Consider the following 243,384-nt stretch of genomic DNA (forward strand, 5'->3'; position numbering starts at 1 on the left):
CTCCACTATGACCTGTCCATCTTGGGTGGCCCTGCATGGCATAGCTCATAGCTTCTCTGAGTTATTCAAGCCCCTTCGCCACGACAAGGCATTGATCGTTAAACTATGAAGATCAAACCTATCCATTCTTAAGGAAATCAGCCCTGAGTGCTCCCTGGAAGGACAGATCGTGAAGCTGAGGCTCCAATACTTTGGCCATCTCATGAGAAGAGAAGATTCCTTGGAAAAGACCCTGATGTTGGGAAAGATGGAGGGCACAAGGAGAAGGGGACGACAGAGGACGAGATGGTTGGACAGTGTTCTCGAAGCTACGAACATGAGTTTGACCAAACTGAGGGAGGCAGTGCAAGACAGGAGTGCCTGGCGTGCTCTGGTCCATGGGGTCACGAAGAGTCGGACACGACTAAACGACTAAACAACAACAAGGGAATGTCTACCCCAATTTTTGAAGAGCACTGGAAATGCACTGTTTTTGCTCATGCATTTATTCATTTCCAAATAAAATATGTATTTTGATGGTGTCCCATTTTTGCTTCTGGCTACTGAGGGATAGGGACCCAGGTGGCACTGTGGGTTAAACCACTGAGCCTAGGGCCTGCTGATTAGAAGGTCAACGTTTCGAATCCCTGCGACAGGGTGAGCTCCTGTTGTTCTGTACCAGCTCCTGCCCACCTAGCAGTTCGAAAGCACATCAAAGTGCAACTAGATAAATAGGGACCGCTCTGGCGGGAAAGTAAACGGTGTTTCCGTGCGCTGCTCTGGTTTGCCAGAAGCGGCTTTGTCATGCTGGCCACATGACCTGGAAGCTGTACGCTGGCTCCCTCGGCCTATAGAGCGAGATGAGCGCCGCAACCCCAGAGTCGGTCACGACTGGACCTAATGGTCAGGGGTCCCTTTACCCTTTACCTTTACTGAGGGATAGATAATTTTGTCGCAGAGCTGTTGGTTTGACCATACTCCTGTCTATAAGTTTCTCCAAAAATTAAACTGAAGATCAGGAATAAGGGACTTCTGACCTGCCAGATGTTGTTGGACTCCAGCTTTGTGGAAGAGACAGTTGTCAATGGTCACTAGCCGGGATGGACTCTGCCTCCACAGTCAGAGGCAGTGATCCACAGACACCACAACCCAGACAGTTTGCATAGACTTAAGAATAATAGATGCATAGAATCACAGAGTTGGAAGAGGCCACAAGGGTCTCTATCTCAGGGTTCCGTCCTCTCCCCCCATGCTTTTTAATATATATATATGAAGCTGCAGGGAGTGATCATCGGAGAGGGGTGGGCGAGCTGGGTGTTCATCAGTATGCAGATGACACCCAGCTCTACCTCTCTTTTAAATCAGAACCAGTGAAGGCAGTGAAGGTCCTGTGTGAGTGTCTGGAGGTGGTTGGAGGTTGAATGGCGGCAAACGGATTGAGGTTGAATCCTGACAAGACAGAAGTACTGTTTTTGGGGGGCAGGAGGCGGGCAGGAGTGGAGGACTCCCTGGTCCTGAATGGGGTAACTGTGCCCCTGAAGGACCAGGTGTGCAGCCTGGGAGTCATTTTGGACTCACAGCTGTTCATGGAGGCACAGGTCAATTCTGTGTCCAGGGCAGCTGTTTACCAGCTCCATCTGGTACACAGGCTGAGACCCTTCCTGCCCGCAGACTGTCTGGCCAGAGTGGTGCATGCTCTGGTTATCTCCTGCTTGGACTACTGCAATGTGCTCTGTGTGGGGCTACCTTTGAAGGTGACCCGGAAACTACAACTAATCCAGAATGCGGCAGCTAGACTGGTGACTGGGAGTGGTCGCCGAGACCATATAACACCAGTCCTGAAAGACCTACATTGGCTCCCAGTACGTTTCTTAGCACAAATCAAAGTGTTGGTGCTGACCTTTAAAGCCCTAAACAGCCTCGGCCCAGTATACCTGAAGGAGCATCTCCACCCCCATCGTTCTGCCCGGACACTGAGGTCCACCAGCTCTGAGGGCCTTCTGGTGGTTCCCTCACTGCGAGAAGCAAAGTTACAGGGAACCGGGCAGAGGGCCTTCTCGGTAGTGGCGCCCGCCCTGTGGAACGCCCTCCCATCAGAGGTCAGAGAGATAAACAACTACCTGACTTTTAGAAGATCTGAAGGCAGCCCTCTTTAGGGAAGTTTCTAATGTCTGATGTTTTAATGTATTTTTAATATTTTGTTGGAAACTGCCTAGAGTGGCTGGGGAAACCCAGGGAGATGGGTGGGAAATAAATAAATAAATAAATAAATAAATAAATAAATAAATAAATAAATAAATTAGTCCAACCTCCTGCAATGCAGGAATCTTTCACCCAACATGGGGCTCGAACCCACAACCCTGGGATTAAGAGTCTCATGCTGTACCGACTTTGCTACCCACCCATTGTACCCACATAAGAAGACCCCTGCAGGATCAGGACCGTGACCCATCTGGTCCAGCTTCCTGTTCTCACAATGCCCGTGCAGATGCCTCAAAGGGAAACCCGCAAGCAGGATCCGAGCACAAGAGCAACTCATCCCTCCTGTGTTTTCCAGCGAAGGGCATCGCAAAGCATTGCGACCTCCAGCTGTGGAGGCAGAGCGCGTCCACAATGGCCAGTAGCCACCTCCGTGAATTTGCCTAACCACCTTTAGGTAACTCTTCCAATAAATTGTTTAATTCGCTGATCCGAATACATTGCCAGAATCCTGCCAAGTGGTGTCAAATATATACTGTACATAAAAAATATGCTAAGGGTTGGTGAGTTACAAAATTTTGGCAGTTGGGTCCCTTGAGCTCTTCTGGAAGAGGTGCTGAAAGCTGAAGCTGGTGATGGAGGTAAGTCTGCCAACCACACCCAGGGAGTTGCCCTCCCAACATAGCCTTTCCTGGAGCATTGGCTACAAGAACATCACCCCCGGGGCATGATTGAATCCCTAAAGCTTTGCTGCATTTCCACCACTTACCCCTGTTTCTCAAGAGCATCCCTTGCTTCATGGAAGTGCTGGTTGGTTGGTTCCCAAGAAGTTCAGGCCGCCCGAGGAACTTATGAAGGAGCTTGGTGTGGGGTTTGGCTCTGGGACAAGAAAGTTCTGATGTACCTGTTCTTCCTCTCAGGGAAGCCAGCATGGGCAACGCTTGTGGGAGAAAGGAGTGCCAGCTTGGCAGGTTGGTCACGGAAGGGCAAAGCATGATGGGAAACGAAAGATGGTCCAACAGAAGATGTTGCCTGCTGATAAGGAGTAATCCTTCTGAATCAGATTAGCAGTCATTGGATAAGCCTTTGTTTAGTGGAGGGGAGGTTGTAGCCGCTGCCTGCCCCTCCTCAATAAGGGTATCCTGTTAAAGGGATCCAGGGGTGTGGATCCTATCCGAAGCCCGGACATGGGCTAGGGCCATGCCACAACCCAAAGGGGACCCTTCAGGGTGCCCCTATTTGATGTAAGTCATAGGGCTCCCCCTTTTGGTGGTTTCCCCCTTAGTTCGACTCCCTGCAGACAGACGGGAGTCAAGATATAGTCTGGCTTCACCCAATGCCATAGCTGCCAAGTTCTCCCTTTTTTAAAGGGAAATCCCCTTATGCTGAATAGGCTTCCTCGCGAGAAAAGGGAAAACTTGACAGCTATACCCAATGCCTAAGCCAAACTGCTCACATCTGTAACCAGTAAAGTTGTGGCCTGTGTTAGCCCATTAAGCTAAATACTTGTGCCTTTGTATTTATGGATTAATAGGGAACTGCAGGGCAAGGGACCTTGGCATGCTAGAGGAGAGGTCCTCTGGTAGATCAGGAACTGGCTAAGTTGTAGGAAGCAGAGTCGGAATAAATGGATTGTTCCTGGAACACCGATGAGAAACTGTAGCCCTGCTCAGTATTGGGACCTGTGCTTTTAAATTTGTGCATAAATGATCTAGAGTTAAGAAAAAGCAGTGAGGTGGTCAAGTTTACTGGTCATACTAAATCCTTCAGGGTCATCAAAGCAAAAATGGGATTGTGAAGAGCTCCAAAAGCATCTGAACCTGAATCTGAGTTTCCCAACCGTAAAACAGCAAAAGCAATTCAATGTAAACAAGTTGAAAGTGTTGCATTCCAGGGCAAAATAAAAATAATAAATAATAATTTCGCAAATGTGCTAATGGGGTCTGAACTGGCGGTGATTGCCCAGGAATGAGAGACTGGACTCGATGAGAACATTGGCCCATTGAGTGGCAGCTGTGAAAAAGGTGGATTTCGTGGTAGGGATCAGCAGGAAAGGAACTGAAAATAAAAGAACTGATATCATAATGCCATTATGCAAATCTATGGCGCAACTGAACTTGGAGTTTTGTGTGCAGTTCTGGTTGCCTCATTCCAAAAAGGATATTGCAGAGTTGGGAAAGATTCAGAAAAGGACAACTAAAATGAATCAGGTGGTGGAGCAACTCCTCTATGAGGAATGGTTACAACATTTGGGTTTTGTTTTGTTTTCAGTTTAGAGAAAAGCTCAGCAAGGGGAGACATGATAGCTAAAGTCATGCATTGAAGTCCACTTCAATGGATAGCGGACAAAGTTTTTCTTTCTATTTCATAACACTAGAATTTGGGGCTATCCATTGAAGCAGAATGTTGGGAGATCCAGGACAGTCAAGAGAAGGATCCTTCTGGCGGCACAGAGTTGAATTTGCTTCTGCAAGAGGCAGGGATGGTCACAAACATATTCAACTGGCAAGAGCGGTTCAACAAATGCATGGAGACGAAACACTACCTGTCACAATGGCTATACTCTGCCTTCGTACTTCTACCATCAGGAATATCAGCAGCTCTTCATCATATAGAATCCAAGTGGCCAAGAATTAAGGCAAGAGCAGACTGCATATCCGCCAACATTTCTCTAAAGAAAATAGGGACGTCCCATTCCATCATGATACTTTTACTATTTTCCTGGGTTGCCCCAGCCACTCTGGGCAGCTTCCAACATATATAAAACCTTAAACCTTAAAAAACAAACAAAAAACAAAAAACACTTCCCTATAAAGGATTGCCTTCAGATGGCTCGGGGGTTGGATAACTCCATACCCTCCAAAAATTTTCCCAATGAAAATAGGGACATCCTAAGGAAAAGTGGGACATTGCGGGATCAAATCAGAAACCAGGACGGCATCTCTAAAATCAGGGATGTCCCTGGAAAATGAGGACACTTGACGGGTTTGAGACCTTGCTCTGCTCAGGTAACATTAAAAGAATTGCTACTATGCCTATTGAGCATTTTCCTGCACTGTGCTATATGGAATTGGGTGATAACCAGCTCTGGAAAGCAGCTTGTCTTAGACTACGGTATTATCATTCTCCAGAATTGAGCTCTGCATTGACCTTGAATAAGTCTCAGCTAAAGGATTGGCTCTTCTGGTTAGAATCCATGTCCCTTCTGTATAGAACCCAGAAGGGACTTGAAACCCTTGGTATCTACTCTTGAGATCAGAGCATTCTAGAGCTAGTTATCTGGCCAAAATCTCACCAGTCTCCTTAAGAAATGCCTTTATTGAGCTGCATTTCCAAGTGATGTCCACCACAGTTTTGGATGGTCACTACAACAATGTTCCTGTATGCAGACAGACTTTGCATTTGTGGTCAACCTCAGGTGGAAGAAGAAGAAGAAGAAGAAGAAGAAGAAGAAGAAGAAGAAGAAGAAGAAGAAGAAGAAGAAGAAGAAGAAGAAGAAGAAGAGTTTGGATTTGATATCCCGCTTTATCACTACCCTAAGGAGTCTCAAAGCGCTCACAATCTCCTTTCCCTTCCTCCCCCACAACAAACACTCTGTGAGGTGAGTGAGGCTGAGAGACTTCAGAGAAATGTGACTAGCCCAAGGTCACCCAGCAGCTGCATGTGGAGGAGCGGAGACACAAACCCGGTTCACTAGATTACGAGTCTACCACTCTTAACCACTACACCATGATGGAAGACATCATTCATCTGTTAGCCTGCCCCTTATAGAGAGACCCAAGCGATCACTTTCTGAAACCATTGTTCACACAAGCAAGGAGGCACAATCTGGTAGAAATGGTTTGGGTTTTTGTTTTTCTGAATGACAATTATAGCTTTGTAGCCTGCAAAAGAAATCTGGAAAAAGGAGTTAGATATAATCACTATAAGTTGTCATGGTGATTCAGAGGTTTAATCTGAAATCAAGCAAGATTCAAGCTCGTTGGTGTCTCTGGTAACATCTCTCTCTCTCATGTCTTGGATCTTGACTTATATTATGGATGGATGTTCTGTATTATCTTATGAATATTACTGTTACAAGTTTGTCATGGCCTCTGGCTACAAGAAGAACCTTATGAATTGTGTGGGATGTAACATAAGCAGTCAAATACAACATTTCCTGTTTGCCTAAAGTGGACATGCAGGGGGATGTTGGTCCAGCCAGTTGAACTACCTGTTACACCTGGTCTGGAGCATCCTTCCTTTGCATGTGACCAGGTAGGTGGGCATGACCCTTCCAGACCCAACAAAAGGTGCAGTCACTTAGCCAATTTCCTCTCTTGATGCCTTTTCTTCTCTTGGACTGCACTGCTGGCTCTCTGCCAGCAGTACATGGGCCATCCTTACAAGGATGTAAGCCACACTGTATCTTTATCTGTAACTGCAAGCTAAAGCCTGCCTTCAGGGATCCAACTGTGAACTGAATGTGAGTAAGCTTCTTGTTAAACTTTTAAAAGAAGATCCAGGTAGGCATGTTGGTCTGACACAGTTGAAATAATAGTAGAACAAAATGTCCAGTAGCACCTTAGAGACCAACTATCCAGAACAAACATAGTTGGTCTCTAAGGTGTTACTGGACAATTTTTAAACTTCTTTTTAATAAGAAGCTTCTTAGGTCTTTATTCTTTTAGGAGGGAATCAAAGGGGTCTTACCAGGAATAATAGAATTTAAGAGATTCTAACAAATCTGCAACTAGTTTCCTGCTGTGTAAAAGGGGGAATGTACTCTGCTGTATGAATAAACTCACTAGTGTGAGTTAGGAAGGATAATATTATTTAATCAATATACCCTCTCCTGCTACCCACAACATTCCCACAAACTGAACTGTTCCCATAGTGTGGGCTGTCTCAGTAGGTCCCAGAGCATCCTTACTCCCGGATGCCAGTGCTTCCCATCCATTGGCAGAAAACAAGTGGCGGTGAAACTACGTTGCATGAAACCCTTGCACTATGTTCATGAGTTATGGATGTAGCTGGCATGGCAGCGTCTTTCGTCCAGGTGCCCTTCAAACTCTCACAGGGCTGTACTCCTGTGCACATAGAATAATAGAATCATAGAGTTGGAAGAGACCACAAGGGCCATCCAGTCCAACCCCCTGCCAAGCAGGAAACACCATCAAAGCATTCCTGACTGATGGCTGTCAAGCCTCTGCTTAAAGACCTCCAAAGAAGGAGACTCCACCACACTCCTTGGTAGCAAATTCCACTGCCGAACAGCTCTTACTGTCAGGAAGTTCTTCCTAATGTTTAGGTGGAATCCTCTTTCTTGTAGCTTGAATCCATTGCTCCGTGTCCGCTTCTCTGGAGCAGCAGAAAACAACCTTTCACCCTCTTCCATATGACATCTTTTATATATTTGAACATGGCTATCATATCACCCCTTAATCTTCTCTTCTCCAGGCTAAACATACCCAACTCCCTAAGCCATTCCTCATAAGGCATTGTTTCTAGGCCTTTGACCATTTTGGTTGCCCTCCTCTGGACACGTTCCAGCTTGTCAGTGTCACTCTTGAACTGTGGTGCCCAGAACTGGACACAGTATTCCAGGTGAGGTCTGACCAGAGCGGAATACAGTGGTACTATTACTTCCCTTGATCTAGATGTTATACTCCTATTGATGCAGCCAGAATTGCATTGGCTTTTTGAGCTGCTGAATCACACTGCTGACTCATGTCAAGTTTGTGGTCTACCAAGACTCCTAGATCCTTTTCACATGTACTGCTCTCAAGCCAGGTGTCTCCCATCCTGTATTTGTGCCTTTCATTTTTTTTGCCCAAGTGTAGTACTTTACATTTCTCCTTGTTCAAATTCATCTTATTTGCTTTGGCCCAGTTGTCTAATCTGTTTAGGTCATTTTGAAGTGGGGTATTAGCCACCCCTCCCAATTTGGTGTCATCTGCAAACTTGCTCAGGATGCCCTCAAGCCCATCATCCAAGTCATTGATGAAGATGTTGAATAAGACTGGGCCCAAGACAGAACCCTGTGGCATCCCACATATTGGTAAGCACCAAGTTCTGTGCTACCAACAGGACTCCCTCTGCTTCCCTCTCTCGGCATGTTCTTCATGATATCCACAAATCTGGCCTGCAGGACTGGGGAAATGTTTAGGGGTAGGGTGCGAGAGGAGGAGATGGGCAGCATGTTCCTCTTTGCAAGGAGAAATCATTGCACTGATGGGGCATTTGTCCTTACGATGCCTTGCAAATTCCCTGGTGGAAGTGCAAGAAGCCCCCCCCCCCGGAGTCCTTGGCCATGCAGAGGAGCTAGTCTGTTTTCTAGGGCATCCATGTCCTTCCTCTGAACTGACACGGCCAACGCACATGGCTTTGTTGTTGTGACCCACAATGAAAGACTCCTGCGGCCGCTTCAAATGCCAGAAACCGTCAACGTTGCTTTTGTAATCTGTTTTTATTTACAATGATATTGACAACAGAGTGCTTTTCATCCAATTAATACTTATTGCAAGTCACGGAGAACTCGTGGATGTGTGCCACTCAAATTGAGCAAAGGAACTTATTTTGAAATCTAGGACTCTTGAAGTCAACCCTTGGCATCTCCCCTTCCCACCGCCCCCCTCCCCCCGAGAGAGGGTTTTTTGCAATCACTTACCCCCCTCTCTCTGTAATCGTGTTTCATTAAGGTCAATATCACAAACACTTTGAAAGTCATTACACAGATATAAGCCTTTCCCATAAAATGGTGTGGTTTGTTTGTTTGTTTAAAAAATAAGAAGTAAAAAATGCAAACAAAATGTGGTTCTGAAAAGCCCCAAACCCCAAAGAGAAATACATTTTTTATATAAAAAAACCCACCCCTCAATAAATGATTGACCAAGTACATGACAAAATTATACATAAAACAAAACTGTACTTACAATGTTTACATGAAAAAAATGTTCTTTGACTGCATTCTAGGCGCGAGAGGAACATATCTGCAAGAAGTCAGAGCTTACTTGGCAGTGGTGGGGTTGGCAGTAGAAATTTGCAGAAGTAAACGAAAAGTTGCAAGAACTCGGGCCAGAAAGGATAATTTCAAAAAAAATTCACAAAGTTTTATTCAGGATAACTTCCAGTAAATATCAACATCAGGACAAGGCCTTGTTTCGATGATTCTTCATCAGCTGGAATGTAAAAGTTAACATAAATGTTTGTAATGAGAAATTATTCAACTCTTAAGATATAAAGTTTTAAAACTTTATATCTTAAGAGTTGAATAATTTCTCATTACAAACATTTATGTTAACATTTATGTTAACATTTATGTTAACTTTTACATTCCAGCTGATGAAGAATCATCGAAACAGGGCCTTGTCCTGATGTTGATATTTACTGGAAGTTATCCTGAATAAAACTTTGTGAATTTTTTTTGAAATTATCCTTTCTGGCCCGAGTTCTTGCAACTTCTCGTTTACTTCTGGACTTTACCAAGAACTCCAATTTCTACAGTAGAAATTTGCAGCCTGGGGATGTGTTGAGGAGAGGGAAAGTAGTTGAGGGAAAGACTCTTGCATGGTAGAATGAGATGACAGAATAGAAAACAGGCACGAAAACACCAGGAAGATCTGCCCCCTTGGGCATTCATGGTCTCTAGCATGCCTTGTCTAGTGCAGCCAGTTTACAGCAGATGTCTCAGGAACTAGTTTTCCTGAAAGGCAGGTGGGGGGAAAGGAAGGAAAGAGAGAAGGGAAAATGCAGATCTGCTTGAATCCAACCACAGAAGCCACCCTGAGTCCATTTATGTGGCTAGGCGATTCATGAAATCCAGGTCAGGAGTTAAGAAAAATCCAAGATCTTGCCCAAATAACCCACTCATTGAAATGGTAAGTGAAATCTGACGCAGAGGCAACTCTCCCCATATTTACATCATCATGCTTGCTTCAAGGGGAGATTTTGCAAGCCCAAATATAACGGGGGGCGGGCAGGTATATTTGGTGATCTCAAAGGGAACCTGGCGATAAGGGTTCCTGGTCAAGAGTTTCTTTGTATTTGCTGCTGAAGGAAGAATTGGCTGGGGTGAAGGAAGTGGGCTACCCCCACCAAAAAAAACCACCGCTAACCCCCAAAAGCAAAACTTAAAATGAAAGGTTGGCCAGCAGGAAACCCACTATGCAGAGCATGCGATGGCCAGATTGGCCGTGGGGTTCAATGCACATTGTCAGTGTTGTTAAGCCATCATAATTCAAACTTGGAAATCATCAAACTCCAACCACTAGGCAATGCTGTCGCAGATGAGAGGCCTCCCCACCCAAAGGCATTGGACCCTTAAAAACCTCAAAACAAGCACCCTGAAAGGCACCCGAGAAAGGGATCCCCACAGAAAGGGATCCATACAAAAGTTTGCACAGGATATTTGATCTGGTCACACACGGGGGCACACTGCAGCTGGTCCAGTTCGGCGGAAGTGGAAAGGGTCAAGTGCCACAATTGGGGGAATCCGCATTTCTCCAGACACCCGCCACTTCTTATAACATGCAGTCCTTGTCGAGCAGAAGCCGCAAAGGCCACCCCACCCCTCCCCAACAAATGAAAGCTATGGCTTGCGAGAAAATACAAAATAGCTGTGCTTCCAGCAAAGCGTGGAGGCTGCAAGCTCGGAAGGACAGGTGCAGCTAGTGCTGGAGAGCACTGGCCAACCCCCCTGTCCTCTCCAAGCCCCTCGCACCATCTGAGAGTAGCAGGGAGAGGCAGGAGCAGCCCAGAGGTCCATCAGTGTGGGGCGGGGGGCGGAGGGAGAACCACAGGCCGGTTCCTCACTCCCCTTCCTCCTTGATGCGCTGCTGCTTGTTGCGGCGGGCATCCAGGTCGAAGTTGAAGTCGCTCCACTCGTCGCGGGGAGGAAAGGAGATGGTCTGGCGGAGGGTGAAGCGCACGGCGTCGATGACACGCTCCCCGCGGGTCTCGCTGGGGCCCACGCTGACCGCCGAGGCGGCCCCGGGGGTACGCAGGAGGTGGGGGGCGGAGGAGAAGTCGTGGATCTGCCGGTGGTCCATGATGCCTTTCCAAATGGCATGGCGGAATTGCTCCGGGATTTTGAGGCTCACCAGATCCTGGAATTGGAATGCGAGGAGAGGAGAGAGAGGATGAGCAACGCCCGCCAAAAGAAGCTACACAGGTTTCTACAGTTTTTCAACGGGGGGGGGGGTGAGTGGGGATTTTGGTGACTATCTCAAGGGTTCTTCAGCTCTTGCTTGGCGGCGCTTAGCTTCAGAAGCAAAGATTCAGTAAGGAAATGGAGAGACCCTCAGCCCGATAGGACGGTGGCCAAGCCCCAAGCAAGCAACGCCAAAACCCCAGCAAAGCAAGAAGGCTTCAGGCGGAAGGGAGGAGGTGCAGAAGGAACCACAGAAGACTTCGGGGCAACCATGTCTGTTTCAGACCTGTGGCTTGCAAACAGTACAAGGCTCTTCCAGCTGGGCCCACCCACCTGCCCTTCATGCAAAACCCCCCCCTGCTTTTACTGCCACACCACTGTTTTGGACCCATTTATGTGGTCTGGAACAGCGAGAGGCCTAAAAGAAGATGGGGAGGGTGGTTGAAAGGGAGAAAGTTCAGCAGGAAAAGAGTCGGTAGGGGAAAGGGTGGGGCCCTCCATTCTCTGACGCCCCTTTGCCAACTGCAGCTTCCCTCTCTCCCGAGGGCACTATTGCAATGGCGAAGGGGCTGCCAAAGTCGGGTCGCAGGCCGGCGAGCTGCAGTGTAACATGTAGCTTGCCCCCTCAATGCAAAGAGTAGCTTTGTACTCTCCCGTCCAGCGCAGAGTGCAGAGTTCAAGGAGGAAGGCCCCTTTCCCCCACCATGCAGCGAAAGGGCGGGGCAGTTACTTACATCCATGGAGTAGTGTTCAATCTGATAGATGGTGGTCAGCCCTTGCGCCGTGAAATAATCCACGCAGGAGGAACAGCCCAGCCTTGCTAAGAAACTGCAGGAGGAGGAGGAGGAGGAGGAAAGAGGAAAGGAGGAAAGAGGAAGAGAGAGAAAGAGAGAGGTTGAGATCAGAAGGTCACCCACACCAGGCGCTCTGCTACGCAAAAGCCTTGATTTGTGGGAGCAGGAAGGAACCCCCGTCGCCACCCACCCCAAATTTGTCACCGGGAGGAAAAAGGTGATATCCCCTGAGTGGGACACAGAAGTCAGCTACCCCAAGCCTCACGGAAAGAAGAGGCAACAACAACTCCCTCTCCACGCAGCACATAGTTAAACTGTGGAACTTGTTAAAGCCTGGAGGGGTTTAAGAGATGATTGGACAAATTCGTAGAGAGGAGGAGAGGGCTATCGATGGCCATAGTCTCTCTCCACACTTGGAAGCAACCATGTGAGAAGAGAGGATTCTGGGCAAGATGGGAAATTGGCCTGATCCAGCAGACTCTTCCTATGTTATGCTTCTGATGCTGGAAACCACAGGAGCGGAGAGGGGTCCTGTGCTCAAATCCTGTGTGCTGGTTTCCCACAGCAACCGTGGCTGGCAACTGTGAGAACTGGGTGCTGAACGAGATGGGCCACTGGCCTGATCTTCTTATGTTCGTAGGCTATGCCACAAGGAGAGGGGCTGCACATACTATGGCATCAACTTTGGACCCCTCGGCCAAAAGGGCACCTTGGAAGGGACCTGGAAGCGAAGAGGCAGCTAGCGCAGGTGCTGCTTGAATGCTTAGTGTGGTTCTCCTGCTGTTCACCAGGAGCTAAGCAGCAACACCCTGCAGTAGATGCAGCTTCTGATCCATCTTCAAAGGCAGCCGTGCATTTAGAGAGTCACAGCAGCCAGCCCTGGAGATAAAAATAGCAGGGTTCAATGCTGCGATGTATCTTGGAAGGTGGTGGACCCTCCTTCGTAGGAAGTTGTAAAGCCAAGCTTGGGTGGCCATCTGCCAGGGATTCCTACGTTGCCCTTGGGGTCCCTTCCGACTCTACAATTCTATGATTCTATGACCTAGGAAGGTGATGGACTCCCCTTCCTTGGAAGTTTATAAGCAGAGGTAGGGCGGTTATCTGCCAGTAATTCTTTAGCTGTGATTCCTGAGTTGCAGGAAGGTGGAGGAGAAGCCCTTGGGCTCCCTTCTATAATTCTATGATCTCCCTTCATGGGAGGTTTTTAGGTAGTGATTGGTCTGTATTGGGATTCTGTATTGGGATTCTGTATTGACAGGGGTTGGACCAGATGACCTTTGGGATCCCCTCTAACTCTACAACTCTTAAAAAAATTCTCCTGAAACCAGGACAACAAATGCAGTTGGTGTGAGTTACCCTTGGCTACTATTCCAGGGTTCTCCAGGGGCATGCCAAAGCAGGCCAGATGCAGAGATCGCCACCCTATCCGATTCCATCACATGCAACGATGGGATTCTTCGCTGGAATCCCCTCTGCCTCCTTTCCTTCTCATGTGCGTGGTAGGAAAAGGTCCGGGGGCAACGGCAAAGGGAGGCAAAGGCAGCGCAGCAAGCCAGCTGAAGTAGCTCAGCAGGTCTAACATGACCTGCAAACTGCTTCTTGGACAGAGCAGCCCCAAACGAAGGACCCCGCAGGACAGAGTTGCATGCTGCTGTCACCCGTGATCTGAGGGATGGGGGGTGGAAAGCCTGCACAGCTACAGCTCACTCACCTGACAATGCTGCAGTCTGTTGGGTAAGGGGGTGGCGGGGTGCAGTGGGATGTCGACGGCATGGAGAGGGTAGGGGGCAACGTCTGGGTTGGGCTGAGCCCGTTCATGTCGCCGGCCATTGCCATGTGGGCCCCCATCATTGGAACTGGAACAAGGGAGGGGAAAGAGAGCCCAGAGTTACAAAAACGGAGGCACGAATAGCTGGAAACACCCCTGAGCTAGCCCATCTCCTTTCTTATACAGCCCGATCTCACTTTGCTCTCATTTAAATGACTAAGGTGGTTTCAACCATATGCGGTTGAGACCAGGCTGGTTGAAAGTGCGTAAGTTAAATCTGAGCAAGGCAGAGAACATAAAAGCTCCTGGTGTGAGGAATGGCATGGAAATAGTTTTTAAAGCTCTCCATCTTGCTTGGTGGGAGGGCAAGGCCTGTCTGGTGCGCCAGCTCTGGGATGCTCTCGTGAGATTTTGTGGGGCCATCTGAGACCCCACACGAGCCTCCAGACTTGCAGGCATCCCCAAGCTTCGGCCCTCCAGATGTTTTGGACTACAATTCCCATCATCCCTGACCACTGGTCCTCTTAGCTAGGGATCATGGGAGTTGTAGGCCAAAACATCTGGAGGGCCGCAGTTTGGGGATGGCTGCTCCAGAGCCTATGTGCTGGGTGGGCCTTGCCCCCAAGCAAGGCAGGGGGGTTAAAAGTTCTTTATGCGCCAGCTCCGCTTTCAGAGAATTGGATTGCAAAATCCAAGTAAGCACAGGTTTTGCAGGAGGGCTGTTTCGGTTTTTCTGCCATTTCGGATCGGAAGCCACAAATTAGGAAGGTTCGCCTTCAAATGAGAAGCGACTTGAACCCCCTCCCCCCTCCCCAGCTAGCCACTCCATCTCAGAATCTTCCAGGCACCCTGCATTTTGTGAAACAGCCCTTCCCAAATTTCAGGTGGGGAGGCCTGGTCTGTCAACTCACGAGCTCCTCTTCCAGTGGTTCCGAAACTGATTAATTAAATTAAATAGTTCTAACTGGGTTTTTGAAGATATTGCAGATAAGGGTTTCTGCAGGGTAGGGTAGCAGGCACTGGAAATGTGCTCCGTGAACCAAGGGGACAGTGGCTCAAAAGAGTTTGGGAGGTTCTGCTCTGGCCACTAGTCTGCCACCCCACTCTCCCTAAGCTCCAGATCCAGGAGGGTCACAGGGGGGGATAAGTCTCTTACTGTTGGCTCCCATGCTGTCGGGCATCGAGGTGGGGGTCAGGGCATTTCGCTGCTGTGGGTTGATGAGCTGGCTGACAGAGGGCAGCTTGTTCATGCTGTTCATCTTGCCGAGCGGAGGAGAGGTGGACACATAGGAAGACTGGGACTGGATGGAGTTCCTGAGAGAGGGTTGGGAAACAAGGGCGGAGAAGTCAGGCCCATGCGGAGAGGGAAAGGGCCAACCTTATATCCTTAGCGCTTTTAATTAAATTTACGTTGCCTTTTGTTGGCCGCAGTGACTCGAAGCGACAACGTTTCAAGCAGAAAGCAAGCATTTACATCCATTAAAACATAAGAAGAACATTGGAACGGAAGAAGAGGAGGAGCGCAGGATCAGACCAGTGGTTCTTCTAGTCCAGCCTCCTGTTCTTACAGTGGACAAACAGATTCCCGTCATTTGAAACCCACAAGCAGGACTGGAGCACAAGAGCCCTCCTCCCTCCTGGCATTCCCAGCGGCTGGGGTTCAGAAGCAATTCGCATTTTTCTTCGTGCAGAAAGCATTGATCTGATGCGTAGAGATCTTTCCTGTTCTAATTAATTCAAGAGGGTTCTGGAAGCTTCTCTGCATAAAAGAAACAAGCAGAAGGTTCATGATGTTTGGATTATTCCTTCAGAGAAGCTGAGTACAGCTGGCTTAACCTGGTCCTGTTATCCCTTCTGCCAAGGTCAGGCCAGAAGGAGTCTGGGTTTCTCTCTTTCTATCTATCTCCCTTCCTTCTGGTGTGGCGTTCTGTACATAGAGAGTGTTAAAGTTTTGTCTTCTTATAAGTTATTGTAAGTTTAAGTTAAGTTTGCTGCATCTGGATTTCTTATGGACAGTCCCAATCCTGAATGTTTCGGATTTGTGGCCATTATGCTCATTTGCCTTCAGTAGCAGCAAAGCTCTGCTGGGTGAAATACAAGGGCCTATTTTACTATTTTGGGGGGAATCCTGCAACGTGTTTTTTTTTACTCTGCTAACTATATGTTGGAATCTGCTCTGGATCAATATTGAGTAGAATTTCAATGAGATTTGCTGCCCCTGATTGTGGAGGCAGAGCATAGCCGTGGCGGCTAGAAGCCATTGATAGCCCTCTCCTCCTCCATGAATTTTACTGATCCTCTTTTATAGCCACCCAGGTTGGTGACCAGCACTGCCTCCTGCGGGTCCGAGTTCCCTAGTTTGACAATGTGCTGCTTGAAGAAGGACTTTGTTTTATCTGTCCAGACTCTTCCAACATCCAACTTCATCAGATGTCCAATGAATTGCACTTCAGAGGACAGGCCTGCCTGCTGCTCAGCCCATTTTCCTACTTGGTGGGAAGGCAACTATGTTCTCTCGCGACCCGTAGGCATTGTTGCTACAGCCTCAGAGAGTGAATCCAAGGTGATTTGCCTGCTTTGGGCTCAGAAGTGCATTGGCCCTTGTTGTGGGGATCCATTTTCCCCAATGCACCCTGCATTCTCCTGCCACCCATCCCCCATGTGTGTGTGTGTGTGTGCGCACACACACACACACACACACACACACACACACACAGACCAGCACCCACGCTGCACATCTGGCTGTAGATGCACAGAGACCCACAGAAAGGCTGAAGGCAAGACAGAGTCCTAGCAATGAAATGACCACAGAGGACTGTTCGAATGCACAAGAGCTCTGCTACCTGAGACCATTTAATTGGAGATGTCAAGAAGTGACTATGTTAACTTCTGTATTTGGAGAAGCACAGAGCCATGAATCCTTCTCAGTTGTTCCACGTGGCAACTGTGGTTCGGATCTGTAGGACAGATGAAAGAAAGGACTTCCTCGCACAGCGAAGAGTCAAACTGTGGAACTCCCTCCTGCAGGGCGCAGTGATGGCCACCAACCTAGATGACTTTGAAAGAGGATTGGGCCAATTTGTGGAGGCAATGGATTTCTACTAGCCAGCCTGGCTCTGCTCTGCTTCCCCAGTCAGAGGCAGCAATGCTTCTGAATCCCAGTTGCTGGAAACTGCAGGAGGGGAGAAGGTTCTTGTGCTTGGACCCTGCTTGTGGGTTTCCCTTTGGGGCATCTGCTTGGCCATGGTGAGAACATGATGCTGGACGAGATGGGCCACTGGCCTCATCCAGCAGGCTCTTCTCATGCTCTTGAATCTGCATTCACAGAGACGACGGAAGTGCTTTCCTCTGTGTTTTTGCCTAAGAAGAACAGTGGAATCTAACATTCCGGACTCAAAACATTCACAGTGGAGAGGAGCAGTCCGATTGCTCACCAAATTGCATTCCTTGCTCCATATCCACCCTGGAATCTACAGAAGGGCTTCCCAGAACCCTCTCCTCTAAGATCATTCAGAAGGCTGGACGGTAGAACAGTCATCTAACGTATTTTGCCCATTGCCCCTTTCTGCCATGGGAGTCCTCCACCTCCCCTAAGGGTGTGCGGAAGAAACTTGAAACCTGTGAGCTGACCCAACTTCCCCACCTTTCCCAAGGTCCCAGACGTTTGCCTCAGGGTATGGGAAGGAGGCAGAGACAGTAGGTACTCCCCAGCTCCCACCGGGGAGCATTTTCCCTAACAGGAACCGGGACTAGAGAAGGAACCCAGATTCATTACCGTAGTAGGAAACTGATGGTGGCTCTCTCCAAACCAATGGAGTGAGAGGGGCCTTTGAACCCTCCCTGGAAGACTCCTTGGAAATGACGGATGCAGTAACCATTTCCCACCAGAGATTGAGGGTTTGGCAGTCCCTTTCCAAGAGAAGTTCCACTGGGGTCTAGGGTGCAGCCATCACCGCCTCCCACTATTTGTCCAGGTAAGTTTCTGGGTCCTTAAGTCAAGGTGCACACTGAATGCATGCAAAAACCCTTGCTTGAGCCTGTTTGCAAAGGCTTGACCCCCTTCTGGGATGAGGAGCGAAGGGGTGTGTCTGTGTGTGTGTGTGTGTGTGACTAGTGAGCAGGGCTGGGCAGATCTGTCCATTCCTGATTTTCTCTCTCTTTTGCAATCTTAAATTCAGGTTCACATCACTTTGTGTATTATTGTTATTTTAAACGCCGTCATGAAAATTCGCCAGCCTTTTAATGCATTGCAAAATTCAGAGAAATGTACATTTTGAAGGGTAATGGTTCTTCGGTTTGCATATTGTTTCGGAAAATGCAAGCTAGGTAAGATCACCTGTAAAAGGAAATTGAATTGCACCTCCCCAATCCCTATTAGCATTTCCCCTTGACTAAGTCCTTCTCCATCTTCACACTACCCATAATGAGAGAGAAAGCAAATCGATATGGAATTAAAATAAAAATAAAAAATCCTTCCACTAGCAACCTTAGAGACCAACTAAGTTTGTCATAGGTATGAGCTTTCGTGTGCATGCACACTTCTTCAGATATGGAATTATTTGCACAAACCTGGTCTAAAACTTGGCAAGACACAAAAGGTGCTTTTGGGAGCTGGTAAAGTCAGATGAGGGCGTGTTTGGAGGAGAGGAGAGTGAGTGATGAGAGCAATAAGGACAGCACATTCATTTGTTGTGAGAGGAGAAGGAAAAGAAAAGGAGAGGGAGACAAAAGGACAGGAGGCCACTCCAGTTAAAATCAAGATGCAAAAGTTTATTGAAAACCAGCACCACAAATTAAGAAGAGTAAGATGATAAGAGTGAAAGGAATATTGCTCAGAGTGAAAACTTTTTCGTGGTTGACCAGAGGATGTGTGTGGATTCCCAGTAAATGGGGTTCATCTCATAAAACTGCAGTTGGGAGGGACCCCAAGGGTCATCCAGTCCAACCCCCCACAATGCAGGAATTGGACTGCCCAACCTCTGCTTTCGAACCTCCAAGGAAGGAGAGTCCGCCACCTCCCGAGGGAGCCTGTTCCATTGTCAAACAGCTCTTACCAAAAGAAAGTTCTTCCCAGAGTTCCCTTCCCAAAACAATCATTTGGAACGCAGAGCCTAACCACATCAAATGATGCTTAATGAATCCCAAGGAAGATTACGCCTCGGAATTGCTTTGAACCCCAAGCCAACTCATTGCACTTTCCATTCCTAGGGCCTAATGAGGTCAATTAACCAAGTGCACATGTCTTGCCTCTTGGAACTGCTGGCTGGGAGATGCAGGAGGGTCTCTTGTTTGGCCGGGAGGTGGCTCCAGGATGAGGCGGGCATGCCAGGGGCACGAGGAGAGGTGGGCAGGAAGAGCAAGTCTCCCACTCTGGGATATGCAGCACTCAGAAGGAGGCTCTCCTCATCTCCACAGGACAGGCCAACTTAGCACAGCACAGAGCCATTTCTTGTAAACAGGGGCAGAAGCCAAGTGACCTACTTCTACTTTCTGGGTTGTATGGCAGGCTGTGCCTGCATGGCATTTTCCCACACTCTGTTGTCACAAGATTTAGGTGCAAACCAGAAGTGCAGGAAGCACGAAGCAGAAAAAGGAGGAGGCACCAAGATCTTCTGCAGCTTGCTCACCCAACCCCACCCAACCCTTCACTCTGGGCCGTGTCACCTGGCCCCCTTCCGCTTCAGTTTTATGAGTGTTTCCTGCTCTTCCTCACAAAGCAGACATGGCACTCCTTGGGTTTGCTAGTCGGGTCCTTAGCTGCTTAGCTTCTGCTGTACTACCTGCCCACACTCCCAATACACCAGCAGGGTCAGTATGGGAACCACCACAATCCCTGCAAGGCTTGTGGAGGTGGACTGCATTGAATCAGAATACTGACACACACACACCTGGAAGAAACCACAACACACTGAGGTTCGAGTATAGTTTGGACTGATGGATTATGGAGAAAACATGAGATGTCGCTTGTGTTTCTGCAAAAATCTAATGTATGCATTAAACACATAGGCAATTGTGCCCATCAGCATGGCTCATGTACTTCACTGGCTATTTAAGCACATGGTCTAAATCGCAGGTGAACCTATAGCTGGCCTTTGCCAACCTGGTGCCCACCAGATATTTTGGACTATGCTGGCTGGGGCTGATGGAACATATGGAACTCAAGTTCATGTTATGTATTTGTGTGACTGTGCAAAACTCAGAAATGACTCCCTTGATGATGATGATTATTATTGATTGCAGGAAGCCAAAATCACAAGTCAACATCCAATTTGCACCAGGAGATATTCACGGGGTAAATGTTTGTTCTTTCCTCTGAGATCTAGTGTAGAAAATAACCACGGTTTCTATTATGGGTTTCTGGTCCCTGAAGAGAATGGTTAGTGTCTTAAGACTATTGGTTTCAACAGGTCTACTTTGCGAATTACGTAGTTGGATATCAACCAGTGAGTACTGATAGCCAATCTCAATACTCAGTAACGTTTCCATCTCTGCCTGGATGCTGACAAAATTCTCGCCGTCCAGATTTCGGGATCCTAAAATACCTGGACTCGTTTGTTTCATGAGGGGCACCAATCTGCTAAGGGTTCATGCCTCTGTTTTGCTTTGCTTTAACTCCAGGCAGTTCAAATGGGCATTGATTAAATCACAGAGCAAAAAAAGAAGAATCTCAAGGAGGCTGCATAGTCTTTTTTAAAAATATGGAACATCAGATCCCAAAGGGATGTCTCGGTACCCCAATGCACCTTCCCTCCACAAAAGGTTGACCAATGAAATGCATGCGCCCCTCCTGATTTCTGGGCTTGCCAACCCCCACCAGCATCCTAAGGCTGCTGAATTTTCTCGACTGTGAATAACTGCAGGTAAGGCTGTGTTCAATCATTTGCTACAAACTTGAGGCAATTCCTTGCAGTGAAGGCAAAATGGGAACACAACAGGAACTTTGGAGCTGAGCGCCTGATTTACAGCAGCAAAAGCCAAAGAATTTCCCCACTCACTTAAGAGGTTCCTGTGTGATCTCTTTTTGCAAACAAAGGTAGAAATGTTGTGAGTGGCAGCGTACAAGTGCAACACCAACTCTGTAGGAAATAAACAGTTTCATCTGATCCACATCGCGCTCATGTCGTCCGTCTGCCCAGCAGGGACAGGGCATCTCAAATCTATACACATTACTAGTCTCTGACCAGCATTAAAAGCACTTAACAGATTTACAATCGAAAGTAAGTTCTCGAGGCCATAAGTTGCACTTCTGTCTTAGCAAGTAAACACACATCTTTAAAATATGCTTGTAGACTGAGACCTGCTCAAAAGAAATCATTTGAAGGCTGAGGGGTGAAAATAGAAGCACCACATTTTACAATGCAGGAAGAAGACAAGGCGGTTCCAGGAAATGGCTAAGTCCACAGCTACGGTAGCTGCTGTTCCTGCAAAAGCTTGATCCCTTTGCAGCGGTTTGCTGTCTGCCCCGTTTCAATCAAGCCATTTTGCTCAGTTAAAGCCCCCTTTCCTCCCATCCCCCCTTGCAACAAGGGAGCTGGCCAAAACCTCTGCACACACACAAAAAGACCCTCCCCACTTTGGTCTATGAGTAGACGGAAGAAGGGTTTGTGGGGCTGGAATGCCTGAGAATGGCGTCGCTTCTTTTGGGGGGCTCCCTCCTCGCTTCCGAAAGCTCGCTCCTGAAGCACGCCGAGAGGAGGCTGCGGGGAAGGAACCAGAGAGAGGAGAGGAGATAAAGGACCCATCACCAAGTGTAAGCAGCCACAAAGAGAAATACCTTCATGATCAGAACCCAGAGGAACAGGAGGAGGGAAGAAAAGACTGTGGCAGAACATGGGGTCAGAGAGAAAGAGCAGAGCTTAAGAGCAGACCGTGGGAATCTGTCTTATTCCAAGTCAGATCGCTTGTACATCCAGGCCCGTATTGGTTACTCTGACCGGCGCCAGATTTACATATAGGCTAAACAAGCTCTAGCTTAGGGCCCCACGCTCTTGGGGGCCCCAATTTTTTTTAAAGAAAAAACAACACTGGATGTACATTTCTAAAATATAAGATAAAAAACAAATACAATGAAACCTACATCCAGCAACAGTGTTTTGTATTGTGTAATCTCCTCGGATGTAAGTCATGGGCCCCGTCTGCCAGCCTGCTCCCTCAAATATCCCTGGTTTGCTCCTTTCTATATATAGGGTGCCTCCATTCTGCAAGGACTGGTTGCATGGCCACATGTGCAAATGGCTTTAGGTACCTATGAGGTCCATAAATCACCATATAGCAGACATCCAACACAAAAAGCAGCGACAAAAGACAGCTGGACATAGAAAGGGCCCCATTACCTTCAGTAGCTTAGGGCCTCATCAAACCTAAATCCGGCCCTGACTCTGACTGGGAGCAGCTCTCTGAGATTTCAGATTTTTGGGGGGGGGGCAGAGACAATTCCCAGACCCACCTGAAGGGGCCATTAGAGATTGAACCTGGGACATTCTGCATGAAATACAGAAGCTCTATCGCTCCAGTCTGAAACTACAGGGAGGTGTTTCTGAAAGGATTCCTGCAGAGAAAAGGCCAGGATGCTGTGAGAGCCAGAAACCCCTTTTGTTTTGTGGGGGATATACAGGGCCGGCCCTAAGGCAAGGCTGGGTGGCGCAATGTGCCAGGGCGCCGGGGCGCCAGGGGGCGCCGCGCTGCTGCACCCACGGCAGCTGCGCTGCGCCCACCAGACAGCTGCACTGGGGAACCGGGGGGGGGGTGTCGCCGGCGGGATCTTCGTGCCACGGCGCCAGATATGCTTAAGATGGCCCTGGGGATATAGCTGATTAATTTATGCATACATTCCTGTCCACATGCAACCTGCATGTGAAGCATGGATCAAGTATCGGACAAATCAAAACAGAACATTCTGATACCTGGGGTGGCGAAATTCTAGAATAGAGGTGTTATCCCAGCTGTGGGAGATGCTGGCAGAAACCTGGTTTGTAAGCCCACCTCGATACACCAAATCTATTTGTTTCAATTATGTCCAAAGCTACTATCGAGCAGGTCTGGCACAGTTGGGAGTATTTATTTGGCGATGTCCCTCGTGCCCTGCCGTATTTAACAAGGGATGTACTGTTCCTTGTTGATGGTGTTATTTTCCAAGGGGTGGGGTGGTTTTAAGACTTAAAGACTCTTGTAAAGGCAGCGTCTACCAAGACACTAGCCCAGCCCAGTTTTGCTGCCTGCCCGGGACTTGCAAAATGGCGGGTGGGGTCATAGTGCGGTCAAAGCACATGGAAGGCTGCAATGCCAAACTAAACGGTTTGGGGTGGCCGGGGGCTCTGAATGGCGAAGGCCCAGTGGGGCATTCTGGCCTCTTCTGGCAGTTCAGAAGGCTTTGAAAGCAGCTCAGGGGCACAAGCAGAGTGCAGACCGGGGACTCTTGCAGACATCTGGGTTTGCAATGTAAGCCTGCAAGGTCTGCTTCAAGGCTCCTTTTTCTATTGCACCAGCTGAAACCATCCCTAATGGATTGAAAGTGAGCAAAGCGGGGAATTGGGGGGGGGGAGAATTGGCTGCATATTAAAGGAAGCCCAGTGTTGTTGGTGGGCTGTTTTAAAAGGAGGTATAAGTCTCCCCTCGGCAAGCACCTGCAGGCCAATGGCAGAATTCCAGAGAGAATCCTTTGCAACTTCGTTCAGCTGGCTTCAAACGGCAACGTCTGAAAAAGCTTTCAATGTTTGATGGGAAGCCACCAATCTTTAACTGAAGGCATCGGGATGGAAGTAGCACACGAGTCCGTCCTCCTTGCCCCCCCCCCCTGAGCATTTGTGTTGCAGGATCTGCAGTCTGGTGGATTCAGATGAGGAAAATAGTCCGGTTCAAAGAGTCACTGAGATCATGAAGGTATTTGACGCAAAGAGGAGTCAGAAAACCATGCACAGAAGGAAAAGCAGGCAAAAGGAAAAAGCAGGCAAAATCCACTCTCCCGGGCAAGACACAGGTGCAACACTCACAACCCAAAATTTTGAAACCTGTCAAGCAGTGTTCGAAACTCCCATTGTTCTAGGCGCATTTTGAGACAGGGAATTCAATTAGCGTGAGGAGTTTCTGAGCTTTGGGCGCAATATTGTGCCTAAGATTTCAGATTAAAACTGCAGAGTGGAAGGAAAGGAGGAGCTTTTTCTGCCTCCCCACTTCCAGCTACTCTCTGAAGACTGGAGAAGAGACCCTCTTAAGAATATTAGGGGGGTGGGCAGGCGAAGGACTCGGCCATGTGAAAAATGAACATAATATTTTAGTTGCAGTCTATTCCTTTTCAGCTTTGTATTCTTGTTATAAAAACAGTGTGCCTAGACATTCCAAGGCTCAAAGTGCCATTTGGCTCCTAGCTTTCCTATCTCAGTTTCTAACACTGCCGACAAGCAGTGGCATTTACACAGAGCAGGCAGCCACGCTGACCTCCTGAGGCAACGTCCCCTGGGCAGGACTAAGGGCTCGGCCACACTCCCATTTGTCCCATGCCTAGGAAGCAAGGGCTCAAGTGGTTTTTTTCTCTTTGCCCCAGAAAACCCACTCTTTAGTGCTAATTTGGAACAAACATCCACAGAAAACCCAATTGCTGTTTGTTCCGATTCAGCACTGGAGATTAGGCTTCCCTGGAGGAAAGCAGTGGGGCAGCTGGAAGTGTGGATAAGCCATAACATTTCCTGTGCAATGCGAGTTGCAAAAATGAACACATATAATTCGAGCTCCCTTAATGGGGATTGCAGGAAGGGAGAGCTGCTCTTGTGCTGATGTCCTGCTTGCAGGCTTCGCACAGGCAACAGGATGCTGGACTAGATGGGCCATTGGCCTGATCCAGCAGGCCATTCTTATGTTCTGATAAGAGACCTTGGAAGAACCCTGAAGGTTTTTGCATCCAGAAAACACTACTATTGGTGTGGTGTTTTTAAAAAAGGAAATTAGAGGAAGTACTTGGAAAGAAGGGACCCAGGTGGCGCTGTGGGTTAAACCACTGAGCCTAGGGCTTGCTGATCAGAAGGTCAGCGGTTCGAATCTCTGTGACGGGGTGAGCTCCCGTTGCTTGGTCCCAGCTCCTGCCAACCTAGCAGTTCGAAAGCACGTCAAAGTGCAAGTAGATAAATAGGTACCGCTACAGCGGGAAGGTAAACGGCGTTTCCATGTGCTGCTCTGGTTTGCCAGAAGTGGCTTTGTCATGCTGGCCACATGACCTGGAAGCTATACGCTGGCTCCCTCGGCCAATAATGCGAGATGAGCGCGCAACCTAATGGACCTAATGGTCAGGGGTCCCTTTACCTTTACCTTACTTGGAAAGAACTTCAAGAAAGTATAAATACTGAGTGCACAGATGTGTTTTTGGTTCACACACAGCTCTCCATTGCATTCATCCCAGCTTTCTACAAGAGTCTTGGTCTCTGTGTTAGAGTTTCAAAGAGAGAGGATTCACAGCTTCACTTTTCTGAAATCCCTGCAGAATCCTACCGGTGCCACCACAGAAGGAAAAGCAGGCAAAAGAGTCCAGAGCCTAGAATTACCTAACTGCACAACTAGTCTAGTTTTGCTGTGTGCCTACTGCAATTGGATGCCTGCAATGAGATTTTTTGGGGGAAGGGGGAAGGTTTGTTAACTAAGTGGATGGGTTGCTGGTGGTTTGTTTGTTTGCTTGCTTGCCTTTAAAGCAAACAGCCTTAAAAATGCTAGCTTTGCCTACCCGAAGAGCCAAAAACAGCAATTATCACAAAGCAATTTTGTCAGCAGCAGCAAGAGGAAAAGGTTCATTTATTTCAACGCAGCTCTGATTAGGAGAAGACTTCTCCTTCCCTTGTTGGGAAACCCCTGTGCTTCAAGGGGAGTCTTCCAAACCAGCCGAAAACAGACATACGGAGGCCCTGAACAAGCTTGCAGAACTCTTGCTCAAAAGGTACCAAGAGAGGGCTGGCTTCTGGAAAGTCTCTCCCCGGACTGAGAAAGATCAAACGCCCTGGGTGGTTCACAGTTTCCCAAATACAAGTATCCGCTTAACGAATTCCAGCAGAAAGAAGTGTGAGTGTCTGTAGGCGGTTGAAGGATGGATGGTGGCTAATAGATTAAGGTTGAATCCTGACAAGACAGAAGTACTGTTTTGGAGGGGCAGGAGGCGGGCAGGTGTGGAGGACTCCCTGGTCCTGAATGGGTTAACTGTGCCCCGGAAGGACCAGGTGCGCAGCCTGGGAGTCATTTTGGACTCACAGCTGTCCATGGAGGCACAGGTCAATTCTGTGTCCAGGGCAGCTGTCTACCAGCTCCATCTGGTACGCAGGATGAGACCCTACCTGCCTGCGAACTGTCTCACCAGAGTGGTGCATGCTCTGGTTATCTCCCGCTTGGACTACTGCAATGCTCTCTACGTATGGCTACCTTCTACTACCTCCTACTAATCCAGAATGCAGCAGCTAGACTGGTGATTGGGAGCGGCCGCCGAGACCACATAACACCGGTTCTGAAAGACCTACATTGGCTCCCAGTACATTTCAGAGCACAATTCAAAGTGTTGGTGCTCACCTATAAAGCCCTAAACGGCCTCAGCCCACTATACCTGAAGGAGCGTCTCCACTCCCATCGTCCAACCTGGATACTGAGGTCCAGCACAGAGGGCCTTCTGGCTGTTCCCTCCCTGTGAGAAGTGAGGTTACAGGGAACCAGGCAGAGGGCCTTCTCGGTAGTGGCACCCGCCCGGTGGAACGCCCTCCCATCAGATGTCAAGGAAATAAACAACTCTCTGACTTTTAGAAGACATCTGAAGGCAGCCCTGTTTAGGGAAGTTTTTAATGTCTGATGTTTTATCATTTATTGTTATTATTATTAATAATATTTGGTTGGGAGCCACCAGAGTGTCTGGGGAAACCAGTCAGGTGAGCAGGGTATAAATAAATTGTTGTTGTTGTTGTTGTTGTTGTTGTTGTTGTTGTTGTTGTTGTTGTTATTCCACCTATCTCTGCTAGCCACAGTCAGAGAGAGCAATGCTTCTGAATACCAGCTGCTGGGAAGCACAGAAAGAGAGAGGGCTCTTGCCCCCAGGCATCTGGTTGGCCCCAGAATCCCACCCACCCACCCAAAGCACACTTCTGCACAAAACAACAAGCAAATCCGAGCAGCCAGGCTCATTGACTGACTGTGTTAATAAAGCCAAAGAGATTCTGTCCTGGGTCAAGGATCTGCTAGCGGCAGGCAGCATAGCAAGAGCGATGCTCTCCATGCACATTGAGCGCACCCTGGCCACCCTCCCCCTCTCCGTTGCTCTCAAGCACCCCAGCCCAGGTGCTGTTGGGGCAGTCTGCAAGTTGGCTTCCGAATACTCACTGTTTCTGCAACAGGTGCTGGTGTTGTTGCTGCTGCTGCTGCTGCTGCCGGTACGTCTCAATTGTGTGTTGAGGGAGGTATTGCATCAGTTCCAGAGACTCCTTGATCTTCAGCAGCATCTCATACGTCTCCCGGCCTCGCACCTGAGCACAGACGAGAGGGAGGGAGAGACTTAACAGATGCTCAGGGCTGCTGGACCAGACCAGTCCCCCATCTCGTCCAGCATCCTGTTCTCACAAAAGCCAGCCAGGTGTGCCAAGAGGAAGCCCCCAGGCTTGTAGGCCTCCTTCGGGCATCCATTGGGCCACTATGAGAACAGGAGGGTGGTCTTGATCCAGCTCTTCTGATGTTCACATGGTCTTGTTATCAGTACTACTGAGGAATGGCTGTGCAGGGTCAGATTGTGGTCCCTCTGCACACAAAATTAAAAAAAGAAATAAATATCACATAAATGGGGAAATGAGAGTGAATAAACTTAAGCTTGGAAAGATGAGAAATTGAGAGGAAGCAATATTGGCAGATTCATCCACTCGTCTCTGTAGTTGCCACCAACTTATTTAGGGTTATTTATTGATTGCATTTCAATTCCCCCCCCTGGAGCTCAATTTCTCCCCCTGGTGTACATGATTCTCCCTCTCCTAAATCAATCCCCTCAACAACCCTGTGAGGTAGGTTCAGCTGACAGAAGGCAGTGACTGGGGCCCAAGGTCTTTCCAAGAGCTTCACAATTACTGAGTGGGGATTCAAACCCTTGTCTCCCAGGTCCTAGTCTAACACTCTAGCCATTGCACTGCCATTGGCTCAAGCACCCTGGGATGAGAAGAGAACTGCTCAGTGTTCTGGTGACAGATTCTGCCAAAGCTCAAAGAGTGAGAGAGATTTCTATTCCCTTTGGCCTTCCCAAGGCCTGGCACAAACCGAGTTGCCCTTGCTTCATGCCAATCATGGCAGAAGATGAGAAATCCACCCTGCTTCTGGCACAACGGATGGGAAGACATTAAAAAGGGTCAGGATCTTTCTCTCCCAAATCAGCATAAATGGAGAGAGAGTTAAGCCACGTCTCCATTTACCCCGCTGATTTCCCCTGGGAAAACCTGTAGTTTTGGCCCTGAATTGGAACAAAAGACAACTGGGTTTTCTACGGATTGCTGTTTGTTTTAATTCAGCACCAATAACGAGGTTGTTTTTTTTGGGGGGGGGAGCAGAAAACTGCCCAGACCCAGGAGCCTAGGAAGCAGGAGACAGGTGGAAAACTCCTTGCCGAACTATGTTTCCTAGGCACACGACAAGCAGAAATGTGAATTAACCCAAATTCCCCCCACCAGCAGCAGCGGAGCAAGACGATCGGGTGCCTGGGGCGGCGTGTGTGCCCTGCACCCAGGGGCGGGGCCAGCTGCTCATGGGGGTGGAGCCAGCCACGTGGGGGAGGCAGCCAAGTGGGGCCAGCTGGGGCAGGACGCTCTGTGGGGCCTCCAATCAGTCTGCCTGCCTCCTCCCACTCAGCTGCCCTACAGCTGAGGGGCGCACTGGAGGCCCCGCGGTGAGTGCCGCCCAGAATTTTGTCACCCCTCTCACGGGTGACAACCAGGGCGGACCACCCCACCGCACCCCCTTTCTCTGCCCCTGCCCACCAGGAAATGGTTCGGCACAAATGAGACAAAAGGTTTATGCAAGGACAGGGGGGCAGACATGCCAAACTTACAGGTAGGTATAGCAGCTCGTCATCGGGAGTGCGCCGTTTTTTGACCGAAGTCATCTGGATGCCGTGTGTACTCTGCCGGAAGGCTGCCAAGAGGGGGAGGGAATGGCAGTTGTCAAATTAAGTCCAAGATCCTATCAGGTGGCTCACAGCCACAAGGAACATGTTTCCTCTACGTTCTGTTCCACAGAGCACATGCTACGTGGTGAGCTGCCCCATGCTCTCTCTTTTTTGTAGGAAGGGTGGGGTGCGAAAACTCACATCACAAAATAAAATAAAAAATACTGCCTCAAACTGTCTCAAGGCCATTGGTCTATTTTGCCCAGTACAGTGGTACTTCGGAAGTCGAACGGAATCCATTCCGGAAGTCTGTTTGACTTCCAAAATGTCTGGAAACCAAGGCACGGCTTCTGATGGAAGCTGCAGGAAACTCCTGCAGCCCATCGGAAGCTGTGTCAGACGTTCGGGTTCCAAAGAACATTCGCAAACTGGAACAGTCACTTCCGGGTTTGTGGTATTCGGGAGCCAAAGTGTTTGACGTGCAAGGCGTTCAGGATCCAAGGTACGACTGTACTGGCTTCTCAAACTGGCTACTTAGGAGTTTCCCAGGCCACTGGTTCTCAAAGGGTGTGGCAGGAGAGGATGGCAAATGTGGCAGAAACACTCAAGAGCATTTAAACATTTCAGTGTAGTATAGTACAGTAGAGCATCAAAGTATTATTATTGTTGTTGTTGCAGAATATGGACAGATATATTTTTGAATATGGTCCAGTGAGAGCTGGACCATAAAGAAGGCTGCTCGCCGAAGAATGGATGCTTTTGAATTGTGGTGCTGGAGGAGACTCTTGAGAGTCCCATGGACTGCAAGAAGATCAAACCGATCCATTCTGAAGGAAATCAGCCCTGAGTGCTCCCTGGAAGGACAGATTGTGAAGCTGAGGCTCCAATACTTTGGCCACCTCATGAGAAGAGAAGACTCCCTGGAAAAGACCCTGATGTTGGGAAAGATGGAGGGCACAAGGAGAAGGGGACGACAGAGGACGAGATGGTTGGACAGTGTTCTCGAAGCTACGAACATGAGTTTGACCAAACTGCGGAAGGCAGTGCAAGACAGGAGTGCCTGGTGTGCTATGGTCCATGGGGTCACGAGGAGTCGGACACGACTAAACAACAACAACAACATATTTTTGAAATGAGATCAAGAGCACTGAGCCCCCCTAAGATCTTCTGATCAAGGAGGGGGGTATATAAATTTAATGAATGAATAAATAAATAAATAAATAAATAAATATTTTAAAAAAGAGCACTGAGTGATGCTGAAGACAATATTGTCGTGAACAAGGACTTTCAATTCTGAGGTTTCTTTGTGTTGTTGAGGAGAGGAGAGTTGGTTTGTCTCAAATGAGACCTTATCTAAATGAGATTACCCAACAAAAGCAAGCTCACGCCTCCCCTTGTCGTTGTATATGTAAGATACACATGTAAGAGTTTAGAATTTTAATTTGGGAATGATTCCTGCTCTTTTGTAGCTACATTGCTTTGCACTGTCTGGATGCCCCATGTGATCTATTGCAGTTGTGTTCTATGTTATGAATCAAGCGCCGCTGGGATTTGTTTCCTTTTGTTTCCCAATGTATTTCTTATCAATGGAAAACTTGGTGTGGCAGGAGCAAATTGTTATTCTGAAAATGGGGCCCAGAGAAAAAACTTTGAGAACCAATGGAGATTTCCCTGGAGATTAAACCTGGAGCCTTATGCTTGTGAGACACCTGTTCCACGGCCAAGCTAAGCATACACCCCGCTTTAAATCTGGGGTTCTGTGAACTGACAGAGCAGATGTCAGGCAAGACTCAGGGCTTCCTTTACTTTTACACAAACCAGAGGCATCTGGTTGGCCACTGAAAGAACAAGGTGATGGGCTGGATCAGGGGTTAGCAAAATTTTCCAGCTGGGGGCCGGTCCACTGTCCCTCAGACCTTGTGGGGGGCTGGACTATATTTTGAAAAAATAATAATAATGAACGAATTCCTATGCCCCACAAGTAACCCAGAGATGCCTTTTTAAATAAAAGGACACATTCTACTCATGTAAAAACACACTGATTCCCGGACCGTCTGCGGGCCGGATTTAGAAGGCGATTGGACTAGATCCGACTCCGGGGCCTTAGCTTGCCTACCCATGGGCTGGGTGGTCCACTGGCCTGGCCCAGCAGGCTCTTCCTGTGTTCAACCCATGCTGAAGGGTTCTGTGTGAACCGCAAAGCTTGCCCATTCCTAAAGCACTGCCTCCACAAAGCCCCCTCCCCTCTGCTGGTTCTCTGAGCCACGCAGCCGAGCCCCCACCAACCAGCCACAGCCTCGAGCGCCCCCTGCTGGCCTACTTACGCCTCTTCGTACCATCACCGTTCTTTGTGCTGTCGGAGACCTGCTGCTTCCGAATGCTGTCCTCGTCGGCTTTGCGGTCCCTGCCCGGGCAAGCGCAGATCCGAGCCTCGAAGCACCGCCGCCCCAGGACTTGCCCGCTGGAGGATGGAGAAAACGGGGGGTCTGTTAGCTCACAGCCACGGGGAGGGCTGGCACTAAAATAAACACAGCGGGCAAGCATTTTATGCACAGAAACGGCAACCTGCAATGAACCCACATATCTGGGAGCCAAGCTCCAGGTTCGTAAACCACTGGACCCAACCAATGCCCCCCGAGTGCCTTAACCCTTGCCTACAGCTGGAGTCTGCCCCATACACCAGCACATGAATGCATCGGTGTGCATGGCTCGTCTTTAAGATTCCAGCCTGTGTGCTTGGACTGATCCAAGGGCCTAGTCCACATCCTTGAGTCTTACTAACTGAAACTGATTTATACATATTATCATAGAACCATGGAGTTGTTGAGTTGGAAGGAATCACAAGGGCCACCCAGCCCAACCCCCCTGCAACGCAGTAATCTTTTGCCCAACACAGGACTCGAACCCACAACCCTAAGATTAAGAGTCTCATGCTCTACCAACAGAGCGATCCCAGCCTTGGACTCCCCCCATTAGTTAGTAGCTTTGTATTCTTGCAATATTTTTAATATGTAACTGTATTTTTTTTAATATCTAGTTTAATATCTTTTTTTGCATACCACTTAGTGAAATCGCTAATAATGTAAGAAATTAAATAATCAACTGTGCACTGGTGGAACCGGCAATATTTGGCTGCAGTTATGGGGCAGGACCTCCGGGCACGATTCTCTGCTGCCCTATGATTGTATGACTACACGCCCCTGTTTGTGAATTGGGAATTGCTGTGTTTGTGACAACAACAACGAAAGCAATGAAAGCAAAAGCCCCCCTCTGCTTCTGGATCAAGGTGGGTTTTCTTTCTTTCTTGGGACTCATTTTTTGATCTCCCATCAAGTTGCAGTGGCTTCCAAGCCAGAGTCATGCCACTGCTTGCCACTCTGAGCTCCTGCTATTGCTACTTACTCTCTGGTTTCAAGTGTCACGATGATAAGAATCGGACGCCTGTTCATGCCCCCGACGCAACTGCTGTTGCACATGAAATTGTACAAGACGGTGGTGAATTCTGTGCCGACCTGGACAGAAGAAAAAAGTCAACTCTGAGTCACGCAGGAAGTGATCAGTTTGCTGAAGGCTGCTCCAAGACACACACACACACACACACACACACACACACACACACACACCCTCCATAAAGGCTTCCTTCCCTTCCCCTCTCCCAAGTCTCCAAGAGAAACTTGTCTGCTTCACATGTAACGTTAATTCAGACATAGGAACCTGTTTTGTACCAAGTTGGGCTGTAGGTCTCCCTAAGCCCAGTCGTGTTTATTTTGACTGGCAGCAGATTTCCAGGTCTTCTAAGTATGGTAGCAGCTACACTTTGGAACTCCCTGCCTATTGAGATAAGGCAGGCTCCTTCACTTGTACCCTTTCAGCACTCAGATGCTTCAAAAGATGCCACAAGTTTTAATCTGTTTTTAGTTTATTGATCATAGAATTGTATAGGGAAGTTAAAAGGTAAAGGACCCCGGAACAGTTAAGTCCAGTCAAAGGTGACTCTGGGGTTGCGGTGCTCATTTCACTTTCAGGCCGAGGAGCTGGCGTTTGTCCACAGACAGTTTTCCAGGTCATGTGGCCAGCACAGGGCCGGTTCTAGGGGTAGGCTGAGTGGCGCGGGGCGCCGGGTCGGCAGGGGGGCGCTGCACGGCGAAGCCGCATGGAAACCACACTGCGTGCTGCGCCGGCCCACCAGCCATGGGAAGAAATGGGGCAGGGTGGGGGCGCCGGAGCGATCCGCGCACCACAGCGCCAGGGCGCCCGACCCGCTTAAGTCGGCCCTGGGCCAGCAGGACTAAACTGCTTCTGGTGCAATGGAACACCGTGATGGAAGACCGAGCTCATGGAAATACCGTTTACCTTCCTGCCAGCGCGGTACCTATTTATCTACCGGCACTGACATGCTTTCGAACTGCTAGGTTGGCAGGAGCTGGAACAGAGCAACGGGAGCTCGCCCTGTCGTGGGGATTCGAACTGCCGACCATCCGATCAGCAAGCCCAAGAGGCTCAGTGGTTTAGACCACAACGCCACCCGCGTCCCTAGAATTGTATAGGGACCCCCAAGGCTCATCAGTCCAGCCCCCTGCAATGCAGGAATCTCAACTAAAGCATTTTAACTTTCCAAGGGTCTTAGATTAGTATTTTTCTCATTGATTATTGCATTGTTTTCTCTGTAGACCGCTTTGAGGTTCGTTTACTTTGTTTCTTACAGGCAAGCAGTGAATAGATTTTATGAAACAGATAAATTCCATAGCACTTGCTAGCATGCACAGAAGTTGTTTGCTTCTGCTTGCTGAAAGGAAAGAGCAGGGGCAGCAGTGAAATATTAACAATGGTTTAGTGTGGTGTGTGAATGGGCTTATTCTGTTGCATCTGAAGGGACGAGGCAACAGTCCTGTTTAGAAGACCCCAGCCTCCCAACTTGTGGGATATGATACATAAGTAGCAGTCAAATACAGCATTCCTTGTTTTCCTAGAGTGGACATGCAGGTGGATGTTTGGACCAACCAGTTGAAACTTCCTGTTTCCTCCTGGACTGGGACATACTTCCTCTTGCATGTGACTAGAGGTGGGCGTGACCTTACCTGTGCAGGTAACAAAAGCACAAGGGATGCAGTCCTCCTCCCCTTCTTTCCCATCTTCCTTTTGTCATGTGAACTGCAGTGACTGTCAGTCTGCAGTCACTGGGATTAACCCCCCATATGGGGTAGATCCATATGTACATATTTGTAACTAAGTCTGCCTTCTGGGATCCAGCTGTGAACAGAATGTGACTAAACTACTTTTATATACTCTAAACAAGATTGTGGCGTGTTTATTCTTTTAAGGGGGAAATAAGGGAACTTACCAGGAATCTAGTATTTAGAGGCTTAAACAAGCCTGCAACCAACTACCTGCTGTGCATTTAAAAGGGGAATGTAAAACTCTGCTAAGTGAAGGAACTTGCTAGTGCAAGTTAGGAAGGATATCAATAAACAATATATCCTCTCCTGCCTCCCTGAACATTCCCACACAACTCACCTGCGGTGGCTCATAAGGGACCAGGACACTCTGCCTGCCAGTGATGGGGTCCTCAACATACTGAGCATGGCTGTTTCCTTCCACTCTGATCAGGTGGCTGGGAGGAGCTATTTGACCTGTGGGTGGGAAAGGAACAAGGTCAGCAAAAGAATCAGCGTTTCGGAGAGAGATAACCCGAGGAAAGCAAGCAAACTCCCACAGTCCAGGGCTCATTTCTTGCTGTAAAATCCCTGCACCTATTGGCATACCTCAACTCCACCTTGGAGAGCTTCCCTAGTGACAGTGGCTGAAATGGACCCGTTGTCAGGAGTATGGGCAGGAGTCAGGCTCTGGGGCCTGTAGTGCTTTGCAGGACTGGGGCCTGCCTCAGCTTGTGCTGGAGAAGCAAGGCATGGCCACACAGGTGGAGACCTCAGCTTGTGCTGGAGAGGCAAGGAGTAGTCTCTCAGGTGAGGCCACTTGTTATCTCACTGCACCTGGTGGCAGGAGCTGGGAGGGATAAAAGCTCAGCATTTCCCTTCAGCTCTTTGCCACAGCAACGCTATCCTTGCCTGGTTGCATCTGGCCTCTTGCTCCTTGGACCCCTGCCTTGCTGCCGCCTTGATTCTTGTTCCTGGATCCTCCGCCTTGCTCCTTGCTCCTTGGACCCTCGCTTTGCCTTCGCCTTGCTCTTGCCCCGTGGACCTTCGCCTTGCTTCTTGTTCCTTGAGCCTTCACCTTGCTCCTTGCTCCTGGGACCCTTGCTTTGCCTTCGCCTTGCTCCTCGACCCTTGGACCTTCGCCTTGCTCCTCGACCCTTGGACCTTCGCCTTGCTCCTCGACCCTTGGACCTTCGCCTTGCTCCTCGACCCTTGGACCTTCGCCTTGCTCCTCGACCCTTGGACCTTCGCCTTGCTCCTCGACCCTTGGACCTTCGCCTTGCTCCTCGACCCTTGGACCTTCGCCTTGCTCCTCGACCCTTGGACCTTCGCCTTGCTCCTCGACCCTTGGACCTTCGCCTCGCTCCTCGACCCTTGGGCCTTCGCCTTGCTTCTTGTTCCTTGAGCCTTCGCCTTGCTCCTCGACCCTTGGACCTTCGCCTTGCCGACGCCTTGCTCCTTGACTCCCAGACCTTCGCCTCTGCCTTGCTCCTTGACCCTGCGACTGCCTGCTGCTGGACCCTCAACCCTGCACCTGCTCCTGCTTCTACACCACCATCTTGCCTCTGGTCCTGACGCCCGCTGACCGGACCGTGACACCCGTGTTGTGCTCGCTGCCGTCAACTGGCCACTCTATAGCTAGGCTTCATATTGTTACATAAGTGGGGTGCCTGCCCCTCTCTCTGCCAAGCGATGGCGAGAGTCCGCGGGGTTCCAGGCACTCACCCAGGGTCTGTGGTTCCTCTGGAAAAGGGAGACACAGTGGAGGCTTATTAGCCTATTTACACCTTCAGTCTTCATGGAGGGAGTCCAGGATGGCCATTTCAAGAGGGGCTTGTCCCCTACAGCAATGCAGTCAGGGAATCCAAATGCATCTCTCCTAGCCAGCCTTCAGCCAGCCTGCCCAATATGGATCCCAGTCTTTCTTCTCTCCCCTTCTTCTTCTTCTTCTTCCCAGAACACCCTGCTAAAAACCTCTCTTTTCTTGTCACTTCAAACCCACACCCCATCACCATGGCAACCTCTGTCTGGCCAGACTCTCAGATGGGCCGTCAATTCTTTTTGTCTTATTAAAGCCAGGTGAGGCCTTAATAAGGCCTTTTTGTCTTATTTGTCCCAGGTGAGGCCCTGGCTTGGAAAGGAATCTTAGCCTGTACTTTTCCACTGACCCCCAATCTTCTCTTCGATACTCCAAATAATCAAAATCCTACCATTTATTAATTTCTAGGGTTTGGGAGTGGGTCGCCCCCAAATCTATACAATATGATAAGAATATTGACAAGCCGGAAGGCGTGCAGAGGAGGGCGACCAAGACATGGAAACCAAGACTTATGAGGATCAGTGCATGGAATTTGGGGTGCTTAGCTTGGAGGAGAGGAGACAGAGGAGATACGAGAGCCGTCTTCAAAGCTCCGGAGGCGCCCAACTCACCTTCGTTGAATTCCCGGCTGAGCTCGTGGTTGGGGCAGCGCTTCACCACCTCGGTGACGTGCTCTGCTTTCTTGTACACGGGCATGGCACGGATGACGGCGCCCTGGGGAGGGGGCGTCATCACCTTGATCTGAATGGGACACGTCTTGGCGATCTGGCAGTACAACTTCTTCAGTTCGGTGGAGTACTGTCGGGAGGATAAAAAGGGAAGGGAGGCAAAGTCAGGAGAGCAGCCGAGGAAGACCCGTTTTGCATTGGTAAGAACTCAATCTCTTGGCAGCAACGAAACTCTGGAACTCCCTGCCTATTGGCAACAGGCAGGAGCCTTCTCTGCATTCTTCGGCAGCTGCTAAAAGTGTTGTGTAATGTGTGTATTCTGTAGTTGACTTCCTTTGTAATGTTTTATTTTTAAATCTTTAAGATAATATTTTAGATTCCTGTTAATTATGTCGCTTTGAATGTATGCTTTATATTTGACTTTCTTCAGCAATGTTTTATTTGATGTCTTAATGTGTTGTAAACCGCACTGAGAGTTTTTTCTTAAAAAAACATAGAGTGGTACAGAAATGAGAAACATAGACAAAACATAGACAGTCATGCCCAGATGCTTAGAAAGTTGACGTGAGTTTTAATCCAATTCTTATTGTTCTTTTAACTTTTCAAAAGTTTTAAATTATTGTGGTTATTTTCTCTTATTGATACTGGTATCTGAAGAAGTGTGCGTGCACATGAAAGCTATAAATAAAATAAAAAAAACTTAGTTGGTCTTTAAGGTGCTGCTGGAATGAACTTTTTAATCTTATTGATACTGTTATTTTTAAATCTTCTTTTGGCAAACCACTTTGAGGCTTGAGTTTGTTTGCTTCGTTGACAATCAAGAAGTGTATACATTTTATGAAATTCAATGAAAGCAAAGTCATGAACCACTGCTTCTTATCCTTCCCTCTAGGCTGCACCAATCCTGCTGAGGACTCTTTACAATACATGGGCCTGTGTGCATCCACTAAGAACACAAAGGCAGTCAACACACACTTCATATAAAATATGGAGAAGAAGAGGCAACGGAGAGCGGATGTGAGATCCATCTCCAGATATCTCAAGGGCTGTCACATGGAAGAAGGAGTTTGTGTTCTCCTGCTGTGGAGGGTCGGACCAGAACCGAGGGATTCAAGTTACAAGACAGGAGATTCCAACTAAACATCAGGAGGAACTTTCTGACAGTAAGAGCTGTTTGCGAGGAAGGGTCTCCCTTGGGAGGTTGTGGACTCTCCTTCTGTTTAAGCAGAGGTTGGTTGGCCATCTGTCATGGATGCTTCAGCTGAGATTCCTGCATTGCAGGGGGTTGGAGGACTAGATGGCCTTTGGGGTCCCTTCCAGCTCCACGATTCTGTGATTCCACCCCAGTGTGCAAAAAAAATGCCAAGTGCCTGGAAGGCTGCAGGAGCTTGGCTGTTGTTTCCCCATGGCATGGAAACCCCCTGGGCTGGGCCTGGGGCAGCCCCAGAAAACTGCTGGCATTCCCTCCCTCCTCAGCTATTCATGCCTTTCCACGGGGCTGGCGGGAAGAGTGTGCAGTGCAGCAAGCTGTCTGTTTGCTTTCCGAGCGGCCCGTGAAAGGATGCGTGCTCCCAGGCACGATCCCAACTGCGCAAACAAAAGGGCCGACAGGAACGCACACGTCAGACTGGAGCAAAACTCGCCCTTTGCATCCTGTCCGGATAATAGGCTCCTGGCAAGGGTGCTTGGTTAGGCAGGTGGGTGGCAGTGTGGCAATGGAGGGGATTAGCGGTGGATATTCAAGGAGGCGGGTGGGTGGGATTTTTATTCTGTTACAGGTTGCTCAGGTGAGAAAACATGAATCGGGGAAATTAGAAGAAGTGGCCAATTATTTCCAAGCATGAACGCCGGCTCTCCTCGCTGCTCCCCACCCCACCCCACCCCTTCTCACATCGCTGCCCAAAGGATTGAGGTCATCGCACCGAAAGGCACTACTGCAAATACCTCACGGTTTAAAGCCCTCTTTCGAACGCGACAAGGTCGGATTGTGCAATCCCTTCTCTTTCTCGTGCCCGTAGGCGAAGGATTACGCACACAAAGGATTTACACAGCCTGCGGAAACGGGAGCGTGCCAAGCGAGGCAATATATTGTTTGAAAAAGAAGAAGCAGAAGAAAAAGGAGAGGAAGGAAAACCAGATTATTGCAACACTCAAAGCAAGTTGCTGGAGGGCCGGGGGGGTTATTTAAAATAAAATAAAACGGATTCCCAGAAATCTCTCATTGGAAAGCTCTTAATTAACCTAGACTCAGATACAAGAGATTCAACATTAGGATCTTTGGCGAGTTTAAGAAAGGAGAAACTGAAAGGGGAGGGAAGGAACTGCATTGGGACCACAGTACAGTAATAGGCCATGGGGTTTTTAAAGCCTTTCCTCCTGGCCATTTTCAGAAATAGCCCCACTTTCAGGTGTCTGTGTGATCCCTTTCTGCTTCCCCCTATATGGACCTCAGAAGCTGGAGACTGAGGAATTTAACATCAAGAAAAAAGTGGTGTTGAGATACAGGGCTACCCCCCTTCCCCCCCCCACACTGCTCCCCTCGCAATCCTATCTGTTTCCCTATTGACTTTTTAAAAAACAAACCCATGGGAGATGGTAAGCACAGATTCCCCCACATCGCTGCTAGTTGTACCCATGAGAATGTAAAGGAAGCCAAATAGGATGAGATCAAGGGACTCCATCGCCCTGTCCATTGTTGTGGGTGCCGTGTTTTGGACTGGGCCAGAGTGCTTCTCCATTTATCCTTGTTCTGTCTACTCTGACTGGCAGTGGTTCCCCAGGGTCTGAGGTATCTCTCAGCCCCACCCAGCTATCGAGGTCCTTTTAAATGGAGATGTCCCAGGAGCACAGGAAGTCAACCAGAGACAGGCAAACTGATCAGGATAATGAAGAAGTTTATTCTTGTTCTGTGCAACAGGCCAAGATCTTATTTCTTTTGCAATTCATTCTCCCAAGCCACTGGGCTAGCTTGCAGAATCTTACCATGACCGGCAGGTGAAGACTTTCTTGTTCCAACAAGAATTGACCGCGTTTAGTTAAAGGGCTGGTGCGCTGCTATTTTTATTTTAATCATCGGTATGTTTTAAATGGATTTTGCATATGTATATAGTTTTAACTCTATCAAGGTTTAATTGTTTTTTTAATGGTTGATTTCTGTATGTTTTTAGCAACAGAGAGCAGGAAGGAGCTGTACTCCAAGACAGGGCAGCTAGTCCTCTTCCTGGAGATTGTTTCTCTCCCTTGAGATTACAGCTTGGCTTACTTACTTGAGCAGCCTGCCATTTTACTCCACAAGTGACATTTTACAGAGCTTCTGTCCACCATTTGTGGCCTCCCACGGGTGGTATGGATCGTCTTCAGGAAGGGCCAAAAAGAGGTTTGCATGCAAAGGCTCTGGGGTTTCTGGCAACTTCAGGCTTCGATGTCTTATGGGAATGAGGCTACACCAAAATGGGCAGGGACGAGGCTGCAAAGAGATGTTGCCACAAGGAACCAATGGCACCAAGAAGACCCAGCATGGGCTAGACATCCTTTGGGGAAGGAGAATGCTTCGAAATGAAATAGAAATCTATCTCAGCCCTTTTGCTGTCCCTCGTGCCCAAATGCGTTGCACGCAGGGGATTTCTGAGGATATCAGCACCCTGGCCCGTTTACCTAAGAATACGACTTGCAAGGAACACGGGGAGGGGAGCATTCCAATGCCTGCCTCCCTGCCCTTGCCACCTGCCCATGGAAGCAGTATGTGTTACATACTCCTGGCACCCAGGCGGGTAACCCAGCCTCTCTCTGCGCACGCCCCATGCCAGCCACCATCGGCCAACACCTGCCTGGTTTCTCAGCACGATGCCCCCTCCGTTCCTTCCACCTACCCTTCTCCTGAAGGAGTGTTGACAAAGGTTTTCAAAGTCCCACACGTACAGCCATTATTTGGGAGTGTCTATTTCACTTCAAACAAAGGAGAAGCCTGCCAGCGGAACACTTTCCAGCACTCAAAGCGCAGGGAGTGAAAAGGGGGCACCGGGAAGGAAAGGGGTCTTGGTTTTGCAATGGGAATCACCCGAGCTCACCTCACAGGGGGAGTTTTAGTTGGCTGTGCACAAATGTGGAGCATGGAAAAAACCACACACACACACACACACACACACACACACACACACTATCACCACCTCCTTGAATATTTCAGATTCCTGGGCCCATGAAGAAACTTAAGGACCATTTACTCTCCTTCCTTGGAGACGTTTAAGCAGAGCTTGGACAGCGCTCTGTCATGGGTGCATTAGTTGAGATTCCTGAATTGCAGGGGGTTGGACTAGATGACCCTTGGGGTCCCTTCCAACTCTAACATTCTAGGATTCATTTTGGATATTTCACAGCGGTGTCTTCAGATCTCATTGGCCAGAATCATGGACAGGTTTGTAGAGATTCTAGTCCGACCCCACTTTCCCACTGCACAATCCAGAGGTCTAGAGTGGAGGGTGGGGGCCTGGAATTCCCTAGGGGGGCACTAAGAGGCAAGAGGGGGCACAAGAGGTGCAAGTGACTATCAGACTCCGAAAGGTGGGACCCCTAGATCAAGTTCCTAAGTGGTGCGCACAAAAATAGAACCATACATAATAAAGCAGATGGAAGTCAGTCTTAACTTAGAATTGTTTAAACCAATAAAGAACTTATACATTGACCACTAATAATGAATCATATGTTGTGGATATCACTCCACATTTATTATGCTGTTTTTGTGATATACAAACAACATGAGAAAACTTGGTACACTTATTTGTATAACATTATTCTTGTTTATAAAGGTAAAGGGACCCCTGACAGTTAGGTCCAGTTGTGGACGACTCTGGGGTTGCGGCGCTCATCTCGCATTATTGGCCGAGGAGCCGGCATACAGCTTCCAGGTCATGTGGCCAGCATGACTAAGCCGCTTCTGGTGAACCAGAGCAGCGCACGGAAACACAGTTTACCTTCCTGCCAGAGTGGTACCTATTTATCTACTTGCACTTCGACGTGCTTTCGAACTGCTAGGTTGGCAGGAGCTGGGACAGAACAACAGGAGCTCACTCCGTTGCGGGGATTCGAACCGCTGACCTTCTGATTGGCAAGCCCAAGAGGCTCTGTGGTTTTGACCACAGCGCCACCCGCGTCCCCATTCTTGTTTATAAAACCCAATAAAAAGATATATATTTTTTTTTAAAAAAAAAGAATAATGGGAACATTGGTGAATGAGGTGAAAGGGCCCTTATTGCGGAAAGGGCCCCCCGGTCTGATGAACCCCAACTAACTGAGCTGCAGTTAAAAGCCCCCTTGCTGTGAAAAGGCCATGGTGGCACTGGGGTCAAAGACTCTTCCAGGCCAGACCAAACATGGAAGGTTTTCCATGCAAAGACACAACAGATGCTTTTGGATTATGGAAGTGTGCTTAGGAAGCCCTCCCACAGCATAATGTAAGATCAGGTATGGGGCCCATCTAGTCTAGCATCCTGTTCTCACAGGAGCCAACCAGGGGCCCAAAGGCAAGCCCACAAGCAGGATCCAAGCTTGAGAGCCCTCTCCCCTCCTGCAAGCTTCTAGCAACTGGGCTTCAGAAGCATCGCTCCAGAGGCAGAGCAATAGCCATTCTGTCAATGGAAAACGCTTAGAAGAATGTAGATACACGTTGATCTCTCTAAACTCAGACACGATACTCGAAAAACATGGAATTGTATTTCAAAAATCAACATGACTTCATAAATTAGCTGATGAAGGCGTCCACATCGAAACAGGGCCCTGTCCTGGATTCTTTTCCTGAATCGACTTGGCACTCCGGCTCTTTATAAAACGACCCTATAGAACACTTTTGAACTCGGTCTGATATTTACTGCTATTGTTAATTGATATCTTTTGTGTCTTTACATTGTAATGTATTATTATGTACACACATTACTGTGAATTCTAAGTTGTAATACTGTACAGTACTTATTTGAAGCTACATATGCTCCCGTGAGCTTGAAGCTATTTCCGTGTTCTGTTTAAATCTGCTGTTCTTACTAGAATACATACTTTTATTTGATTGCAACTCATGAGTAGGATTGATTCCTAGCATTGAAATTTCTGGCCAGAGTTCTTGGTATCTTTCCTTTTAGAACCCATCAATGGCCTGACCCTTTATCATCCTAATCCTCTTTTAAAGCCACTGCGGGAGGCAGTGGAAGACAGGAGTGCCTGGCATGCTCTAGTCCATGGGGTCACGAAGAGTCGGACACGACAAAGCGACTAAACAACAACAACGAGGATGCTGGCCATTGCTGCCTCCGCAGCACAACGCTCTGCGTAATCCACAGTCCGCTTCCTCTCGCCCCTTCTCCCCTTTCCTTCCAAGGAACCCTCGGAGATCACGAGCTCCGAGCACCCTTTCTTGCCGGCCGCGATGGAGCACCCCAGCCAAGGGCCGCCTGTTGCCACCTGTCAGTTGTGGGGATTAATTGCCGGAGCGAGAGCTGGGAGCGGCACATTCCTCCCCCTGCCGCGCCCACAGGAGATGTTGACACCAGGCATGTGTGCCCCCCCCCCCCGGTGTACCTGAGCCGGTGCAAACTGCAGAAAGGGGAGGCACAGCAGGGAGAGAAAGATCTCTGCGGTGGAAGTTTGGGAAGGGAGAGCGTTGACACTGCAAAAACCACAAGGGGCAGAGGCAAGGAATGTCACACTGGTCCCCTTTGTTCCCTCTGGGTAAAGGGGGGGGCTGCGCACAATGCCAAGCCGGACTCAGGAGGCAGCTGGCTATGCCCTTCCAGGAGGGGGGCACTCCCAGAACATGAAAAGCTGGGCTGCTTTGGTAAACAGGCCAGGGAGGGGTGGCGAGGGAGGCAGCCAGGCAGGATGAAGAAACGTAGCCTCCAGGCATGAATTCAGGAGAAGAGAGCAGGCCGGATCCTTCTGCAACACCCCCTCCAACTTCCACCCTCACCTGAGTATACTTTGCAGCACATTCATAGGTTCCTCTTCTTCTTCTTCTTCTTCTTCTTCTTCTTCTTCTTCTTCTTCTTCTTCTTCTTCTTCTTCTTCTTCTTCTTCTTCTTCTTCTTCTTCTTCTTCTTCTTCTTCTCTCTCCTCCTCCTCCTCCTCCTCCTCCTCCTCCTCCTCCTCCTCCTCCTCCTCCTCCTCCTCCTCCTCCTCTGGCGATCCCTTGTAACCGAGTAAGATTGTCTTCCATAAACATGGTTTTAAAATTGAGTCCATAAGTGACTGTGGAGGCCAGTTCTGGATCCACACGTCTTTCCACAGTGGGAACATTGGTTTCCGGGCAGGAGTTGATCACGCTGTGGATTTGCCAAGCGTGCCTTCCTCCTAGTACATTTCTCCCTTGCGTCCTGAGTTTGAGTGTCTTCAAAGCCCATGGCACCTTTGGTAAAGGCTGCTCTCCAACTGGAGCACTCGCAGGCCAGTGTTTCCCAGTTGTCAGTGTTTATGCTACATTTTTAAAGATTTGCCTTGAGATCTTTTGTTGACCACCAGCATTACACTTTCCATTTTAAAGTTCGGAATAGAGTAGTTGCTTGGAAGACAATAATCAACATGACCAGTCCAACGAAGTTGATGATGAAGAATCATTGCTTCGACACAGGTGATCTTTGCTTCTTCCATTCTTAGGTTACAGTGAAACATTTGGATGCAAAAGGTGTTGAGCTTTGGGGGGGGGGCAAAGTTGTTGAGCTTCCCAGATCCTGTCTGGAAAATTCTGGGTGTATATGGATTATACTAACTACCTATGATTGCAGCAGTCATCGCTTGGAAAAGCAAAGGGCTGGGGAGAGCAGGGTAGAAGCATAAGAACATAAGGAGAGCCTGCTGGATCAGGCCAATGGCCCATCTAGTCCAGTATCCTGTTCTCTCATTGGCCAACCAGATGCCCCAACGGGAAACCCGCAAGTTTCCAGCAACTGGAAACATAAATTGGTGAGAATCAGACTTGGAAAGAGGGGGCAAGAAGGGGAGGAATTTTATGTAAGCTTATCTCATTTGCACATCCCGGAAACAATATACGGTCTGAAGTGGAGCTATCCTTCGAATTCCACACCTCTCCAACTTCTGAGATGACCTTCCCCAATCAAATAACACGATCAAAAATGTGTATAATAGAGGAGGGTGTACATAAAAATGCATTTATTGGTGGCAGCATTCAAAAATGGATTGATAGTGAAAATCCCTCACAAACGTGTGGAAATCAGGAGGGGTGGGCACTCAAAGGCTGGCGAATTTTCGCAGGTTGGTGTGGAAATGTGGTGAACATCAAAATGTACCAGTGCTCAGTTTTTCCTGCTTCAGATTGCCGACTCTGTAGCTGCTTTGCGCAATAGGAAAAAAGAAAAACCCAACCCAACCCAACACACACACACACACACGGATGTATAAAAAATATGGGGTGGGAGAAGACACAAGGCAAGTTTTCTCTTGGGGTAGCCTCACAATTGTAAATACCATGGAAACCTGAACCCATTCTCCCCAGATTTTAAGCAAGCTCTGATAATAATAATAATAATAATAATAATAATAATAATAATAATAATAATTTCACAGGGCTTTTATGGATGATTTTTCTGTTTGTTTTTGTGTTTTTATGCTGGTGTGCTTTTAACCTGCAATCTTTTTTTTAAAATTGCCCTGGAAACAAAAACCAAAACTTTTTAAAACTAAGAACAAACAAGGTGCATCTCAGTGTATTTAAAACACCGTAGAACAATCAACCTCTTTAAGGAGAAAATTGACACACTATGGGCGGCATCTGTCTGCTGATGAATCTGGTGGTAGACTGGAGGAGGGGTGCAATATTTGGCAACAACAAACCAGACAACCCTGCAGGCCCCATCCAATCCAGCCCAGCTCTTTGAAGATTTCAGGGAGGCACAGAAGGCATTGGGGAAATAGACGAAAAATGCCCCCTCCACCATTTTCCTGGTAATCCAGAATGCGGCAGCCAGCCTGGTGATTGGGAGCAGCTTCCGAGACCACATAACACCGGTCCTGAAAGACCTACATTGGCTCCCAGTACGTTTCCGAACACAATTCAAAATGTTGGTGCTGACCTTTAAAGCCCTAAACGGCCTCGGTCCGGTATACCTGAAGGAGCGTCTCCACCCCCATCGTTCTGCCCGGATACCGGGGTCCATCTCCCAAAGGCCTTCCTGCGGTTCCCGCACTGCGAGAAGCCAAGTTACAGGGAACCAGGCAGAGGGCCTTCTCGGTAGTGGCACCTGCCCTGTGGAACACCCTCCCAACAGATGTCAAGGAAATAAACAGCTAAGTGACGTTTAGAAGATCTGAAGGCAGCCCTGTTTAGGGAAGCTTTTTAATGTCTGATGTTTTAATGTATTTTTAATATTTTGTTGGACGCCTTGAGTGGCCGGGGAAACCCAGCCAGATGGGCGGGGTATAAATGAACAACAACAACAATTATTCTTGTTGTTGTTGTTGTTGTTGTTGTTGTTGTTGTTGTTATTACGGGATCAGGCCACTGTTCAGTCTAGTCCAGCGTCCTGTTCTCACAGTGGCAGTGGGAAACCAGCAAGCAGGATTCGAACACAAGAGCAACTCTTGCTTCTTGTGGTTTCCAGCAACTGGGATTCAGAAGCATTGCTGCCTCTGACTGTGAAGGCAAAGCACACCCATCCTGGCTAGTAGCCATCAATGCCATCTCTTCCATGCATTTGTCTAATCCTCTTTTAAAGCCATCCATTGCCTCCCGTGCAGGGAGTTCCCTTGGTCTATGCATCAGCAGGGACTTCTCTGTCGTGGCTCCCTGTCTGTGGAGACCCTTCGCTGGTGAATTGCACCTAACCCATAACTTGTCATCATTACTTCATTCATTTGCTTCATGAAATCGATCTACTGCTTGATCGCAGAAGAAAACCTCAAAGTGGTTTGTAAGAAAGAGAAACCAATAAAATTATCACTGGATTTTTTATTTATTTTTTACAGCTGTGATTTTAAACATACGAAAATTCAGGCGCAATGTGAAGACATCTGTGTTCACTCAGGCCTTTAGCTCTCGAAACAGCAGCCCTGTATATACATTCTGAAAGGTGTCTTTATCTGTTTTGAGGTTTTTTAATTAAGATGTTTTATGGATGTTGATGACGTATGACTGCCCTGGGCTCCCGTGGGAGGAAGGGTGGGATAAAAACCTGGATGAATAATCTGCAGCAGCAGACAGATGCAAGCCACTGGACACACACACACACACACACACACACACACACACACACACACTTATACAAACCAAACCGCGATCATCAGAGCAAAAACTGCAGAGCAGGAATTGGTGAGTTTTGCCTTTCTGTACCAAGTGCAACAGAAATAACAAGGGAGATTCCTCCTTCATGTCGCAAAGGCTTCTTTAAGGCAGTGGAATGAAGTATTATGGTGTGTTTTTTTTCCAAATCCTCCTCCTTCCAAAATTAAATTAAAAATCTTTTTCACGTGTAATAAACTAGCACATCACATTTAAGTAGAGGTCGGGTGACCATCTGTCTGTGGGATTCTTTAGTTGTGTTCCCTGCACTGCAGGGGGTCCAGCTAGATGACCCTTTGGGGTCCTGTCCAACTCTACGATTCTATGATTCTATAAGGGACATGGTTTCATACAACCCTCTTTTATATCACATTTTCTAGCTACCAACCCAGTTGCAAAATGGTTGTTATTTGCAGGAAAACCACGAACTGCAGAGGCCCAGGAGACAGAAAGGACCATTCTTTCATAATGTGAAAGAATGTTTCCTGTTTCCTGCCCCCGGAGCAGCAGTGCACATTGCCAAGTGCCTAAAAACTCTTTGGGGCTCCGTTTTCACAAACAGCAGGTGAAGGGGTACACCTGTCTTCCCCACTGCACCACTTCAGACAAGTCTCAAACTCTCCTCCCCCAAAAAAGATTCCTGACTCAGGGGAAGGATTGAGTGCGAAGAACCTTCCTCCCTGACATGCTTGCTTTCCGAGTGCAGGGTTTTTATTTCATTTGGTATTGAGGAAACTTCAGTATTGAAAGCCTGAAACGCTCCAGGGCGGAGGAACTCGTAGACCACTTCTGTGCCTTGAGAACTAGGCCTTAAGGCAGCTTCCCCCCAAATCTGGTTCTCTCCAGATGTTTTGGAATACCAAGCTCTGAAGCGACTCTCCAAAGGTGATAGGATAACCGTTTTCAAAGGGCTGTCAATCGGAAGATAGAGCAAGCTCTCTTCCTGCTGCTCCAGAGGGCAAGACCCAAACCAATGGATCCAAATAACAAGAAAGGGGATTCTGAAGAACTTTAATAATGGTACTACTTCTACTGATACTGCTGCTACTAATTTTATTACTTATATCCCACCCATCTGACTGAGTTGCCCCAGCCACTCTCGGAAGCTCCCAACAAAATATTAAAAACACAATAAAACCTCCAACATTAAGAACTTTCCTGTACAGGGCTGCCTTCCAAAATAAAATAATAATAATAATAATAATAATAATAATAATAATAATAATAATACTTTCTGACAGTAAGAGCTGTTTGGCAGAGGAATGGTCTCCCTCAGAAGGTGGTGGACTCTCCTTCCTTGGAGGTTTTTAAGCAGAGGTTGGATGGCCACCTGTCATGGATGTCATTTTTGCATTGCAGGGGGTTGGACTAGAGGACCATTGGGGTTCCCTTCCAGCTCTACAATTCTGTGATGTTACTATTCTCCTCAGCCCTGGTGAGCAGGACAGTTTGGGCAAGGCTGCTTTGATGCACATCTTAAAGAAGTGCAATGCGCACAAAGGCCACCTGGAGCAATAAGGTAACTCCAAAAGGGACCGGAAAGGCTGATCTGTCCCGGAGTCCTTCAGCTCCTGACTGCAGACCCCTCGGCCTGGAATGGATGTCTGCAAATTGCACCACTCAGCCAGTAAATTTCCTATCCACTTCAAACACATTAACCCTTCCTTCCCCCTCTCCTTCTCTCTCACTCTCCCCCCCCTTTACATCTCCGCTTTCCACCCCCAACTAAGACGCAGGGCAGGTCCTGTCAGGTTTGGGTTTGGAGTGAGCAGCAGCAGCAAGCAGCTTCCCCCCCCCCCCATTTCCTCAGAAACCCTGCAGGCTACGATGGAGAGGCAAGTCCCAACCCAGCACACACCAGCTTTCAAGCACTCGGCGCCTCTGGTCTTGTCTCCGCGCATAGTTTGCAAGTAGCATCACGCCTCTCTTCCTCCGGCCCATTTCATGCACGCCAGGCACCTTGAAACTCTGCTTTGATTTCACAAAAATAAACCCAAGCTGGGGCGGAGGGGAAGGCAGAGACCTGGGAGGTGCAGAAGGAACAGGGCTGTTCCCCCCTTTGTTCTTGGTTCAGGGTTCGAAGCCTTCTTAATTCACATCAGCGATCGGGGACCATAGCCAGGGACCAGTGGCCAAGGGTCTTCCTTCTGCGGCTGGTTCTCGGCATGCTATAACCAGATCCAGAGACAGGCCGCAGCAAGCCACCTCCTCGATAAGGCAGGCACTCTCTAGTTGGGTCATGCCCTGTTTCCCGAATTTGCTCTAAAAAACCCACCCCTCCCTTCCCAGCTGTTCCAGATGTTCCTTTTCCACTTAGCCAGATGTTGGTAAAACAAGATCTCCGGTGGAAGGGACAGGCAAGGACAGATGCAAGGGGTCTGACTTCGGGGAAGCTGGTCCTTTGCCCTGATGGAAAGCATTTGCGCTTTGGGTCTACGAAGCAGCAGCATGCGGCGAGGTTTTTCATAGGGGAACAGTTAGGGCCAGAGGCGCATGCTTGCGAGGGCAGTGGGGATGTTGTGACGACTCGTGCATGAGAGTCATGCTTCCCTCCTAAGCCGGGCAGAAGCTTCCCAGGGTTTGTGAAGGAGGAACATTTAGGGGACAGAAGCTTCCCAGGGTTTGTGAAGGAGGAACATTTTAGGGGACCAGCCTAGTCTCCTTAGTCCATTGACCAAACGCCGCTGCCACGAACCCAACTGAGTTCACCACCGAGGCAGCTGGATCTAGGTTCAGATCCAAGCTTTGCAGTGGGCTCTGAGTGAATTCAGACAAAAAGCCGCCTAGTGGTAGGAACCCAATTCCACACCTCAGTTACCTCTGCCCTGTCCAGGCACAGTCCACACTTTAAAGCTCTGTGCCAGAGCGTTTGTTGTTACTGTTTGTCCTCGCACATTCCCCACAAAAATTCACTCTTTATTGCTGAATTGGAGCAAACAGCAATCCCTGGAAGACCCCAGTTGCCATTTGTTGCATTTCAGCTGTGAAGAGCAGGCTTTTCTCTCTTTTTTTGGGGGGGGGGGGAAGCTCCAGGGCAAATGAAAGGGTGCCCCGTATCTAGAAAAAGCAGTGTGGATAAATTCACTCAGGCACAGCTTCACAATGCGTGTAGCACAATAGATAGGAAGTCTTCAGACTTCTTAACTATTGTGCTATAAACTACAAGTCTGTGGATGAATTGTAGAATTACAGAGTTGGAAAGGACCCTGAGGTCATCTAGCCCAATACATAGCTGTCCCACATGGGGATCGAACGTGCAACCTTGGCATTATCTAACCAACTGAGCAAGCCAATTGAAGAAAAGTTCTCAGAGTGCATGGGAAAGTCTCCCACAGTTTGTGGGAAGCTCAGAAAAGAAAATTCTGAAGGTCAGATATTTGTTTCCTTGCTTTTTAATTCAACTTTCTTATGTTTCTATCCTGCCTTTCTTTCCTCGTGGAACCCAAAACGGGATGAGCGTGAGTCCCAGACAGCCACCTTTTGGGGCAGGTGCAGACCTGCTTAGATTCAGCCAGGTGATGGTCTTATGTGCCTTCAAACCATCTAAGAAATAAGAAGAGTATTCTGGATCAGACTAAAGGAAGCCCATCTAGTCCTCAGTCCTGGTGTCACAGGGGCCAACAAGATGCTCCCAAGGGAAACCCGCAAGCAGGATCCAAGCACAAGAGCCCTCTCCCCTCCTGTGGATTCCAGCAACTGCGTTTCAGAAGGCAGAGCAGAGCCATCCTCTTCTCCATGGATTTGCCTAATGCAGTTGTCTAGAGCTCAGCACCGCCCATCTACAGTGACTGGCAGTGGCTCTCCGTGGTTTCAGAAAGGACCTCTTTCCCCAACTCTACCTGGAGAGACCAGGGATTGGACTTGGATTGCATGGAAGCAGGTGCTCTACCAGGGAGCTGCAGCTCTTCCCAGAAGCCTACAGCTCCAAACTTGACTCACACATCCTCTGCAGCAACGCAGTCGCTGTTCCAACTCTGTTTTGCATGGTTGGGAGCTGGGACGTCACGTGGTCATGGGAACTTCTGAATCAGCTTCTCCATGAGGTTGGTCAGATCACTTCAAAGAGTAGCCTGACAGCTTCCAGGAGAACTGGCACTTGGCCTGAACCTTGCAATGCTTCTGAACCTTTAGGGAAGCGGATTCAGGATGTTCCCGCACGTTCCATGTTGAGAATTAAATTTCCCAGGGCAGGCAAAGAAGAAACCAATGTTAAGTCTGCTATGGGCATATCCCATCGCCTCAGAACAGCACCCATGCTTCAACATCTCAAGGATGCACAAGGCAATGTCTCCATGGAAAGAGTTGGGAAAGCCTTGGGTCTCCAGACTGTTTTTGCTCTACGATTTAGAATCATAGAATCATAGAGTTGGAAGTCCAGTCCAACCCCCTGCCAAGCAGGAAACACCATCAAAGCATTCCTGACATATGCCTGTCAAGCCTCTGCTTAAAGACCTCCAAAGAAGGAGACTCCACCACACTCCTTGGCAGCAAATTCCACTGCCGAACAGCTCTTACTGTCAGGAAGTTCTTCCTAATGTTTAGGTGGAATCTTCTTTCTTGAAGTTTGAATCCATTGCTCCGTGTCTGCTTCTCTGGAGCAGCAGAAAACAATCTTTCTCCCTCCTCCATATGACATCCTTTCATATATTTGAACATGGCTATCATATTTGCTGGTTCACACACCCATGGCTGTGAAATAATTAAGTTTTCAGATGAAGACAAAGACAAAGGCCTGTAAATCTTTATAAACAAACCAACATGGCCACACCTCTCTACGGGATTAGGAAACTAACCAAAACAGATCTCTCCCTCTCCCTCTCCCTCTAGTGAAGGAAAAAGAGCAGGCAAAACGAGCCCTTCTGCAGGCAGTCCCAATGCTAGCAGCACATCTGATGTAGAGGGCTTGGTAGATTGCTTACCCAATTTGCAACATCCTAAAGACTCTGGCTGTTGATGCGGAGGAGGAAGGGAAAAGTAGACTTTGGTGAATGGCTTGTTTTGCTATTGAGGCCACCCGTGTCAGCGCAGGTCAGCTGGGTGTAGAATCATAGAAGTGTAGAGTTGGGAAATAAGCCAAGGCTCATTTCGTCCACCCCCCCTCCCACCCTGCAATGCAGGAAAAGTTTTTCCAGGCGAGTAACTTTTCTGGGTGTGCAGCGGTGCCTTGGTTCTCAAATGCCTTGGTACTCAAACAACTTGGAACCCAAACACTGCAAACCCGGTTTGCAAACTTTTTTCAGAAGCCGAATGTGCTCCGTTTTGAGTGCTGCCACACTTCCGTTTTTTGTGTTACACTGAGGTCTGTCTGTTTTTGCTATTTATTTTGCATTTTTTTTTGTTTTTGTGGCTCTTTTTTGCGACTGTGTGGAACCCAGTTCAGCTACTGATGGATTGATTGTTTATTGCTTTCATTGATTGTTTATTGCTTTCACTTTATGGATCGGTGGTCTCGTTAGATAGTAAAATTCATGTTAAATTGCTGTTCTAGGGGTTGTTTTTAAAAGTCTGGAACGAATTGATCCATTTTGCATTACTTTCTATGGGAAAGCACGCCTTGGTTTTGGAACGCTTTGGTTTTGGGATGGACTTCCGGAATGGATTAAGTTTGAGAACCAAGGTTATCACTGTATTTGCGAGCCTGCTCTGACATCTAGCACATCATTAGAGGAATCCTGTGGATTCTACCCTGGATCCTGAGGTTCCACAGGACCAGGTCCAATTACTGAAGGGAGGCTCAAAAGGACCTGGTCACATGTCAAACCATACTTAAAGCTGCAGCTCTAAATTAGCACACTTATTTTACTTGCATTAGCAAAAGAAAAAAGAAAAAAAAAGAAAATTTGGAAACTACTGCACTTGCCCAATATTTATTTGTCGTTGACATCCATTTGTAGCTACTAATGAGCTCATGGAACCAAATTATCTGCAGAATAATCAAAGAACTATATTTGGTTTTTTTTAAATACAGACTAAGGGCTATCTTTTAAACGATAATCATAGTCATATGACTGATCCTTTTATCCATGTTGTTTTTAATTGTATATTGTGTGTATTCTGTTGCTATGGCTGTCAGCTATGCAAATAAAGCTTATTGATTGATTGATTGATTGAGAAATTTCTGTATTTGGAAATGTTTCTGTCCCACTTGCTTTACATGCAAACAATGTACCCCACCACTGAGCTGTTACGGCTCTCTCCCTATATATACTGGATATAACGGAAAGGGCGCCATACCTGAATTACACAGGTAGCATTTCTTAAGGTATTTCTGTTTCAAGGCATAGCTGCCAAGTTATCCCTTTTTTAAAGGGAAATTCCCTTATGCTGAATAGGCTTCCTCGTGAGAAAAGGGAAAACTTGGCAGCTGTGGTTTCAAGGTTTCGTGTGCAATCTTTGCAGGAGGCGCAAAACTCCTATGGGGCTGTAAGGTCTGCTTCAGAAGGTAAGCTGCTCCCGCCCTTAGCGTCCATGTTTCTTTGCATCCTTTAATAGACTTTCACTAACCAGCAATCGTCATTGATGCTTGCTCATCACCTAAGTAATCTCTGCTCTTCAGCCTCAGGCCTTGGATTCCCAAGTTTGCCTTCAGTACCTGATGCCCAGTGGTGGCTGTTACATTCCCAGTAAACCATGTGGAAGCCTATGGTTTACACATTTTACCATCTCCTCCTTGTTTAAAGAACGAAAAGGGGTAGCAAGTTGATCAGGGGAATGTTGTATGCAACCATCACAGCAACATCACATTAAGCAGCCAGTTGGGACAAAAAGTTCATTGCTTGTATGTATTCGCTCTGCCCTCCCCTCAAATGGGTTTGCTTCTCATTTCAAATACAGCGGTCCCTTTCCATGGTGTTTTTATTTCTCTCCCTCTGCCGCACGCTGTCGTCGATCTTTCATATCTAAACAACATTGCTATACTCTCTAATGTATTCTCTGGCTCATAGTTCAAATCCAGCTTGCGAGGTCATCATATTAGAACATTTAAGTAATCCAAAAAAGCCTTCCCTTCTTCCAATCTTATTTCGAAGCCATCCAAGTTGGTGCCATCTCTACCTCCCGTGGAGCCTGCTTTGCAGGTAGCCAGGCAAGTCGCAGACTACAGACCCCTGAAGGAACTTTTCATGGCAGTGGGTTGAACTCGAGGACCCTTTTGGGTCCCATCCGACTCTCCAGTTCCATGACTGACATCAGCTTTGCATCTTCTAACTGTTTGTCCTCCAGACTCTCTGCCACAATTCCCTGTGCAAACCAGAGAGGCCCTGTGAACCAGGGGCATTCTTCCAAGGCTTGGTGGTTAGGAATACAAGACACAATCTGAAAATCAATGATGTTCCAAGTCAGTCCCCCCACAAAAAAACCCCCAAACCCTTCCACTGAACAACAACTGTGAGGGCAGGCCAGCCACTCCCTCAGGAATACACAATCTGATCTGATCTTCCAATTAGGCACCTCCCAAATTATGTGCCATCATTAGGGATACTTATCATAGCCCTCTGGCTCTTCAATCTACAATGATGTTGCTTCTTCCTCTCTCTCCCTCTCCCAACCCACCGGATAGTTAACATCTTTTTGACTGCAAGGTACGTGGAATCTGACAATGCACACCTGCAGAAAGCAAGACACAAAAACGCTGCCATGTCGTAGGCGGCTCCTTCGCCCACATTGCCTTGCGCACAACACAGGGGACGTCTCGTGCCTGGGGCGCTTGTGGGAAGACTCAGCGCCAACACAAACACTCTTGCAGAGCTTGAACCCGAGATCCTAAAGCCACCTCGTACAGGGCCAGATTTAGGTCGGATGAGGCCCTAAGCTTCTGAAGGTAATGGGACCCTTTCTAGGTCCAGCTGTCCTTCGTCAACAACAAATTGTCACTGTTTTTTGTGTTGAATAGATGCCATATGGTCATGGGTGGATCCAATGGGTATCTAAAGCCTGTTGCACATCACAAACTATCTATTTTATCAAAGTAATAGTTGAACTGAAATACAATTAAGAAGTATATTAATAGTGAAATACAATTAAGAAGTACCCTGTTTCTCATATTTTAAGACATACCCATAAAATAAGCCATAGCAGGATTTTTAAGCATTCAAGGAATATAAGCCATACCCCGAAAATAAGACATAGTGATAGGTGCAGCAGCAATGCCGGCCGCAGCAGGAGAAGGAAGAAAAAAATAAGACATCCCTTAAAAATAAGCCATAGTGTGTTTTTTTGAGGAAAAAATAAATATAAGACATGTCTTATAATATGAGAAACACGGTATATTAATAATGATAGTGATGTTTGAGGGAGCAGGCTAGCAGACGGGGCCCATGACTTATATCCTAGGAGCCTACACAACACAAAACACTGTTGCGGTATGTAGGTTTTATTGTATTTGTTTTTTATCTCATATTTTGGAAATGTACATCCAGTGTGGGTTTTTTCCCTTCATTTTTTTTGCCCCACCCGCAAGAGAGTGGGGCCCTAAGCTAGAGCTTGTTTAGCTTATATGTAAATCTGGCACTGACCTCGTATAAATGGCAGAGAGTTGGGAAGGAGGAGAGCATGATGCTCAGGGAAGAAGAACTAGACATTCATTAGGGCTGTTATACGCAGTGGCGTAGGAATCCGCTCAGGCACCCGGAGTGGCAAACATGACGTGCACCCGGGGACGGGGCATCGCTACGTAGCACGCATGCGCAGCATTGCTATGTACGATGTATGTGTTGCTACGTGTGACACATGCATTGCTACGTATGACGCATGCGTCGCTACATAGCGACGCTGCGTATGCACGCTACGTATCAGGGTGCTGGTGGCGCGGCTCGCGCTGCCCCCCAAAAGATGGAGCTAGCAGCAAGCCGCCCCCTCCGCTCTCCCCTTGCTACACCCCTACCTATATGTCCAGATTTTCCCCCAGACATTACTGGGATTTCAAAGGCAGAACTGATCTTAGGCAAGTCAATCGAAAAACCTTTGGGGTTTTCTGAGAAAAGCTCAACAACTTTTTTGGGGTGTCCTTGTTTTATTATGGCAACCCTATATTCATGGCAGCCCTGTGGCTGCTGCTGAAAATGGGGCCCCAATTTCTAGTCCCCCCCCCCAAAAAAAAACTTCCCACAATGTTTGGCAAAGTTCAGCACTGTGCCAGTCTCTGCTCCACACTTATGTATTTGCTTATTGCATTTCTACACCACCATTTCCTCCCAGGACCCAATGTGGTGATGCGCAGGGTTCTCCTCTCCTCATTTTATCCTCCCAACAGCCCTGTGAGTTAGGTTCAGCTGGGAGAGGGTGGAAATGCAGAAAATGATTGAGAAAATGAGAACCGGAGAGAAGTGTTTTAAGTGTTGCAAGCTGGCCTGGAAACCACTGGTGAAGTGATAATAATAATAATAATAATAATAATAATAATAATAATAATAAAGGTGTCTCCCCTGCCAGGTAAGTATTTGATTTGAATAATAATAATAATAATAATAATAATAATGGTTATTTCACAAAATTTATATGCAATAGCATAACCTCCAAGCGGTTTAGAGGGGAATTAAAATTAAAAGAAAGAAAGAAAGAAAGAAAGAAAGAAAGAAAGAAAGAAAGAAAGAAAGAGAAAACAACACATCAACATCTACGTGTATGGATAGAGTTGACTAAACAAAAATGTTTTAAACAAGTGCCGAAAAGAGAATGCCAAATGCCGTTTGCCTGATTTCAATAAAATAGCCGATGAAACCCATGCTGCAAATGCCTGATCTCTGCACCTTGAGCTTCTTGGAGGGAGGGCGAAAAATGTAGAAAAAAACAAAGCCCAGAACAGTCCTAATTTCAGGTCATGTTCCTTGCCCAAGTTCACAAATCTGCAGAGAATAGAAGTGGGGTTGCTGGGAGGGGGGGGGTTAATTCTAAGGCTCTTGTGGTTTCTAAAATATTCTTCTTAACTTTATTTTTCGGTTTCCCAAAATACATGTAACAAGCAACCCCCATATACCTCCGCTCCCTGCAAGAAACATTCCATGCATATACAATGTAGATGACACAGTCAACATTAGGCTGCTCTCCAGCCTAACAAGCTATCCCAGAGTGAGCCCTGGGTAGCTGGGGGGTGGGGGTGGCAACATTGTCCTTCCCAGAGTAAGAATGATTCCTGCAGTTTCAAAATTGCCTTTGGTCATTTGGCATTGCAGGGGGTTGGACTAGATGACTCCTGGGGGTCCCTTCCAACTCTGCAGTTCTATGATTCTATTATTCCATTCCTGAGCATCCAAGATGTTTCATGAAGTTTCTCCACAAGGGCAATACTGTATTCCATTGTCTATCCCAACACGCCTTGAGTTAGCAGCTGTTTCCCAGCACTGTGCTATTATAGATTTGTAGTTGCAGACATGAAAAAGTCTAGTGGGTTCTTAGACAATCCATTCTTATGGTCATCTAAAAGCAGATTGAATAAAGCGAGGTTCTTTTCTAAGACTCTTGTCTGTAAGGGAAGCCGGATCTCTTATGGAACGGGGAGGTTTGGTGAGCAAATTCCAAGAGGGTGGAGACAACAGGGATGGGCACTTGGAGGAGGAGAAGAAGAAGAAGAAAAGCATGAAGGGGATTTTTATTTTAAGAGAGAAGAAATAAACCCTATAATTTTAGCAAACTCAGCAGAGGCTTTCTTGCTCAAGACATCCATCACCACTTAAAAATGAAAAAAAAAATAAAGAAAAAGGATTCTCCCAACAAGGAAGAGAAAGAAAACCCTGCAGATTTTTAGAACCCCAGCTGACGAAAGATTTCTTGTGAGATAGGAAGCGAGATTGCTCAAGGCAGCAGCATCAAAACACAGTCCTAGATGAGGTAGGGCCATATCTCCCACCCGCTTCCCCAAAAGAGGGGGTGGAGAAGAATTGTGTAACAAGTTATTTTCTTTCTTTTTTTTAAGGCAAAGAAAACTCCTCATAGTTTAAGTAGAAGCTTGTGAAGCAGCAACTTGCTTTGGGATGGCATTTCCCCCCTTGGCGCCCTTGAGATGTTTTGGACTACAATTCCCATCAGCTCCTTGTAGAGTAGATGAGAGTGGCTGCCCAAAATAACACTGAAGGTGCAAGGCTGGGGGAAACTGGTGCAGAAGCTGAGAATGTCAACCTGTCCTGCCGAGAGCGAGATTATTGTGGCTTTGCTAGGTAGGTGGTGCTGCTAAACTTGCCCCAAGGTCCCCTGGGCTTGACTTAATACTCCCATGTCAACAAGAGCAAAGTCTGCAGGTATTGTGGAGGCTGCCTGTGCAAATGTCTCTGTTCTCTGCAGTCCATACATAGCATCATAAGAACCTAAGAATGGGGAACTCGCAAGCAGGATTCGAACACAAGAGCAACACTCTCCCCTCCTGTGGTTTCCATGAACTGGTGTTCAGAAGCATTGCTGCCTCCCAGTTTTGGAGGCAGAGCTGAGCCATCCTGGCTAGTCACCATCCATATCAGTAAAATGGTCCTGAGTTCTGAAAGGCATTAAGAAGAAGAAGAAGAGGAAGAGTTTGGATTTGATATCCCACTTTATCACTACCCTAAGGAGTCTCAAAGCGGCTAACAATCTCCTTTCCCTTCCTCCCCCACAACAAACCCTCTGTGAGGTGAGTGGGGCTGAGAGACTTCAGAGAAGTGTGACTAGCCCAAGGTCACCCAGCAGCTGCATGTGGAGGCAGCGGCGTAGCTAGCCGCCTGGCTGCCCAGGGTGGCAAACCCGATGGCACCCCACTGGGGGGGGGCGGGGTGTCCGTCGCACACATACATTGTGCGTCACGGCGCATGCGTCATAACACACGACGCATGCACACACAGGAGACATGCGATGCGGCACCGCGGCAAACCTTGCAAGCAAGCCGCGGAGTAAGGCAGTCTCGCTTGCATTGGGGCTTCTCCTCGATGGCGGCGGCCGTCAGAGGTGGTCAGCTCCGTCCAGCCTGCTGCCCCCCGCCCAGCCTGCCCTCCGGGGTGGCGCCCCTTCACCCCCCCCCCATTACTACGCCACTGTGTGGAGGGGCAGAGACTCAAACCTGGTTCACCAGATTATGAGTCTACCGTTCTTAACCACTACACCACACTGGCTCTCAAGGACACAGGAGCAGCTCTGTAGGGTAAGATCCAAGTGAAGCCTGCTGCACAACAATGGGGCCAATCAAAAGTCTCTGGGAAGGACACTGCATCTGGTCTTCAGAGATAGACTGCCCCTGAACATGGAAGTTCTAAGGAGCCATCAACTCTTTTTACACCGGGATAACTTCTGACCACTCCGCAGCTACAGCGCCAACGGCTACCTTGGGCAGGACTGCTCCACATACAAGAGAACAGCGTGTGCCAAGCCTGAGCACAACAACAACCCTTGCCATAAAATGAAGACATTCTGGGTACCCAGGCTTTCAGTTTCTTACCATTGCTGAGAGAATATGGGTAGTGCTATGGGGCATCAAAGGGGGTCCCTTCCTCTTGCCCACTTCTCCGTTGACACAATCCTACTGTGCTCCCTTTTTATCTCTACTTATTTTTATGGCAAACACACCTGTGTGGGTCTGTGCGCGTACACAAAACAACCAGCCACACAAAACATTGGGGATCCTTTCGCTTCCGTGCCCCATATTCCAAGCTCTTTTGCAAAAGAAGTAAAAGATCCCTTCCCTGGAATTCTGGAAAGAAAAAAAGTCTCTGCTCTCCAGCCAACCCTCTTTCTCGTCTGTGCTTTTTTCTTTTTTCCTTCCACTGCTGCTGCCACACCGCACAACAAGTTTGAGCAAGCCGCAGGACACAAACACGTCCCATACAGAACGGATTGGTTGCAGATGTTCCCCGGCAAGCTCTGTCTTGTCTTCTGCAAGAACATTCATCTCCAAAACACACCGTTTCACCTACATCGCCCGCAGCCCAAACTCACAGGATTAGGAAAAAAATAAAAATAAATCACTGCTTCTTCTTCTTCTTCTTTAACTCTTGATGAACCCACAAAGTGCGTGAGCAAGAGGGGAAAGAAAATGCACCTGCTTGCTCAAGGTGCAGCGGCAAGAGCAATGCTAACTTGGGGGGGGGGCAGAGTGCAGAGAGTGTGCCAGGATGGGAGCTCAGTTCCTGGCCTTGGGCAAGCCACTCCCTCCTTCAGCCTAGCCTGCCTCACAGGGCTGTTGGGGAGAAGATGAATGGGCATGAGTTGGGTGGGGAGAAACTACATGCGCCAATCTGAACTTCTTGAAGGAAGGGAAGGACACAGATGGGGTAAGCTGTGCTTCTTATCATCACCAAATAAGAAGAGTCTGCTGGATCAGGCCAAAGGCCCATCTATCCCAGCATCCTGTTCTCGCAGTGGCCAACCAAATGCCCCAACGGGAAATCTGCAAGCAGGATCTGAGCACAAGAGCTCCCTCCCTTCCTGTGGTTTCCAGCAACTTGTACGCAGAAGCATTGCTTCTTCCAACCATGGAGGCAGAGCAGAGCCTTCATGACTAGTAGCCATCTCCTCCATGAATTTGTCTAATCCTCTTTTAAAATTGTCAGGAGTATGGGCAGGAGTCCGGCTCTGGGGCCTGTAGTGCTTTGCAGGACTGGGGCCTGCCTCAGCTTGTGCTGGAGAAGCAAGGAGTGGCCACTCAGGTGAAGACCTCAGCTTGTGCTGGAGAGGCAAGGAGTAGTCACTCAGGTGAGGCCTCTTGATACCTCACTGCACCTGGTGGCAGGAGCTGGGAGGGATAAAAGCTCAGCATTCCCCTTCAGCTCTTGGCCACAGCAACGCTATCCCTGCCTGGTTGCCTCTGGCCTGTCGCTCCTTGGACCCTTGCCTTGCCGACGCCTTGATCCTCGAGCCTTGGACCTTTGCCTTGCCGACGCCTTGCTCCTTGACTCCCAGACCTTCGCCTCTGCCTTGCTCCTTGACCCTGCGACTGCCTGCTGCTGGACCCTCAACCCTACACCTGTTCCTGCTTCTACATCACCATCTTGCCTCTGGTCCTGACGTCCTCAGCCAGGGCTTCTACTGCCCACCGACCGGACTGTGACAAAAATCACCTACACTGGATAAGAAGCAAGTGTTTGGGTTTGTTTTTCAAAGTGGTTCATCTCTTTTCCACTGGTGAATTAACAGAACACCCTCAATAAGCAAGCGTTACAACCCACTGCTAGATGGGAAAGCCATCTGTAATAGTTTTGCCTCTTCTTTCCCTATTATAAAAATGTGCTCTAAGTCTCATTAATGATCAAAGCCTACAGAAGCATTATGGCCATAAGAACGTAAAAACAACCAGCTGGATCAGGCCAGTTGCCCATCTCGTCCAACATCCTGTTCTTACAGGGGCCAACCAGATGCCCAGATGGGAAATTTGCAATCAGAATTTGAGCGCAAGAGCAACTTCCCCCTCCTGTGGTTTCCAGCAACTGGTAAAGACACACATGTCACAGAATCATAGAATTTTAGAGTTGGGAGGGACCCCAAGGGCCATCTAGTCCAACCACCTGCAATGCAGGAATCTCAGCTAAAGCATCCATGACAGATGACCACCCAACTTCTGCTTAAACAGAAGGAGAGTCCACAACCTCCCAAGACAGACAGTTCCACAGTCAAACAGCTCTTACTATCAGAAAGTTCTTCCTGGTGTTTAGCTAGAAGCTCCTTTCTTGCAATCTGAATCCATTGGTTCAGGTCCTAGCCTCCAGAGCAGGAGAAAACAAGTCTGCTCCATCTTCCAAATCCACAATTTCCAAACTGCTATCAGCTCAAACTGGCCCCACCAATTAATCAGCTGAAGTGCCTACAAATTTTCCTGCTCCCCTTCCCTTTAAACTTTGCTCCTAGAGATTTCTCTGGTGCTCCTAGTGGCTCCCACCCCACTCTCTGGTGGCTCCCACCCCACTCTCAAATTGTGACCATTTTCCATTGTAAGGAAATACAATCTGTGTCACGTCCCCAGCAACTGCCAGGTGGACCAGCTTCGCGAGTGGTGATGGCTTCAAGGGCCAGGGATGGAGAAGAAATTCTGCTTGGTCTCTCACTATAATGCAAACATACCTAATGATAATGATAATTTATCATTTATACCCCGCCCATCTGGCGGGGTTTCCCCAGGCACTCTGGGTGGCTTCCAACAGAAAAATAAAATACAGTACAGTCGTACCTCTACTTATGAATTTAATGCATTCCAAACGTACATTTGTAAGTAGAAAAAAATTGTAAGTCGAATCCCATAGGAATATGATTGGGAGAAAAAATTCTTAGGAAGAAAAAATCCTATCTAAACTGCATCCAAGATGGACGGACGGAGCTCCATTCGTAAGTAGAAACATTCGTAAGTAGAGTTATTCATAAGTAGAGGTACCACTGTAATCTATTAAACATTAAAAGCCTCCCTGAACAGGGCTGCCTTCAGATGTCTTCTAAAAGTCTGGTAGATGTTTTTCTCTTTGACATCTGATGGGAGGGCGTTCCACAGGGCGGGTGCCACCACCGAGAAGGCCCTCTGCCTGGTTCCCTGCAACTTGGCTTCTTGCAGCGAGGGAACCGCCAGAAGGCCCTCGGTGCTGGACCTCAGTGTCCGGGCAGAACAATGGGGGTGGAGACGCTCTTTCAGGTATACTGGACCGAGGCCATTTAGGGCTTTAAAGGTCACACTTCTCAAAACAACACACCAACCAAAGCACAGGTATTCCGTGAAATTTGCACTCCCCTGAATTTTGCGGTTGATTTTCTTCATTCCAAAAGATAAGTACTGCTAAGAATATGTTAGCAGAAGTGCCAACAGATAGCAGAAGTGTTGCGAACTGATGTGGGCAATCTTGAAAACTGAGCTCAAAACTGGAAGAAAAAAGAGAAAGGGAGAGAACCTGAAATTGACACATCAGAGAGTGGAAGATGACTGGAGCTGAGGAACATTTTGCATGGTTTAAGGGGAGAGCTTTCCCAATCACCTTTTTTTCCTTTTTTTACTCATTCAAGGTAGGACGCAGTAGACAGACATTAGCTCATAAAAGGGGCAGGTGAGTCAGTAGCCAGGTGGAAGAGAATCCTCTTTCACATCACTTCCAGGGAAAACAATACCAAGATATCATAGCCATGTTCCCAAGCCTACGAGAAATGACACTGCTATGCTGTTGTCACCCATCTGTGAAGATTACTTCAGCACTTTATGATGAACCATGGGGGGGGGGAAATCATCTCGGTTTTTTTTGTTTTGTTTTCCCCATGAAGGTTTTTTAAAAAGGCAAATGGAGGTGATAAACAGAACATAGATCCTATACCACACAACACTGAAATGTTTAAATGTTTATTTGATTGTCGTTGAATCTTCCCACAACACTTGCCTTCCTCTCCTGCCACACCAGTGTGGACGCACCACACCCTTTGAGAACCGCTGTGATAGAAGCTTATAAAATTTTGCATAGCGTGGAGAAAGTGGAATGGGAAAATATTTTTCTCCCTCCCTCCAAACACTAGAACTCAGTGAAGCTGAATGCTGGAAGGTTCAGGACAGAGAAAAGGAAGGACTTGTTCACGCGATGCAGAGTTGAACTATGGAACTCCCTGCCACAGGAGGCAGTGGTGAACAACCAACCTAGATGGCTTTAAAAGAGGACTGGACAATTTCAAGTAGGGGGATAGGGCGCCCTGCCAATCTTGGCACCTGAGAGTGTCAGTAGGGAAGGAAAAGGCCTTTCAGCTATTTGGGGCTTGAGCTGTTTAGGGCTTCAAACACCAATACCGTATTCGCCTGAATATAAGCTGCACTCCCCCCCCCCCCAAATTCTGATTGTGAAAAGTTAAAGTGCGGCTTATATTAACGAACGTATGCCGCCGGTCAAAGTGGCGCGGCTCTCCCCCCACAATGAAGCAGCCCGGGAGCGTGGGGCAACGGTGCCCAGCCCACCCGCCGGTCCCAAGCCTCCCCCAAGCCGCCAAATTTTTAAAGTGTGGCTTATTTTCAGGTGCAGCTTATATTCAGGCCAATATGGTATGCTGATGCCTTTTGGACCAGCTGAAGTTATCGAGTCCCCTGTGGAGTGTGTTGAAATAATCTTGAAGGTACCACAGCAAAGGCACAACTCTTTAAATACCCCTGAATTCCCCTGTTCCCATCCTCCCTCCTTCTCCTCTTAAGCGGAAACAAGATGCAAATCAGGTTGCTCCATCACTTTGCAACCAACTCTTTGCATCACCTCCGGAGGAAAGCTCCCACAGGATGGTCAACGGAGGAGAAGAGTCGCAGCGCAGGAGCCTAGGGCAAGAAACCTTCCGCCGCAGCAGGCAGCCTCAACAGAAGCACCAATGTTTCCCCTGGGTTGGTGACGGCAGACAAAGAGGCAATCATTGCCCCATCTCCCGGTCTTGTTTTGAGTACATCTCACCCTGCAATTAACAGCACCCAAACTGTGACTCACTGGAGAAGCAGCGTGTGAACATGGAACGGTTACAAAACGCCGCTACCGGACTCCTGAGGTCAGCCTCCTCCAACCTGGAGCCCTCAATATGTCCTGGACTGCAGCCTGCGCATGCACACACACACATACACACACCCAGCCCCAGGCACTGCAGCCTAACACAGCCATTTTATTGCACCGCAAGCCACCTCTGCTAGTTTAAGTTGTTGTTGTTGTTTAGTCGTTTAGTCGTGTCCAACTCTTCGTGACCCCCATGGACCAGAGCACGCCAGGCACTCCTGTCTTGCACTGCCTCCCGCAGTTTGGTCAAACTCATGTTGGTAGCTTCGAGAACACTGTCCAACCATCTCATCCTCTGTCACCCCCTTCTCCTTGTGCCCTCCATCTTTCCCAACATCAGGGTCTTTTCCAGGGAGTCTTCTCTTCTCATGAGGTGGCCAAAGTATTGGAGCCTCAGCTTCAGGATCTGTCCTTCCAGTGAGCACTCGGGGCTGTTTTCCTTCAGAATGGATAGGTTTGATCTTCTTGCAGTCCATGGGACTCTCATGAGTCTCCTCCAGCACCAGTCCTCAAACATGTGGTGAGATTTGGGCTGCAGCTAACCTCTGCTGCTCCAGAGAAGCGGACACGGAGCAATGGATTCAAACTTCAAGAAAGAAGAATCCACCTCAACATTAGGAAGAACTTCCTGACAGTAAGAGCTGTTTGGCAGTGGAATTTGCTACCAAGGAGTGTGGTGGAGTCTCCTTCTTTGGAGGTCTTTAAGCAGAGGCTTGACAGCCATATGTCAAGAATGCTTTGATGGTGTTCCTGCTTGGCAGGGGGTTGGACTGGATGGCCCTTGTGGTCTCTTCCAACTCTATGATTCTATGATTCATGACTGCTCCCCTGGAATATAGTCAGGGCCGTCTTACCCATAGGCGCTAGGTGTGTGGGGCACACGGGCGCCAGACTCTCAGGGGCGCCAGGCCGAGAGTCCAGGGCCCGAGAGTTGAGTCCAGGGAAGAACTCACCCGTCGGTTGGGGTGCCACAGCAGGCTCTTCTGCTGCGGGCGGCTCTGTGCCACAGGTTCCTGGGACTGGGCAACCGGGGGGGGGCAGCACCAGGTGGATCTTTGCACCCCAGCGCTGCATATCCTTAAGACAGCCCTGAATATAGATCAATGCATCATCTGTTCTGTTGGGTTCACTTGGGACTGCTGCTTTTGGGGTCACCCCGAGGAGTCAGGAAACTATTTCCGCAGGTTGGGACCAGCACTGAGAAGGCTGCTGCCGCCACAAGCCCACCTCCAGAAAGATCTCATCTAATCGGGTTTAACAACAACAACAACAACAACAACAACAACAACTGCTTTAATCACTATGCTTTTCAAATTGGCTTGTTTTATTGTATAAACCTGGCACAGTGAAATTCCCCCATGTTAAAAGTCTGCGCATTTATATCATTTATATACTGTTTACATTTCGAAATGGCTTCTAAGAGGTTTTCCAGGTATCAAGTGAATCACAAAGTCCATGCAGATCACTTTATTGATCTATTTCATGAAATTTATACACTGATTGTAGGAAGTACCTCCAAGTGGTCTTGCACAACAAAAACCGCCATAAAACAATCGATCCAAAGCAATAAAATACCCAGAATTAAAACAGCCATTAAAACAAACCACATTGATGCTTATTGCGAACATGGGATGGGGTGGGGTGGTTTTGTTTGTTTGTATTCCCTTTTCGTTTGTGCTCTTTTGCCTTTTTTCTCCCCTTTCTTTGATAAATTTGCAGGAAAGAATCAACTAAATATACCGTAGAAAATCAAAATGTGTGAGTGTTTGTGTGTGTAGATTGGGGGGGGGGCGGCATTGAACTGGACTCAGGTCACCCACAACCCAGTCATCAGTCCGGAGAAGGAAGAAACAGCTACGGAATTTGGGTGGAAGATTTGCAAACTTCCCAGGAACTGCTCTCCAAGGCAGCCCTGTTTAGGGAAGCTTTTAATGTTTGATGGATCTCTGTATTTTAATGTTTGATGGATTTCTGTATTTTAGAATTTCTGTTTTGTTGGAAGCCGCCCAGAGTGGCTGGGGGAACCCGGCCAGATGGGCGGGGTATAAATAATAAATTATTATTATTATTATTATTATTATTATTATTATTATTATTATTATTACACTCCTGGACACACTTAAAACCCTACTGAGGACCTTAGGGAATGCAGTTCCTTTACCCAGGCCACAAGCGGCCATCTGAACACAGCTGGAGAGCTCCGGGGCACCATCTTCAAGGAGCAAATGAGGGGTGGGGATGTCCAGAGTGATGGTTCTCCACCATCAGAGGAAGAAGCCGCAAAGCCAGCAGAATCTCCCTGCCTCTTGGGCAACTCATTACGCCATAAAGTTTATGGCTGATATATTTGGGTGGCCAGTTGCAGACACCTCAAGCTTGAAAGGAAGTCTTTCCTTCCTTCCTCAACAGGAGGACCCAGCTCTGAAACAGCACCCGCCATCTCAAAAACGGGAGGGAGAAGAGAACGCAGCTTAAGGGTGACTATCAGGCCGCCCGAAATGTTGCTAGGATTAGTTGACAAATGTTTGTACAGGACTTCACAAAGTACAAACACACACAGACACACACCCCTTTACTGCATCAGATCCTTTCTGTCAAGATAAGCCAAGCTTTAACTTAAGAGGAAATGGCAGGGGAGAAAGAGAAGGAGATGGAGCCAAACTTTGAAGTGTTTTCTTTTGCCTGTCTCAAATCTTCCAGCGTTCAACTTTATTGGATGCCCAAAAATTCCTGTGCCTGTTTGGAGGCAATCAGACAAGCTTGGGTTTTTTTTTTTGGCATTAACTCGTCACCCTGATTTGAAGTGTCAAGTACTCAGTTTATTGGGGGGAGCAGCGTGAAACGCGGGGTTTGCAGTGCAGAACTAGCACTAAACTTTGGCATTAGTTTTTTTTTGGGGGGGGATCCAGAATTTCTGGGTCACGCATTAATGTTGCGAGAGAGGGAGAAAAACATTTTTTCCCTGAATTGGAAAGGAAAATAAAGATCCATGCAATTTGGTGGGGCATCCTGTTTTCACAGGGAACAACTAACTGCCCCAAAGGGAAACCCAGTAGCAGGATTTGAACACAAGACAACTCTCCCCTCCTGTGGTTCCCAGCAGCTGGCATTCAGAAGCATTGCTGCCTCCGACTGTAGACTCAGAGGAGAGCCACCCTGGCTAGGAGCTATCAAAAACCTCCTCCTTCTCCATGAATTTGTCAAATCCTCTTTTAAAACCATCCAAGTTGGTGGAGTGAGTTCCATAGTTTAACTCTGCACTGCATGAAGAAAGACTTTATTTTATCTGTCCTAAACCTTCCATCATTCTGCTTCATTGGATGTCCACAAGTTGTCTTGTTAGGAGAGAGGGGGGATAACTTTTCCCTATCCACGTTGTCAATGCCGTGCCTAATTTTATAAACTTCTATCCTGTCACCTCTTCCTCTCCTTTCCTTTAAACTAAAAAGTCCCAAACTCTGCATTCTTTCTTTCCACCCCCTTGATAATTTTGGTGGCCCTTTGTGGAACCTTTTTCCAACTCCCTTTTGAGGTGAGGCGACCAGAACGACACACAGTATATTCCAAAGTTGGCCACACCACAGATTTCTACAATGGCAGTTGTACTTTCGATCCCTTTCCTAATGATCCCTAACAGGGAAATTCCCAAACTCCTGCTCCTCCGGTGCCTAGAAAACCCATGTCCAAGTGGTTTCCCACTTGTCTCTTGATTTCTAGGCACAGATCCAAGTGGTTTTGCCTATGCCTTGCCGCTTTCCTCCAGAAAATCCACTCTTTACTGCTAAATCAGAGCAAACGACAACCCACCGAAAGCTCAATTGTCGTTTGTTCCGATTCGGCACTAAAGATTGGGTTTCTCCAGGGAAAAGCGGCTGGGAAACAGAAGTGCGGATAAGCCCTACATCTGCTTTAATCGCACAACCTAAATTTGGCTAGTATATCATTGAATCATTCCTGCAAAATAGTGAGAATCTTGGAGCAGCCTAAGGAGAGGGGCAAACTGTCGGGGATAAGAAACCTTCCACGATGGGCTATGTACCACCTGCCGCACTTTTGATGGGTTATCAAGTACATGGTAATTTTGCATCTCGAAGGGGCAAGAGAGGTGCCTCTGACCCTAAATATGTCAGCCCACCAATAATAATAATAATAATAATAATAATAATAATAATAATAATAATAATAATAATAATAAATTATTTAGACCCTGCCATCTGGCTGGCCACCCCTGAGAACCAGAAAAGATGAGAAACAGCAACAATCCCAGGATGTCTTGCCAAAGGGTTTAGGTTGCCATAATTGCGATTGCGGGTTTTGTGTGTATGTGTGTGTTAAGGGATGAAAACATGAGAAAACATGAGTGACCTAATGCTTCGCGAACTGCCACCCATTCCGGAATTCGGATCCTTCCAGGAGGTTATGGTGCACTGAATGAGTCAGTTTTGACAGCCGGGTGCCAAGTTCTGCTCGATCTTCCCCTTTGACGAAGAGAGTCGCTTTGACCTTTTCCCATCAACGCCCCCTTCCATGCTCTTCCTTGTCAAAACTGGTTCATCCTACGGATCGGCAGCCCCGCCTGCCGCCTCTGCTTCCTGACTCTCTGGTTGGGTCTCCGCAGGCCGCCCTCCAACAGGTACAGACTCCGCCTCAAGCCCTGTGCAGGTGCCAGAGGAGGCCCACCCCACAGTCAGCAGGGCTGAGGAGGGTGCTCTTCGCTGTTCCTGTGGGGTTGTGGGCTGACTTCCACCCGGCAGGCACCTGTGACCTTGCAAACTCCACAACAAGGCAGTTAGGCAACAGGTGAAGGTCTTCCGAGCCATGAAGCTGGTACAGGAGCCCTGCTTGGGCAGCTGTCTTGGAGGCCCACAGATCTCCTCCTTCCCAGGCACTCTCCGGTGACGTCCCCAATATGTGTGGCTGAGGCTACAGAGCAGCAGGTGAAGATCGCTTTGTCCTAGGGACCAGCCAGCCTCAGGAAAGGGCAGCACCAGCTCCATCGCCTGCTCCCCCAGGTTCCCTGGGCTGTGAGGGTGAACACATCCCAGGGGCACAGGAGGGATGGGGGCTGCTCCTTAGAAATCCAGAACGTAAGGACTCAGGGAGGATGAAAGAAAGTCCTTCTCCAGGCAGTGCACAAACTGTGGAACTCCCTAGGGCAGGAGGCAGAGATGGCCACAAACTCTGATGGATTTAAAAGAGGACTGGATCCTGCTTGCGGGCTCCCCTTTGGGGCATCTGGTTTGTGCCTGTGAGAACAGGATGCTGGATTAGGTGGGCCATTGGCCTGATCCTGCAGGCGCTTCTTATGCTCTTAGGGGACCAAACATGCTGATTGGCTCAGATGTTCCTGATTTGCTCTCTTCCCCAGGGGCTCCCCCTGGATTCGAACCAGGGATTCCCTTGCCTGTAGAGCTTGGGATCTTCCACAGGACTTTGGGGATGTGGGTAGGGAAGACAAATTTGCGCGCGCTCTCTCTCTCTCTGTCTCTCTCTCTCTATATATATTCTTGCTCAGAAGTATGGCAACCCAATTTAACATAACCTAAAGAACCAAAACAAAATATAACTGGACCGCTCCTGAACTTGTTCCCACTGGATTAGCCTGGCCTAAATTTAATAGTTTCCTTGAAGAGGGAGAGAGAAAGAACTTCTTTTCATATGTTTTTTTAAAAAACCAACCAGACCACAAGTCAGATTTCTGGTCTTTCCAGGTAGTCATCATGTTTTAGAGTAGCAGGGGATAAATCTTGTAAGACCTCAATGCTACCTGCAAACCTCATGCATGTCTAAATTTAGCAAAAGTCTTGGGTGCAATTCTGGTGCAAGGAGGCTATGAGCAGGGCGGGGCATTTTTACTGCACTGAACCCCCAGTTCCCACAGCTTAGAAGGCCCTCGCCTGTTGCCCAGATCCACCTCCATGACCATGTCCCTCACCTACGTTGGTATACTTTTTGCATCCTCTTTAATCTACAATGTCAAAACTAGAACTCAGAGCCCTCTCCACTTTGCTGTGCCTTTGACTACCAGCTGACCACATCACTTTTGCTTCTTAACCAACAACATCCAAAAGCCAACAGTAACACACTTTGGGTGCGTGTGATACATTAAAAATGTCTTAGATTGGCTTCTCTAGATTGGCTTGATGGTGGTGCCCCTTGTCCTATAAAAAAGATTCTTCAGAATGGTGTTTTGCACAGCCCATCCAGGAAGACCATAACACAATAAAATTCCAAACAGTAACAACAAATAATACATTTACTGGTACTCAAAATCCAAATGATGGTTAGAGTGTCAAACTGTGACTTGGGAGAGCAGAGCTCAAATTCCCAAACAGCCATGAAGCTCAATAGGTGACCTTTGGGCCAGTCGCCATCTCTTAGCCTAGTCTACCTCACAGGGCTGTTGTGAGGATGAAATGGGGAGGAGGAGAACCATGTACATCACCTTAAGACCCTTGGATGGAAAGCTGCTGTATATATGTAATACACACACAAAAAAATAGTTCAATTAATCCAACAAAATTGATGAACTTGATCCAGGGATGTCTGCTCTTTGATAGTCATTTACACCTCTAACCCCCTTGTCTCTTAGTCCCCTCCCCCCATAGGTAAACCCCTACAGGGGATGGTATCGCCCACTTTGGACACAACTGGTCTACCTGGTCTAAAGACCCTTTGGAAGAGGCATAGGATGGAAGAACAGAAAAGCAGACCTTCTGGACCAGGTGAGGAGCCATCGGATTCTGGAGCTGGAAGAGGCTCCATTAGCTATTTAGTCCAACCACAACCCTCTCCCTGCTTGAGCCCCCCTCCCCAAAAATATATAGCTGACCTATAGCCCCTCTTTGAAGACACCCATCCTTTGACCGTTAGCAAATATGAGCCACTGTGTGTGCCCATAATGGTTAAGAGTGTTGGACTAGGGCCTGGGAGAACAGGGTTCGAATCCCCAGACAAGCCACAAAGCTCACTGGGTGACCTTGGGTTCTTCCACCTTGAGATCGTTGGAAGGTAAAGGTAGTCTATAAATGTGATAAATAAGAATAATAAAAAAATAGCAAAGTCACTTAAACAGTGGAAATCATTCCAACACCGCAAAAGAGGAGAGCCCACCAGTCCTCTGGGTTAATAAGTCCCGCTGCTCTTACCAGTAATCTCCTAATTTCCAAACAAAAATCTACCCCAGGCATCCCCAAACTTCGGCCCTCCAGATGTTTTGGACTACAATTCCCATCATCCCTGACCACTGGTCCTCTTAGCTAGGGATCATGGGAGTTGTAGGCCAAAACATCTGGAGGGCCGCAGTTTGGGGATGCCTGATCTACCTCTTGTAGTTTCATAGAATTGTAGAACAGCAGAGTCAGAAAGGACCCTGAGGGTCACCTTGTCCAAGCCCCTGCCATGCCCATTTGATCTAAGGCTGACTGCTGGGGCGGGAAGAGGGGTTGTCTTTGTCCTCTTCCATGCCCTTTAGGTATCCAAAGGGCACCTGAAAGCAACACAACCCACCTGGCATGCACAGGCAGGGTGGATAAAAATCAATATGTTTCCTTAAAAAAAAATTTTTTAAAAAAAATCGATAAGATTTTTAAAATAAAATGCTTTGGGAGGGAGAATCTTTCTAAAAATAGTTTTCTATTTAAGTTACATTATAATCCAAAGGCTATTCATCAGGAAATAAGAATTTGTTTTAAGTTTTTTCATGTGTGCTAAAACTCAGTCAAAGTTTTGTGTGTGTGTGGTGTGTGTGTGTGTGTGTGTGTGTGTATGTTTGTGTGTGTTTAACCACATCAGTTAACAAACATGGATACATATGCTATATTGCTATTGCTTTCATTAAATAAATTGTTTAAATTGCTATTAAGGAAACGATTGTTTTTCTCCTTCCAATAAGCAGAAAAGTTGTCCAAATTGATAACGTATTAAACCTCAGAATAATTTCATAATTATCCGTCTATGTATTTCTAATAATATAACCAAATCAGTAATTTTTGATATAACTGTAAAAACTACTCTGAAAGTTTATTATTCCAAAAATGAAAGCTTCACCTGGTTGTAAATATTAAGTAAATATACCAGCAAGAATGAGTCTTTCTGTAAAAAAAATAAAAAATGATTTAAATCAAGTCTTACTGACTAGTGGTTTAAATCATGATTTAAATTGATTTGATTTAAATCAAATCCACCGTGTGCACAGGTAGCCTCTGCTGTTTTTGTGAGCCTTGGTAGCGACTGATAAGAGTCCACCTTCTCCTTTCACCCACACCAATATTTAATCGAGTTTTGCCCAGCCTTCCCAGGCTGGATCCTCTCCTGCAAATAACATTCAAAGTGGCAGAAAAACCTTAATTCCTATTGTCTGACGTTTTAATCACAGGCTGTTGTTGTTTTTAAAAAGCAGCCCAACCAGATGCAAATACGCACCTCGCCTGGCAACGGGAACACAAAGCAAAACAGCAGCAGAGCGAAGAACATGGGTTTAGTCATCTTCAGATACACTTTTTATCAGTCTGCGGGAATCAAGCTCAGAATATCACATTTTCACATGCCTACGAATGCTCACTCCAAGGGCGGGTGGAGGAAATGGATAGGGCATCCCACGAAAGGGAAAAGGGAGAGGTGGGGTTAATCCCAAAGAATCACTTCCTGCCTCTGAGGAAGGAAATCTTTGGATCTAAGGGACCAATCCACCTGAATTCGAATCCTGCAATGGATTCTGCCAGCGAGAGGCAATTGCCCAACCTCAGTTGCTGCAACAACTTTCCCTGTTGGAATGGGTGGAGGTGGTGGGAGAAGGAAAAAGTCTCTCCTCTTGTGGGAAAAACAACAACAGCCACCATAAGCGCAGCGCTTTTGAAATGCCTTGTTTTCTTCCACATGGGGGAGAAAAAAAAGCACCAGGAAGAAGCCAAAAGGAGGAGGAGGAGGAGGGCACTCCTGTCCTGCCACCTCCTGATATATGGGAATCCAGCAAGTTCTCAGATCCCACAATAAAATGCCGACACACCACTTAAAGCTGATTACAGCTTTGCTCCCAATTGCAAGAGACCTCACGCAAAAGCATCGCAGGAAAAACACACCTTTATCTGCTCATGACTCAAAGAGCACAGCTGAATCTCTCTTTCTCTCTCTCACTCCTGGATTTTCAGACCATTTTCATCTCAAGTGAGAAGAGTGGTCTTCAACCGTCAGGTGCCCTCACCTCTGCCCTTTCCTGTTTTGCTGCAATTTTTCCAACATTTCTTTTCCCTTGCCGCTTTGATTCTCTGGCCAAACAAACCCTACTTGGGCATTTTACACGAATGAACCTCAGACTCTCACTCAAGCACATCCTCCTCCCCCCTCAAATGCCCCGTTTTGACCAGTTACATCCGCTCAGGAAGAAATTGCCCTTAGTTAATAAATGCTGAAGCCAAGAAAGCATATGAGGTTGAATGTATATATATACTAAAACTTTAAGGGAGAATTTTCTGAGGAAAGAAATTTAACGTTGTAGCTTAAGCCAAGACGAGATGTAACATATGAATTGGTATGTGTAAAAATGTATGAAAACCTTGGGAGAGAATTTACTGAAGAAGCCCGAAACTCTTCATGGGCGAAACAGGTGACAAACGCCGGCACCCTGTCTAACTCTTGTGCGCAATACCGTTGACACTTCGTTTGATCAACTTTACCTTCGTTGATATCTACAGGAGTCTGGCTTACGGAATTCTAAAGACTGAAATTTCCTTTTGGACAAAATTTGCATGCATTGCCTGTTTGTGGCTTCTGTAACAGTTTTTGTACATTTCTCTCTCTATTTTTGGATCATTAACATTAGATTTAGAACATGGAATAGTGTGGTAGCTTTTTGTGTGCCGTCTTTGTGCTGCTTATTTCATATCGGTCTATTACGAGAATTGGCAGCATAGGTTCATTTTTTTTCAGTTACATCTGAAACAGCAAATCACTTTCATGTGAGCTTGCGAAAAACTAGACAAGCCTAGAAAGCTGCCACTTTTAACCTGTTTTTAGTTTATTGCTATTTTAACTTTTTGAAAGTCTCAAATCGTTGTTCTTAATTCTTCTTAGTACTGATAATGTTATTGTTTTACCTATTTATTTATTTTTTGTAAACCACTTTGAGGATTATTATTTTTCAATTCAGAGGTGAATAAATGTTGTGAATTAAACAAATAATAAAGTCTTCCAGATCCAGAATACCAGCTTGGATCAGGACCTGGTTTGAAGGGATATTTTTTGCTGGTTCAAATGTAATGCCAAACTGTGCTTTCCAGGAAAGCAGATGTAACTGAGAGAAGGGGGGGAGGGGGGAGTGAAAGGGGGAGAACACAAGGTTTGTTCACACAAACACAACTTCTAAGTCATGTTGTGATGTCTATTCGGCCCCATTTCTCTCTCTCCTTCTCTCTCTCTCTCTCTCTCTCTCTCTCTGACGGTGAACCATAAATTGGTGAGAATCAGACTTGGAAAAAACTGGCTGTAACATGTCAGAAATCACACTCAATAGTAGAGACGTCAAGACCATTCTGACAACACTGAAACAGAAGCAAAAATTGCTGGTGTTCAGTGGAAATCAATCCAGTGGAATACAATCAGTATTTGCCATTGCTTTCAGCCTGCAAATTGTGCAGAACTTGTTACCTTTCCCTCCCCTTTGCATTGTGTTTCTTTTGCATTGTCATGAACGGGGTGGAATAACGTAACGGCAATGCAAATTACAAAATCAATGGTGTAAGTTATGTGATTTTATCATTTTGCCACAGCAAACAGGATGACGAATAGCACAGCTTTGGGTGGAAGCGAACTGCAGCAGAACGGAAAGAGCCCTGCAGGGGCCCAATGCAGGATGGAATGAAAAATGATGGCGACTTGAGTCACTATGATCTTCTGTGATCTTATAAGCTATTAGGGTGGTGTACAACTTAAGGTACACAATATCATAGAATCATAGAATTGCAGAGTTGGAAGGGACCCCCAAGAATCATCTAGACCAACCCCCTGCAGTGCAGGAATCACAACTAAAGCATCTCTAAGAGATGGCCATCCAACCTCTGCTTTAAAACCCCCAGGGAAGGAGATTCCACCACCTTCTGAGGGAATCTGTTCCAAGGTCAAATGGTTCTCACAGACAGAAAGTTTTTTTTTCTAATGGATGCATATTGCTGCTTAACGATGAAACTTAAAATAGTGGAATTGCTACTAGTATTGTTAGTATTGTTTAGTTCTGAGTACAGAATCTGCTTTGCATTTTTATATTGTTGTTTTATGTTGTATGCATTTATGTATTGCATTTTATATCATTGTTGTTGTAATATGTAAACTGCTGAGATATTTTGTTCAAACATGAAGCAGTATAAAAGTTAACTAAACAAAGTAACTTGGTAGTAAATCTGCAGCCACACCCTTTTAAGTTTTGGGACTCTGCACCAGAACAGTAAAATCCAATTTGCAGTTGACGTTTGCAACCTCTCTCAGTCTCTCTCTCTTGGAAAGAGCCAGCAGTTCTTGGCCCTCCCAAGGGAACTGAACACATCTTGGCTGAGTGGCTTCCTGAGATGGCTCTCCTATGGCTGTACAGTGCTTTCCGAGAACAAGATGATCTACCAGCCAAGGGCCTCTCCAGTTCTCAGCAAGGCCAAACAGTCCTCAAGGGAATAGTTACCAGGGGGTAAAAGGAGGAGATCCTGCAAGGTGAACGCCTTATTCCCCCTGCCAACGCCCTTTGGTAAGAGCCAGTGAAAGCTGAAAGAACACTTTCAAATTGTGTTACTCTTTGCAAGGGTGGGGCATCATGCAAATCACAATTTTAATAGGTCACTGTAACCGAAGAAATCCTTCCAGTTGGGTTGGTTCCTAAACTGTCATCAGGGAGACAGGAAGGTGACAGGCATTCATCAGAGAGCCCTGCAGTCACATCAAGAGGCGAAGGCAAAAGAAAGAGCAGTCTCCTGATGAGATCTTAATTCCTTCTGATTGGGGTGCTGGAGGAGACTCTTGAGAGTCTCATGGACTGCAAGAAGATCAACCCTATCCATTCTGAAGGAAATCACCCCTGAGTGCTCACTGGAAGGACAGATCGTGAAGTTGAGGCTCCAATACTTTGGCCACCTCATGAGAAGAGAAGAATCCTTGGAAAAGACCCTGATGTTGGGAAAGATTGAGGGCACAATGAGAAGGGGACGGCAGAGGACAAGATGGCTGGACAGTGTTCTCGAAGCTACGAACATGAGTTTGACCAAACTGTGGGAGGCAGTGGAAGACAGGAGTGCTTGGTGTGCTCTGGTCCATGGGGTCATGAAGAGTCGGACACGACTAAACGACTAAACAACAACAACAAGGCAACCTCAAGGAGAGCCGGGGGGGCTAAGATGGCCCCCAGCAACACAGGAGCCCCTGATAGAGTCGAATATACCTAGAGGAGGTAGATGTTCCATCTCTGGTTCTCAGCAGGTCAAAGGATGCAAACCCAATGAGAACATGGCCAGCTTTGGCTCAGACTCGGGAAGCATTTGTTTCATTTCTTTATTTCATTGAAATATTTTCATGAATAGCAAAGGTACATATAAACGCTTCTGTTTCCAGTTCATAGAGTCCTTTCGACACGTCAGCTACATTCTGTGTGAGACATTGTTGTCGTAGGCATTGTGAGGATGGGGAGGGGGGAGAGGAGAGGGGAGACAGAAGGGGGAGACAATGATCTTTCTTTCTTTTGCATAGTGTAGGTGCAGAGTTGGTACCCACAAGATACAAGAGAGTACTCCCAGACTCTACAAACCTCATCCCAATCAAAGACCAATGGGAGCATGACACAAGTTGCAAAACAAACCCTACCCAATGGTCTAAATTGTGTCTAAACCACCCTTGGTGACATGAATTGAGACTATGGCAAAGGCACAGGGGAGGGCAATAGAATCCTTGCCCTTCATCAGCTCACACAACCACATGAAATGTGTGCATTGTAACCCCCATTTTCCCGCTTGGATTTCACCACGGACTCAACAATTGGATGCATGGTCCACTCCATTCTAAACCAGACCAACTAGCAGCTGGCAGAATTGTAGTTTAGGCTCAACCAAATTGCACCATTCACAGATTGAATCCTGGAGAAGCTGGAAGCTGTCGCCCATGCAGAGAAAGAGCCTGCTGCTTTTGAACAGAGTCTTTGGCTGGTTTAGACTTTAGGAAAATATGAAGCTTTAACCCTTGAGCTGTGCCCAACGGAATTGCATTTTGCACGGGGTATTTAAATTAACTCCGGCTACCAATGGACTTTGGAAAACTACTATGCCTCTTGAGCAACTGTGAATTACGGCAATCTAGTGACTCACCACCCTTATTCTACTCTTCACATTCCCAACTTCCTCCAACCCAAAAGTTGTTCCATCCAGTCGATGGGAAAACATGACCAGGAATGACCCATGCCCTACCTTTGGAACTCAGTTCCTTCCTAACGGGGAGAACATTTGACTTTCCAACTTTCCAACTGCCGCCATATTTCACGCACCAGCTTTCCAGTGCCCCCCCCCAAGCCAGACCCAACCTGCCTGCCGGGAGTCTCTTACCGTCCATGTGGCCGATTTAGCGGTGCTGGATTGTTGAAATGAGACGTCAAAGCTGTGAGGCCCTGGGTAGTCTGTGTTGGAGGGGATGGCCGGCGAGGGCGAGAGGGCGTCAAAGGTTGAGCTGGGCTGGGCGTAAGGGGAGGGTGCAGTCACACTGTTCTGAGCGTGGTCCGTGTTGTACGGGCTTGTGGATGAGGAGCCATTTTGGATCTGCTGGTCCATGCTGTTGAGGAGCCCCAGGTTTGTATACTGTGGCTGAAGAGGAGAGAGAATACATAGATATGTTTCATTACGTGAAAGAACCCAGTCTCCATTCCTCTGGAAATAAATCCAGTTCAGCTATCAGTGTTTGGCTATCTATCTATCTATCTATCTATCTATCTATCTATCTATCTATCATCTATCTATCTTCTATCTATCTTCTATCTATCATCTCTCTCTCTCTCTCTCTCTCTCTCTCTCTCTCTCTCTCTCTCACACACACACACACACACACACACACACACACACACATTTAATATAATAATACCTTTATTGTCAATGTACAACCTGTGTACAATGAAATTAACCAAGCCCCCCACACACACTCAATCTCATTGCACTCTATGTGCTTGTCGCACAACACACCAACCCCGAAAGTCAGTTGCACTATATTATTTTCTGTTCAGCACTATATTATTTTCTGTTCAGCAGCCTAACAGCCCATGGATAGAAACTGTCTTTGGCCTGTTGGTACGGCTGATTATACTTCTATATCTCCTGCCCGAGGGTAGAAGATTAAAGAGGTGCTGCCCGGGGTGTGAATCGTCCCTGAGAATTTTTCTCGCTCTCCTAAGGCAACGATCCCTTGCGATGTCATCTAGCGGACTCAAGGGACAGCCCATGATATCACGTGCTGTGTTCACCACCCTCTGGAAAGACTTTCTGTCCATGGCTGTCAAGCCAACGTACCACACTGGGATACAATATGAGAGGACACTTTCTATTGTGGACCAGCAGAAGGAGGTCATCAATTGTTGTTTAACATTGTTCTTTCGCAAGACCCTGAGAAAATAGAGTCTCTGTTGGGCCTTTAGCATCTTTCAGCACCTTTACATTTGACACGATCTTGAGAATCACAGAATCATATAATTATAGAGTTGGAAGGTGTCCCCAAGGGTCATCTAGTAGGAATCACAGCTAAAGAATCCCTGGCCGGTGTCCATCCAACCTTTGATTAAAGACCTCCAAGGAAGGAGAGTCCATCACCTTCCAAGCTCATAGAATCACTGAATTGTAGAATTGGAAGGGACCCCAAGGCCCCTCTAGTCCAACCCTCTGTGATGCAGGAATCACAGCTAAAGGATTTCTAACAGATGTCCATCCAACCTTTGATTAAAGACCTCTGAGGAAGGAGAGATCGCCACCTTCTGAGGCTGTCTGTTCCAAGAAGGTTATTCCCTGGATTCTGATCCATGGAAATTTATGGTGCCACCTTCAGCCATACATTTCGTTCAAGCTCAAAGAACCTTCCAACTGCTCTTCTTCTCTTGCTCCCTCCTCGCCAGTGACATCTTAATCCTTCACCTCACACTATTTTACAACAGGGAGGGATAAGTAATATTTTTAATTGTCCTTGACTGAAATATTTAATTGTATTCCACTCATAAAGCACATCAGTCAGATTATATATCTTTGAAGACTATCAGAAGAATCTCAACACTGACCCCCTTTGGACAATCAGATCTTGGACTGATGAACCAAGAAACGTGAGTCTTTTGAACATGCCTACAAAACTTTCACAAACAAACCAGGAAGAGTGTAATTGACCACAGCTTCTCATTGCATCTGAACCGGAGAAACTCTGGTTAGCAGCATGAGAATGAAGCAAGATCCTAAGGCCACTTCAAACCACGGTTTAGGATCCTGGCTCATTCCAGTGCTAGGGACCAAGGTTTCCTGGTTTGGATGGAACAGAAAGCTATGAGACTTCAAGATCTGCTCGCCAAGTAACACAATGAAGATGAAAAGATCTCGGCCATAAGTGTCCATTTATTATTGTTTTTAAGCTGCTCTTTGTTGATTTCTGTAGCTGTTTTGATTATAGTTCATCCATCGCCCGGGGACATCTGTGAAAGGCGATTAAAAAATAGCAACAAGTGAGCAGAGCTTTAGTGGGTGAGCAGGTGCAAGGAGCTCGCTCACATTTTGGCTTATTAAGCTGAAATGCGATTGCCTGAACTTAGCCACTGAAACGTATTTACGTTGGTAAAGAGTAAGGACGCTAGAGGAACTAATTCACTCAGAGAAGAAACCAGCAAGTTTGGCAATGTCACTCAGCAAGCACACCTGGCACCAATGCCAAGAGAAGCGGCCAGCCCCTTTGCCTGCCAGCTAGTGGCACCTTAATCCCTAAACAAAGCCACCCCTGCCTTGAGGGGCACCCTTGCTCAAGCAACGCACTCCTTTCCCCAGCAGGCAGGCAGGCAGCTCAGCCCTGAGAAAAGCAGCCCATTCTCTTGGCCATCGAGATTTGCTCCATTGCCACAGCACCCTTACAAGCCTGTCTTGCTTGCTCCTTCCTGCAAGGGATGGGCCACCCAGTCAATTTCAGGTTCTCATTTTCCCAGCCTTGATTGAGCCACATTTCCACATCGGTTTGTGATTCATTTCTGTCTAAAAGTCCTCCTGAAAACTGGCTAGCGTCCTGGTGCTAATTTCTGCTAGTATTTGTGTTTTCGCAAGCCATTTTCCCATTTGCAATGCATTTTTGTCACTTGTTTAAACAAATATATGTATTCCAAATCCCCTTCAAGAACCCCGGATTTGTATTTTTTTTTAAAAAAAAATGGTGCCAAGTCCCACCAACATCCCACTTACTGCAAAATCCCAATGGAGTTCCTTCAGGCAAAACCATCTGAGGGAGCACCAAAATTTTCAAACCTGGCAAACTCTCTCAGGGGGGTCTGGCATGTCCTTGATTTGGTTGTCAGGAATGTGGCAGATGAGTCTGTTTTAGCCGCATTTATTTTTGTGAGTGTTTAATAGGTATCTTGCCTCTTAAAATGGCTGTTGCACAAGCATTCGCCCTTCCCGTTTCCAAGAGGCATCGGGCAGATCAGATTAGAAATCTTAATCGTAATAAAGAGGAAAGCAAATTGTAAATATGGCAGCCTTGTCATTCCAAGCAAGCCAGGAGCCATCTGTCTGAATGGCGAAGAGGGGAAGAGCCATTCCTCTGCATTGATCCAGCCACATTCCACAGCTCAACCCCCCCCCCCCAGCTTGCTATTTAAATAGTGATTAATCCTCGCCTTGACATGAGCAGCTGGGAGGCTGCTTGCCCCCCCCCTGTTCCTCCTGTGATCCTCTAACCCTTTGGCCCACTCCACCCCTACCCCAGACAGGTGCATCGAAATGTCCAGGTGAGAGGAGGAAAGTTAAGACACACAGGGGCAACGCTGGGCTTGGGCAGCCGAGCCCCAGGCCAGAGAGGCTCAGAGGAGCGGTTTGCACCCAGAGGTCAGCGTCTGAGTCGCTCGCGAGCCCTGGGGCAGCCATCAGATAACTCTCTTGGAGGCGTACGCCTCCTGACAAGGGAACAATTAGAAGGGGGCAGCCGAGCCAGGGGGACAAAGGCGCCACGGAATTTGACTCGGAATTTGGCTTCCGATGAAAACACCCCTTGCCCACGCGCTCTCTCTCCTTCCTTCCTTCCAAAGGCCGCGGCGTCACTTCTGAGAACAAAAAAAGCTCCAGGTTCTTGCTTGACTGGCCACACCATCAAAAGATTGGAAGGAGAAAACGGGGAAAGTTGTTTGCTTGTTTGCAAATTCAGGTGGTCTGTGTTGGTGATGCAAAAAGAGGCTTGCGATGCTCCCCGCCTCCCCCGAATCCTACCCTAGGCGCTCCACTGGGGCACCCAAGATAATGGGGGAAATTCACACGTGTGTGTGTGTGTGTGTGTGTGTGTGTGTGTGTGTGTGTGTGTGTGTGTAGAACTGGGACAAATGTCACCTGCTCAGTTCCCCCTCCGAATAAGGCCATCTGAACACAGTGCTCCACCATGTTTCAGCAAGACTTTTGCAAAACTCCATCTCTCTGCTTCTTCTGCTTCTGCACGAAACGAAGGGGGGACTTTCCCCCCTCTTTACACTTAATGAAAAGTACAGCTAAAAGAAAGGACTTCTTAACGCAGTATATAATTAAACTGTGGAAGTCGCTCTCCCAGGAGAAAGTGATGGCCACCAACGGACGCCTTTGAAAGAGGGTGAGGCAAGGTCATGCCACACGGGTGACATTCTGGATATCGCCAGCATACTATTCACGAACACAGACCACGTGTGCAGAAGACCTGTTAACAGGGAGTTGGGAGGAAGGCATTATGGGATGGTAGCAATCATGCCACCTAAGTCAAGATTAGCATCAGGAAAGGCCTGGGTAAAGAAGAAATGGTGCAAAAAGAGTGAACCAAGGCTTGTGAACCAAGAGCAGGTTTGGGAATCTAGTTTCTTGGCCGTTCCAAGACTGCCAACTGACTCTCCTCTCTGATTACAGTCAAATAGCACCAAATATTCCGTGAAACAAACATGTTCATTTGGGAGTACCAAGAATTCTAAGCAGATCTATGGCAGGGGTGTAGCATGGGATGATGGCCCCGTGGACATTTTTCTGGGGGCGCTATGCACGCCGTCCTGCCACCCCGTGCAAAGCAGCTCTGGGCTGGCATCAGCCTGGTGACGTCGACGGCACATGCCGGGCTGCCGTGGCAAGTTCCATTCAACCTCTGTGTCTTGCCACCCCAGCGCCCACCCGCCCGGGCACCAACAAACCACGCTATGCCACTGATCTACAGCCTCATTCAGGCTTCTGCTTGTCCTGCCACTTTCCCCTTCCGTTTGTCTTGTGCCTAGAGAGCACGGGTCGGAGTGGTTTTCTGCTTTCCCCTGGGAAAACTCGCTAAATCTTTACCACTGAATTGGGGCCATTGTCAATGGGGTTTTCTGTGGATTGAGGTTTGGTCTGATTCAGTGCTAAAGTGCTGCTTTTCCAGGGGAAAGCAGAAAACCACTCCGACCCGTGCTCTCTAGGCACAAGACAAACGGAAGTATGGACAAGCCCATAAATATGTGGGGGTTTTCTTCTTGGTTTTTATTGTGTATTTTGTGCTTTTAAATTGTATTTCGCATCGTGAACCACCCTGAGATCTACGGATAATGGGCAGCATACAAATTCAATAAATAAAAATAATGACAGTTGCTGATCCAGAGATTTAAAGTTTCCTTTAGCTACGTTTCATAAAGCTGCATCAACCTAGATTCCTTCACCCACCCCTGCCTGACTGCAGATATCTTCAGAACGGTACAGTGCCCATCGCAGAAGGGTTAAAGGCAAAAACGCACCGCAGGGGTGTTTGTGTGTGGTTTTAACATAGCTCTCTCCAGTCATCTGTTACCTGTAGATTTATCGCATGATGACAATTGCACACAGTTTGATAAATGAAGAGAGATATTTTTCGCTTGCACGCCAGAGCTAAGTACAGCAATATCCACCCTATTAGGAAGCAATCCGGTAACCTTAGAAGATTTCTCTCACTGAAGCAGCACCAAGAGATATCCATCTGTCTCTTGTACAAACACAGGCAGCGGCGGCAGAAGGAGTGAACTTTGCCTTTCCAAGCTATTCAGTAATATTGAGGGACTTGCGAGCTCCATTTGGCTAAAATGCTGGATGTAGCAGCAAAATGTCCAGGTAAGGGCCAATCAGAATAACCATGTGATACATACTTCTCTGGGACTGTTTCACTTCAGACTGGGGGTAGGGGTTACACGTCTGAATGTGTGCCTTCATTTTAAAAGCATGGCATCCACGCATGCAGAAAGCTAGCACTGCAGAGGGAGAAACGTTTTAGCTTAGCGCTTTCAACTAGTCTTCTACATTTAAAAAGTTGTGTGGGGTGGTGATGGGTGAACATTAGCAAAAATACAACCGCCTCCATCTGCAGGCTGGGATAGTAAAACCTCGACCAAGGTACTTCAGGTTGTATCAACAACTGAAGCTTTGTAACTGGCCCATCCAGGTCAGTACTGACTGCTCTGACTGGCAGCAGCTCTCTGGAGTTTCAGCCTCTGGGGTTTCTCCCAGCTGAACCTGGCACTGCCAGAGACTGAAACTGGGGCTTTCTTCTCCAGCACACACACCTCCAGAAACTGAAAGCTCAGCACAGCCCTTTGCCAAGTGAATCCTGGATTTGCACAGATACCTGTCTCAATACCATTGATGCACGGAGCTACAAAGAAAGGGGGTGTGTGTCAAGGATGAGCAGGTGATTTTCTGTTCCATTTTGCTCAATGGGTTGGCTGCTCTCCTCCACTTTCTGTCCCATCAGACTTTGAAGAATCTCTGAAATTTATTAAGAAATGGACACATCTGCAATTTGCCAGCTTCCAGGCCTTTTTTTGCCATACAGTTTGCGATGCACACAAGCAGGTGAGCACGCTGGATTGCAATACCAGACAGCAATAAATCCCTCGAAGCACCCTGGGGAATGTGTACACAGATTAAATCACAGATCAGAAATGTTCCAGTGTATTTGTATTGCTGCATCACGATTCCTCTGCTATAAGTAAGATTTCACCTCAGACAAAGGCTATATTGAATCCCAAATTTAACTGTTATATACAGTGTTTCTCTCTCTCTCTAAAAAAAAGCGGGGGTTACTCTCATTTTGGCTAAAGAAAATCCCTATTTTATAGTTCAAATCAGGAAAAACAAATACAGTAAATGGACAAAAGTACAAAGATTCACAAAATGTTTAGGGGTATGTGTCCCAGAAGAAAGCACTGGTTATATATCTCTCTTCCAACTAGAAATGCAAATGCAAAAGGCCACTCAGATTCCCTTCAATAGCCGTTAATTACTCCATACCTGTACACATGCAAAATTGTATCGCAGCTTTTACTATTCCGGATTAGTCCAATTTATTTCCTCGATACTTCATTTAATCCACTGTTGTTAAATTGCATCCCACATAGCTGTGGTGTTCAATAAAAAAATGGTGCTGCAATCAATGTGCATTGATAGCTTGGCAAAGGAGTGGAAGCATATCGGTCTGATAAATAAAAACAGCAGCAGACTGTACAGGTCCAACAGCCAAGCAGAAAAATGACGGCTTCGCAAAATTGCTGGCACAAGATTAGGTCCTTCGGAGTCCCCAAGATTGGGGGGGGGGAGAGAGAGAGAGAATGGGAGGCAAGACTGTCAGAGCACCACAGAAACTCGGGGTTTCAAACCTGCGTAATATGGACAAGGCATCTGGTGGCCCTCCAGATATTTTGAAACAGCCGCAGCCAGCGCTTGGCAGAGGATGGAACAAGCTGTCCAGCAGAATGGATACACATGTTTCAGTGGCTGAAAATCACTGGGTAAAGGTCTGGAAGACTTTACTACAGGTATCCCCAAACTGCGGCCCTCCAGATGTTTTGGCCTACAACTCCCATGATCCCTAGCTAAGAGGACCAGTGGTCAGGGATGATGGGAATTGTAGTCCAAAACATCTGGAGGGCCGAAGTTTGGGGGTGCCTGCTTTACTACTTTAGGGAAAGTGGCGTGGCAAAGAGCAGGGAGAGGGAAGGGGCACAGAGATCACACTGACAAGTGCATTTTTCAGATCCACCACAGCTGAGCACTAACAAATCCACACACTGCAATTTCCACAGTCGATTATTGCTTTTTCTATAAAACAACAACAACAACAACAACAACAACAACAACACTAGCGTATAAGTTTGTTATGGAAAGGCAGAATGTGTGCAGCGTGGCAAAGAGAAGTTTAACCAAGAAGCATGGGTAGGTAAATTTTCAAACATTTAAGAAGTGGAGCAGAGGAGAGAGAGAAAGAGGAACTCCTAATTGTAACTACGTAAGCCAGGATAAGTAGCTGCTATTTAAGACTGTGCACAATGTACATTATATGAGCTGCCTCCGCCTTCCTTGCCAGGATCAAGCTTAGGAGAACTAGTTCTGCCTGTATGCAGCAGAATCTGGCTGTGCACAGTGCTGATTGGCTGGCACCCGTGTCGTCACAAACTCCTTCCCAATTCTCCCTCCCTCTAGAGTGCTTTTGCAAGTTCCCTAAGTTGGCAATCAAGCAAAACACGGGGGATCTAAAGTGGTCATCCCACCTGAAATGTGGAAGGGAGAGCGAGGCTGATGGCTGAATTGCCCTTTGAATTGCTGAGAAGTCTGTCCAGTGCATGGGGGGGGGGGGAGAAAGATGCAGCAAGCAAACTTTCATGCACCAAATCAACGCCCAGCCTTGCCTGAACGAGAAGAAGGAAGTCAACTTGAGATGGCTCCCATCGCCCCAGACCAACAGAGTCCAACAGGATCCGAAGGGATCCTGCAGCCATGGCTTGGGGGGGGGGGATTTAAACAACCATCTGAATGCCTGGCTGCCATAGGGGGGATGCCAAGCTGATTTCCTCCTGGTTCAGCCAACCCTGAGTGGATTTGGTGTACGTAAAATGTCATTCCCTGGATGCTATCCGCTTGCCGCTTTGTCAAATGTCTGCTATCTAAAGCATGAAAACCATGCAGACAGTTAACAGTCATTTGCAAAAGGAAAACCCTATGTCACAAATGATCTCTCACACACATCCTTCTGACGCAACTAACACTTCTGATCTTTCAAACATGCAGTTGGTACTCAGGTACACCAATACACACCAGTGGTTGTTGTCCTAGGAGAAGGCGGCAGTCTTCAAGTTGAGGATTTGGGTATTTGGTCAAAAGAGTTTTGGTCCGTTGACCCATCAAATATTGGTCAATACTGGTCAATGCTGATGTGGAATTTTGAAATCACCCTTTTCATTAGAACAGTGTGTGTGAGGAGCTGAATCATCAACAGGTATGATTCTTTTGCTAATTACAAAAACAAATCAGTTAAGTCATATGGTGAAAGTTATTTTTTTTTAACAGTAAATAGCTCTCAAAATATGTAACTGATTATAACTTTAGGTTTGGTTTCTGTTGAATGGTTCACAGAAGAGTTCTCTCTGACTTCTACCCTGGAATAACAAGGCCAGTTTACCTTTCTGTCTCTCTCTGTGTGTTCTTTAAAAAAAAACAAATAAAAACCAAAACATGGCCACAACTATTAAAAAAACACAGAGGCAGTTTTTAAAAGATGGTTCGGCCAAGGAGGCAAAAGCAGGCCAATTCTCCAGATGTTCTGAAATACCTGGCTCAACTAAGCATTGTGCCAACTTCATCACATGCACGCTTACTTGCAAGTAAGCGCCCATTGAACTCTGTGGGATTGACTACGAAGTAAACCTGCCTAGGAATGTGTTGTTATTCCGATGCAAGGTTAAGACAAGAAGGTAGAGGCTCAGGCTGCATAATATGGAGACGGAATTTAGCTGCAATTTTCTGCAGCCCATTGAGCTCAATGCACCTTTCTTCTGGGCTGTTAAGACTTTGTAGACACCTTAAAACCTCAAGGCTATTTTAACAACCTCCTTCCCAATACCCCCCACAATATTCTGACATTCCAGTGCTGCATTACTTTCTGTTTTTAACGCTCGCTGCCCATTCCTGAAATTGGGGAGGGGGGAAGTTAGAAGTGCCAGACAATGCCAATCTCTCTGCTTTCCCCCTTTGGCAATATGGAATATTTCTGGTCAGTGTCCAATCTGAGTATGGGGGATAAGGTGAAGGATAAAATATGTATTTATTTATTTTTTTAAAAAAATCAGGCACAGAAGGCAACGACGGTGTTGCCGGCAGTCTTTAAAATTACGAAGGCTTCTCTGAAAAACTCCAGACAGGTTTTCCAAAATGATCTAAGCCTCTGCCCGACACTGTCTGAGACATGAATTACCTACTCTTAACTCAACCCGGGTTCTGCAACATAAGATCAATTGAACTCCCCCCCCCTTCCTTGCAGGAGACCCTGTCAGCAGCGGGAGGGAGAGTACCATCCAAATAAACAGCGCCCCGGGGCAAAATACTTGCCATTTTTTTGGTCTCCTACCACCTGCCTCTGGTTCGCAATAATAAAAAAGGTACAATTTGTTTCAAGCCAGGATGGTCAGAGAACAGAACACACACACACACACACACACACACACACACCAATCATCAAGAGCAGCCACAGGAGGACAAACAACTTTAGCTGAAAATCGGTGGGGTTTTCCCTCTCCCACTTTACTCCTTTTTTCAGTTGTAACAGGAAACAATGTTTTTTTTAAAAAAAAGCAAAACAGCCAGCCCATGACAGCAGGTCAGGGCAAAACAAGACGAGCTCTTGCCCCACACGGCAAAATGATATATATATATTTAATATGAAGACTCCGCATTGGTGTACGGCAAGGAAATATTTAGGGAAGGTGTCAAACTTTGCTTTTGAAACGCAGGAGCTCGAAGTTCCCTGAGTTTTTGGAAGTGCAGGCATTGTAGCATCACAGTGAAAGAGAATGGACTCCCCCATTGCCCTGCGATGAACCCACTCTTTTATGAAACCATTTAACACACTTATTTGGCTCACTTTGCGTGCAAATAAAGAGACACACACCAGTCCTGACTCATTTTCCCTGTTGCACAAGTGATTTTCACCCCAAAGTGCAATTCAGCTCTCCCTACTTAGCGGTGATCTCTGTGATCTTAAAAATAACTGTTTATAAAACTATTTCTAGGGTGCATCTATGTTATCCCTACTAAAGTTTGTTGCAAGCATTCATTCCCATTGCGGAAAGCACAGAACAGGACCCAAAACGCAAATAATTTCATTTCAGTGTGGACTCGGTCACAAGCAACTGATATGCCAGGGTTAGAAAATTCCAAGAAAGATCCCTTTATGTTTGGAGCTTACAAACCAACCCAACACACACAAAGACAAAAATTAGAAAATAAAGTACAGCCCTTTTTTAAAAAGTGGGACTATCATTTGCATATCGAGAAGTAAAAATAATCTGTCCCGTTTATCAATATGATTGTTTATCAACCGTAAGTATATATATATATTTACAGAGCCTCACTTCATTGTGAAGTAGGGCATGTTTATCCCTTTCCAGATCAGAAACCCTGTCCAAAACCCTACAAGGAATTCATGACAGGGATGTGCAGTCCTCGCTTCAGAAACACACAGTCCTCAAATTACCTGCCATTTCTACATTTCCAGGTATAAATAAACATTGGGGGTGGGGAGCAGGATCCTGTCTACAACATGTAGGCTCCATGGAGATTACACTAATGTCAACCGATGGGATTCTGCTTCCCCACCCTCCCATTTTATTTTATTTTTAATTTCTGCCCAGATGACCAACCGAGCAGAGTTTAAGAAATCATTGTTATCATCATCATCGGTTATCAGTGCAAAAGGATAAGGAGGTATAAATGATGGGAGGGCAGGAGAAGAGGCTTCTGAACCTAATGTGACACTTGGCACACAATTTTTTTTCCCTGGATGCAAAAAAGCAACTGTTTGCCTAAATCAGCCTTGGGAAAGATGTCACCAAAGCTTCGGCGCTGGGAAACAAACAACCTTGGGTGGCAATCTCCGAGACAAGAGCAAAATTGCCTTCAGATGACCGAAGGCAACTCTCTTTTTTTATAAAGAGAAGGGAGAGCTGTATCGGGAGATCAGAGCTGAAGGAAAGTTGGAAAGGGTTCGCGGAAAGGGCGAACAAGGAAAGCGTCGGTGCCAAGGGCTTATTCGCCGTTCTCCTTTCATTCCATCTTTTGTCAACTGTAACAATTATCAGCAGCCATCTCACATTTTATTGCAATGGGCAAAAGCACATCATCACTCAGGGCTGACAGGAGGCCGGCCTGCGTCACCCGCAGAGGAAAGGTGAGCAGATGTTGTGACCTAAGGTGAAGCGTGGCCGGAGGGCGACAGGATGGGAAGACTTGAGCCCAGGACAAACGTAGGGGCACACATCTCTCCAGATGTTTGTTGCTGCCAGGAGACAGTGTGTTTGTGCAGGTCATCTCACCAAGGCCAGAGGAATAGCACATGCAATAGCAGGCCTCAATTTCAGCCCTCACCACCTGCAACTAAAGGAACCCAGGAAGCTGCCCTATACTATCTCAGACCATTGGTGCATCTAGGTTCAGTATTGCCTACACTGGCTGGCAGCAACGGCTCACCAGGATTCCAGGCAGGAGCCTCTCCCAGTCCTACCCAGAGATTCCAGCGGGGATTGAGCCTGGGGACCTCAGATTCTCTGCCTGTGGCCAACGCCAAAGGAAACCCAAGATTTCTGCCAGAGTGCCCAGAAAGCAGGGTAGCAGTTGATGCTCAGAACCTCCACTGCCCTGGATCAAGTATTTAGGGCTACACCAACTCATTGCCATTATCTCCTTCAAAATGGCACAGAGTAAGTGCCCAAACGGGTCACTTCTTAGCTCAAGACATCTACCCCGCTAGCCCCAAATGCATTGTTAAACAATCCTGCATCATCGTGGCTGCTTGTTTTGTCTGCCCAGGTCCCTGAGATGGTTTCCTGGGTTCTGAAATTCTCTCGCCTCAATCGGCAGCTTTAGCATCATGTGTTGTCATTCAACTGCCAGGGAGCCCTCCAGAAGCAGCTAGAGTTTCATGCAGAGATGCTACAGATCTGCTGACAGGACGAGATGTCAACTCGCAAAAGACAGGCACACATTCCTCATGGTAAAGTCCATCTCTTTCAAAGAAGTTGCCAGGGGAGGCAAAACCTCCCTAATTCTCATCAACTCCTCTCGCGCATTCACACAACCATTTCAAAAACGCCTGGACCCTCTCGTCAGAATCCTCACCCTCTTGCCTTTTCCACCGCAAAGATTCACAGAATGTTTCCCATTCTTTTTTTAGGTACGCACGGAAACTTTGAAGGGTCTGTGACGCACCTGAACTTACAATACAGTTTAAACTGCTAGTATCTTGCATTTCCTAAATGCATAACACTGAAACATGAGTCTCTTTCATCATTGCTGGCCACAGTGGTGCAGACGGAATCATCTCCTGATCTTGTAAGCACTGCTACATTATTATTATTTATTAAATTTGTATACATCCCCGCCATCTGTAGTTCGCAACATAAAAATACAAATTGTGAACACAAAATAAATGATAAAACAAGAAGAAAAAATAAACCATCCACCCCAAACTCAGACTTTTTGGCTCCTGTGAAGGCTCTGGGAGCTACCTGTGGGTTTTTCATCCCAGCCACACACATGCGCCAATGCCCCACATCCTTCCCACACAAATTCCTCACTCCCATCTCTTTTCAACACCAACTATGCTGTGGCACTGCACATTGCCTGTTAGTGAATGAGTCTGAAACCAGGGTTCGAAGCTGCTTGGCAAGCCCTGGTTGAAAAGTAACCACATTTAGCATTATCCCGGTGGAGATTGTTATGTATTCAGTGGTCTGTGTTTGCCTGAGCTTGAGTCTGGACTAAGGATTCTGAGCTCCTGTGTTCTGATTCGATACATGATGTCCAATCGCAGAACATTTCAGAATTTGGGCCTCTGCCATTGGCCCTTAAACTCTGAGCCATGATTCGCAGCTTGGAAGTTTAGACAGCCAATCACGGTGGGAGTGGGAGTGGCCCAGGCTTTCAGAAATGTACATAAAGTTGTGTAGTTCAATAAAGGTTTTGCTGTTATCGCTGTGTCTTGCCTCATGGGAACCCACCTACACTTCACAGACACAACACTGTACTGTGGCTAAGTGGAGTAAGGGGAGGGAGGGAACCCCCACCAGATAGTTAAGGGATCAGGAAATGATAGGTGTGCACTAGACCTCTTGAGAACAGCTCCCTCCTGAATGCTTCACTTGAGATCCCTGCATTGCAGGCGGTTGGATTAGATGACCCCCAGAGTCCCTTCCAACTCTACAATTCTATGATCCTGTGACCCGAGAGCATTAAAGCAGATGGGGGAGAGAAGCATGAATGGAGGATATATCTTTAATGGAAGTCAGGGATGCAGCAGACAAAGCTAGGATGGCAAAGCACAACTCTGAGAGCTGAACCTCAATGACACTGCAAGGGAATTTGCTGCAAATCCTTGTGGATTGTCCGCTACTGGAGAACATTCTGGGGTCAGCCCTGAGAGACAGAGTAAAAAGGTATTCAGGGTGTGTGTGTGTCATAGCTGCCAAGTTTTCCCTTTTCTCGTGAGGAAGCCTATTCAGCATAAGGGAAAATCCCTTTAAAAAAGGGATAACTTGGCAGCTATGGTGTGTGTGTGTGTGTGTGTGTGTGTGTGTGTGTGTGAGAGAGAGAGAGAGAGAGAGAGAGAGAGAGAGAGAGAGAGAGAGAGAGAGAGAGAGAGAGAGAACAGTCCCCTGTTCCCACAGGGGCCAACCAGATGCCCCAATGGGAAACCCACAAGCAATATTGACGCTCTCTCCCTTTGTACGATTCAGAGGGCATTACTGCATCCAGTTGCAAAGGCAGAGCAAAGCCATCCCAGCCAGTAGACATCAACTGCCTTCTCTTCCTCCATGAATCCGTCCAATCCTCTTTTAAAGCCATCCAAGTTGGTGGCCATCACTGCTTCCTGTGGGAGGGAGTTCCACAGTTTAAGTAGGCGCTGCATAAAGAGATCTGTCCCGAATCCTCCAACATTCAAGCTTCATTGGATGCCCACGAGTCCTCATGTTTTGAGAGAGGGAGAAAAACTTTCCTATGCCTACTTCCTCCTTTATACGTAAGCTTCTATCTTTTCGCCTCTTACTCTCCTTTTCTCTGAATTAAAAAGTCCCAAACGCTGCGACCTTTCTTCCTAAGTTGCTCCATGCAAATGATCATTTTGGTGGTCCTTTTGTGAACCTTTTCCAACTCTGCAGTCTTCTTTCTGAAGTGAGGCAACCAGAACGGTACACCAAAGACTTGTAGAACGGGGTTCTGGTGTCTGCAGCAGCTTGATTCCTTTCCTAATGATCCCTAGCACAGAATTTGGCCTTTCCCACAGTGCCTCACCCTGCGTCTCTAAGGGCTTTAGGGGCCTCCCTGGAAGTTCTCCAACCTGGTTCTCTCCAGATGTTCTGCAGCTCAACACCCATCAACAGTGGCTGGTGAGAGTTAGCCTCCAAAACATCTAGAGGGGGGCAGGTTGGGGGAAACTGCTTTGATGATTCATCCCAAAAACTATTGCTACACCTTTGCCTTGCACCCTGCCATATACCTTGACCCCTGCTATCCTGATTTGCAGTTTGAACTGAGAGCCAAGGGGAACAGGCCAGCCGCACTGGCCTTGCCGAACCTGCATTCGTGACTCAGTATATAAAACAACCACCACCCTCCACCCGGAAGTGCCCCAAACCTATTGTTTTGTGAGGTTCCCATGAAGCGCTCGTCCCTTTTCTGAAGCCAGCCCCGTAATCCCTGCCGTCGATCACTTGCTTTGTGCTCAAAGGCACATTAATATCGATGTACACAAACCCAGGGCGTCACAACAAGGTGTGAACATTTCTCAGAAATCCCTTAGTGGCAAGGAAGACATAACTGGGGGGGGGGACAAAGCAACAGCAGGAAGGGGTTTTTTTGGTGGGGGTGGAAGTGTATAAAAAGAGGGAGAGGAACAGGTTTTTTTTTCACCAGTGAGACAAAACCCACCCATGTAACTAATTGAAGCAGAAGCTTTAGGTTAACTTCAAAAGAGGTGGGGTTGGAGATCCTTGGGTATATTGAAGACAGGTAATTTTAAAGACGCAGGATCAGGAGCCCATTTTCCGCATAAGTAGCAACAGTCTAGTTTGGGGAAGATTCCTCCAAAGTGATGTTTCAAAGGTGAATCTGGTGAGAGATTTGCTGAAGAAATTACATTTCGAGGGAAGCAGAAGGATAGCTTTGATGAGACAGAGAAATGTCGGCGTTGAGAGAGGTTTCCATATATCCCAAGGTTTTGAATTTAGATATGGGGATAAATTCAATTCCACTTGCACTTAAAGGCAACTCGACCTCATTTGCAGTTTCCAAAGCGACGAGTGAACCAAAATGCAATAATCCCTCGAAATTCACACTGATCCAAATTTTGCAATGCAATTCTTCGTTCAAGTAATTCGTGCCCAAGCACAAGAGGAAGAGGTTTATGTGTGTGAATGCATATATTTGTGGGACGAAAGCCTAGAACAATCCATCATATTAGGGGAAACAACTTTGGAAAAATGAGGCCATTAGGCAAAATTGCATGCGAACATCTGTAGATATTTGGGAGAAATTGGCACTAAAAGGCTGATCATCTTCTGAGAGGAATTTTTCTTTTTAAAAAGCAACGGATGTGGAACTGTGGAGAAGTGGACACGAAGTTTGGGGAAATGAGAAGCAAAGAGGGGCTGCAATTGTCAGATTCTCCCATCCCAACGCTTATTGTTGAGCTGCAGAGCCAGGCACGGATCCAGTTGAGCAACTGATGCCCATGTGCAGAACATGGTGCAGTTCTACCTTTGGCATATGATGGTGTGCAAAATGCAAAGTACAAAACGCAACGCCCAGATCCACAACAGGTCCTGGGGTATGCACTTGGTCAGTAAAGACTGCTTCCGCCAGATTTTGACTGCCTGGCGAGAATCAGCCTCCATCCTGTACAGCTTAATCAACATGGCAATCCTCTTTCAAAAGGAGCTGGGACTATTGCACATTTGACTAGGAAGGATTCTGAGCACAATGCTTCTCCGAAGGCAGCACTTGTCGAGAAAGGCGCAAAGTCCGGATGAGCCAAAGACAAGTGGAACAGAGTTCAAATTGTGCTTCAATGGCAACTGGCTTCCTTCCCCCCCCCCCCAAAAAAAAAATCAGCTAAGCAACTAAAAAATGCTATGGGATGGGTGAGAGATTTCAGAGCAAAAATTAAACAACAGGGCAATTAATGCAGCTCCAGATCATAAAAGGAAACGGTACACAATTTAAGGTCAGAGTGGGTCCTTCCCAGATTTTGAACAGTCAACTTCCTTTGTCCACTTCAAACAGCCGGGCGGAGGGGGGAGGGGAGGAGAGGAGAGAAAGAGGAGGAAAGTAGCATCACTCAGTGTTTGTATAGCCGCAATAATTTCCTTGTCAGCACCTTCGTGGTGGTGGTGGAACTCATTCCACTGAATGATTGGTTAAGTCTCTTCCTTTGAAGACAGAACTGCCTTCCCCCTTGGAAAGGGGCCAGAGAACATGGGCTGTGGGGGGTAGAGGGGGGAGAAGAGGAGGGGAGGGAGGGGTGGAGAGGGCTGTCTGCAACCTGGCTACAGGTAGAGTTCTTCGCCATACTTTTCTCTCGCTCCCAAATATAGCCATTTGAAAGCAGCCCTTGAGTTTAAAGCTAAAATACTTTTACGTATTGCAATTGCATTGTATTATTGCATTTTACCCCCTTTTCCCACCCAGGGAGCTCAACACATGGTCCCCGCCCCCCATTTCATAAACAAAACAACCCTGTGAGGTAGGTGCAGCTGAGAGGCAGTGACAGTGGTCAGGAATGATGGGAGTTGCAGTCCAACAACATCTAGGGACCTGAGTTTGAGAAAGGCCCTGTTTTAACCACTACACCACACTGCCTCTCAAGATGGTCGTCTGAGAACGAACACCATTAAGCCCAGAGCCGCAGGAAAGAGTCTGGCTAGGGGATGGATTTTTGCAGGGGAAGGTTAGCTGCACTGGAAAACAAGCGGCTTCCAGTTTACAGGTTAAGGCCAGGTTTGGCCCCTGCAGGAACATCGCCCGACACTCAGCCAAATGTCTCTCTGTGTGTTTTGTCTGTTGTGGAATGAGACCAAGAGGATCCATCTATAGCCTGGACATCGACTTCCCATGCTGGCCAACCAGATGCCCCCAATTAGTCAATTAGTAGGACCTGGAGGGAAAAGGCATTCCTCGCATTGTGTGTCCCCTGGCACTCAGAGGTTTTCACTGCCCCTGACCACGGAGGTTCTCCTTTAGCTCCTTGCGCCTGGATTTTTTTATTAATTAAATTAATATCTGGGTTTATGAGAGAGGATTCTGATAGGTGCCTTGCCTTTTGAGCCTAGCACAAGCAACTCTTTGGATATCACAATGCTGAGTGTTTATAATCTCTCTCTCTCTCTCTCTCTCTCTCTCTCTCTCTCTCTCTCTCTCTCTCTCTCTCTCTCTCTCTCTCTCTCTTCTTCTGCAGCTGCAAAAAAACAGTTCCTTGCCCTGTCCCCTGGCAGATGGGGATTTAAGGAGTAGCATTTGCAGGACTGCAATGGTGGGCTCTGTGTTGTGAGCTACCCAAGGCACCGGGGCGTACAAACGTTCTTGGAAACTGCTGTACGCAACAGCCCTGGGAAAATGGCGCTGCAGAGGATTGCGTGTCAGGTGTCCCGGGTTCAACAACCTCCTGAAGACACAGGCAGAGGAGGGCGGAGCCTTCCCTCCACACTGCGTGCAGCCTGCAGATCTCCTCCCTTGCTCTCCCCCTTTCCAGCATTAAAAAAAAAAAAAAAACCTAAGTGGCAGATGTCTTGCCTGTTGCCTAACCACCCCAAATGCTCGGCGGGGTTAGGGAGTTCAATGCCTCACACCCAGTAGCTTTCAAGCGCGTTCCCCGCTTTCCACTTGGCCAACGGCTGCAACAAGGTCGCCAGCACCCTGCTCTGGGTGAGTCAGGGCCAAGGAGGAGTCGGGTGTCTGTCTGGCACAGGCGAGACCCGCCTGCATCTTGCCTCACTTCTTCCTCTATGACATCAGCAGCCCCTGAGCTCTGGCACATGAATGGAGCCACACGCTTGAGCGTTGGACTCCATGAACCTGGCAGAAGAGCAGAAGAAGAGCCTGCTGTGTCAGGCCAAAGGCCCATCTAGCCCAGCATCCTGTTTTCATAGGGGCCAAATGCCCCGAGCAACATTGGAATCTTGATAGACTGCCTCTGGGGCTGGAGGTTCCACCTGAGCATCAGAATAGCCCTGACGCAGGCCAATGGCCCATCTGGTTCTCGCAGAGGCCAACCAGATGGGGAACTTGCAAGCAACGATTTCTTCAATGGGAAACCCTAAAGCAGGGTTTTCCCAACAACTGGTATTGAGAAGAGGCAGAGCACAGCCATCGTGGCTAGTGGCCATTTTTCATAGCTTTCTCCTCCACGAGGGGACTTTGTTGCTGTGATCTGAGCTCTTTGGGTGCAACACAGCAGGGGGGGGCATGTTCAATGGGCACCCCCAGCCCAGCTGATCGCTCAGGATTTGGACTTCACAGGCGAAGGGAGCGTGGCCAAGGAGCACAAAGAAGTGCAAAGGCCTCTCCTCTGCAGAGGTACCTGGGAGGGCTCTGTTCTCCGCAGGCCCTTCATTAGGACTTGCACAACAGTTCTGCCTCCCAGGCTCTCGGGTGGAACTCACTCACAGGAAACCCCTGGCCAGAGACGTCGTCTGGGGCAGAGAGGAATGAGTCACAAGGAAGAAGAGGCAGTGGGAGCCAGAAGGGTAGGAGTTGCAAAAACTGAATCATGGAATCAGAAAATTGCGGCGCTAGAAAAGGATCCCCTAAGGGTCATCTAGTCCAACCCCCAGCAATAACTAAGGAGCCAACGCCCATTCTCCCACCTTTCTGTAGGCTTTATGACTTGGAAAAGAGCCAGTCACTGGTCCTCACTAGGCCAGATGGCCAAGCTTTCCTTCAAACCTATTCCTTGACCTCTTATAGCCCCATAAGGGCATAAAAACAGAGTAAGAAGGGCTCCAGTCACAGTGGCTAACCATGTGCCCGCGGGAAGCCTGCAAGCAGGATCCGAGCCCCAGAGCCCTCTCCCCTCCTGTGGTCTCCAGCAACTGGGTTTCAGAAGCGTTGCTGCCTCCAGCTGTGCAGGCAGAGCTCAGCCATCCTAGCTAGTTGCCCCTGAGAGCTTTGTTCACCTGGGCAGAGCTTCTCTCCACTGTCTCCCACCTCCAAAAGTTCTCCAGTTCCCCTCACTCCAGCCCTTCCACTCCACCCTTCCTGACCCATCTCCTCTTCTTGCGCCTCCAAATCTAAACGATGGCAAAATCCCTCTCAGGCCAGGTTCTAGGTTGCTTCCGAAAGGTGGTCCAGCCATTGGTGACACTCAACACGCAGAAGTAGAAGACATCTTTGAAAGGAAGTCCTCAGGCCCAAAGAAGAGATGGGTTGTGCAACCCTCCTCGCCCCCCGAGTCTGGATATTTCCACACTCGGGCGGTGGTGGTAATGGGTGGTTGAGGCAGCATTCCTAAAACTTTGTTAAAAATCAGCATTTTCGCTTCGGTTTCTGTCACCCGCTTCAAGGACTCCGGAGCAATGTCAACCATTTGGAATTACACGATTTTCACGTCCCACCGGAATTGCAAAGAAAATGGTGCCGGAGCCAAACTGTTGCAAAAAATAGCGCAAAGCGCTGTGATTTCCCCCGCCGTGTAATTTTCTCAAACTGCAAAGCGGCTTCCCTCCCCCCTCTCCTCTTAATTATGGATATGGTGGTTCAGAAGCCCGAAATGAACACCGTTTGCTTCGACCCAGCCCCCTCCTCCCCACGCTCCTCTTCCCACACCAGAAGAGCAGCGTCAAAAGACGAAAAGCATTTCGTGAGGCCTGCACGGTATCAACGCTTGAAAGAAAGAAAGAAAGAAAGAAAGAAAGAAAGAAAGAAAGAAAGAAAGAAAGAAAGAAAGAAAGAAAGCAGGACTGTCCAATTTGAAACAGAGCCGAAGCTTCCCCCTTTCAACAAAGAGATGCCGCTAACTCTGCAATGCATGAAATGTTTGAACCTGGTGAATGAGGGGCCATTGGGAACCGTCAGGAGGATAAGGGGAAGTAAGCCTGGAAGAATCAGATGTGGTGGAGACCCCTCTCCTGCAAAGAGGTAATGGACGTGGATCAGACCTGGCCAGTGTGGGAGAGACACAAGAACAATGGGGAGCAAGAAACAGTGACAGATAGATTCACTCCACAAAGGCAGTGGAGATGCAGGAGAGAAGCAGAAATATTCCAAAAACACAACACAAGAGGCCATCAACATAGAGCGTCCATGCTGTGCTTGGTTCTTGGCAAAATTTTGCCAAGAGCAGTCCAGGATGGAGTTAGATATACCTCCAGCCCTAGCCCCAGAGAATCGTGGTCAGAAGACACATTCTCTTCTTGGCTACATTGGGCGATCTTTCCATTTTACAGATGGGCAACTGAGGCGTGGAGCAACGTAACCAGAAAAAAATCACAGCTGAACAGAGAGGCATCTCTGCCTGGCCACATCTGGAGAGAAAGCAAGGCACGAGCTGGATGGCGAAGGGGGTAAGCCAGCAGGGGCCCCCTTGTGATAGTCTTCCTACTTAAGCCTCTTCCAAGCTTCTCCAGTCCAGCCGTGCCCAGCGAATGCTCGCCTAACTGTTTGGAGCCGTTTGCACAAAAAGAAATTTGCTAAGACAGAACTGCTTTCTTGAACCATCGCTCCTTTCCATCGACACACTCTAGGACAACTGCAATCCCAGCTACAGGAAGGAAGGGCAGGATATAAATTTAAGAAATGATGATGATGATGATGATGATGATGATTTTAAACTATCTGGGCAAGCTGCAGGGAGATGGTCCTCCTCCGGGAGGCTTTCTCAAATCACAGGGTTCCGCTGCCTCCCCTTTTCGGGCGGCGTGTCAACACAGCTGCCTTCTCCTCTGGAATGTAAGCTAATATTGTTGTCAACCTGGAACATAAGGGCTAACTTCCTCTGTGTGTAGCTTCCCCCATAAACACACACACACACACACACACACACACACACACACACACACACACAAGCGTCCTGAGACTCAGATCAGTCCAACATTTCGAGTGCAGGCTCTGCGCTCACAGACTCCCTCTTGCACCCAGACAGAAATAATGGCTCTGCAAACAAGGAATCCAGGTGATGCTCGGCACACACATTACAGCCGCATTATATGCATGGCTTGTTGACAGAGACTCAAAAAGGGCTTTTCTCCGCCTGGACGGGATAATTAGCCACCTTAGAAAAACTAGCTCCATTAAATCGCTATCTGCAAGCAATCAGGTCTCCAAAGAACCTCTCTTTGCATTGCTTTTCAAACCCGAGTCAAGTCCTCCGCAATGTACTTCTTCACACCCAACCATCTATTGTGGCAATAGAAAGACAGTTACAATGGTTTACAGTCAACAACAGACAACAAAGCACCCAATTTCTACAAACTTATAGGGTTGGAGATTTATTTATTTTATTTCTGCAATTCTCAAAATGCTGCAGCACTGTCCCATACCCAAATATTAACCACCCCTGCCCCCAGTTAATAAAATGGGAGGTGGGGGGGGGAGGCAAAAGCGTTGCAGACTTTCTCCCTGGAAGGAATGGGAAGAGAGAGAAAAATGTTAGCCAAGACCTGCGACGTCTCCTTACCTCACTATACTGGGATTGGGCATTATTCTCAAGGTACAACATGTTAGCAGTGAGGTTAAGCAGCGCGGCTGTCCTCTCCTCGGGCTCCAGGGTGCTGTTCCTTTCCACCAGTTACCCCCCACCCCCAATAAGACCCTCTGGGGTAACGTGGGCGATCCCGCTTGCAAGCTGTCAAGACAAGAGTGTGTGCTCCTCTACGTAATTTAAGGTTGCCTTATATACCTCTGTGGGCAAGGAGGGGGGGTGTGGGTGTGGGGCGGGCCTGCTTGGCTGTACCTGTCAAAATGTTGCACACCTGGGCTGCTCCACGCCAATGGAGGGAGGCCTCTCCCAGCTCATTAAGTGGCGAAGGAATCCTTATCACCAATCTCTAAAAAGGAAAGGAGGAGAGGAAGAGGGGACAGAGGGAGAGGGAGGGGGAGAGGGAGGGGGGAGCACGCCAGACAGAGGGCTGAACATAAAAAGAGCTTGGAAGGGACGGAGAGGCTTATCCTGGTCACTTCTTGCAATATCTGGAGGACAAAAGCAGGCAGAGAAGCCAGAGCATCCTGGCAACTTTGTTAAACTTCACGCAAAGCAAAATGCACCTCATGGTCCTTATTTATTTTGCTCTAACCAAGCCACACAACTCATTTAAGGCAAGATTGGGTCGCAAATCTAGCATCTGCCGTTCCCATTTCCCGGGTAAGACCGTAAGAACATAAAAAGAGCCTGCAGGATCAGGCCAATGGCCCATCTTGTCCAGCATCCTGTTCCCACAGGGACCAACCGGGTGGCCATTATGGTAAACCAGCAAGCAGAATTCAAGCACAAGGGCAACGTTCTCCCCTCCTGGGGCCTCCAACAACGAAGACTTCTGCTTGCCCCATGCTTAGAAAAAGTGGGTTGCAGTGGTTTTGCCCTCCCCCTCCCCAGAAAACTGCTCTTTAGTGGCAAATCGGGACAAATGGCAACCCCCGATTGCTGCTTGCTCCGATTCAGCGCTTCCCCAGGGAAAATGGAGATGGGGATAAGAACCAAGAGTCAGAGAAAAAGCTTTGTTGAGAAGTTATTTACCAATAGTTATTTGTTGTGGCAGTTAAAAGAAACTCCAGTTCCAGGAGCAGTATACTTTTGGCACCAGTTCCTGGGAGGTGGGGTGTACAAGTACTGAGAGGCAGGTGTTGCTTTCTCTGTGGTCTCTGGCCGCTGTGACCTTCAGTTGGGTGTCCAGTCAAATCGAGCGTCCTGTTGGAAGCAGCGGGTGCCAAGCAAGGATCTCTCTGTGATGGCCGGCAGCAGAGGAGAGACTGACTTCAACCCTCATTTCTCCAAGTATAACTTATAATTGGTCCTCGGGGTTTGGAAAGTGGGAGACAAGGGAGGGAGGGTTTGTTTACTCCTGGGAAGGGGTACTGGGTGCCACACAACACAGTTCAGTTTGGAACAGAGAAATCCAAAGGTACTATGAAGAACTGAGATGGGCACCACATACACAAGCTTTCGGATGACACACGATTCTTCACCAAGCGAAACAGAAAAGCTGGCTCTTTGGGGCAGAGTTCTACAACCCTTACAGCTAATAAGAAGAAGAATAACGGCCATTTAAATATATATTGGAATTTCCCCACACTTCCTTTCCTCCCGGTGAAGAGATCTGTGTTAATACAAAACTGACTCCCATTATTGCAAGCCTGCAAGGAGACCAACGTCCTTGGCAAGAGACATCTCTTGTATCCCTAGATTATTACACTGACGCATCAGATGTAATAATACTATGTGCAGATATACTTTTCATTAAATGCATTTCATCAACTATGAGCATTAGTAAGAGTTGGTGCAGCCGACTCATTAAGACGATGAGCAACAGGCCAGGAATTCCCCCAGATCTCACCTCTGACGTGAACTCTGCACTTGGCCTGAGCAAAGTCACCTCTCAGCCTCAGCTGCAACATGGAGGAAAATACTGGCAGACTTTATCGGGCTCTTGTATAGATTACAGCAATATTATTATTTTTTACTGTGTGGAATATCACTTAGAGACTGCTGTAACAAACATGCTTTGAGAGCCAGTGTGGTGCATAGCTGCCAAGTTATCCCTTTTTTAAAGGGATTTTCCATTATGCTGAATAGGCTTCCTCGCGAGAAAAGGGAAAACTTGGCAGCTATGGTGTGGTGCAGTTGCTAGAGTGTTGGACTAGGGCCTGGGAGACTAGGGTTCAAATCCTTGTTCAGCCAAGAATCTCATTGGGTAACCCTGGGCCTGTCAGGTCCTCTCAGCCTAACCTACCTCACAGGGTTGTTGTGAGGGTTAAATGATGAGGGCATGGCCAGATTTAGGTTTGATGAGGCCCTAAGCTACTGAAGGTAATGGGGCCCTTTATATATCCAGCTGTCCTTTGTCAACAACAAATTGTCGCTGTTTTTTGTGTTGCATATATGCTATATGGTCATTGATGGACCTCATAGGTATCTCAAGCCATTTGCACATAACAAAATATGTATTTTTATCAAAGTAATTGTTGAACTGAAATACAATTAAGAAGAAGTATATTAATAGTGAAATACAATTAAGAAGTGTATTAATAGTGAAATACAATTAAGAAGTGTATTAATAGTGAGATAATTATTAAGCTTTAACTTAAAATTATTTTTATTCATAACAAACTTAATAATGCAAACACATTGACATTTGGCAATGACGAAAGTTCCTTTTATAAACACAATTTACAGAGACTCATAATTGGGGAGAGGAGGGCAAGAGAGAGGGGCCCTAAACTACAGCTTGTAAATCCGGCACTGGATGAGGGGCAGACTCAAGGACACCCGGCTGGGTCTGGATCCAGAATCTCCTTCATGCACAGAACAAAGAAATCTGCTATACATCTTCCACCTGGAGATTCCACTGGGAATCGAACCTGGCACCTTCCGCAGGCAAAGCAAACTCTCTGGCACTGAGCTTTGGCCCTTTTCTGCTATGGTGAAGCCATCTCCTCTCCCTGATTCTAAGCCAGAGATCTTGGATCTGCTCAGAGGCGGAGCTAGCTGCTCTGGCACCCGGAGCTGCGCACATGCTGTGCGCCCAGGGGTGGGGCTAGCCGGCTGCAGGGGCAGGGGCAGCGTTCCAGGGGGTGGGGTGGCGATGTCACCTCTCCCCTCAGGGATGATACCCAAGGCGGGCGGCACCCACCACACCCTCCCTTCCTCTGTCACCAGTGGATCTGCTTCTTCTTCGGGGCAGATCAATTTAAGGGGCCATTATGCGCACCTTCCTCACTGCAGGGAGCCCTTGGCAGGGTGCCCGGGCGGGGGTGGGGGGTGGGTTCGCAGTTGAATAGCCCCTCTTTCTCTCCTTCAAAAGTTGGGGAATCCAGAAACAGAGAGGAGGAGGGAGACACACTTGTCTACATAACCTTTAGATTTGCGAGTCATATACAGTATAGCCTTTCTTTTTAAGAAAGAAAAGACTTTTCTCTCTCACACAGCCCATGGCACACCAAATGTCTGAAAACCATCAAGGTATCTCTATTTAAGACAAGAAATTCCACCCATAATAACTCTCTGCACCCCTAACTTCAGGATCATAAGCAATGCTGAAATTCACCCCATGGCTGAAGCATACCCAGAGGGATACATTTCCAAGACAAAAAAGCAGCAGTAGACTCTCTCTCTCTCTCTCTCTCTCTCTCTCTCTCTCTCTCTCTCTCACACACACACATACACACACACACACACACACACACACACACACACACACACACACCTCAAATAGACGGGCAATGCTGGCTTTCCGGTGCAGGAAAGACACTTTGCACATGCTCTAAGACACACCCTCAGATCCCTGCCGCCCAGTCCAGCATCCTGCTCTCATGCTGGCCAGCCAGAGGCCTCTGTGGGAAGAATGCAAGCAAAAGATCAGCAGCTCCTGGCGGCCCTTGTCTGAGCAGCCAAAGGTTTAGCCCCAGATTCCAAAATGAGACAGATCAAATATTTAATAGAGAGTGGGACATTCACAGAGTATACCTAAAAGAACATTGTGAAAATCTAAATTCTTTGGCAGGCCTAGATTGACTTCTGTTTGAAATAAGAAAATTGTACAAAATTAATACAGTTGAAAATGTAATTTAGGAATCACAATGGGGCGATTAGAAGTCATATTTGAATTAGTTATGTTTAAATTTTTATTTTTATTTTGCAATATGTATCAATTTTGGACTATTTTGTTGACTGTTTTGTTTTGTTTTTTAAATCAATAAAACTTTTTTTTTAAAAAAAGCAAGCTTTGGCTGCAAGGTCTAATAACCCCCAGGGGCAAGAAGATCTGCCTCCTTTCATGTCTGCAGAGAAGTCACTCACCCTGAGCCCTTGGGGTAGGTCAGGATACCATAAAGACAAACCACACAGTGTTGGAAGGTTACAGGAAGGAGCTTCTGCTGGGTATTGGTTTTTCAAAACAACAAAGAAAAAAAAATTGTTTTCGTCAGGGAGACCAGCTGTGGGCCGTATCCATTCTCATTGTGACCACACAATTGGATAGCCCCCTTTCTCTCTTTCAGAAGATGGGGAAACCAGAAACAGTCCCGGGGAGGGTGACCCACTTGTCCACCTCAGCTGGAACATAAAGCGATGGGGGCTTTTTGTTTCCTTTTTTTTAATGCGGTGATTTCATGTTGTCCACGTCTGGGACTGCACGCTCCGAAATATAATTGCAGCATTAATAATTGCAGCATTAGCAATTTAGGGATCGTCGGGTTTTCTTGCCTCTCTGAGCGGCACCAGAGCACACGCTGAACCCAGGAGTCCAGATCAGGAACAGAAAGGTAACTCTAAAATCTGTGCCTTCCTCTAGCAGGAGACTGCAAAACGCTTACAAGAGAGAGGCAGGGAAAAATACTCCTTGGCGTGGCATACACCTGGAAATGATGCAATTCGTTCGTACAAGACGTGGCTCTGTCAGCTTTAAAGGAGGACTGGACAGGTGAGCTCCCATTGCTCGGTCCCTGAACCTGCCAACCTAGTAGTTTGAAAGCTCGTCAAAGTGCAAGTAGATAAATAGGTACCACTACAAGCGGGAAGGTAAATGGTGTTTCCGTGCGCTGCTCTGGTTTGCCAGAAGCGGCTTTGTCATGCTGGCCACATGACCCGGAAGCTGTACGCCGGCTCCCTCGGCCAATAATGCGAGATGAGTGCCGCAACCCCAGAGTCGTCCGTGACTGGATCTAATGGTCAGGGGTCCCTTTAGGTTTACCAGTGGCTATTTACGTGGACATGGGGACTCCATGTCCAGAAGCAGTCTACCTGTGAATACTGGAGAGTCACCACTGCCTTCACATTCTGCTTGAAGCTTCCCCAGGCATCTGCCTGACCACTCTCAGGGGGTGTGGTTAAAGGAATTAAATCTCTTTCTGATCCAGGATCCCAAGGAACCCACATCTGCCAGATGGCTTCCTCCATTTTAAACTGAAGGCGGTTTTGCAGAGCTTTCAACGCTGTCCTTTTTGCGCTGCAGTGTTTTCTTGTAATGTAATTGCTTTTATGCTCACTTCTAATTTTGCAAGCCACCTTCTGAGGGTTTGACCCTAAAAAGGGAGCTGTGAATAATAATAAAAAACTACGAGGACAGAAGTGGGGGTCAAGTGAGGGGGGGAGAGGAAGCTGGAAATGCCATCACCACCAGTACAGAGCCTGCCCCTCAACTAGACGATACCCAATCAAAAAAATACTGAATCATAGAATTGTAAAGTTGGAAGGGACCCTGGGGGTCATCTAGTCCAGCCCCCTGCAATGCAGGACTCACAGCTAAACATTCACTAGGAAGTTGGCCACCCAACCTCTGCTTAAACACCACCAAGGAAGGAGAGTCCACCACCTTTCAAGGAAGTCCCTTCCACTGCTGAACGGCTCTTAAACTCAGAAAGTTCTTCCTGATGTTTAGTTGGAATCTCATTTTCCTATCATTGAAATCCATCGCTTCAGGTCCTGCCCTTCGGAGCAGGAGAAAGCAAGCTTGCTCCATCCTCCCTGTGACAGGACTTCAGAGATGGCTGTCATATCTCCTGTCAGTCTCTTCTTGTCCAGGCTCAACACGCCCAACTCCATGGCCACCTGCCATGGGTGCTTTCGCTGAGATTCCTGCATTGCAAGGGGTTGAGCTAGATGACCTTTGGCTGTACCTTCCAACTCTAAGATTCTATGACTCTGTTCCTCACAAGGCTTGGTTCCCAACCCACCCACCCCCCTTTTTCATCTTCAAGAACAGAAGGAAAGCAACAGATGACAGTCCGAAATGGAACTTACATAACCAAGCAGAGGTCCCAAACCAAGCCTACTTTTTCTCTTGACAAATTACCCTTACCTTGCATGCATTACAGATTACAGACAGGAAGTGCACACTCCCTAAACTTAGACCTTGCTTCAGCCAAAAGGTCCATTAAACAAAGACTGGATGATGTTGACTTACAGTACAATCTTATGACGGGTGGAGGGGTCTGTTCACTGCTGAAAATTCGTATCACCCCAATTTATCAGGTTCCAGCATATCTTTCCTCTCTCTCTGTTGCATCGCATAGGTTTGCGTTCATCAAAGCAAGATTTAATGTTTTTCCCTCAAATGTTTTGAGTCACAGATTTTCCAAAGGTCATGTCTCTGCTTTATGTGGTTGCCACAATAGAACGATACAATCTCTCCAGCGTATAATGTTCAACTGCCGCTTATACAGTGCGGCCCGCACAAATATACTGAATTTAATAATTCAGGAAATTGCGGACAAACCTTTAGAGTCCCACCTTGCACTTGTTTTGCAAGACAATGACTCGAACAGAACTCTGCAGGTGGCAAGGTTTTTAACTTCAGTTCCCTCCCACAAGAGATGAACCAGAATGCTGTATGATTATTGAAACCTTTTAATATATTACTTTATTCTATTATTTTTCCGCAATTTTACACATATATAGATATTCGATTGCGTTCACCCCAAATGGTCGTCATGTAACTTTTATAGAGATGATGCCCCTGTTTGTCTTTGTTTTGTTTCTGAAATGCTGTTTTTGCTTTTTGTGTTTTATGTTTATTTGTGTTTGATGCATTTTGCTTGTGTGGGCTTTTAGCCGCAATAAAGAATCGTCATCATCATCAGGAAGTTCACAGCTGATAGATCAGAGAAGTTATTAGCAACTTTAGCTTTAACGTGGCCCGATATCCGCAGACAACGGCTACTGAAAGAAGCCACTGCACCTCTCCTCTCTCCCCAGCCAACTTCTTCTGCTCTCTAATTCCTTTTTTGCTTGTATCACATGTCTCATACTAAGAGCTGCAACGTTCATTTTGAAAAAGCAACAGCGTTTTGGCCAGGCTCCTAGGAGGGGCGTGGATTTGTGGGTGATACATCACGAGTGTCCCCAAAGTTTGCACTGCTTTCTAGAGGTAGAGGAGAACTTTAATCCACTTCCTATTTGAAGGCAAGCCTACCTAATTTTCACTTTCTGGAACAATAATACAAGGCAAAGCACAGCTACCCTTCGAAGTCTGCACTCCTCAGCATCTTGCAATGCAGTTCTCCAGTCAAGCAACATGTACAAAAATGTATATTAAAAGTATATATTCTGGAAAATAACACAAATAAAAGTATTAGGGAAACTGCTTTGCGGCATTGTGCATGTTAGGAAAGATTACATATGGAAATGTGCAAACAAGATGAATTTTAACAAGGAGAAATGTAAAGTACTACACTTGGGCAAAAAAATGAAAGGCACAAATACAGGATGGGAGACACCTGGCTTGAGAGCAGTACATGTGAAAAGGATCTAGGAGTCTTGGTAGACCACAAACTTGACATGAGTCAGCAGTGTGATGCAGCAGCTCAAAAAGCCAATGCAATTCTGGGCTGCATCAATAGGAGTATAGCATCTAGATCTAGGGAAGTAATAGTACCACTGTATTCTGCTCTGGTCAGACCTCACCTGGAGTACTGTGTCCAGTTCTGGGCACCACAGTTCAAGAAGGATACTGACAAGCTGGAACGTGTCCAGAAGAGGGCAACCAAAATGGTCAAAGGCCTGGAAACGATGCCTTATGAGGAACGGCTTAGGGAGCTGGGTATGTTTAGCCTGGAGAAGAGAAGGTTAAGGGGTGATATGATAGCCATGTTCAAATATATAAAAGGATGTCATATAGAGGAGGGAGAAAGGTTGTTTTCTGCTGCTCCAGAGAAGCGGACACGGAGCAACGGATTCAAACTACAAGAAAGAAAATTCCACCTAAACATTAGGAAGAACTTTCTGACAGTAAGAGCTGTTTGGCAGTGGAATTTGCTACCAAGGAGTGTGGTGGAGTCTCATTCTTTGGAGGCCTTTAAGCAGAGGCTTGACAGGCATAAGTCAAGAATGCTTTGATGGTGTTTTCTGCTTGGCAGGGGGTTGGACTGGATGGCCCTTGTGGTCTCTTCCAACTCTATGATTCTATGATATTAGGAGAAATTCGTCTTAAAAGGCTGAATTTTCACGAGGCCTTTAAAAACGAAAATATAAGCTTCGGGAATGGTGGGTAACTGAACTTAAGACTGGGAAAATGGGAAATGCAAAGAAACAGAAATGTTCAGGCCTGCCAGTTATTCTTTGAATGGAGTTCTAGGAGTAAAGAAAAAAGAAATGTGCATTTCTCCTCCTCCTGTCGCTGCTGTGGATATATGACCTGACTCTCTGTCCCCAGGCTCTCTGTCTGTCTGCAAGAGATTCCCACATGGCAGGGTTAATGCTGCCAGCTTTCACATCATGTTTTCAGACAACTTTGTAAGGCAGAGTTGGTCTGCCAATGGGCTTGGTCTCCATAGAGCACGTCCTTGGGGTTCCTGCCATCTTCCATGCTGCGGATGTGATCTGCCCCAGCTGCAACAAAACATGTCTCTCCCCTATCGGTCTCTACGGCCACAGCAGGCGCTGTAACTCTCCAATGGTTTGACTTCACCCACGAAGGCACACTCTTCCATTGCCTCCCAGGACAGATGGGTACCTACCAACCAACAAATGAAAACAAATGCACCCCTTGTCTCGCAGTGTTAACCCCAAGGAGAGCCACCTTGTGGCCTTCAGAGGTTGCTGGGCATCATCTTCCCTCATCCATGGGGCCTGAGGTTGGGGGGGGGATCTAGCACCATCTGAAGGTCCTCAGGCTTCCCATCCAGGCTTCCCATTTGCGGCGTTGGGAGTCATGACTGGATCACAGCTGGATCTTAACCGGGCCCCCAAAGCAACACCACAAATCATAAAAATGAGTGGTAAAATGTGACATTGTGGGCTCCCCAATTCATTTTTATTTTACTTAGATTAATGTTTTTCAAACATTAATCTTTTCGTCTTTTTCAAGCAAAAGAAGATAAAGTGGAACCTTGGTTCCCGAATTTAATCCGTTCCGGGAGTCTATTCGATTCCCAAAACAGTTTAGGAACCAAGGCGCGGCTTCTGATTGGCTGCAGCAGCTTCCTGTAGCCAACCAGAAACTGCGGAAGCTGTGCCAGGCGTTCAGCTTCCAAAGAAAGTTTGAAAACTGAAACAATTACTTCCAGGTTTTTGTTCATTCGGGCGCCAGAACGTTCGGCTCCCAAGGCATCCAGGAGCCGAGGTTCCACTGAATTTGATAATAATATTTGTATAAAATCTAATAAAATTTATGGAGGGGGGATAGAAAGGAGAGTCCATCACCTTTCAAAGGATTCCGTTCCACAGTTGAAGAGCTCTTATGGTCAGAAAGTTCTCCCCAGTGTTTAAATAAAGAGATTCAGTTTCTATATCCCGTCCCTCATTATCATCCTTCTTGGTCAGTATATAATGAGGAAAAGAGGAAGCTGCCTATTGGAAGTCAGACTATTGGCTCATCTAGCTCCATATTGCTTGCACTGACTGGCAGCAGCTCTCCAAGGTTTCAGGCAGGGAGTGATCGGCAGCCCTCCCTTGTGCTCTGCTGCTGAGCTAACGAAAAGCCAGCATGGGGCCAAGAGGAAGGCTTACTCTGGTGCAAATGGACAGAAAGGGTAGAGTTGGCCATGGGAGCAGGCATTGAGAGAGAGAGATCCAGCTAGCCTTTCACCCTTGGCAGCTGTGTGTTGCAGTGGTTAGAGTGCTGGACTAGGGCCTGGCCAGCCCAGGGTTCACAGCCCAGGGTTCACATCCACACTCGGCCAAGAAGTTCCCGGGGTGTGACCTTAGGGGCCAGTCATTACCTTCTCTCAGCCTTTACCTACCTTGCAGGGTTGTTGTAGTGGGGAATCATTGAGGAGGAGGACCACCTTGAGTTCAGAAACGCAACAAATAAATAAAAAAGTAAACACTTTTTGGCAGACAAATGACTTCCCTGTGGAGGGGGCGAGGCAATTGGTCCTTCCCATCCTCCCCCTCCCCCCCCAAATCCCCCAAGAAATCTGAAGTTACTACCGTAAGCAAACAGTTTTAATTAAGAGCTCATCTCGCCGATTTTCCCCTGCTTTTCTAAAAACAGAAAAAGTAAAGAAAGCTTCCCACCCCTAATTAGGTTAATTTAACAAATTCTGGTCCCCCACCCATGGCTGAGATACTTTAATCTCCTTCGGCTTGGGAGCTGAATTTTCTACCCACTTCAGCATCGCACACATCAAAGGTCTGGCTGCGGGATCCCCTGTCTCGCGCTCTCCCTGAACCCGGGGCTTTCACAGCGGGCGCAGATAGAGGCAAACCCAGTTAGCGGAAAAGGTGGTGAGCTCTAAGATGGAGCCTGGTGCTTCGTGTGCCAAGTCCGCTCATCTCCTTTGGTGCGGCGGCAATGCCGGATGGAAAAGACTTCACTGGGGCCCCGACAGTGGCACCTGTTCCCTACCACCTATTAGGAGCTGGATCTTAGCCTGCACCCTGCTTTGGCAAACGGGGGTGCAGGCTGGGACGTGGGCTGTGCCCATTTAAGCAGCCAGCACCTGGGGCACAGCCTGTTTGTTCCTGCGCCGGGTCCCCCCCCCCCAATTTCACCCACCCAACTAAGACCACTTAGTTGGTCTTTAAGGTGCTACTGAAGGAATTTTTTTATTTTACTTCGACCCAGACCAACACGGCTACCTACCTGTAACCACCCACCGTTTACGCTGATAGTCAATGACTTTGCTGTGGCTACGGTGGTCGCCGTCTTTTAAGGGGCCGGGTAGGAATTCGCCCACTGGGCTAATCGGCACCGACGCGGTGGTTTTGCCTACCTCATAGCAATTGTCACAACTGGTTGCGCATTGGGACAATCCCTTGTTTTGGACAGAGGGGGAGGTTGTAGCCGGGGGGGAGGGGGGCACAGGGCCGAAGGCACTCCCTCAGACGGCACTCCCTGCAGGGGTCACAACTGGTTGCGCATTGGGAAAATCCCTTGTTTTGGACAGAGGGGGAGGTTGTAGCCGGGGGGGAGGGGGGCACAGGGCCGAAGGCACTCCCTCAGACGGCACTCCCTGCAGGGGTCACCCTATTTGATGTAAGTCTGAGGAACCCCCTTCCTGGATGGACCACACGTCACTTCCGGTAGGTTTGCCCAAGCCAAACCTCTTTCATCTGTATTCAATAAAGTTGCGGCCTGTTTTTACCCCCAAACCCAGTCTTATTGGACTCTTATTTATACAGTGATACCTTGGTTCTCACGAACATGAGTTTGACCAAACTGCGGGAGGCAGTGGAAGACAGGAGTGCCTGGCGTGCTATGGTCCATGGGGTCACGAAGAGTCGGACACGACTAAACGACTAAACAACAACAACAACAACCTTGGTTCTCAAATGCCTTGGAACTCAAACAACTTGGAACCCAAACCCTGCAACCCTGGAAGTAAGTGTTCCAGTTTGCGAACTTTTTTTGGAAGTTGAACATGCTCCATTTTGAGTGTTACACTGAGGTCTGTCTGTTTTAGTTATTTATTTTGCATTTTTGTTTTTTCAGCTTTTTTGTGACTGTGTGGAACCCAGTTCAGCTATTGATTGATTGATTGTGTTACTGTAGTATATTGTTTATTGCTTTCATTTTATGGATCAATGGTCTCATTAGATAGTAAAATTCATGTTAAATTGCTGTTTTAGAGGTTGTTTTCAAAAGTCTGGAACGGATTAATCCATTTTGCGTTACTTTCTGTGGGAAAGCACGCCCTGGTTTTGGAACGCTTTGATTTTGGAATGGACTTCCGGAATGGATTAAGTTTGAGAACCAAGATGCCACTGTATGGGTTGGGGTATGGGAAGTCCGATGCCTTGTCCTGCAAGAGGTGGATTTCATCCCAGGCCACAGCTATGCTGGAATAAGTGTTGAGCAATGCTCTAAAGTGCAGTGAGACATCCCTGGGTGTCAATAGAAGGCAAATTTGTACCCTGGAGAAGCAATTAACAGGAGCTTCCTCGAGTCTATGGCCTTTCCCTGGCACCGTTAAGCATGGGGCACTCTTGCTAGCAGATTTTGTAGGTGCCAAAACGAAAACACAGCTTGATGCATCACTAAACCAGACCCTGGAAATAACAGGCCCCCAGTGCATGCCAACCGCAAACAAGACAGGCCAGGGGTAGGGCATCTGCTTGGCATGCAGAATGTCCCAAGAGACTGTGACTGGCCTAGGGTGACACCCAGTGAGCTTCATAGCTGAGTGGAGATTCAAACCCAGGTTTCCCAGGCCATAGTACAACACTGGAACCACTATGCCACACTGCCCATCAGTTCAGAGCACAGGCCAGGGGAGGATTTCCAGGCCAAATTGTTGGTGTGCGTTCCCAATAATTCCTTCGAAGTGATGCTTGCATTCAGGGCTGTTTCGATTTGGTGTTGAAAGCAAGCATCTCTGCTCGCTGTAATCAGGCTTGCTTTGGGCCCTGCATTTAAACAACACACTGTTCCTCTGCAGCCAGTCTGGGTGGAGCTGGTGGGTGTCTGTAGTGCCAAACATCTGGAGGGCACCAGGTTGGCAATGGATTGGACACCTGAGATCGTGGAGCTGCTGCAAAGTGACCCCTGAGGCAGCTCAGCATTCAAACACCTGCCCCTCAAATAATTTGGGGAGATATTAAATTTTGCCCTTCCTTTTCCCAACAGCTCTTGGTTGCTTGCTTTTTAGAAGTCTTGCTTTCCTGCAAATTGCCAGGCTGCTGATGGTGTTTATGTCAGCATTTTTTTTTCCATTTCTCAAAATCCCTCAGCACTTTCTTTTTTGCTCCCCCTGCTGCCAAACTCCCAAGACCACCCACGTCAAAAATTTCATTCACTTCCAGGAAATACTTGAATTCCACACCTGTATGGCATGCAAGAATCACCACATAATATCGCCGTGTTTGCTATGGAAGAGCCAACTGATGGAGATGTGAGCAATTTCTCATTCCTGCAAGACCTCGCGGGGCATTAATTAAACAAGGTTGAAACAGAGAAATTGCAAGAAAGGACTGCAACCTTCCACAGCAGAGAACTGCAACATAAATTAAGCAGAGATGGCAACTTGTTGGCTATACAGTAACACAGAGAGACATCAACACACTAGCAGCCTCAAACCTGATATCTTCCTTGAGAATCCTAACTCCATTTCCCCCATATCAATGTAGCATTGAAATTAGTGGGAAAATTAGCATAGTGTCCAAACAGAGACCAAAACAAAAACAACTTGCTGCTTGATCTCAAGAACCATTATACATGATTTTGTTATTTCTTTTTTCCTCCTCTTTTTTCTTTTTAGGTAAAGGTAAAGGGACCCCTGACCATTAGGTCCAGTCGTGTCCGACTCTGGGGTTGCAGCACTCATCTCGCTTTATTGGCCGAGGGAGCCGGCGTACAGCTTCCGGGTCATTTGGCCAGCATGACTAAGCTGCTTCTGGCGAACCAAAGCAGGGCAGAGAGCTGCGAGTGGGAGCGCGCCCACCCAGATGTTGCACCCGGGGCAGCGGCCCCCCCAGCCCCCCCACACTACGCCACTGAAAGCAGCGCACGGAAACACCATTTACCTTCCCGCCAGAGCAGTACCTATTTATCTACTTGCACTTTGACGTGCTTTCAAACTGCTAGGTTGGCAGGAGCTGGGACTGAGCAACGGGAGCTCGCCCCATTGCGGGGATTCGAACTGCCGACCTTCTGATTGGCACTAGGCTCTGTGGTTTAGACCACAGCGCCACCCGGTTTTTTCTTTACTAAAGCTTAAAAGAACAAAGACAAGGCAGTACGGTATACAGAAATATACATCAGATATCAAGCATGTTTTTAACAAAACAAATTAAAGAAGAGAATAAAAAAGAATAAAAACTTCCAATTCTCCATCTATCCACTTTAAAAAATTGTGTAAATTTCTTACTTCATAATAACATTCAACTCTTCTACTTTCTATAAACCAAACTTGTTTTCAGTCTTCAAAGCCTTATAACACAAGTTCACTTCCCCTATTGAGCAGAAATTCCAAAAGGGGTTTCCAATCATTAACAAATGCCAACAGTGATTTTTCTCTAATTTAGCACGTCAACTTTGCCGTCTCAGCCAAATTTCAATAGCCATTCTTCCATAGTAGGCAATAACACATTACAATTTGCTTATGATTTCTTAAGATGTGTCAAAATGCAATCAAACAAAACATCCTTCCAAATTGTACAGTAGATTCATGGCAGGTGACCAGCACTGCCCTAGAATTTTTAGAAACTAAAAAATACTGTCATTTTTAAAATGGATAAGAGTAATTTTTGAGTTTGGACTCAACACCCCAAAACTGACTGAAGCAATGCCAAAGTCACATTTTGGCTCCTGAACACTTTTGGATGAAATTATGGCACCTTCACCAAAAACGTTAGCTGCCACTGATCTCGCCCACTGGTTGCCAGCGGCTCCCCAAATATCTTTCCCACATGTGCAGCCTAAATCCTCTTTGCTGGATGTGCCAGGATTTGAACTTGGGACCTTCTGGATGCAAGCCAAGTGCACCAACAATAACCTGTGTGGCCTCAACCCACATGGGCTTTCCACTCCCATTGTATTTGTCTTCTTACATTTAAACACCACCATGGCTCAGTTGGTAGAGCATGAGACTCTTAATCTCAGGGTCCTGGATTCGAGTCCCATGTTGTGCGAAAGATTCCTCTCGTGGTCCCGTCCAACTCTGCTTGTTCTATGATTTCTTTCAACATAAAACCCAGGGCATAAAACCACAGACACGTATGTGGTTGCCAGACAGTGTCTCATCCAGATACTGACTCGAACCCACTTAGCTCCAGGAAGGTGGAGGTGCCATGCGCCTTACAGACCACACCCTGGAAACCTAGTTGTGGTCTTCTCTCACTTATATGGCAAATTGGACTGGCCATGCTGTGCGGATGCCTGATGATCGTCTTCCAAAGCAACTACTCTATTCCGAACTTAAAAATGGAAAGTGTAATGCTGGCGGTCAACAAAAGATGTTCAAAGACTCTCATTGCAAATCTTAAAAAATCTAGTATAAACACCGACAATGAAGAAACCCTGGCCTGCGAGAGCTCCAATTTGAAAACAGCCACTACCAAAGGTGTCATGGACTTTGAAGATGCTCAAACTCAGGACGCAAGGGAGAAACATGCTAAGAGGAAGGCATGCTTGGCAAACCCTCACCAGGATCAACTCCCACCCAGAAACCAATGTCCCCACTGTGGAAGGACGTGTGGGTCCAGAATTGGCCTCCACAGTCACTTACGGACTCACTTTTAAAACCGTGTTTATGGAAGACAATCTTACTCAGCTACGAGGGATCACCAAAGAAGAAGTTATGGCAAATTGCACTGAATGCAGCAGGATGTGATGGATCGGGCGTGCTGGCAGCTCTCACCATTGCATTGCATTGCAGGGGGTTGGACTAGATAGCCCTTGGGGGTCCCCATCCAATTCTACAATGCTACGGTTCCATGACTGCAGCATTGGAGAGGCAGCCTTTCCTTCTGGGATCCTACACCTAGGAGCTCTCCAGAACCATTGGGGCAGCCACACGGAGCTGGAGGTGTTTCCTCGCCAAGGCTCAGCCTCAGAGAGGTCTCAGAGGAAATTAAGCGGTGGAAGAGAAACTGTTTTGAGCACTCGGGACTCTGCGGGGGTGCAACAGAGGCTTCCCGCGCGGCCGTTGCACACCTCCGACTTTGCTCTCCTTCCAACCACCAGAGGCCAAAAGCGCCCGGAGCACGTTGCTTTAAGATCAAGATCATTTTTAATTAAATGTTTATGCAGCACTTTGAAGATGTGGAGCCAAGTGCTAAGTAGCATCGCGGGGAAGGTTGCTTCATATCCCAAGCCATGAGCTGTGGGATCGGACTGAGAAAGAGCGAGGAGAAGGCAGCTCTATTTACAGGCCCCTTTTCATTCTGCAAGGGGTGGGTTTCTGCGTTGTGGGAAAGCTGGTCAGAAAGAGACAAGGACTCAGTGGTAGAGTACTAGAGGAGGTCCCATGTTCGATCTCCAGGAAGGGCTGGGAGAGACTGCTTGCTCGAAACCCTGGAGAGCCTCTGTCAGTCAGTGTGGACAATATTGAGCTACACGGTCCAATTCTGCAAAAGGCAGCTCTCTTGCAAGAGTGACAACACAGGACTGATCACCGTTACAACTCAGAACCAGTTTGCTGGAGTGGTTATTGGCTTGGGAGGCCTTCTCATCAATAGGGAAAAACTTCTAACCTCTGAATATCAGAAGAACATCTGCTGGATCAGGCCAATGACCCATCTAGTCCTGCATCCTGTTCCCCACAGTGGCCAACCAGATGCCCCAATGGGAGACCCGCAAGCAGGATCCAAGCACAAGATCCCTCTCCCCTCCTGTGGTTTCAGGAGCAACTGGGATTCAGGAGCATGGCTGCCTTCAACTGTGGATGCAGAGTAGAGCCATTGTGGCTAAGAGCCGTCCCGTGCCCTCTCCTCCATTTAACCCCTGATGTTCTACGATGGTCGCAGTTCCTTTTCACAAAAGGCGCCAGAGGTGGAACTGCAATGCATAGGCTTGAAGATCAGAGCAAAGAGGCCAACTCTCCTCGACTGGAGGTCATTAAGCAGAGGTTGGGTGGCTATCTGTCAAGGTTGCCTTGCTGTGATTCCAGTACTGCAGGTGGTTGACCTAAATGGCCCTTGGCATCTCTTCCAGATCTACAATTCTATGATTTTATCTTGCAGACTGCCTTCTGATCTTCAGAAGAAGGGCAGTATAGAAATTAATTAATTAAGTAATTAACTAAAGATGAGATGGTTTTTATAGAATTAAAGATTATACTGTATTATATAAAAGTTACATCATATAGAATCATAGAACTGTAGAGTTGGAAGGGACAATCTAGTTGTCACCTTGCCTACAAAGGTCCGTATAGTTAAAGCTATGGTTTTCCCAGTAGTGATGTATGGAAGTGAGAGCTGGACCACAAAGAAGGCTGATCACCGAAGAATTGATGCTTTTGAATTATGGTGCTGGAGGAGACTCTTGAGAGTCCCATGGACTGCAAGAAGATCAAACCTATCCATTCTGAAGGAAATCAGCCCTGAGTGCTCACTGGAAGGACAGATCCTGAAGCTGAGGCTCCAAGACTTTGGCCACCTCATGAGAAGAGAAGACTCCCTGGAAAAGACCTGATGTTGGGAAAGATTGAGGGCACTAGGAGAAGGGGACGACAGAGGACGAGATGGTTGGACAGTGTTCTCGAAGCTACCAACATGAGTTTGACCAAACTGCGGGAGGCAGTGGAAGACAGGAGTGCCTGGCGTGCTCTGGTCCATGGGGTCCATGGTCCAAGAGTCGGACACGACTAAACGACTTAACAACAACAACAGAGTTGGAAGGGACAATCTAGTTCTAGTCCAACGACTTGCAATGCAGGAATCTCAACTGAAAGCATCCATGACAGATGGCCACCCGACCTCTGCCTGAAAACCTCCAAGGAAGGAGATTCCATAAAGCATCTTCTTAAAGGTGGTGGACTCTCTTCCTTGGAGGTTTTCAAGCAGAGGCTGGGGGAGGCATCTGCCAGGGATGCTTTAGGTGTGAATTGCAGGGGACTGGGCCAGATGTGACCCTCAAGGTCCCTTCCAACTCTATGGTTCTATGGTTCTATGACATCTGGGGACCCCAGGTTGAAGAACGCTCAGCTGGGTGGACCAAATTCCAGCCTTGCTGTAACCCCACCTTCTGTGTTTCTTGTTGAAGGCTGATCCACATATGTCATGGGAAAATGCCCACTGACTTGCAGCTTAATGGCTTGCACGTGTGAATGAGTCACTGCAGGTTAACTGCCAGGGAGGGTTGGGACTCTGTACTGCCTGGCATCAGAAAAAAAGAGTTTTTTTCTTTTTCTTTCTCTTTTACCGTGGGAATAGTAATCCAGCAGTGCGCATAAATCATTTCCCGGGTTTTTCTGTTTCGGAACCCAAGAGCCTGTCGTACCGGGCAACCCAGTCAGATGGGTGGGCTACGAATTCAAAAGATATTATTGATTATTGTTAATGGCCCATCTAGTCCAGCCTCCTGTAGATGTCCCAATGGGAAACCAGGAAGCAGGATCCAAGCCCAAGAGCAACCCTCTCCCCTCCAGATGGAGAGGGGTATAAGTAATTTATTATTATTATTATTATTATTATTATTATTATTATTATTATCAACTCCCTTTGGGAAGTTTCCAGCAACTTGGATTCAGAAGTATGGCTGCCTTCAGCTGCGGAGGCCCCCTGGAGAGTAGCTGTCAATGGCTCTCTCTCCTCCATGAATTAGTCCAATCCTCTTTAGAAGCCATCCAGGCAGGTGGCCATCAATGCTTCCTGCGTGAGGGAGTTCCAGAGTTTGCTGTTTGAAGAAGGACATCTTGCATACAAAATATGCAACTCAAACCTCATTTGAATCTGCCTTTCCTTTCCTTCGGACCTGTTTCACCCACCCAATCATACGTTTGTGCATAGATATGTATCTCCACGGAGGTTGTGCCATAGTTACAAGTCTTTCCCCCGCTAGAAGAAGAAGAAGAAGAAGAAGAAGAAGAAGAAGAAGAAGAAGAAGAAGAAGAAGAAGAAGGGCAGTATATTGTTGTTGTTGTTGTTGTTGTTGTTGTTGTTGTTGTTGTTGTTGTTATTTATACCCCGCCCACCTGGCTGGGTTTCCCCAGCCACTCTGGGCAACTTCCAGCAAAATATTAAAATACAATAATTCATCAAATATTAGAAGCTTCCCTAAACAGGGCTGCCTTCAGATGTCTTCTCAAAGCCAGGGTCTTCTCAAAGCCTTGACATCTGATGGGAGGGCATTCCACAGAGAGGGCGCCACCACTGAGAAGGCCCTCTGCCTGGTTCCCTGCAACCTCACTTCTCGCAGGGAGGGAACCGCCAGAAGGCCCTCGGAGGAGGACCTCAGTGTCTGGGCTGAATGATGCTCATTCAGGTTTACTGGACCAAGGCCATTTAGGGCTTTCAAGGTCAACACTTTGAATTGCGCCCAGAAATGTACTACCAAGCACCAGACTCCCAGATGTGGAAAACTGCATGAGGAATCCCAGTCCTCCAGAGGACTTCAGTACCAAAGATGAAACTATAGCAGCACCTCGGACTCGGATTCTGTTGTGAACATTGATGCTGAATCGTGGCATGCTCGACGTCCTTCGGACACTGCGCTGCATGCAATTGTGAGGCGAAGAAGCAACGGATGATGAGTAATCGCATTAGATGACAGTTGGGGTCCCTTCCAACTCTTCAATTCCATGACTCTCTCTGAAAATGAAGTTGTTTATCACAGACCCTGGAAACGAGCTTAATTTACTGAGTGCTTTTACACTATGTTTTGCTCAGGGTGGTGGACCCATTGAAGTGAACGGTGCCATATCCATTCACTTCAATGGATCGCTCCTCCACTTTCTCCTTATGAATTCCACCCTAGGAGTCTTTGCAAAGGAGTGAAGGTGTGGGGGGGGCGGGGGCGGGAATGGAGCTAAGCAAGAGTGAAAATGGCAGAAAGCCCCCCCCCCTTCGCTCAGTATCCATCCAGCCTTCCTCCCCATGACAGGACAAAGAGCCTTTAACAAATGATGGGAAAGAAACCCCCCCCCATCTCCTTTTAAGGAGAAAAGCTTTCAAAATGCATATACTTGATTATAACAGCAAAGCTACATCAGAAAGGATCTGGAAGAGGAGGAGGCAAGATTTTCTTTCTTTCTTTTTCCTCCACAAGAAGGCATTTTGTCAAACTGGTTCAACCAGGCTAGACCGCCCCAGGGCAGCAGGGAAGATGAGCAGGCAGGGAGAAGAAGGCCTTCCCCCACCCCCTACCCCCCAAAAAACCCCTAGTGAAAGGATGGCTGGGGGAGAAGAGACAGAATTGAGTTTCATTCCCTCTTGCTCCCAACTCAGAGACCTCACAATGAAGTGCTTGACTAACCGCTTCCAGGGAGCTCAGGGTTCAAGGGTAGCTTAGCAAGGGCTGCTCAAAGGCAGGCAGCCACGAACCCCTCAGTTTTGGGCACGGAGATGTTTTTTTTCTTCCTCACTCCTAATGCGAAAACTCCAGGGAATATGAATGTAGGAAGGTCCAGGGGGGGTGAAAGAAAGGGCTTTTTCATATGCTGCAGAGTTAAAGGGCAAAGCAGAGCTTCCATTCCCTAAAAAAGCAGAATCCTAGAATTTGGAGGGACCCCCAAGGATCATCCAGTCCAACCCCCTGCAATGCAGGAATCTCAGCAAAAGCATCCAGGACAGATGGCCATCCAACCTCTGTTTGGGAGCCTCTAAAGGAAGAGAGTCCACCATCTCCTGAGGGGATCCGTTCCACTATCAGAATAGAATAGAATAGAATAGAATAGAATAGAATAGAATAGAATAGAATAGAATAGAATAGAATTTTGCCAGACTTTGTAGCTGCAGTGCACATTTAAGCTTAGGGCGCAATTTGTCAAGTCAAAAGACACTTCCTCTGCTGCCACACACTGTTGTTGTTGTTTAGTCGTTTAGTCGTGTCCGACTCTTCGTGACCCCACGGACCATAGCACGCCAGGCACTCCTGTCTTCCACTGCCTCCTGCAGTTTGCTCAGACTCACGTTGGTGGCTTCGAGAACACTGTCCAACCATCTTGTCCTCTGTCGTCCCCTTCTCCTAGTGCCCTCAATCTTTCCCAACATCAGGGTCTTTTCCAAGGATTCTTCTCTTCTCATGAGGTGGCCAAAGTATTGGAGCCTCAGCTTCAAGATCTGTCCTTCCAGGGAGCACTCAGGGCTGATTTCCTTCAGAATGGATAGGTTTGATCTGCTTGCAGTCCATGGGACTCTCAAGTCACTAACTAAAGTGTTTATTTTTATTATTCTGGGTGTATTATCCATATTTGTTTAGGTCTCATAATATTTAAATACCGCTTGATTAAACAACAGCAACAAAAAAGCATTTTATCCTTGCCTTTCAGAGGGGAGGGAGGCTGGGTGTGCATGGCTCCCCTCAAGCCACTTTGTGGAGGAAGCGAGATTCGAATGCAGAACTCCCCAGTTTATAGCTGGAGGAGGGCAAGGGAAAAGCCACTAGCCAGTGGCAGCAGGGCATCTGCTTGGTATTCAGAAGGCTCAACTCCCTAGCACCTTCAAGCGGGGCTGGGAAGGACTCCTTGCCCGAAATACTGAGGAGGAGCTGCTGCCAGTCAGTGCAGACACCAATGGAGCGGATGTACCAACTGGTCTGACTTAGTATGAAGCATCTGGCAATGTTCCTTTTTTTACCTGGAAGGTAAAAAAAAAAACACTCTGCATATGCTCAGAGGTGCTCTGTTCAAAGCCACAACCCTGAGATTAGGAGTCATATGCTCTTAGCCCTTGTTGCAAAGTTGGCATTGGGCAGGGTGATGCGATGTAAATGATCTCAGGTCATAGGACTGGGAGAGGCTTCAGACACCCACTGCTACCTGGCAATAGCAGGGAAGACGGAAGCAAGGGGGAAGCACCTGCTTTGCATGCAGAGAGCTCCAGCTTCAATTCCTGGCACCTTCAGGTAGGGCTGGGAAGTTCTCCTACCAGGAACACCCTGGGCAGCAGTGCAGGCAAGACGGAACTGGGCAAACCAATGGTCTCAGCCAGTGGATGGCAGCTTCCGACGTCTCAGTCACCGCCAACAACATGGCGGGCTGCCCGGGACATCCAAGAACATCAGAAGAGCCAACTGGATCCGGCCAACGTCCAAGTTGCCCAACCAGATGCCCCAATGGGAAGCCTGCAAGCAACTGGCGATCAAAAGCATTGCTGCCTGGGTGCCTTAGAATCGTAGAGTTGGAAGAGACCACAAGGGCCATCCAGTCCAACCCCCTGCCAAGCAGGAAACACCATCAAAGCATTCCTGACATATGTCTGTCAAGTCTCTGCTTAAAGACCTCCAAAGAAGGAGACTCCACCACACTCCTTGGCAGCAAATTCCACTGCCGAACAGCTCTTACGGTCAGGAAGTTCTTCCTAATGTTTAGGTGGAATCTTCTTTCTTGAAGTTTGAATCCATTGCTCCGTGTCCGCTTCTCTGGAGCAGCAGAAAACAATCTTTCTCCCTCCTCCTTATGACATCCTTTCATATATTTGAACATGGCTATCATATCACCCCGTAACCTTATCTTCTCCAGGCTAAACATACCCAGCTTCCTGAGCCGTTCCTCATAAGGCATCGTTTCCAGGCCTTTGACCATTTTGGTTGCCCTCTTCTGGACACGTTCCAGCTTGTCAGTATCCTTCTTGAACTGTGGTGCCCAGAACTGGACACAGTACTCCAGGTGAGGTCTGACCAGAGCAGAATACAGTGGTACTATTACTTCCCTTGATCTAGATGCTATACTCCTATTGGTGCAGCCCAGAATTGCATTGGCTTTTTTTGAAAAGAGGATTGGACAAATTCCTGGAGGAGAGGGCTACTGGTGGTGGCCGGCTCCTAGCCATGATGGTCCTGCTCTGTCTCCATGGCTGGAGGCAGCGATGCTTCTGAACGCCAGCTGCTGGAAACCGCAGGAGGGGAGAGTTGCTCTTCTGTTCGAATCCTGCTTGCAGGTTTTCCACTGGCAACTGTTAGGACAATGTGAGAACAGGATGCTGGACTAGATGGGCCATTGGCCTGATCCAGCAGGCTCTCCTTATGTTGTCCAGCATGGGAGCAAAGCCATCGTGGCTGGTTGCCTTCGACAGCCCTTCCTTCCATGGAATAACATAGTACACCTGAAGGAGTGTCTCCACCCCCATTGCTCAGCCTGGACACTGGGGTCCCTCCTCCGAGGGTCTTCTGCTGGTTCCCTGACTGCGAGAAGTGAAATTGCAGGGAACCAGGCAGAGGGCCTTCTTGGTATTGGCACCCGCCCTATGTCAAGGAGATAAAAAAAACTATCTGACTTTTAGAAGACATCTGAAGGCAGACCTGTTTAAGGAAGTTTTTAATGTCTGATGTTTTGTTGTTGTTGTTGTTGTTGTTGTTGTTGTTGTTGTTGTTGTTGTTGTTGTTGTTATTTCTGTTGGGAACCACCCAGATTGGCTGTGGAAACCTAGCCAGGTGGGTGGGGTATAAACAATAAATCATCATCATCATCAAATTGTAGAGTTGGAAGGGACCCCGAGTGTCATCTAGGCCAACCCTCTGCAATGCAGGAATCATTTTGCCCAATGCGGGGCTCGAACCCATGACGCCGGAGTCTCAATCTCCTACCGACTGAGATATCTCATTGCTTTCTTACCACCAGCTCTGTCCCTGAAGGTTTTGCACCTCCACATTCCTTTGTATATTTACCCGCCCCCGTTTACCAACCCTCCCTTGCCCTGGCAGAGAGTTTTATGCATACACACAGAGAAAGAGGGGGGGGGGAACGCTGCCTCTTCTGAAGTGGCACCGCAGGGTGAGACCGGTGGCAGGTGCTGGGCGTCCGCCTGGCCTGGGGCGACGCAGAAGAAAAGCAGGAGGGGGGGAGAAAGGGCCGAGAGGAGGGCTGCATTTCTGATTAAACACAGCAAAACACCTCGCCTGGGGCGACAGGTTCCTCTCGCTGCCTTCCTGGGGAATTGCAAAGCAAACAGCAGACTCCTCCGCCAGGCTGGGCTGCCACCTGTCAAGTGATGTTTGACAATTTATTAAATAAATAAAAAAGAGGGGAGTGGGAGCGGGGGCAGAGAGAGAGAGAGACAAACTTTCCCCTGTTTCCAGAACAAACTGTTTGCACAGAGTCCCGGGAGGAGGAACAAGACCGTGGTGGCCGCCAAAAGCCTTTTGTGAATGAATGAGCGACTGAATGAAATGGATGGATGGGTGCAGGGGGCGTGAGCCAGCGGGCCGGGAGAGCAGCATATTTCTGCAGGGAAGACGGGGGCAGAGAGCACTTAGCGGCGGGCCTTGAGTCAACAGCAGATTAGAGCCACACGCCAGAGTTGCTCTGAATCGCAAAAGCAGCGTGCCTCGGAGGCAGCGGCCTGGAAGGAGCAGGCCCCACGCTCCCAGGAGGACGACGGCAGCAGGCAGCCCGCCCGCCCAGGGCACAGAGCTGGGGAAGAGCACGTCTCCCAGCAGCTGAGCAAACGCTCACCACAAAGGAGAGGAAAGGAGTCGGAGGGGACCAGAGGGTCATCTAGTCCAACCCACGGCAATGCAGGGGGATAAAGGGGAAAGGTCGTTCTCTCCTGCAACCCTGCGCAGGACTTTGGGTTCGGGGCAAGACAGCTCTCCTTTGGGGAAACCAAGTGCGATGGCATTCACTCGCACAAACTGAGGTTGGGAATAAATAAAAAAAAGTGGTGGAATCCTCTTGATTAGGACCCGAGTTCGAAAGGACGCGAGCAAGCTTCTGCGATGCACAGAACTCCGCCACGGGGTTGTTCTCGCTTTATTAAGTTTAAGAATCACTTTTTCACCAAGGGAGCTCATTGTGACTTACAACCAAGAAACGCATATGTTAAAACCAGCATGAAAGAAAACGAAGGAAGATCTAAAGCACAATCCTATTTTTGAGAGGCGGGATAAGAACACCCCTCTCATTCAAAGAGGCCGCAGAGAATTAAAAGCCAAAAAACTATGCATGATCAAGTACAGCTTGCCAAAACATTGGGCAGGGTGCAAGCATTGCACATCCACACATACAGTATTTTTCATGCAACCACCACTTTGACCCAGGTTTACCTTCTATGATAAACTGGTACTTAAAAATTAAAACAAACAAACCCAAGCTTTCTTTCCACATATGCCCTGGGCTACTTGTTTATTTATATCCCACCTTTGAACCAGGAGTTCAAAGCAGAGTGTGTGGTTCTCCCCCCACCCTCAACACACAGGCACTCATTTTATTGCCACAACAACCCTGCGAGGCGGGTTAAGATAAGTGTCCGTGATTGACCCAAGCGTCCCGGGTGCTAGCCCAGCATCCTAACCGCAGCATCCTGACATTGGCTACTCACCCACATTGGGTCTCTGATCTCCGAATCCTGCATCCGAATGCAATCCATGCTGATCTCAATTTTGTTTGCGGGGCCATTTTCCGTTTGCTCCTCCAAGAAATTCAAGTCAATGGGCTGAACCGAGCAGATCGGCCTGCAGAATAGGAGAGGGGTCTGAAAAGTGTTTCACTGGACATCAAAGATGGAAGCGCACACAAGGAGAGTCTGGTTGCTGGATCAGGCCAAAGGCCCATCTCGCCCAGCGTCCTCAAGCCAGAAACAGAAACGGCTTCAGTAAATCCAGGGCTGTCCCTGGAAAATAGGGACACGTGGAGGGTCTGCTGCTTGGAGATGCAAGGCAGGTGTGCTCCACCACTGAGCTACGACCCGAGCACCTTCAGCTAAGGTGCTGCCGGTCAGAGTAGACACTATTAGGCTCAATGGAGAAATAGACTGGCTGCCCCTGACCTTTAGCATATTGGGCAACTGTTGGGTGGGACTCCAAGGCCCTTCCAGTTCAACAAGTAGAACATAACATACCCCCACACCAGACAATCCCCCGCCCAATTCATCTATCTTGCTACTCACTGATGATCGAGGATATCCCAGATTTGCTGGAAAACTTCCGGACGGCCATATTCTCTCGCCTGCGAGCCTTGAGGCATGGTAGAGTGGTAGTAACTCTCCATCCACGAGAAATGGCCTGGGGTGTCCACAAACCTACACAAAAGGTAGAAATCGAGAGAGAGAGAGAGAGATTGTGTTTCTCCGAAAATAAGACACCGTCTTATATTTATTTTTCCTCAAAAAAAAAAAAACAACAACACAGTATGGCTTATTTTCATTTATTTTCTAGCTACGTCTCATAACAGGGTATATGTGTGTGTGTGTGTGTGTGTGTGTGTGTGTGTGTGTGTGTGTGTGTGTGTGTATATATATATATATATATATATATATATATATATATAATTTATTAAGTTTTCCAATTTAACAATCCAATTAAAACCACATTAAATACATTCCAAATTATAATACAGTCATACCTCGGTTTAAGTATGCCTCGGTTTGAGTATTTTCAGTTTAAGTACTCTGTGGACCCGTCTGGAACGGTTTAATCCACTTTCCATTACTTTCAATGCGAAAGTTCGCTTCAGGTTAAGTATGCTTCAGTTTAAGTACTCTGCAGACCCGTCTGGCATGGTTTAATCCACTTTCCATTACTTTCAATTGGAAAGTTCGCTTCAGGTTAAGTATGCTTCAGGTTAAGCACAAACCTCCGGAACCAATTGCGTTTGTAAACCGAGGTACCACTGTACAATCAAAAAGACCAGTTTTTTTTAAAAGACCAAATTTTATGCCAAATTATAAATCTTTGGGGAACTTCCCATGCTCTGAAGTATATATTTTGTATATATTCTGAAATATATATTTTAGCCACCCCACAGTGGATGGAGACAGAAAAGGCAATCAGTAAAGTATTTTAAATAAAAATGATTGAATCGCTATTTAAAAGTTAAAACCTCAGACACGGTGGTAGGAGGCACATACAGGCACAAATCTAGCAGTGCAATCCTATACATATTTGCCCACTGCGTTCAGTGAGGTTGATTCACATGTAATTGGATTCAGGATGGTAGCCTAAAACGGCAGCCATCACGACAAACTTGAAATTTTGCATCCAAGCTCAGATTGCGATTTCCGAACCCTAAACCACGACTAATGGTAACTTTGGTTTGTTGAAACAAGCCAGCTTCATAAACCACAGTTAGGTTAACAGAATCAGAGCCAGGGGATTAGTGGATAGGATGACGATGAATGGTCACAGGGAGAAGACTTGAGGGAGGTGTTGGACGCGTAACCAGTTGCAAGGATATTGCTCGCCCAGTGATGGAAAGAGGACAAGATGCTGTTTAGGGAAGTCTTTAATGTTTGATGTTTTATTCTGTTGGGAGCCGCCCAGAGTGTCTGGGGAAACAGATTGGCAGGTGATACTACTAGCCTTTGCAGAGAGGGCTAGACTGACTGGGAAAATCAGGAGGACCAAAACTTCAGTAGAGAATGGGATGAATACAGAACACTGCAAACACTTGAAGTCTTTGGCAGGCTTTGAATAACTTTGGACATTTTGGATGACTATGATTGGGATGAACTACAATATACAGTTGATTAAAATATTCAAAGGACCTACAGAGGGGAGAAGGCATATTTAATATTTTGTTGGAAGCAACCCAGAGTGGCTGGGGAAACTCAGCCAGATGGGCAGCGTATTATTATTATATTGTTGTTGTTGTTGTTGTTGTTGTTGTTGTTGTTGTTGTTGTTGTTGTTAGTGTTGTTGTTGTATTACCACACTGGAGAATGCTGACCTAAGCTATGGGGGAATGCAGATCTGTTCATGGAAAGCCTTGCAAAGAAGGTGCCATGATGCTTGTTCAGGGTTTCCTCTTGCAGGGAGGAAGTTTTCAGGACCTCTTAGCTACAGGAAAAGAGACTCCAGTTAAATATTGGGAAGAGCTTTTTTCCGAGGGCAATAGCCACTCGACAGTGGAATGCATGACCTCAAATGGTGGTGGAATCTCCTTCCATAGCTGCCAAGTTTCCCGTTTTTTTGTGGGGAAACCCCCGGATTTTAATCCGTTTCCCGCTGGTCTCCCGAATTGAAAAAAAATCCCAGAAATCCCCCGGATTTCCTACCTGCCAGGAGGGTCCATTTTGGGTGCTGGCGCCACCCGATTTCCAGTGCCCAGACATTGGTAGCGCGCATAGCTGTCAAGTCCTGGACGGAAAGATCCGGGATCGGCAGCCCGCAACACCGGAAGTTGCGTAGACGCAACTTCTGGTGGCGTTTTGCCCTTCTATGGGCACCAGAAAATGGCGGCGCCAGCGCCAGAAGTCGCTTCTACGCATGACCGGAAACGCGTAGAAGCGACTTCCGCCGGCGGTGGCGCCATTTTCTGGTGCCCATAGAAGGGCAAAGTGGCACCAGAAAAATGGCCGCTGGCAGAAGCAGATTTAAGGGAGAATATTTGTGCCCCACCCTTCATCTGCAGATCTCAGGGCGGTTCGTGACATAAAAATGCAGAATAACAACCCCAAAATAGATAATAAGAACCAGAAGAAAACACACAAACCAATAAACCCCTCTCCTCCGCTACTAATTTTTTAAAAAAATATAATTAAAACTATAGATGAACTGCTGTATCTATCACTATATGAGAACTACTAAAACATATAGCTAAATACACTAAAAAACATTATATAGAGAAGGTGTTCCAAAGGCCTACTCAATGCAACAAGTGGATAGGAGGCGATTGCAAACGTGTTCCAAATAATAAGCACTGCAGGTACTATTATTATTATTATTATGAAACAGCAAACAAACCTTGTCTAAACAGCTGCTTTAAAATATGCAAAACACCTTGCTTCCTTTTCTACCCAGATGTAACCATTTATAAACTGTCCTCAGTTTTTCCACATGTATAATGGAAATAAACTTACTATACGGACTTTCCTATTTGCTTGCTGGGGCAATAGATTTACTGCCTCCACGTTTTGTCATCTCTTCCACAGGAGTTTATTTAAATATGCCAAATTCATTTAAACTGTTTGCAGACTTAGAATTCCCCGTTATCTTCCCTGCCCAAGCTCCGCTCCGGAGGGGGGGGTCAGAGTGTGCAAAATTGGCTCCTTCCACACATAATCGGTCACCTGACGCGGTGCATGTGCACCATTTGAATGGCATAGCCCATCAACTGGGGGGGTGGCCCCCTCAAATATTTTATTTTGGGGTGGGGCAAAGATCCCAATCTGAACAAATTGCCAGTTACACAGATCTATGGGTTTATGAAATCGGAACACAACGTACTAGTGTTAGTCACTATATCATTTTATTGCAAAAGAGTTCTGTGTTGGCAGGCGTGCTGCACCAACAAGATCCCTCTGCAGCGCCACAAATCCAACTCAATGGTGTAACGCTGGAAAATGACCACTTCTCCTACCTGGGCAGTTATCTTTCCACAAGGGCCGACGTTGATGCCGAAATCCAGCATTGCCTGAGCTCTGTGAGTGCGGCTTTCTCCCGATTGAAGCGCATAATGTTTGAGGATCGGGACATTCGCAGGGAAACCAAAATGTTTGTTTACAGAGCTATTGTACTAGCAACCTTACTATATGCTTGTGAAACATGGACCACTTATAAACACCATCTCAAACTCCTCGAAAGATTCCATCAATGGGGTCTCTGAAAAATCTTACACGTCACTTGGGAAGACAGGCGAACTAATATCAGTGTACTGATGATCGTCTTCCAAAGCAACTACAGTGGTACCTCTACTTACGAATTTAATGCGTTCCGAACGCACATTTGTAAGTAAAAAAAAAATTGTTAGTCGAATCCCATAGGAATGCATTGGGATAAAAAAATTGTAAGTCGAAGCAACCCTATCTAAAAATTCGTAAGTGGAAAAAATCCTATCTAAACTGCATCCAAGATGGCGGACGGAGCTCCGTTCATAAGTAGAAACATTCGTAAGTAGAGTTATTCGTAAGTAGAGGTACCACTGTACTCTATTCCAAACTTTAAAATGGAAAGCGTAATGCTGGTAGTCAACAAAGGAGGTTTAAAGACTCCCTCCAGGCAAATCTAAAAAAATGTAGTATAAACACCAACTATTGAGAAACACTGGCCTGCGAGCGCTCCAACTGGAGAACAGTCTTTACCAAAGGTGTCATAGGCTTTGAAGACACTCGAACTCAGGACGCAAGGGAGAAACGAGCTAAGAGGAAGGCACGCTTGGCAAACCCTTACCGTGATCGGCACCCGCCCAGAAACCCATGTCCCCACTGTGGAAGGACGTGTGAATCCAGAGCTGGTCTCCACACTCACTTAACGGACTCAATGTTAAAACCGTGTTTGTGGAAGACAATCTTACTCAGCTACGAGGGATCACCAAAGAAGAGAAGAAGATTGCAAAAGAGTTTTGTGTTGGCAGGACTACAGTTGGGAATGGCAGTACGGGCTTATAGGTAGGATAGCAATAGGGCAGGACCTGAACCAAGGGCTTCAGGTTACAAGAAAGGAGATTCTGACTCAACATCAGGAAGAACTTCCCGACAGTAAGAAACGGACTCCCTTGGGAGGTGGCAGACTCTCCTTCCTTGGAGATTTTTAAGCAGAGGTTGGATGGCCATCTGTCCTGGATGCTTTAGCTGAGATTCCTGCATTGCAGGGGGTTGGACTGGATGACCCTCGGGGTCCCTTCCAACTCTACAATTCCATCATTCTATGGCTGTTCCTAGCACCCCAGTTAAAGGCTGCAGACTTGTGGAGAGCAATCTAAGTCCTTGCTTGCCAGCTGCAGTTCAAGCAGCTCAGCCACAGGATTTCCAGGGTCTTCAGACCCCCACCACCACCACCAAAATAGTTATAATTATTATTTATTGCATTTATCTACCTTCCTCATTCAATGCCCACAAGAACCCTATGAGGTAGGTTAGGCTGAGAGATATTTGGCCCAAGGCCACCCAGTGAGAGCTTCGAGGCCGAGTGGGGATTCGAACCCGGTTCTCTCTCCCAGGTCCGAGTCCCGACATTCTGCATTATCGTGTTTTTAATATTCTGTTGGAAGCCGCCCAGAGTGCCTGGGAAAACCCAGCCAGATGGACGGGGTATAAATAATTTTTGTTGTTGTTGTTGTTGTTGTTGTTGTTGTTCTAACCACTGCACGGCACTGCTCCCCGTTTGAAGCTGGCCTCTTGTTCCATTGATGCTCCAGGTGGAACAAGGGTCAGGAAAGCTGCTCAGGGAGATGGTGCGTGTCCATTCGGCCACGATTGCCAGCCGGACGCTGGACTCTGTTCTTGTATTTTTAGCCCTTGACGGGGGGGTGGGGAGGGGGGGTGAAGGCACGTCAGAGCTTGAGGGTCTTGGCAGCGCCCAGTGTGCTGGAATTCCCCTCTGCCGCATTTTAACATGCGGGTGATTTGTAGACAGCAGCCAGGCTATGAAACGGAGCACGCAGCTGTGCGAGGGGAGAAGGAGGGAGGGGGGAGAGAGACGGTTTTCCTGGATGGCCCAACCAGTTTCAAACAAGGCGTCCCGTCATGTGGAATTCCCCTAATTCTGCAGGGTCTCATTTATTCCCCACAGACCCCTGACTCCACCATCCTATCGCCATCCGGGACAATGGAGTCAGGGACTTAAAAGCCCACCCTTCCATATTTGCGCTGGGAGGAAACAGATTTTAATTTGATTTAGTATTTGCATTCTGCTCTCCCAACGACACGTGTTGAGCTCCAAGGGGCTTGCAATAATTTCAATAATGGGGGGAAATGATGTTTTCTGTTGCTGGGATCCCCGGGAGGGGAGAACGGTCTTGTGTTTGAACTCTAATGAAAGCAAATGTTGGAAGATTCAGGACAGGTGACGTGAAAGTGGTGGACTCCTCAGCATGTCGGACTAGGACCTGGGAGACCAGGGTTCGAATCTCCCCACTCAGCCACGAAGTTGAGTGACTTTGTTAGTCACTCCCTCTCAGCCTAAGCTACCTCACAGGGTTGTTGTTGTGAGGATTAAATGTGTGTGCGTGTGTGGGGGAGAATAACCTTGAGCTCTTTGGAGAGAAAGGTAGCATGTAAATGCAATGAATAAATGCAATGGTTACTTACCCACCCCTCAGGCCCCAAGGCAGGTTACAACCTTTAAATCACACAATTAAAATCACTTTTAAACAGCTTTCAATCACAAGAGATAAGGTGGGTGTGAAAAATATGCATTTCAGTTGTCAAAAGAGCTGTGCCCGAAAGCTGGACAATGCAGGCACCAGGCATACACCTGTGCAGAGGGAGTCCCACAGCTTAGGGGCCAACACAGAGCAGGCCCTGCCCCCTGCGTCAGCAACATAGTTAGCCGCTCAGGTGCCTGCCACGGGGGCGTGTCCTGAATCCGGGGGTGGGGCGATCCACCCATGGGGGCGGGGCAACCCTCTTCACCGCTGGGAGCCTCTCTGCTGCCTCCCCCTCAGCTCTAGGGCGGCTGAGGGAGAGGCTGTAGGCAGGCGCAAGTCCCATGCTGCGGTTTCAGGCGCCTAATAATAATAATAATATATTTATTCCCCAGCCACTCTGGGCGACTTCCAACAGAAAAATGAAATAAAATAATCTATTAAACATTAAAAGCCTCCCTAAACAGGGCTGCCTTCAGATGTGTTCTAAAAATCTGGTAGCTGTTTTCTTCTTTGACATTTGATGGGAGGGCGTTCCACAGGGCGGGCGCCACCACCAAGAAGGCCCTCTGCCTGGTTCCCTGCAACTTGGCTTCTCGCAACGAGGGAACCGCCAGAAGGCCCTCGATACTGGACCTCAGTGTCTGGGCAGAACGATGGGGGTGGAGGCGCTCCACCACATCACTCCTAAAAAGTTTCGTGAGCCCTTTAAAACACACACACCCCTCATTTTGTCACCCCCCCCTCAGTGATGACACCCGGGGCGGTCCGTACCCCCTGCACCTCCTTTCCTCTGCCACCGCCCTGCATCACCACCACCCTGAGCCCCTGAGGTTGGAGGGTCTCCTCTGTGGATCTCAGCCCCCAAGAGGGTTTATAGGAAAGGAGGCAGTCTTTCAGATATTTGGGACCTGTCATTGAGTGCTTTAAACACCGATCTGAGAACCTTGAATTGGGCTCAGAAACAAACCAGCAACCGGTGGAGCTTTTTTCTTCCCTTTTCCCACATCACTTTTGTTAAGTCTCCAACAATATTTTGAAGCGTTCACCATCACATACCGTTTTTTTAACATACAAAGTTTCTTCCTGACTTCCCAACCCTCCTTTCCTGATGTTTGTTTGTTTTTTAACTTCTTTTTATTAGCCCATATTTTTATTATCTAAACCCCGCTTTTTTCGAGCAAGGGTTCCATGAGGTCTTAGTTCAACCCCAGCCAGTGATCCGGCTGCTGCAGTTTTGGACCGACTGAAGTTCCTGAGTCTTCGAGAGGAGCCCCACGAGGAGCGCATCACAGTCACCTAATCTGGAAGTTGCCAGAACTCAGAATATAGTGGTCAAGACAACTCTGCCCGAAAGAGGCCCTGGTTTGAGAGCGGCAAGATCATTTGTGCATTCATGCATGGGAAAATTTGCAGTGTAATCCTGTATTGGAAGAAAGCCCCATTGAGCTCAGTGGCGTTTACTCCCAGGGAAAGGGGTGCAGATTCGCAGGCACGGTCTTAGCTTCTAAAGACCCTGGGAAAGGGCTGAAACTTGAGGAATGGAAACATTTTAACAGGGCATCCCCCAAACCCTGAGTGTGATGTAACAGGGACTGTCCGTGGTAAATGGAGAATAGGTTGTGTTGGAGACTATGCTGATACCGGTATCTGTTTCTGAATGCATTTATGTGTGTGTCTAGCGGCGGGGGTGAGAAGAGTTGCTGCGGTTTCTATGGGGAATCTGCACCTCGAAGTGTGAACCTTTTTTAAAAAATAAATAAATCTATATTTCTTTTAAATGGTGAGTGAATTTTCTGTGTGCCAGGCGTTCACTTTGAGGGGATCTCTCTTTCTGACTGTGCTTAAGGTTACTCAATTTGTCAGCAGAGTCTTGGCACCAGAACATGAATTCTGAACTTCAAATATCAAACTTGCAAAATGGTCCCCGGAAATATCCTTCTGCAACAGACCCCAAGAAGCGAAGTGCATTTGCCGGGGAGAAATTCTGAATTCTGAACCATGTATTTGCACTTTGCAACTTGCATCTCAAATATGATCTGTATTGGAGACAATATGCTGAGATTCTAATAAACAAATATCCTACACTGATAATTTGGAGTTTAAAGCAGGCGATGGCAGCTGTAGTTCAGCAACATCTGGAGGTGCCAAAATGCCAAAGGCTGAGATGGGCCTTTGGTTTGGTTTAGCAGGACGTCTTATGCAAGGGGACATGGAACATAACTGACCAGTATTTCTTTCTCATCATGCTTCTAAGCCAGCCTTCAACTCAACAAATCCTGGGGCAAATATTAGCGTTGAATAAAGTGGTAGTTTCAAAAATTGGGACACAATATAGCAGCAGGCACAGATAAAGAGTACAGAAGCAGCTTCCCAAATTCCAAAACTTTGGGGACATCCAATTAGTGCCCCCCCAAATTCTGAGCAAGCCAGTGGGCTTTAACCTGATGCTAGACTCCCATCTACCTAGAGATGTGTGGTTAAACCTTTTCCGGCTGAGGGCCACCCTCCCCCGCAGCCAACCCTTGCCAGGTTGGGGGGGGGGGGAATGTGTTGAAAGTGAGCATGTTCAAAATGGCAAAGTGGGCATGGTAAGAAATTCTGTTTTCAAGGCTGCCTCTCCAAATCTTTCCCTGTAGACTGTAGACTATTTTAAACCATTAAAAAAATTCACGGTTATTTTTTTGTGAATAATAATGAAACCAAGGAGGCGATGGCCATATGTGTGTGTGTGTACACACACACACGGGGGGGGGGACCAAGGGGGGACCAAAACCCTAGAGGGGATATGGCTCACAGACTATAGATGAACTACCACCATAGAAGAGTCCCGCCCCACCTCTTGACCATCTCCAGTTCAGAAAAAAGCATCTCTCTGTGTGCATTTATTTCCTCTCCTTTTGCTGGATCAGAGTAGATTACAGATGCCTTCCTTGCAGGTCCTTTAGAAAGTTTTATTGATACTTTTTGGCATGAAATACGATAAGAATCAAACTAGTTTACAGAATGAGAATATTTTAAAAATCAAAAGAGAAAAAAGCAAGGGAGAAAAGAGAAGAAAGAGAGAGAAAAGACCCATACGGCTCTTTATCCTATTTATATTATATATATCCCGCAGTGTTGCCATACATCTGGGCAGAAATGGGCAAAATGTCCAGGAGAACCCGGACACACGGGACGTCATGTCGGCAGTGTCGTTTTTGCCGATTTCCCTAAAAAATAGCTCAGAAACGGCAACTTTTGTGTCTTGGTTTTCACTTTTTGAAATACGGCCACCCTAATGTTCTGTTATTTATCCAGATGTAGAGATGGGCCTGTGGCCTGCCCTGCAGGCCTGGCACAACGCCAAGATCAAATACATAACCGCCTCTTAGAGGAGTCACAGACCGGACCTTTTCAATTGGCAGGGGTCAGACCCAGGAGTCGAGACCTCGCTGAAAAGCGCCGGCATCAGGCTGATCTGGAAACATTTGACAGGCGTATCTCCCATGTCTCTATTTCTCCCCCCCCTGCCCCCCCGCCCCTTGTGCCGAATCTCGAGGTCCTGGAGATGGTCAGCCTGGTGAGAGGACTAAGAGTTGCAGTGCTTTGGAGAGAGCAGGAGTCAAAGGGTTGCTATCGCAGGTCAGGCAAGGCAGACATTCCCCAGATTCAGGCGCGGTGAGAGAAGCAAGAGTGACGGCCGGTCGGGGTGACATCATTCCCGGGGTGGGGGGAGAGGGAATTAAAGAGCGACACCCCCCCCCTCTCAGAAAGAGAGGGAAAGGCTGTCGCAGAAACCGAAGCCTCTTGGACGAAATGACAGGGAGCTCAAAATTAGAAGGCTAACCTCAGAGGAGTGGGATTGTGACCACGCACCCCAGGCGTGAAATCGAGGAGGCTGTTGAAAACATAATAAAAACAATCCCCGTCAGGATTCACACTGGTGCTGTGCTGTGTGTTTCTAGGTAAAGGGACCCCTGACCATTAGGTCCAGTCGTGACCGACTCTGGGGTTGCGCGCTCATCTCGCATTATTGGCCGAGGGAGCCAGCGTATAGCTTCCAGGTCATGTGGCCAGCATGACAAAGCCGCTTCTGGCAAACCAGAGCAGCACATGGAAACACCGTTTACCTTCCCGCTGGAGCGGTACCTATTTATCTACTTGCACTTTGATGTGCTTTCGAACTGCTAGGTTGGCAGGAGCTGGGACCAAGCAACGGGAGCTCACCCCATCACAGGGATTCGAACCGCCGACCTTCTGATCAGCAAGCCCTAGGCTCTGTGGTTTAACTCACAGCGCCACCTGGGTCCCACCACTGGTGCTGTGCTGTGTGTTTCTATCAGGGTACAAAGCCCTCGGCCACTTAAGACCAAAGGTGACCAAACTAAAGGAAGGTCACCTTACCCCTCTGGGCTCACCGGACCACTTTGACTGCAAAACCAGCACCTTCGCAAGCGCCACATCGTTTTTGTTCTGCTCTTGAGAGAAATCAATATTTTAGTTTTGCAGGTCCCACTCTTCTGGCAGACACCTTCGTTGTACTGCTTTTGATGCCTCCTACTGCTTTTGATGCCTCCTAAAAGATTTCTTTCCCTTTAGGCAAGCCTACACAGGCATTTCACTATAGAATAATAGAATTATAGAGTTGGAAGGGACCCGATGCTAGCCAATTATCTGCTTTTCATGACATTATTATTATTATTATTATTATTATTATTATTATTATTTTCTACACAGCCTTGTACCCACAGGCCTCTGGGAGGTTCACAAGATTGAAGATAAATATTATTATTCATCTACAAAAAAAGATTCAGATATCTCCTGATATTAATAAATAAATAAATAAATAAATAAATAAATAAATAAATAGGCAAAATAAAACAATGGTAAAGAGTATAAAGAAATACCACCAGAGCAGGTTGAAAGCAGCCTAGGTTTGGACATTATCACTGATAGTATTGTTCTAAACTATTACAAAAAGCATTCATTTCCCCATAAACCTGTTAGGCTGATTTATATGTATTCTTTTGTGAAAAATTAGCTCAGTCCTAATTAGTTTGGGCCAATTTCCCCCCATCCATTCAGATATAGTAGGAGATACACTCCAATTTTTAGCCATTATAATCTTAGCAGCAGTTGTAAGCTTGAACACTGTTTCTTGATCTGAATTTTGCTTGATCTGAATTTTGCTGGATCTGAATTTTGCTGGGTCTGAATTTTCTGATTTCTGTGTGTGTCCCACCTTTAACATAAACTGAAATGTTCAGACGTTTGACAGGTAGGACTCGAACCCATGGCTTCAAGTTACAGGACGCCAGGAAAAACTTTCTGATGGTAAGAGTCATTCGGCAGTGGAGCAAACTCCCTTGGGAGGTGGCCGACTTTCCTTCCTTGGAGGTTTTTAAGCATAGGTTGGGTGATCATCTGCCATGGATGCTTTAGCTGTGATTCCTGCATTGCAGGGGGTTGGAATGTATGACCCTTGGGGTCCCTTCCAACTCTACAATTCTACAATTATATAACAAATGCTCAGGGCCAGCAATGGCACCCTCTGGCTTCTCCTCCTGACCCCTCAGACATGCTGCTGTGCTGTCACAAGGACTCTTAGGGTCCTGTCTCCAGTGTTGAAGCAAGATGAATTTTTGGACCACCTTGTCCTTTGCCTCAGCCATCCAAATGTCTTGTGCCAGCCCTGTTTCTCTCCGCTGGTAATTTTCTACCTTGCTCCAAACTTCTCCATGTGAAGCAGACCTCCTCTCTTTACATATAGTCGTACCTTGGAAGTTGAACGGAAGCCGTTCCAGAAGTCCGTTCGACTTCTATTTTAATATTTCTGTTGGAAGCCGCCCAGAGTGGCTGGGGAAACCCAGCCAGATGGATGGGGTATAAATAATAAATTATTATTATATTATTATTCTAAAACGTTCAACTTCTGATTGGCTGCAGGAATCTCCTGGAGCCAATCGGAAGCCCCGTCGGACGTGCGGCTTCCAAAAGAATGTTTGGAAACCAGAACACTCACTTCTGGGTTTGCAACGTTCAGGAACCAAAACGTTCGGGAACCAAGCTGTTCGACTTCCAAGGTACTTGGAGCCATAACTGTGGCGATCCATGGGGAAATCTGCTGTTGTTGCTTTTGGACAAACAAACAAACAAACAAACAGAACCCCACCAAATCCTGCAGAGGCGTACAAAATGGGCACAGCAATTTCACTTTTAAGGAAGGAACCTGCAGGCTGCTATAGAAGAAATCCATTTTAGAGCGTTTACCGCAAACACAAAGCACATCTGAAGAACCGGGGTATTGAGCCCTTAATTCCCATTCCCAGCTTTCTCCAAGGCAGGGACCACATGAAAGATCAGGAATATTTAGCTTGCCTTCCCCTTTAGGGCCTGGCGGGGGGAGGGGGGGGCAGAGAGAAAAGAAGCCAGAGCAGTAATGGGGGAATCAGCTCCTGTGTAATCCTTTAAAAGACTCGAGCTGGGCTTCTCTCAGACAGACAGCTTAGGAGCCTATTCTCCTTCCAAATCTCCTTTAGAACATCTAAAGCCCCCTGGATGGCTCAAAGAAGAGGCAGGTGACACCCCTGCGAGGAAGGAGGAAGGGAAGAACAGGGAGAGGCAGCAAAAAGAGGTGGCAAAGCTCTTCCCCGATCCGAACGCTGCAGGCTGCCTGTTGGAGCCTGGGGAATCAGTGTGTCTCATTCATCGCATCTATCCCCCACCTTTCTTCCAGGGGGCTCAAGGTGGCGTACATGGCTTCTCTTCCTCCCTATTTTATCCTCACAACAACCCTGTGAGGTAGGCAAGGCTGAGAGTCAGAGGCCGGCCTAAGGTCGCTGGGTAAGGGGGGATTCAAACTCTGGTCTTTCCTACACCCCACAGGCTTGTTCACATGTTACACTGAACATAGGGGAAAAGCTGTGTACATACATTGGCTATACATTGATTGATTGATTGATTGATTGATTGGTGTTGACTCCCCTTCTTCGGAGGTTTTGAACCAGAGGTTGGATGACTATAAGTCCTGGATGCTTTAGTTGAGATTCCTGCATTGCAGGGGGTTGGACTAGATGAGCCTTGGGGATCCCTTCCAACTCTATGATTGTACGGTTGTTTTTAAAAAAGTATCCTCAAAATGTTGTTGTTGTTTTTTTAAAAAACCAAACAAACAGAATTACAAAAAAGAAGAATAATTTTTTAAAAAAAAAATTCAGTAGACTGGGTAGGAAAAATATTTTTAGGAAGCACTGAAAAGAGTACAGCAAAAATGCCTGCCTGATGTCAATAGGCAGGGAGTTCCAAAGTTTCGGTGCCGTTGCCCTAAAATATTTATTTCTTACAAATGCTGAATGGTTATTATGGATAGATCAAATCTATCCATTCTTAAGGAAAACAGCCCTGAGTTCTCATTGGTAGGACAGATCCTGAAGCCGAGGCTCCAATACTTTGGCCAGCTCATGAGAAGAGAAGACTCCCTGGAAAAGACCCTGATGTTGGGAAAGATGGAGGGCACTAGGAGAAGGGGACGACAGAGGATGAGATGGTTGGACAGTGTTCTCGAAGCTACTAAGATGAGTCTGACCAAACTGTGGGAGGCAGTGGAAGACAGGAGTGCCTGGCGTGCTCTGGTCCATGGGGTCACGAAGAGTCGGACACGACTAAACAACTAAACAACAACAAAATTATATGTTATCTGTAACTTTGCCAGTTCCGCTGATCAAAGGGGTCGAGTAGACACCGACACGGATGGCGATCTCACAGGGATGCTGGTCGCAAGCTGTTAAGAGATTTAATATACTCATAGGAAAGCTCTGAGCTCAGACCCCGCGTCCCCTTTCTGTTGCCCTGCGGCCTGGCTCGCTCGCTCGAGCCACCTGCTGCCACTGGTTCTACAGGCTGCTTCACGCGACCCACTTAGCAATCAATGTGGTGGGGAGAATTATATGGATGTCCGTGGACGGTGGCGGTTTTGTGTCGAGGACTTTTAGCACCGGGTGAAGGAGGTGGGGGCAGGGAGGGATGGAGCAGAAAGTGCCGTGTTTTAGAGGGAACAGGTGCAACAATTTCAAAGCCGCCCTTAATCCCGAGCCCCTACACCTCGGAGCTCCAGCATCGTCTGGCTGTCATTTCCAAAACTGGGAGTGGCTGGTCTGCAAACAACCCTCCCCCTGCCTAATCTCTGGTGGGGCAGGGGGTGTAATTGCATAGCTGGGAGCACTGAGCCTTTGATCGCAACTACAGAGCCATCGTGGACTTGGCTGTGGTTGCTTTCAGTCTCAGGGGCGGGAAAGAGACGTTTCTGGGAACGCACATAATTCTGCCTCCCAGTAACATGTCATAGAATCATAGAATTGTAGAGTTGGAAGGGATACCAGGGGTCATCTAGCCCAACCCCCTGCAATGCAGGAATCTCAACTGCCCCCTCTCCATTTCCCACCAGTGTCCAAACCCAGAAAGCCCCCTTCAGTCAGGCAGCTGCGAGGCTGAGAAGGTACCGTCTGTTGCTGTGGATGAATTCAGAAGGAAAACAGACCTGCCTTCCACTCCTATCTCATCTCCTCCATGCTACCCCTTTGCTGGGCTGGATTCCACATTCCCCAAGCCTTGCCAGCTGAAGTCCAGGAGCTGGTTGCAATTTCACGCCGCAAGTTCCCTGCTAGATGGAGCTTGGCCCTCTCCTTTTTGCACAGGCCTGCCAAATGGGGCAGCGAAGAGGACCACAGCAAAGAGAGCCGAGCAGATTAAAAAAGACCACCCAGCTAAAACAAATCACATTAAGTTAAAGAAAGAGGGGGCTCACCTACACTTTTTTTATGTCGATTCCTGTTACATCCATTGTCCGTATTTATCTTATCTTATTTATTTTGCATTTCTGTTCCACTTTTCTCTCCAAGGAGCTCAAGGTGGCGTACGTGGTTTTCTCCCCGTCCTCATTTAATCCCCAAAACAACAACCCTGTGAGGTAGGTTTGGCTGAGAGGCAGGGAATGGTCCAAGGTCACCCAGAGAGCTTCATGGCCAAGTGGAGGATTTGAACCCTGGTCCGCCAGTCTGATACTCTAACTGCTACGCCACACTGCCTTCCCACAATTCCCCCTCTCTCAGCCCATCATTTCCAGAGCAAAGGAACTCCAAAAGGGAGAAACTCTATGGAAACAACCTCAGATTGAGGGAGGGGAAAGTGTGGAAACACAGAGATTTGGAGGATAATATCATAAGGACAATGGAGATTTGGTACAGGTACTTTTAATCTTCCTATCTACTTTAGGATGAGCCCAGACTGGAGTTCCTGTGACCACCCTACCCAGTCAAATGCTATATGTCTGTACAGCCCTGTGATATTTGCACCAGCGACGAAAGAGACCCAGGCACAATGAAGTGCCCAAGACTGCAGTCCTAACCACACTGACAATCACAGAATTGCAGAGTTGGAAGGGACCCCCAAGGGTCATCTAGCCTAACCCCCTGCGGTGCAGGAATCACAGTTCAAGAATCCCTGACAGATGACCATCTAACCTCTACTTGAAAACCTCCACTGAAGGGGAGCGAGCCCCTCTGAATTCAGTAGGACTTATTTCTGCGTCAACATGGTTAGGATTTCAGCCTCAGTCCATTTCTTAGGCAATGCAAACCAGTCGCTCAAGAAAGGAAACCTGTCTTTGCCATGGGTGGGCGAAATTCCAAAAACCAGCTTTAACATCACATTTCATCTAGCTGCGAAGCTCTGCTCACTAATGCCACATAAAAAATAGCGAGAAAGAATATACACAGCACATACTCAGAGGACACTTTCTTTAGTAATATTAACCCTATAGCAGAGCTCGACTTGGTTGGGCGTGAAAATTTTGTTCCCAAACCATTTTTTCCCTCCCAGGGTGTTCGACTAAAACTTTGCAACAAGGGTAGCACAGAACAGCCCACCTCTGAGCATATGCCGAGTCCTTTTCTTCCTCATGCCTCCCACAGCCTCTGCACACATAAGACTGGCTGAAATGCCTTCTGGGTCAAAACAAACATTGGAAACTGCCTTATTGTCTAAATGGGCAGGGAGCAGCTCTCTGAGATTTCAGTTAGGGTTGTCTTCCAGCCGTGCCTTGAGATGCCATCGGAGGCTGAAGCTGAGATCTTTTGCATGCAGCGCAAATGCTCAGTCACTGAACCACAGCCCCTGAAGATTTCCAAGCAAATCAAAACCCAATAACTTCTTTTAGAAACAGGGAGCTTGACACAACCAGACATCCGTCAGAAATGACAAGGCCCAATATATAAACCCAGAAGCAGGTGCTTTCCTAGGAACTGAGACCTAGTTCAAATCCAGGGCTGGGTAATCCCGTAGGGACTGCAATCCTAGCCATGTGCACTCAAAGGTAAAACCCACAGAATTGAACGGGGCTTCCTCCCAGGTAAGCGGGATTGGGATTTCAGCCATTATGAGTATGGCTGCCTCTGAGCACGTGCGGAGTGTCTTCTGTCATCCCTAGCTCACCACAATCTGCACATCTGGAAAAGCCATCGAAACCTAAGCCTATGTCTATCCAACTGTCCTCGTGTTGATGCGATTAAGCTAAAACACAGAAAGCTGAGCAAGCGATTGTTCAAGCAGCGTGCCATTAACTTCTGCAACCCACAGGCACGAGATGTGGTGGACAGAAGTGACTAGATGGTTGGAATACAGGACAGCGGGCAAGGTGGAGCACGCGGGCACTAGCCATTGGAGCAAAATGGTACCTAAGCAACATACCTCTGAATGCCAGATACATGAAACGAGGGAGAACCAGCTTGTGAACCAGCCCTTGTTGGAAACAAAATTCTGCACAGATGATGGAAGGTGGCAGATCTACATTGGGGGGGGGGCTGAAGCTTGAACTGTTATGGGGGCTCCTTCACAAGCAGCAAAGAGGTCCAGGTAACCACTGTTATCTTCTTTTTTAGGAAGCCCCCCAAAATAGTGCTCCCCCCAATTGTTGCCTTTTCCATCGCATCGCCATACACCCGAGTTTTCCCTTACATTTTGCCAATTCGGCAAAATTCCCCCCGCCGCCATTTTTACACCCCCAAAACAGGCCATGTCGGGAGTTTTCCTACATTTACATCTGGAGCTTTGGGATCGTTGAAAGAGACAACAAAAAAGTTATCAGTTTGAGTCATGTGGCACAGATTGGTTCTATTAGGCCCAAAATTTTGAAGCCATGCCATGCCCTCCAACATTTCTCTGGTGAAAATAAGGATGTCCTAAGGACAAGTGGGGCATTCCAGGAGCAAAAATCAGAAACCGGGGTGTCTTCTGTAAATCTGGGACTCTCCCTGGAAAATAGGGGCGCTTGGAGGGTCTGCAATGTGGATAAAAGGCATTTTGGGGGTCCCTCTGGAATTCAGGCCCCCGAAGGCTAAGTTCCATTAGTTTCATAGTAGTTTAACCCTGGGAGGTGTTCTGATGCAGCCCAGCAACCCTGGGGCTCTTAGGAACTATCCACAGCATTCTAGCATCTCGGATGTTGTGATCTGCCCTGCTCGAAAGGGATCTGCCTGTTCATTCTGATGCACACACATTCCTTTGCATCCAAAGATTGCCTTTTTCTCCTCCCCTGAATGAGATGCACATAGTGCTCTCTCTCTCTCAGTGTACGCACATGCTGGAATGCACATGGAATTCTGGAACTATTTATTTAGCTAGGAACACACTCAGCTACACTTGCTCGCTGCATCTTTTCTGGGTCTCCTGCAGATGTCAACATATAGATTGACACAGATATAGATTATTATTATTATTATTATTATTATTATTATTATTATTATTATTATTATTTTACTCTGCTGCCGGGACCCAAGGTCCTTTCTCGTTTTCAGTCACTCTGTGTGACACTTGTCAAACAAGCTGTCCTCCGGGCAGGCTTTTCTTCTGCCTCTTTATTTACTGGGAAGGAGTTGCCAAAACGGAGGGTTGCCTCCGATGGAACAATAACTAACCGGGCAGCCAAAAACAATAATCAGCCTTGCAGAGCATGAAGCAAGTGGTGTATTTCTTCGGGGGCACACAGCACAGACATGCGTGCAGAGAGCCCAGCCCAGCCCAGCCAGCTGCCACCATCTGATAGCAGAAGAGATTTTTTTAAAAATTGCGTAGCAAATGCAGGCTGACAAGAAGAAGAAAGGAGAGAGGGAGACTCACCGCTGGAGGTAGGCATCAGGGCAGCATGGCAAAGTGGGATATGGGGCAGCTTCAAAAGTCATTTCCTCCCAGGATGTCCTCTCTGGGTGTCAACCAAGCCAAATAAATAAATATCTCTGGGCGTATAATAAGGTCAGCCGGCAAAACGCGATGGGGTCAAGTGGCATTTGGAGATAGGGTTTTCCGAAGGTTTCTTTTACACTTGCAAAGGGGTGGGGCCGTCCGGGGGCCTGGCCAATGGGATCCGTCCAGTGGCAACTCCCCCCCCCCCCGGCACCAGCCTTGCAAAGTGTCACTCTCCGTGAACCAAGCATCTCTGTCTTTCTGCAAAAGCTTCTCACCCTCCCTCCCTCCCTCCCGCCTGCCTGCAGGATGCAGAATTGCCACTGGCAGCCCTGAACACCGGGCTTTTGGGAAGTGGTCCAGGCCATCGCTGAACTTCTGATCTCGACGCTGGTTGGCTGTTCCCTCCAGATGACATCAGGGCGTAATCCTGGAAATGCGGAGCAACTGCACCTCACACCAGTCCCCCACAGAGGTAAGGCCTCTTTGCAGTTTCAGGTTCAGCTGCCTCTGCAGGAAACGCTGAGCTAAAGGAGCTTTCTTTCTTTCTAATATCGCTGGCCCGTTATTTTGCAGTTACAGGCAGTGGTTTTAAAAGCAAACTTAGGGAAATCCCTCAGGGTGGATTCATTCTCTCTCTCTCTCTCTCTCTCTCTCTCTCTCTCTCTCTCTCTCTCTCTCTCTCTCTCTCTCTCTCTCTCTCTCTCTCTCTCTGTCAAGCACCACCAGTCTGTCATAGAATCATAGACTCAAAGAATTGTAGAGTTGGAAAGAAGCCCAAGGGTCATCTAGTCCAACCCCCTGCAATGCAGGAATCTCAGCTAAAGCAGCCATGGCAGATGACCACCCAACCTCTGTTTACAAACCTCCCAAGGAAGGAGAGTCCACCACCTCCCGAGGGAGTTTGTTCCACTGTCAAACAGCTCTCACCGTCAGAAAGTTCTTCCGGATGTTGAGTCAGAATCTTGTTTCTTGTAACTTGAAGCCACGGGTTCGAGTCCTACCCTCCAGAGCTGGAGGAAACAAGCCTGGCCCATCTTGATCATCTATTAGACCCAAGACCCTATTAGAAAGATCTCAAGGAGGTTTCTATAGCCCTTTTTTTCTGCTCACCCTTCACAGCAAAATGGAACTTCCCGCCACCTAAGCACTATACCTCTGAATACGAGAGAAGGGGAATGAAGGAGAGAAGGAGGGTTGCCACCATCTTGCAGTCTCTGCTTGTGAATCAGCCCTTGCTGGAAACATGATTCCACTTGGGATACGTAGATATTTTTAAAGCAATTCCCAAGGAGAGAAATGTGAATGCAGGGAGGGGAATCAGTCCCTCCCTGGTTATCAGAGGGGTGGCTGAGACGCCACCAAATGAGCCGAGAGAGAGAGAGAGAGAGAGAGAGAGAGAGAGAGAGAGAGAGAGAGAGAGAGAGAGAGAGAGGAGGAGGAGAAGGAGAAGGAGAGGGAGATATAAATAGATCTGATCAACATCAAGAAGAAAGCAAGTTTTACAATGCCCATTTTGCAGGGCAGATGTAACCGATTAAGTTCCTCCTCGTCTCGTTCAATAGGGCAGGTTGCAAACCTAGACTACTTTGTGGTTTTGGCAACAAACGGGGTATTAATCAGGAGCTAAATTAAAATGGATTCCGGGGGGGGGGTAGCCAGACGGTGACTATGTGCCTACGCTCCACAGAAGACAATGCCATGCAGGCCTACAAGTGCCTTGCTCGCATGCTCATGCGCCACCCGAGCATTATTATTTCATAAAATTTATACACCGCTTGGTTATACACAAATGAAAAAATACCCCAAAGCAGTTTGCAAAATTAACGAAATTAAAAGACGCCTGCTTCTTGGGAGAAAAGCAATGACAAACCTAGACAGCATCTTAAAAAGCAGAGACATCACCTTGCCGACAAAGGTCCGTATAGTTAAAGCTATGGTTTTCCCAGTAGTGATGTGAGAGCTGGACCATAAAGAAGGCTGATCGCCAAAGAATTGATGCTTTTGAATTATGGTGCTGGAGGAGACTCTTGAGAGTCCCATGGACTGCAAGAAGATCAAACCTCTCCATTCTGAGGAAATCAGCCCTGAGTGCTCCCTAGAAGGACAGATCGTGAAGCTGAGGCTCCAATACTTTGGCCACCTCATGAGAAGAGAAGAATCCTTGGAAAAGACCCTGATGTTGGGAAAGATTGAGGGCACTAGGAGAAGGGGACGACAGAGGACGAGATGGTTGGACAGTGTTCTCGAAGCTACCAACATGAGTTTGACCAAACTGCGGGAGGCAGTGCAAGACAGGAGTGCCTGGCGTGCTCTGGTCCATGGGGTCACGAAGAGTCGGACACGACTAAACGACTAAACAACAACAACAGTTTGCAAAGGGAATAACATTGTAAAATTATCAGTTGGAACAGTTAAAAGATGAAAAATAAAATCAGCAATCAACTGAAAACAGATTAAAGCCTATGTCAACACGCCACATGATGTTTCCAGCGACTCTCTCTTTCTGCGGAAGCACCGGGAGAGGAGGTGCCTGCCTGGTTCCTTGCTTGGAAGGCCGTGGTGTGGAATAAAATACCCTCTGCCGCTTGTGCCTGAGTGGCAGGAGGAAGCTATTTAAAAACTTGACATTCTCTACCGCCCACCCCTGTCTCTGATGAGTCCTCAGCATCTGTGAATTGTGGACTCAAGGGAGGGGAGGGGGAGAGAAATGCTCTCTTTTGGTCCGGGTCCAAGAAACAAGGAAGACTTGGCTGCAAACATGGAGGGCAGTGGCTGGAGAAAACGTTTGCACTAATTGGGAAGTATCTCAGCAACGTGCAGGGGGCCTTTCCATCAAAAAGCCCTCCAGGTCGACATTCGGACAAAAACACCCCCATTCCTTCCCAAAAATCATTACTGATTTATTAGCCAGGGCCGTCTTGAGCAGGTCGGGCGCCCTGGCGCTGAGGCGCGGAGATCGCTCCTGTGCCCCCGCCCTCGCAGTGCGTAGCACGGCTTCCGCGCGGCTTTGCCGTGCAGCACCCCCCCCTGCCGGTCCGGCGCCCTGGCGCCCTGCGCCACCGGGACTGCACCTAGAGCCGGGCCTGTTATTAGCACTGGTTAAAGAGGCCCCTTCTGAGCCAATGAATGTTAGCATTCTGTTTCATATCTTGGTCCAAAATGCGGTTTTGAATTATTATTTACAAACTTAATCCATTCTGAAAGTCCGTTCTTAAATCAAAACCGTTTTTAACTGAGGAGTGCTTTCCCTAATGAGGCCTCCCGCCGCCGGTGCCCTTCCACCATTCGGCTTCCGTTCGTAGACCGAGGTAAAGTTTGCGAAGTGGAACACTACTTCTGGTTTTGCAGAGTTCTTATACCGAATAGTTCGCAAACAGGGCTGTTCTTAAACCGAGGTACCACTGTATACCCAGCCAGATGGGTGGGGTATAAATAATAATAATATATTATTATTATTATTATTATTATTATTATTATTATATTTATTGTGATTATTCATTCCATTTCTGTATTGCCCTTCATCGGATTATCACAGGGTGGTTCACAATATAAAAACACAAGAACACACACCATCGCAACAAACAAAAAGTATGACCTGCCTCCAATTACTAGTAGCCTTTCTCCCCAAATCCAGAATGATCTCTTTTAAGGGTCCAACTAGATATATATGAATATTTGTTTTAAGTCGTGATTGGGAAAGGGCAAGGGAATCAGGAGAGCTCATTGTTAAACTATGGAACTCACTTCTGCAGGAGGCAATCTTGACCACCAGCCTAGATGGCTTTAAAAGAGGATTGGACAAATTCATGGAGGGAGAGGCTGTCCGTGGAAACTGTTAGTGAAGAAGGGTGGCTAAAAAGTTCCTATTATTATTATTATTATTATTATTATTATTATTATTATTATTATTATCATCCACAAGAAGGGAGGGCAGGAGCCTTGAAGATGATCATCCACAGGGAGCAGGTGCAAACATCAGTTAACTTGGTCCCAGCCCTAATGAAGAGATGGATTGCATTGCTATCATTTTAATCCTTCCTTATTGCTATTTTCCAGCAGCCCAGGACCTTCAGCCTCTTGTGCGCTGTTTGAACAGAGATTTTTCACCACAAAACCTCCCCTTCAACTTTAGTTTTGGAGGCCCTATGTCAGAAAACATACCATAACAAAAATAGCAAATTACTATTTGTTACTCAAATCCACTTCTCAATGACTCAAATGACTTCTGTTTCAGTGTATCTGACGAAGTGTGCATGCACACGAAAGCTCATACCTATGACAAACTTAGTTGGTCTCTAAGGTGCTACTGGAAGGAATTTTATTTTTATTTTTTATTTCGTTTCAAATCCACAAGTTAGACCTTACCTCTGGGGCTGGCCTTTCATTTCCTCGGATGCTGGTGTACATTATAAAGTTCCAACCATGCTCTGGCAAAAGTGTCCTCGTGTTTTCGTTCCTTTTGCTCATTTCAGTTTTGCTGTTATTTTCCCCAGGAGAGCGATTATCCCTGAAAACCTGGGTGAATAAAAACGACTACATCCGACACCAGGAGACCAACCATGTTGGAGACAGACGCGCCTCTAAGGGATGAGGGTCACGAAGAAGACCCTCCTTTGGGTTCCCTCCCTGCAAATCCTCGCAGGGACCTCACAGGGTGCTATTTTCCAGAGCTAAGGACTGCATCACAAAATTCAGATAAAGCGCGAACTCTGAAGGATAACTCGTTTCCAGTTGGTCTATTAGGCTGGGTGGTGGAAGAAGAAGAAGATGAAGATGATGATGAAGAAGAAGAAGAAGAAGAAGAAGAAGAAGAAGAAGAAGAAGAAGAAGAAGAAGAAGAAGAAGAAGAAGAAGGTTTTGCTTCAATAATCATAGAATCATAGAGTTGGAAGAGACCACAAGGGCCATCCAGTCCAACCCCCTGCCAAGCAGGAAACACCATCAAAGTTTTCTTGACATATGCCTGTCAAGCCTCTGCTTAAAGACCTCCAAAGAAGGAGACTCCACCTCACTCCTTGGCAGCAAATTCCACTGCCGAACAGCTCTTACTGTCAGGAAGTTCTTCCTAATGTTTAGGTGGAATCAATAGCCAGATGAAAATTCTCCTCCATCCCTCCTAATGTTAACCAGAGTAAGGCAAGATTCTCTTGGAGTGACACCAGGCCTGGCCAATCAGGACGTTTTACTACCCGTCAATCACAGGGGCTGATGTTACACAACCTTTTTCAATCCTTTACCGTGCTGAGCTTAGCTTAGGTCCTTGTGTGCAGAAAGGCAATTCATTTTTTTGTTCATTTATTTCATTTCATGAAATTTATATTCCGCTCAATTTTAATGTTGTTGTTGTTTAGTCATTTAGTCGTGTCCGACTCTTTGTGACCCCATCGACCATAGCACGCCAGGCACTCCTGTCTTGCACTGCCTCCCGCAGTTTGGTCAAACTCATGTTCGTAGCTTCGAGAACACTGTCCAACCATCTCGTCCTCTGTCGTCCCCTTCTCCTAGTGCCCTCCATCTTTCCCAACATCAGGGTCTTTTCCAGGGAGTCTTCTCTTCTCATGAGGTGGCCAAAGTATTGGAGCCTCAGCTTCACGATCTGTCCTTCCAGTGAGCGCTCAGGGCTGATTTCGATTTTAATTAAAAAAAAACCAAAAAAATAAAATAGCGGTTTACATGAAAGATGAAACAATAAAATTATCACTAAGAAGAATTAACAACAACGATTTGATACATTTGAAAGGTTAGAACAGCAATAGACTAAAAACAGGTTGAAACTCAACTTCCTTAAGTCCCTGGACAGGCTTGTCTAAGTAAAGATGTTTTGAGCAGGCACCGGAGAAATCTCAGTGAAGGTGCCTGCTTGATGTCAAGAGGCAGGCAGTCCCACAGTTCTTTAAAATGTGCACATGTATGAATGGGTCCCCGTTCCACCGATCAAAGCGGAATTGCAATCCTTATGCAACGCGAGAGCTATTCAGTGAGGCCTGAGCCCTCTCCGCCTGGCTGTGGGGTTTGGGGATCCCCCCGACAGCTGAGGGCAGAGACCTGCCAGCCACAAACATCTGAGCAGGAGGATTTAGAGCTCAGGGACTCTGGGGACCCACAATATTCAGGTGGCTCCAGCAGCTATGTCTGGAGAATGTGTGTAGGTGGGCTCGAAATGCAGTGACTCATTCGCCGTTGCCGTTTTTAAGTCTGGGGGAAGCAGACAAAAGCAGGACGGCAAGTTGGAAGGGGTGTTATGGTGGCCCAACTGTTCCCACGCAGCGCCGTCCCCATCTTTGCGGTGAATATTTCTTGGGAGGGGAATCCGGGTGGTTGAAAACACACACACACACCCCGCATTCAGTGCATTTGATTCTCTAGCTGTGCGAGGGAAAGAGGGGAGAGAGGAGGCAGAACTGGGCCAGAGAAGAGTGTGCATAAAGAGAGGCAGCGGTGGTGTAGTGGTTAGAGCGTCAGACCAGGAGCTGGGAGAGGCCAGGGTTCGAATCTCCCCACTCGGCCACAGCTGAGCTCACTGGGTGCCAGGCGCAGCACGGTTGTTGTGTAGGGATTAAATGGGGAGCTCCTTGGGAGGAAAGGTGGGATAGAAAAGCGATATAAACAAATGTGAATTCACAGTTTCTGGTTAGAAAAATAGAACTGTAGACCTGGCAGGGATCCCGAGGGTCCTCTAGTCCAACCCCTTGCAATGCAAGGATCTCGACTACATCACAAAAGACAGAGAGCAGTCCAATCTCTGCTTAACAGCTGGTTCCCATCCTAGCTGCCAGGAGTAAAGAGATGATAATTTCTTTATCATTCTCCATGGCTTCCTGTTTTAATATCACTGAACAGAACAGCTAATAGATCTCTCAACTGTGTTCCTTTGAAAACAAAACAAAAAAACCTGAACTGTTCCTACTCTGGGCTTCTGTGTCCTGTTGGTGACACCACTTGCCATGCATCAAAGAACCTAATGAGAGACCTGCAGCAGAATCAGGCCCACAGGGATGCCAAGAACAGGGTCAGGTCCCAGTGGAGGAGAAAGGGTCTTCCCCCAGCAAGCACCGAGCAGCTAAAATTATTTACACATGATATAAAATAGATGTGTGATCTCACTTTTATGTTAATGATAAATATGGTAATGTTAGTTCCTTTTTGAGAAGGTTAAGATCCTAATGGCTAATTTGGATAATATAAGCAGCCCCACGATTGCTACTGAACTAAGCATACATTTTGGCGAACTAATGCAAGGATCACCCGTGTCAAAGCAATGATTCTTCAACATCAACTTGGTTGGACTGGTCATGTTGTGTGGATGCCTGGTGATCGTCTCCAAAGCAACTACTCTATTCCCAACTTGAAAAGCGTAATGCTGGTGGTCAACAAAAGATGTTTAAAGACAGTCTCAAGGCAAATCTTTAAAAATGTAGTATAAACACTGACAACTGGGAAACACTGGCCTGTGAGCGCTCCAGTTGGAGAACAGCCTTTACCAAAGGCTTTGAAGACACTCAAACTCAGGACGTAAGGGAGAAACGTGCTTAAGAGGAAGGAACGCTTGGCAAATCCACACCGTGATCAACTCCCGCCCGGAAACTGTGGAAGGACGTGTGGGTCCAGAATTGGCCTCCACAGTCACTTACGGACTCACTGTTAAGACTGTGTTCATGGAAGACCATCTTACTCAGCCACAAGAAGAAGAAGACATTTTGAATGTTGAAGTTGTCTGTGTAACACAAAGGAATTGTGCTCGGAAACGTACTGGGAGCCAATGTAGGTCTTTCAGGACCGGTGTTATGTGGTCTTGGCGGCCGCTCCCAGTCACCAGTCTAGCTGCCGCATTCTGGATTAGTTGTAGTTTCCGGGTCACCTTCAAAGGTAGCCCCTGTAGAGCGCATTGCAGTAATCCAAGCGGGAGATAACTAGAGCATGCACCACTCTGGCGAGACAGTCCACAGGCCAAACTCCTGGTATCACCTGCTCAGCTTATCAACAAAAGCACCTCTCAGCTGTTCAGAGGAGAACTGGGTCAAGTCCTTCCCTGTTCTGATCCTCACACAGTGGGCTGGTGTTCTTGTCAGGAATCCAGGGAGCATTGAGCATGGAGGTCTGGCTATGTCTCCTGGTTGAGATTCTTTTTTTTTTTGTAACCTGGTGGGAAAAGCATGCTTGCACCCCTGATGAATGCTGGGCTACAGCCAGAAGCTTTATAATATTTGAACTGAAGCGAATGCGATTACTGACTCCTTCTTAAATCGTGGGGTAGATAGACAAAATAGAGGTTCAGATTAATCACGGAGGGTGCAAAGGAGGGGAGGTTCAGCTGTTTAAGAGGCAGGCAAATGCTTTGGTGCAGGTGTGAAGCATCTTATACAAGACCAGCAGAACCGGTCCTGGGTGTTCAGATCGCAAGGAGATAAAGCAAAAGCCGGAGTACAAAACAGCTACGGCAGCAAATCAATTAGTTCCAAAAACACTTGTGAAATAAGATGCAAACGAGGACGGGGTTGAGCATCACAGCCGCTCCTTAGTCTTTAAGTCTCTTCAACCAAAAAATACTCTGCAAAGCAGTTGACCGCAGCCCTCAGATAGTAACACACACTTGGCCTTAAACTGAATGGGATTGTTTTAGGCTGTTGCTGCAAAATATCGAGAGCTGCTTGGTGTTCCTGTTGCCTTTAGGGCTGCGGTTCTGTTCAGTGGGTGGCTCAGAATTATTGGTAGTAGGACAACGATGAGTGGTCACAGGGACAGGCGACAGAAGCTGAAGAGGTAACAGGGTTTAGTGAGCAGGGAGAGTCTGTGGCAGAGAGAAGTCCGGAAGCAGGAGCTGGAGCTGATGCAGGAGAGGAAGGTGGCCAAGAGGCAGAGATGAGTCGTGCTGGTGAGGGAGCCAGGGGGTCTTCTGCTCCTGCTGCCACCAGCTCCCCTCCCTGCTGGCCTTCCAGAACCAGAAGAGGTATGAATAATAATAATAATAATAATAATAATAATAATAATAATAATAATAATAATAAATTTTTTATTTATACCCCGCCCTCCCCAGTCAAAAACCGGGCTCAGGGCGGCTGACACCAACAGAACCACAATAAAACATAAAAACAATTAATTAAAATACAAATTAAAATACAGTATTAAAATTTAAAGTGCAGCCTCATTTCAAGTAGGCCATAAGTGGCTGACACCAACAGAACCACAATAAAACATAAAAACAATTAATTAAAATACAGATTAAAATACAGTATTAAAATTTAAAGTGCAGCCTCATTTCAAGTAGGCCATAAATCCAAGCCATGAGGGAGGAAAACACAGGGGTCAGGCTGAGTCTAACCCAAAGGCCAGGCGGAACAGCTCTGTCTTGCAGGCCCTGCGGAAAGATGACAAATCCCGCAGGGCCCTGGTCTCCTGGGAAAGAGCGTTCCACCAGGTTGGGGCCAGTACTGAAAAGGCCCTGGCCAATCTAGCCATCTTATGACTCGGGATCTCCAGAATATTATTATTTGTGGACCTTAAGGTCCTCCGCGGGGCATACCAGGAGAGGCGGTCCCGTAGGTACGAGGGTCCCAAGTCGCATAGGGCTTTAAAGGTGAAAACCAGCACCTTAAACCTGATCCTGTACTCCACCGGGAGCCAGTGCAGCTGGTAAAGCACTGGATGAATGTGATCCCGCGGCCGGGACCCTGTAAGGAGCCTCGCCGCGGCATTCTGCACCCGCTGGAGTTTCTGGGTCAGCTTTAAGGGCAACCCTGCGTAGAGCGAGTTACAATAGTCAAGCTTTGGAAGGTAAAGCAAAGACAGACAAGGAGACAGCGTCTCAGATTCCTTGAGAAAGACCTAGGGGAGGAGGAGATTTGGGCAGCTGTAGGAAGGCGGGGACCTTCAGTCTCTATAACTGCCTCATAGGGGCAAGATCTACTGAGAAGGGTTGCTGTGACTCCCCTGGCCAGACCTTGTTTCTGCTAATAAAGAGTTCCTGTACTCTATGTGATTTGTTGCTGGTTAGCTCCCTGAAATCCACTCCCCAGCTGAAATCGCCACCCCCCTGCCTTTGCCACCCTACCCACTAGACTGGAGCATCCACGTGTAGCAATCTGTGGATGGCAATCTGTGGATTACGCCTCTTCAAGATCTCAACGGACCTTGACACCTCTGCTGCTAACTTGCATGCAATTGAGGAGAGGTCTGAGCTTTGGCAAGCAGGAGAGGCTATGGCTCACTCCACTTGTTTGCCAAGGGAAAACATTTAGTCTTCCCAGTTCCGAAAAGGCTTCCATACCGAATCACAGAATCGTAGAGTTGGATGGGACCCCAAGGGTCATCTAGCCCAACCCCCTCAATGCAGGAATCACAGCTGACAGATGACCATCCAACATCCGTTTGAAAATCTCCAATGAAGGAGTGTCCATCATCTCCTGAGGTGGTCTGTTCTGCTGTCGAACAGCTCTTACCCTCAGTAAGTTCTCCCTAGTCGGAGTTTCCTAAAATTTGAATCCATTGGTTCGAGTCCTCCCATCCGAAGAAGTTGGAGGGGGGTGTGACAAAGTGGGGCCTGACCGGGAACCCTGAAGGGGTCTGATCAACCCCGCTCCTGGAATTGTGTCAATATATTTTCCAGAAATTTGAACTACACACATGAAATGGAGGGGATATCCAGTGCAAATGTTTTGCGGCTGAAAAACAACAGCAACAAAAATTCTCATGACTGAAGGTGTCGCCCCGTCAGACTCCAGCTTTTGCAAAGCAAAACAATCTGCAAGACTCTCTCGCTTCAAAATGGGCATTGCAAAACTGGAGTTGCTAGGAGAGGTCAGAGGGTTGCATGGTTCATAAAATGAACATTGTAAAACCTCAACTGCTGGTTTGCGCAGGCCAGATGTCTTACAAATGGCATTCACGATCATGGTTAGCAAGCATACCTAAGCCTTTCCCAAATTTGCCTAATTTCTTTTTAAAGCCACCTGAGTTGCTATCTGTCACCACATCTAATGGCAGGGAGTTGAATAGGTTTCATTACACACGAGGAAGTGGTTTATGCCTTTTTGATCTGCACACTTGAAATGGGAAAGGGGACCAAAGAAAAGAAAAGTCGTGACCTATTTTGTATCAATCCAGGCTGATGAGAGCCTTTTGAAATCAGGGTCACAGAAAGTGGGTTTGGGTCTCAATAAAAAGCACCCCTCCCCCAAGTATTATGGGCTGGAGAAGGAGGCAAAGCCCTTTTCTCTATTCACACCACAAACATAATTGGATAGTGCTTTGTCCTATCTGCTTTTCCTCGCTGGATCTGGGCTGTGACCCCTCATTTTAAGAACCCAGGGGTCAAGAGGTTGGCCAAGCGGTGCAAACCAGTGAGGGGTTTTTCTGCCTCACATTGGCACACAGACAACTGTGACCAGTTCGAAAGATACCACCGAAACTTCTCTGTTCCTGCTCAGCACATGCTGAGGCCCGAGGATCTTCGAGGAGGGCTCTCAGGAATTTCCCACTGACCTGCTGCTCTTGAAACTGCTGGGGGAAATCCCAAGCACCCAGCAGTGAAGCGGGTTGGGTTTAAAAATAAAAATAAATGACATACTCAAGAAGAGAATCGTAGAGCTGGAAGGGACCACAAGGGTCATCTAGACCAACCCCCTGCAGCACAGGAATCTTTTACCCAACGTGGGACTCGAACCCACAACCCTGAAATGAAGAGTCTCATGCTCTGTTGGCTGAGCTATTCCAGTAGTCAGTAGCCAACTAAGAGAACAAGTTCTTAGAATGATGGGAGCTTTTCATAAGCTATTGGAATGAAAGAGTCAAATGGGGAACATCTTCCCTTATAAAGTATTTTCAATTATCTGGAAATCTCTCCTCTGCAAAATACACACCTGCATTTTTTCTGCCCCCCCTCCTCTTTTCCCCCTTCCCCCTTCTGTTCCCCCCTTCTCTCCCCCCCTTTTTCTCCTCCCTCCCTTTTTCCTTATTTATGATTCTTGCATTGAAGGCGGTTGGACTAGATGACCCTCAGAGGTATCTTCTAATTCTATATATATATATATATATATATATATATATATATATATATATATATATAGCATCTGCAGGTTATTTTTAACTGGACTGAGAGGTAGTGCTGGTTATAGAAAGAGAGACAGTGTGTTTTTGAGATCAGGACACTCTGCAATAATAAACAGCAACAAATTGCTTCTGTTGACCAGCGTCACTTCAGTGGTCCTAGAGATCTTGCATCCCAAGCTGTGTCTCTTTAAGAACTCATGCCTCGGTTTGCTCATTTTTCTTTTCCCTTCCCAACCCTATTTCCTTTCATGCCGCACCTTTGGGACTGTAAGTCTGAGGGTAGGGAAGCCCTGCCTTGTTTTTGTTGCTCTGTATGATGCTCCACAGACCCAGGTGGCGCCGTGGGTTAATCAGCACCTAGGGCTTGCTGATCAGAAGGTCGGCGGTTCGAATCCCTGTGACGGGGTGCGCTCCCGTTGCTTGGTCCCAGCTCCTGCCAACCTAGCAGTTCGAAAGCACATCAAAATGCAAGTAGATAAATAGGAACCGCTACAGCGGGAAGGTAAACGGCGTTTCCATGTGCTGCTCTGGTTTGCCAGAAGCGGCTTTGTCATGCTGTTCACATGACCCGGAAGCTATACGCCGGCTCCCCCGGCCAATAGTGCGAGATGAGCGCGCAACCCCAGAGTCGGTCACGACTGGACCTGATGGTCAGGGGTCCCTTTACCTTTACCTTTATGATGATCCACAAACGTTTTGTGCTGAAGAGCAGAGGAAAAATGCTCCAACTGACCAAGCCTTCCTCAAACTTGGTGCCTTCCAGATGTCATGAACTACAACTCCCATCAGCCATGGACAACACAGACTGGCTTTGGCTAATGGAAGTTGTAGCTGAAAAGCACCAAGCAGGCAACAGTTTAGGGAAGGTTTACAGTTCAGTCGGTGGAGCACGAGACTCTTAATCTCAGGGTCAAGGGTTCGAGCCCCATGTTGGGCAGAAGATTCCTTTGCAGGGGGTTGGACTAGATGATCCTTGTGGCCTCTTCTGACAATACAATTCTATGATTCAAAGCCCCTTTCTATAAGGAGCACCAGTAGTCAATTGCCTGAGAATCTCCTGGCTAGAGGGCAAGTCAAGGAAACGACAACTTTGAGAAAATGAAAAGGAAGCAGCTATGGGCATCAACTTGGAGAGCTTTAAAACGGTTCGTTTATTTATTTCATGCAATCTATATCCTGATTGATTGTCAAAAGAGAAACCTCACCAACTTGGAGAGCTTTAGAGGGTTTCCTTTATTCACTTCCGTTATTTCATTAAATTTATGCACCGCTTGATGGTAAAAAGAAAACCTCAAAGTGGTATATGGAAAGGTAAAACAAGAAGATTGGGGAAACTAAGAAGACGCGAGAGGAAGTGGAAGATAAAAGGAACCATGCAAGGAGAAAAAGGGAAGTTCATCAACGACTGCTGCTGCTGCTGCTGCTGTTTTGAATGTAATAGAATATGTAATATGTAATTTTCTTTTCCCTATTTCCTATTACTTTTGGGGGGTTGTTGTTTTTTTCCCCCTTGTGTTAAAATGTATCAGAAATAAATTTTAAAAAGTAAATATCAAAGGGGAGGGAATCATAGCAATACTTTAAAATGTACAAAAAGTTAAATCCACCTGGACTTTCTAAGCATCTGGTTTGGCTCGACTAAAGAATGATGCTTCGAACAAGCAGTGAAAAGGATACAGGGAAGGTGCCTGTTTGATGTCAACAGGCAGGGAGTTCTAAAGTATAAGCGCCCCTGCCTTGAATTATATTCTGGCTCACACAATGCAAAATAACAGTCTTCTGCATACCTGCCAAGTTGCTGTCAGAGAAATAAGGGACCGGGCGGAAGTAGCAGACCGGAAGTAGCGCTGCCGCCATTTTGGAACTGGGCGGAGCATGCTCAGAAGTGACTTTTGATGCTGCTTTGCCCAGTTCCAAAATGGCCGCCGCACCAGAAGTCGCACTGCAGCCATTTTGTTTTTTTTGTTTTTGTTTTTTTTAATTTTATTGCACAAAGAATAATACACAAGATACTACATACACATTCAAGAAATAATACATACAATTGCATACGTACATACATACATACATTGCATATACAGTCGTACCTCGGGTTACGAACACCTCGGTTTGCGAACAGTTCGGGTTACGAACTGCGCAAACCCGGAAGTGTTTTCGTCGCGCGCGCGCATCGAACGCGGATCGCGTTCGTAACCCGAGGTATTACTGTACGCAATACATACCTGCAGCCATTTTGGAACTGGGCAGAGCAGCATCAAAAGTCGCTTCTGAGCATGCTCCGCCCAGTTCCAAAATGGCCGTCGCGCCAGAATAAACCTGGGAAAAACAAAAAAATTCCTTTTTTTCAGCTAGGAACAGCTGGAAAAACGGGGATTTCCCGGGAATATGGGAGACTTGGCAGCTATGGTCTTCTGTATTTTTCAATTAAACTTTGCATGATCTAAAAGCAGTCCTGGCAATCTATTTTGATAGTTTTTAAACAGCAACGCAGCAGTCTTGAAGTCTGGTGCGAAATCCTTCTCTTTCTGACAACGTTGAGTTGCTTTCGGACGCTGGTGACGCTTCCCATACATTTCCTCTCTGCAGGTTTCCTGGGTTTTTCCTGTGCGAGGAGACCATCTTTCTCCATGATGCAGCCGAGCCTCGTATTAATACTGAGAGTAGCTGGAATGACTCAGCCCTGAGACTCAAAGGGGTGGTGTCTCGGTGGCCATGAACATTTATCCAGAGCCAGCAAAGCCCATGGTTGGGGAAGGTGGGGGAGAGAAGGCACGAGTCTCCTGCTGGATCAGGCCACAGGCCCACCTAGTCCAACATCCTGTCCTGAGGCTCTCAGCTCCTGAAGGTAACAGGGCCCTTTATATGCCCAGCTGTCCTTTTTGTGTTGAATATATGCTAGATGGTCATTGATGGACCTAATAGGTACCTCAAGCCATTTGCCCATGTTGCCATGCCACTGGTCCATGCAGAATGTAGGCACCCTATATATAGAAAGGAGCAAACCAGGGATATTTGAGGGAGCAGGCTAGCAGGCGGGCCCATGACTTACATCAGAGGAGCAGAGCCGTCTTAAGCATATGTGGTGCCGGGGTACAAAGATCTGCCCAGCGCCCCCCCCCCAGGTTGCCCAAAGTTTTTGACCTTTTTAAAGGAAAGGTTCCCCAAAGTTGTTGACCTTTGGGGGGGGGAGCGGAAGCTGACACCTCGCTTATCTCTGCTCAGGAAAAGAAAACAGGAAACATACGGAGCGCAACAAACCAGCCTGAAGCATTGGCATTGGTGTGGGCGACTGAGCAAAGCCGAGCAACTCGTGGTATAAACAGTGTACGCCGGGCAGGCCTCTCCACAGCCCTATGCCAATCCCAGGCGAGCAGGAGGGCAGAGCCGGCCAGCCGCCTCAGCACCTCGCTAGCTTGCTCACCCCCAAACTTGCAGTGCAGAGCCGCCCGCAGCAGAAGAGTTTGTTGAGGAACTCCGACCAATGGGTGGACTCTTCCCCGAACTCCAACTCTTGGGCCCCGGACTCTTGGCCTGGCGCCCCTGGGGGGCACATACCCTTAATATTTTGTGAATCTTCATGTTGTTGTTTAGTCATTTAGTTGTGTCCGACTCTTCGTGACCCCATGGACCAGAGCACGTCAGGCACTCCTGCCCTGCCCTGCCTCCCGCAGTTTGGTCAGACTCGTGTTCGTAGCAACGGATTCAAACTACAAGAAAGAAAATTCCACCTAAACATTAGGAAGAACTTCCTGACAGTAAGAGCTGTTCGGCAGTGGAATTTGCTGCCAAGGAGTGTGGTGGAGTCTCCTTCTTTGGAGGTCTTTAAGCAGAGGCTTGACAGCCATCTGTCAGGAATGCTTTGATGGTGTTTCCTGCTTGGCAGGGGGTTGGACTGGATGGCCCTTGTGGTCTCTTCCAACTCTATGATTCTATGATTCTATGATTCTAACACTGTCCAACCATCTCGTTGGACAGTATGAATCTTCTGGTGATTTTCTTGAGTCAAAATGAGAGTACCCCTAAACTTTTTTTTTTAAGGAAAAAACACTGTATAGACTAGTCTCCTTTAAAATATTCTAAATGGATTCTCTTTTATCAGTGCCAGAATTTTATAATCTTCTATCACAGTGATGGGCAACCTTTTGAGCTTGGTGTGTCAAAATTTGCCAAAAAACTGAGCATAACTCAGGTGGTGTGTCACTTCGAGAAAAAAACCATAATTCCGTGATATTTATAGTTTAAATAACAAAAATGTATAATTGTAATATATAACTGTATTTAATAAATCAAAAACTAATTATTTAACCAACCCAAACCAAAAATCCCTTATTTATCACAAAGTGCCCAGAGTTGTTGAGCTTTTGGGGGGGGGAGCTGCTGACCAAAGTTTTGGAGGTTTTTGGGGGGGTGCAAAAGTTGCTTTGCTTTTGGGGGGGCTGCCCCAAAGCTGCTGGAACTAACACGCAGCACCCACATAGTCTGCCAAAGCACCAAAAAACCCAGCACAGAACGGGTTAAAAACAAACGCTGTTACACCCAATCATAGTCTGCCAAAGCGCCAGAAAAAAACAGCACAGAAAGAGTTAAAAAACCAATCTCTGGCTACCAGCAACAACAACAAAAAAAGAGATCTGGGTTTTAACAGCGGAGACAAGCTCTAGCGGAGACAAGCTGTAGGAGGAGCGGGAGAACAAATGGGGGGGCTCTGCGTGTCACGTCTGACACGCGTGTCATAGGTTCGCCATCACTGTTCTATCAGGTCATCTTTTGTCCTTTCTCTGAAACAGAAGGTCCCCAACCCTGCCCCCTTTCCTCGAGGAGCAGTCAGTCCATCCCTCGGATCGCTCAGGTTGTCCTTGCCGGCTTCCCACTCCTTGTCGAGATGGATTTGTTGACAAGAGGTTGGGGGGAAATTGAGTCATCTCTCCCTGAGTCAACAGTTCACCAGGTGCCTGGCAGCTTTTGCTGGTGCAGCAGAAAACACCATTTCAATACATACGTCTGGATTCCAGCAACAGGGAAGAAGCCATTAGCGTCCGGTGACGATGCTGGGAGCGGCTGAGGCAATACTGACTTCATTAAGAAACTGCCTGAAATTTGGGTATATTAACAGAAGGTCACTGAAAGGACCCGCAAAACTGTATGGAACAACCTTACATTTACAGAGCAAAATATCCTCTTGGATGACATAGCCAGCACATGTTGTTGTTGTTGTTTAGTCGTTTAGTCGTGTCCGACTCTTCGTGACCCCATGGACCATAGCATGCCAGGCACTCCTGTCTTGCACTGCCTCCCGTAGTTTGGTCAAACTCATGTTCGTAGCTTCGAGAACACTGTCCAACCATCTTGTCCTCTGTCGTCCCCTTCTCCTAGTGCCCTCAATCTTTCCCAACATCAGGGTCTTTTCCAAGGATTCTTCTCTTCTCATGAGGTGGCCAAAGTATTGGAGCCTCAGCTTCACGATCTGTCCTTCCAGGGAGCACTCAGGGCTGATTTCCTTAAGAATGGATAGGTTTGATCTTCTTGCAGTCCATGGGACTCTCAAGAGTCTCCTCCAGCACCATAATTCAAAAGCATCAATTCTTCGGCAATCAGCCTTCTTTATGGTCCAGCTCTCACTTCCATACATCACTACTGGGAAAACCATAGCTTTAACTATACGGACCTTTGTCGGCAAAGTGATGTCTCTGCTTTTTAAGATGCTGTCTAGGTTTGTCATTGCTTTTCTCCCAAGAAGCAGGCGTCTTTTAATTTCGTGACTGCTGTCACCATCTGCAGTGATCAAGGAGCCCAAGAAAGTAAAATCTCTCACTGCCTCCATTTCTTCCCCTTCTATTTGCCAGGAGGTGATGGGACCAGTGGCCATGATCTTGGTTTTTTTGATGTTGAGCTTCAGACCATATTTTGCGCTCTCCTCTTTCACCCTCATTAAAAGGTTCTTTAATTCCTCCTCACTTTCTGCCATCAAGGTTGTATCATCTGCATATCTGAGGTTGTTGATATTTCTTCCAGCAATCTTAATTCCGGCTTGGGATTCATCTAGTCCAGCCTTTCGCATGATGAATTCTGCATATAAGTTAAATAAGCAGGGAGACAATATACAACCTTGTCGTACTCCTTTCCCAATTTTGAACCAATCAGTTGTTCCATATCCAGTTCTAACTGTAGCTTCTTGTCCCACATAGAGATTTCTCAGGAGACAGATGAGGTGATCAGGCACTCCCATTTCTTTAAGAACTTGCCATAGTTTGCTGTGGTCGACACAGTCAAAGGCTTTTGCATAGTCAATGAAGCAGAAGTAGACGTTTTTCTCGAACTCTCTAGCTTTCTCCATAATCCAGCGCATGTTTGCTATTTGGTCTCTGGTTCCTCTGCCCTTTCGAAATCCAGCTTGCACTTCTGGGAGTTCTCGGTCCACATACTGCCTAAGCCTGCCTTGTAGAATTTTAAGCATAACCTTGCTAGCGTGTGAAATGAGCGCAATTGTGCGGTAGTTGGAGCATTCTTTGGCACTGCCCTTCTTTGGAATTGGGATGTAGACTGATCTTTTCCAATCCTCTGGCCATTGCTGAGTTTTCCAAACTTGCTGGCATATTGGGTGTAGCACCTTAACAGCATCATCTTTTAAAATTTTAAATAGTTCAGCTGGAATATCATCACTTCCACTGGCCTTGTTATTAGCAGTGCTTTCTAAGGCCCATTTGACTTCACTCTCCAAGATGTCTGGCTCAAGGTCAGCAACCACACTACCTGGGGTGTACGAGACCTCCATATCTTTCTGGTATAATTCCTCTGTGTATTCCTGCCACCTCTTCTTGATGTCTTCTGCTTCTGTTAGGTCCTTACCACTTTTGTCCTTGATTATGGTAATCTTTGTACGAAATGTTCCTTTCATATCTCCAATTTTCTTGAACAGATCTCTGGTTTTCCCCATTCTATTGTTTTCCTCTATTTCTTTGCATTGCTCATTTAAGAAGACCCTCTTGTCTCTCCTTGCTGTTTTTTGGAAATCTGCATTCAGTTTCCTGTATCTTTCCCTATCTCCCTTGCATTTTGCTTGCCTCCTCTCCTCCGCTATTTGTAAGGCCTCGTTGGACAGCCATTTTGCTTTCTTGCATTTCCTTTTCCTTGGGATGGTTTTCATTGCTGCCTCCTGTATAATGTTACGAGCCTCCATCCATAGTTCTTCAGGCACTCTGTCCACCAAATCTAAATCCTTAAACCTGTTCCTCACTTCCACTGTGTATTCATAAGGGATTTGATTCAGATTGTATCTTACTGGCCCAGTGGTTTTTCCTACTTTCTTCAGTTTAAGCTGGAATTTTGCTATAAGAAGCTGATGATCTGAGTTACAGTCAGCTCCAGGTCTTGTTTTTGCTGACTGTATAGAGCTTCTCCATCTTTGGCTGCAGAGAATATAATCAATCTGATTTCGATGCTGCCCATTTGGTGATATCCATGTGTAGAGTCGTCTCTTGTGTTGTTGGAAGAGAGTGTTTGTGATGACCAGCTTGTTCTCTTGACAGAACTCTATTAGCCTTTGCCCTGCTTCATTTTGAACTCCAAGGCCAAACTTGCCAGTTGTTCCTTTTATCTCTTGATTCCCTACTTTAGCATTCCAATCCCCTGTAATGAGAAGAACATCCTTCTTTGGTGTCATTTCTAGAAGGTGTTGTAGGTCTTCATAGAATTGGTCAATTTCACTTTCTTCAGCACCGGTAGTTGGTGCATAAACTTGGATTACTGTGATGTTAAAAGGTCTGCCTTGGATTCGTATCGAGATCATTCTGTCATTTTTGAGATTGCACCCCATTACAGCTTTTGCCACTCTTTTGTTGACTATGAGGGCCACTCCATTTCTTCTACAGGATTCTTGCCCACAGTAGTAGATATGATAGTCCCCCGAACTGAATTCACCCATTCCCTTCCATTTTAGTTCACTGATGCCCAGGATGTCGATATTTATTCTTGTCATCTCATTTTTGACCACATCCAGCTTACCTCTATTCATGGTTCTTACATTCCAGGTTCCTATGCAATATTTTTCTTTACAGCATCGGACTTTCCTTTCGCTTCCAGGCATATCCGCAACTGAGCGTCCTTTCGGCTTTGGCCCAGCCACTTCATCAGCTCTGAATCTACTTGTACTTGTCCTCCGCTCTTCCTCAGTAGCATGTTGGACGCCTTCCGACCTGAGGGGCTCATCTTCCAGCGTCATAACTTTTATATGCCAGCACATGGAACCTTACAAAAGGTCAATACGAGTGGACTATCTGTGCCCTTTCCACAGCAAAAAGACTGATATTATTATTATTATTATCATCATTATTATCATTATTATCATTACAGGTAGGTAGCCGTGTTGGTCTGGATCGAAGTAAAATAAAAAAATTCCTTCAGTAGCACCTTAAAGACCAACTAAGTTTTTATTTTGGTATGAGCTTTCGTGTGCATGCACACTTCTTCAGATACAGTGAAATGGAAGTTTCCAGGCACTTATGTAGAGAAGGGGTGGGGAGGGGTGGGGATGGGGAGGGGGGATCACTCAGAAGGGTGGTGGAAATGGGTGATTGACTGACTGATAGCTGTTGATGACCGCAAACGACTGCAAATGGTTTTGCATGAAAAAGCAAGGGTTGAGATGGCTGAAGATCGCTTATCATGTATAATGAGATAAGAACCCGATATCTCTGTTCAAACCAGGTCCCTCCATGGTTTTGAGCTTGGTGATAAGTTGCAATTCAGCAACTTCTCTTTCCAGTCTATTTCTGAAATTCTTTTGTAGTAAGACAGCTACTTTGAGATCTTGTATAGAATGTCCTGGGAGATTGAAGTGTTCTCCTACTGGTTTTTCTGTCTTCTGGTTCCTGATGTCAGATTTATGTCCATTTATCCTTTGGCGTAGGGTTTGGCCTGTTTGTCCAATATAGAGAGCTGAAGGGCACTGTTGGCATTTGATGGCATACACAATGTTAGAGGATGAGCAATTAAATAGTCCTGAGATGGTATGTTGGATGTTGTTGGGGCCAGTAATGGTGTTGTCTGGGTGTATGTGGCAGCAAAGTTGGCATCTGGGTTTATTGCAGGCTCTGGTACCAGTGTCCATGTTAAGTCTGGTGGTTGTATTATTGTGGGTGAGGAGTTGTTTAAGATTGGGTGGCTGTCTGTAGGCAATGAAAGGTCTTCCTCCCAGAGCTTGAGAAAGGGAGCGGTCATTGTCCAGGAGAGGCTGTAGATCTCTGATGATGCGTTGTACTGTTTTAGCTTGGGAGCTGTATGTGATGACTAGTGGTGTTCTGTTATTTTCTTTTTTGGGTCTGTCTTGCAGCAGGTTCTCTCTAGGTATCTGTCTGGCTCTGTTGATCTGTTGTTTAACTTCATCAGGTGGATATTTTAGTTCTAAAAAGGTTTGCTGTAGATCTCTTAGGTGAGATTCTCTGTCTGTAGAGTTGGAACAGATGCGGTTGTAACGTAAGGCCTGGCTGTATACGATGGATTGTTTGGTATGTTTGGGATGGTAGCTAGAAGCATGTAGATATGTTTGTCGGTCAGTTGGTTTTCTGTATAAGGTGGTGTCTATACGTCCATCCTGTATTTTTATAGTAGTGTCCAAAAAATGTATTTCTTGCATAGATTGGTTCATTGTTAGGTTGATGGTGGGGTGAAAGTCATTGAATGTCTGGTGGAAGGTTTCCAGGGTCTGTTGTCCATGTGTCCAGATAATAAAAATATCGTCAATGTATCGCAGGTACAGGAGAGGTTTGAGTGGGTAGGAGTTAAGGAAACGTTGTTCTAAATCTGCCATGAAGATGTTGGCATACTGTGGGGCCATGCGGGTGCCCATGGCTGTGCCGCTGATCTGGAGGAACAGGTCATCACCAAATTTGAAGTGGTTGTGGGTAAGGACAAAGTGGCAGAGTTTGGTAGCAAAGTCCGCTGTGGTTTTATCTGAAATGGTGTTCCTTATGGCTTGTAAACCATCATTGTGTGGGATGTTGGTATATAGAGATTCCACATCCATAGTGGCTAGTATAGTATTGTTAGGAAGATTGTTCAAATATTGTATTTTCCTCAGAAAATCTGTGGTGTCACGTACGTAGCTGGGAGCACTGATAGCATATGGTTTCAGAACAGAGTCCATATAGCCGGAAACACCCACTGTAATGGTGCCAATACCTGAGATGATGGGGCGTCCTGGGTTTCCTGGTTTGTGTATTTTGGGTAGAAGATAGAAAGTTCCTGGCCGAGGTTCCGCTGGTGTGTTTGTGAGGATCTGTTCTTGGATGTGTAGGGGTAGCTCCTTAATAATCTTGTTCAGTTCTTTTTTGTATGCTTGTGTGGGGTCTGAGTCCAATTTCATGTAAAAGGCAGTATTGGAAAGTTGTCTGTGGGCCTCTTGGATGTAATCAGTTTTGTTCATGATGACGACAGCTCCACCCTTGTCTGCCTCTTTAATTATAATGTCTGGGTTGTTCCTGAGATTTTCTATGGCTCTCCTTTCAGCATGGTTTAGATTTTGTTGTAAGCGATGGTGTTTTCTGGTCACATCCGTTTGGATTCTGTGGCGGAAGCATTCGATGTACAGATCTAGTGTGGTATTGCGTCCATCAGGAGGGGTCCATGTGGAGTCCCTTTTTGTGTAACTTCTTTTCGGTGGTAGTTGGTGATCAATGTTCTGTTCATTGATGCGTTTGGAGGGTGATGGTTGTTCCCCAGTAAGTTGAGAGGTGTTGTGTTGTGGGGATGTAGTTTGTTCTACTTTGTCTTGTTCTTGTGTGTGATGAAAATACTCCTTCAGGCGTAAACGGCGGAAAAATGCTTCCAGGTCCCCGCAGAACTGAATCATGTGTTGGGATTTGGCAGGGCAGAATGATAGTCCCCGTGAAAGGACGGATTCCTCAGCTGGGCTGAGTGTTTGCTGTGAAAGATTGACAATGTTGTTGATCTTGTTTTGATTGGTGGCCTGTAGGTTGGAAAGGTTGCAGAGTTTTTTATTTTTCTGGTTCTTCAGTAACTCCAGTTGAGAGTGGTAAATTGTTTGTTTTTCCTTGAGGGCGTAAACAGGGAGTCCGTCCCAGCAGCGGTGTGGATAATGGCGCAGTAGCGAATCGCAGGAATGGAGTCGGAAACTGAAACTATCTGCTGAGTAAGGTATGCTGAAGACCTCTGCTATGTTAGCGAGGCAACAGACTGTCTTTGTTTAGAGTTACTTTGAAGCCTGCATAAAGGCACTTTGTTACCCTGCTGGGGGAACGGACCTGCTGTGATTCTGAAACTGTTTTAGTTTGATCTGCCCGATATTAGCCCATAAGAGTGAACTGCCTGTGACGCAGCTCTTATTTATTCTGGACAACGTGAATTTGGGGGAAAAAAGGACAATAGTTTTAACTTTTATTATTGCTGGATCTCCGTATGCTTAGGATTTTAAAACAGCGGATCTCTCCCCTCTGATGCCTTGAGATCGGGAAGGGGGGCCAATGGGATTAAGCCAGTAGCGGCTGAAGAGGAACTCCTCTTTGGATGCTTTATTTTACCGTTTGACTTAGTCTCCTGATCTTCCCAGCAGGATCCAGGCTCTATCTGCATTGAGCTTTTTATATGGAAATTAGCATTACCCCTAAAAATTCTTGGATTAGGCCCTAGAAGAGGCTGAAGAGTCGCGGGACTTGGCTTTCTTTTTGTTGTTATTATTTTTAGGTACCGTGGTGGATTAAGCCAGCAAGTGGCTGAAGAGGAATCGAAACTAACTTTAGAACAATAGACTAAACTGCTATCATTGACTGATTAAACAGTGGAAAAGTACTGAGAAAAGGGAGGGGGAGCAGAAATTGGTGCCATCTGGTGGGGGAAATATAATATTGCATGTTGTTTTGAATTTGAGAGTTAAAACCTTAGAGCTCCGCCTAGAGGTCACTTGGGTATTGCAATTAAAATTTTTATTTTGAATTGAGAGCGCCCCCTAGAGGGTAAGATTAAAATTACAGGTATAAATTAAAGTTAAAGATGGCAGGAAAGGATGTAAAAGATGGGAAAAAAGGAACGGCTACACCGTCTGATAGGAGAGGTTCAAAACAGGAAGAAGTCAAAGACCTTGACGTTTTATGGCATAAAATCAAAGAAGAATTAAGACAAAATGAACAACGTATGGAGAAAAAATTAGGGGAAATGCAAGAAACATTAGATAAAAAATTTGAAAAAGTAGAAGGAGCAGTGGGGGAACTCACAACAAAAATAAAAGATTTATCGGTGAGATCTAAAGTAACAGAAGAAGCGGTGAAGAAAAATCAGAAAGAAATAAAGGAAGTAAAGAAAGATTCAGATAAGGTTAAAGAAAAAATGGATAAATTAGATGTGGCACATGAACAAATGTTGGATAATCTTGCGATGATGGAGATGAAGCAAAAACAATTGAATCTGAAATTTAGGGGGATTCCAGAAGAACAAGGGGAAGATATAAAGGCCAAAATCACCGCAGAATTGGCGAAATGGATGGAAAAGACGGATGAGGAAGTGAGTAGCTCCATTGTTACTGCATTTAGAATAAGAGTTAAATCAGCAAAAGCCAAGGCAAGGAGAGCCCCAGGAGACTGTCTGGTTATTTTCAACTCCATGGATTTGAAAAATGAAATATTGAGATTGAGTTTCACAAATAAATTGATTATAGGAGGAAGACCTATAATCATTTTTAAAGAGGTCCCAGGAAGGTTCTTACGCAAGAGGGATGCTTATAAATCGATGGTGTCATTGCTGAAGAAAAATGGGGTACAGCACAAATGGGAATATCCAGAAGGAATTATGTTTTATTACAAGGATAAAAAACACATCTTGACAAGTATGCCCGACATCGGGAAATTTCTGAGGAAGTACCAGAAGTTCCTTGGAACGTTGGAACCTAGCCTGGCATACTTAGCAGAAACAGCGGAAGATGAAGAGGAAGAACCTAAGCCGAGAAGAAAAAAGAAAAAGAAGGATGAAGAAGAGGAAGAAAAAGAAAAAGAAGAAGAAGAATCAGGAGACGACAGAAAATCGGAGGAGGAGGAAGAAGAGGAAGATAAAAATAGTAGTATAACTCCCATCCAAGACTAAAACAAAATTTGAAGAGATTTAAAGATGGCATTGAAGGTGCTATCATGGAATGTGAATGGATTGAATGATAAAAAGAAAAGAAATAAAATTGAATATGTTTTGAGGAAGAAAAAATTAGATGTAATTTGTTTGCAAGAAACACATGTAGCAAAGAAACATAGACATATTTTGATTAACAAAGGATTGGGAAAAGAATTTATCAATTCGGTGGTTAATAAAAAAAGAGGAGTAGTCTTGTATATAAAGGAGAAATTGGACCCGAAACTGATCTCGAGAGACGAAGAGGGAAGAGTAATCGTTGTACAGATAACATTTCAAGGAGAAAAAATGATTTTAGCTGGAATCTATGCACCAAATGAAAATAAGGCAGAATTTTTTAAGACGTTAGAGGAAAGACTGATAGGACACATGGACCAAAAGATCATCTTGATGGGAGATTTCAACGGAGTGGCGGTTCCGGATTTGGATAGAACAAGAAAGAGAAAACATGATGGAAAATTACCAAAATCCTTCTTTAATTTAGTGGAAAACCTGGGACTTGTGGATATCTGGAGAGCAAAACACCCGACGGTGAAACAATTCACATTCTTCTCTGAACCAAATCAAAGTTCAGGAAGAATTGATCATATGTGGATATCCAAAGAACTAGTACCCAGGACAATACGTACAGAAATTACGCCACGAACGTTGTCAGATCACAATTCAATATTTATGGAGATGAAAGGAAGAGAGCAAAATTCTTTCAGATGGAGAATGAATGAAGAACTGCTGGAAAATAAGGAAATAGCCGAAAAGGCCAAAGAAATTTTGAGGGACTATTTCCATTGGAATTTATATAAAGAAACAGGACTTGACATTGTATGGGATGCAAGCAAAGCGGTAATGAGAGGCTTTCTAATACAGAAAAATAGCTTTTTGAAGAAAAAACAGGAAAAGAAAAAGGAAGAAATCCTGAAATACCTCATGGAAAATGAGAAGAAGTTGATCGACAAACCAGACGATCATCAAATTAAGAATAATATTAAGATGCTACAGACGCAATTTTCCATGTTGGTAAATCAGGAGATAGAATGGAAGATAAAACAGATGAGACAAAAAAATTTTGAATCAGCAAACAAAACGGGGAAGTTATTGGCTTGGCAACTGAGGAAAAGACAAAACCAAAATACAATAAATAAAATTAAAATTCAAGATGATTTGATGGAAGAACCAAAGGAAATTAGAAAAGCTTTCCAAAAATATTATAAAAATTTGTACAGCAAAGAGAAAGAAGATGTTATAAAAATAAAAGAGTATTTGGAAAAATATAAATTAAAGCAGATCTCAGAGAGTGAAAAAAATAAATTAAATGCCTCCATCTCCGCCCAAGAAATTCAAAATGCAATAAAGAAGATGAAGATGGGGAAGTCACCAGGACCAGATGGACTTTCAGCGAAATATTATAAAGTATTGAATGAACAACTGGCACCTGTCTTGGGGGAATTAATGAATAGCATACTTAAAGGAGGGAAGATCCCAGATACTTGGAAAGAAGCGTACATAACATTGATACCGAAGCCAGGTTCAGATGGTATGGAAGTAAGGAATTATAGACCAATTTCGTTATTGAACAACGACTACAAGCTCTTTGCAGATATAATGGCTACAAGATTGAAAGAGATATTGAAAAGTTGGATTCATAAAGATCAAGCAGGCTTTCTACCTGGTCGGCAATTAAAGGATAATGTAAGACACATTATAGATGTGATAGAATATTTAGAAACCAGAATAGATAAACCTGCGGCGTTAATGTTTATTGATGCAGAGAAAGCTTTTGATAATATATCTTGGCAGTTTATGAAGATGAACCTGGAGCAGATGAAAATAGAGGGATCTTTCCTGAAAGGAATAGAAGCGATATACTCGGAACAAAGAGCTAAGTTGATAATAAACAATGTTTTAACAGACTACTTTGAGATTACGAAAGGGACAAGACAAGGATGCCCGTTATCACCGTTATTGTTCATTATGGTCTTGGAAGTGTTATTAAATAGAATTAGAGAATCTGAAAAAATAAAAGGAATAAAAATAGGTGCAAGAGAATTCAAGCTAAAAGCATTTGCGGATGATTTGGTATTGACCTTAGAAAACCCCAAAGAAAGCGTTGCAGAAGTATTAGAAGTAATAGAGGAATTTGGACGCTTGGCTGGTTTTAAATTAAATAAACAAAAAACGAAGATGATAATAAAAAATTTAGAGAAAGAGGAAAAAGAAGATTTGCAACAAAGATACGGTATTGCAATTGCAAAAAAAGTAAAATATTTAGGAATATGGATGACAGCAAAGAATATAAATTTATATAATGATAATTATGAACCAACGTGGAAAGAAATAAAGAAAGATTTAGAAATATGGAACAGGCTGAAGTTGTCGTTCCTAGGCAGAATTGCGGCAATAAAGATGAATGTGCTTCCCAAAATGTTATTCTTATTTCAAACGATACCTATTATAAAGGGGACAGGGCAATTCAAAGAATGGCAAAAAGAACTGCAAAGATTTGTCTGGCAGGGGAAAAAACCAAGAATAAAATATAAAATTTTGATCGACAAGAAAGAAAGAGGTGGATTTTCCTTGCCGGACTTGAAAATGTATTTTGAAGCGTCCTGTCTATGCTGGATAAAAGATTGGATAACATTGGAAAACACAGACTTGTTAGATTTAGAAGGATTCAACAACAGAGCCGGTTGGCATGCATATTTGTGGTACGACAAGAAAAAAGCGCATAAAGGATTTACGAACCACGTGATAAGAAGATCATTATTTGAAGTCTGGGAAAGAAATAAAATGCTGTTAGAAACCAAGACCCCATGGTGGATTTCACCAATGGATGTATTTATTGTGAAAAAGGTGAACATGGAAGGAGAGAGGTTAACATATGAAAAAATTCTAAGAAAATCAGAACAAGGATGGAAATTGAAAACATATGAAGAAATCAAAGATTCATTAACCAGTTGGCTGCAATACCATCAAATAAATGATATATTTGTTAAAGATAAAAAGATTGGCTTTGAGGACAAGAAGTCCAAATTTCATATAGAATTGCTAGAAGGCAAAACAAAATTATTGTCTAGAATGTATGATTTGTTGTTAGATTGGGATACAAAAGATGAATTGACAAAAGAGGCCATGATTAAATGGGCAAAAGATTTTGGGCACAACATAGACTATGATTGTTGGTTGAAGCTGTGGAATCAATCGATGAAATTCACTGCATGTACCGCACTGAAAGAGAATATGTGGAAAATGATATATAGATGGTATTTAACTCCAGTAAAATTATCTAAAATGTATAGAATGAATGACAGATTGTGCTGGAAATGTAAGGAGAGGGATGGAGACTTTTATCATATGTGGTGGAAGTGCGATAAAGTTAAAGAATTTTGGGATATGATATATAATGAACTGAAGAAAATCTTTAAATATACTTTTCCAAAAAAACCCGAATTATTTCTGTTAGGAATTATAGGTCAAGAAATCAAAAGAGAGGACAATGTATTATTTTTATATGCAACAACAGCGGCCAGGACTTTACTAGCCCAAAAATGGAAGACACAGGACCTACCGACGATCGGAGAGTGGCAGACAAAAATGATGGACTATGCAGAATTAGCGAGACTCACTAGCGGGATCCGGAACCAGGGGGAAGCAAGGTTCCTAAAAGACTGGAGTAAATACGTGGATTATATGGAAAAAAACTGTAGAAGTTTAAAAACTCTTGCAGGGTTGAAGTAAATCCTGTGAATTGAATGTGAAGGGAAAAATTTAAGAAACTGCGAGACAAGCTTTGATTAGAAAACCTTATGAGGGGAGGGAGGGAAGTCATAGTAAAAGGTATGTAGAGGTGTTATGTTATAATTTGAATGTTTAAAAATGTAATAATTGGAAAATCTAATAAAATGTTATGAAAAAAAAAAAAAATGAACAGAGATATCGGGTTCTTATCTCATTATACATGATAAGCGATCTTCAGCCATCTCAACCCTTGCTTTTTCATGCAAAACCATTTGCAGTCGTTTGCGGTCATCAACAGCTATCAGTCAGTCAATCACCCATTTCCACCACCCTTCTGAGTGATCCCCCCTCCCCATCCCCACCCCTCCCCACCCCTTCTCTACATAAGTGCCTGGAAACTTCCATTTCACTGTATCTGAAGAAGTGTGCATGCACACGAAAGCTCATACCAAAATAAAAACTTAGTTGGTCTTTAAGGTGCTACTGAAGGAATTTTTTTATTATTATCATTATTATTATTATTTATACCCCGCCACTCTGGGCGGCTTCCAGCAAAATATTAAAATACAACAATCCATGCTACTGATGAATTGGAAAAATGAAAATGTGGCAGCTCCCTTCTATGACTGGATTGAAGACTTATACAAACTGGCAACATACGAACAACTTGCATATAATTGCAGACTTGCCAATGATAATTGGAATCCATTCTTACAAATACATGTTTGGTGCATGTATAGTTTTGTTCTTTTTGAAGTTTCAATAAAGATGTTTGAAAGACAGAAAGAAAGAAAGAAAGAAAGAAAGAAAGAAAGAAAGAGCCTGAAATGGAGATTTACTTAGGGCAGGAGTGATGGATCAGACAGGTGGCCATTGCAGGAGGCTCTGACCTGCATAAAATTCACATTTCCTAATGCAGAGGTATAGATGCAAATTTAGAAGGGTTCATTCTGATTTAAGCCAGGGGTTCCCAAACTCTTTTGAGCCAGAGGCCCCTTGCTTCCAATAACTCATCCGCAGTGCTGCCCACTCTATAAAAAGTGTTATTCAGAATAACCCGCTAAGGGAGATAAAACACGATAAAATTCAAAACAGTGACAATCGGATGCATTCATTCAAAATCCAGGGAGAGGCATTTCCTCTAATTCCACAAAATGGAGGAATTCGATCCAGGGAAACCAGATTTCAAAGTCCTAAATTCCTTTACACCTCCAGTGCCCCCTTGCCACCCCTTTACTTTTAGCACCCCCTAGGTAATCGCACTGACTCCAGGGGGCGCCACTGTATTTCCCATCAAACTCCTGCTGCCTCAGATTATGATTATGAATATTAATATTAATACCCCACCCATCTGGCTGGGTTTCCCCTTCCACTCTGGGTGGCAATCAAGCGAATAGTAAAAACACAATACAGCATTGGACATTAAAAACTTCCCTAAACTTCACATGCCTTCAGCTGTACATTGATGATATCCTCTTTTTCCTCAGAAACTAGTGTAAAAAAAAGTTTGCAGGATGAGGGCTTGGGGGAATCTCATCCAGGTGGAAGAAGGGGTACAGGATGCAGGGAGGCCTCTGAACTAGGCTCCACCCACCCCACAAGGCTCCACCCTCATCTGCCAGGCACCGCCCCTTAGCAAACAGGCTCCTCCCTTTTAGTTTTTCAAAGTTTGAGCCTCAGGAGATGTTACAGCTCTCAGCCCCTGCTGCCTTTAGAGAGTACCGGTAATTTTTTTAAAAGCATGTAATAATTCATCCCTGGAGGAAGCCTTTTATTTCTTTAACTTTTATTTCATAAAACTTATACACCGCTTGATGGCATGAAAAAGAAAAGAAACTCAAGGCAGTTTACAGAACAGATAAAGTTATCGACAAGAAAAATATTCCATTATTTAAAATGTTCAAAATCTTCAAATAACAATAGGCAAAAAACGGATTATATGTATGCTATCTCGTATCTTTTTTTAAAAAAAGTTTGAGACATTTTGGGAATTTTGCCCAAACAGATTTGCATTCTCGTGTGGAAATGTGCTGCTGTTCCTTTCTACCCCCATTATTTTGGGAAACTTTTCAACTTTGGAAATATAGATACCAAAGTTGTCTCACATGGTCCCTCTCTTTCACTTTGAGATTTCGCATCAGACAGGGAAAGGGGCAAAGCAGCTTGCAGGAAAGACGCTCGTTTGAAATATATCTTCCCCAACTTCGCTTTCAGTGTGAGTCAGGAAGGTGGAGCCTTCCTGGAAAGGGTGGGGGTGTTCAGCACTTGGAATAAAGCCTAAATCTCCCTTGTTCTCTCTTTTTCATTTCCCTACAGTCAAAGATATAAATCATGTTCATAGGCGTGTCTTGCACCCCTGGCCAAAGTTCTCCGTCTCCAGCCTGGAGGGTGGGGAAAATCCTTTTTTTTTTTAATGCTTTATTGAACTTAGAAAAACGTAACATAAAATCAGAGTTACCCATAGAAAAACAAAAAATTACTAATACCTGTTACACCTTATCACAGCCTTCTTAAGGTTCCACCGACTTCCCACCAACTCCTTATGCCTTAAAATGTTCATTTACTTGGCGCACTGTTTATCTCAGTTTTTGGTTGTTAATGATCAGAAACATTGTACTTTCTTACACTTATCCAGTATATTGCAGAAGTTATTCGAAGCCTGCCACAGACACCATGCTGCTACAATAGTCTTTAGGGTGCCTTTTAAACAAACCCGCTTTTATTAATAAATGTCTGTTCTGTATGGTCTCTCGTCCTTTCTGTTAATTTAGCCAGCTCTGCGTATTCCATTAATGTTTGTTGCCACTCCAACTTTGATGGTATTTTTCCACTGGAGGGTGGGGGAAATCGATTGATTGCTTGTTTTTATGAATATTTCATTATTTATATGATTTCAGCCTCTCTGAGCCCGGCTCCGGCCGGGGAGGGCAGGGTACAAATAAAAAAATATTATTGATTATTACTAATTATGTTATCCACAGTGTAGTCTTCCACCCGCCTACTCAGGAGTAAGCCTCACTGTCCTAAATGAGAGCTAGGGCATGCCTGTAAGACTGTTCTGCACCGCCTACCCTCCTTGTGCCCCGGAGCCAGAGCGCATTTGACAGCGGCAGATTTAATACATCTGTGATCTGAGCCACTTCTTTGGAATTCACCTGAAGTCATTGCCGAGGTCACGGAAAACGGTGCGCACACACTCACGCCGGCCCTTCGCCTCTCTGAGTCAAGCCACAGGACGATGAAAGCCTAATCTCCGCCTTTCTTTGCTTAAGACATTTTCTGAAGTGAGCCTGAGGTCGGTTTGTCATCTCCAGAGCCTTAAATCCCAATATTCTCTTAAGACCAGGTGCTCAAACAAGAATGGGCGGGAAGACCCAGGAAGGAGTCATTTGTTATATCCCTTTATTGGTTTCCAATATAGGCTTTCCCCCCCAAATATGCAGCTTAATATATAACTCAGCAGAACTACACACACACACACACACACACACACACACACACAGTGGAAACAAAATAAAAAAAAAATCCTTCCAGTAGCACCTTAGAGGCCAACTAAGTTTCTTATTGGTACGAGCTTTCATGTGCATGCACACTTCTTCAGATTCAGTGTGCATGCACACGAAAGCTCAAACCAATGACAAACTTGGTCTCTAAGGTGCTACTGGAAGGATTTTTTTCATTTTGTTTCGACTATGGCAGCCCAACATGGCTACCTACCTGTAACAAAAAGTGGGCACATTTTTCAATACTGGTAAGTATAATGTATGTCATTCCGTATTGTTTGCTCTAGGTCCTGTCGTAACCCATGAAAAGTCCGAGTCAAACTTCTGTACTGTGTTGGTGGGCATCTATGCAAATATACTAATGGCAAAAAATCTATGTGATTTAATGCCTACAGGTTAGCAGGAGTGTCTGGCTATCATAAAATTTCCCTCTAGTATTATATTCATTCTGCTTTACTATTTATAGCTGAGACAAAGAGTAAAACATAGCAGAACTTGCTTCTGAGTAACATCAGAGAATTGCAGAATTGGAAGTTTGGAAGCCTATGGCCAATTTGTTGATTTAAAGTTTATGGCACACTATGCATTAAAGGATAACTATATGAAAATGATGTATAGATGGTATTTAGCTCTGGTAAAACTTGCAAAAATGTACAAAAAAATGTTGAGTACGTGTTGGTAATGTAAAGATAATGAGGGTACATTTTCCCATATGTGGTGGATCTGCAAAGTAGCAAAAGCATATTGGGAAATGATATATAATGAATTAAAGAAAATGTTTAAAATAACTTTTTTTGGGGGGGGGGATCCAGAGGTATAATAGGAGAAGAAATCACCAAAGAGAAAAAGGTCTTATTCATGTTATGCGACGACAGCGGCAAGAATAACTTATATGCACAGGAATGGAAGGAAGAAAGAACCCCATTGAAAGAAGAATGGGTAACAAAATTAATGGACTATGCCGACATGGCAAAAATGACTGGGAAGATCACACACCAAGAAGACAAGAGATTTGAGAAAGAATGGACTAATTCTTGTACACGGAACAATGGATTCAAACTACAAGAAAGAAGATTCCACTTAAACATTAGGAATAACCTCCTGACAGTAAGAGCTGTTCGGCAGTGGAATTTGCTCCCAAGGAGTGTGGTGGAGTCTCCTTCTTTGGAGGTCTTTAAGCAGAGGCTTGACAGGCATATGTCAAAAATGCTTTGATGGTGTTTGCTGCTTGGCAGGGGGTTGGACTGGATGGCTCTTCCAACTCTATGATTCTATGAATTTTGTAGAATACCTGAAGGAGCATTGTAAACACCTGAAAACATTAGCAGGCCTAGAATAGCACTGGTGATATAATTGGGGTAAAATTTGTAATGAGGAAGATGAATAAATTAGATAAAGATATAAAGATGCAGAAAAGATAAGTGGTAATGATGGGAAACTGGGGAGGAGGGTGGGGGGAAGTCCGGGGGTTGAGAACCTCCAAAAGATAATGTTTTAAGGATAATAATTAATAATAATAATTTATACCCCACACATCTGGCTGGGTTTCCCCAGCCACTCTTGTTTTGTTGTGTTGGTATGAATGGAAAATGTAAGCATCCTTAAAATAAAATATTTTTCAAAAGAATCCTATATATATATATGAAGCCTATGACCAATTTACCTGGGAGTAAACCCCACTGAACGCAACGGGATTTACTTCTTGGAGTCAGCAAACATGTGCAGGATTGTGCCTTGTTGCACCAGCAGGACTTGCCTCTTTTCATCACTCAAGGGGGTTGGACTAGATGAGCAACCCTTTGGGGCCCCTCTGCCTCTACAATCCTGTGATTCAGTTGAATCTGGCCCAAATTAACTAAGTAATAAGGGGAAATGGGGTGGTTCGAGGTACCACTTGGGGTGTCAGAAAGCAAAGTCGGCAAAGCATCCTGACTCACAGCAGATCCCCCCACAAAGCCTTGCGTTGCTCTATTGTCACCCAGTGAAAATGTGGGGGTTTGGGGTGAGGTTATTTTGTTATTTCTGTTTTTTATTTTGATTATGTATTCTGTGTTTTTATATGCCATTATGTGAGCCACCCTGAGACCTGCTCGTATAGGGCAGTATAATAATAATAATAATAATAATAATAATAATAATAATAATAATAAAGTTTCTGTACTTTGCTTTCCTATACACTATGTCTCTATGGTTTGCTATGTAGCTTTTTCTTAAGATCCATGGGCTACGCGAGAACTGAGCCTTTCCAGAATCTGGCTTAGGAGTCCATCGTCCTATTCTCTCTCCTTTTGGGGGGCGGGAGATAACATTTTATTAATTTTCCAAAAATAACAAAATTAAAAACAGCAACAAAACAAAAACAAAATAGAACAAAACACATCAACTTTTTACAATAACAAAGAAAAGAAAAGAAATTATAAACAATTTTTTAAAGTTAAAATAATTTTTAACTTGACTTCCCTCCACTCCCCCTCTTGGTTCCATTGTTTTGTGCTTGTTCACGCACACGCACAAAACCTTATACTCTTACCAATCCCATTTTAAAACCTTCTTCATCTTATTACAAGTGACTTCTAAATGTTATGCTCATGTAGAAATCTACCTGTATACAGAAAGCTTAAAAGATATGCATTAAACATTTGCCCTTGGGTTTCAAATTATCTGGCATGACTTTCATACTTCTATAACATCAGCAGCCATTAACAGCCATCAGCAGCCATTAACAGCCATCCACAGGTTTACCACTCCCATCAGCCCATCTCCCATTCCCACCCACCCTCACCACCCTCTGTATATATATAGGGTCTGACACTTCTGTTTCTAGTGTATCTGAAGAAGTGTGCATGCACACGAAAGCTCATACCAAAATATAAACTTAGTTGGTCTTTAAGGTGCTACTGAAGGAATTTTTTTATTATACTTCTATAATTTATTTTGCCAATCTTCTTCTTCTTTGGGGTCGCTGATCTTGGCCTGGCATCCACTCTCAAATACAGGAAAAAAGTATTTCGCTCTATAAGTCCATCAAGTCCTGTGCATCTCAATAGCATAACTTCAGTTTTTTAACAATAATCATTTCCCACATTTTTTACATCATCCTATTCTCATAGGAGACTCTTGAGAGTCCCATGGACTGCAAGAAGATCAAACCTACCCATTCTGAAGGAAATCAGCCCTGAGTGCTCACTGGAAGGATAGATCCTGAAGCTGAGGCTCCAATACTTTGGCCACCTCATGAGAAGAGAAGACTCCCTGGAAAAGACCCTGATGTTGGGAAAGATGGAGGGCACAAGGAGAAGGGGACGACAGAGGACGAGATGGTTGGACAGTGTTCTCGAAGCTATGAACATGAGTTTGACCAAACTGCGGGAGGCAGTGCAAGACAGGAGTGCCTGGCGTGCTATGGTCCATGGGGTCACAAAGAGCCGGACATGACTAAATAACTAAACAACAACAATTCTCATATTCAACAATTCAGTCCACATTTAAAAGCAAACTTGTCTAATTCACACTTTGGAAAATAATACGCAAAGAGAAACACGTCCATATTTAAGCAGAGGTTGGATGGCCATCTCATGGATGCTTTAGCTGAGATTCCTGCATTGCAGGGGGCTGTACTGGATGACCCTCGGGGTCCCTTCCAACTCTACAATTCTATCAGTGTGATTCTATGATCCTCTGAAACCTGCACTTCTCTGAATTTTGCTTTGCTCTTCTCTAGCCATGTAACGTGCCCCAAAAATCCTCGGGTAACAGGTGCATTAAAAAAAATGACATTAAAGGAAATTGCTTTGTAAAAATGCGCTTTGGGGATGAATTGCATGCAAAAATACACACATTAGGGCAAATTCGCGCTAAAACGCGGGCGAGTATTCACGACTTTTCATTTCATTTTTTAAATCATAATTTGCCGTGGGAATGTAGAAAACTGGATTTAACACCGGAAAGCTGAAACTAAAGAGAGATTCCCCCCCCGGGGGGGGAAGCAGCAGGACAATGTGGATGAGCCCTAAGCCGTCCATCTTCTGGCCACAGGTTCCATGGGTTGTTCTGTGTGAATAAGTATTTTTCTTTTGTATGCCTTCTTTAGAAACAGAAAGAAAGGGAAGCCTTGGTTCCAAGAAGCCTGTGAGTCACAGCCTGGTTCCTTTTGAAAGCTGGTTAATTCAGCCATTTTAGCTGCTCTCCGTGGCTTATATTAGCTGTCATTGCTGTCTGTGTTGACTTAAGCATTGTTTGCAAATCCTGGTGACAGGGAGATGAAGGATTCTTCACCAGGCGCTGATGTAAAGGCACAATGAAGAGAGTTGGGCTGTTGTCCCGGCTCAGCCGCGCAGAACCCTTCGCTCTCACCCAAAAGGAAAGGGAAACTTTTTCACCAAATCTGAACTTTTGGCCAGGTTTCCAAAACTCCAGTCAGAAATGTTATAATTTGTAAAGGGGCGGGGTTGGTTTAAAAATGTGAACCGAAAGCTGAATTTAGTTTGTATAGTCCATTTGATGCCTTCAACATCGAACGGTGTTACTTAAAGTTCAGTTGGATTGGTGAGTTTCCGTATTGTGCAAATCCAGTTTTCAATTTATTTATTTAGCCTAACTCAGAACTTTTGAAACCCGCTTCCCTCCAATAGCACCACCAACAGACAGCCAAAATAATAGTGTGGCAATAGGATAACATAATTCTGAATAAAAATAAAAAAAATTCCTTCAGTAGCACCTTAAAGACCAACTAAGTTTTTATTTTGGTATGAGCTTTCGTGTGCATGCACACTTCTTCAGATACACTGAGACAGAAGTAACCAGACCCTTATGTATATTCAGAGGGTGGGTGGTGGGTGGGTGGGAATGGGTGATGGGCTGATGGGAGTGGTAAACCTGTAGATGGCTGTTAACGACTGCTGATGACTGCAATTGGTCCTGCGGGGGAAAAGCAAGGGCTGAGGGGCTAAAGAAAGCTTGATCATGCATAAAGCTCATACCAAAATAAAAACTTAGTTGGTCTTTAAGGTGCTACTGAAGGAATTTTTTTTATTTTGCTTCGACTCAGACCAACACGGCTACCTACCTATAATTCTGAATGCTGCAAACACAAATTATTTGCTTGAAAATTATTCCCCTTCATTTCTGCTCCTTCGGATGCTTTTCCAGGAATCCTATTACCACCCACATAAGGACATAGGAAGAGCCTGCTGGATCAGGCCAAAGACCCATCTTTTCTAGAATCCTATTCTCACAGCAGCCAATCAGGTGCCTCCTTGGGAAATCCAAGAGCATCTCTCCCTCCCTGCGGTTTCCAGCAACTGGGATTAAGAAGCATTTACTGCCTGCACCTCAGCAACAGCTGCAAACTGCTTTTCTTTTGTACTACATTGGTACAGCACCCCAATTGTGTGTATAGGGCTGTATACAAACAACAGTAGCAACAACAACAACAACAACAACAACAACAACAACAACAACGACTGCCACTACTACCGTGGGTCTTGTGTAAGGAGGACTGGAGTGGCTTATATTATATTCTCACCCAGTGCCGCTTCTGAATCGGGCAAGAAAGCTGAGAAGAGAGCTGAATATATGGTTTCCTCTGAAATTTATTTATTTGGAGCATTTGTACCCCCTCTTTTCAGCCCAAAAGGCTCCCGGGGCAGCTTACTGGCCATCAGAACAAGTCCCCATCTGCAGGCTTGTGATCTAAGAAAGACACAGCATGCAAGGGAAAGGGGACAGGGAGGGAAGAGGAAAATCTGAATCCAAACTCGGGCAACAATTTCTAAGGAGCTGCTGCTCTATTGACCAGTTCAGGGGCAAGGAAGTGCCTGGTGGAGCTGGACCTTCAGCAAAGATGATTAAATGAGTCTTCTTCCTGTTGCTCCCATTGAGGCGATCTGATGGAAATTGAGATACGGTGTGCCTTTTGGCTATCACACACCAACATCTTATTTTAGCCTGATATCTGATGCTGCTGATGGTAATGATCACATCTTTTTTCTTTTTTTCTCTCTTTCTCTCTCTCTTTCTTTCTTTCTTTCTTTCTTTCTTTCTTTCTTTCTTTCTTTCTTTCTTTCTTTCTTTCTTTCTTTCTGAGGTAGCATTCCTGGTGCAAAGCAATACCCAGCCCAGCCCAGCCCGCCCCAACCACAGAATCATAGAATTGTAGAGTTGGGAGGAACCCCAAGGGTCATCTAGTCCAACCCCCTGCAATGTAGGAGTAAATCGGTCGGCACAGTTCCTTCAAATGGGTCTGAACAGTGCGGAGAATCCAAAAGACTGTCAGCCCTAAAGAGAAGCCATCATATGGGTTGATGATGTCATTGTGATGACCACATATCTGGCCTCCTGGCCTGGTGACATCATGAATAAGAAAAGCTCTGTTGGATCGGACCGTGGGAACCCAGCCAGTCCAGCATCCTGTTCTCACAGTGGCCAACCAAACGTCAAAATAGAAAGCAGGATTCCCCTCTCTCGATCTCTGCTTCTGAAAGTTTATTGGGAATCGTATCACCACCTCTCTAAACCAGCCACACCTTATTGTATCCTGACTTGGATGTTGTTGTTGTTTTGAAGAAATCAGTTTACAAAGCAGATAAAGTTAACAACAAGAAAAAAAATTACAATTCTTTAAAATGTTCAAAAACTTCAAATAACAATAGGCTAAAAACTGATTAAAACTCATTATGTATATATTATATCTCGTGTCTTTTTAAAAGTTTGAAATGTTTTGGGAATTCTGCACCAAACAGATTTCCATTCATATGTAGAAATTTGCTGCCGTTCCTTCTTTTTGTTTATTTTGGGAAACTTTTCAACTTTGGAACTATACGGAGATACCAAAGTTGTCTCACATAGTCCCCCGCTTTCTGAAAGGAAGCCCGCTTCAAGATTTCACATTAGACAGGGAAAGGGGCAAAGCAGCTTGCAGGAAAGGCACTTGTTTCGCTTTCAGTGTGAGTGTCATGATCTTCACTATAAGCTCCCTGCTGCTGGTCAGGATACGACCCCAAATGGATGCCCTCCTGGGGTGATGGGAATTGTGGTCCGAAACAGCTGGAAGTTGCACCATATTGGGGAAAGCTCATTAACAATCTGACTCCTGTTGCCTTTCAAGGCAGGGTCTCAGCCCTCGGAGGCAGCAAGTCCTTGGCGCGGCCAGTTTGCACCTCCTGCAAAGTGCCAGTGAATTTTCGCTGCCCGTTCCGCACGCCAACCCCTTCCTGGCAGGTATTCTTGGCTACGAGCCTCTGTACGTGCCTCTCGTAAATCCCGGACTCTGCAAAATTATAGGTGAAATCTCCCCTGGCTTAGCCAAGAAAGGAGATGTTCACCAGTGATTAATAATCAAAATATATATAAAAAAGAAGAGAGTGAGTTACCAGCCCAGGTATAATTAAAATGAATAGGGTTTTCTCCCTCTCCAACACACACACACAAGCAAATCCCCGTGTGCTGACTTCCTCTGCGTCACGCCCAAATACGCCCAGGCCTCGCCTTGCAAAAGTATTTCTCCTGTCATCGTAGCCTAAAGCAAACACCTACCCCCTCCAATGGAAAGAAAGACAAGGCTGCCAGTTAGTGGGATGGAGAGGAGACAGGGCATCCATCTTTGGGGGGGGGGGATTTTGCCTGCCTGGCGCAGGGCATCAGGACAGCCCTCTGAAAGGCACCTTCTCCAGTGTGATGGGGGTGGTGTGGGAGGCAGAACCTAAGTTGAGGCCTGCTGGATCAAGCCCAACAGCCCAACTATCCCAGCGTCCTGTTCTCACAGCAGCCAAATACCCCTAAGAACCTAGAGATAAAGATAGAATCATAGAATCATAGAATCATAGAATAGAATCATAGAATCATAGAGTTGGAAGAGACCACAAGGGCCATCCAGTCCAACCCCCTGCCAAGCAGGAAACACCATCAAAGCATTCCTGACAGATGGCTGTCGAGCCTCTGCTTAAAGACCTCCAAAGAAGGAGACTCCACCACACTCCTTGGCAGCAAATTCCACTGCCGAACAGCTCTTACTGTCAGGAAGTTCTTCCTAATGTTTAGGTGGAATTTTCTTTCTTGTAGTTTGAATCCGTTGCTCCTTGTCCGCTTCTCTGGAGCAGCAGAAAACAACCTTTCTCCCTCCTCTATATGACATCCTTTTATATATTTGAACATGGTTATCATATCACCCCTTAACCTTCTCTTCTCCAGGCTAAACATACCCAGCTCCCTAAGCCGTTCCTCATAAGGCATCGTTTCCAGGCCTTTGACCATTTTGGTTGCCCTCTTCTGGACACGATCCAGCTTATCAGTATCCTTCTTGAACTGTGGTGCCCAGAACTGGACACAGTACTCCAGGTGAGGTCTGACCAGAGCAGAATACAGTGGTACTATTACTTCCCTTGATCTAGATGCTATACTCCTATTGATGCAGCCCAGAATTGCATTGGCTTTTTTAGCTGCTGCATCACACTGCTGACTCATGTCAAGTTTGTGGTCTACCAAGACTCCTAGATCCTTTTCACATGTACTGCCTCTGTCCTGGGAGTCTCTATGAGAACCTAAGGGGAGCCTGCCTGCTAGACCAAGCAAATAGCCCATCTATCCCAGCATCCTGTGGCAATGAGTTCCATAGTTTAAACATAAAAAAATTACTTTCTTTTATCTAGGGTCTGGAAACCAAACCTGATGAGGAACGGTGGAATGAGTTGGGTGTGTTTATCCTGGAAAGAGAGGGGATATGAGAGTCGTCTTCAAATACCTGAAGGGCTGTCACATGGAAGATGGAGCAAGCTTGTTTTTTTTTCCTGCTCTTGAGGGTAGGACTCGAACCCACGGCTTCAAGTTACAAGTATGGAGATTCCAATTCAACATTAGGGGAAAAAACCTTCGGACAGTAAGAGTTGATTGACCGTGGAATAGTCTCCCTCAGAAGGTGGTGGACTCTCCTTCCTTGGAGGGTTTTAAGCATCTGGCCATCTGTCTTGGGTGCTTAACTGAGATTCCCTGGGGTCCTTTCCAACTGTACAATTCTATGATTCTGCGATTCTGCGATTTGTCCTGAATCTTCCTACATTCAGCTTCATCTGAAGAAGTGTTGCATGCACAGGAAAGCTCATACCCAGGACAAACTTAGTTGGTCTCTAAGGTGCTACTGGACATTTTTGTTTTATTTTTTTTCGACTGCGTCAAACCAACACGGATATCTACCTGAATCTAGCTTAATTCACAAGTTCTAGCACTAGTAGTGAAGTTTTCCACCCTATGCACTTTCTCCACGCTGTGAATAATTTTCTCTTCCCCTTTTCCCTAAACACTGCAGCACTTCTGCCTAGGGGAGTCACTCCCACCGCCGGTTCAAGACCCTTGGGGGCCAGAATCTGCGTGGCTTTGATGTTTGGTAGGACACCTTAGAAAAGCATTTTGCAACACTGAGCAACGCGGGCTCAGGCAGCAGGCGTGGCGTGGTTGTGGAGATTCCTCCGTTGTTTCATCTTTTGCAAATCAGGCGCATTGGGAGCCGGTGGCTGAGTGCGAGAGCGCAATACCTGGGAGGAGGGTGGAATCACGTTCTGCGCGCTCCCTGGGGATACGAGGGTCTGATGCAGAGCGAGGAGGGAAGAGTGCAGAGTAAGCAGTCGCTGGCTGCTCCAGGCAGCTTGCAGGATGAGTTAGAGACAGAGCATAAAGCATTCCAGCTGCTCTCTTTTGATCCAGGAGCTTTGTGGGACTGGGTGGTTCTTGGAGCTGAAAGGGGAGATCTCTGATCCCTGGACCAACACCCAGTCTGCTGCTACTTGGAAAGCAGTTTCTTTTTATATTTATATAAAAAACTTTATTTTTCGTTTCCCACTTTTACAAATATTTTAACGAGAAAAACAAAACCTTTACAAATCTAATTTACCTTCCCCTCGACTTCCCTCCCTTCCTTTCTGCGGTTATTTGTTTCATATCTTTTTATTACTGCATATCCAATTCAAATATATTTACAAATTTCCCCTTATCTTTATACCAGTCCCACTAATGCTTTCATTTGTGTACAATGCATCCTCAAATAGTCAATAATTCCCCCCGTTCTATTTTAAAAAGTCTCTCTTCTTGATTTCTTATTCTTCCGGTGAGTTTCGCCGTTTCTGCATATTCCGTTAATTTTAATTGCCAATCTTCCTTTGTCTGAACTGTTTCTTCCTTCCATCTTTGGGTATAAATCATTCGAGGAACCATGGTAGCATACATAAACAATTTTCCCCCTGTTCAGTAGCTGCTTCTCCTGTAATTATACCTAAAAACAAAGCTTCTGCTTTTTTCACAAAAGTTATCTTCAGCATTTCTTTTCAATTCATTTTACATCATTTCCCAGAAAGCTTTTACTGTCTTACATAGCCACCACATGTGGATAGAGTACCTTCTTTTTCTTTACATTTCCAACAGGTACCTGATTCTGATTGGAAAGCAGTTTCCGATCCAGTGCACCTACATTGGAATTCCCCTTCATAGCACTTACAGACCAACAATCTCCCCTCAGTGATGCATAAGGGGGCATTGCAAAGAGGCTCAGAGCTGCCCAGTTTTAGCGAAATCCCTGATTGGCTGGGATCACTCAGGTGACTGATGCAGGTGGCAGACTCACCTCCACTGCAGATTTTAAGCAGAGGTTGGGCAGCCATCTGCCATGGATGCTTGCATTGAGATTCCTGCATTGCAGGGGGTTGGACTAGATGACCCTTGGGGTCCCTTCCAGCTCTACAGATCTATGATTCAATGATTCGTTGCTTTTTCTCAAATGATTGGCGCATGATGTCCTGAAACTCCGGCCTGAGCTATGGAATTTTCTACCATCATATTATCTGTCTGCCGCCTGTCCATAGTTAAAACCCTGCTCAGGGAGACTGACAAGATGAAAAGAGTTTACATATTTACAAGCGTAGCAAAAGTAATCGTAAACAACAAATAAAACACAACAAAAGGTACACAACCAAACTGAACAGTTTCCACAGAAATCAGGTGTGAAACGAGCAGCAACAAAAGCCCCCAACGAAACCTGTTCAACAGCCTCTGCTTTTGTAGCCAGAGTCAGTCCGAGCCCCACCCTCCTCCCAGGTCAGGTGGAAAAGGTCTGCAAGGCAGGGAGCAGGTCTTCCAGGACTCACGGCCATGAAGGTCTCTGGCAAAAGGAGAGCCTGCTGGATCAAGCCAATGGCCCAGCTAGTCCGGCATCCTTCAGAATGGATCACACTTCAGAATGACCTTAACAGATTAGACAACTGGGCCAAAGCAAACAAGATGAATTTTAACAAGGAGAAATGTAAAGTACTACACTTGGGCAAAAAAAATGAAAGGCACAAATATAGGATGGGAGACACCTGGCTTGAGAGCAGTACATGTGAAAAGGATCTAGGAGTCTTGGTTGACCACAAACTTGACATGAGTCAGCAGTGTGATGCAGCAGCTAAAAAAGCCAATGCAATTCTGGGCTGCATCAATAGGAGTATAGCATCTAGATCAAGGGAAGTAATAGTACCACTGTATTCTCCTCTGGTCAGACCTCACCTGGAGTACTGTGTCCAGTTCTGGGCACCACAGTTCAAGAAGGATATTGACAAGCTGGAACGTGTCCAGAAGAGGGCAACCAAAATGGTCAAAGGCCTGGAAACGATGCCTTATGAGGAACGGCTTAGGGAGCTGGGTATGTTTAGCCTGGAGATATGATAGCCATGTTCAAATATATAAAAGGATGTCATATAGAGGAGGGAGAAAGGTTGTTTTCTACTGCTCCAGAGAAGCGGACACGGAGCAACGGATTCAAACTACAAGAAAGAAAATTCCACCTAAACATTAGGAAGAACTTCCTGACAGTAAGAGCTGTTCGGCAGTGGAATTTGCTGCCAAGGAGTGTGGTGGAGTCTCCTTCTTTGGAGGTCTTTAAGCAGAGGCTTGACAGCCATCTGTCAGGAATGCTTTGATGGTGTTTCCTGCTTGGCAGGGGGTTGGACTGGATGGCCCTTGTGGTCTCTTCCAACTCTATGATTCTATGATTCTATGATCCTTATTGGGAAACCTGCAAGCAGGATCCAAGCCCCAGAGCCTTCTCCCCTCCTGCAGTTTCTAGCAACTGATATTCAGAAGCATTGCTCCCCCCCCCCCAACTTTGGAGGCTGTGGCTGGGCAGAGTCATCTTGGCTAGCAGCCATCCCAAGCCTTCTCCTCTTCCATGAACTGGTCCAATCCTCTTTTAAAGCCACCCAGGTTTGTGTTCTCCACTGCCTCTGGTGGCAATGAGTTCCATAGTTCCACAATGTGCCGTGTGAAGAAATACTTTTATTTGTCCAGAATCTCCTAACATTCTTGGGCTTGTCTGGACCTATCAGTTGTGATGGACATGCCTTTTCTTCTCTCCCAAGTTAGAAGGCCAGCCTACTACGGTAGAAGCACCTCTTGTTCTTGTTATGGATTCAGCCCCGGTTGACTTTCTCACATCCAAGTGACCTCAGCCGAGCCCAGACACTGAGTAAGCAATAAGAGCTCTGGGCCCTTAATGGAGAGGGAGAACAGGTAAGTGCTCTCATCAGTGCACAATGACAAGCCCACATTTCTAAATCTTCATTTAAAACTCTGTCTTAGGGTGACTGAAAGTGGTCCAGGTCAAGACTCATTTGAAGATAAAGGCCTGCTTTGCACAACACCTTAAATATCCCGATAACTGGCTCGGTTGGTTAGAGTGCCAAGTTCGCAGGTTCGATCCCCACATGAGATAGCTGCAAAATCCTGCATTGTAGAGGGTTGGACTGGATGACCCTCGAGGTCCCTTCCAACTCTACAGTTCAAGGACTTCTATGAAATCAGTGGTCCCCAAACTTTTCCTGGGCCCCTGCTTCCTAGGTTGCATAAGCTCACCCCCAGTACCCCCAACCCTGTAAAAAAGCATGGCTCACAACAGTGGTTTCGCAACTCGCTAAGAAAGATAATAGCACCATAAAATTCAAAAGAGCAACAATTAACTGCACATTTATTTAAAATCCAATTAAAACTATTTAGCTCAATTAATTCCACCAAACCGATTAACGTGATTCAGTCTGATAGCCGTTTGCACCTGCAGTGCTCCCCACCCGGCCCTGTTGCCTTGCCTCTTGCCCTCCCCCTAAGTAATCCTACCACCTGCTTTGGGATCTACTGCTTAAGCCATAGATTAAGCTTAACTGTGGTTTAAAGGTGAATGCACAGCATGCTGGTTAAAAACAAGGTTTAATGCTCATGGTCCGTTTGCATAGCTGCCAAGTTTTCCCTTTTCTCGCGAGGAAGCCTATTCAGCATAATGGAATTTCCCTTTAAAAAAGGGATAACTTGGCAGCTATGTCCGTTTGGAGGAAACAAAACCAAGTTTGGAGATAATGCTAAGCCCAACTACGGCTTAGTTCCGGGCAGGATAGCAGAGAAGAGAAGGAGCAAAGGACTCGTGGTTTTAGCCCTTTGCTCCAGCATCTTCTGTGTGCACCTTAACCATGTTTTAAAGTGATGCAGGGACGAAGTTAATGCATCCTCAGAAGGGAGAGCAGTATTTCTCAATCAGCACTATGCTTGTATATTCGCCAAATTTCTGGTGTTGTATATTGTTGCTGTTGTTTTCATTTACTACCTGCCTTTTGCCCTGAGGTCCCTGAGTGGGTTGCAACAGATTAAAGCACAATGCTAGAAACAGTTTGGAACGAATCGGGATAATAGGATGGGTCCTATATAAATCCCAATCTGGACCGCTATTCTTTTTTTCCTCTTCCTCTTAATTAACCATTGTGGTTTACGGAGCGGAAAACAAAAATGTCTAAGAGGAAGCAATGAGAACAAACACCCCAAATTCCAGCAAAATGACTGGGAAATATTATAGTGAAAAGCAATAGAAGGAGCAGGTTGGGCTAGAAGATGCTTGGGGTCCCTCGCAACTCTACAATTCTATGAATTGGGAAAGGAAAAGTCCATTTTCCATAGCTATCCAAAGAAGAAACATTTTTTAACTCGGCTTGGAAAGGCCAGCAGAGAGGAGGATGTGTGAACCTCTCTCTCCGAAGGGGTTCTGTAGCAGCGGGGCTGTTCCGGAAAAGGCCCTGCCTGTGCCAGGGGTGATTCTAAACTCCCTGTAACCTTGAATCGGAAGAAATATCAACAACCTCAGGTATGCAGATGACACAACCTTGATGACAGAAAGTGAGGAGGAATTAAAGAACCTTTTAGTGAGGGTGAAAGAGGAGAGTGCAAAATATGGTCTGAAGCTCAACATCAAAAAAACCAAGATCATGGCCACTGGTCCCATCACCTCCTGGCAAATAGAAGGGGAAGAAATGGAGGCAGTGAGAGATTTTACTTTCTTGGGCTCCTTGATCACTGCAGATGGTGACAGCAGTCACGAAATTAAAAGACGCCTGCTTCTTGGGAGAAAAGCAATGACAAACCTAGAGAGCATCTTAAAAAGCAGAGACATCACCTTGCCGACAAAGGTCCGTATAGTTAAAGCCATGGTTTTCCCAGTAGTGATGTATGGAAGCGAGAGCTGGACCATAAAGAAGGCTGATCGCCGAAGAATTGATGCTTTTGAATTATGGTGCTGGAGGAGACTCTTGAGAGTCCCATGGACTGCAAGAAGATCAAACCTCTCCATTCTGAAGGAAATCAGCCCTGAGTGCTCACTGGAAGGACAGATCCTGAAGCTGAGGCTCCAAGACTTTGGCCACCTCATGAGAAGAGAAGACTCCCTGGAAAAGACCCTGATGTTGGGAAAGATTGAGGGCACTAGGAGAAGGGGACGACAGAGGACGAGATGGTTGGACAGTGTTCTCGAAGCTACGAACATGAGTTTGACCAAAGTGCGGGAAGCAGTGGAAGACAGGAGTGCCTGGCATGCTCTGGTCCATGGGGTCACGAAGAGTCGGACATGACTAAACGACTAAACAACAACAACCTTGAATCCAGAGCAGGGCTGCATCAGAAGGTCTCAAGTGCCAGGCCTGAAGTCCTAGGGGAGGATGCATTCCAGGAGATAATTGGAAACCCAAGTTGTTTAGGGCATCAAAAGTAAGAATATGCACATTTGCTCACAGCTTGCTGCAACGGCTGAAATTCTTGGCGCATCTTCAAAGACCACCCTGCATAGAGCAGATTGCAATGGAGAACAAAGATGGCATTCTGTGCCAGCCAGGTCTCAACCGCATACTTCACAGAACCGCATACTACACTTTAAAAAGAGCTCTCTGGAATAATGCAGGGAGGTCCCAAAATGACAACGGACACCCACCCCCTCCATCTAGCTGGCGAAAAACCTGAATACTCTCCAAGTCCCCAAACGTTGACACCAGGATTGCATGCACAGAAGCATCGCTGAACTTAACCAGAATTCCTATAGTGTAGTTGTGTTGCAGAAAGTTGGCCATGTTAACGCACCCCACATTTGTAAGAAATCGGTATTTTAGTATGGCAGCACCTGCTCTTTGGAATTCCCTCCCGATTGACATCAGGCAGGTGTCTTCGCTGTACGCTTTCCGATGCCTGCTAATGTTTGCTTTGATAAGCCTGTTTAGATGCTTAGAAAGCTGAGACTAGCTGAGATTTAGGCCTCTCAGCCTAAATTACCCCACTGGGTTGTTGTGGGGATTAAATGGGGTGGAAGAGAACCATTTGCACCACCCTGAGCTCCTTGAAGAAAAAGGTGGGATAGAAATGCAATGGAAGGGGAAAAAATAAGCAACACCCAAGGGGATATCCTTGTTTTATCTTCTCGTAAAGTGCTTGGATTTTTTTTTTTAAAGCACTGTATACATTTTATGAAATAAGTTATTGCACAAGGAGCACATCAGAGTCGGGAGGGGGAAGCTACGCTGATTTTCCTAGGGAGAAACTGCTATACTCAGGAATTGCAGAATAAATCTGTGTCCAAGCTTCACTATGCAGTTAGTTCTCTGTGAGGATGTAGCCGTGCATTTTGTTAATCAAACAGCTAACCAGAGCAAAGGCCACCAACACTACGTTTCAGGCCGTTTTGCACGCGGTGTCCGAAGCGTCACTTTGCATTTTGTGGATCCAGACTGCAGCTGGAGCAAACCGACGCCCGCCTCCCTACAGAAGAATGATAATCATAAAGGGACAAAAGGAGAGAGTCACGGAATGCCAGTTTCCCAAGGAAATAAGAAGAGGCAGAACGGGAGATATAAATCCGTTAACGGTTATGCAATCAAGTAATTAATTCTCCACGGGCGTAGTCACATGCCATTCCTCTGGCTTTAGATTTAATTAAGCAAAAGGGTTGATTAGGACTGAGAGGGAGAAGGCAAAGAAATTTAGAACACTTGCAACAAACATTCCCTTCTGCTTATATATCTCAGTTCATCCAGTCCAGTAAAGCGGTGAATGAAAACCAAGCTACAGGGAACAACTGGGTGTGTTTTGTGCTGAAGAGCCTGTGTTTTCATAGGATTCTGGAGTTGGAAAAGAAGGGATCCCCAGGGTCATCTAGTCGAACCCCCTGCAATGTGGGAATCACAGCCAAGAATCCCTAACAGATAGCTTAAAAACTTCCAAGGAAGGAGAGTCCACCACCTTCCAAGAGTGTTATCTTAACACTCAGAAAGTTCTTTCTAATCTCATTCGTTTGTTTGCTCTGCATTTTATTTATAAATTTCAAAAGCTTGCAGGTTTAATACATCTTCATAGTTTTCAATTAACATTTGACTTCCCCTCCACACTTCCTTGGTTTCCCCATAATTTCTCATACTGCTGCATATTATAGTCATTCTATACCCTATCTTCTCCACATTAATCCCCAATGCTTATTTTACTGCTGCTCACTATTCAAATCCTACTTGCATTTTAACATATTTACAACAACTCTTTATATATTCTGCAAAAATAAAATAAAAATCCAATCCTCCTTGAAACAGGAAAGAAGCTTGCTCCATCTTCCATGTGACAGCATTTCAGATATAGGAAGACAGCTCTCAGCCTTCTCTTCTCTGACTCCCTTCACCATCTCGCTTTAGTTTCTTTCTTTGCGGCTGCGGGAGTGCAGATATGGATCAGGGCTGTGTGTGGGTCAGGGCTGTGGGGCGATCTCTTTCTTCCCCGCTGTGGTTACAATGGCAATGCCACCGCTGCCACAAGAGCAGCTGCAATTTTCCTCGAGGGGGAAATGCTGAAATTGGCCTTTTGAACCAAGACCCAAATGCCTCGGCCGGCTCTCGGAGCATCTGCTCGGTGTTGCTTATCAAGATGATGCTCTTGCTGTCCCTCACCGATTATCTTGATTTACAAAGGCCGGATTGCAGCAATGAAAGGTGCAGCTGCGCTGGGCTCCGTCAGCTGCTTGCTTCACCAAGGCCAGCGGTGCCTGCTCCAGCTGGTGACAGCTCTCCAAGGCCTCAGGCTGAGGTGGAGGTCAATTTCCTCTCTCTGAGATCCCTTGTATCCTTGTATCTGGACAATGAAGGCAGGGCCAGCATTCAAAACACGGCGAGATGCCCGCAGCTTCCATTGTGCAACGTGGAGGCAGTGTCGTTCGGCGCTCTCGCTGAAACCCCAATGGTATGTGTAGTTCACAGGCACCCTAGAATCAGAGAATTGTAGAGATGGAAGGGACCCCGAGAGTCATCTAGCCCAACCCCCTGCAATGGAGGGAACTCAGCTAAAGCATCCATGACAGAGGGCCATCCAACCTCTGCTTAAAAACCTCCAAGGAAAGAGAGTTCACGACATCTCAAGGGAGTCTGTTCCACCACCAAACAGCTCTCACAGTCAGAAGGTTCTTCATAATCTTTAGTCAGAATCCACCTACTTCTTGTTTTAATCCATTGGTTCAGATCCTACCCTCTGGAGCCGCAGAAAACAAGCTTGCCTCCTCTTCCATGGCTCAGCCCATCAGATATTTGCGGATGGCTCTCATGTCGCCTCTCAGTCTCCTCTTTTCTCCAGGCTAAACATACCCAGCTCCTTCAAGCGTTCCTCATCAGGCTTGGTTTCCAGACCTTTGGTCATCTTGGTCACCCTCCTCTGCACACCTTCCAGCTTGTCAAGAGCCTTCTTAAATGGAGCTCCGAACTGGATAGAGTCTCCAGGTGTGTTCTGAGCAGGGTCTCGCCAGGTGTTTCTGTGAGCAAGAGGATGTTCATAGAATTACTGAATCATAGAACCGAAGAGTTGGAAGGGATCCCGATGGTCATCCAGTCCAACCCCCTGCAATGCAGGAATCTCCCTGGCAGGTGACCATCCAACCTCTGCTTAAAAACCTCCAAGGAAGGAGAGTCCACAACCTCTCAAGGGAGTTTGTTCCACCATCAAACTGCTCTCACTGTCGGAATTCCTTATTTTTTGCTGGAAGATCTTGAAATGTTTGTGCTGGCACAGGGGGTCATCAATGTGGCACCCATGATTGACAGTGGACTTGCTGGTACCTCCTATGGCACCAGCGAAAGGTCCTGGTAAATTTACTTTTACAAATCTGCAATGCACAAGAATCTCTGTGCTCTTTCTGCTCTGATTTAAGAAGATGAGAGGAGCCTGCCGGATCAGGCCAATGGCCCATCTAGTCCAGCATCCTGTTCTCACAGGGGGCCAAACAGGTGCCTTTCAGAAACCTGCAAGGAAATGTGCAAGGATCTGAGCACAAGAACCCACTCCCTTCCTGCTCAGAAGCATTACTGTGGAGGCAGAGCACAGCCATCCTGGCTAGTTTTTCATCAAAAGCCCTCTCCTCCTCCATGAATTTGTCTAATCCTCTTTTAAAGCCATCCAAATTGGTGGCCACCGCTTCCTCCTGCAGGAGGGAGTTCCACATTTTAACGATATTCTGCAATGTGCATGCTTTGGCCCTGCCTCTCTTGCACTGCGGTCATTGCGTCATGCCCCCACATGACGCTTACTTTTTGGTAGATGCACCAGTTGCAAGAGCCCATCCTTATCTTACTTTTTACTTAGTTTATTTAGGTATTTATCGACCACGCTTCCATATAAAATATCACAAGGCGGTTGACAGACTCAAACACAGTGAGCTATAAATCGTCGTGCTAGTGGGAGACAGGCCAAGGATTCCTGCTAGTACATTAGGACTTCCCTCTTGCATCCTCTCCCCTGTGCCATCCTCAAAACTGTTCCAGAGAGCTGGAGGACACCCCCCCAACTATGGTATTCACTTCCATAAAAGGCAGTGATGACCACCAGCCACCAATAATTCCACTCTCAGGGGCGAGAGCTCTCGTGCTTGGATCCTGCTTGCTGGTTTCTCGTGGGCATCTCTGGTTGGCCACTGTGAGAACAGGATGCTAGCTGGACTAGATGGAAATTGGACTGATCCAGCAGGGTCTTCTCGTGTTCTTATGAAATCAAAGAGTTGGAAGAGGCCCTGAGGATCATCGAGGATTACTGCAATGTGTTATACATAGGGCTGCCTCTGAAGATGGTTTGGAAACTTAATAATAATAATAATAATAATAATAATAATAATAATAATAATAATAATAATTCTGTGGCCAGGTTGCTCACTGAAGCAAGACGGTTTGAGCCTATTCCACCAATCCTGGTCCAACTGCACTGGCTACCGATTAGTTTCTGGGCCCAATTCAAAGTGCTGGTTTTGACCTATAAAGCCTTAAATGGCTCAGGACGGCAAGACCTCAAGGGCTGCCTCTTCCCATATGAACCTACCCGGACCCAGAGATCATCTTCTGAGGCCTCCTTTGTGTGCCTCCTCCTTGAGAGGTCCAGAGGGTGGCAACACGAGAACAGGGTCTTCTCTGCGGTGGCTCCCTGTCTGTGGAATGCTCTCCCCAGGGAAGTTCACCTGGCACCTTCATTATAGGCACCAGGCAAAACTGTTCCTTTTTAACCGGGCCTTTGGTTGATCCAATTTACATCCTATGCCCTTTTTGTGGCTCTTTTTTTGGGGCGAGAGGGGTGTTATTGGATTATTGTTTTGATTTTATGTATTATGATATTTTCTGTGAACCTCCCTGAGATCTCTGGATGTAAGGCAATATATAAATTCAATAATAATAATAATCCAACCCCCTGCAGTGCAGGAATATGCATCTATTCCATGCAGGGATCAAACCTGCAACCTTGGCATTCTCAGCACCACGCGCGAACCAACTGAGCTGTGTTCACAAGGGATGGGTATTTCATAGTCAGGGTGAGATGCAGGGGACAACTGAAACTCTTTCTCTTGACTTTTGCAACCGTTCTCCCCCTGAAGTCAGGATCCAGCAGCAGAGTTCCTTCCTTCCCGACCAAAGGAGCCTGGAAGGGAGGCCGAGGCGTTGACACACCTTGTGTTGAGTAACAGATCATTACGTTTCCAGAGGCTGGCAAATCCCTTTCCATTGTTTGTTTCCTCAGAACTCATATACGTATTGGAAGGTGAGTCACGGGATGCAAATGCTGAAGGATGTTGTAAGAAGGTTGGAAATTGAAGTGGGGGAAAATAACTGGGGTAAAGTTCACTTTGGTACATCTCCTGGAGCCAAATAAGCAAAGGGAAAGTTGTGAAACCAACGGAGATGTGATAGCAGAACATCCCGGAAGGGCCTGTTTAACCAACTCTACCGGATGGCTTGGTCTGAGATATGACACGGAAACCACAATAACTTTTGATTGGACCATATTTGGTGGGTTCAGGAACAGAACACACGAGGAAGCTGCTGGATCAGGCCAAAGGCCCATCTAGTCCAGCATTCTGTTCTCACAGCGGACAACCAGATGCCCCAGTGGGGAACCCTCAAGTGGGATTCGAGCCCAAGAGCAGCTCTTCCCTCCGGTGGTTTCAGAAGTGTTGCTGCCTCTGGCAGGGCAGAGCCATCCTGGCTAGTAGCCATTGCTCACACTCTTCCCCATGAATTTGTCTGCTCCTCTTTGAAAGACATCCAGGTGGGTGGCCATCACGCCCTCCTGCGGGAGGGAGTTCCACAGGTTAGCTCTGTGCTACGTGGAGGACTCTCTTCCATCTGTTCCTGTGATGGCTCTCGATGACAGAAGCTCCTCCCCAAGGACACCTCCTTAACAGGCAGCTGTCCAACCTTATCTCCAGCAGAGATTCCATAACCTCTCTCTCCTCATCTCATGCGAGGCACAAGGATATATTATGAGTCATTGATCCCGAAGAAGCGTCATTACCCTCAAAGCGAGGAGAGGGGCTTCTGTATCTTTCAAACAGTTTCGTGGCACTTTTGTGAGACTCGCCAACTTATTAACTGCTTCCGAGCGAGAAATCCCATTATTTAATTACTCCAGCCTTCGCCAACCTGGTGCCTGCCAGATGTTGTAGTCCCAGCAGAAATGGAGTCCAAAACATCTGGTGACGGCTGAATTGCACTTCCATGACCCAAAGGGAAGGAGGATGAAATTTCAGTCTCTCTTCCACTGTTCCCCAGGATTTATGTTAAGATTGCATGATATAGGACATGGAGGCAAAGTGGTTTGGAGCACAGGGACGTGGATGGCGTTGTGGTCTAAACCACTGAGCCCCTTGGGCTTGCTGATTGGAAGGTTGGCGGTTCGAATCCCCGTGACAGTGGTGAGCTCCTGTTGCTCTAGTCCAGCTTCTGCCAACCTAGCACTTCGAAAGCACACCAGTGCAGGTAGATAAATAGGTACCACTGCGGCGGGAAGGTAAACGACATTTCCGTGTGCTCTGGCTTCTGTCACGGTGTTTCCTTTGCGCCAGAAGCGGTTTAGCCCTGCTGGCCACATGACCTGGAAAGCTGTCTGTGGACGAACGCCGGCTCCCTCGGCCTGAAAGCGAGATGAGCGCCGCAATCTCATAGTCACCTTTGGCTCGATTTAACCATCCAGGGGTCCTTTACCTTTTCTTTTTTTAAAAAAACACCATAGGACAGGGAATGATCATCTGCCCATATCTGATTCTGTGATCTGCGTCAAGCTTGGACAGTTGGTGGTGGGGATGGTGGATGGAGAGCAGGAATGCATCTATCTGTCCCTTCCTGTCACCAGCCCAAACCTTCACCCATTCAAAGGGGATCCAGCATGGCTTTCCTTATGTGTTTTTATTTGGGGGGGGGATCCTGTGCTCTGCCTCCTTCTCCACTAAGTGCCTGGTCCCCTTGTTCTAACAGACCTTTTCAGGTACCACCCCAGTGTTATTGTCTTCTTCACCCCCACCCTGGGTGACTCAACGCAAGAGGCACGCTGAAGGCAGAGCTTATTTTAGGCTTGCATTACACAGGAATCTTTAAAAAGATGGTGTCCTTATGCTTTGGGAGCTGGCTCAGCAACATGCTTTGGAGGGAACGAAACCTTTCTCGTTTGGTCGCTTACTTCTGAAATACACCGATGACCTAAACTCCTCCACGTCTCATATTTGATATGAGATATTGCTTACTGCTGACTTCCCCCACCCACCCCAGCGGCCCGCTCACTGATTGGGCCTTGAGGAGGTCCCCGTGGCCAATCAAGACTCAAGCAGCGAGCAGAGATGCTTGGATACTGCATCTCGGAGCCCCATCCTGCCTCGAGTAACCCTAGGAAGGGTGACCCTTTCGCTTTGGTCACTGGATACTTTTACAAAAATATCCCATCTAGTAAACGCAGAGTTATGATCCCAGCGACACGAGGAATGTAACTGTAGTGGCTTCTCCTTTCCTCATATGGCACCAGCTCCAAAGCAGAGGGGGCTCTGACCTCTGCAGCTTAACTGGACCCACTTCATGTTGGCTGATTTCAATGTGGACCACAAAGGGGCCTCAATCAGGCCCCCCAGAAGCCTCTTGTCCCCTTCAGATGCCCAGTGACAGCATCAAATGGTCTTAGAGATGCCAGAAAGGGCGACTATGTGCACCCTGCTCTACAGCCCTCTGTTTGAAGGACTGTCTGTTCATCAAAACATAGAACTGCAGGACTGGAAGGGACACCCAAGGGTCATCTAGTTCAGCTCCCTGCAACCACAGCTAGAGAATCGCTGGCAGGTGGCCATCCGACTTCTGCTTAAAAACCTCCAATGAGGGAGAGTCCACTACCCTCCAAGAGAGTCTGTTCCACTGATGGCGTTAGTCAGAGTCTCCTATTTTGTAACTTGAAGCCACGGGTTCGAGTCCTACCCTACAGAGCAGGAAAAACACGCTTGCTCCCTCTTCCAAGTGACAGCCCTTGAGATCTTTGAAGATGGCTATCCTAGCTCCACTCAGTCTCCTCTTTTCCAGCCAAAAACCTCTCCAGCTCCCTCAACCACTCCTCACAAACCTTGGTTTCCAAAGGGTTGATCATCTTGGTTACCCAGAACTGAACAAATGACTCCATTGCATCCCAACATCTGCTTAAAAGCCTTCAATGAAAAACTTCATTTTGCTATTTTTTGAATTATGGTGCTGGAGGAGACTCTTGAGAGTCCCATGGACTGCAAGAAGATCAAACCTATCCATTCTTAAGGAAATCAGCCCTGAGTACACCCTGGAAGGACAGATCGTGAAGCTGAGGCTCCAATACTTTGGCCACCTCATGAGAAGAGAAGAATCCTTGGGAAAGACCCTGGTGTTGGGAAAGATTGAGGGCACTAGGAGAAGGGGACGACAGAGGACGAGATGGTTGGACAGTGTTCTCGAAGCTACGAACATGAGTCTGACCAAACTGCGGGAGGCAGTGGAAGACAGGAGTGCCTGGCGTGCTATGGTCCATGGGCGTCACGAAGAGTCGGACACGACTAAACGACTAAACAACAACAACAACAACAATCCCCCCTGAGTACAAGGTGGTGGCACCTCAGATCTTGCATTGACACTCAGCAGATCTTGCTTCTCCAGCAAGCTTTGGATCCAGCACAGAGCAAGCGGGTCTCTGCATCTCCTGCTTGCAGCTCACCTCCAACTCAGCTCCCACACAACTCGGGCTATTGTCCTCCTAGCTAGCAGCTGTGGTGGTGGAGGAGGAAAGGTTCATCCATTAGTCCAGAGGCTCCCATCCCTTAGTTGTATCTCTTGCAACTGAGTTCATTTTTTGGGGGTAGGGGATCATAGAATCATTGAGTTAGAAGGGGCCTCCCAAGAGTCATCTAGTCCAACGCACTGCAATGCAGGAATCTCAGTTAAAGCATCCATGACAGATGGCCATCCAACCTCTGTTTGAAAATCTCCAGGGAAAATCTCCAGGAATCTGCCACTGTCTGAGCTGGTCCATTGCACTGTTTAACAACTATTACCCTCAGGAAGTTCTTCCTAATGTTTAGTCAGATTCTTCTTTCTTGTAACTTCAATCCATTGATTTGGCTTCTGCCCTCTGAAGTTGCAGGAAACAAGCTGACTCCATCATCGAAGTGACAGTCAGTCAATATTATTCCATCAAAGTTCTCTTCTCTCAACACCACCTTCTTCTTCTTCCCCCCTTGATGGCTTCCCTGCTTTTCATCGCATTGCTCCAACCCTTCCCTTGCCAACTATTCCTCCACTGTAGGGATGAAAAAGAAATTTCATTCAGTTTGCATTTAAACTACCCAATTCACACTCTCCTAAAATAACAGCCAGCCTTCCAAGTTCGCTCTCCTCTGAATTTTGCAATGCAATTCTCGATCAAAGTGTACAAATATGCATATTCTAGGGTAGAGAGTGCATATAAAGGCACATATTAATGCAAAAAAAATTTCTATTGTGGGAAATGGTTGTGGGAAAATATGTGCGTTCAGAAAAAAGAATGCTTACAAGCATAGAGAAATTCTCACTAAATGAACGTTCAGAATCATTTTTTAAAAAATCTGTGAAATGATGTGGAGAATATGATGGGGAACACCTGGCTTAAACATGTGAAAGGGATCTAGGGGTCTTTGTGGGCCACAATCTTAACATGAGTCAATGGTGTGATTCAGCAGCAAAAAAAGCTAACACGATTCTAGGCTGAATCAACAGAAGTCTAGTGTCCATATCAAGGGGTGTAATAGTACAGTGGTACCTCGCAAGACGAATGCCCTGTAAGACGTATTTTTCGCAACACGAATGTGTCTTGCGATCTGATGGTGACTCGCAAGACGAATTCGTTTTGCGAAAAATTCATCTTGCGAATCACGGTTTCCCATAGGAATGCATTGAACTTTAATTAATGCGTTCCTATGGGCAAAAAAAGAAATTTCAATGCATTCCTATGGGAAACCGTGATTCACAAGATGAATTTTTCGCAAAACGAATTGACTCGCGGAACAAATTAAATTCGTCTTGCGAGGCACCACTGTACCACTCTATTCTGCCGTGGTCAAATCCCACCTGGAATACTGTGTCCAGTTCTGGGCACCACATTTTAAGAAGGATATTGACAATCTGGAAGGTGTGCAGAGGAGGGCGACCGAGATGATCAAGGGTCTAGAAACTAAGCCTTATGAGGAATGGTTGAAGGAGCTACACATGTTTTTTTTTTAAAAAAAATGTTTCACTTTGTGGAGTGTGTATTCTGTAGTTGACCTCCTTCGTAATGTTTTCTTTTGAAATCTTTGGGATAATATTTTAGTTTTTTTAATTATTTTAGTTTATTATGTTGCTTTGACTGTATATACTGTATATTTGATTTTCTCCAGGTTGTTTTATTGATGTTTTATTGATGTTTTAATGTGCTGTAAACTGCTTTGAGATTTTTCTTAAAAATATAAAGCGGTATAGAAATGAAACAACAACAACATCTTAGCCTGGGAAAGAGGAGACTGAAAGGAGACAGGCTGTCCATACTACTGGACATCTACTGGCAGTTTCAGCAGTCAGATGGATTGGCCAGCAGTCCAACTACTGCAGACTAAGGTAGTCACATATGCTCAAAGATAGTTGGGAATATCTCCTTGTTTAATATTGTGAAAAACTGAGGTGTCTCTCCAGCAACAGACAGGCAAACCAAGGGCTTGTCTTTACATCAGGAAGTTTGCATAAGTTTCTTATGTGGATCTTTTCTAGATCTCTGTTCTTTTAAAGATATATTTTACTTGCTGAATTTATATCCCACCCTTCCTCGAAAAGGACCGCAGGGCAGCAAAATACATTCTATTCAAAATATTCTTATTTTTTTAGATTACCATTGTTGTTTTTTTCCTTATCTCTTTCTTCAGTTGTTAAGTGTATTAATCGATTGGTTATTTTGAACCACTTTTACTCCACTTTTCCTCAAAAAGGATGTCCAAGGCAGCATACACTTAAAAGCAGAAAAAATAACGATAAGGAGGAAAAAATAGATAGTTCAGGATAAAATCTTCTGGCTGGTTTCAGCTAGAGAGAAATGGCTCATTGAGGAAGGTTATAGGCTTGAAATATCTTTAAATTTAAAAAGAAATCACCAATATCTTAATACACCAGGCTTATTCTAACGCAGTACAGGTTATCATTAAAAGTATTAGGCAGGATTGCAAAAAGCATAGACATTAGACAGTTATGATTGTGATTATGAGGAATATTAACCGAGCCATGTTCAAGGTGTTACTACAGTTTATACCTCGGTTTAAGTACGCTTCAGTTTGAGTATTTTCAGTTTAAGTACTCCACGGACCATCTGGAGCAGATTAATCCACGTTCCATTACTTTCAATGGGAAAGTTCGCTTCAGGTTAAGTACGCTTCAGGTTAAGTACAGACTTCCAGAACCAATTACACTCATACTTCGGGTTAAGTATGCTTCAGGTTGAGTACGCCGTGGACCCGTCTGGAACGGATTAATCCACTTGCCATTACTTTCAATGGGAAAGTTCACTGCAGGTTAAGTACGCTTCAGGTTAAGTACAGTCTTCTGGAACCACTTGTGTACTTAAACCAAGGTACCACAGTATTAGTATATAAAGGTGTTAGCAACTGAGAACCAGTTTATCTACGAGATTGCCTTTCCCCACATCTGCTCACTTCAGCACTTCAACTAGCAGAACTGGCTTCTTCCTCTTCTTCTTTGCTGATCCCTCGGAGCCAAGTAAGATTGTCCTCCATAAACATGGTCCTAACAATGAGTCCATAAGGGACTGTGGAGGCCAATTCTGGATCCACACGTCCTTCCACAGTGGGGACATCAGTTTCCAGGCGAGAGTTGATCATGGTGAGGGTTTGCCAAGCGTGCCTTCCTCTGAGCACGTTTCTCCTTTGCGTCCTGAGTTTGAGTGTCTTCAAAGCCCATGACACCTTTGATAATGGCTGTTCTCCAACTGAAGCGCTCGCAGGCCAATGTTTTCCAGTTGTTGGTGTTTATACTACATTTTTTAAAAAATTGCCTTAAGACATTCTTTAAACCTCTTTTGTTGACCAACAGCATTACACTTTCCATTTTTAAGTTGGGAATAGAGTAGTTGCTTTGGAAGACGATCATCAGGCATCTGCACAACATGTCCAGTCCAATGAAGTTGATGTTGAAGAATCCTTGCTTCGACACTGGTGATCTTTGCTTCTTCCAATACACTGGCATTAATTCACCTGTCTTCCCAAGTGATGTGTAAAAATTTTTGGAGACCCCGTTGATGGAATCTTTCGAGGAGTTGGAGATGACGTTCATAAGTGGTCCATGTTTCACAAGCATACACCTACCTACAGGTGCCATATAAGACCTGGTCAGCATCTGTAAGAACTCAATCTTTTTGTGTGGCAGACCTTACACTCTGGAACTCCCTGCCTATTGATGCCAGGCAGGCAGGATCCTTCACTGTACTCTGCTAAAACTATTTTTGTTTTGTTTTTTGTTTAGGCAAGCCTTTTCAGATGCTTAGAAAGTGGATGCAAGTTTTTGTTATCTTGAACTTTGGCGTGTTTTAAAGAGCTGTTTTTACTGACAATTTCATCATTTTATTCTCTTTGTAAACAGCCTTGAGGTTCTTTTTAAATTCTCTCTTACCGTCAAGCAGTGTATAAATTCTGTGAAATAAATATGAAACAAATAAAACGATGCCATCTGGTGTGATTTTATTCCCTGCGCTTCGGAACTGAACGCTCAATATTCACCGTCTACATCTGCCCAGGAAATAGGAGTGCCTTGATTTATATATTGAGAAGGTTGTCAATAAAATTTAGAATAAATAAATAAGTAAGCATTATTGTTATTGCATTAATCGATCCATTATGGTTCCCTAGCTGTTGGAACTTGCCCGAGACCAGTTGCGGTGTGTCCCTGCCTCTCTGGAGTGGCAGGATCTTGTGCTGTAATGAGATCTCTTGCTTCAAAAACCCCCCAAGTCCGTCCTCTGGGTAATTCTACCACTCTTGTCTTGGAGCCCTGGAATGCAGTCTCTCTTAGAGAGAGCTGCGCATCATGTGTCCTTATGCGCGCCTAGAGGTCGCGGAGGCTGCAGAGAGGCAACAGGAACACTCCTGCAGCTAGCAAAGGAGAGAGATCGTTTGCATATGCTAATCTGCACTTATCACGCATTAACGCTCGCTTGCAGGCTGAACGAGAAGGTAAATCAGCCAGCTGCTTGAGAAGCAGGGGGAAGACAGTCCAAGCAGGACTGGGAAAGGAGGCTCTCTGCCTGAACCCCTGCAAATCTGCTGCTGCCAGCCAGTGCAGACAATACAGAACTAGCTGAATTGGTACAAAGCAGCATTTTAATGTTCTTAAATCAGGTCAGGCGCTGAGACACTAGAAGGCATGGGCAGCCTAACAAAGCTGAATGGTGGAAGATTCAGGACGAATAAAAGAAGTGATTTCTTCCTGCAGTTGAACTTGGTGTTGCGCCAGCGCTGGAGGAGGAAAAAACTTAAACACATAGCAGGGTTTCCAAAAATTAGACCAGAGCCAATTGTGCTTCATCCAGCAGAGCTTTACTGAAGGCAAATGAGCATAATGGTCACAGGTCAGGATTGGCACAGTCCATAAGAAATCCAGTTGCAGCTTACAATACTTATAATAAGACTAAACCTTAACACTAAGCATACAGATCAGAACAACAGAACAAGGAGACAGAAAGAGAAAGTGAGTGAGTGAGACCCAGGCTCCTCCTGGCCTGACTTCTGTAGTCAGCACGACCTTGACAGAAAGATAACAGAACCAGTTTAAACCAGCTGCACTCAGCTTCCCAGAAGAAATAACCCAAACAAGAACCTTCTGCCTGTTTCTTTCACATAGAAAGAAAACCTTCTAGAACCCTCTTGAATCAATCAGAACAGGAAAGATCTCGACCCATCAGATCAATACTTTCTGTACTAAGAAATGCAAACCGACACTATGGAACTCCCTGCCACAGGAGGCAGTGATGGCCACCGAACGAGATGGCTTTAAAAGGGGCCGGGACAAATTCATAAAGGAGGAGAGGGCCATCGATGGCTCCTAGCCAGGATGGTTATGGTCTGTCACCATAGTTGGAAGCAGAAATGCTTCTGAACACCAGTTGCTGGAAACATCTGTCATGGATGCTTTAGTTGAGATTTCTCCATTGCAGGGGGTTGGACTAGATGACCCTTGGGGTACCTTCCAACTCTACAGTTCTATGAAACCACAGGAGGAGAGAGTGTTGCTCTTGTGCTTGCAGGATTCCCATAATGGCCATCTGGTTGGCCACTGTGAAGGCAGGGGGCTAGAATAGATGGGCCATTGGCCTGATCCAGGCCTGCTCCTCTTATCATAGAGTCGTAGTACAGAAGAGATGGAAATAACCCCCGAGGGTCATCTAGTCCACCCCCTGCAATGCTGGGATGATGTTCTTGAGGTGTCAACCAAACAGGGAGCACTGCAGGCAAAAGAGCATAGCTTGCCTTCGCCAGGCGGACAGGTACCAATCACCACCATCCTTTGCTGCCGCAACAGACTCCTGGGCACTTTAATGAGCTTGTAAAGAAAAGGGCAGAGCCATTAAAAATGGATTCTGAGGGCAGCCGGACCCTCCTAAATGGCCGTATAATCGGTCCATTAGCTCCAGTGCCAAGAAGGCCGCTCTTTCTCTCCCCACCCGCAGGAAGGGTCATTTGGGGAAGACACAGTGAAAGACGAGGAGGAAAGGAGGTGGCTTCATAGAGGCGCCATCTGTCAGTCAAGGGCAGCAGCTGCCGGGCTCGGCAAGTGGCAAGAGAAAGGCAGGAGGGGGTCATAAATAATCCCGTTTGTTTTGATCGCGTCACATTCCCCAGGCTGTCCGTCATGAGCCTCTATTGTGGGCCTTTCTCATCCCACCGAGTCGGCCCGCTCTCCAGAAAGTGCTGAGCTGAGACGCAGGCCGGCCATTACATCTCCCTTGCAGGAATTTTGCATGGCATGGCCAATGGAAGAGCCATAGCTTTGCATGCAGAAAAGGAATCGGATTTCGGTTTAAAAGCCTGCTGGGAATAAAAAAGAAGCCTTTGGTGTAAATGCCAGAGGTTGAATGGGGAAGAGGCCTGGGTGGCCTCAATTGGAAGGGAGTTCCATGAAGCTGGGCCAACAACAGTCGTCGTCTTCTTCTTCTTCTTCTTCTTCTTCTTCTTCTTCTTCTTCTTCTTCTTCTTCTTCTTCTTCTTCTTCTTCTTCTTCTTCTTCTTCTTCTTCTTCTTCTTGCCAAGCTGTGCATCTGATCCACTGAGACCACTGACAGCAACTCCCCAGAAGACCTCAGTAATCAAGAAGGGATAAAAGGGTTATCCTGGAACCAAGTTGTTAAGGGCTGTGTAAATTAATGCACAATCTTGGCCTGGTAGCATACAGGCAGACCATGCAAGCTTCTGAGCACCTGAATTTTGCGTGGACTGTTGTGACAAACGTTAGCTGCCACCCCCTACTCTGCCTAGCAGCAGTGAGTTTCCAAGGGGTCCCCCCCCCCAAAAAAGGAATCATAGAATCATAGAGTTGGAAGAGACCAGAAGGGCCATCCAGTCCAACCCCCTGCCAAGCAGGAAACACCATCAAAGCATTCTTGACATAGGCCTGTCAAGCCTCTGCCTAAAGACCTCCAAAGAAGGAGACTCCACCACACTTCTTGGCAGCAAATTCCACTGCCGAACAGCTCTTACTGTCAGGAAGTTTTTCCTAATGTTTAGGTGGAATCTTCTTTCTTGTAGCTTGAATCCATTGCTCCGTGTCCGCTTCTCTGGAGCAGCAGAAAACAACCTTTCTCCCTCTTCTATATGACATCCTTTTATATATTTGGACTTTCCCTTCTCTGTCCTGAATCGTCAAACACTCAGCTTCATAGGTTGTCCACAGGTTCTCGTATTAGGAGAGAGAGAGAAAAAAACATTTTTCCTACCTTCTTTCTACAGGCCATGCATCATTTTATAAACTTCTATCATATTGTACCTTTTCTCAAAAGAAGACCCAAGTTTTGCAACCTTTCTTTACAGGGGAGTCTCTCTACCTGCCCCCTTGACCATTTTGCATGCCCCTTTCTGAACCTTTCCCAACTCTACAATATCCATTTTGAGGTGAGGCAGCTAAGGCGAGGCTACTACCCAAAGTCCAAACTTCACCCGGAAGTGCTCTGACCATGAAAAGGGGGCTAAGACCAGCCTACCTAAATCCAGACCTCTCTTCTCTCTCCTCTGATTTAGCAAGAACTACATCAAGCGATCAAAAACAACAGAAAATGGAACTGTTGATACCGGCATTCTTCCTATTTCTGTGGTGAATCTCTATTGAGATAGAGATGGGCTGCTAAACTCTTTTCCCACAGAGGTTCATCCGTATCTTTCTTATTCTGACAAACGAATAAGATAATTCTTCACTGTTGAACTTTCAGCAGTGCTTAGGGACTTCTCTCTCTCTTTGTCTTGCCCTATTTGCTCTTTTTGGTCTTTGCTTAACACAGTGATGGCCAAACTTGGCCCTCCAGCTGTTTTGGGACTACAATTCCCATCATCCCTGACCACTGGGATGATGGGAGTTGTAGTCCCAAAACAGCTGGAGGGCCAAGATTGGTCATTACTGGCTTAACGACTTATCATTCCTGATTTCGGGGGCTGATGCTATTGCCATCTATGGGTTTGCTTATTTTGTGCATTTACTATATTGCTTAAATATATATCTATAATTTTAATCCTGGTGTGTGCTGCTTTCATGGCTTCTGGCTAGGGTTGCCAGGCTCAATAGCGGACAGGACTTCTGTGCCTTTAATTGCCCTGCTCTCTTTTGAGTCTCGAAACCTTAAAGAGAAACCAGCAGACCCTTTGTTTAATTTCCAAGCAAAGGGTCTGTTGGTTTCTCTTTAAGGTTTCCAGACTCAAAATGAGAGCAGGGCAATTAAAGGCACAGAAGTCCTGTCCACTATTGAGTCTGGCAACCCTACTTCTGCCCCAAATATATCTTACATGTGAATAACACTGTAGGATAAGAAGACATGGCAAAGAAATTTTGTGAAAGAAGGGGGGGAGGAAGGAAGGAAGGAAGGAAGGAAGGAAGGAAGGAAGGAAGGAAGGAAGGAAGGAAGGAAGGAAGGAAGGAAGGAAGGAAGGAAGGAAGGAAGGAAGGAAGGAAGAAAGAAAGAAAGAAAGTTTTAGATATATTTTTAAAGAAAGAGGGAGAGAGAACTGGCTCAAGACTTTGGGTCAAATCATTCTTAACTTCCTCCAAGCTCCCCAGGTGTTTTGCTCTGAACATCAACATCTCACTTTGTTGCAAACTTGCCACCCTTTTTCCTCCAACCACCCCTTGTCCGTCTTACAAGGGAAGCCTGTTGCCCACAGGCCATCTGGTAACCATGGCACAGCACACTAAATATGGGCCAAAGGATGGAAAGTGAGTGCATGGAACTCACCGGCAGAGACAGGGCCCTGCTCACTTTGCTACAAATCACCGCTTGGTGAGTTGTTGTGACGGCACCATCCCCAATGAGATGTGACAAACCATGAGGCAGGCAAGGCTGCAAGGAGCTTGTCCCTTTTTCTGCAAATCCCCCCCCCCAGCTGCATACCCGCTTGTTCAGGGGAAGTGTATTGAGACAACCTTCAAGAGCAGCTTGTGCCAGAGTAGCAGCTGAATAATTACGTTTTGCAAAAAGAAAAAATCTGAAAGAAACTGGAACTATAAAACTGCAACTGTAAAAGGTAAATGCAGAAAGCAGCCAGGTTGCAAGAAAAGAGCTGAGGCAAGCAAGGAAAGGTTGGACGCACAGAAAACTAGCATGACGACGTCATGTTCGCAGTACCTGGTTGGAATGAGTGCTCCACAAATTGTCTGGAAATTCCCCCTGTAGAGAAGGCAGGAAGGATCCAACTTTTCTGCTGAGGAGCAGTTGGCATCCCACAAGGAGAGGCAGGGCTATTACAATCCTGCATTTCCTCTGCAAAACCAATGCAGGGAGATTTGTGAAGAGGAATGAGGTGGGTGACTCATTTTGCTTCCACTGATTCCCCCCTGCAAATAGGCAAGCATAAGGCTGCCATATTTCTGGACATTTCCCCAACATTACTGGGATTTCAAAGGCAAAATTGACATCTGGGGGGAGGGGAATTCCTGAAATGCACTGCTTTGTCCTGGATCTTAAGCAATCGAAAAATCACTTTGGGGTCTCCCTAACAAAAGCTCTGAACAACTGATGGGGTGTCCTGGTTTTTACTTTTTGAAACATGGCAACCCTAGGCAAGCAGTTTTTTATATATATATAATTTCCCCCATTCTCATATTGGAAGAATGAACACAGGACCAAGCTTTCTCTGCGCATGTCCAGGTGTTTGCATGGAAACAGGAACACTTGCTGGTTTGCAGAGCTGCACTATTTATCCCTGTTTGGGGAAGTTTTTAATGTTTAATGCTGTATATACTATGCTTTTAATATTCAGTTGGTAGCTGCCCAGAGTGGCTGGGGAAACCCAGCCAGATGGGCGGGTTATAACTAATATATTATTATTATTATTATTATTATTATTATTATTATTATTATTATTAGCACATGCAGTTATGGAGAACATACAGCCTTTGAACATGACATGTGAATAACTGCACATTTCAACTGTTAATGTACACAGATCCAACGACCGTACACTTGTTGAATAGAACATGTGAACCATGATTCCTGCATTGCAGGGGGTTGGACTAGATGACCCCTTGGTCCCATTCCAGCTCTACAAGTCCATGATTCTAATGCTCCTTATATGAGATAATGAGGGGGGGGGGTCTAATCTTTTACGAAGCTGGAAATAAGCTTTTGCCCATGTTAGTTCATCGCAGCGTCTTACCACCCGCCCACCGCAATCCGAAATGTACTACAGTTTCCTCTGGGATAATTGCGTCCCTCCAACCGTAAAGTATGCGTTCCCTTTTTGGGGATGTTTCCACCTCATCCAGGTGGAAAGTCCCCTCTGGACAGTCCCCGTGAAGTCACTTCAAAATGCTCCCATGCAGGCGTGAGGGGGTATAAATACAAGGACAGCCTTCCTCCCATCAATCTGGCCTTATTTGTCCTCGTCCCCTTGCACAGCCGCCTTCCCAGGATGATGCCGTCACCATTTGCTGCTCCTAACAGATGGATGGAGAGCCTCGAGATGTGAGACCTGCGCGAGAGGAAGCCGAGGGACAGGCAGAGAGGGTCTGACTCCAGGCACCTGTGCCCTGGGGGTGGGGTCGGGGGGGGCAGGAAGGTGCAGAGGGCAGGCCCTGCCTCTGGGCTGCTGGTGTTTGGCAGAAGCAATTCAAGTGCTGCGGGATTAAAGCTCTCTGCCATCCGGGTGCAGGAAATCTACTTTTCAGCAAGCAGCGGGCTTTTTGCAGTATGGAAAGTAATGGGGAAATGTGGGACAGACTAACGGTTGATGAGAAGCAGAGCTGGCCCAAGGCGTTTGGCTGCTTGAAGCAAACCAGGAAATGGCACAAATGCTTCTGGGAATTGTAGTTTGTTAAGGGTGCTGGGTTCAAGCATGGATAGGGGATATTAGGCTCAACGTTAGGGATCAGGCTTTCTTTGTTGTGCCTCCTCCTTGAGAGGTCAGGAGGGTGCCAACACGAGAACGGGGCCTTCTCTGCCGTGGCTCCCCATATGTGGACTGCTCTCCCCAGGGAAGTTCGCTTGGCACCTTCGTTATACACCTTGAGGCCTCAGGCAAAAATGTTCCTTTTTGACCAGGCCTTGGGTTGATTTGATTGACATCCTACGCCCTTTTAAAATGTGGTGGGGGGGGGGGACTATTGAGTTGTTGTTATTGTTTTGATTATGTATTTTGTGGTTTTATACCAGGGGTCCCTAAACTTACCCGGCTTCGGGCCGGATGTCCACCGCGCCGATTGCGTGGTGGGCCAGAGGGTGGGGGAGCGCGCGCGGGGGCATGCGGCTGTGCGTGCCCATGCACATGCACAACCGCTATTTCTGGCACACTCCCGACCTGGAAAGCGCCGGAAATAGCTTGTGCGCATGTGCAGAAGCCTCCTCTGACCCGGAAGTACACCGGAAATGACGCTTGCGCGTGTGCACAAGCTATTTCCATCGCTTTTCTGGGTCGAAAGTCGGCAGCTGCGCCGTGCTGCGCTGCACCGCACCGCGTAGGTAAGAGTGGGCAGCGGCAGCGGGCAGTGGGGTTCCCCAGGGGCCACATAAAAGAGCCTCAGGGGCCGTATGTGGCCCCTGGGCCGTAGTCTGGGGACCCCTGTTTTATACCTTATAACGTAACCTTCGGGTTGCGAACACGGCAAACCTGGAAGTGTATGCTTCCTGGCTTTGTCGTGCGCACATGTGCAGAAACACTCCGTGCACCACGCACATGCACAGAAGCAGCGCCTCATGTTGAGGACTTTTGGGGGTATGTAAGGATACGAATTAAGTTCGTATCCAGAGGGTTAACTGCATTCTGATTTTAATCCGTGAACTGCCCTGAGACCTGCACGTATAGGGCAGTTTGAAAGCACACCAGTGCAAGTAGATAAATAGGTACCACTGTGGCAGGAAGGTAGACAGCGTTTCCATGTGCTCTGGCTTCCGTCACGGTGTCCCGTTACGCCAGAAGCAGCTTAGTCCTGCTGGCCACATGACCCAGGAATGGGAGGGCGTTGCACAGTGCAGGCGCCACTACCGGGAAGGCCCTTTTACACTACACTTTTCTCTAAATGGAATGCCATTTTCAAAAACTGTGCAAACAAAACATTGATTTCACACTTTCCGTTTCTCTCCATTGCACATTTCCCCAGTCCTAAGTTCAGCTCTCCACGTTTCCACATCAGCTCCATCAGCATTTCAGCATGTTCTCAACAAATACATGATTTAATATGCAATTTTGCCTAAAAGACGTGTTTTAGCACATATGCTATCTTCGCCAATCTACCCGCTGTTATGCGCACCTTGCCCTGGTGTATGCAATGGTACCAGTGTGACTCGGTTGAAGAAATGCATTGCAAAATTTGGAGAAGGGGAAGTTTCAAAGGACGGCAGTGTTTCAGGAAGTGCAAGTCGACTGGGTTCGCCTTTAAATGTGAACAGAAATTCACCACCATCCCTACCAAAGACGTCAAACTGCATCTGGGACTTTCTAGTTTAGAGAAAAGTAGTGTAAAAGGCAACACAATAGAAGTTTATAAAACTATAGCTGGCATGGAAGAAGTCATAGAGAAAAGCTGTTCTCCCTCTCTCCTAATGCTGGAACTAGCCAGAGCTTTTTTTTCAGCCAGAACTTGCCAGAACTCAGTTCTGGCAACTCTCATGAGGGCGCCATTGCCACTCTAAGAGAAATTAGGTCCTCCCTAACAAGAGGGCATGTGTTGCGGTGCGACCTGGCAACCAGACCCTGTGTTGTTGGTGGGAACGTTTGGATGGCCACAACACCCTATTGGAGATCCCTCGATCTTGGGCGCAATTGGGCCAGAGGGACGCCAGTCAAATTGATCGAGGGACCTCTATTTAAGCCCATGGACGGGTCCCTGAGCTTCCTCTTTTGGGCTCAGTGCATCAGAACACCTAGAATCATAGAATCATAGAATTGTAGAATTGGAAGAGACCACGAGGGCCATCCAGTCCAACCCCCTGCCGAGCAGGAATCACCATCAAAGCATTCTTGACAGATGCCTGTCAAGTCTCTGCTTAAAGACCTCCAAAGAAGGAGACTCCACCACACTCCTTGGTAGCAAATTCCACTGCCAAACAGCTCTTACTATCAAGAAGTTCTTCCTAATGTTTAGGTGGAATCTTCTTTCTTGTAGTTTGAATCCATTGCTCCGTGTCCACTTCTCTGGAGCAGCAGAAAACAACCTTTCTCCCTCCTCTATATGACATCCTTTTATATATTTGAACATGGCTATCATATCACCCCTTAACCTTCTCTTCTCCAGGCTAAACATACCCAGCTCCCTAAGCCGTTCCTGATAAGGCATCGTTTCCAGGCCTTCCACCTGCCCACCTCTCCCTATATTTAGGGGTTGTGTTTGACCTTGCTATGCCGTCGTGTGTCACCTGTCGTTGGGACAGGGGCACAGCAGGAATTTTCCCCACTTGGCTGATTGGCTGGTGCCATTTGGGTTTTGCCTGCTGCGTAGCAAATTGTCACAACTTGTAAGGTTGTGGATAGGCTCTGGTTCAGGTGATAGAGGTGGCAGGATGCCTAGCCATCCCTATGTGTTGGGTATTCCGCTAAAGGAATCCATGGACTCATGGTTGGTCTTCCCTGTGAGGGGTTGTGCCCAGAGCCTGAGTCCAGGGGACATCTGGGTGGAGGTCTAGAAGGGTGCCCGCTTGCCACTGTCCCAGGTGTTCACCCAAGGCTGACTTATGGTTGGTGCCCAGGGTCAGCGCTGCCTGCAAGGGTGCAGGCAGCTAGTTGAACCAGACAGAGCCTATGGAACCACTTACTTGATTGTAAGCAATAAAGTTGTGGCCTAAATTCTGCCAAAAACCAAACCAAAATTTGAATCTTGTCTGAATTTATTTCGGGGGGGGGGGGTGGTGGTTAAAAGGTCTGCACACGCAACAGGGAAGGTGTTTGTGGTGAGTGGCAGCGGCACCTCTGATAGCTGTTGACGACTGTGAACGACTGCAAATGGTCTTGCATGGAAAAGCAAGGGTTAGGATGGCTGAAGATCGCTTTATCATGTATAATGAGATAAGAATCCTATGTCTCTGTTCAAACCAGAGCTATCAGTCAGTCAATCACCCATTTCCACCACCTTTCTGAGTGATACCCCCTCCCCACCCTTTCCCTACATAAGCGCCTGGGGACTTCTGCTTCAGTGTATCTGATGAAGTGTGCATGCACACGAAAGCTCATACCAAAATAAAAACTGAGTTGGTCTTTAAGGTGCTTCTGGAAGGAAAATTTTTATTTTGTTTCGACTACGTCAGACCAACACGGCTACCTATCTGTAGGTGGTACCTTGGTTCTCAAACTTGATTTGTTCCAGGAGTCCATTCCAAAACCAAAGCATTCCAAAGCCAAGGCGTGCTTTCCCATAGAAAGTAATGCAAAATGAATTAATCCGTTCCAGACTTTTAAAAACAACCCCTAAAACAGCAATTTAACATGAATTTTACTTTCTAACGCAGGCATGTCCAAAGTCCGTTTTGGAGGCCTAATTCGGCCCCCTGTCCAGTTTTATCTGGCCCCTGTGGCAGTTTATTTATTGGGGTCAAAAAAAAAACCTAAAAAAGCTCAACAACTTCAACCCTAAAAATAGCTCAACAACTTTGGTTGGCCCTCACACATGTTCACTTAATCAAATCTGGCCCACTTTGAAAAAAGTTTGGGCACCCCCGATCTAATGAGAGCATTGATCCATAAAACGAAAGCAATAATTCATGTACTGTACTATAAAATAAATAAGACAGTATTGTAGATGATAAAAATGAAAATTTATTTATTTTTTCTCACCTGCACTGAAGATAGTCATTGTTTGGATGGGGGGCTTTTTTCCGTTCCCGCAGTCACACAATCCATCAACCAGTAGCTGAACTGGCTTCCACACAGTCACAAAAACAAATTAACCAAAAAAGCCTCAAAAACAAAAACACAAAATAAATAGCAAAAACAAAAGTGCGAAACTTAATCCGTTCCAGAAGTCTGTGTGACTTCCAAAATGTTCGAAAAACAAGACGCAGCGTCTGATTGGTGCAGGCGCCCCGGAAACAATAGCCGACAGCTGCATTGGATGTTCGGCTTCCATAAACCATTCAAAAACCGGAACATTTACTTCCAGGTTTTCGGAGTTTGGGAACCAAGGCATTTGAGAACCAAGGTACCACTGTACTGGAACTAGCGGACATTCAGTGCAGCTGAATTTGGGTAGATTTAGGACAGACAAAAGAAAGGATTTCTTTGTTCACCCAGAACAAAGTTAAACAATGGAATTTGCTCCCATGGGAGGCAGGAATACCCACCAACCAAGATTGCCTAAAAAGAGGACTAGACCAATTTGTGGAGGAGAGGGCTATTGCTGGCTACTAGTCAATATGGCTTTGATTGATTATTATTTTTATTGATTATTTAATTTATGTACCACTTAAGATATGAAAAATGTTTTCTGTATGCTAAGCATGCAGCAGACAAAATGGTCAAGCTTGGTGAACAGATTCTGGTGTGTCCCAGGAAGGGATGGGGAGATGACTGGGCCAGTTCATGTGCTAATGTATTAATTCACACTTCCTGAAACAATGTGCAAATCGAAACACAGCAATCCTTTGAAATGTGCACTTCTCTGAATTTTGCGGTGAATTCTCTAATGCACATTTTGGCGGGGGAGGAGGAATGTGCATAAAATAAATATATTTAAATATGAAAATGCATCAAATGAGGGGAAATGACTTGCAAAAATGTGTTCATTGCATGTTTTAGTGCCCACTTCTCCCAATATACACATTTTCGCAAGTGATTTTCGCTCATTTCAAGTATTTTTTCAATATTTTTGTTATTGTGGCAACTTTTCAAAATCCTCAAACTGATTCAAAGCTATTTCAAACTGATGTGGAAAATGTGGAGAAAGGAAGTCATTTTATTCTTTTATTCATTTTGCAAAATTTATAAACCACTTGACTGTAAAAAAAACACACACCCTCAGAGCAGTTTATAAAAGACTAAAGTGAGAAGATTATCAATGGAACCAATCAAAAGATTAAATAGAATAGAGGAAAGACACAACCACATTCCAGATACCTCTGCAGGGTTGCCTAAACAAAAAATGTTTTAAGTAAGAGACGAAAAGAGCACAGTGAAGACGCATGCCTGATGTCAAGAGGCAGGGAGTTCCATAGATGCTGCCACATAAAAAGACGGATTTCTTACAAGTCCTGCATGCGTAAAAGGGCCAGTTGCACCAGCTGAGGTGGCTGAGAGGGTGAATATGGGATTAGGCCATCTCGCAGGTAGACTGTTCCCAAGTTATCAAGGGCTTTGTGTACTAGAACTATACCAGTAAACTCCCCTTCCTTGGAGGTTTTTAAACAGAATTTGGATGGCCATAGGTCATGGATGCTTTAGCTGAGATTCCTGCAAGGTCCCTTCCAACTCTACAATCCTACGAACAGTTTGAATCTATCATATGTGGTGGAAGGGGTAAAAGAGTATTGGGAAATAATTCACAAAGAATTGGAAAAAAAATGTTTAAAAGTATTTCCCCCCCCCCCAAAAAAACGGAGTCCTTTTCGTTGGGGACAATTCAGACGGAAATTCCCAGATGTCAAAAAAAGGTTATTTATGTATGCCACTCATACCTGCCAAGTCTCCTGCTGAAAAATGTGTCATCAGCAGCGGCGCAGCACCGGACGTTGCGTAGAAGCAACTTCCAGGGCTGCTCTGACCATGTGTGGGCACCAGAAATAGGGCAGAGTGGCACCGGAAGTCGCTTCTACGCATGCGGCCACCACCAAGATGGCCGCCGGGCATGCATAGAAGCGAATTCCGGTGCCGCTCTGCCCTATTTCCGGTGCCCACACATGGGCCGAGCAGCACCCAAAATGGAGGCTCCCTGGCAGGTAGGAAATCCGGGGGATTTTTCTCTATTCAGTAGAACAGCGGGAAACGGATTAAAATCCGGGCGTTTCCCGCGAAAAACGGGATACTTGGCAGCTAAGATGCCACTACTGCAGCCCATGTTTTGTTAGCCCAACCAAAGAAGAATGGCCACTTAAACTGATGGAATATAATAATAATAATAAATCCTTCCAGCAGCACCTTAGTGACCAACTAAGTTTGTCATTGGTATGAGCTTCCGTGTGCATGTACACTTCTTGAGATACCTAACAAATAGAATATGATGGAATATGTGCAGCTTGCGGACCTAACAAATAGAATAAGAGAACAAGAAGAACATATGTTTAAAGAAGATTGGAAAATGTTTACTGAATATATGGGGGGAAATTGTGTACACTTGAAAACTTCGGCAGCATTAAGATAAATTCAGCAGTGTAAATAAGTTTTGACAGATGTAATGCTGAATGTAATGGAATGTAATGGAATGCTGAATGGTTTAGTTTATGGAAAGAGAAGAAAGGAAATCATTGATATTTTCAGGTTGTTTAAATGAATATTCTAAAATGTAAAACAAAAATTTTTTTATCGAAGAACAAGAAGAAAGCACTTTGAACCTGCCCTGGCAGCAAATCGGCAATCATTTGCAGATCTCTGCTTTTCCGAACTTAAGCTCGGGAGAAATGAGGAATTGAGAAGAACCCAACTGTGCAGATCTTCCCAGCTCTCCTCCCAGGTGAGTATCTGGAGTCCCGGCCTGCAGTAGTGAAACACAGAAGAGATCCACTGATCTTCCTCACCCACCTGGTTGCATTCAGAGCGCGCGGAGCAGATCCGTCCCAATCCCTTGCAAGCGTCAAAGCGTTGCAACGGTGCCCCTCTTCTGGCGACACTCTTGTAAATAAGAGGCCTTCAACTCAGCCAGGAATTCCAGACCCTGGAGCGCCCAGAGGTGGTGAACGGGTTAAGGCCAGGCCATCTGGAGAAACCGGAGCCCTCAGCTGTTCCTCGGTTGACATCTTCTTGGGTCAGATTCGTCTCCTGCCCACCAAGAGCCAACACTTGGAGGTCTTCGTCGCAGCAGCCGAGGAGCGGGGAGGGCTCTCCGCTCTGCAGCAACAGAAGCAATGGTCACCCCTTTGCAGTGGGGCTCAGCCCACCGCAGTGGCAAGCTTGCGGGTTTAGCATATAGAATAAGAGAACATACGTTTAAAGAAGATTGAATATATGGAGGAAAATTGTGTACACTTGAAAACGTGGGCAGCATTAAGATAAATGCAACAGTGTAAACAAGTATGGATAGCTGTAATATTGCAGGCATGTCCAACAGGTCAGTCACAATCTACTGATGGATCGCGGGGTGTCCCTGGTCGATCTGGGTCGATCACAGGATCCTGACCCCTCCTCCCCCTCCCCCCCAAAAGCAGGCTCTTGAAAGTTGGACGTGCCTTTAATAGTGGAATACTGAATGGTTTAGTTTATGTAAAATATGCAGGGATTTATGATGTGCAAAAAGAACCATGGAAACATTTTAAGGTTGTTTAAATGAATATGCTAAAGTGTAAAGCAGAAAAAATTAATAAAAATTATATACAAAACAGCAACAACAAACCCCACCTTGATGGCAGAGGCAGAAGCGGGGGGGGGGGGGACAGAGATAAACTACCCTGCCTGCTTCTTTCCCTTCTCCACATCCATCCCCACCTGCTGTGGGTCTTCTCAATACATTCTTGTGCCAGGTTCAGCCAGGGGGTACCAATGTACACCCCGGCCATTGAAATGCCTCCGGAGGCCACCCGAGGGCCAAGAGGCCGGGAGATATTTGGTCCATCTGGCGATAAGGACGAAAGCATTTTAGAAATACCCGTCTTGGCAGCTTCCATATACAGTGGTGCCTTGGGTTTTGAATAGCCCAGCAGAGAGTATTTAACTGCCCCCCACCCCACCCCTGGAAAAAAAGGGGTGGGAATGACCGACCACCATCATTTGGCCAGCTTGGAATCTGCAAATTTATCCCAGCAAGTGTTTCGTTTCAGTGCCTGGGCTTCATTTATTTATTCAATTTATATACTCAGTGCTTTTTCCGGGGGGGGGGGGTGTCCCAGGGGTACGCATACCCCCTAAACATTTTGTGACTCTAAGTTTGGCTTCATTGAGGGGCAGTATTTCAATATAAGTAGGAAAATGAGAGTACTCCTAAGCATTTTTAAAGGGGGGGGGGTGGAGCGCTGTATATACTGCCCTTTATACAAAGATCCCAGGGCAGTGTACAGCATTAAAAACATAATTTATGGAGCAAAATAATAAAAACATAAAACGGAGCGTAATAATGGACAGCTTAATAATAAAATAAAATAATAACACACACACATACACCATAGCTGCCAAGTCTCCCATATTCCCCGGGAAATCCCCGTTTTCCCAGCTGTTCCTAGCTGAAAAAACGGATTCCCCCCCCCCCGGTTTATTCTGGCGCGACGACCATTTTGGAACTGGGCGGCGCATGCTCAGAAGCGACTTTTGATGCTGCTCTGCCCAGTTCCAAAATGGCTGCAGTGCGACTTCTGGTGCGGCGGCCATTTTGGAACTGGGCAAAGCAGCATCAAAAGTCACTTCTGAGCATGCTCCGCCCAGTTCCAAAATGGCGGCAGCGCTACTTCCGGTCTGCTACTTCCGCCCGGTCCCTTATTTCTCTGACAGCAACTTGGCAGGTATGACATACACATTACACAGAATTGTAGAATTGAAGGGGGCCATGAGGGTTATTTAATCCAACCCCCTGCAATGCAGGAATCCTTTGCTCGAACCCACGACTCTGAGATCAGGTTGTACAAACTCAGGCCCTAGATTACTTAAAGGCTCAAGACCTGGGTAAAGAGGAATGCTGGTGCCTAAAAACATGTAATGATGGTGCCAAGCGAGTCTCTCTCTCTCTCTCTCTCTCTCTCTCTCTCTCTCTCTCTCTCTCTCTCTCTCTCTCTCTCTCTCTCTTTTATTAAATGAGATTGGCCGAACATTGCACATTTCTTGCAGAAGCACCAATAGCAGCATGAACCTGTATAGAAATGCCTATTTTATTCCTTTATCACATTTAGATCCCACTTTTCCTCTGAGGAGCTCTAGGGGTGCAAACAGTTCCCCACCTCCCGCCTTTCACAACAACCCTGTGAGGTAGGCGAGGCGACTGGGACCCAAGGCCACCCAGGGAGTTTCGTGGCTGAGCAGGGATCTGAACCCTGGTCTCTCCCAGGCCCTTAGTCTAACCACTAGGCTACACTGGCTCTTGAAAGAAGAAGAAAAATGCAATATCAAAAATGCAAAAAACTAGATAGAAATGCACTACAGAGCCATCTTTTAACTTGCATCCTTACATGCCAGGAATTAGTGCTTCTCCTGTACAGAACAGAATGTCCTGAGCAGGCATAGGCAAACTTGGCCCTCCTGATGTTTTAGGACTACAACTCCCATCATCCCTCGCTAAGAGGACCAGTGGTCAGGGATGATGGGAATTGTAGTCCCAAAACATCTGGAGGGCCGAGTTTGCCTATGCCTGGTCTTGAGGTTCATAATTTCTAATTTTTTCTGCAAATTTCAAAAAGGTAATTTCTGGCAGCCTGGAAAATAAAGATATTATTATTATTATTATTATCATTGTTATCATTATTATCATTATTATTTTCTATACACCCCTCACCCAAGAATCACATAACGCTTTGCAGTACTGTATAAAAACACATACCATAAACCCCCTGACACACTCACACAAAAGTACAACCCCCTTTTAGCATAGGGAGGAGGGCACTGAGAATGTGTGTATGGAACCGAGGTGGGGAGGTGGTCTGAATATCGGGGTATCATGGATATCTGGGCGCACTACGGTTTGCAAAGAGAGCTCCGAGCAGACTTTTGGCACTGGAGATCTGCCCCCCCCCCAAGGAGATCTTTTGCTTCTCGGCCGGCACAAAGCTTCCTTCTTCCTGCCCTTCCATTCATAGACTGGGAGAGGAATGTGAGAGCACCTGCCGCAAGCTGTAGGTTTGTCTCCCGGTGCCAAGAGAGAGGGCACTGCACAGAAGTTGCCCGCTGCCAAGGGCAGAACAAAATGTTCTCTGGTATTTTTAACCCGGGATTCGGTCCACTGGGGAGGGGAGGAGGGGGTCTTGCAGGACCTTTCAGGGGCTTGTGCATTATGGCAGCATGGAGAGTGGGTTGGAAGGCGATGCCTTCTGGTCCCAGAACGGGCATTTTGGCACCCTCGCTTCAGAGGCCTCGCCTCCCGGACGAGGGGGACATACAGCAGAGACCCTTCCTTCAGGAAGAGCTGTAGACCGGGCACAGTTTGCACGCTGAAGGACTCGGGTTTGATCCTGGCATCTGCAGGCAGGGCCGGGGAAGGTCCCTTGCCTGAAGCCACAGGAGGCAGTGATGGCCATCCACTTGGAAGGGTTGGAAAGACAAATGGAGCTACTGTATTCATGGAAGAGGAGAGGGCTATCGATGGCTACTAGCCAAGGTGGCTGTGCTCTGCTCTCCACAGCTGAAAGCAGCAATGCCCGTAGAATCATAGAATCATAGAGTTGGATGAGACCACAAGGGCCATCCAGTCCAACCCCCTGCCAAGCAGGAAACACCATCAAAGCATTCTTGACATATGCCTGTCAAGCCTCTGCTTAAAGACCTCCAAGGAAGGAGACTCCACCACACTCCTTGGCAGCAAAATCCGCTGCCGAACAGCTCTTACTGTCAGGAAGTTCTTCCTAATGTTTATTAGGAATACCTGTTGCTGGAAACACCAGGAGGGGAGAGGGCATCTGGCTGCTGAGCATCAGGCTAGGACTTGGGAGACCAGAGTTCAAATACCCACTCGGCCGGGAAGCTTACTGGGTGACCCTTGGGCCGGTCACTGCAGCCTAACCTCCCTCCCAGGGTTGTTGTGGGGATAAGATGGGGAGGAGGAGACTCTGTATGCCACCTTGAGTTCATTGGAGAAAAGGTGGAATATTTTTTGCATGCCCAAGCGCAGTTCTTAGGAAGAACTTCCTGACAGTAAGAGCTGTTCGGCGGTGGAATTTGCTACCAAGGAGTGTGGTGGAGTCTCCTTCTTTGGAGGTCTTTAAGCAGAGGCTTGACAGGCATATGTCAGGAATGCTTTGATGGTGTTTCCTGCTTGGCAGGGGGTTGGACTGGATGGCCCTTGTGGTCTCTTCCAACTCTACGATTCTATGATTCTATGAGTCCTCCCAACCTCTGGGGGAACCAGACCTCAGGATCAAGCAGGATCGACAAAATCTTTTGGGATTGAAATGGCCACAACTTGATGGAATTTCAGGTGTAGGTAAACCTTGGCATACTGGGCAAGGGTCAGGGGCACGTCAGGGTCGAACGGGAATATGGGGCCACTGCAAAACATGCATTGATGCAACTGGCTGGGGGCATTCTATGGCCCGCTGATGTGTGCTTGTGGACAGAGACTCCCCTCAAGACCCCTCTGGCGGGGTACCCTGATATCGCCGCCTAAGAAGGGGTGAGTCATTGCTTCAGCCCTTTTTCAGTTGTTAGACTAAACTTGCAGGGGTCAGCAAACTTTTTCAGCAGGGGGCCGGTCCACTATCCCTCAGACCTTGTGGGGGCCGGACTATATTTTGAAAAAATAATAATGAAAAATTCCTATGCCCCACAAATAACCCAGACATGCATTTTAAATAAAAGGACACATTCTACTCATGTAAAAACATCCTGATTCCCAGACCGTCCGCGGGCTGGATTGAGAAGGCGATTGGGCTGGATCCGGCCCCTGGGCCTTAGTTTGCCTACCCATGGACTAAAGGATTCTGCCCAGTGCCTAAAACCACCAAAGTTGTGACAATTGCTATGGAGAAGGCAAAACCTGCAGAGCAGGGGAAATTCCTTCCCAGCTCTGAGAAAACAGCAACCGTCGTACGACCATTGCAACACCAAAGAAACTAGAAAAGAGAAAGGATGGGTTGCAAGGGGAAAAAAACAAGATTAGAGGATGGGCAGGGTGGGCGATGCTCTGGGGCCGACTGTGCTGCCGGCGTCAGTTCCGGCTGCTTTTTATGCTTCTGGAGTGAACCAGAGTGAAGCCTGGTCCAACTCAGTCCGCTCCTGTTGCCCCATACCCCAGGCTGCCACGGATAGGCCAGAATTTGAATCTGGGTTTGGCGGGAACCGGTCAGGTCCCACGGCAGCCAGGAAAGTGGAGCAACGGCCAGCGGAACAGCGGGGCTTCAGGAGGACGGGGAAGCCACATGCCGAGCCAAAAGCCATTGTTTGTTTATTAAATTTGTATACTGCCGTTCATTCAAAGATCACAACATTGGGGGGGGGGAGCCTAGAAAGCAAAATATAAAACAACCCCACCACCACCAAAAACAGCCCTTGCAATCAATTAAAGAGAAGATACAGCACAACTTTTGTACCTGTCTCAGACTCCAGCACATCGCGAGTCATGCAACATTAACCCCGCCAGTGCCAGGAAACCTAAGAGGACCATGGTGAAACCTTATCCCCCTGCTCCCTGGATCAGAGGTTTGCATTTTGCCCTGTTCAGAAGGCCGTTCGGACAACCAGGTGTGGGAAAATCGGGAGAGTAGCTGTCAGTCAAAATTGGACCACATAGTCATGAGCTGTGGCAGCTTCTTGTATGCTTAAACGTGGCTGCGCTCTGTTCCCCCCCCCCCGGCCCCTCTCTCTTTTAAATCAAACATTCTTCTCTGACTCTAATAGCAGGAGGATTTAAGAAGGAATGAAAGGATAAATAAATAAAGCAAGAAAGGACCCTTCCTTTTTGCAGCAAGAGGGTGTGTGTGTGTGTGTGTGTGTGTGTGTGTGTGTGTGTGTGTGTGTGCCTGGTTATGATAGGAAATGAAACACAATTGCTGGTTTTAGTTATACTGCCCTCTAGTGCCCAACATTATAAGACAATTGCCTCAATTCAGTGATTCAACACTTTGAAGATTGTTAAACAGATTTCAAGATCCTCCCCCCCCCCCCCCAAAAAAACCCGAACATTTCTTAAATGTGTTTCTAAATAGATGTTTAGGTTCAGATCAGCAAGGGTTTTTCTTTTCTTTTTAGACAGAAGACAGAAAAGTAATGCACAAGAGCAAGCGAATGTATTACAAAGAATCAACTGTGGTCCCTTTCTGAAAAGTGGTTTTTGCTAAGGCTGGGAGGGGCTTCCAGCCAATCTAGAGGAATCTCTGTTTTTTTCTGTGATCGTTAAGAGATGGTCAGGTTCTGCCCTGCCAATTTCACCACTACTAAACGATGCATAAATAACAGATTTGTGATAGGAAACCCTTCCTGAGATGCCCCAGAGGTTCCTCGGTTGCTGGCACTGCTTTTCGAATAAAACCTACTCTAAGAAAGGGGGCAGAATTTTAAAAGGCGCTGGGAGGTGATGCCTCTGCAAATGACTCACAGGTTGCTAAAACTGTAAACCACCAACCCACCCACCCCCAATCAAACCACCAAAAGTGCCCTGAGCGCCTTAAGAATTTATCCAACCACTCGGTATTTTCATGCCCCGCACTGTGCCCTCCCCACACCCCCACAAACATGCAGAAAATGTTCTCGGAGGAATGTTCGGCATGGCCCTTGTCCTTTCCCCTGTTCTGTTTCTTCATATCTTCCTCTCAATATCTCTGTCTTGCATTCGACGCCTCCTGAATTCCTGCTCGAGGAAGAGAATTTCTAAAGTTAACCCCGGAAGGGAGAAGGGCTTGTGCGACCTTAGGGACAGGACACCTGCTTTGAATGAAGAAGGACACAGGTGGAATCCCCAGTGATCTCCAGGTAGAGCGAGGGTGGTCTCATCTCATGGAACCCTGCAGAGCTTCTGGCAGCCAGAGTTGATAGTACGGGTAACTAGATGGAACAATCGATTATAAACAATCGATGCCGTTGCACATCAAACTACACCAAGGGCCTGCATTTTCATTATATTTTCAGTGTTTTATCAGTGGGCCCAGGTACCCTGGTGTCTCAGGAGTAGAATAATAGAGGAAAAAACTTGAAGGAACTGAAGGCTGTGTGGGGAAGTGGAGCACTTGTGGCGATTTGTGCAGAAGCAGGAAATGAAGAACCTGGAGCAATTCAAAGTCGGGGGGTTTTCTGAATAAGCTGGCTATTGTTGCTTCCCTCACTAAGAACTAGGATGGACAGTGCTCTACAACCCAAGGGATGCTCTGCTCCAGGAGGGCATTCTGCAAATGTGGGGCCATGCTGGAAAAAGCCCCGCCTTCAAGAGAAACCCACCTGAGCTTCAGAAGCTGACTTTAGCAAACTGGCAATGCTCTTCCGCACAGCAATAAAAACACTTGCCAGTCAAGGTCTATCCAGGTAATTATACCCGTAATTCTTACATTTTGGTACCAAGCAGTACTTAAAAGCGCCCAATTATCCCTTGACAGAGGCTGCAGTGGAAGCAGCTAATTGCTCTGCTAAAAACTTTCTTGTTTCCATCTTGTATCAACAAGAGAGGAGAAAGTCTGCCTGGAAGCCCCACAGACCGTTGCAAAGATGCTTGGAGGGACACAAGAGGCTTAGCACCTAAACAGAGCTCAAAAAGCCAGATTCTAAGCTTGTTTGGGGGAATGCAATTATGGGATTGGGGGGGGGGGGAGATGGGAAGCTTGCAGTACAACTTTCACATTTTCCCTGGGGCTAGCAGTGGGGAGGTTTTGGCCCATAGGAGCAACGTTTCCTGCATGGGTTTCCCACTCGCCTGCAGGATATTCCGTGTTCAATTCCTGATATATCCAGTTGAAAGGATGAGGCAGCTGGTTTGGGGGAAAAACTTTACATAGCTGAGGGAGGGCAGAAGAAATTCTATTTTGTTTGCATCCCGTTGCAAAACACACACAAACAAATTTTGCACTTCCTGAAACAAGAGGCAAATCTATGCACTACTTTCATGCTAATCTGAATTTTGTGAAGCAGTTCTCCAATCAAAAAATGGGACATACAAGAGCATAAGGAGAGCCTGCTTGATCAGGCCAGTGGACCATCTAGTCTCAATTTCTGAGACCTAAGTCTACCTGATGGGACCCGGGTGGCGCTGGTTAAACCACTGAGCCTAGGGCTTGCCGATCAGAAGATCGGTGGTTCGAATCCCCACGACGGGGTGAGCTCCTGTTGCTCAGTCCCAGCTCCTGCCAACCTAGCAGTTTGAAAGCACATCAAAGTGCAAGTAGATAAATAGGTACCGCTCCAAGCGGGAAGGTAAACAGCGTTTCCGTGTGCTGCTCTGGTTCGCCAGAAGTGGCTTTGTCATGCTGCCCACATGACCTGGAAGCTGTACACTGGCTCCCTCGGCCAATAATGTGAGATGAGTGCCGCAACCCCAGAGTCGGTCACAACTGGACCTAATGGTCAGGGGTCCCTTTACCTTTACCTTTAAGTCTACCTGATAAATCTGTTGTATGTATGAGATAATAGCTGCACATCAACCATGAAAAAGCAAATACAGATAGCTCTTGGTGGCTCATGTCTTTTCCATCTAGAAGAAAACAAAACCTGCATTTATTTGTTTTATATTTGGTTTGGTGCTTCCTTTAATAATTTGCAGTGCACGCTGGAAATGGAACTGTGTGCAAAACTGCAAAACCACGGTGTTGCAAAATCTGCACAGTCCTGAATCCTTGTTTGCCCTTTAAAATTCCTGAGTCTCAGGTCCAGATCTGAGAAGAACAAACTGGCCTCTTGGAAATATAGGTTCCAGTGAAAGGCTTTATTCATCTCTATATTTATCGCCTGTTCTGAATATTCCCGAGGCTACTCCGACATTGAGAAGCATCTGCTCACAGCTGCAAATATTCCTGAAATGTGTGAATTATCCCAATGCCTCAGTTTTGACATACATCATCTTCTTTGTCTAGTTCGGGGTGGTAATGACGTTCCTATTGGCAATGGTGGCATCAGCCAATGGGAGTTTGTTAGTTTATTGCATTTAATGTATAGTCCAAGGAGCCCTAGATGGTGTACACAGATCTCCTCCCTCAATCTTATCCTCACAGTAGCCCTGACGGGTAAGCAAGGCTGACAGTGAGAGCTTGCCCCAGGGTCGCCCAGCGAGTCTCATGGCTGAATCATCTGGAGGGCTGCAAGTTCGACACCCCACCTGGAAAGCAATCCTGAAATCAAAACAGGAAACAGCAAAAATAATCTACCTCCCGACAGAACCCAGATGACAACAACGGCTGCTGACCTCACCGGTGCAGCTGGACAGATTAATTTGCATCGACCCAATGAGGAGTTTCCCCAAAGCCATACTGACCACAAACAAGGCAGAAGTGACTAAAAACAGCCCCGCTACAATATATTAATTGCAAACAGTTTGAAGGTGGGGGAAACCCTTCAGTGAGATCATTTTTCCAGCATCGGTATCTGAGAAGCTGTCATTGTTGCATCCAAAAAAAAAAGTCTCCTCTGCAAACGGCAATTTTGCTGTTTCCTTCTTGGGAGGTTGGCACAGAATGCACAATTATTATCCCAAACACTCAAGCTACACTAATTAACTGTATGTACAGACTGTGTGTGCCCATTTCCTTACTCATTGCACCAGCCGGAGCTGAGCGTACCGGGGGCATCCCTGATAAATGGAGCGAATTGTGCAGATCGACCTCTCTTAATGTACCTAGGTTAAAATACATTAACCAAAGAACGGCTTTGCTGGATCCAGCTGCAAGACTCCAACCGCATGAGAACATCCTGCTTTCAGCAATGGCCTGTCAGATACCTGCAGGATCCCACAAGCAGAGTTTGGAAAAGGGCCATCTCATAGACTCATAGATTGGTAGAGTTGGAAGGGACCCCAAGGGTCATCTAGCCCAACCCGCTGCAATGCAGGAATCTCAACTAAAGCATCCCTGGCAGATGGCCACCCAACCTCTGCTTTAAAACCTGAAAGAAAGGAGAGACCACCACTTTACAAGGAGGTCCGTTCCACTGCTCAGCACCTCCCATGACAGAATGTAGGATGAGCCTGCTGGATCAGGCCAATGGCCCAACTAGCCCAGCATCCTGTTCTCACAGTGGCCAACCAAATCCCTGTGAGAAACCCACAAGCAGAATCTGAGCACAGGAACCCTCTCTCCTCATGTGGTTTCCAGGGACTGCTATTCAGAAGCATTTTCGGCCTCAATCGTGCAGGCAGAGCAGAGCCATCCTGACTCTAGAGCCCTCTCTACTGTGAATTTTTCCAATCCTCTTTTAAAGCCATCCAGGTTGGTGCCCATCACAAACTTCTCCAGAAGGTGGTGGGCTCTCCTTCCTTGGAGGCTTTTAAGCAGAGGTTGGATGCCCATCTGCCATGGATGCTTTAGCTGAGATTCCCGCATTGCAGGGGTTGGACTAGACGTCCCTTCGGGATGCCCCTAGTCCTTGCATACTGTAAAAAAGAATAAAAAGGTCAGTGCCAGTCTTTGGTGCAAGGGATGCTCAGGAAAGTTGTATTTGTTTATATACTGCAAAAAAATAAAAATAATGAAAGGCACAAATACAGGATGGGAGACACCTGGCTTGAGAGCAGTACATGTGAAAAGGATCTAGGAGTCTTGGTAGACCACAAACTTGGCATGAGTCAGCAGTGTGATGCAGCAGCTAAAAAAGCCAATGCAATTCTGGGCTGCATCAATAGGAGTATAGCATCTAGATCAAGGGAAGTAATAGTACCGCTGTATTCTGCTCTGGTCAGACCTCACCTGGAGTACTGTGTCCAGTTCTGGGCACCACAGTTCAAGAAGGATACTGACAAGATGGAACGTGTCCAGAAGAGGGCAACCAAAATGGTCAAAGGCCTGGAAACGATGCCTTATGAGGAACGGCTTAGGGAGCTGGGTATGTTTAGCCTGGAGAAGAGAAGGTTAAGGGGTGATATGATAGCCATGTTCAAATATATAAAAGGATGTCATATAGAGGAGGGAGAAAGGTTGTTTTCTGCTGCTCCAGAGAAGCAGAGACGGAGCAATGGATTCAAGCTACAAGAAAGAAGATTCCACCTAAACATTAGGAAGAACTTCCTGACAGTAAGAGCTGTTCAGCAGTGGAATTTGCTGCCAAGGAGTGTGGTGGAGTCTCCTTCTTTGGAGGTCTTTAAGCGGAGGCTTGACAGGCATATGTCAAGAATGCTTTGATGGTGTTTCCTGCTTGGCAGGGGGTTGGACCGGATGGCCCTCGTGGTCTCTTCCAACTCTAGGATTCTATGATTCTATGCATGCAGAGGTTCCCCAGCTGAATTGCAGGTGTCAGAGATGGATATATGCATTTGATTTGCACGATTTAAACTATGCGTGGTTGAAGGTCAGACTGTTTGAAATTGTATAATGTGGAACATTTGGTGTGATTGGATTGGATTGTTAAAATGGAAGATTTAATAAAAATGTTGTTTTTTTAAAAAAGAAATTGAGCAGGTGAAATTCAAGCAAAGTTGAGAGCTTAAAAAACCTCCGTGCAAGATCCTCTTGGGATTACCAGGTGTATAAAGAGCTTTTAAGCTCTCTGCCTTGCTTGGGAGACAAGGCCCCTGAAATATACTCGGAGTCGAGAGTGAATTTCATGCTCTTTATTCAGCTCATAGTCATCAAGGAGAAGAAGAGAAGAATGCCCTTTCCCCAAAACCATCTGCTTATATACATTATTTACACAATGGGCTTTGCGTGATTGGCTACTTCAGAGCTACACCTGTGGGCCAATCAGTTTGTGGATTGACTTCTGCCAGCAGCCTGATTGGCTGCTCCTGCAGGCCAATCAGGTTGCGGATTCATTTCTGCCAGCCACCTGATTGGCTGCTCCTGCAGGCCAATCAGGTTGCGAATTCACTTCCACCTGGAGTTGGATTGGGTGGCTCCTGCGGACCAATCAGACTGCTGATTCTGGATCCTATTGTTCTATGATTCAACTCAGTACATAACAGCCCCCTTGATGTAAGGGGGAGCATGACTGATTCTCCCCCCACCCATTAGCCCCAGGGGGAGCTGCGAGGGTTTGGATGTACGTGGATTTCATGTGTACCCAGAACCCTTGGAACCAAACCACTGCATAAAATGCGACCGGACTGCAAATATCTCCTGATCAAGGCCCTGCCCATGAGAGCCACTGCCCCTCAAAGTACCAGGGGAGCAGGTGGTCCGGCCCTGAAGACTCAGCTCCGCAGATCTCTCCCCCCCCCCAACCGCCCTGCACCCACGTTAATAATATCCACATACCCTGGACCGGAGCCTTGAGGCTGAATCCAGGTTCCAGGGCCAAGCCTGGCTCAAATTAAGGATAAACTGTGAAAAATCCCAGGCGCCCCGATCACGCCAAGCACTTTAAAAATGGAAGAGATGGTTTGCATTCCTGAGACTGTGATGGAATCTTAATCCGCTCTGCTGTAACTGAAATAGTTTCAGCAGCCAGAGGAACGGGGTCAGCAGGGCTGGAAAGAAGGACCAAGGTGAACAGACAGCCTCTACGTTCTCAGAGTTGGAGGGGGGGGGAGTCTCTTTAAATCATGGCTGCCTTCTGACCAAGACAGCTCCCAGCAGCCAACAGCAACCTCCATCAAAGTTTAGAGGCTGTTCTTTGTGGCTTATGCGTATGTCATTTTAGGGGAAGGGTAGTACCTCTGGTGAGGGACACGTTGTGCTCCTTCTGGGGTAGCTGGTCCACTTTTGGTCCCCACCCTGCACTCAGCTCTCACCTGTGGCTCCTAGAAGATGTCAGAAGGTGACAGCGGCCACACCATGGGAAATGGCTTTGATTGGGTGGCTAAACCGGGTGAGAACAGCCAATGGGTCTCTAACTTTTGGTGAGTCAGGGACTTCTTCTGCATGCGAAGACAGGCTCTGGCAGATGGAGCGGACAAGACCAATCTTGGGTCCAACGGTCAAGAAGGCGGTTTCTACACGTATTTTAGAGGGAAGTGGGGGGCAGGTGGGGCTCGTCAACCTGGGAAGGTAGCCTATCTAGAAGATGAAAACTCTGCTTCTGTATCTCCACTGCCTTGTGGGACATCTTCAGGAGAAGAAAAGGCAAAGCGTATATAAATTCAGAGTGGAGTCCCTAAGGCAGCTGAAAATCCATTGCTTCTGGGTGGCACAAGGGGGGGCAGTAGGATTACTTGGGGGGGGGGGTGTAAGATGCAAGGGAGAAGCAAAGGGGTGCTGGAGGTGTACATAAATACCAGACTTTGAAATGCCAGTATCCCTGGATCAAGTTCATCCATTTTGCTGAATTACTTCAGCTAGTTTTAACTGGATTTTCGATCAGTGTCCAATTAATTGTTACTCTTTCAAATTTCACGGTGTAAATATCTTCCTTAGGGGGTCACACAAGCCGCTCTTCTGAAAAATGCTTTTTATAGGGTAGGAAGCACTGGGGGTGAGTTTCTGGAAGCAAAAGGGTAGGGATCCTAAGCATTTTGGGAACCACTGCTCTTAGAATATAGAATTGTAGAGTTGGACAGGACCCAGGGGTCATATAGGCTAACCCCCTGCAGTGCAGGAATCGCAGCCAAACTCTATAGGGATCTACTCTACAGAGTCCTTTGCCTTAGGGAGTTAATCCAAATTTGGGTGGATTTTTCAAGTTCTAAATAAACCACTATTCGTTGGGAATGAGAGTGGGCACACACAGAGAGGCCCTGTCCGTCTGTCATCTATGACAGGCTTCCTCAACCTCGCCCCTCCAGATGTTTTGAGACTACAATTCCCATCATCCCTGACCACTGGTCCTGCTGGCTAGGGATCACGGGAGTTGTAGGCCAAACGCATCTGGAGGGCCAAGGCTGAGGAAGTCTGATCTATGATCTAGCTGAGATTCCTGCATTGCTGGGGGTTGGCACTAGATGCCCCTCAGAGTCCCTTCCAACTCAACTGTCCAATGGTTCTATTCTATGAATCACTCAGCCTAGGACTTTTCTGCACCAAACAGGAGTGAGTGTTTGGTTTTCTCACCTTGGCAGAGGTCTCGGCGCAGAGCACCCTCTCCTTCCATGTAAATTCCCGACACTCAAACTCAGCTGCCGTGCAAGCGTGGAAACGCTTGGCCAAGAATTCTGGGATGCGAATATTGAATTCCAGAATGTCTTGTTAACTTAAACCGGGACTTAGGCTGCTGAAGCACGCGCTTTTGGCTGACCTCCCTCCATATTATGTTCACGGTGAGGATACGTGACGGTGGGACGACGGGTGGATTTTGCAACACTTCTGAGCAGCTCAGAGGAGCGTAAGGATTGCCTGACTGGATCTGGCAAAGGTTCATCTGATCCGGCATCCTGCTTCGAAGAGCATTGCCGGCCAAATGCCTCTGGGATGCTCATAAACAGGGCATGGAAGTAGAGGACCTTCCTTGTGTCATACTGCATGTGCAAGTTCTACTGATTGCATTGGAACTGAATAAGATGCAGACCTGCTAAAGGTAAAGGTAAAGGGACCCCTGACCATTAGGTCCAGTCGTGACCGACTCTGGGGTTGCGCGCTCATCTCACATTATTGGCCGAGGGGGCCGGCGTACAGCTTCCAGGTCATGTGGCCAGCATGACAAACCCGCTTCTGGCGAACCAGAGCAGCACATGGAAACGCCGTTTACCTTCCCACTGTAGCAGTAGCTATTTATCTACTTGCGCTTTGACGTGTTTTCGAACTGCTAGGTTGGCAGGAGCTGGGACCAAGCAATGGGAGCTCACCCCGTCACAGGGATTCGAACCGCCGACCTTCTGATCAGCAAGCCCTAGGCTCAGTGGTTTAACCCACAGCGCCACCTGGGTCCTGCAGACCTGCTGCCTAGCCTTAAACCATGACCAGTGAGATGAGAGGGGTACAAATAAAATGACTGGTAAAAAAAGGTAAAGGTAAAGGACCCCTAGATGTTGTTGCAGTGCTCATCTTGCTTTCAGGCCGAGGGAGCCGGCGTTTGTCCACAGACAGCTTTCCGGGTCATGTGTCCAGCAAGACTAAACCACTTCTGGTGCAATGGGACACCGTGACAGAAACCAGAGAGCAGGGAAATGCCGTTTACCTTCCCACCATAGCGGTACCTATTTATCTCCTTGCACTGGTGTGCTTTTGAACTGCTAGGTTGGGAGCAGCTGCGACAGAGCAATGGGAGCTCACCCCGTTGCATGGATTTGAACTGCCGACCTTCCGATCGGCAAGCCCAAGAGGCTCAGTGGTTTAGACCACAGCGCCACCCGCGTCCCTTAAATAAAATGATAACAACAACAACAATTGTCAGGTATCCAGTCCAGACCTTTCCCCGCTTCCTTACTCCTGCCTAGCTGGGAGGAAATGCCAGAGAGGGGACGACAGCGGCGTGTCTGCAATGTACCTGCCAGGGGTGAGCACTCAGCATTTTGCCTGCAGCATTCGACCCGAAATGGCTCCCAGGATGAGCAAGTGAAAGCTTCCCCCCCTGACCTGCCTCTCACCCCTTGCCTTTGGGCTCCTGCTACAGTCACAACCCCACTGCCCAGGGTTCTGCAGTAGAGCCAGGTCCTGTTTGAAAACAGCACCCTGTCTGATTGCTGTGTGAGGTTAGGAGGTCGGGGACAGGGGGCTGTTTGTGGGGGGGGGGGTGTCTGTAGGCGCAGCATTTTTCCGTTGTGTGTTTCTTGCAAGGACTGCCTCTTCGGATGAATTTCCGACGGCTGCGCAGGAGAAAAAAAACAACAACCCTTCCCTGATTCGATGACCCAGACACAACACCAACAGCTGCCTGGGAAATAAATGAAATTTATATTTTTTTAAAAAACCTACTGAGTATTTTGATCTCCAAAGGGAGGGAGCATGCCTGGTAAATAGGACAGCAGAGAGGCAGCTGTGTGATGGACAGTTGCAATGCACAGCCAGAGCTGGACTTTTTTTGGGGGGGGGGTGTTGTTTTTGTTTTTTTGGCTGGAGGATAAATGTCCCATCAATGCAAGCAATGCTGGAAAGACGTGGGGAGAGAGAGCAAGGCGTGGGCATACTTGCAACAGGTGGATTGTGTTTACTACCCGGGCAAGTGGGGCAGATGGCCGCTCGCGTTACCTGCCGTGCCCTCGGATGACCCGTGAGCCTGGTGGTGTTTGGGGAGCAGCCACATCTGAGGGGCTGAGCTTGGGAGGGGCTGAGCGAGCCCCGAACCCAAGGATGTTGAAAGATAAAATCATAGAGTTGGAAGGAAGCCCATGGGTCGTCTAGTCTGACCCGTTACATGCAGGAATCTGCACCCATATTTGGATCAAACCCAAGACCTTGGCATCATCAGCAACACGCTCTAACCAGATGCTGGTCTCTAACTAATTTCTATGTTGAAGGTTTCTTGATATATGCCTTTTTATAGCATGCTCTTTGTATTTATGTTTTATGCACCTCACAATTTTTTAAAGTGACTTTTAAGAGATGTTTCTGTGTGGCATGCAACTGAATAGTAATAATAATAATAAATAATAATAATAAAAACCTTGTGATGGATTGTTATAGCCATTATATAAATACTTTGATAAAATAAATAAATGGATTCACATGGTAGTCGTGTGAGCCATTTGTTTGCTTCCTAAAAGTATTTACATGCAGCCTATAACAAATCTGCATCAAGGTAATGTGAGGGTTAAAACAATAAAGCAATAAAACGCTAAAACAACAATGCTATAAATACAATGCAATTCACTACCCAAAGGGCACCATTAATTAATTCCTAACCTTAAGGGTTGCGAGTGCAGGCAGGCTTTTAACTCTGGCGTGCATGTATTCATCAGTAAGATGATGGCATGGAAGAACATCCCTAAATTCTAACTAATATAAAACCTACACTGCTCACAGGCCAACTAAGAGTACTGACTCGGGTTTTTAAAAAACATGCAAAATCCTCAAAATTTGTGATTCTGAGATCAGGCAAACATTTGAATTGGCAAGGGGCATGTTTGCGTCTCGTATAAATGGTTGCAAACACAAAACTCAAGCCAAGCAGGGAAATATTCTTAGGCCTTATACACACCTGAATTCCCTTGATAAAAATACAAAGGAAGTCCAAAGATGGGAAGTTTAGTGGGTGGCTAAAGTTAATGGAATCTTTACTAGGGCAAGTTATGTTTCAGACTTCATGTCAGATTCTCCTCTCTTGCGACACTTCGGCTGTGACTTCAGTTTCAGCCGCGGCGGAGCATTTATTGGCTTTGCATGGAAGGGAAGCCAAATATTCGCACAAGGAGAACCGGGCTGCAAACTCCTAATGAAGCAAAGAGGAAACAAATGAATGCAATGAGAATACAGGAAGATGCTCCTGGGATTGGACCAAGAGAGAGGGGGTTACTAGGGTCACAAACAGTAAAAACACCCTGAAATTGTTGGGCTTTTTTTTTTAAAGTAAACTACCAAAATTGTTGTGTTCTTTTTAGGAAAACTTGAATACAAAGCACCTCCTTTTTGAAATTCTCCCCAGACATCAATTCCGATCCTGTTCCCCAAATATATGTTTCTAGGAAGCCCACCTGCAGGGTATGGTGGGAATTTTGGCCTAAAGGCCAAGCAAAGTGTGCCTCCGAATATCTGCTCCTAGGGAGGGCACTGCTGTTTCGCACTCGGGTCTGCCTTGCAGGCTTCCCAGAAGGAGCACCCGGTTGAAAACAAAGGATGCTGGACTAGATGGGCATTGAACCCAGATGCAGGGCTCTCTTATTGTGATCCGAAGGGTGCTCAGCGAGAGGCAAACCCTTTATCAAGCGTGCAGCAGGCTGGTTCTCCAAAACACACGCCGGTCCTGGCGTTTTTGCTCCGTGGGCCGGCCACGAACACCATGCCCCATCTTCCTGGCATGTCGCAGCCTGTATGGTTACACAGTGTCCCTTTTGAGATGGGCGGCACAGCTTGGCACCGCGGTGACCTCCCCGAGCCAGGAAAACAAGAGAGGAGGAAGAAGAAAAGAGCAGCTGCGGAGGAAGGGAGAGGGTGCCAGATCCAGCTTAGCCTCACCTTTCCAAAGAACGCTGCTCGCAAACAGACCTCCTGGAATGTGTGGCGGGACCAAAGCACAGTCAGAAAGGACAGTGGCCGCACGGAGCTCCCAGGGGGACTGATTTTCTTGCGCACAGCAACCGGGTGCTTTTTCTTCTTGCGGTGGGCTGTAGCCAAGGAATGTGGCCCATCGGGGCAATGATTTCCACTTGGGCAAAGGAACTTTGCCCCCTCTCCTTCCAACCTGGTGGGTAGAGCCTCTGCCTGGCATGAAGAGGGTCCCAGGTTTCAATCGCCAATGGCATCTCCAGTTGTGGTTGGCAGAGCATCCCTGCCTGACCCTCTGGAGGCGCCATTTGCAGTAAACAATACTGAGCTGGGTGGACCGATGGTCTGATTTAGTATTTGGCAGCTTCCTGTGTTCCTGTTGGGTAAAGGTAAAGGTAAAGGACCCCTGGATGCTTAAGTCCAGTCAAAGCTGACTATGGGATTGCGGTGCTCATGTCGCTTTTCAGGCTGAGGGAGCCAGAGTTTGTCCACAGACAGCTTTCCAGGTCCGTGGCAGAAACCAGAGCGCACGGAAACGCCGTTTACCTTCCCACCACAGCGGTACCTATTTATCTCCTTGCACTAGTGTGCTTTCGAACTGCTAGTTCTTGTTCGACCCTTGTGTGTGCCCCACCCCCTCCCCCAATCTGCTTGAGGGTGCTGGGGGGCACTCAAAACAGATTTGGGGGACACAATTCCAGGGAGGAGCAGAAAGTTCAGTTGTGCAAGGGTAAATCTATGCTGCAACAGAGCACTGTTCTTAGCACTACATTGGACAAAACCCAACACATTTATACAGTTCTTTAAATTGTATTTTAGTCCCATTCCAACTCCCTTAGTGGCTTTGTGGTCGCAATGATAAGAGGTATTTATTCAGCGTTCATTCTGATTGGTTTCCAGGGAGGTTATACACGAGGCGGATCAAACAAAAAGAGTAATACTGAGTCCCTTGCTTTCTTAATCGTGTGTCCAGCAAATGAATAAAGATTTAGTAAAATACGATAAAATAAAAAGGCATGGGTGTGTATATTTATGTAACCCATAAGATGGAGGAACCATCCAACCATGTCCCTCCATAATAATAATAATAATAATAATAATAATAATAATAATAATAATTTATTATTTATACCCCGCCCATCTGGCCGGGTCTCCCCAGCCACTCTGGGCGGCTTCCAACAGAAGAATAAAACACAATAATCTATTAAACATTCAAAGCCTCCCTGAACAGGGCTGCCTTCAGATGTCTTCTAAAAGTCTGGTAGTTGTTTTCCTTTTTGACATCTGTTGGGAGGGCGTTCCACAGGGTGGGTGCCACCACCGAGAAGGCCCTCTGCCTAGTTCCTTGCAACTTGGCTTCTCGCAACGAGGGAACTGCCAGAAGGCCCTCGGTGCTGGACCTCAGTGGCCAGGCAGAACGATGGAGGTGGAGATGCTCCTTCAGGTATACTGGGCCAAGGCCGTTTAGGGCTTTAAAGGTCAGCACCAACACTTTGAATTGTGCTCGGAAAAGTACTGGGAGCCAATGTAGGTCTTTCAGGACCGGTGTTATGTGGTCTTGGCAGCCGCTCTCAGTCACCAGTCTAGCTGCCGCATTCTGGATTAGTTGTAGTTTCCGGGTCACCTTCAAAGGTAGCCCCATGTAGAGCGCATTGCAGTAGTCCAAGCGAGAGATAACTAGACCATGCACCACTCTGGCGAGACAGTCCACAGGCAGGTAGGGTCTCAGCCTGCGTACCAGATGGAGCTGATAGACAGCTGCCCTGGACACAGAATTGTCCTGCGCCTCCATGGATAGCTGTGAGCCCAAAATGACTCCCAGGCTGCGCACCTGGTCTTTCAGGGGCACAGTTACCCCGTTCAGAACCAGGGAATCCTCCACACCTGCCCGCCTCCTGTCCCCCACGAACAGTACTTCTGTCTTGTCAGGATTCAATCTCAATCTCCTTATTCATAAACGATAGGAAATCAAACCATACTGACAAAAAACCTTTTTTATTAGAGCCGCTCTACAGACTTTCAGCTTACGCGCTTTTTTTTTCTGACCAAAAGAGCCCCCACATCCACAACCATGTTTTTTCCTCCCTCCTGATGAGCCAGAGGAAGATAGAGCCAGCCACAGCAAGAGGAAAATGATGAACATGTCTTGTAAAGTGATGGTGAGCAACTGATGAAGTGATAAAAATCTCTCCTTGTGTGACTTGGATTCGGAGAAGAGAAGCACGGCTGTCAGCGTTTAGATTTTACGAACTGGCTCGGGGAGTTTACAAGAGAGAATCTGGCCTTGATCACACAGACAAACACAGACTATACACACACTTCTCTCCGGAGAATTCAGGTCCTCAAATAATTTTGTGGCTGGGTCATGGCGACCGCTCATGAGAAGGGGGGGGGCAGGCCAAGAACGCAACAGCAGAAGCAGCAGCAATATTGGGTGACTTTTTTCCTCCTTGGCAGGGCCAAATCCCGCTTGGCCAGGGTGGCGCCAAGGCTTCTGGAGGTCAGGAAAGGAAAAGTTGCGAGTCCATGTGAATTCCAGAATTTTATTTTCCTCCAAGGACTTTTTAGACTTCTACCTTCTGGTTCCAAGTCTCAAATCACTGAGCAAACAGAGCGTGTTTATTTGAAAGACCAGGCTCGGTTGACTCTGTATAGCTCAACTGCCAGTGAAGTTCCCCTTCTAGATTTGATCCTTTCCCCCATTTCTTCTTCTTTTTCCAAAGCAAGCGAGAAAAGGAAGTGAAAGGGTAAATGCTCAATTGTGGGGGAATGGACAAAGGATGAGACACCAGTGATGAAGGGAGAACACTCCCCAGTCCATTCCAGTACAGAGAACCTCAGCTTGCAAGAGGAACAAATCTCTTCGCTGCAGAGGTTTTGCAATCATTGCAGCTTCTTTCTATGCTGTCTTTTGGCCAAAAGATGACAAGTTCCCAACGTTTCCATAAAGGAGAAAAGCAAAATGCACCCCTGTTCCTGTTGAAAGGCAAAGGGGACCCCCACAAAAAGGTCAAAGAAAGCAGGGGAACAGGAGAAGAGCCTGCTGGATCAGGCCAATGGCTCATTTAGTCCAGCCTCCTGTTCTCACAGGGGCCAACCTGGTGCCTGAGGGAAACCCGCAAGCGGAATTAGAACACAGGATCAACTCTCCCCTCCTTCAAGTTATGATTTCTGCAATTCAGTTGCATTTGTTATGAGACATCAATGTTACATACAATGTTGGGTTAAGAAGCAAAGAGGGGGAAAGAAAAGGAGTGGCGGGTCGGGTGGTTATATTTCTATTCATCGACTTAGTGTATGTGTGGGGTTTTGTGTCAGCGTTACCTGTATGGGTTTTCTTACTATTTGCTTGTTGTGTTTCTTGGTGAGGAGAGAGGTAGAAGGTGGCCTAGGAAGTGATTGGCTGTCTTTGGGGGGCTGCAGTGAGATTTGCTTGTGTGAGAGAGCAGGTTTTGTGTGTGTGTGTGTGTGTGTGTGTGTGTGTGTGTGTGTATTAAACATCTTCCAAGACAATAATGCCCACTCACCACTTCTTCTTCTTCTTCTTCTTCTTCTTCTTCTTCTTCTTCTTCTTCTTCTTCTTCTTCTTCTTCTTCTTCTTCTTCACGGTATGGATTTGCCAAGCGTGCCTTCCTCTTAGCACATTTCTCCCTTTCATCCTGAGTTTGAGCGTCTTCAAAGCCCATGACACCTTGCGTAAAGGCTGTTCTCCAATTGGAAAATGTAGTATAAACACCAACAATTGGGAAACACTGGCCTGCGAGCGCTCCAATTGGAGAGCAGCCTTTACCAAAGGTATCATGGGCTTTGAAGACGCTCAAACTCAGGACGCAAGGGAGAAACCAATGTCCCCACTGTGGAAAGATGTGTGGATCCAGAATTGGCCTCCATAGTCACTTACAGACTCACTGTTAAAACCGTGTTTATGGAAGACAATCTTACTCGGCTACAAGTGATTGCCAAAGAAGAAGATGATGACACTGGCTTTGTTTTCAATATATATTGCCTTCCACTCCTCCATTGTCTCCTGAGACAGATGGATGCCAACTTACTATGTGCTAAAAATTAAAAAATTCTTAAATCTAACTTGTATTTTAATCTGCATTTTAATCAATTGGTGTTTTTTCTTTTACGTTTTATTGTAATTGTAATTTTATTGATTTCAGCTGCCCTGAGCCCAGCTCTCACTGGGGAGGGTGGGGTATAAATGAAAAATTGTTGTTGTTGTTGTTGTTGTTGTTGTTGTTGTTGTTATTTTATGGAGTCCAAGATGCCAGGTCTCTGCCCCGAGAGGCTTACAGATTAAACTTCAATGCTGGGTTTGGGGGCAAAAGAAAGGGTGCCCAGTGGAGGCAGAAGCAAACATGGTGTATAATGTGTGGTTCTTGTAGGCTAAGAGAGCAGGTCCCTGCCCTGAGGCACTTACAGTCTCAAATGAGATTATGGGCTGGAGCGGAGGAGGGGACGACAACAGAGGAAAGAGGGTGACATGGAAACAGAGAAACAAGCAATGTGCCATTGTTTCGGTTTCATATGCTCGGACTTGTTTGCAGGCTGAGTTAGAACGAGGAGACCAGCGGTGGTGCTTGCCATTTTTGACAGATGTGGGGCCTTCTCTTCCAGCCTTCTTTCCAAAATGAAAAAAGCCAAATTATGAACCACTGCGGCTCTGGGGACCTCATCCAAGTTGTATAACGTGGGCACCTGCCAACTGTGTGGTTTCTATGAAAGGTTAATTGCAAAGGATCTTTTTTTAAAAAAAAAAAGAAAGAAAAACGGGTAGTGTTTGTTATCAAAAATGGGCTGGGCGATCTGACATAATGCTCTGAGGCTCCCCTCTTCTGGCAAGCTCAGAATTTAAAAGTATACCACCAGGAAGGTGGGAGGCGATCCTCGGGGTGGAAGGATAATGAGCAGAGAGGGAGAGAAAAGAGAGAAAAAGATATTAAAAATTGCAGCCTCTTTACATAATCCGTGCGATCAACATTTCCTCAAGACTTTTTGAGCCGCAGGATTTTCCTTGACTGGATTAGAGGATTTTCTGGGAGAGAGCTCTGCGGCTGTAATTATGTTTGTGCAATCCCAAAGCAAAGAGATGGCATGCCAGTTTCAAAGAGAGTTTGCTGCTGTGCTGAGGAAGATGGTTGCCCCTCGAGCAGAAGTGCTAGTGCAGAAGCCAGAACGCTTCACCCACATAAGAATGAAGTGCACCGTGGGGTAAAATCTACCCATTTTGTGCTCTTCCTTGCATTCTTTTCCAAGGGGGCTTCACAGAAGAGTCTTCACCGAACTTCGGAGCAAAGTGCTGGTCTTGACCTACAAAGTCTTGCATGGCTCTGGACCGACCCCAGTTCTGCTCAAACCACCCATACGATGCTAAGGGTGGGGGGATTTGTACTCTCCGAAACAGCACAAGAACCGAAACACAGCCATGCTTCAAAATTTGCACATCTCCGAATTTTGCATTGCAGTTCTGCATCCAAATACGGTAGTGACCACACAAATGCATATTATAGGATAAAGGTGCATTTAAATACATAGCCAAGGCTATCTGAAAGACCGAATTCCCGCATATGAGCCTGCCTAGGTTTGGAGATCTTCAGGGGAAACAGTTCTCTCGGTCTCGGCACCCTCACAGGCCCGCTTGGTGGGGACACGGGAGAGGGCCTTCTTGGTGGTGGCTCCTCCCAGACTGCTTTGGAATTCCTTCCCTAGAGAAAGCAGACTCTATTTCTTCTCCTGCACTCGCAGATAGGCGTTCTGCACCAGCCCATCTCTGCTTCTGCATAGGCTCAGAGATGCCTCTTCTCTATGCCTTTAAAAAAAAAAAGATTCAAACATCTTCATTCAAAAGACCCACAGTGAATTGCCAAACCATCCGTACAGATGTCTGCCTCGGACACAACACCCCTGGGTGCTTTGGGGAGACCAGCCTCTGTCCTTGCCCGCCCCCATAAGATGTCCAAAGGCTCCATTTTGTCCATCCACATTTGCAAGCGTTGTGTGAAGGCTTCACTCATCACAGCCCCCCAGGCAGATACTTTGAAGGCGAGCTTTGCAAAAGCCCCTCGGCGCATGAAATGGGCATGTGAGCAGCTAACTTTAGACACTGGGGGTTTAATTAGCGAGAGGCGCGAAGGACTGGCCGTGAGCCCCACCACATTCTCGGGATTGCAGGACTGGAAACATTAAGGGTGTTTAGACGCTCTCCCTCCCTCCGTCCCGTCCCTCCCCGTTTTGGAAGGCATTCATCGCTCGGATGCTTCGAGACAGTTGGACCAGCTTGTTAACTGCTAGCCTTGTCACTCAGCCAAAAGGGATGGGGAAAGCAAATGAAGATCAGAGTGAGGAAATCTAGGCAAAAGCAGGGAAGAGGCAGAGGGAGAGTGGAAGAAAATCACACCACTTACGGAAGGGAAAGTGATAAGTGCTGCTCCTTTCAGTTCTTTGGCTGTGAGCAGAGACCTGCAAATTTGCTTTCTCTCTCTCTCTCCTTTCTTTTTATTTGTTGCATTTCCCGGAATCATAGAATTCTAAAGCTGGAAGGGACCCCCAAGGGTCATCTAGTCCAACCCCATGCAATCATTTTATCAGTTTTGTATCCCACCTTTTATATTGACATCAATTTCTAGCCCACCTTTTCCTCTACGGAGCTCAAGGATTTTGTTCATGGTTTCCAGTTGTACATGGTTTCCGCCCACCCCCAGCACCTCATTTAACCCGTACAACAACCCTGTGCAGGGCCGGCTCTAGGTAGACCCCCGGTGGCGCAGGGCACCACGGCGCCGGCCTGCCAGGAGGGCGCCGCAAGCTGCGCCCACCCGCTGGC

The 243,384-nt window shown here is 46.6% G+C and overlaps 1 protein-coding gene and 1 long non-coding RNA gene across 8 annotated transcripts; one reads left to right on the forward strand and one right to left on the reverse strand.

Moving 5' to 3' along the window:
• Nucleotides 1-9,378: 9,378 nt before the first annotated feature.
• Nucleotides 9,379-144,534, reverse strand: TP63 (tumor protein p63). Of its 7 annotated transcripts, none has more exons than XM_088669882.1 (14): nt 144,385-144,534; nt 126,098-126,229; nt 125,531-125,663; nt 77,872-78,126; nt 36,548-36,734; nt 34,479-34,594; nt 32,367-32,476; nt 31,301-31,482; nt 28,908-28,990; nt 27,206-27,348; nt 15,027-15,184; nt 13,814-13,958; nt 12,043-12,136; nt 9,379-11,264 (listed from the first exon to the last, which is right to left on the reverse strand). In XM_088669882.1, exons 1-14 carry the CDS (start codon nt 144,444-144,446, stop codon nt 10,968-10,970), a joined length of 2,097 nt encoding a protein of 698 aa, XP_088526008.1. In that variant the 5' UTR covers nt 144,447-144,534; the 3' UTR covers nt 9,379-10,967. The 7 variants fall into 7 exon arrangements, with proteins under 7 accessions (XP_088526008.1, XP_088526007.1, XP_088526010.1 ...); XM_088669881.1 differs by having other exon boundaries at nt 9,381-11,264; nt 31,289-31,482; XM_088669884.1 differs by having other exon boundaries at nt 9,382-11,264; nt 31,301-31,425.
• On the forward strand, nt 144,273-149,714 carry LOC148685822 (uncharacterized). The gene is made up of 3 exons (XR_015950049.1): nt 144,273-144,392; nt 144,756-144,922; nt 148,944-149,714. It is a non-coding gene; the product is annotated as an uncharacterized LOC148685822 (long non-coding RNA).
• The last annotated feature ends 93,670 nt before the right edge of the window (nt 149,715-243,384 follow it).

Source organism: Zootoca vivipara, chromosome 5 (assembly GCF_965207765.1).
Source record: "Zootoca vivipara chromosome 5, rZooViv2.hap1.1, whole genome shotgun sequence".
Classification (NCBI taxonomy): Eukaryota; Metazoa; Chordata; class Lepidosauria; order Squamata; family Lacertidae; genus Zootoca; species Zootoca vivipara.

Excerpts from the sequence above, each read along its gene's own strand:
- TP63 (XM_088669881.1), bottom strand. The coding sequence starts at position 144,446 with ATGACTTTTGAAGCTGCCCCATATCCCACTTTGCCATGCTGCCCTGAT. Across the intron at positions 36,735-77,871 it reads CTAAATCGGCCACATGGACG|TACTCCACCGAACTGAAGAA; the intron begins GTAAGAGACTCC and ends TCCTCCCGACAG. Across the intron at positions 15,185-27,205 it reads CAGCACCTGTTGCAGAAACA|GAACTCCATCCAGTCCCAGT; the intron begins GTGAGTATTCGG and ends ACCCTCTCTCAG.